Source organism: Oryx dammah, unplaced genomic scaffold (genome assembly GCF_014754425.2).
Source record: "Oryx dammah isolate SB20612 unplaced genomic scaffold, SCBI_Odam_1.1 HiC_scaffold_12, whole genome shotgun sequence".
In the NCBI taxonomy this organism is placed as follows: domain Eukaryota; kingdom Metazoa; phylum Chordata; class Mammalia; order Artiodactyla; family Bovidae; genus Oryx; species Oryx dammah.
Window position 1 is genome coordinate 59,957,153 of NW_024070196.1, and position 286,847 is coordinate 60,243,999.

At 50.5% G+C, this 286,847-nt stretch overlaps 1 protein-coding gene, 2 non-coding genes and 1 pseudogene across 5 annotated transcripts; all 4 read left to right on the plus strand.

Annotated features, from left to right (window-relative positions):
• The first annotated feature begins 6,821 nt into the window (after positions 1-6,821).
• Positions 6,822-6,894, plus strand: TRNAG-CCC. Its single transcript has one exon. It is a non-coding gene; the product is annotated as a tRNA-Gly (tRNA).
• Positions 6,895-34,468: 27,574 nt separating this feature from the next.
• On the plus strand, positions 34,469-34,541 carry TRNAG-CCC. Its single transcript has one exon. It is a non-coding gene; the product is annotated as a tRNA-Gly (tRNA).
• A 22,745-nt stretch (positions 34,542-57,286) lies between these two features.
• On the plus strand, positions 57,287-178,927 carry RBM19 (RNA binding motif protein 19). Of its 3 annotated transcripts, XM_040251643.1 has the most exons (25): positions 57,287-57,479; positions 59,764-59,946; positions 60,310-60,435; positions 60,625-60,663; positions 60,933-61,125; positions 62,281-62,498; positions 64,155-64,253; positions 66,392-66,470; positions 67,784-67,855; positions 68,765-68,968; positions 70,294-70,424; positions 71,147-71,268; positions 71,703-71,799; positions 72,348-72,458; positions 76,639-76,839; positions 78,324-78,450; positions 84,971-85,143; positions 85,975-86,035; positions 89,787-89,866; positions 91,721-91,776; positions 95,128-95,244; positions 143,269-143,374; positions 158,100-158,220; positions 177,553-177,663; positions 178,363-178,927. In XM_040251643.1, the coding sequence occupies exons 1-24, from the start codon at positions 57,444-57,446 to the stop codon at positions 177,648-177,650; spliced, it is 2,850 nt and encodes a 949-aa protein (XP_040107577.1). In that variant the 5' UTR covers positions 57,287-57,443; the 3' UTR covers positions 177,651-177,663; positions 178,363-178,927. The 3 variants fall into 3 exon arrangements, with proteins under 3 accessions (XP_040107577.1, XP_040107579.1, XP_040107578.1); XM_040251645.1 differs by lacking the exon at positions 64,155-64,253 and having other exon boundaries at positions 178,363-178,921; XM_040251644.1 differs by lacking the exon at positions 60,625-60,663 and having other exon boundaries at positions 57,290-57,479; positions 178,363-178,921.
• An 8,674-nt stretch (positions 178,928-187,601) lies between these two features.
• Positions 187,602-188,340, plus strand: LOC120871597 (annotated as a pseudogene).
• The last annotated feature ends 98,507 nt before the right edge of the window (positions 188,341-286,847 follow it).

Genomic DNA, 286,847 nt, shown 5'->3' on the forward strand with positions numbered 1-286,847 from the left:
AGGTTCAATCCCTGGTCAGGGAACTAAGATGCCACATGCCCCAACCAAGAGTTTACATGCCACAGTTAAAGATCCTGCATGTTGAAACCAAGACTCAGCACAGCCAAATAAATACATATTAAAAAAAAAAGAGCTAAGAACTTAATCGGCTAAAAGGAAGCGTGATGTCAGTCTTGAGCTCTTTTTCCTTTGTGTGTTTAAGCTCATAGGTGACTGTCTAGGTTCAGATACCTGGATGTCTTCAGACGAAGGTAGCTCAACTCCAGAAGGGAAATGCTTTTACTTACCCATCTTCCCAGGGTTAGAGTTGTCAGCAAGAGGCCACAGAAGTGCTTTCCCCTAACTTCCAGTAAGCGGGACCCTACACCACTTTCACTTCATGCCCAGGAGTGAGCTTGGGGGTCAAACTCTCAGGCTTGGCTTCTGAATGGGGGAGGGGAGGCCCAAGAGGGAGGGGATATATGTATACATATGAATGATTCACTTCGTTGTACAGCAGAAACTAACACAACATTGTAAAGCAATTCTATTCCTATTTTTAAAATAGAAATACTATTTCTAATATTCAAAAAAAATTAAAAACAGGCACATGCTCACAATTTTTCAGCATAGCTTCCTTCCAGCAGCCTCCCTTCTATAAAATCTCTTGTCCTCCGTTCCTGATTTGGTTGGTGTAGTCTGCTACAACTGTTCCCTCTTTAAGAGATTCCCACTTGAACCAGTTTGCACCAGCTTCAAAATGTCCCTGTGGTTTCAGGGGTCATGTGTGGGGTATCTGGACCGGTCAGAGCAAAAAGACAAAGGAAGGAAGGTAATTTGGCACATGACTCCATAGGATCTGCTGTAGCTAGGCATCCAGAATCGTTCATCCATGAACACCAGGTAGCCCCACCGGAGAAAGACCTTGATGTTGAAGGCCCACTGACCATGGTCTGCATAGGAAGGTGTGATGGTCAAGGATGATGTAGGCTACAGGGTCAGGTGGCTGCAATTTCAACCAGTCTTTACCACCCACCAGCAGTTTGCTCTCAGACACATTTGATATCCCTGAGCTTGCTGCTTCTCTCCTGTCAAATAGCAATAACTATACCATAAGATAGTATGTCTTGGGTCAGGAAGATCCCATGGAGAAGGAAATGGCAACCCACTCCAGAATTCTTGCCTGAAGAATCCCATGGACAGGGGAGCCTGGCAGGCTACAGTCCATGGGGTTGCAAAGAGTCAGAAAAGACTGAAGTAACTTAGCACACACGCACATGTGACTGTTGGGATTAAAAATACATTCAGAGATGGTAAAGGGTTTTGAATCCCCCTGGGCTGTACACTTTCTAGTATTCATTATTATATTATCATTCCTCTTGTGCTTGACATCTGCTGGCTGTGTGACTTGAAAAATAAAAGTGACACCCTGAGAATCATATCAAATGGGGAGGGTCCATTCCCCCCGCCACCAGCATCACCAAATTACTGTAAGGATGAGGCAAGATTTACTCAGACCTGCCTCATGTACAAACCTCAGAGTCCATGGTGCTGTGTTTGGACACTGGACCCTCACACAGTGTGCATAGCTTTGGGCAATGACTCTGCCTCAGTTTCCTCACCTGTAAAATGGGAATAATAAAGCCTCAAGGTGCTGCTCTAAGGATTAGTGGAGACGATGCTGGACAAACATAAAAAAGCTCTGCAAACATAAGCTGCAGTTAAGTGCAGGTAAGAACTTTTTCTGAAAGTGCAGTAATGAAGATTTTTATGATAATGCATCAGGCATTATAGTCATTAAGTGTGTGTTCCGCCTTTTCCTCTCTTCCCTAGGGAGCTCTACTCCACCCCATCCTGTCCTGTCATTGTCTTTCCTTTCTCTCCATTCCTTTTCATTGAGAAAAAAAGGATACCGTCCCAGAAGCTCCCAGCCCATCTGTTTCAAAATTCAGGGAAAGATGCCAAACAGCCTCCCCAGCTGGGGACTGGCTTGCCTCTGATAAGGATGGAGAGAGGTGAATTCTGAAAAATTAAACAAACCCTGGTGCCTTTGAAAGGTCACCCGGCTCTAAGGTTGGCCATCTTGTCGGTGACAGACTGCAGGGCCGGCCAGCCAGAAGCAGGGTGCCTCTGGAGCAGATGAAACCAAAGTCTGGGGCGGCCACAGGGGAAGAAAGTTCCAGAATGTGACTGTGCAGGTAAGCCACCCAGAGAGGAGGGAGGGAGCTTCCAAGAAGCTGGGTATTCCTGCTCTCGTTTGGAGCACCTATATCCAGACACAACAAATATTGGAAAGGCTCAATTTCTGGCAGAAAGTCGGCACTTTTCCACCGCCTTGAGTCAGACAAGAGTGCTGCCTCTAGAGATGGGGCTTCAGATCTCTCAACAGCAACACAGAGAATGGTGCGGGGGCTGAGCCCACTGTAGCTGCCCTTTTCCCAGGAAACTGCGTTAAGACTCACAATGCCCATCGCTTCCTGGGGTTGGACAAGGCAGTGGGGCTGGGCCTTGTGTGGCAGCAGCCTTGTCCCCCGAGGACAGGTTAGAGGGTGGGCTCTGAGAGACCTGCTGTGCTCAGGGGGTCAGGGTGGAGGTTGGGGACCACACAAGCAGAGCAGGGAGCCCTGCTCTTGGCCACAACGCATTGAGAAGTTCCCATGCCCATAATGAGGTGCCTGGAACAACAGATTTCCTTCAAGAATGTTTCCTTTGCATTAACAACTTGGCCACCTGTTGGGCCAAAACTTGTGCCAAACTTGGCTTCGGATGTGCCTTCCTCACTAAGCTTGGGGCTTCCCCTGTGGCTCAGATGGTAGAGAATCTGCCTGCAGTGTGGGAGACCCAGGTTCAATCCCTGGGTTGGGAAGATGCCCTGGAGAAGGGAATGGCAACTCACTCCAGTATTCCTGCCTGGGAATTCCATGGACAGAGGACCACAGTCCATGGGGTTGCAAAGAGTCAGACATGACCGAGTGACTAACACTTTCACGTTCCTCGCTAAGCTGATCGGTCCTTGCTTTTTATCTCAAGCGAGAGACGTGCAACTCTGCCTTTCACTTGAACGTGTAGAGGCCACTGTAGGATTATGAATTGGCCTAATTTCAATATTGTTGTGTCTTGAGGAATAAAGAGACCCATGGAGAGGGAGAAACACCAAGTGGGTGAAGAAGTCAGAACAGACAAGACATTCATCAGTTAAGTTCACCATCATATATGGGTGGGGACTGTGGCTCCCCAAAACAAGTACAGTAGGAACACCAAAGATCCCGGATCCTGGGTCATCATAATAAATAGAATGAGGGTATAAACATTTGAAATACAGAGAAAATATCAAAATGTGACACAGACAAGAAAATGAGTAGGTGCTTTGGAAAAAAACATGGCCAATAAACTTATTCAAATGCAAATTTGCCACAAATCTGCAATTTAAAAAAAATGCAAGTATCTGTGAAGGGCATAAAACAAGATATGTGCATTTTATATATATATGTGTGTGTGTGTTATATGTATATATTATATATGCTATAGTTATGTGTGTATACACATTCAACATGAAATACATGTGAATGTATATCCATACACATACATTCATATATACACATATGTATATGTAACTACGGGCTTCCCTGATAGCTCAGTTTGTAAAGAATTGAATCCACCTGCAATGCAGGAAACCCCGGTTTGATTCCTGGGTCAGGAAGATCCCCTGGAGGAAGGCATGGCAACCCACTCCAGTATTCTTGCCTGGAGAATCCCATGGACAGAGGGGCCTGGAAGGCTACAGTCCACAGGATAGCACAGAGTCGAACACAACTGAAGCAACAGCAGTTGCAGCAGCAGCCTTCAAAATACAGCTTTGAAATAGCCACTATAATAAATACCATTTGTTTCCCATTGCAGATACAGCCAACCTAGATAGTTTTCATCCACAGAGATGGACATGTGAGGTTTAATTCATCCATCCCTTGTGGATTTCCTTTGTCCTAATCATGGCATCTGGTCCCATCACTTCATGGGAAATAGATGGGCAAACAGTGGCAGACTTTATCTGGGGGGGCTCCAAAGTCACTGCAGATGGTGATTGCAGCCATGAAATTAAAAGACGCTTACTCTTTGGAAGGAAAGTTATGACCAACCTAGACAGCATATTCAAAAGCAGAGACATTACTTTGCCAACAAAGGTCTGTCTAGTCAAAGCTATGGCTTTTCCAGTAGTCATGTATGGATGTGAGAGTTGGACTATAAAGAAAGCTGAGCACCAAAGAATTGATGCTTTTGAACTGTGGTGTTGGAGAAGACTCTTGAGAGTCCCTTGGACTGAAAGGAGATCCAACCAGTCAGTCCATCCTAAAGGAGATCAGTCCCAAGTGTTCATTGGAAGGACTGATGTTGAAGCTGAAACTCCAATCCTTTGGCCACCTGATGCAGAGCTGACTCATTTGAAAAGACCCTGATGCTGGGAAAGATTAAAGGCAGGAGGAGGAGGATGAGATGGTTGGATGGCATCACCAACTCAATGGACATGAGTCTGGGTAAGCTCTGGGAGTTGGTGATGGACAGGGAGGCCTGGTGTGCTGTAGTCAATGGGGTCACAAAGAGTCGGACATGACTGAGCAACTGAACTGAACTGAAAGGATGTTTTGAGCCTACATACTTCCAATTATCTGTCATCTACTGAGAATCAAATTTATACCCATAAAATGATGATAAAGGGATCATGAGGAGGTGTTGACAAGAGTCTGTCCCTTTGGCTACTTGGGTCAGTTAGTGGAAAAGGAAGATTTCAAGAATCAAGTCACAGATCTGTATCTGGAATATTACCACAAAAAAGTGCTGTGAATCGGCTTCCCTGGTGGCTTGGTGGTAAAGAATCGGCCTGCCAGTGCAGGAGACATGGGTCCAATCCCTGATCCTGGAAGATCCTACAAAGCAGTAAAGCCCATGTGCCATGGGCTATTAAGCCTGTGCCCTAGAGATGGGAATGGCATTTACTGAGTCCTCACACTGCAACTACTGAAGCTCATGCACACCAGGAGCCTGTGCTCAGCAAGAAGAGAAGCCACTGCCAATGAGAAGCCCGCGCACCACAACTAGAAGAAAGCCCACACAGCAGTGAAGACCAAGCTCAGCCAATAAATGTTTAAAAGGGTGTGAGGTCATGCTCTGTTACCAAAACACAGCCCCGCCACAGACAAGCTCTGTCACCTAAGTCATAGCACCTCCCTCGGCCTCAATTTCCTCAAGTATAAAGGGACCCAGGGGAAGAACCTAAGTCCCTGCATAGGCAGGTGGATTCTTCTTCAGCTCTGGGTCCTAAGAATAGGAAGATCTGAAGGGAGGTAGTTTCTGCTCACCCAGCCCCTCAGTGGTTTGGACAAAGAAGCTCCGGAAAAGTGGTGAACTAAGAAAAGAGATGCCTGGCTTTCTGTGGCAGCAGCTGCCTGCCCCTGTATCTGTGCCCCGAGCATCAGATCACTGCCCCAGTTCCCCCGGCCGAGCCTGACAAGCTTGTACGTTAGCACATTTCAAAAGCGGTGTCCACTTTGGGAATGGTGCTCAGGCCCGAGAGCAGTCACTTCCTTTGACAAATGCCAGTGCTGACAGCTGGATGGTGTTTTACAAACCCTGGCCTTCTGCTGCTCCCCGGGTGGTGCTGGGCAGAGCAGGAAGGAGCTCAGAGGCAGGTCGTTCACCAAGGGCAGTGACGCTTGAGAGGACATCCACTTGGTGGAACTATGAGCACGTGGATGGGGGTGGGCAGTTAGCAACCAATGCCTGATAGTCCTTGGGCTGCCCATTCCCCAGCTGTGTCCCCTTAAGCAAGTTAGCTCATGTCTCTGAACCTCACCATCCTCATCTGTAAAATAGAGGCAGTTACCTTGCTGCATAGTTATCTATAATTGATGACCAGGTTATCGCAAACCCAGTTTAAAATAGCAGATGTTTATTCTCTCAGTTTCTAGGGGGAATTGGTATACTGCTGGGCTGAATCGTCGGGGATAAGATCTCTGGCAAGACTGCAAAGGGTCAGCCAGAGCTGGGGTCTCATCTGAGGGTTCGACTGGGGAAGGATCCACTCCCAAGCTCCTGCGTTGTTGGCAGGACCCAGTTTCTTGAAGGTTGTAGGAAGGATGGCTTCCATTCCCGACTGGCTGTGAGTAGGAGGCTGCCCTTGCTTCTTGGCCACGTGTGCCTCCTGGTGTGGCCACTTGCTCCATCAGAGGCAGCAAGGGAGAAAGTCTGCCAGCATGATGGGAAGTTACAGTCCACATAACGTATCACAGATACAGCATCCCATCCTCTTGGCCCTGTGCTATTGCTTAGAAATAAGTCCCAGGTCCTACTTACACTTAAGGGGGTGGGATGGTAGTTTTACAAGGGCATAAACACCAGGAGGTGGGGATCACTGGGGTCCATCCTAGAGCCTGTGTGCCAGGCTTACCTCGCTCACAGTGAGGGAATGAAGCAGCTGATGTATGTGAAGCACTTAGTGTATGGCCTGTGTTGTCTAATTCTCCTAGCATTCAGGATCCTGGCAGGACACAAAAGGCACATTCAAAGGGTTAAAGTTTCCCCCAGAGAGGTGAAGAGGGAGCATAGAAACAAAAATGGGGGGTGCGAAGTACCCCGGGGCTAGCATCAGCAGGTGCTGTTAATGCCCCCATACCTGAAGAATAGACACTTGTAGACTGAATGCTTTTATCCCTGCAATGTTTGTGTGTTGAAACTAACCGCTTAGGTGATGTTATTAGGAAGTGGGGCCTTTGGGAGGTGATCAGGCTGTGAGGTGGAGCCCTCATGAAAGGGATTAGTGCCCTTATAAAAAGGATCCCAGAAGGACTTCCCTGGTGGTCCAGTGGCTAAGACTCTGTACTCCCAGTGCAAGGGGCCCAGGTTCAATCCCTGGTCAGGGAACTAGATCCTTCATACCACAACTAAAAATCCCACATGCTGCAGTGAAGGCCAAACAAAGATCTTGTGTGCTGCAACTAAGACCTGGCACAGCAAAATAAATAATTTTTTTGTTTTCAAAAAAAGGGGGACCCTAGAGCACCCCATCCATCATATGAGGACACAGTGATCAAGTGGAAACTATGAACCAGGAAGGGATTCCCACCAATCATGGAAACTGCTAATACCTTGGTCCTGCAGAGTACATCATGAGAAACACTGGACTGGAAGAAACACAAGCTGTAATCAAGATTGCTGGGAGAAATATCAATAACCTCAGATATGCAGATGACATCACCCTTATGGCAGAAAGTGAAGAGGAGCTAAAAAGCCTCTTGATGAAAGTGAAAGAGGAGAGTGAAAAAGTTGGCTTAAAGCTCAACATTCAGAAAATGAAGATCATGGCATCCGGTCCCATCACTTCATGGGAAATAGATGGGGAAAAAGTGGAAACAGTGTCAGACTTTATTATTTTGGGCTCCAAAATCACTGCAGATGGTGACTGCAGCCATGAAATTAAAAGACGTTTACTCCTTGGAAGGAAAGTTATGACCAACCTAGAGAGCATATTCAAAAGCAGAGACATTACTTTGCCGACTAAGGTCCATCTAGTCAAGGCTATGGTTTTTCCAGTGGTCATGTATGGATGTGAGAGTTGGGCTGTGAAGAAGGCTGAGTGCCGAAGAATTGATGCTTTTGAACTGTGGTGTTGGAGAAGACTCTTGAGAGTCCCTTGGACTGCAAGGAGATCCAATCAGTCCATTCTGAAGGACATCAGCCCTGGGATTTCTTTGGAAGGAATGATGCTAAAGCTGAAGCTCCAGTACTTTGGCCACCTCATGAGAAGCGTTGACTCATTGGAAAAGTCTCTGATGCTGGGAGGGATTGGGGGCAGGAGGAGAAGGGGATGGCAGAGGATGAGATGGCTGGATGGCATCACTGACTCGATGGATGTGAGTCTGAGTGAACTCCGGAAGTTGGTGATGGACAGGGAGGCCTGGCATGCTGAGATTCATGGGGTCGCAAAGAGTCAGACACAACTGAGTGACTGAACTGAACTACCAGCTTCCAGAACAGTGAGAAACAAATGTCTGTTGTTCAAGCCCCAGGTCGATGGTATTTTTGTTACAGCAGCTAGAACTGACTAGGAGGGAGGGTGCAGTTCCTGGAACATGGAGGAAAGAGCCCTATGGAAAAGGCTGCTTGATGGGAGCTGTAGCCTTTGGTGAGGGAGCAGCCACTGGCCAACCAGTGGCCCAGCTTAGGGGAAGCCCAGGGGGAAATACAGGGCCCTCTCTCCTCCTCTTCCCAATATGCTGCCTCACCTTCCAATAGCAAAGGCCCTATGGAAGTCAGAGAGGAAGGGAGCCCAGGTGATCAGACTCCACTGGTCAACCTGAGCAAAGAGGTGCAGAGCAGATTTGGGGGCCAACAGAGCATCCCCTGCCATCAGTCACACCAGCCGTTTCCTAGGCAACAAGTGAACGGAAGGCGAGTGCGAGTTTCCTGTTTCCAAAGATTGAAGCACAACTTGGTTCTAGGGCCACAGAGATTCAAAGCCCAGCACAGCATAGTTCATAATCTAGTGCAGGGTCAACATACAACAGCTGGTGGCCCAAATGTGTTTCTGTAAATAAAGCTTTATTGAAACCCAACCATGCTCACTCACTGACATCTTGTCTACAGTATCCTTCCACTACAGCGGCAGCATTGACCGGTTGCAATACAGAATGTACGGCCCTCAAAGCCTAAAATATTTACCAATTGGCCCTTCACAGAAAAAAAATTGCCAACCCCTGGTCTAGTGGATAAAACATATTATGATTAGTAAATTAAGTTTAAGCTGTTTAGAGGACAGGGGTAGGGAGAAATTAAATATAATCCCAGTTTTTAAAGGTGAGCATGTGGTAGGTGATTAATAACGTCCAGTGTTTGAATTAACTGGGACACAGTATGAAAGCCCCTAAGTGACAGACACTCTTTTAGAGGAAAGAGTACTTGTGCACTTCAGAGGTTTCTATTTTATGTTGTTTTATTTATTTTTGGCCATGCGGCACACCTTGCAGGATGTTAGTTCCCTGACTAGAGATTTAACCTGGGCCCCCAGGAAGTGAAAGAGCTGAGTCCTAACCCCTGGACCACCAGGGAATTCTGTGATATCTATTTTAAAAGGTAAACATGAAATGGTTTCATTGAAGGCACACTGAATCCCAATATCTCATTAGCACATGCATACACACAGCCCTGGGTGATCAGTGACAAGCATGGGAGACCCAGCAAAATCTCAGAATGCTTTCTGAATTTACCATGAACTTGGTTTTACTAAAGCCACCGTGTTTCTATTACCCCAGCTTCCTCGAATAGATTCCCCATCTTGTCTTAGCAAACTCATTCTTATCAATAGTTAAAAGGGGAATGAAGAAAGTCTACATTTAACTCACTCATCAAACGTCTGAGCGTCTTTTATATGGCAGGTACCAAGGCAGGTGCTGGGGAGGTTTAAAGCTACAATCTCTCGGAGACCTGAACTTGGAGGTGATCCCCCCACCTCCACACATGCCCTTGGTTCTGTTCCTTTCTCTTCCAGCCCACCTTCACAGTGGATGCATTAGAACATTCCGCACAGAGTCAGGCTGGCCTCCTGGACTCCTGACTCTCACGCGTGGTACTTACTTACTAGATGTGAGATCCAGGGCCAGGGGTTTCATCCCAACCCTGTTTCCTCATCTCTACAATAGGACTAACATTCCCTGCTCCATTTGGTTCAGCAGGCAATCATGAAGCTGGAAAGAGATCCCGGAAGAACAGATGCTGTAGGATTCCACTCATATGAGGTTCCTGCTGCTGCTGCTGCTGCTAAGTCGCTTCAGTCATGTCCAACTCCCAGCGACCCCATGGACTGCAGCCTACCAGGCTCCTCCATCCACGGGATTTTCCAGGCAAGAGTATGGGAGTGGGGTGCCATTGCCTTCTCCTATGAGGTTCCTAGAGGAGTTAAACTCAAGAGACAGAAAGTGAAGTGGTGGGTGCCAGAGGCTGAGGAGAGAAGGGGGTCTGGGGGTTTATTCTTCAGTGGGTGCAGAGCTCCAGCTTTGCAAGATGAAAACATTCTGGAGGCAGCTGGTGGTGATGGTTGGGCTATAGAGTGTAGGTATTGAATGCCATTGAACTGCAACTGTACACTTAAAAAAAATTGTTTTTTAAAGAGATAATGACGGAGTAGGTGAGCTTTTGTGAACACTGCTACAGAAAGAGAGGAAGGCCTTCTCTCTTGTGGTTGTTGGGCTCTGCTGCCACCCACAGTGGACTCCTGAACCTTGAGCCCTTTGCTCCTTGCAGCTGTCAAGCGGCCTCCCCACCCCAGCCCATCCATCACTGGGTCCCGGCTCTCAGCCGTCTCCTCAAGGTCATCCCAGGCACCTCGCTCATCTATCAGTGGTGCTGATACCACCCGCCTCTCACCCAACTTCCCCAGCCCTCCACCCCTCCTCTAGTCTCAGGCTTGCCCCTGAGCCTTCTTTCGGCTCCACCTGCCTCTCCCCGCTTACCTCTGTGACCCTCACTTCGGCCCTTCCTAATCGTCTCCTCCAACTCAAGTCGCCAGAGCCAGAACTATGGCAGGTGTGGCAGGGACAGAGACGAGACCACCCTTACTTGGAGCTGATCCCCCTGCCCAATTCCTCTGGGCTCTGGCATTCTAAGGCAGCACTTCTCACATGATGGACCCGTGCCCCAGTCACCTTGGGTGACTCGTTCGCATGCGGAGTCTGAATCAGGCAGTCTCATTGGGGCCTGGGATGCCACATGTCTGACCAGCTTCCAGGCGATGCTGAAGCTGGTCTAGAGACCGCAGTGGAAGAGGCCCCATCTAAGATGCTACCCAGTTCTCCCTTGGATGCCTGACCCCAGATGGATTTCTGGGGACCCTGAGAAGGAGCTCGGGAATATCGGGGTTCTTGCTTGAGAGCTTTTGGAGAAACTCCAATCAATCAATTTGAATGAAATTGGAGTGTGGGGTGGTGATCTTCAATACATCAAGCATGCGGTTATCCATCATGGAGAAAGATAGGTATTTTGGTGGAATTTGAGAAATTCTCTTTTCACAAAAGTGATTGATGAGGAAAGTGGGATGAACTCTGATTACAGGAGAAACCAAAGAATAAGAAGTAGATGCCTTACTGTCCGAGAGGTGGAGTTTAATCCCTTCTCTCTCCTCCCCCCGACCTTCCCCACAAATAAGAGGATGTGGGAAGGAGGAAAATGGTGGCGTTACAATGAGGAAACCTGGCAGACACCACCTTGACCACAGGATGAAGGTCACCGCCACCTGTGAGAGCGGGTAGCCGATGGGGTTCCCACAGCTGGGGTCTTCTTCCCGGAAAACCATCTCCCCAATCTGATTGTGAGAACAGCGGCAGAGAAGCCGCAGTGCGGGACATTCTACGAAGCGCCGGACCAGTGAGTAGCGCTCCTCACATCAGCCAAAGCCACAGGCAACAGAAGAAGACTGAGAAACTGCCACAGATTGGAGGAAACAAGATCAGTAAGTGTACGTGTGATCCCAGACGAGACAATGGATCAACTAAAAAAAAAAAGGAAATATGATTGTGTAAAAGGTGCGTAAAAAGCTCAACATTCAGAAAACGAAGATCATGGCATCCGGTTCCATCACTTCATGGGAAATAGATGGGGAAACAGTGTCAGACTTTATTTTGGGGGGCTCCAAAATCACTGCAGATGGTGACTGCAGCCATGAAATTAAAAGACGCTTACTCCTTGGAAGGAAAGTTATGACCAACCTAGAGAGCATATTCAAAAGCAGAGACATTACTTTGCCGACTAAGGTCCGTCTAGTCAAGGCTATGGTTTTTCCAGTGGTCATGTATGGATGTGAGAGTTGGGCTGTGAAGAAGGCTGAGTGCCGAAGAATTGATGCTTTTGAACTGTGGTGTTGGAGAAGACTCTTGAGTCCCTTGGACTGCAAGGAGATCCAATCAGTCCATTCTGAAGGAGATCAGCCCTGGGATTTCTTTGGAAGGAATGATGCTAAAGCTGAAGCTCCAGTACTTTGGCCACCTCATGCAAAGAGTTGACTCATTGGAAAAGACTCTGATGCTGGGAGGGATTGGGGGCAGGAGGAGAAGGGGACGACAGAGGATGAGATGGCTGGATGGCATCACGGACTCGATGGACGTGAGTCTGAGTGAACTCCAGGAGATGGTGATGGACAGGGAGGCCTGGCACACTGCGATTCATGGGGTCGCAAAGGGTCGGACGCGACTGAGCGACTGAACTGAAAAGGTGGTGGAATCTGAATAAAGTTAAGATAACTTTTGATAACAGTGGAATGCTGAAGTTGGTTTCCCAACTTTGATGAAAGTTCCATGATGTCAAAAGATGCCAACATAGCACCGAGCTGAGTTCTCTGTACTATACAGCTGCTTCTGACTAGCCATCTATGTTACACATGCTAGTGTGTGTGTGTGTGTGTGTATATATATGTATATATATATATATGAAAGTCGTTCAGTCATGTCCAACTCTTTGCAACCCCATGGACTGTATAGTCCATGGGATTCTCCAGGCCAGAATACTGGAGTGGGTAGCCTTTCCCTTCTCCAGGGGATCTTCCCAACCCAGGGATCGAGCCCAGGTCTCCTGCATTATAGGCGGTTTCTTTATCAGCTGAGCCACAAGGGAAGCCCAAGAATACTGCAGTGGGTAGTCTATCCCTTCTCCAGCAGATCTTCCTGACCCAGGAATCGAAATGGGGTCTCCTGCATTGCAGGCGGATTCTTTACCAGTTATAATACCAATGCTACTGTCTCAGTTCATCCCACCCTCTCCTTCCCTCACCACATTCATGAGTTTGTTCTCTACATCTTCATCTCTACTTAGCTCAGTGCTCTGTGATGACCTGAAAGGGGTGGGATGGGGTGGTGGTGGGAGGGGGGCTCATGAGGGTAGGGGATATTTGCCTACTTATAGCTGATTCCTATTGTTGTACAGCAGAAATGAACACAACATTGTAAAGCAATTATCCTCCAGCTAAAAATAAATTAAAAAATAAAGAAATAGATGTCAACATGAGGGGTGAAGGGGGTATGGCAATTCTCTGTATTATCTGTGCCACTGTGACGTAAATCTAAAATTATTCCAACACTTAAAAAAAATTCTTTAAAGAAAATAATTAACCTCTGAGATTGTAGGCAGAAATATAACTTGGAACCAATACTGTATTGGAGAGGGTGGTATGCGCAACAGCAGAAAGGAATTATTTTATCACGGACATTGTTTTACCGTCTCCTGCCAGCTCGTCTCCAAAATACTTCTGTGTTGATCACTGGAACAGTTGGGAGCTGAGGGAGAGGTGCGGTGAAGTGGCTGCCTCAGGCAATAAGAAGGCACATTTATCTGTAAAGAAAAACAACAATAAAATCTATGAACAGTTGGTCTGCTTTTTATTACTGCTATATGCTGGCAGTTCTAAGCAGCCATACTTTTGATGCAAAAAATTCACCTTGCAGGCACTGAATATTGAAACCAATATCAATTGAAATGCTGAGGCCAAGTAGAAACAACCCAGCTGCTGATGTGGGGACATTCTTGCCCCTGGAAGAAGAGGCTAGATAATGTCCTTATCAAGACAATTTGCACATTCAAGATTCACCCCAAATCCCAGCCTCGCTGTGTTCACCCATCCAGAGCCATCATGGCATCAACTCTACCAAGTGTCAACCTACTTCCTGCCTTCCAATCATCCAGCCCAACTTTTAAAATCCTATCAATACTCTGCCAGACTTCCCTTTCGAGATATGGCTAATATCGTCCCTTACTGCCGTCAGTCTAATACACTTAGCCTTCTTGGTTTTCTATATTAAACCAACAAGGATCTACTGCATAACACAGGGAACTCTGCTCAATATAATATCCTAAATGGGAAAAGAATTTCAAAAAGAATAGATGTTTTTAATTTTAAGTGGATCCCATTTGTTTATTTTTGCTTTTATTTCCAGTATTCTGGGAGGTGGATCACAGAGGATCCTGCTGTGATTTATGTCAGAGAGTGTTTTGCCTATGTTCTCCTCTAGGAGTTTTATAGTTTCTGGTCTTACGTTTAGCTCTTTAATCCATTTTGAGTTTATTTTGTGTGTTTAAAAGCTTCTGCACATGAGATGTTGTGGGGAGGGGGGTGGGAGGGGGGTTCATGTTTGGGAATGCATGTACACCTGTGGTGGATTCATGTCAATCTATGCCAAAACCAATACAGAATTGTAAAGTAAAAATTAAAAATAAATAAATAAATTTAAAAAAAAAGCTTCTGCACAACAAAGGAAAATATAAGCAAGGTGAAAAGACAGCCTTCTGAATGGGAGAAAATAATAGCAAATGAAGCAACTGACAAACAACTAATCTCAAAAATATACAAGCAACTTATGCAGCTCAATTCCAGAAAAATAAACGACCCTATCAAACAATGGGCCAAAGAACTATACAGACATTTTTCCAAAGAAGACATACGGATGGCTAACAACACATGAAAAGATGCTCAACATCACTCATTATTAGAGAAATGCAAATCAAGACCACAATGAGATACCACTTCACACCAGTCAGAATGGCTGCGATCCAAAAGTCTGCAAGCAATAAATGCTGGAGAGGGTGTGGAGAAAAGGGAACCCTCTTACACTGTTGGTGGGAATGCAAACTAGTACAGCCACTATGGAGAACACTGTGGAGATTCCTTAAAAAACTGGAAATAGAACTGCCTTATGACCCAGCAATCCCACTGCTGGGCATACACACCGAAGAAACCAGAATTGAAAGAGACACATGCACCCCAATGTTTATCGCAGCACTGTTTATAATAGCCAGAACATGGAAACAACCTAGATGTCCATCAGCAGATGAATGAAGCTGTGGTACATATACACAATGGAGTATTACTCAGCTATTAAAAACAATACATTTGAATCAGTTCTAATGAGATGGATGAAACTGGAGCCAATTATACAGAGTGAAGTAAGCCAGAAAGAAAAACACCAATACAGTATACTAACACATATATATGGAATTTAGAAAGATGGTAATGATGACCCTGTATGCGAGACAGCAAAAGAGACACAGATGTGTAGAGCGGACTTTTGGACTCTGAGGGAGAGGGAGAGGGTGGGATGATTTGGGAGAATGGCATTGAAACATGTATACTATCATGTAGGAAACGAATCGCCAGTCTCTGTTTGATGCAGGATACAGGATGCTTGGGGCTGGTGCACAGGGATGATCCAGAGAGATGATATGGGGTGGGAGGTGGGAGGGGGGTTCATGTTTGGGAACTCATGTACACCCATGGCAGATTCATGTCAATGTATGACAAAACCAATACAGTATTGTAAAATAAAGTAAAGTAAAAATAAAATAAGATAAAAAGATTATAATAAAAAAAAAGAATAGATGTACGTCTATATTATAACTGAACCACTTTGCTGTGACCTGAAACTAACACAACATTGTTAATCAACTACACTCCAATAAAAAGTAAAAATTTAAAAAGAACTTGGCCTTCTTGGAGAAATATCTTACATCACTTATATGAAGAATCTAAAAAGAAATGATACAAATAAACTTATTTACAAAACAGAGGGCTTCCCTGGTGGCTCAAATGGTAAAGAATCAGCCTGCAATGCAGGAGACCCAGGTTCAATCCCTGGGTCAGGAAGATCCCCTGGAGAAGGAAATGTATTCTTGCCTGGAGAATCCCCATGGACAGAGGAGCCTGGTGGGCAATAGTCCATAGGGTCACAGCCATACTTACAAACAGATTCACAAACTTAGAGAATGAATGATGGTTGCCAGGGGAGAAGGATGAGGGGATGGTATAGTTAGGGAGTTTGGGATCGACATGTACACACTGCTGTATTTAAAATGAATAGCCATCAGGAAATTATATTAAGCAACTATTTTCAAACTAATCTTAACTCCCTTGAGGAAATATTATGACTTGGCTATTTCTATTTAAATTAAGAAATAAAATTCTTTCTCCCCAAAAATCTAGAATTAGGGTTAAATCCAAATACATATATAATACATGTTTTATATTCCTGCACATTATCTTGGATCTTATTTCATTTAAAATTTTTAAAAAATCAAATGATAAACAAATGAGTAACCAATAAGTTTCTGCAGTATAGCACAGGGAACTCTGTTCAATGTTATGAGGCAAGCTGGATGGGAGGAGAGTCTGCAGGAGAATGGATCCATGTATATGTATGGCTGAGTCCCTTTGCTGTCCACCTGAAACTATCACAACACTGTTAATCAACTATACTCCAATACAAAATAAAAAGTATTTTTTAAAACACTTAGCCTTCTTGACCTATGGTTTTCTCAGGGGCTCTTTAGGGGGAGTCAGCAGATGTATTATATAAAATTACTACCACGGGTGCACAAAGAAAAACAAACATAAGATGTTCACACATGGTACAGCTTCCAGTGGAGAAAGTGGGTAGTAACCTAGGTGTCCATCTGAGGGGGAGTCATTAAATGAACACTGACTATTGAGTGGTATTTCACAGAACAGAAAGCTAATGGAGCCAAGGTATCGATGCTGAAATGTTCTACCCCATTCTGAGATACATCACACAAAAATCACCAACTTGAAAAACAGGTAGAATATGACCTATACTTCCCAGATTATCTAGGTGTACATTTATGTTTGAAATATAAAAAATGAATTGAAAGACTGGAGAGTTACCCAAACTAGTCCCAGTGGTAACCTCTGGAGAGGGTCCACAGAAGCTTTTTGTTTATATTTTGGTTTGGCTTTCTCTTCTCTTTCATTAGAACTATTGCTGCCTTTTTTTTTTTTTTTTCTTCATAGATTATCTGATTTTCTCTTCTGGTGGCTCAGACTGTAAAGAATCTGCCTGTAATGTAGGTGATCTGTGTTCGCTCTCTAGGTTAGGAAGATCCCTTGGAGAAATGACTGGAAACGCACTCCGAGGAACCTGGCAGGCTACAGTTCCTGGGGCTGCAAAGAGCTGGACATGCCTGAGTGACTGACACTTTCATTTTCTCCTGGCCCTACATCTGGAACGTCACTAGGTTGTCCTCCTGTGCCCAGCTGATCCCAAGTGTGAGTCATCATACGACCGAGAACTTACTCCAGGCAAGGCCATGGACATAGCTTTCCGTTTAATGTTCACGACAGTCCTGACGAGTAAAAGTCCTCCCTGTCTGAGTACCAACCCCTACCTCTCCTGTTTCCCCAAAATAACCAATGCTAAGAGTCCTTTATATTCTTCCAGGTAAAAAAATCCTACTTAATAATATGCCATCATATTAATTATGATGATGGCAATTAATAAGAAATTGCCATGAAAGTGAAAATGAAAGTTGCTCAGTCATGTCTGACTCTTTGTAACCCCATGGACTGTAGCCTGCCGGGCTCCTCTGTCCTTGGAATTCTCCAGGCCAGAAGACTGGAGTGGGTAGCTGTTCTCTTCTCCAGATTTCTCTGGATCTGCCATGCACTTTCATGGCAATTTCTTATTAATTGCCATCATATGGCACTTTATTAAGCAGGATTTTTTTCCTGGAAGAAAGTAAAGGACTGTTAGTATTGGTCATTTTGGGCAAACAGGAGAGGTAGGCACTGATATTTAGACAGGGAGGACTTTTACTTTGAATTTCTTTCCCTTTTGTACTGATATTCTTACAAAGAGCATCAGAAGGTGTAAAAACCCAGTGTCAGCAGGGTTACCCAGGTGATGTTACAGGGCTTGGTTCATGGTAAGTGTTGACAGTTTATTAATTCCTGAGTTTGGAAACATAACTGCCCACCATGCGGTGAGCAGGATATACACCAGCATTTATTTAGAATTTACTCTTTACCTAGACCCTGGAATATAAGCGGTGAAATGCATTATCTTGTTTAATTCTCACTGGCTTATGATATAGACACTGTTACTGTTTAATTTCACAGATGAGGAAACTGAGGATTATAGAGAATGAGCAAATTGCTCAAGGTTACCCAGCTAACAAGTGGTGAGCTGAGTGACAGCGCTTTCTTCAGTCTGCATTCTTAGATGTAGGATAACAAGAGCCTGATGCTGGGGAAGATTGAAGGCAAAAGGAGAAGAGGGTAGCAGAGGATGAGATGGTTAGGTAGCCTCACAGATTCAATAGACATGAATTTGAGCAAACTCCAGGAGATAGTGAAGGACAGGGAAGCCTGGCATGCTATAGTCCATGGGGTTGCAAAGAGTTGGGCACGACTTGGCATCTGAACAACAAAGAACAAGAGGGATACAGCCTTTAAGTTTCCTGATTCACACTGTCAAACTCACTTTGGGGGACTGACTCTACCCATTCTGCTGCAGCAGAGTCTGAGATCTGGAGTTTGGATGACAGTGGAATGAAGACATTGCTCCCAACTAAGGGCTTTGCAGAATTGCTATTGTCCCTGTGCCCAGGTCTGCAGAGCCCAAGACAAGACTTGTGTGCCAGGCATTTATTAATGGACTGTCCCCAGGAGAAAACTTTAAGGGAGGAGAAGCAGGAAAGGGGGTCCTGTGAGGATGCAACTTCAGGTGAAGTCTCAACCCGATCCCACAGGGCGTTCTGCAGTGTGAACTATGCCTCTGAATTTGTCCCAGCTCAGGGGAGGGAGCTGGGTTTCTCTACCTCCCACCAATCCATCACAGCCTAAGAGCTGCCCCGGAAAACATGAAGTTCCAGAATCTTCTCTCTCTCTGCCAATGAGGACAGAGCAATTCTAGCGCCCCAGGGGCCACCTCCCAGAGGGAGGGAGAGATTCAGGCCAATAGGAGCACAAGGGCACAGACACCAGCAGCAATGGGGACTCAGGCAGAGTAAACGGCACCCCAGGGGCCTGGGAGGGAAAGCCAGGGTCTTCTCCGCAGGGCAGTGCTCGCTGCTTCCATCCTGGGCATCTCAGCCGCCCTTTGCTTTTTTTTTTTTTTTTTTCTAGCCTGCCCACAAGGCATATGGGATCTTAGTTCCTCAACCAAGGATCAAACCCATCACCCCTACATTGGAAGTACAGAGTCTTAACCACTGGACCACCAGGGAAGTCCCTCATACTGCCCTTTGGATCGTCAAGTTGATGGCAACGTGCACCTGAGCCCCCCACCCCAGGCTGCGTCCCTTCTTCTGGACACCACTGTCCTAGCCACAGGGCCAGGTCATTCCCTTTTGGATGACAGTCTCCTCTGTGATTGGTTATGTGGCTACAATACCATGCGACTTCCCTGGTGGTTCAGACAGTAAAGCATCTGCCTACTGTGTGGGAGACCCAGGTTCAATCCCTGGAATGGAAAGATCTCTTGAAGGAAATGGCACCCCACTCCAGTACTCTTGCCTGGAAAATCCCATGGACTGAGCAGCCTGGTAGGCTACAGTCCACGGGGTCCGAAGAGTTGGATATGACTGAGCGACTTCACTTTCACTTTCACAATACCATGACTTTTATCTTCTCCCCTTAAAAATGGCAGAACCTTTGCTTTCAAAGGCATATGACATAAAAGTCTTAAATGTAATTTTTCTTTAAATTTTCAGGTTTCATCTACCAGATTCATTGATGCTAGGCATCCTCCTCTTCTCCCTCCCTCTCTCCCACCTTCCCTCCCTCTCTCTCTGTCTCACACACACACAGATGACACTCAGGCTGCATAGAAACACACACCTGAGCAGACCGTGGGAGGCATTGTGACTCACAAGAGCCCTTATCTTATGATTACTCAGCCACTAAAAGGGATGAAATAATGCCATTTGCAGCAATGTGGACGGACCTAGAGACTGTCATATTGAGTGCAGTAAGTCAGACAGAAGGATGCTCCTGTGACATCCCTTATATGTGGACTCTAAAAAGAAATGATTACAAGTGAACTCACAAAAGAGAAAGAGACAGACTTAGAGAATGAACCTGTGGTTGCTGGGGGTTGGGAGGAAGGATTCGGGGAAGGGACAGTTAGGGAGTTTGGGATCGACATGTACACACTCCTATATTTAAAATGGGTAACCAACAAGGACCCACTGTATAACACAGAGGTTGTTGTTCAGTCGCTCAGTTGTCTCCAGCTCTTTGTGACCAAGGACTGCAACACGCCAGGCTTCCCTGTCCTTCACCATCTACGGGAGTTTGTTCAAACTCATGTCCATTGAGTCGATGATGCCATCCAACCATCTCAACCTCTGTCATCCCCTTCTCCTCCTGCCCTCAACCTTTCCCAGCATCAGGGTCTTTTCCAATGAGTTGGCCCCTTGTATCAGGTGGCCAAAGTATTGGAGCTTCGGCCTCAGCATCAGTCCCACCAATGAATATTCAGGATTTATTTCCTTTAGAATTTGGGGGAGAATGGATACATGTATATGTATGGTTGAGTCCCTTCACTGTTTACCTGAAGCTATCACTACATTGTTAACCAGTTATACTGCATAAAAAGCTTAGGTGGGGGAAAAAGCCATTATGGCAAGCAATTTGATAAAAATCTACTAGAATTCTGAAATTCCGTGGTGTCTGACCCACTTCTGAAACTCTAGAAGTAGCAGACAGGGCTCAAGGAACACATACGAGGGGTTTGATCATAGCATGTTTTATAACATGCAACAAACGTGGTGTGACCTTTTCATCCATCAATTGGGAAATGGCTGAGTGATGGTATAGCCACAGCATGGAATATTATGCAATGCCTAAAAAGAATGAGGCAGACCCAGACATTTTAACTTGAAAACTATCCAGGGCCTATCAGTGATAATGGCATGCTGCAGAGTAAAAATGGGGTGTGATCTAAGCTTTGCAAAAGGGGGGAAATCCTACATGTCTGTATGTTTCTTATCTGGAGGGGGAAAAAAGTGGAGAAGGTCACATATCCAGTCATTCTTGTTGTTTAGCTCGGGGTGAGAGGATGCTAGAGGCCCTCTACGTTTCTCATTTTCCCCTGAAGATAGATTGTGAGCGCCATTCAGACTTGCAAGGCGAAGTGTTGACCCTAAAGCCTTGGGAACTTCCCTGGAGGTCCAGTGGTTAGAACTTTGCCTTCCAATTCATAGGTACAGGTTCAATCCCTGGTCAGGAAGCTACCATCCCACATGCTTTGGAGTCAAAAAACCAAACCATAAAACAGAAGTAATATTGTAACAAATTCAATAAAGACTGGGCCATATCAAAAAAACTTTAAAAAGAAAAAGAAAAAGAAACCCTAAAACCCAGAAGACAGCTGGTGGAAGGAGGAGCGTGCAGAGGGGCAGGACCAGCCTCCCGTCTGTCACTCTGCCCTCGTCTGCTGTCCCAGGCTGGATGGTGGATTGCAGGGCAGGACACCACTCTGCCACCCCCTGAGCCCTCCCCACCAGTCCTCCTGGGATGTCTCATGTTGACAGGCTCCCTGCCGCCCAGCCCTCCAGCTCCCTGGCAGGCCTGCTGCCCCGGCCCTGACCCCAGCCCTCCCAGAGGTTGAAAGGCCACCATGAGATAACCCAGCTCCGTGCCCCAACCCCGCAGAAGGTCAGTTTAAAAAGCATCAACCTGGAGGAACCCTCTAGGCTGTGTCTCTGGACCCTTCAGAGCCTCCCAGGAAAACAGCCAGCAGGCATTGAGCCCTTGGGTGCCAGGCACTGTGCTGAGCCCTAAAATGCTTCCCCAGGTTGCAGTCTCCTCTGCAGAGAGCACAGTTAAGAGCCTGGACTCTGAAGACAGTGCTGATGTCTCTGGGACTTTGTTTGCTCATCTGTGAAATGGGATGATGATAATAGTACCTTCCTCAATAGACTGTTGATCAAAAGACTGTATGTCAAACCACAAGACACAGGCCCCCAAAAAAATGCCAGGAAAGAGTAATGAATAACATAGTGCTGTCTATAGTGAGATTCTAAATTACTCTAAATTACATTTTCAGACTCTAACCCCTTATCTTTATTTTTTTCACAGAAAGTATTATTAATTGTCGTTAGTAAAAGTACAATCAAAAAAAATTTTTTAATTGTGCATGGGGTGTAAGATGATATCTGTACTTGCATGCTCAATCATGTCCAAATTTTTGCAACACCATGGACTGTAGCCCACAAGGCTCCTCTGTCCATGGAATTCTCCAGGCAAGAAGTCTGGAGTGGGTTGCCATTTCCTACTCCAGAAGATCTTCCAGACCCAGAGATCAAACCTGCATTGACAGGCAGATTCTTTACCACTGCGCCACCTGGGAAACCCTAAGATTATATGTATACCTGTATTCATATATTCATTCATCTAACCTCTTAGCTATATCCTCATATATAGAAATACATATGTATTTACATATATTCGCTTACCTGGATTTCTCAGGTGGCACTAGTGGTAAAGAACCTGGAGACGCAGGAGACACAGGTTTGATCCCTGGATCTGGAAGATCCCCTGGAGGAGAGCATGGCAGCCTACTCCAGTAGTCTTGCCTGGAGAATTTCATGGACAGAGGAACTTGGTGGGCTACAATCCATAGGGTCACGAAGACTCAGACATGACTGAAGCGACTTAGCATGCAAGCATTCTCTTATCTATATTAATATACATATGTTTTTTTATATATTATATATACTTCATTAGCTCTTTCCTAATGTATCTAATTTATATATTTTGTTTATAAATATTTTATTTAGATAGATTAGAGCAGAATCAATATAATAGAGAGATAAATAGGTATATAGATAAAGAACAGAGCCAATATTTATTAAGTACTTACTCTTTCTGGCAATTCTCTTTCAAATAGTAAATAGGACATCTTGAGTTGAACTCAGACTGGACCTGGTCTCAAACCACAGCTCCCTCTTAGATAATAACCAAGTCTCCTCAGATGATTGCCAGGGGCAGGCTGGGAAAGTGTCCCCCGTAGTGCTACCCCTTGGAGACCTGGGGTCAGGTTGAAAGTGTCCCTGCAAAATGAGAGGCCACTTAGATGAACTTTCCCAGCAACAGAAGAGGGTGTGGGCAGGACCGTAGGAGTTTCGATGCTTCGGGGTAGGTACTTGGTCTTCTGCTGGGGGGGGCAAGGAGCTGGGTCATTTTGCTGCACGGCTGTGAGTGGCACGACTTACACTGCATGCCTTGGGGGGTGGTCGCTCAGTGACCTTGGGGCAGCTGCTGCTCTTAGGGAAGCCAACACGGGAGGGCGACCAGGACATTTTTCAGCAGATGCCACTTGCCAGTGAGCTGAGAATGAGACGGTGATGGGGGGCCAACTCCTAGGCCCCCAGAAACCTCACTGCCCCATCTGACCTCCTGTCAAAGGCCTAGCCTAATTTATCTCCTATACTACTACTACTACTACTACTACTAAGGCGCTTCAGTCGTGTCCAACTCTGTGCGACCCCATAGACGGCAGCCCACCAGGCTCCCCCATCCCCAGGATTCTCCAGGCAAGAACACTGGAGTGAGTTGCCATTTTCTTATCTCCTGTATTTTTCTGTAAATGGGGACATTAGTAGACTAGGGTCTTATAATAATAAAAACAACAATATTATTTATTAATGGTTAAAAAGGTAATGGGAGATTCTGGTGGCTCAAACGGTAAAGAATCTGCCTGCCATGCAGGAGACCTAAGTTTGATCCCTGGGTTGGGAAAATCTCCTGGAAAAGGGCATGGCTACCTACTCCAGTATTCTTGCCTGGAGAATTCCATGGACAGAGGAGCCTGGCAGGCCACAGTCCATGGGGTCACAAGAGTTGGACATGGCTGAGTGACTTTTACTTTCACTTTCAAAAAGGTAATAATTCAATCAACTGAAACTCTTGATTGGGTACATGATGTGTACTATCTCATTTAACTCTGCTGGTGACCCCCATGAACTGGGGACTCTTTTAATCCCCATTTTCCAAGAACTGAGCAGCAGAGCCTTATGAAGAGCTTCCGCTTACCCAGTGCCTACCGTGCACCGGATTCCACACCGAACACTTTTCCTGCAAGGCTTAGATAATGTGGTTAAAAGGGCTGTTCTCCCCAGTTCTCAGTCAGGAAAACTGAGGGGCACAGAGGTCAAATCCCTTTTCCATAAGCCTTGGGCAGAGCAAGTGGCTGAGCTGGGATGTAAACCAGAGTTTTTCAGGCTCCAAATCCCTTTCTGTTTGAAACAAAGACTTGCTTCCGCTGAAAGAGCACGAAGGACCCCTTGTGGCAAAATTTCGCCTCACGGGAAAACAGCTCCCAATAGAAAAGGGCAGGATTGATGGGGAAGAGGCAGAGAGATGAGCAGGAGGGACGTCCCCCCCATACACACACTGTGGGGAGAGGAAGGAGAGACTCCCACGAAGGCAACCTCAACTATTTCACTCAGCATCTATAAGAAGGTGAAAAATGACAACAACCTAAACCGGCCACCACAAGAGACGGGTTAAATAGATTCATTTATCTGATGCAATTCAAGACGCCATTCAACCCGACGTCACAGATCGTTAAGGATTTGGAAAGAGGATCTCAAGAGGTTCATGAAAATTCGGACTGGGCAGGCATACGTATGTGTACACACACAGCACAAGTATAGTGCATACACATAGAGCAGGGGCACACACATGTACACACTCTCACACGGATCCATCTGAGGTCGTTTAAAGAGTTCTTCTCTACTTTTTGCAAAATTGCCGAAGACTCCTTGTCCCTCATTCAAACAATAAAGTAGAGGAATTTTTCCTCTTCACATTAACGTATTCATATTTTTTTTCTTTAAACAATGTGAATTACCACAATGCCTGACACTTAGTAGATCTCAGCAAATGAGAAAGGGATAAATGGAAAAAAAAAAAAGAGGGCTGGAAACAATCATTTTCGGCTGATCCATCTTTAACAGACACAAACTACGTTTTACATCCTTTGAGTCATATATTAAATCAATGTTGCACGGTTATACCCGAATGGTAAGATTAATTATAGGCAAGTTTTACGAGTCTTCTTTCTTGTATTTTCCATAGTTAATAAGCCTAAATGCTTTATTTTTCCTCTGGAGAGAAACACAGTTCTACAAAAAGATTAAAAATGCATTTTATCATACTATTAGAGAAGAAAATCTCTACGGAGAGGGCTCAGTATACCCACCTTTAAAATGAGGTTGGATTAGATGACCTTCACACACTTACAGAAGGTGAGGCACTGGCCACATGCGCTCTGGTTCCTCCAAGCTCGCTTATGAAGAACAGCTAAAAATCCTTGAAAGTAGGAACTCGGAAGCCTTTGTTGGACATGGAGAGACAGAATCATCTGGGGACATTTTTCTGCAGGTTCAGTCAGTTCTCCGATCTGGGCCAGTGGCTGCCAACTTGACAAGAATTTCTAAATCTTATAGACACATTGTGCCTTGATGTTGCTGTCTGTCAAATGGGGCAACAGCTTGCCTCTTGAATCCTACCCACTATGAGGTGAAGGAAATAGGCAAAAATACACTGTATGTGGCTCAGTCCAGGTACCAGTCCTTCCTCTGAGCCTGTCCTTCAGATCTGTGCAGAATCTGGGGAGAGGTGGGAAGTTTGAAAGTCCCTATGGGAAATACTTGAGTGTGTTTTTGAATGTCCCCCCCCCGCCCCCGCCATGGGACTGAATGGGTGAAACAGAGATGAGAGAAAGCCAACTCAAAGGTTGCATTACTGAGCTGGATGCCACTAGTGATACCTGGGCTCTGTCCCACCTGGGGCCCATCTGAAAAACCACATAGAACACACCTCAAATGCTTTCCCCCAAGATATGAACAGAGAGAGTGGGAAATATTCACCCACCAGCTTCTGATCCCATGAGTCCGGGTTTTCCCAGAGAATCTTCCAAGTATGTGTAGGTGTCCACATGGTAGAACTTTTTGCTGTGGACAGAGAAGAAAGCAAAAGTTGGGAAATACAGATGAGGTAAAGTTCTGTCTGGCTACTGGCCTAGGCAGCTGGTTTCCATGGCAACAGGATGCTGGCACAAAAAAAGAGAGAGAAAGGAAACGAGACAGGGCTTTGTTGCATTCTGTACCACATAGGTAGGTGAGTCTCCGTGCTCTAAGAAGAGCTAGGTTCAAACCCCAGCTTTGCGTCTGGATGGCCATGTCCCCTAGGGTAAGACACATCACCTCTTTCCTGCCCCATCTGTTATATGGGGATGTCAGTGGTGCCAATTTCATGAAGTCATTACAAAGATGAGATGGCATAATGTATGTTAAGTGCCCAGCAGCATGTGTTTAATAAAAGGAAATGTTTGAGGATGGAAGTCAGTGGTAAGGAATCTACCTGCCAATGCAGTAGGTGCAGGAGACACAGGTTCAAGCACTGGGTCGGGAAGATCCCCTGGAGGAGGAAATGGTAACCCACTCCAGTACTCTTGCCTGGAAAGTTCCATGGACAGAGGGGCCCGGGTGGGCTACAGTTTATGGGGCCTCATAGAGTCAGACACAACAAGGCACAAGCACCAAAGATGGAAGCAGCTAAACACACATATGGAGCCCAGTATCTGGCAGAGGGTCTGTGTTTGCTACTTGCCTTGGGAAATATTTACAAAACGGACCTCAGTTTCCTTCTCTGTAAAACGGAAATAATAATAAAATTTACCCTGTAGGGTTAGAGTGAGGAGGAAGAGAGAGAAAGCATGGACACATTCAAACAGGTCCTCAGCACATGGTGAGTGCCAAGCCTTGGCACTGTTGTTAACACTCTGAGTTGATTACAATAAGGGTCAGCTTCAGAGAGCGAAGGTACTGGGGCTGGGTTCTGTGTGTGAACCAAAATAAGCCCTCGACAGGGGAAGGTTCTGACCCAGACTCTGAGGTGCTGGGGACACAGCAGGCAGGGGGCCAGGAGCTGATGTTGCCCTCTTGGCTCACATCCCTAGTGGAAGCTGGAAACCCAGGCAGTACCTACAATAGGGTCCTGCTGTGTTTTGAAAGGAGCTGTGGAGGACCCACGGGGACGCCTCTGTCACTGAAAGATCAGAATCCCAGTCTCTGCTCTGCCCCGCCCCTCGCTGTGTGACCTTGGGGAAGTCCCTGCCCCTCTCTGATCCAGCATTCCCATCTGAACAGTGAGGCTGTCGATTGCAGAACTGCCCAGGATTCTCCAGCCAGAGATTCCATTTTCTTCTCTCTCTTCCCTGCCATCTGTCTCTCCCTCCCTGGATGCTTGTCTGATCTGGGGTGGTCTCAGATACCGGGAGCTTCGGCACTGTCGGTCCCCAGCAGGGTTTGCTCATTTGGGCCCTATCACCTGGCCACCTAGTCTTCTCCACCCATCTGTCTGATTGGATGTGGTGCTCTTAGGTCATCTGTGGCTCCTCCCTCTTGATTTCCTTCCTTACCCTTTCCCCAGCTCTTGGCTAGTGGACAAGTGCCACCTGGGGGAACTGCAGGGACATTAGAAACCCCCGACCATGTTAATGCTAAGTAGAATTTAACCAGAACTCCACCTGGCCTGGGGCAGGTCACCCTGCCTTCTGTGTTTCTCTCTGCAAGGGGTAGTCATCACATTTTAAAATTTGCTATATTTTACGATGTTCTGACATCAGGGGTGGGGGAGCATACTTATTCTGGACAGACCACCCCTCCCAGGGATAGCTGATTCCTAGAGCTGGAAAAGGACTTGCTTGTTGGTTTCTATGCAAACCAACCAAGCCAGAGCCTATACCTCAACCCCTTCCTTTACTGGGCTCTCACAGACCAGGTGACCCCCAGGGGCCAGGTACCAGGCAACTAGGAACAGCCTGTATGTCCCAGAACCTGTTTGAACCTGTCAAACTGGCCAAACTTTAACCTGCCTACTGTGGCTTGTTTTTCCTGCAGAAACCACTAGAAAGGCTCTTGCCCATCTCCTGCTCTGCCTCCCGACAGAGCCTGGTGCATCCCATGGCCTTGCGTGCCATGCTGTGCCTTCTGCTTCTGGGCGTTTCTGAGTATAATTGTTTTCCTTCATGGCAGTCATGGCTGTGTCTGCATGTCTTATGCATTAGTCGTTTAGTCGTGTCCGACTCTTTGTGACCCCATGAACTGTAGCCCTCCAGGCTCCTTTGCCCATGGAATTCTCCAGGCAAGAACACTGGAGGTGATAGCCATTTCCTTCTCTGGAGGATCTTCCCAACCCAAGGATCAAACCTACATCTCCTGTCTCCTCCAGTGGCAGGCAGATTCTTTACCACTGAGCCACCCAGGAAGTCCGTCTTTCGCCTTATATATGAATTGTTACAGAGATACCACACAGTATTCTTGGGGGACACAATAGCTAGGAAACATGCTTCTCAAGCTTTGGCAGCACCCCAGAATCACCTGGGAAACTGAAAAATTCTGATGCCCTAGTCACACGTGCAGGGAATCTGATACAACTGGTCAGGGATGGAGTCCAGGTACCATGATTACTCAGAGTCCCCCTGTGAACCTAATGTGCATCTGAGTCTGAGAAGTATGGGTTGATGACAAAATCAGTCCCTGCAGACGATGCTCGGGGAAGTCACCTGGTATTCGTTCCTCCTCATTTGCTTAAATCCCTAATTCCAAGGGCGATTCAGTAACTATTCCCAGGAGGATGTCTTCAGCATGGCATATGTTGGATGTCACAGGCCAGAATTCCCTTTAAAAAATTTTTTTTGTATTGGAGTATAGTTGATTTACAATGTTATGTTAGTTTCTGTTGTACAACCAAGTGTATACATTATACATATACATATATTGACTCTCTTTTAGATTCTTTTCCCATATAGGTTATTAGAGAGTATTAAGAAGAGTTCCCTGTGCTATACAGTTGGTCAAGTCTCCTAATGAAATAAAGTGGCTGCATTGTAGAGGATAAACATACCCCCAGGGAGGAAATGGAAACTCAGCCGTCCTAATATTGGGTAAAAGGGTTCCCATGGTTTGCAATGCAATTTCCAGGGTCAACATCTGTTATGGATGGAACTGTGTCACCTTGAAATTCATATGTTAAACTCATAATCCCTGGGGCGTCAGAATGTGCTGCTATTAGGAGACATGGAAGAGGTAATTAAGTAAAAGGAGGTCATCAGGGTGGGCCCTAATCCACTATGATTGGGGTCCTCATAAGAAAAGGGAATGTAGACAGATACACAGAGAAGGGAGATTAAGGTAAAGACACAGAGAGAAGATGGCTGTTGTAAGCCAAGGGGAGAAACCTCAGCAGAACCGAACTGCTGAGACCTTGATTTTAAACTTCCAGAACTGCCAGAGCATTAATTTCTGTTTAAGGACTTTGTTATGACAACTGGAGCCAACTAACAATACCATTGTTGTTGTTCAGTCAACCAGTCGTGTCCGACTGTGACCCCATGGACTACAGCACACCAGCCTTCCCTGTCCTTCACCATCTCCCAGAGTTTGCTCAAACTCATATCCATTGAGTTGGTGATGCCATCCAACCATCTCATCCTCTGTTGTCCCCTTCTCCTGCCTTCAATCTTCCCCAGCATCAGGGTCTTTTCCAACGAGTCAGTTCTTTACAACAGGTGGCCAAAATACTGGAGCTTCAGCTTCAGCATCAGTCCTTCCAATGAATATTCAGGACTGATTTCCTTTAGGATTGACTGGCTTGATCTCCTTGCAGTCCAAGGGACTCTCAGGATATCATACACATATTCAAACCACACTGCATTTCAGACAACTTAGTCTTGTTTTTAACACAGGGCTGTTCAGTCACCACATCAAGGCTTTTAATGCTGGGAAAGGAGAGTGAAAGACAAGGATTCTAGAGCCTCAGGCTGAAATGGAGCAGGATCCTATGGTCCTTGCCAACCACCCCCAACCCCTTCCGCTGCCAGTCGTGTCCTCGGCCTGTGTTTTGTCTGTTGAAAAAATTTAGCCAAAAAGGAAGTTTAATCAGAATAGTGAGAAAAATGCAGGAACAAAGGAAAATGGTCAAAGGAGACAATATAATCATAATGTAGTCATTAAGCACAGTCGAGGACCTTTAGATATTAATAATATTCTGAGCCATATTCTGTGAGCTGTCTTATAGATACTAAAACTCCCACCAGGTGGAAGATGTTCACTTCATGATGACCAGGCTGCACCCAGACATGAGTTGCCATAATTCCAAGAACTGACCTCAAGGAAATGGAAACTCTGGAACTGAAGATTAATTGTACCTAAAATAACCAAGATGACAATGGTCAGGCAACTAATGACCAATTTGAAGATGACTGTCAGAGCTGACTGTGCTGTTTCTGCATATAGCGCCCCCACCATCTCTAAAAGCTCTTATACCTTGATTGTGGTGGTGAGGGGTGGGGGGCAGGGTGGGGAAGTCAGCCCTTGAATGGACATCGGCCCTTCCCACTCCCTACCCTCAGTTGTCAGCTTTATCCAAAATAAAGCAAGCTTTCCTTTGCGCCAACCTGGCCTCTCTATTGGCTTTTGAGTAATGAGCAGCAAGATCCTGCTTTCGATACCAAGGCCTAATTCCCCGTCAGACCAGTTGCAACTTGTTCAACACCCTCCCCTTGGCTCAGGGCTTTCTAGTATCACCTCCCAAACATCCTTTCACTTGATCCCTTGGCTCAGGGTCTGGAGCAGTCCAGCCCAAGACACCTCCCAGCCAGGGAATTTGAGTCTGTGATCCGTCCTGACCGGGGGCTGAGGTCTCTTTTATGTGTGTGATATGCTTGGCTGGCTTGCCTCGACCACGAATAGCTAATATTAGGAAAGGATGGTTTCCCAGGTGGGTATTTGGAGCCGCTCAATTTGACCACTTTGCTCTGCAGCAAAAGCCAGCCTTCTGAGACCCTGTTTCATCTCACATGGGCAAAGGGCCTGCGGTTCTGGACTTCACGGACTCAGGTGCAGGCTCTCAACCTTCGTATCGTGCCTGACCCAACATGCTACATGCTGTGACAGGTAACTATTCAAATTCTATTCAAAAGGAAGGGACCGTTAGCTGCAGAGTCTTTTATTTACTTATTCATTTTTGGCTGTGCTGGGTCTTTGTCTCCGGGAAGGCTTTCTCTAGTTGCAGTGACTGGGTGGGGGTGGAGCGTGGCTCCTGTTTAGCTGGGGTGCTCTGGCTTCTCACTGCAGCGCCTCCTCTCGCTGCAGAGCACGGGCTCCAGGGCACGCAGGCTTCAGTGGTCGCGGCACGTGGGTTCAGCAGTTACAGCTCCCGGGCTCTAGAGCGCAGGCTCGGTAGCTGCGACCCACGGGCTTAGTTACTCCGGGGCGTGTGGGATCGTCCCAGACCAGAGATTGCACCTGTGTCTCCTGCCCCCGGCAGGCAGATTCTTTACCACTGAGCCACCTGAGAAGTCCAGCCCACAGAGCCTTACAGAGGAGAGGGGATAAGCTGGGATCTAGAAACCTAGAGATCACTAACGTGACAGAGAAAGACAGATTTCTGATATCACTTGAATGTAAAATCTTTAAAAATGGTACAAATGGACTCATTTACAAAGTAAACTCAAGGACACAGAAGACAAACTTACGGTTACCAAAGGGGAGGGGAGGGATAAATTAGGAGTTTGGGGTTAACGATACAAACTACTATATAGAAAACAGATTAACAACAAGGACCTACTCTACAGCACAAGAAGCTATATTCAGTTTCTTGTAGTAACCCATACTAGAAAAAAATTTCAAAAAGAATATCTATATATACACACATGTAAAACTGAATCACTTTGACATACACCTGAAACTAATACAACATTGTAAATCAACTATAATGAGAGAAAGATAAGATATTTTTTAAAAAACTTTCCGAAAATTCCTCGGACGGAGGAGCCTGGTAGGCTACAGTCCATGGGGTCGTAAAGAGTCGGACACGACTGAGCGACTTCACTTTCACTTTTCCTAAAATTTGAGATCAGAAAACCAAATTGCTGTCAACTTGCTTACATTTAGAATGGATAAACAACAAGGTCCTACTGTATTGTACAGGGAACTGTATCCAATCTCTTTGGATAAACCATAGTGGAAAAGAATATTTTAAAAAAGAATGCATGTATGAGTAAAACGGAGTCACTTTGCAGTACAGCAGAGATTGGCACAACATATACTTCAATTAAACACACACACGCTAGGAAGAAAGGGGAAACGTCTCTCTTCAGCAGCTTGCCTGTGCAAGGGCAGTCCCCAAGCAAGAGGCATTGCCTTTGGCTGGGAGATTGTTTTCTGGGCTCTTTTTGGAGAAGAAGTCAAATAAGGTTTTTGAAAATTGTCTTTAAAGGCTTCCAAGAAAACTCAGTCCTCTGACCAGAGCAGGAGGTGCTGTGGCCTTTGCTGGGCAGGAGCCACCCGGGAGCTGGGGAAGGAGTCAGGCCAGCTTTGGCATGAGGTAGCCAAGCCCAGGGCAGAGGAGGTCAGGCTCTTGGAGATGCCAATGGACCACACCGGGCAGGCAGGGCTGTCCTGTGGGACTGACAAGTGGCTCATTCTCTCTGAGATGGCTGGGTACCGGGCACAAGTGGAAAAGTTGGAGACTGTGTATCTTGGCAAAGTAGGGAAGAGGGTCTGGGAGATAGCTGTTTCACAAGGTGGGCATTTGTGTCTGCCATCTGTGTAGGTGAAGGAGCAATTCCAGGAAAGCCCCCAGAGGACTGGAGCCATCTGTGGAGCAGAAATCGGAAAACTTCAGGACCTGAGTCGGTCAGTCTCTCCTTTTAGAGAGAAAGAAAGGGAAAGAGAAAGAAAGAGAAAAGGAAAGAGAGGGGAAGGGAAAGAGAGAAAGGAAAAGAGATGCAGAAAGGGCAGGAGAGAGAGGTTCTGGGATGGGTGGGGGCCATGATATCTGGATGTCACCATCCTGCCACTGCCCAGACCACAGTTAGAAAGCAGAAGCAGGAGGCCATGTGATGGGGGCACAGGAGAGCTTAACACTTCATAAATATCTCCCCTTCTTCAAAACTAGGGCCTGAACACACCGCCATGAAGCCACCATCTTCTGATACCTTTATGAAGAAAATTAGGCCACGTCTGGAAAATACATCCTGCTGGTCAGTTTATCACCACCTAAATATTAGAAATAGACTGTGTAAAGGCCTGTCACCAGCATGTAGTCTGTAGGTAAAGCTTATTTTATTACGATCCTATGTATTAAAGTGTTAGCCTCTCAGTCTTGTCTGACTCTTCATGACCCCATGGACTATAGCCCACCAGGCTCCTCTGTCCATGGAATTCTCCAGGCAAGTATACTGGAGTGGGTTGCCATGCCCTTCTCCAGGAGATCTTCCCAACCCAGGGATCGAACCCAGGTATCCTGCTTTGCAGGAAGATTCTTTACTGTCTGAGCCACCGTGGCTTGTTACTTTCCACTAATAGTGTGATTACTGCCTGGAATGTTCCTGGGTTTAGTCCTGAAAGCCTCCTGTCCTTGGAAACCCCTCAGGCCTGGGAAAAGTGGCTGGGCTGGTTAGGCATCCCAAACACACACACACACACACACACACACACACACACCCCACTCCTATGCCACCCCTGATCTTTTTAAGGATTTTGGTGGTTTAATTGCACAACTTAGTCCATCACCCTTTAGGACCTGTTAGCAGCCATGGGGACCCCTATGTACATTCCATAAAGGTGATAGATGTGGCCAAATCTCTGCCCACATCCCCGTTATCCCTGATGCACCCACTCCCGAGTTGCTTCAGGAGGCTCACAACCACGCAACCTTCCCTGAGAAACTGAACTGGACTGAGTCAAGCCACTTCGTCCAGAGACAGACACCCCTGGGAGGCTACACTTCCTTCTACTGGGGGCAGCCAAGGATCGGCGGATATGGGGGCAACCCTGTAATGCAGGTGACGCTCCAGAGTCCCCCAAGGATCAGGCCGAGGCCAGACTTCACCTGGGACCACACCCTGGCTGGGCCCCTGCCCCTGCCCCTTCCTCGATGCCTCACTCCCCCTCCCCAACCCCTCAGGCTCTGCTTCTAGAAATCCTGACCTGGGACCATGCCTATGGCTGGGTTCGTGAACTTCGGTGTCATCTTTCCCACCACAGCATCTCTGGAAGTGCTGCCCTTCTTTCCATGGCTAAGACCAGCGCTGAGGTCATCAGCATCCCTCGCCTGCCCGACCACACAGTCTACTCCCCAGCCTCTCTGCCTCCACTACTGCCCTCTGCAGGTCACTCTCCTGTAAATGGCCAGAAGGGACTTCTAAAATTAAAAAAAGTAAATTTCTGTTCAAGGTGCTCCTCTGCAATCTTTCTGGAATCCAACAGCCTTTGTGGGCAGTCAGGGGGAGAAAGGGATGGGCAGAAAACGTCCTCAACCTGATTACAAGAAACCCTCAGCAAGTGTCAGGCTCGTTGTTATTCAGTCACACAGTCATGTCCGACTCTTTGCGACCCCACGAACTGCAGCACGCCAGGCCTCTCTGTCCCTCACCATCTCCTGGAGCTTGCCCAAGTTCATGTTCATTGCATCAGTGATGCCATCCAGCCATCTCATCCTCTGACACCCTCTTCTCCTTCTGCCCTCAATCTTTCCCAGCATCAAGGACTTTTTCAATGAGTCGACCAATGATGAGGGCTTAGTGATGGAACACAACAAGCATGCCCCACTCCCCCTAAAGATTTGGATTAGGACAAAGATGACAGGACTTCCCTGGTGGTCCAGTGGCTAAGACTGTGTGTTCCCGACGCAGAGGACCCAGGTTCAATCCCTGGTCAGGGAACTAGATTCCACATGCCACAACTCAAGATGCAGCACAGCCACACAAATAAATATTTTTTTGGAAAAAAAAAAAGAGAGAGAGGAATGGCCCACTCCTGCTGCATCTACTCAATTCTGTACTAGAAGCTGCAGCCAGGGAATTAGACAAAAAGAAGAAAGAAAGGAGGGAGGGAAGAAAAAAAAAAGGAAAAGAAAAGAAAAGGCAACCAGATTAGAAAGAAAGGCTGCTCTACTTGTGGATGACATGCTCTTGTGGGCTACGTGGTGGCTGAAGTCCTAATCCTTAGCACCTATTGACTTTTGTGGCCAATTTCAAAACGTCAGTATGACCTTCCTGAGTCTGGCACTGGGAACAACAATGTCATATTGGGAGATGACCTCACCATTCACTGTGATCCTTCCTCTGAAAGTTCTTCTCCAACTTTCACTTACACAGTGTCTGGCACAGAGCAGATGTTCAATAAATACACATCAAATTGAAGGGAAAAGCACTTCTATGGCTTTCTGTTGCTTTTAAGTTAAAATCGCAAGTCTTTGCTGCACAAGCCCCTGCGTGATATATGCCCAGCCCATCTTCATCTGGAACCCCCTCCCCCTTCGCTCACTCCTCTTGGCCACATTAACCTCCCTTCTCTTCCTCCGATAATCCGAGTCCTTCCCACCTCAGGGCCTTTGCACAGGCTGTTTCCTCTCTCCAGAATGCTGCTTTCCATTGAGCTAAGTCTTACTCAGCACTCAGGTCTTGGTTTAATGCAGTGGTTCTCAACCGGAGGGCATCTGTAAATGTTTGGGGACATTCTTGCTGCTCACAATTGGTCACTAGCATCTAGTGAGAAGAAGCCAAGGAGGCTGCTCAACCTCCTCTGATGCCCAGGACAGCCCCTCAATCCAAAGAACTATGCAGCCCCAAATGTCAGTAATGTCGAGATGGAGAAACTCTGGCTTCTGCTCAGACCTCCTGCCTTGATTGCTTTATTAACGGAAGGACGTTTTCCCTGGTTCATCTCTCATAACAGTATCTCCCACTATTCTTTCTCCTCTTATTGCTAAAGCAAAATTTGGATCAAGCCCACAGGAGACAGTCCAGGCTATTTGAAAAGGTACTTGCGATGCTCAGAATGGACTAAACCACCCCCACTAACATCAGGTTTGCAGAAGTAGGAAAGGACACTAGAAGTCTCCTGCCATGTGATTTATTAAGGAAGTGCTCCAGGAGGAAGTAACAGGTGATGGGGGAAAGCAGAAGGGGGACAGGGGAGAAGCCAAGTCAGGGTGAGGTCTCCACAGAGCCTCAGCTTAGCCTGATCCTGTGGGGAGCTCGGGAGCATAAATTTTGCCTCACAGCTTGTCTCAACTCATCAAGGCAAAGAAATAGAGCTTTTACACTCCTGAACCGGTTAGTTGATAGCTAAGGGTGGTGCCCAGGGTGTAGTCTATCTCCTGGTATCTCAGCACTCTGGGTTTGCAAGCAGAGCAGTGGGTAGCCTGGGAGCAGGCTTCCAAAGACAGCTCCAGGTGCAGCTTTGAGGAGCAAAAGTTCAAGGAAGCCAGAGAATGTTCGCACAGAAAAAAAAAAAAAAGTGAAGGGAATCTGAACAGGGCATTGATGGTGCAAATCTGCTGAAAACCCGGCGATCTGGTTAGAATGAACAGCCCCGTGTAATTTTTCTGGTCCGCAAGTGCCAGATCCTGTTTATACGTCCCTAGCTTCCAGGGGCTGGCAGAAAGGGACCAGCACTGGAGAGCCTCTCCTGGGAGCCGGAAGCTATGACATGACTCAAGGGGGCTTTATTCGTGCCAAACCCTTGCCCACGGTTCTTGCCGTTCACACTCCTTCCATCATGAAAGGTTTCGGGCTTCTCTCCCTTCTCATGATTTATGTTTCAACAAAGGTCGTTCATACAAAGAACATCTGTAGATCAAATCCCACTTGACTTAATCAGCTTGGGGAATGCTTCTTCATGTCTGCCTAAAACTGTTCTCCTCTGAGCAGTAACATATCTCCAATATTCAAGAATTTCCGAATCTTGTTTCCAAAATGCTACATGCACCTGAGATTTTTGTAGAGAGGATCTGTCATTTTGTTTGATGATTTGCATGGCCCATGACCCAAAACACATCAGAAAACAGAGGTTCCTCTCCTTGGCAGCACTGAAATTTTCTGTTTTAGGGTGTTTATTAGTCTGCTAAGGCTGCTGTCACCAAGTATCATCAACGGGGTGGCTGGTACAGAAGAAATTTATTCTCATGGTCCTGGAGGTTGGAAGTCCAAGATCGAGGTGTTAGCAAGGGTGATCCCTTCTGAGGATATGGAGGGTCTGTTTGTTCCTGGCCTCTCCCCTGGCTTCTGGTGGGTTGATTAGCAATCTTCGACCTCCCTTGGCTTGCAGACATTTCACTTCCATCTCTGCCTTCATCTTCACATGATGTTCACCCTGCATGCATGTCCATGTCGCATGTTCCCCTTTATAGAAGTACAACAGTCATACTGGATTGGGGGCTTGCCCTGCACCAGCATGACGTCATCTGATTATATCTGCAGTGACCCTATTTCCAAATAAGGTCACATTCTGAGGTACTAGGGGTTAGAATTTCACAATGAGAATATTTGCGAAATACATTTCAAGAATGTCTTTTTTTTTTTTTTTTGCTTGTGCTGTCTTTGTTGCTTCATACAGGCTTTCCTCTAGTTGCAATGAGAGAGGGCTGCTCTCTAGTTGTGTTACTTGGGCTTCTTACTGTGATGGCCTCTCTTGTTGTAGACAGGCTCTAGGGCACTCAGATTTTGGTAGTTGCAGCACGTGGGTTCAGTAGTTGTGGTGTGTGGACTTAGTTGCCCTGTGGCATGTGGAATCTTCCCAGATCAGGGATCAAACCTGCACTGGTAGGCAGATTCTTAACCACTGGACCACGAGAGAAGTCATCAAGGATATCTTAAAGTCGGGCAGGGGCCATCTTGTGTTGTCAGAGATGGTGTCAAAGCAAAGGATGGAGGGAGTGAGTTCACTTGGGTGGAGAGTGGGAGGGGGAAGGACAACAGGTGAGGTTGACCAGTTGGCTGTGGAGAGCACACGCCAGCCCCAGCTCACAGATTCTAAGGGGAGTGGCGTCCAGGTTCTCCGATTCTTTGTGCACCCCTTCTATCTACTCAAACCCACCTCTTACCTCTGCCACTGATATGGGGACTGGTTCACCAGTGAACAACCTAAAAGTGGGAGGCAGTTAACAGTCATAAGGTCACCTTGACCAGTGGCAGATGGGAGCCAATGGAGAAATGTTTGTCTCCTTCATGTCGTGCGCAGATGCTTCTGAGAGGCATTCCATGAGACTTCCTTGGTCCTGCAGCAACCACACCAGTTGCCTATGCGTGCGTGTGTGCATGCTAAGTGGCTTCAGTCGTGTCCGACTCTTTCCAGACCCATGGACTGTAGCCTGCCAGGTTCTTCTGTCCATGGGATTCTCCAGGCAAGCATACTGGAGTGGGTTGCATGCCCTCCTCCAGAGGATCTTCTCGACCCAGAGATCAAAGCCGAGTCTCTTATGTCTCCTGCATTTGTAGATGGGTTCTTTACCACTGGTGCCACCTGGGAAGCCCTGCCAGCTGCCTGTAGCCGTGGCCAAATCAGTGACACATGCCCACACTGGGTCTCCTTCCTTCCCTGCCCCTCATTCCTCCTCCCTGGCATCACTTTCCAAGCCAAATGCCTGTACATGAACCCTTGCCTCAAGCTCTGCTTTCAGATCCAGGCTGAGACCACAGGGCCAGGGCAGAGGGCTTCTCTCTGGTGCCATCTGCATGTCCCCTCTATGAACTGATGAAGCTCTTGGAGGAGAGAACTGGTGAGAGGAGAGAGGTCCGGCGGCCGTATCCAGTCCCTGAAGGCAAGCCACTGACCACAGCTTATCAGGAGCTCAGGAGCATCCGTAAAAGCCCACGGGGCCACTGAGATAGGGGCAGCTCTATTTCCTAAAAGCCCCAATGTGTTCCACAATTATCATATGTAAGTTGCTTCTTCCCTAAAACCTCTTCTCCAAAAATCAGAACTACTCTCTGTACTGACCAGGCTTCCCAGAAGGCTCCAGTCGTAAAGAATCTGCCTGCAATGCAAGAGACCCAGGATCAATCCCTAGGTTGGGAAGATCCCCTGGAGAAGGGAATAGCTACCCACTCCAGTATTCTTGCCTGGAGAATTTCACAGACAAGAAGAGTCTAGTGGGCTAGCCCGTGGGATAGCAAGAGTCGGACAAGACTGAGCAGCTATCACTTTTTCTGTACTGACCACTTCCAAGAGCATCATTCCTCTAAAAGCAAGAGCTCACAGTCCTGCAGCCAGGACATGAGATTTTGAAGCCTCACTGACCAGTGTGTCACCTTGGGCAAGTTCCTTCCACTCTTTGTGCCTCTGTTTTCTCATCTGTAAAATAGGTATGTTAACAGGGCAAGCTTCAGAGTGTTGTTGCAAAGTTCATGTGAGGCCAAGGCCTGCCAGGCGATTTCCTGTCTCTCCTAGCTCCTGGTGAGCACGCAATAAATAAAAACAATTTAAGCCGTTTCCATGGAGAGGGTTAGTGACCGGAAGGAGGAGGAGTGAGTCTCCGGAGTGGGGGGAGGGGCAGCTGGGAGTGTCTGCTTCTCCATCTGGTTGCTGGTTCCATGGGTGCCTTTAGTTTGGGCCCATTCATGTTGATACATGCATTCTGCTGTGTGTATGTTGTATTTTAATAAGACATTGAAAGCCAAAAATAATATAAAATAAAGACTTGACTGGCAGTCCAGCAGTTAAGACCTAGCCTTCCAACACAGGGGGTGTGAGTTTGATCCCTGGTTGGGGAGCTAAGATCCCCCATGCCTTGGGGCCAAGAAAGCAAAACATAAAACAGAAGCGATATTGTAACAAGCTCAATGAAGACTTTTAAAAAATGGTCCACATCCAAAAAAAAAAATCTAGATAAAATAAAAAATAACCCGCTGCTGTTGGTAGTAATGTTACTGAACCCAGCCTGCAGGGAGAATTCTTGGCTTTGCAAAAATCCCAATGGCTTTGCATTGGGCCCATGGAGCAGCAGCCCAACCCTCCAGTTAGGACCAGTTCCCAGATGGGTAGATGCTGGGCTCTTTCCTGGTTGCATGACTTCACATCTCCAGACCTCAGTTTCTCTACCAATCAAATGGAAAAGCAATGTGTGCTAAGTCGCTTCAGTGGTGTCCAACTCTTTGCAACCCCATGGACTGTAGCTCACCAGGCTTCCCTGCCCATGGAATTCTCCAGGCAAGAATACTGCAGTGGGTTGCCATTTCCTCCTCCAGGGGATCTCCCAACCCAGGGACCAAACCTGCATCTCATCTATCTTCTGCATTAGCAGGTGGGTTCTTTATCCCTAGCGCCACCTGGAAAAGCAATAATCCTTGCTGAATTTCAACATCTTGTGTGGCTCCCCATTTTACTGATGGGGAAACTGAGGCTCTAAATACATCATTAAAAATCAGTAGGCACTGGGAATTCCCTGGTGGTCCAGTGGTTAAGGTTCTTCATTCCCAACACAGGGGGCCCAGGTTCAATCCCTGGACAGGGAACTAAGATCCTGCATGCTGCAAGTAAGACCTGGCGCAGCCAAATAAGTAAAAAAAAAAAAAAAAAAAAAAAAAAAAAAATTAGTAGGCACTAAAGCTTTGGAGACTATGCAGACCCTCAGTCCCTCCATGATCTGGCTCTAGGAATACCAGCGGCCGGAATAGCGGCAACGACAGCTGGCATTTATGAGCTCAAACTGGGAGCCAGGCTTCTGTTCTAAACGCTCTTCCTTTCTCAACCCATTTTGTCCTCACGCTAATAATCCCCATTTTGCAGAGGAGGAAACTGAGGCATGGAGAGTCAAGGTCCCAGAAGCAAAGCCCCTGCTCCTAACAACCCCTGCAGGCCAAGCCCTCGGGGCTGGATGGGTTGCTCCTTGCTCGGGCCCTCCGCCCCGCCGGCCAGCTGACACTCCCCCCACGGCCTTCCTCCCCCTCCCCCATCAGTGCATTTAGCCAGGCTGGGTCCTAGCCAAGTCTCCGCTGTCACAGCGTTCTCATCTTTGATCACCAGTCAGCGTTCTTGAAGTGCCGAGTCTCCCAGATGTTGGGCTGATCAAAGGCAGCTGTTGCCTGGGACCCTCCCCAGAGCGCAAGATTATAGACGTGCACCGAGGGGAGAGGCGGGTGGACGCGAGGGACGCACACGTGATGGAGTGAACCGCGCAGGCCGCGGGGCGGGGCTCGGCAGGGCGTTGGGGGACCCCTGGCCACTGTCCCCGCAGGTCTTAGAAGGGCCCGGTGCTGAGCAGAGATGTCGATGCTGGGGACAGATAGGCGATGGGCTTAACTCTGAAAAGGCGGAAGCTTCAGGGGCCCAAACCTCAGAAGCAGATCAGAGGCAAAAAACTTCAGAGATTAATGTGGAGGTTGCCAGTAGCTTTTATAATGACAGTAATTCCCTGCAGTTACTTGACTCGCCCTATTGACTCCATCTTTTCTTGCAGGTCGTCTGGAGCTGCATTCTGTGTTTACAATTAATTAAATAAAACAGAGCATGAAACAGCATGTACCAGATAGTCCTGTGAGTTTGTTTTTGTTTTTTGGGTTTTTTAAATACAGCTATAGCAATAGAGTAGAGGCGCCTACACCAGAAAACTTACAGTGGTCGCATCTGGGTTGGGAGAAAACATTTACTTTTCATCTTCTTTCATCAGTTCAACAAAATGGATGGGCGTATTCTCAAGGAATAGTACCTAAGATTTAGTCAACGTTTGCTGGATTCCAGAGACTGGCTTATATCTATTTTGCAGAGTTAATATATGCTATTTTTATAATAAGAATTTTGGAACTTAAGCAAAATATAAAATCGTGTCGCTACTTGGGTAGCAATTTCCTAGAAGATAATATAACTATATAGATGATAAGTGGACAGACGATAAGGACTTCCCAGGTGGCTGAGTGGCAAATCATTACTCTGCAATGCAGGAGACCTGGGTTCAATCCCTGGGTTGGGAAGATCCCCTGAAGGAAGAAATGGTAACCAACTCCAGTATTCTTGCCTGGGAAATTCTATTGACAGAGGAGTCTGGCAGGCCACAGTCCATGGGACTGCAAAGAGTTGGACATGACTAAGGGCACATACAGTCAGATGATAGAGATAGATGATAGATAGGCAGATAAATGGATGGATGGGTGGATGGATACACAGACAGACAGACAGATAGGCAAATAAATGGATGGATGGATGGATGGATGGGTGAATGGATACATAGACAGATAGGTAGACAGACAGACAGGCAGATAAATGGATGGATGCATGGGTGGGTGGATGGATACATAGATAAGATATATCAGGCTAGGAAAAAAATGAGCTGAAATACACAAGGAGCCCCCAGCACGTGGCAATGTGGCAGGTGGCAAACCCCATCTCCCTGCCTTGTCCCAGCCTCTGTTTCCCGTGAGAGAAATAGAAACGTATGCTGTGTTAGAAAACCTTGTGTCCCCATCCTCAGAAACCCCAAGGCCGCAAATTCTAACTGAAAATTAACTCCAAACTCATCACTTCCTAATTGTTTTAGTACATTTTGCTGTTATACATGCTCTTGTGGTTACTTCTAGCTGGTGGAAATTTTTTAATTATTAATTTCATTAAATCTTCACCCTAGCCTACACCACTTTTTTTTTTAATATAAAGTCATTTAAAATTTTAATTTATTTATTTGACTACACCACACAGCATGTGGGATCTTATGGAACACATCCCCCCCACCCCCCACCCCACCCCTGCAGTGAAAGTAAGTCTTAACCACTGGACCACCAGGGAAGTCCCTGGCTGGTGGAAATTTTATATAGCGGGGTGCTACTGTGCATCTCGTCCCAACTCCACATGCAGTGACATTGGTACACGCCAGCCACTAGGGACACACACCATGGTAGCTGGCACATGCTACATGACAGGGTTTTGGGTTTTTTTTCCCCAACAGCCATTGTGAAATGTTTCCCGGCACACACTATAGTCAGCGATAGAGCCAGGATTTGCAATAGACAAGCACAGAACCTGTGCTCTAACACCTTCATTGAATCGCAGTCACCCCCGCCCCAGTCAGAGTTCCACACCGTGACCTCTAAGCCTGTTTTCTAAGCCTATGGTGCTACATCTTCCAGGAACATAAAGAAAAAAAAAGGCAAGTTTCAAGCAAGCAGAGAGAAATCATTCTACGGGGAATGAAAAGTACATGAATTGCATCCTGTTCTATTGATGCTGCAGGCTTTCAACAGCAGTCCCAGCCTCGACCCCAGCCCTCTCGGGGGGGATGGATGGCGGTTGTCACAGCTGAGAACTGCCCTTGTTTGGGAGGATTGTGGAGCGTGGAGGTGTGCCAAGGAATGTGCAGAAGAGCCCTTTAAGAGAGTTATCTCACAGATGTCCCATGGCACATGTTTGTCCATTCGAATATATATAGGAAAACTCAGCCACTTCATTTTTCTCTTTCCCCTCATCAAGACCCACCCAAATATCATGTGAATCCTGAGCCCTGAGAATAGACGGGAGAGCTGAAGCCCACGCCTCGTTCTTCCTCACTAGGTACTGTATCTGCCTCCTGTCCCCAAACATTTCCTGAGACATAAGTGCAGCTGTAGAAAGGTTGCTGCCGCATGGTTTGGAACGCGAGAATGACATCCTGGTGCAAGTAGCTGACGTCACAGGGTGCCAGGAACCATGTGTAGTCGACGGGGGTTGAAATCAGATCTACCATACCACTTCCCTGCCCCAGATCTTGATGGGGTAGCCCAGAGCCCTTTGGTGAATGTTCAAACACCCCAGCAAAGTCAAGGTCCATTCCAAGCATCTCAGGCACTCAAATGCCATGTCTTTCTGCTTCTCTGCTCAACACACACACACACGGGTTATTGACCATCCCTAGAGGTTTATCTTCTCTGAGCTGCCTGGAGAGGTAAGGTTCTCCTCTGTCCACCAAAAGAAGTGATATTCAAAATATTTAATTGACTAGTCAGAATGGCCATCATCAGTCTACAAATAACAAATATTGGACAGGATGTGGAGAAGTGGTAACCCTCCCACACTGTTGGTGGGGATGTAAATTGGTATAGCTGCTATGGAGAATAATGTGGAGGTTCTTAAAATTAAAAAACAACTAAAACTACAGCTACCATATGATCCAACACTTCCACTTCTGGGCACATATCCAGAGAAAACTCTACCTCAAGAAGATATAGGCACCCTCATGTTCATAGCAGCACTGTTTACAATAGCCGAGACATGGAAGCAACCTAAGTGTCCATCGGCAGACGAATGGGATAAAGGAGATGTGATACATATATACAATGGAATATTACTCAGCCATAAAAAAGAATGAAATAATGCCATTTGCAGCAGCAGAGATGGACCTAGAGATTGTCATACTAAGAAAAATCAGTCAGATAAAGACAAACTTTATATGATATCGCTTATATGTGGAGCCTAAAAAGTGATACAAACAAGTTTATTTAACAAACAGAAATGGACTCACAGACATAGAGAACCAACTTACAGTTACCAAAGAGGAAAGGGTGGGGGAGGCATAAATTTAGAATTTGGGATTTACAGATACACACTACTATATATAGAACAGATACACTACAAGGACCTGCTGTATAGCACAGGGAACTATAGTCAATATCTTGTAATTACCTGTAATGAAAAAGAAACTGACAAAGAAACTATGTAAGCTGAATCACTTTGCTGTAGACCTGAACATTATAAATCAACTATATTTCAATAAAATTTTAAATTAAAAAAATCTAACCATCAAGCCTGAGATAAACACCCATCAAAACTGACTTTGACTCAATCAGAAGGGAGTAATTCTAGCATAAACAGCCAGGCTACCCACACCAAGGATCCTCTGCCCAGCCCTGCCTCTTCACAGGGCTGGGCCACAGGGTCTCTTTCTCTCTCTGTTGCCACATGAAGAGTGTGAACAAGTGGAGAACAGGAACTGTGCCCCACAGACTTGCTCAGTCAACATCTGCTGTGTGCTGAGTAGAATCCAGTCTCACTAGTGAATAGCTCTCTGCTCTTAGCCTAATCTGTGAAACGGGTCAATAAAGACACATGCCTTGTGATTTGGCTTAAAAGGAGCAATACATGTGATGTGCTTAGCATGGTTAGCATAATCCATTAATAACTGGTAGTTTCTCATTATTATTTTGTGTGTTTTGGCTTTCTGGGCTCGTCGACTGAAAAGAGAGTTTTCTCCCGGATGGAAGGGAGATGAATTGGGTGGTGTCGAGGTACCAGCTTGGTAGCCCACTGCTCAGCCTTGATGCTCTGGGGCTGGAGTCTACCCACCCCTCCATCCTGCCCCCTCCCCACCCCGAGAGCATGGGACCAAAGAGGAGGCTGATCAATCACCAGGACTTGAAAGGCCAGTCGGCTTTCATATACCGCGTCCTCCCAATGTTTCTCTTAGCTCCATGCTAACACCCGTTTGTTTAGAACTCGCAGCAAATACATCTCAGAGAGGACTTTGATCCCTGGCAGCTGTGTGAGTGAGGCGGGGTCCCAGGGGCAGACAGAGTCTGGAGAGGAGGCAGGCTGGCCTTCCCTCTCTCATGCCCTCTGGGCTTGGCACGTCACCCCCCAAGCCCCGCCCTAGCATGATGTCTTTGGAGGCAGAATCAAGGGCAAAAGCCCAAGCTCCAAAAGTCAGAGAGTCCCGGGTTCAAATTCATCTCTGTGACTTTCCAGCTGTGTGACTGTGGGAAAGTCACTCAACCTCTCTGGGCACCACTTCCTCCACTATAAAATGGGCATAACCAACTGTAGTTCTCGAAGCCAGTAGTTTCCACAGGGATAAATAAGATCATGAATGGAAAGCACTTGGGGTGAGATAGGAGTTTAGTAATTGTTTAAAGGAGCAAATATTTTGCCTCTGCTTGTGAGAAAGACAGCATGACATTGTAATTAAAAGCACAGGGTCAGGTGCCAGAGATAATCCTACTGTCTAGCTGTGTGACCTTGGGCAAGTCACTTCCCCCCTTTGAGCCTGTTTCCTCATCCATAAAATGGGAATCTTACTATGGCCTCCCTAGTAGGGAAGGTTCATATGAAAATAAACCAAGGCAGTGCCTTAAAGTGCTTGGAACAGTCCTCAGCACATTGTGTACACTCAAGAAACATAACCATTGTCCTCACGATGTGGAAGAGTAGTGTCAGGCAGTGCTGCGTGACCACAGCTGTCACATCCACCTCTCTGAGCAGATTCCTACCATGAAAGGATGATGATGATAAGAACTCGCAGGTCTGGGGAAGGCACTGCGATAAGGCAATCCCGCGAGGACAGATGGCACAATGGGTCACGGGTCATTTAGGGTTGACTTCTTTTAAAATCAGGAGAAAAAGGCACTCCCCTGATGGTCCAGCGGTTAAGACTCTGAACTTCCATGGCAGAGAGCATGGGTTCAGTCCCTCGTCAGGGAACTAAGAACCTACATCCTGTGTGGTGCAGCCTAAAAAAAAAATTTTTAATTATTACTAAAAATAAAATCAGGAGAAAAAAATGAACATAGTAGTAATGAATATAAAGTTGTGAATCCAGCCTGGGTTATATTTATCTTTATACCAATGCAGTCATAAAATAGATATATGACTACTGTAATAATTATATGACTAGGTATAATGTTACATATGATACATGCATAACATATATATAACATGATTGTAAATATGTGTGTATATATAACATATTATGTGTGTATATATAAAACATGATATGTATGATATGCAACACACTTAGTCATATAACTATTGCAATAGTCATATATCTACTTTGTGACTGCATTTATGAAAGTGAAAGTGAAGCCACTCAGTCATGTTCGACTCTTTGTGACCCCATGGACTGTAGCCCTGCCAGGCTCCTCTGTCTTTGGAATTTCAGGCAAGAGTACTGGAGTGGGTTGCCATTTCCTTCTCCAGGGGATTTTGACCCAGAGCTAGAACCCAGGTCTCCTGCATTGCAGGCAGATTCTTCACAGTCTGAGCCACCAGGGAAGCCACTACATGTTATATGTATACATTGTATATAACATATAATTATGTATATATAAATATATGTATCTATTATGCACAGGAAAGGAAAGGGAAGTGAAGTCGCTCAGTCGCGTCCGACTCTTTGCGACCCCATGGACTGTAGCCTATGTATGTATACACACATATATAGGGGCTTCCCTGGTGGCTCAGACGGTAAAGAATCCGCCCGCAATGTGGAAGACCTGGGTTCGATCCATGGATTGGGAAGATTCCCTGGAGGAGGGCATGGCAACCCACTCCAGTATTCTTGCTTGGAGAATCCCCATGGATAAGAGGAGCCTAGCGGGCTACAGTCCGTGGGGTTGCAAAGAGTCAGACACGACTGAGCGACTAAGCACACACACAGCACACATATATAGAGATACACACAAACACACACATATACTTATATATATCTAATTGTATTAATGGGGGGAGCAGTCGTCTCACTGTGTCCAAGTCCCAGAGGAGTTAGGAGTCCTGAAGTGGGCCTGATGCTGGTGTGGACGCTAAGGCTCAGCCAGGCTGGAAGTGTCTTGGCAACCACATACACACCTCAGAGATGTCCTCACTCACCAAGGGACAGGGAACCTGGGACATGTATCCACCCACTTCACTCGGTGAGAGTAATCACAAAAGCCTGCCTAGTGCCAGGGTGTGTAGGGCCTGCAGCTGTAAGAAGCTCTCAGAGGGAGGACAGGGCTACAGAAGCAGTCTAGCAGGTGTCAGCGCCCAGGGAGTGTGGGTGGGCATCAATGCCCTCTGATCAGAACATCACTGCTTTCAGTTTCTTAGGCATCTTCCCAGAAGTAGTCTATGCATATATAAGCATATGTGTGTATATTTGATATATTGTTACACAAGTGGTACCCTCATAAAAAAAAGATACATTTTAAAAAATGGATGCATTTAGGAAGGCATCATCAAGACACTTGTTATAGTAAAAATAAACATGTACATACAGTACGGTCTTTAAACCAAAATGGAATTATACTCTACATACTGTTTGGAACACTGCTTTCTTCCCCCAATGAATATATATTGAAAATCTTTTCATGGCCTTCTTTTTAGGAGTTAAGTGAATATCATTGCGTAAGAAAATTTCAGAGTTTTAAATATTTTTTCTTAAAGTTTTAAACAATTTTGATGGTTGGCCATTTCTAGAGCTTTGATTTTTCACTATTATAAACAACACATACTCAAAGCTTTAATACACGGGTGAAATAACTTCCTAAAATAAGCTCCAAGAACTGCAACCACTGTGGAAAAGTCTTCTATGTGGTTTACAAAAAAAAAATAAGAGTAACAAGTTTGCATCACTTCTATCAATATTATAGAAGGTCCATTTCCCAACACCATCACCAATACTGATTATTACATTTTAAAAAAATTTTTGCCAAGTCGGGAATAAGTTAATCAGTAAAGATATATTTCAGAAATGTTCCAGAGGCATCATCGTGTGAAATCTGTATGTTGTCCTGTGAAAGAGAGGAAAATCCACCAAATTATGGGGCCCGTCCTAGGAATAGGCAGTCTCGGCTCCAGGGCACAGACCTGGCCGGCTGGTTGTGGGCCATTGACTCCCAGCCCCGCCCCCTTGTCATTCACCTGCCTAGTGGACTCAGCCAATGGGAGGCACCATCAGACAATCGGAGGCGGGTCAAAGAGCAGAGCGGTCCCACCCACGCCAAGCCTGCACAGGTTCATGAGATAGTGGTTGAGTCTCACTGTGCCCATAGCTCCTCTTTAAGTAGTTCGTGTCGCCTCACTCCCTCTACCTCTTTACTCCTGCAGTAGCAATGTCTCTATGGCTGCTGTTAACAAACCACAAACGATTTAAAACAATACACACTCTTTCACAGTTCTGCAGGTCAGAAGTCGAAAACCTGGGGAGACAGTGAGGTATCTGTTGGGTCGTGCTGCCTCTGGGGGCTCAGGGGAGGTTCCGTTCCTTTCCTCCTCCATCCTGGGGGTGAGGGGGCTGCCAGTATTCCTTGGCTTGTGGCTATATCGCTCCCATCTTCAAAGCTGCATCTTAAAATCACCCTCTGCTCCATCTCACATTGCCCATCTCCTCTATGGGAATCAAATCTCCCTCAGCCTCCCTCTTCTAGCTTCACACAGAAATCTAAAAACACTTAATAGCTGCAAAGACACTATTTTTCCCCCACTATATTTTTTCCCCAATAAGGTAGTATTCTCAGTTTGCAAGGATTTGTTGTTGTTCAGTAGCTAAGTTGTGTCTGACTTTTTGCAAGCCCATGGACTGCAGCACACCAGGCTTTCCTGTCCTTCACCATCTCCCAGAGTTTGCTCAGACTCTAAGTTGGTGATGCCATCCAACCATCTCATCCTCTGTTGCCCTCTTCTCCTTTTGCCTTCAATCTTGCCCAGCATCAGGGTTTTTTTCCAATGAGTTGACCCTTCAAATCAAGTGGCCAAAGTATTGGAGCTTCAACAACAGTCCTTCCAATGAGTATTCAGGGTTGATTTCCTTTAGGATTGACTGGTTTGATCTTCTTCAGCTCACCTCACTTCTTGCTGGAGTCTTCTCCAGCACCACAATTCAAAAGCATCCATTTTTTGGTGCTCAGCCTTCTTTATGGTCCAGCTCTCACATCCATATACCACTACTGGAAAAACCACAGCTTTGACTATACCGAGGTTTGTCGGCAAAGTGATTGCAAGGATCAGGGCCAGGATATCTAATCAGCAGGGCCATTTCTCAGCCTGCCATGGGCTCCACTGTTGCATCTCCGGTGCCTTTGGTCTGTCAACTAAAAATAATAGTCACAATCTAATAAGAGTTGAGAGTTATGTTTCATTCAGCAGGAATTTGGGGACTTGCAGGACCAAGAGAACTGCTCCAAGGGGGTAATGGGAGAAGACAGGTTATATAGAAGTTTTGTGACAAAGGGCAGGTAGCCTGCATGTCAAAATAGTATTGTCAATTAAGGAAAATCAGTTATCTTAAGGAATTTAGCCTTTTTTACATATGGAAAGGGCTTCCCATGTGGCTCAGTGGTAAAGAATCTGCCTGCTAATGGTAGGAGACACAAGAGACAAGGGTTTGATCCCTGGGTCGGGAAGATGCCCCTGAAGGAGGAAATGGTAACCAGCTCCAGGATTCTTGCCTGGGAGACTCCATGGGCAGAAGAGCCCGGCGGGATACAGTGAATGGGGTCGCACGGACGGATGACTGAGCAACTGAGCATGCATACAGACATGCACTGCAAGATGCCAGAGTCTGGGCTCACTGAAATCATGCCTTTGTTATGCGCCTCAGCTATCTGGGGCCAGTATCCTGTGTTTTCACATCCTGAGTTTCCTCAGGGCTCACCACTCAAGGGAGTGGATACAGTCTGATGGCTGCTAGATGGCAGGTATTATTTCCTGAGTTCCCTCAGCGCTCACCAGCTCACCTCCGGTGGTGGCATCGCTGATGGCTGGGACATCTTTTGTTTACTGATGTGGCAGGAAATATTCCATTTATCAGATCTTTGGCATCTCCTAACCCTGCCCATGACTCTAGTCCGTCCCTGTATCCAATGTCTTCAAGACCTCCAGGGTCTTTTCTCTGCTTGCGACCCTGACTAGCAGTATCCTTTCTTTTCCTTCCCAGACAGAACGCTCCCTCTTGCAGTCTGCGTTTAGACAGCTTTCCTGCACTTCCTCTGGGTTCAAACCCATTTATTGATCCAGAAATATTTACTGACAAATGCCAGCCGCGCTGTTGAGCAGGCTTCCACTGGCAAGGAGGCAGTGTTCTGTCTCCCTAATGAGACGAAGTCAGGAATAAGCCCCATCCATTGTGACCAGGTTAGGCCCGTACGTCTAGGGTTCCTGCGGCCCAGTGGACCGTGTCCTTGAAACCTCCCACTTTGAATTCAGGTTCACAAAGATTTTCCCTCTTGTTCCCGCCGCCCTAAAAGCGTTTGCACATGATCCTCTGGCGCCACTTGCTGGCCAACCTCTAGAACTGCAGACAGAAAGACGAGATGAGTAGAGAAGCCTCTTTCTTGATTTAGACGGGCTTCCCTGGTGGCTGGGTTTGATCCCTGGGTTGGAAAGATTCCGTGGAGAAGGGAATGGCTACCCATTCCAGTATTCTGGTCTGGAGAATCCCATGGACAGAGGAGCCTGGCAGGCTACAATCCATGGGGTCGCAAAGAGTCTGAGAGGACTGAGCGAGCGACTTTCACTTTCCCAGGTGGCTCAGTGGTAAAGAATCCACCTGCCAATGCAGGAGACACAGGTTTGATCTCTGGGTTGGGAAGATCCCCTGGAGGAGGAAATGGCAACGCACTCCAGTATTCTTGCCTGGAAAATCCCATGAACAGAGTCCATGGGGGCTACAGCCCATGGGGTCGAAAAAAGTTGAATGCGACTAAAGCAATTTAGCATATGAGGGATCTTAGCTCCCCAACCCACCAGGGATAGAACCCACACCCTCTGCACTGGAAGGGAGAGTCTTTACTGGACCACCAGGGACTTGCCTCTTCTAGCCTGCTGGTTCCTCATCTAGTCTGATGGTGGCTGGATCACTCAGGCTCCACCTCGGTCATCTTGCAGAGTTCTCCCTTTGGGTCTGTGTTTTCACGTGGCTTCATTATAAGGACGCCAGCCTTTGGAATGAGGGCCCACCCTATATCTTAAAAGATCTCATCTTGAGATTCTTCACTTAACGGCATCTGTAAAGACCTCATTTACAAATAAGGTCACATCCACAGGTTCCAAGGATGTCAACGTATCTTTTGCGGGGGGCCAGGGGGGATGGGGGAGGACATAATTCAACTCCTGGCAGGTGAGAACAAGGTTGGCACAGGTGAGAAGCAGAGAGTGGCTGGCGTGGCTGGAACTGAGGTGGACGGTGAGCAGTGGTCAGTGGAGGGACCTCATAGGACCTTGAGGCCGATGTCAGGAAATGAACTAGCTTTTCAAGCCATGCTGCCTTGGTGATCCTCTTGGGCAGTCAGGTAGCTGTAACCAGGACGGTGGAGTGACCAGGCAGTGTGTGTCTCCTCCTGCAGGTTGACCTGGCCTTGTTCTCAGGGTGGGAGGGGCTCCCAGAGAGATGGCAACGTGTGAGCCCCCTGTCATCAAGGCTCAGACATAGTCCCGCCGCTTCCGCCCCGTTCTGTTCATTAGAACCCGTCCCCCAGCCGGCCTGTCCCAGTGCAGGAAGGAGAAATGGGCTTTCTCTTGATGGGAAGAACTTTGAGTCTCCACACTGAAGAGGGGGAGAAAAGAGGGAATAACCGAGGTCGTCCTTACACTCGCTCCATCACAGCCAGGTTAGAATCGCGGCTGCGTAACTTCTGAGCTATGACATTCATGCTTCCCTTCACTTCTTTTAACAGATAAACGTGGATAGTAGCTAATTATCCATGGCTCAGGGAGCTGCTTCTCAGGTGGCGCTAGTGAAAAAGAACTCACCTGTCATTGCAGGAGACATAAGAGACACAGGCTTGATCCCTGGATCAAGAAGATCCCCTGGAGGAGGGCATGGCAACCCACTCCAGTACTCCTGCCTAGAGAATCCCATGGACAGAGGGCTGGGCAGGTTACAATCCATGCGGTTGCAAAGTGTCAGACACGACTGAAGGGACTTAGGAGCAGCATGGATCAGGGATCCGGGACCATGTTCAGCAAAATGCGGAGCTTCAGCTCTTCCTCTTCAATTTAATCACAGCATTGCCTTTAAGTCCCTTCTTTGCATTTCAGACACATCAATTGCCAGTTATCAAGGCTCACTGCCTCCAGGAAGCCTTCCCTGATTGCACACTGACCCACCTTGACCAGGGCACTACCTTTGAAAAGCCCTTCTAAACAGTCAAATAATCAATGCCTTAAAAGCCTTTGGGTATTACTGTTTTTCTTTAGACTTAAAATGTTTCAAGCCCCTGACCATGGGCCTGAAAGAGCCCAACTTCCTCTTCAACATTGCATTTGGTAAATGAATTCAATTAAAAAAAAAAAAATCAAACTTGCACCCAGCAACAATTACCCCACCTCCCCCCAGCCATCCTGTTCTCCTTCCTGGAGGAAACTGTTACCAATTTCTCACCTGTTCCCCTAGAGCTAGCCAAGCACTGGCCCAGCAAATATTTTCTATGAAGAACCAGGTGGCAGGCCATAGGTTCGGTTTTGCAGGCATGTGGCCCTGGTCACACTGCCTCACCTCTGCTGTCATCACACAAAAGCAGCCACAGACATGATGGATGTGAACATATCAGACTCGATTCTGGTACAGTTTTGCTGATGGACACACAAATGTGAATTTTACATTATTTTCATGGGTCACACAGCACGGATTTTCTTTTGGTATTTTTTTTCAATCACTTAAAAATGTGCAAACCTTGGGATTTCCCTGGCAGTCCAGTGGTTAAGACTCTGCACTCCCAATGTAGGGGACATGGGTTTGGTCCCTGGTCAGGGAACTAAGATCCTAGAAGCCACATAGAATCACAAAACAAAAATTTAAAAAGCGTGCAAACCCTCCTTAGCTGTGAAGTCATTACAAAAACAGTGACAGGACAGGCCAAACCCAGCCCGGGACATAGTTTATTGCCCCGCATTCAGCAGGGGTTGTTCAGAAAGACCACATTCCCCCCCCCAATTTTTTTCTGCACCAAGGGGAACACCCTTCTACACCATGTTTTTTGCCCTATATAATATGCCTTGGCGATTATTCCACCTCTATAAATAATGATTGCATCAGTATTCATCCTTCTCTTTTAATTTTCAAAATATCTTTTTAAAGAGATAGTTAATAGATTAGTTTAGAATCATCTTCGATATACGGAAATGTGAGACTATTTGAGTTCTCACGCACCCTGCATCCAGTTTCTCCTACCACGAACATTACTCTGGCACGTTTGTCACAGTGAACCAATCTACAGCGATATACTGCATTGGCCAAAAATCTCATTTGGATTTTTTGTCAGATCTTAAGAAAAACCCAAATGAATTTTTGGGCCAACCCCATATTATTACTAACAGAAACCCACGCTCTGTTTGAACTTCCTCAATCACCACCCTCACCCATGTCCTTTTTCTTTTCCAGAATCTCATGCAAGACGCTACATCCCAGTTGGTCAACTTGCAGCCTTCAGTTCCTCCTGGCTGTGATGGTTTCCCAGATGTCTCTCATCTGGGTGACCTTGACAACTTGGAAGAGTTCCGGTCAGGGATCTTTGTAGGCTGTCCTCTCATTGGAGTTTGTCTGATGTTTTTTTCATAATCAGATGCCTCGTGTGCAAGAAATCAAGGGTCCAACTTTCTCTCTTTTCTCCATCCTCCAACCCTTCTGAGATCTCTCCCCACCACTGGCCCCTCCCTGCCAGGAAATGAGTTACTGTGGGGTCTAGACAGACTTCTCACTGCCTGAGAACTTTTGTGACGGCAGTGTGATTGATGGGAGTCAGCTTAGATTTATCCGCCTTTTTTCTTTTTAATCCCCAGCTGTAATCAGAGAGGCCAGCCTGGTAGGATCCAGGAGCCCCTGGATTATATCTGCTGGGAAGGAAAAAGAGGCAGCAGACAGAACAAGAAGGCAGGAAAGCAGGAAGATTAATAATAATGTTACAACGTAGCTGTTTATTAAATGTATGGGGATATACAGGTTCTTCCTTTCCTGGACATGTGGGGACCATATTTTTCCGGTCCAGAGTTGGGCTATGTGATTAGCCGAGAGCATTCCATTTTCTTTTAAGACCTTTGAAAAGCCTTCTGATTTGTGAATTTCTTGAGAGAAGGCTACATTTAGTTGCACATTTTAATAAAGGCAGTTCATGAAAATAATAAAAGGAAAATACATGAAACCAGGCCTGGCTGGGCAACCCACACTTGCCCTCTCATAAAAGGCTAAGATCTCAGAGCTCCCTTGTAAAGCATGTTCCGGCTGGGCTCCACCAGGGTTGTGGAGTGCAGAAAACAACCCCCTAATTGTCATTTAATTAAAGAGCACTTTCATACCCATCAATAAATAACTGTTGAATAAATTAGATGTCTTGGAAACACAGTGACCCATTGTCACCTACTCTAGACTTGAGGGTCCATTTTTACATTGGGGTGTCTGTTTTCTTTGAAACACACAGTATGTCTTATGTAGACAGTCTACATAAGACATGGAGAGGGTGAAATATGACCTTTGGAGTAAACTACTACCAAGCAAGAAAATCCTCAAGTAATATGTTAAACAGACATGCCCACCTCCTACTCCCTAGAACCTGTAAACGTGACCTTACTTGGAAAAGGGTCTTTATAGATATCAACTGAGGTATCCTGAGATGAGACCATTCTAGATTTAAGACAGGCCCTAATAAACATGTGGACACCAAAGGAGGAAAGGGGGATGGTAGGATGAATTGGGAGATTGGGATTGACATATATACACTACTGATACTATGTGTGAAATAGATAACTGAACCTACTGTATAGCTCAGGGAACTCTAAATGCTCTGTGGTAACCTCAGTAGGAAGAATATCCAAAAAAGAGGGGATATGTGTATACATATAGCTGATTCACTTTGCTGTGTGTGAGTGCTCAGCCATCTCCTACTCTGTGTGACCCCATGGCCTGTAGCCCACCAGGCTCCTCTGTCCATGGGATTCTCCAAGCAAGAATACTGGAATGGGTTGACATGCCCTCCAACCCAGGGATCGAACCTGTATCTTCTGCACTGCAGGAGGATTTTTTAACTGTGCCATCTGAGAAGCCCCTCACTTTGCTATACAGTAGAAACTAACACAATATTGAAAAGCAACTATGAGTGTGTGCTAAGTCACTTCAGTCATGTCCAACTCTTTGCAGTCCTATGGACTATATAGCCCGCCAGGCTCCTCTGTCCCTGGGATTCTCCAGGCAAGAATACTGGAGTGGGGTGTCAAGCCCTCCTCCAAGGGATCTTCCGGACCTAGGGATCAAACCCACATCTCTTTACATCTCTTGCATTGGCAGGTGGGGGTTTTAAAACCATTAACATCACATGGGAAGCCCCCAAAAGCAACTATATTCCAACAAAAATGACTTTAAAAAGAACAAAGATGGGCCCTACACCCAGTAGCAGGTATCCTCACGAAACAAAAGACAGGGAGATGGATTTGATTCAAACATGAAGATGGAGGCAGCTATGGAGTGATGCAGTCATGAAGCCAAGGTTCCCCTGGAGCCACCAGAAGCTGGGACACTCCGGAAGGATCCTTGCTCAGAAACTCTGGGGGCAGCGAAGCCCTGCAGACACTTTGATTTTGGATTTCTGAACTCCAATACCGTGAGAGAATACATTTCTGTTGTTTTAAGCCACCGAGTCTCTGGAAATTTGTGGCAGGTGGTAGGAAACCAATACACCCCAAGATCCTATGTCCACTGGCAAAAAAATGCACAAGCTACAAAGTAGAAATTGTGTTTTATTCGGAAGACTTACTGAGGACTTAAGCCGAGGAGCTTAGGGCTTCTCAGATAGCTCTGAGGCACTGTTCCAAAGAGGTAAGGGAGGAGCCAGAATACATAGGATGTTTTGACTGAAAAAAAAAAGTTGACTACAAATGATTACTGATAATCACAAAAACAGACATCTTAAATTAACTTTAGTGATTTTCTATGTATGGAAAGATGCAAGAGTCTGGGCTCATGGAAATTATTCCTTTGATATCTTGGCCACCTAGGGTCAGGATCCTGTTTTTCTCTATCTTGAATTCCCCTCGGGGGGCACCTTTTGGGGGCAGCTGCAGTAGCTGATGGTTTGGCAGCTGCAAACACCGTCTGTTTACTGAACTGGCAGGCAATATTCCTTGTCCACACCTATCACATAATATAACTTAATATTTAACAGCTCTATAACTTTGAACAAGCTGCTTTACTTGTCTGCAAAATGGGATGTTCATTGCCAATTGGCACCTAACATTCACAGGTGAGCGCCGAAGAATTGATGCTTTTGAACTGTGATGTTGGAGAAGACTCTTGAGAGTCCCTTGGACTGCAAGGAGATCCAACCAGTCCATTCTAAAGGAGATCGGTCCTGGGTGTTCTTTGAAAGGAATGATGCTAAAGCTGAAACTCCAATACTTTGGCCACCTCATGCGAAGAGTTGACTCATTGGAAAAGACTGATGCTGGGAGGGATTGGGGGCAGGAGGAGAAGGGGACGACAGAGGATGAGATGGCTGGATGGCATCACTGACTCGATGGACGTGAGTCTGAGTGAACTCCGGGAGTTGGTGATGGACAGGGAGGCCTGGCGTGCTGCGATTCATGGGGTCGCAAAGAGTCGACACGACTGAGCGACGAACTTAACTAAACTGAACTGAACATTCACAGGTGATGCTCAGTAAATGATCCACGGTACTTGGCAGCCTGTCTGAGCCTCAGCCCATGCCTCAAAGACAGGCAAGATTCCCTAATCCTGCCCCCACTCACAGGGCCAGTTAAAAGCTCAATAATAATAAAATAAAACAGAAAAGATAGCTAAAACGATTTCTGCTTAAGCACAGTTCAAACACTGCTCCAGTCAATTCCCTGCCAATGTTACGAACGAGCGCCCCCTGCCGGCCTAGCCATTACGGTGTCCTATCCTGGTGCCGCCAAACAGCCTGCGCCTGCGCAGGATGCAAGCACTCAGGCCCGCCCCTTAGAGGGTGTGACTTCCTTGGGTAGGTCATTGGCCACGCCTACTTCCGTAGAGGCGGGCTACGTCTAGAGCACGTGACTTTGTTCCGGCTTGCCAAAGATGGCGGCGCCCAGGGCGGTAGCGTGAAAGTTGGTGGTGGTAGTCGCTACCTATTCGTGCTGAAATCAAAACAGTGGGACAGTTTGCCATGTCGCGACTGATCGTGAAGAACCTCCCGAATGGGGTGAGTACAGAGACTGGGTTTGAGAATCTGAAATTGGGACCCAGCCAGAAGTTGGAGATTGGGAGGGAGGTGCCTGGGGAGAGTTGAGGGGCTTTCTCTCTCGGGCAGGGTTCCTGGAGGATTCCGCAGGATTCTCGGCAGATTCATTTGACGGTTGGAAGAGATGGGTAGTGCCTCTTAAAGGTTTTACATCTGGCCCCTTGGTACCCGAAATCTCTTTCCCAGGGAGATGCTAGTCCCCACGTCGTGTCGAATGCCTTGTTCCCATAACCCTCTCGTTCGATCACTTTTTTTTGTTGACTTCTGACTGAATTAGACACTACACCTATATTCTTCTTCCATTTGGGATACTGTCTGGGAGGAAAATGGGGTGTAATAGGCTGGGTACCTGCGTTACAGTTCCCGGTTCTCGCCTTGAGGGCAGTAGGAATGAATAGTTTTAAGAAAACTGAGTGACTGTGAAAGGCTTTAAACCACTTAATTCCGTAAGTGAAAAGGGATGACCCAGTCATACTTGTCTCTGCCTAGAGCCCACAGAACCTGGCACTGTGGTAGGCATCCAATAAAAGCATCCTGAATAAATGAGTGAAAAAAACAGCTGAATGTGTAGTGTCGGATGGCTAGATGCCTTCTGCCCCAGAGGATTATCTGTACTTATTTAACGGTGACCTTTCCTTGGGTGGAGAGGGCCCTCCACCTCTGGTGTGGCCAGTAAGCTCATTCCCCAAATACAAAATGTGCCATGTGGATGGCATGAGAGATCTGTACTCCTTAGAAAGAGTAAGAACATAAAGCCATTTCGGTTTCATTTTTGTGCTTTTTTACTTTACCTTTTTTTTCTCCATGGCAGGTTGGGGATAATCACTTATCATATGATTATTAAAATTCAGTATAAAAGGAGAAGCAAAATCTTTATTTTTAAGAGTCTTTAAAAACTTTTGTATTTATTTGGCTGTGGGATCTTCAGTTGTGGCATTTGAACTCTTAGTTGTGGCATATGGGATTCAGTTCTCTGACCAGGAGCCCCTGCATTCGGAGTGCAGAGTCCTAGCCACTGGCCAGCCAAGCAAAGACGTTTGTTCTGTCCTGTCTTCCATCTCCAAGAGTAACCATCTTTATGACTTGGCATCTCTTGACAAGTTACTTATTTCAAAATCCTTAATGTCATCACACAGTAAGCCTGCAAATTGTCAGCTTCTACTACAACTGTTTGTAACTAATTCTTTCATTTATCAGACAAGACATGCAATAGGAAGAGATATGCCATACTGGAAGCAAAATGAGATGGTAGTTGAGAGGGGAAGAAAGGGTCGCCATGCTAAAATCCTTATACATCAGAGTGAGGCATCAAGAGATGTTGTCTAAGGCTAAAGGATGGATCAGTAATAGATGTGTGTTTTTTTAAAGATTTTTATTTATTTATTTGACTGAGCTTGGTCTTCATTGCTGAGTGGGGGTTTTCTCTAGTTGCAGGGCAAGTGCTTCTCACTGCAGTGGCATCTCTTGTTGCAGAGCACGAGTTCTAGAACAAGGGCTCAGTAGTTGCGGTGCACAGGCTTAGTCCTTCCACAGCATGTGGGATCTTCCGAGACCAGGGATTGAACCCGTGTCCCCTGCATTTCAAGGCAGATTCTTAACCACTGGACCACCAGGGAAGCCCCCAATAATTGATATTTTTAAAGTAACCTATTTAGGGTAAATGATGAAAGAATTAAAAACAACAAATCACAGAGACTGGAAGGGAGAAGTGGATGATGTAGGTTTCTTATCTTTCATAGTGGAAGTCAGCAGGTAGTCTTTGGGGGTATAAATAGGCCAGGAAACAAAGTTGAGAGCTTACTATTGGGACATAGAACCGTGCTTATGTGGAGTCCTGAAAACAAGCTGTAAAGATGCTTACTCCTATCTACCACAATCAGCAAACACTGTGTAGTTTACCATATTCCTTATTTCACACATCTACTGTGACAGGCATTTGTTAGATGTTTACATTGTAGCAGCTACGATGCTGGGCTTCTGGCACAACAGGTCTCATTAACCTCCTAGCCGCCCACAGGCCAGCAGGATTCTGAGTCTTGACTTCCTCATTGATGAAGGGACTTGGTTAAGGCCACACACAGACAAGTATTGGAGCTGGGTTAGAACCAGGTGCCAGCCACAAAGCACGCTCTGCCACTGGCCCGCCTAAGGGGAGGAGTCCCGGGGTCTCAGGTTCCCAGCCCATTTTGTCTCTTTGGCTCTGAGGCCTCCGGGCTCCTCCCTCACCATTCCTGTCCTGTCCTAGATGAAGGAGGAGCGTTTCCGGCAGCTCTTCACCGCCTTCGGCACGCTAACGGACTGCAGCCTCAAGTTCACCAAAGATGGCAAGTTCCGCAAGTTTGGCTTCATCGGCTTCAAGTCCGAGGAAGAGGCCCAGACGGCGCTGAACCATTTCAACAAGAGTTTTATCGACACGTCCCGGATCACGGTGAGCGGGTGTGGACCTCACCCCCACCTGCCTGTCGCCAGGGATGCCCTGGCTCTTTCTTTCCATGTGTGAGACCAGTGCCTGGCCCCTTCCAGACCGTGATGCCTTTGGTCTTCCTCACTGTTCTCAGATCCTCGTGCTTGTTAATCCCCTGCAGCATTTGTGGAAGCAGTTTTCCCCAGAGTCTCTGATTCCCTGTGTTGGGTGAGAGGAGCCAAGAACTTGTGTGTCTCACAAGCTCACAGGTGATGGTGTTGCCACTGGTCCCAAAATGAGAAGCACTGGTCTACGTTATTCATCCACTGCTCCTGGTCAACACCCACCTGTGGCAGGTGTCATCATCATCCTCTCTGTCTCTCGCAGGTGGAGTTCTGCAGGTCCTTTGGGGACCCGACAAAGCCCCGAGCCTGGAGCAAGCATGCTCAGAAATCAAGCCAGTCCAAGCCACCCCCAAAAGACAAAGACGCCATCTCCATGGAAGCTAAGAAAGTGCGTGGACGGTCACTCCCGGCCATATCCCGGGTGTCAGCAGAGCAGTCACCCCAGGAAGGCAGGGAAGTGGGAGGTAGAGGGATCTGGGAATCCTTCTTGGATGGTTCCTGAAAGCAGCCCTCCCAGGGCAGTGGGGTTCCATCTCCTTTCATCTGTGACCCTCACGCCCATGCCTTCTGTTTACAGGATGATAAGAAGAAGAAGGTCGCAGGTGAACTGGAGAAGGTGGGTCTGTCTTGGTGACCACGCAGAGGGTGGGCAGCAGAGACGTCCCTCGCCACCCGTCTCCCCTTGCCACATCTCTGTGGCTTCTTAGTCTTTCTGTCCAGTGCCGCCCTCCCCAGGACCAACCCAGCTGGCCCCCAGGAGTCCTCTAGAGACTGGGGGAACATGCCTCAGAGAACATGCTTACTCTCCAAAGAGTTAGCAAGGGTGAGCCTTCCCTGACCTTCTCTGCCTGTTCTCTCTTCTTCCCACTTCTCCGGCGCCCACAGCTGAAAGACGATAATGAGTTCCAGGAGTTCCTGTCGGTTCACCAGAAGCGGACACAGGTGGCCACCTGGGCGAACGATGCCCTGGACGCTGAGCCCTCGAAAGGGAAAAGCAAGCCAGCCAACGATTACCTGAACTTTGACTCCGACTCAGGGCAGGAGAGTGAGGAGGAGGAAGATGGGGAGAACTCGGAAGGTGAGGGTGTGCCCCCCACTATAGTGGGCACCCTGCACTTGCCCACACCTGTGCACGAGTGACCTGGGACCCCTCCAGGCTGGGCTTGGGAGATAGCACATCAGATGCTGCCCCATAGAGGGTTGATTATCCCAACCATGGGTACATCGGACTTGATCGATCCTGGTCCCTTATTCAGCCAGTGGATTACTCACTCAGGAATTGATTGAGCATCTACTGTATGCCAGGCAGTGGATGTCGCAGTGAGCAAAAGACAAGAGAGTCTGCTCCCGTGGAGCTGTCGTCCTGGTGGGGAAAGAAACAGTCAAGGAATCAGACTGATTCCTTTCTTCAGTATTCAGTACATGATGTGAACATGAGTGCCCCAGAGAGAAAGCATGAGTGTGGGGGTGGGAGAGGCCCTGGAGAAGGGTGGCGCTTGAACAGAGGCAGTGAGGATGAACCTCTGTCCTTAGAAGAGGCTCACGGTGTAGCCATGAGGGGCTCAGCATGGTGAGTGTTGTGATCGAGAGGTGGGAATCAACTTCGGTTGAAAGGCAAGGGAGTGAATTTAAGGTGAGTTTTATGACTGGTAAAGTCTCTGTGCAAAGCTGGGATCCAAAGGACTCAGTGGGAGCTGGGGGAACTCGGGGGGTGGATGGTGAGGAGGGGTTCCAGGCAGAGGGAAAGGCGTGGCAGAGGAGTGGGAAGAGCAGGAACCAGGGGCTGTTCACGTGCTCAGGGCGGCTGCAGCAGAGGGGGCCGGCAGAGAAGTCAGTGAGCTCACCAGACCCCACGAGGAGTTTGGATTTCCCCTGAAAGAGCAACTGGGGTAAAACCCGAGCTCCTTGTTAGGCCTGGGAGCCACCGGCGGATCTGGCTCAAGGAGTAAAAATCCTCTCTAGGGTCTCAAAAAGTCGTGCAGCCTCACACTTGGCCAGTGAGAGAGGCTAGTGAGAGAGCCCTGAAATTCTCCATGTGGAGCATGGGAACTGTCAGAATGCCGTCATTTCAGTTATTTGTCCAAGGGCTTGCTGGGTACCAAGGGGGCTTGGCAGGGGCTCCTGGTCACTGTGAGCTTGGCACCTAATGTGTCACACCACCAAGCTGTCTGCCACCCCAGCCCTCTGGTTTGCCCACAACCATCACCAACTCCCAGCCTTTCCATCTTTCCAGAGGAGGAGGATGGCCTCAAACCCAAGGAACCCAAGGCAGCCGTGCAGAAGGAGCTGTCCGACATGGATTACCTGAAGTCCAAGGTGGTGGTGGCTGAGTCACCATCCTCAGAAGAGAGTGAAGATGAAGCTGTGAACTGTGAAGAGGGGAGTGAGTCAGAGGAAGAGGGTTCCTTTGCTGCCCCCGCCCAGCAGGACAGGGAGGCGGCCCCAGCCAAGGTGTGTGTGGATCTGTGAGGAGCCTGGGGAGGGAGGCCTGGACCTCGCCTACCTTCCCTGAAGCCCCTTTGTGGGGAGTTTAATACTAAGGAAGGATAGTTCAGCAGCCTGGAGACCTGCCTTTAGCTCTCAGCCCAGCTGCTTGCTGGCTGTGTGACCCCAAGCAACCACACTCCATCTCTGAATTTGGTTCCTTTTGCTAAGAGAGAGGCTGCCTGCCCCTCCAGAGTAGGGGGGATGTAAACAAGCTGAAAAAGGGTCTTGAATATACTGTATTTAGTATTCAGTAGGAAGGTAGGCAGGGGTGAGCCCACGATCGGCAAGACTGGATGAAATTAATTGAGTGTTGACTGCATGTGAGGTTCAATGCCGGGCATGTTGTTTTGTCACTGAATCTCATGGTAGTTGTGGGAGAATGGGGTTTCTTGTCCCATTTTACAGGTGAGGAAACTGAGGCCCAGAGAAAGGAAGTGACTTGCCCAGTCATGGCTGGGTAGTGGTGGGAGTCAGGACCCAGATCCAGGTCTGCCAGGCTCTGGAGTCTAGATTAAAATGTGGGCGCTGCCTTCCAGGATGGCCACCCCGTCTCCCACATGAGGCTTCTCTTTGCTCAGGACAGCGTCCCACATCCTTTGTGTCTTCATTCCCTCTTCTCCTTCCCTCTCTTTCTCCTTTCTCTTCTCCTTCCTTTCCATCTCTGCCCCTCATAATTGCTACCTCCTGTCCTCTTTTCCTAAAAATACATATTCAAAAGAGATAGTCAAGTGTGGCTGAGTCAGGGAACTGTGCGTTCAACTCCAAGCTCTGACCTGGAGCAGCCATGGGTCCCGAGGTGAAGTGCTTCTCCTCTGGCCTCTGACCTTCATCTGAGATGAGGCTCAGCGAGCCCTGGTCCCTGTGTCTGATTCCCAGGGCTCGCTGAGCCTCATCTTAGATGAAGGTCAACCCCTGTGCCTGAGTGTGCACTGGAACTCAGAAGTTGCAGGCTTCAGGGAGGTATCCTGTAACTCATGCAGGTCAGCACCCCACAAAAGCACATGACTCTTTCTGCAGTGATATTAGACCTGATCGCTCATCTACTTGGGATAATTGTAAACCTTAAATTGTGTCAGGACAGCTCAGAGCAGATTTCACCAGCAAATGAGTCCAAGTCAGGGCAAGTTTTATTACCAAAGGAATTAGTCCCCAAATTAGGTTTTTTTCAGAGCTGTTTCAATTCTAAAATTACAGAAGACATCCTGAACCTGTAACCTCTGTTAAGATTGTTTTACAGATTCAGGAGGACGGCTGTGTCTGCACAGTGCTTTGTACGATGTCTGGCATAGAGTAAGCCCTGAATCCATGGTGGCAAATGTCACCTGAGGGCTCCTTCCAAGTCTCTTGCCCCTCCGTGTGGCCTGGGGCCCCTGCGAGCAGAACTCCCCGTGAGCCAGGCTGTGGTTCCAGCCCTCATCTTGGGGCCACATGGAGGCTTGGCATCTCCTCCCCCAGGCCCTGGCCAGACTCTGAATCCCTGGCAGGCACAGTGCTTTGGGCATTGCCTGTTTGCCTAGCGGCAGGGGTTTCAGCACGCTCACTGGGACGCCCAGGTCGGCTCCTCCTGCAACCACACCTGGGAGCTCAGTGCGATCATTTCTGCTCTCTGCCATCACTCAGACCGAGAAACCCACTCAGACCGAGAAACCAGCCAGCCAGAAGGAACCCTCCACCCCCCACACTGTGAAACTGCGGGGAGCCCCATTCAACGTCACAGAGGTGCGTGCCACGAACCGGGTGAGGCAGGGAGACCCTGGGGAGGGGGGTAGACAAAGCTAAGGGTGCCTGGAGCCTCTGTTGCACTAGGGCTTCGGGGTCGGCTGAGGACTTGAGCTGGAAGGAACCGGGGGCCAAAAAGGCTGAGACATAGAATCTCGGGCATTGTCAGGCTCAGAAAACAGAGACGGCTATACCGAGACAGAGAAAGACTGCACTCCCTCATTGGTCATCTGTACTAGGGGTGGGCAAACTTACCTCTGCTAGAAGTTTTTAAAAAGGGACCAGCTAGTAAATACCTGAGGCTTTGTGATCAGTCTGGTCTCTGTCACCACTATTCAACCCTGTTGTTGTAGCAGAGGCAGCCCTAGATGACAGGTAATCCAGTAGGCGTGGCTGAATGCCAATAAAACTTTACTTACAAAAACAGGCAGCAGGCCGCATTTGGCCTGCACCCTATAGTTTGCTGGCTCTGAATCTACATAAGAGAGAACACTTTGTAAGTTTCCCTCCTTAGGAAAGTACTAGGAAATTTTGTTAGTGTAGCTAAACAAAAAAGCAAAAATGACCTATTGCTGGGATGACTGTAGAAATTGCCGACCCAACTGCTTTGAGAGAGAGGAGTGGTAAATAGAGAGGACACTAGGATGCAGAACTAATGACCTACAGGTCTGGTTACTATAGGCGGAAAGACGGACCCTCCCGGGCAAATTGGAGCGGGCTCCTCCAAGCCCCACATCTATATCCCATTCACTGACAACCACTAATAAATTCTGGGTGTATCTTCTTAGAGATTTTTTTTTCTTTGTATGCAGACACTGACCTATGTCTTTTCTTTTTAAAATGCAGTCCTACAGCAGGAACTATTTTGAAACTTACCCCCCCCATCATATTATGTCATAAATATTTCTGAAAATTGAATATTCTGCTGCAGCACCATTTTTCACGTTGCATGCTCGTCTTTGCTGCATCACGTCTTGGTTGCAGCGCGAAGGCTCAGCAGTTGGGGCATGTGGGCTTAGTTGCTCTGGGGCAAGTGGGATCTTAGTTTCCTGACCAGGGATTGAACCTAACCCCCTGCATTGCAAGGCCAATTCTCAACCACTGGACCACCAGCGAAGTCCCCTGTGTGCTACTCTTCACTCTGGATGCACTGTGTTAGATTCACTGCTGCTGCTGCCGAGTCACTCAGTTGTGTCCAACTCTTTGCAGCCCCATGGACTGTAACCCGCCAGGCTCCTCTGTCCATGGGGATGCTCCAGACAAGAATACTGGGTTGTGTTGCCATGCCCTCCCCCAGGGGATCTTCTGGACCCAGGGATCGAACCCCACATCTCATATGTCTCTTATACCCAACCCCCTAAACTGAGACATGGGCGTTGTTTCCAGTCTTCTGCTGTTTTGAATAGTGATGCAGTCAGCACATTTCTTGAGATCAGAGGTCAGCAGGCTTTTTCCTGTCAACATCAGTTGGTGCACATTTTAGGTTTTTGTGGGCATATGATCTCTGTTGTGCTTTTTTTTTTTCCTTAAAATCCTTTGAAAGTGTAAAAGCCATTCTTAGGTTGTAGGCTGTGGGCAGTATTTGACCTGTGGGCTATCATTTGCCAGTCCTGGCTTGTATAAATATTTTATACAAGCACCTGCACGTACATTATTAAGGCTTGGATACAGAAAGTCAGTCACTCTCTAAGCTTGGCCAGTTTATGCCAAGCATTCAACAGAGTCTGAGAGTGCCTGTGAACCTGGACATCCCTCTTTATCAGTACAACAGGTCAAAATGACATCTCATCTTTCTGAGTAATTTGCGGAACTCAGTAGTCATAAGAAAAAGATGGATTAATTGGCTAGATAACATTTACAACTTCTCTAAGGCAACTTTGTATCATAAAGTCAAAAGGCAAACAGCAGGCATTTATAACACAAACAACAGACAGAACTCGTTTCTTTAACTTACAAACAGTTAAGTAGAAATTGGGAGCTATGGATGACCCGACAGAAAAGTAGAAAGAAGCAAGGGTATCTTCTAAGAGAAAGAGTTCAAATGGCCCAGCAAGATGCTTGAGTTCACTGGTAATTAAAGAAATACAGACCAAATCTGTATTGAAATGGGGAACGAAAACTTTTTCTTCTCCTCACAGAAAAATGTCATGGAATTCCTGGCACCTCTGAAACCCGTGGCCATTCGAATAGTGAGAAATGCTCATGGGAACAAAACAGGTGAGGCGGGGGCTGTTTCCAGGGGGACTGGAGAGGCAGGTGCCTGGACCGGAAGGTTGGGACAGTTGAGCTGTGGAGGTGCTTTGAGGATAGTCACTGTTTTTCTTCTTTGTGGTCCCCGTCTCAGTGAATGTGACAGTGCCAGGACAGAGTCCGCCTCTTGTCCCCTGCCACGGGTATGAGGTGTGCAGCTGTGGAAGCAGGGCCCGGCCCCCAGGCCTGGGGGCTCAGTAATGACTGTGGCCTTCAGCCCAGGGGCTGGGGACCCCCAGGGACTGAAAGCAGAAAGAGGCCACGATCAGATTCAGGATGGCCCCCTGGCTGGTGAGGGGAGGGTCCAGGGCAGGGCCCGAGGAGGCAGTTAGGCTGGGATGGGGGCTTTTGCAGTCTCCAAGGGGAGGGTCTTGTGATACAGACCAGAACCCTGGCCTTTGGTACAAATTACGGCCCTGCCACCTGCTAGCCATGTGTCCGTGGGGACATCACTTAACTCAGGTTCCCCGACCCGGGACCACAGATCGGTACACGTCCATGGCCTGTTAGGAACTGCACAGCAGGAAGTGAGCAGCTGGCCAGCAAGAGAAGCTTCATCTGTATTCACAGCCACTCCCATCGTTCAAATTACCGCATTATCACAATATAATAATATTAGAGATAAAGTGCACAATAAACGCAATGCGCTTGAATCATCCTAAAACCATCCCCACTCCCAGTATATGGAAAAATTGTCTTCCACGAAACCAGTCCCTGGTGCCCAAAAAGTTGGAGACCTCTGTCTTATCACGCCTCTAGGAAAGGGGAGGGGAGGCCCCTCTGCGGCTGTCGGGGTTGAGGCCCCGTGAGGTCGAGGCCTTTCATTCTTGGAAAGACTCCTTGGAAAGGCACCTCCTTGTCTGTGCCAGTCAGTGCCACAGGCTGTCACTGTGCAGGTGGCCCCTCTGGTGCCAAGCTGGGCACAGCCCTGCCACCACAGACACTTGTCCGGAGAAGGCCAAGGAGCAGGCACTGGTCAGCGTGGGGTGAGGCTGGGAGGGAGGCCAAGATCGCCTATGTTTGTGACGCCTGTGGTCCAGCATTTTCATTCCAGAAAGCCAGCTGCAGGGTCAGAACGCTTCCTGCAGAGGGAAATTTGCCTTGGGGTGAGGGCAGTGGAAGGAAAGGAAGAATCTGTGAGATTTGGCAAAAACTGTAGGTTTCCTGCCACCACTTCCTGCTGCTTCCCCCAAACATCTAGCACAGCTTGAGTCTTCCTCTGTGGTTCCCACGAGTGTCTGCAGCCTCCGGTCCTTACCTTTGTCGTGGTCCTTTTGCAGGGTATGTCTTTGTGGATTTCAGCAGTGAAGAGGAAGTGAGGAAGGCCCTGAAATGCAACAGGGAGTACATGGGTAAGGATGCCCGCATGGTGGCAGGCCTTCTTTCAGTCAGTTACTCCATAAGGTCATGTCGGGGGTCTGCTGTGCACTGCCCAGGGCACTGAGGATAAAGCCCCTGCCTCCTGGGGCAGAGAGTTTCCTGTAGAGGACATCGAGAGGGGAGAGAGAGGCGGTAACCAGAGGGGCTGTGCTGTGGACAGATGCAGGCAGGGGTTGGGATTGGAGGATTTAAACAGGATCGTGTCTGCTTGGACCACGTTGAGCTGGTGACATTGGAGCAAAAGCTGGAGGAATTGAGGGAGCCAGCTCTGGCTTTGTGGGGCGGGGCCATTCTGGTACAGGGAACAGCAAGTGCGAGGTCCAGATGTGGGAAGTCTCTGGACTCTATACAAGGACGTGATCTCTGACCCCTCCCTGGTGTGGACAGGTGACTCAGATCCAGCCATCAACCCCTTATGAGGACATGAGTTCTCTTAGAGAAGGGAGTAACCTAAGGAGTCTTGTTCGCAGGCCAGGTGGTAGGATTTATTGAGTACCTACTATGTGTGTGTAGAGGGAACGTGGTGGTTGCAGTCTAATCAGGCACTCAGAGTGATGCAGGGACACAGCTGAGTGGCAGGGTGGGGCTGTCACCCAAGATGATTCCCTGGGCAGCACCAGGGACCGGGCCCTGGAATCGGGAAGATGTAGCCCCGTGACCCAGGCCAGCTCCCCCAGGGCTGAAGCTGAGCTCGCAGGCCAAGTGACATTCAGGCCTGGCTTCAGCTGAGGCCGCCGCCCTGGTCAGCAGAGCCTGGCATGCGGTGCCATCCCGAGCCGCCTTCGCCGTGGCCTCTGGAAGGCAGCAGAAGCGATGAGTCTGGAAGCTGGGAGGTTCCGGGCCTCCCCCGAGCCAGGCCCTGACAGCCTTTCCTCGCCCAGGTGGACGCTACATCGAGGTGTTCAGGGAAAGGAATGTTCCCGCGGCCAAGGCACCCCTGAAGAATGCTGCCAAACCCTGGCAAGGCCGGACACTCGGGGAGCACGAAGAGGAGGAGGACCTGGCCGACTCCGGGAGGCTCTTTGTGCGAAACCTGCCCTACACCAGCTCCGAGGAGGACCTGGAGAAGCTGTTCTCCAGATACGGTAGGGGGGTAGTCTCTGGCTTGCTGCCCGCACCCAGGGCAAGTGGCCTGAGTCCCTGTCTGCCTAGGCTTAACCTTGGCCTGATGACCTCCCTCGCTGGTCTCAGTTTTCTCATCCATAAAATGGGCTTCACCATCTCTGAGCTGCTATCAGTCAGACAGGTTGTAGGAAGTGGAGCTTGAAGTCCTAGATAGCATCACAGCCACCTTTCATGGTCGAACCCAGACTCCCTTAGCTCTCATTCATTAAAACTCAGAATTGACGGGGTTGGGTATGGTTTTCTGAGATATCCCTGGTGTGCAAACCCTGACTTTGGTCTTGGAAGCCCACTCTCTCCAGTCTGAATTCTGCTGTCTAAATAGTCCTGCTCTCAGACCAAGCATCCAGATAGGTTTGCCAGCGAGGGTTCTTTTCCCTGTTGTGCTGCTAGCATTATTTTGCCAGACATGGACTTGAAGGCCCGTAGTTCAGCTTGGCACACAGGGCTGTGCTTGTTTGTAAGGTCATGATTGTTGAAGAGAAAGAAAGAAGTAGGGGTACAAAACAGTGGGTAGGGGCCAGGTTGAGATGCTTTTAAGATGCCCTTAAGATGCCCTGGAGGGAGATCTCCACTTCTGTTTGGAGATCAGCTGTGCATTGAGAAGGATCCGAGCTTGGTTGAAGCCCTGTCCCAAGGAGAAGGGAACCCTGAGTTGGATTCAACCATCTGGCAAATTGGGTGTCACTTCCCAGCCTGTGTCCTGCTTGCCAGATCCTCCCGCACAGGCCAGGGCTCTGGTTTACAAGGCAGGGCCAGTGCAGAAGAGAGTGATCAGGAGACCCGTGTGTCCATCTGGGAAGGAGGACGTGGCCACACCCTGGTGTTCACAGTGGAGAGGGTGTACGTTAATATGAGCATTGTAATGTCCAAGCAGATACTTCTGAGACCCTGTGTGACCGGCAGACCCTGTTTAGTATATGACATGTATTAGTGCATTTAACCTTCCCTGATGCCCTCTGAGCTGAGGACTCATGACACCATTTTACAGATGGGAAGACTGAGGCCCATAAAGGCTGGTGGCTGGCCTGTGGCCACACAGGGAGTGGGTGGTGGAGGCAGGGCCCAGCCCGCCCAGGCACCTTGCGCTCAGGATAGACGCACGAAGGACACTCTGACCTGTCATGTGGGGGTCTCGCGGCAGCCGCTTGCCACTGTCTTTCTTGGGCCCAGCAGCCGCCTCAGCTCCACGCTCTCACCTCTCCCCTGACTAGTGCCCAGAATTTTCCTGCCCGGAGCTCACACCTGGCCCCGACCCACGGGACACTGATGCCCTTCCTGCCCTCAGGTCCCCTGTCGGAGCTGCATTACCCCATCGACAGCCTGACCAAGAAGCCCAAGGGCTTTGCCTTCATCACCTTCATGTTCCCGGAGCACGCCGTGAAGGCCTACGCGGAGGTGGATGGACAGGTGTTCCAGGTGAGCCCGTGGGCTGGCGGGCGACTGGTGGGCCCAGGTCGGGGAGGAGGCCGTGAGTGTGTGCACATGTGCAGGCACAGACGTGCACCCCAGCTTCTAGGGACGCACACCCGATGCCCGTGAAGCCGCCTCCTGATCCGAGCTGCTGGGAGGGTCCCCCCTGAGGGCAGGGTCTGCTCAGTTCTGGTCCCTGATTTAGTGCCTAGAGGAGCGCCTGGCACATAGTAGGCCTTTAAAAAGTGTTTATGGATTAAATGAACATGCTCTCTAGCTTGAGAAATACCACTTGGAGAAGGAGTAAGGAAGGAAAGAGTTTTGAACCAGGCATTGAAATGGCCGCGGTATAGAATGTAAGAAGCTTCTCTTTCCAGGTAACGTGCTTGGCACGCGCGCCTCCCTTTCCTGTCCTTCGTTCATTTGTTCACGATCTGTTGATCCCCTGTGAGTGCAGGCCCGACCTGATCCTTGCCCACATGGAACCACGTGCTTGCAGGGACAGGGTGGGGTGGAGAGCCCACAGGTGTTACTTACAAACTGCTCAGCATGCTCTTTGAGGTGGTGTCAGACCCCTGTGCTGACATCATGCCCAAGGCTCCCATCTTAAGACAGAAGTCTCAGCGCTGGTCTAGCCCCCGCGTGGAGAGGCCAGCGTCCCCCGGGCAGGATGTAGAAGCACTAGCCCCTTGCCTGGCCTCACCTCCTTCCTCTCGTCCCCACTCCAGGGCAGGATGCTCCACGTGTTACCATCCACCGTCAAGAAGGAGGCCAGTGAGGATGCCGACGCCCCAGGATCATCGTCCTACAAGAAGAAGAAAGAGTCCAAGGACAAAGCCAACAGCTCCAGGTCTCTACCCTCCTCCGACCCAGACTTCCCTGCCCTCGTCCCTCCTCTCCTTGCCCCCTGGGCTCCCGGCTCCTCGTGGTGACCTTTTAGCCCCTCATCCGTAACCTTGTTGCACCTCAGTTTCCCCATCTGTAAGATGGGGTGAATCAGAATCAGTGGTGCCTCACTTTCGTGGTGTTGTAAGGACCAAGTGAGTTAGTGTTAGCAGAGCGCTTGGTCCCTGGTGCAGAGTGACGGACCTGAGCGGGTGTTAATATCATCGTGGCTCTGTTGTCTGCGGGTCCTGGGGGTTTGGCCCACACCAGGTAAGACAGAACAGGAGGAGGCTTTGGGGACTTAGGGAGGCAGGCCCAGGAGCTCCTTTTTCACAGGCTTTGCATCTGAAAAGAGCTTCCTCCATTCACTGTCCATCTGACCTCTCTGTCCTGCCTCAGCTCTCACAACTGGAACACGCTGTTCATGGGCCCCAACGCCGTGGCCGATGCCATCGCCCAGAAGTACAGCGCCACCAAGAGTCAAGTGTTCGACCATGTGAGTGGGCGCCCCGTCTGACATGTCCCCTGCTCTGGGCAGGGGAGGGGGTGCTCTGGACCTGCTCTTGGGGAGTGGTTCTGGGCAGGAAGGCAGCAGGGCCATAAAGGGAAACAGTCTAGCTCTTCTTGAACCTTCCAGCAGAGGAGGAGATGCGGTCATTAACCAAGGCACTGTGCATTGGCGTGATAACTTGAAGAAAGCTTCAGCCAAGTAGGGTGACAGAGTGAGAGCGAGCAGGCCGCTCAGGGGTGAGACATGCTAGCATAAATTGAACAGAGGGTGGACCTGAGTCTGTACAGAAGCCCTGAAGCGAGAATGAGCTTGACATGAGACCCTTACATACGAGTGGAGGGGTGAACGTGGGGTCCTTGATTCACCCCAATAGATGTGGAACCCAGAACCATCAAGTCAGAGCGGCCATCCTCGGGGAGAATCCACAGGGTCTTGCTCTATCCATGCCTCCTCCTCGGACTGTTAGGAGGTGTGACTGCTGATCTGTCACCTGCCCGACAGTCAACAGGGCATCTTCCCTTTCCCTCCCGCAGGAGACCAAAGGCAGCGTGGCTGTGCGTGTGGCCCTGGGGGAGACCCAGCTCGTCCAGGAAGTGCGGCGTTTCCTCCTCGACAACGGGGTTTGTCTGGACTCCTTTAGCCAGGTGGGTGCCCTCGGGAGTGGGGGTCTCAACATCAAGGGACGTGGGCAAGGGTTGGAGGGTCGGGTCTGTCAAAGACGTTGACTTTGCAACTGTCAGTTTAAAGTAAGAAAGGTCATTGGCTCAGACTCCTGGCCTGTCGGAGCTGGATGATGTCTCTTGGGGGCTGATAGGCAAGAGTTTCTGCACACAGGTTGGGGGTGTGTGTGAAAGTCGCTCAGTCATAACTGACTCTTTGCGACCCTTTGGACTATACAGTCCAAGAAATTCTTTAGGCCAGAATCCTGGAGTGGATAGTAACCTTTCCCTTCTCCAGGGGATCTTACCATCCCAGGGATCGAACCCAGGTTTCCTGCATTGCAGGCGGATTCTTTACCAGCTGAGCCACAGGGGAAGCCCAAGAATACTGAAGTGGGTAGCCTATTCCTTCTCCAGCTGATCTTCCTGACGCAGGAATCAAACCAGGGTCTCCTGCATCACACGGCGGATTCTTTACCAACTGAGCTATCAGGGGGGCCCTTACACAGGTTCGGGGGGAGCCCTAAGCATCCTTCATCCTGTCTCTCCCCTGCCCCGCTAGCACCTTACTATGAGCCCCTGTGGTGTGTTTGGGGGCTGAGACCTTTCTCGAGCCACGTGCGGGGGAGGGTTCTCCACGTGCTTCTGCCCACTAGGTAGAGGTTCTTAGGTATCTGGACAGTGAAGTCTTCGAGGGCCTGTTGAAACACCTGAACCATCACCACCTCCTGCACCCCCCTCATGCACACACACTTCATTTTACAGGCTAGGAACCTGAGGTCCGGGGCCGGAGATGGGAGGACCAAAAGGCCAGAGAGGGAGTCTGTCGTAGGAGCCTGGACTCAGTCTCAGGGCTTTACACCCTCAATCTGCAGTTTCCTCGCTTCGCCAAACCTTAGAGTTTCACTGTAAAAGAATGGTTCAGATAGAAGGACAGGTAGCTAGTAGAAGGATAATTAAATGGTTGGATGGTAAGTGGGCGCATAGAAAGTGGGAGTGATGGGTAGGGGCATTTCGTGGGTGAGTGGATGGATGAATTCAGAACGTGTGCTAGTGTCTGACTAGGGTTTCCCAAAGCACTGTTTCACGTTTATGTGCTTTATTAATTCTTTCACACTCATTACAACCCCAGAGAGGCAGCACCGTTGTGCTCCCATTGTACAGAAGGGCCCACAATCACAGATTCACTCGTCTTGGGTCATGGTGAAGCTGGATTTGAATGCAGGCCCTAGAGTCCATGCCTCTTAACAGTGCACTCTGTGACCTGAGTTACACTTAAACACCCAGTGGTGCCCAGCTCTTCCCCTGCTGCTGATGGCTTCTATCCCCTTCTCTTCACTCAACCCTCACAGCAACCGCGGGAGGCCTATAGCTAAAAGGTGGGTGTTGCCATTCACCCAATTTGGAGATGCACAAACTGAGGCCCTTTAGAAGGAAACATAAGCAAAACACTCTTTGACATGAATCATAGCGGTATCTTTTTGGATCTACCTCCTAGAGCTATGAAAATAAACAAATGAGATCTAATTACACAAGAGCTTTTGCACGGAAGAGGAAACCATGATCAAAACAAAAAGACAAGCCACAGAATGGGGAATATTTGCAACTGATGTGATCAACAGGGGATTAATCTTCAAAATAAATAGGTCACGGAGCATAATATCAAAAATCAAATATCAGTATCAGCCCAATCAGAAAGTGGGCACAAAATCTCAGTTGACATTTCTTCAAATGAGACATACAGATGGCCAAAGGCACGTGAAAAGATACTCAGCATTGCTAATTATTAGGTAAATGCAAATCAAAACTACAGTCAGGTATCACTTGACACTAGTCAGAATGGCCATCATCAAAAAAATCTCCAAACAATAAATGCTAGAGAGGCTGTGGAGAAAAGGGAGCCCTCTTGCACCAATGGTGGGAATGCAAATTGGCACAGCCACTGGGAAGAGCAGTATGGCGGTTCTTTTAGAAACTAAAACTTGAGCCACCATCTGATCCAGCAGCCCCACTCCTGGGCATATATCTGGCTGCTGCTGTTCAGTCACTAAGTTGTGTCCAACTCTGTGACTCCACGGACTGCAGCATGCCAGCCGCTTCTGTCCTCCACTATCTCCTGGAGTTTGCTCAAATTCATGTCCATTGAATTGATGCTATCCAACATCTCATCCTCTGCTGCCCCCCTCTCCTTTTGCCTTCCATAATTTGAAAAGATTCACGTTAACATTCAGTGAAGCACTATTTGCAATAGCCAGGACATGGAAGCAGCCGAAATGTCCATTAGCAGATAAATGGATAAAGAAGATGTCCATATCTACAATGGAATGTTACTCAGAATGAAGTAAAAGAATGAAGTCATGCTATTTAGAGCAACATGAAGGGACCTAGGGATTATACTAAGTGAAACAATTCAGAGAAAGACAAATATATCACCTACATATGGAATCTTTAAAAAATTATGTGAATTAACTTACTTGCAAAACAGAAACAAATTCACAAACTTCAAAGAAGAGCTTACAGTTACCAGGGGGGAAATGTGGGGAGGGATAAACGAGGTTTGGGGATTGATAAATACACACCACTGTATATAAAATAGATAATCAGCAAGGACCTTCTACTGTAGGACTTCCCTGGTGGTCCAGAGTGGTTAAGACTACATGTCCCCTGCAGCAGGAGGGGTTTTGATCCCTGGCTGGGGAACTAAGATCCCAAGTGGTGTGGCCCAAAAAAATGCCAAAAAGTACCTACTGGGGACTTCCCTGGTGGTCCAGTGGTTAGGGCTCCATACTTTCACTGCAGGGCACATGGGTTTGATACCTGGTCTGGAAACTAAGATCCCACAAGCCACATGGCCAGAAAATAAACACAATTTTTTTAAAAGAAGGACTTGCTGAAGAGCACAGGAAACTCAACTCAATGTTCTGTAATTGCCTATGTGCGAAAAGACTGAAAAAGAACAAATATATGTGTAAATGAATCACTTCACTATAACCTGAAAACTAACACAGCGCTGTAAGTCAGCTGTGTTGCTATTTAGCTGTACAGTCATGTCTGACTCTTAGTGGCCCCCCAGGCTCCTCTGTCCATGGGATTCTCCAGGCAAGAATCCTGGAGCGGGTTGCCATTTCCTTCTCCAGGGGATCTTCCAGACCCAGGGATCGAACCCGCATCTCCTACATTGGCAGGTTCTTTACTGAGTATACTCCAGGATAAAACAAAAGAAAAGAAAATAGGCCTAGAGGAAAAACACTTGATCAGAGGTTTCAAATTAGACTAGTGGCTGAGGTGAGACTTGTAGCCAGATAGACCCCATGCCTGGAATTCTTCTGTTAAGTTTTTCAGCTCTTATACTCCATCTCTCATTCATTTTTAAGAAAATAATTGGTAACGTTAGCCAACTCATCCTGAATCAGTTTGCTTATGTCAACTTGATAGACTCCTTTCCCGAATGATCCATGAAATGGGTGCCGTGTCCCTGTGAAAGGTGGTTGGCTGAGCCATGGCCGAGTGCATGTCTCAAGGTCGGACACCTGGTATCTTGGTTTGGGTTCTTCCAGAAGCCAGTTCAGAGACAGATTCAAGCGCAGGTAGTCATTGGACAGAACACACGGGGAAGAAGGGGCAAGGGGGTGGTGAGCCCAGTACAGGCTGTGCTGCTGGGGCAGCAGGCTGAGGCTTTCCTGGGGGGACACCCACACAACTCACATCAGAATTGTCCCACCCAAGGGGTTGGGCACGCACCAACTCCAAAGGACTGTGGGCTGCTCTCACCTGGTGTTAACTCCTCACTCGTGTGGCGACAGGCGGTCTGAAGTTCCTGGCGGAGGCCCTGAGTGCAGGGATTCAGGTCCCGGCCCTGGCTGGAGTGTTCCGGAAGGTCCAGCGAGGGCTATGGTTAGGCAGTGTCAGAATCTGCCTCACCTCAGAAGTGGAGGGGCTGGAATTTGACCCAGGGTGGGAGGGGGGTACAACCCCGGAGCCCTCACCTTCATCTCTGCCCCTCATCCACCTCCAGAGAGGGCAGGGTCTTCTGGGCTAGCTTCCTAAGGGCCTGGTACCCAAGATCTCACATGGGTGCCCGGTGTGGCTTTATCCACCCATCACTTGCTGCTGTTGGGGGTCCAGTAACTCCCGTTATCCCACCTGAGCTGTCCCTTCCCTGCAGGCTGCCGCCGAACGAAGCAAGACCGTGATCCTGGTGAAGAACCTCCCCGCGGGCACCCTGGCGGCTGAGCTGCAGGAGACCTTCAGCCGCTTTGGCAGCTTGGGCCGCGTGCTCCTGCCAGAGGGCGGCATCACAGCCATCGTCGAGTTCCTGGAGCCACTGGAGGCCCGCAAGGCCTTCCGACACCTGGCCTACTCCAAGGTAGGGCCACCCGAGCCCCGCTTCCAGGAGAGGACAGAGGGAGCTGACGGATGGGCTATCTTGGCATAGACCTTAGACCTGGCATGTGCTGGAAACCACCTGTCTCTGTCATACTGTGCCCCTGGCAGCACCTTTGAATGGAAATGTGAAAGGCAGGCTCCAAACATCCCCCAGGAAGCCTGCCTTGGTTCCCTGCCGACCCTGGGTCCCTCAGCTTTCTAGTGCCCCTTGAACTTGAACCATCATCCATGGTGCTTTGGATGGCTTGTACCTATGATTAGTTGAAAGCCGAAAGGCAGGCTACCTCCTGGTTTTTGGTGTACGCTAAGTCACTGCAGTTGTATCCAACTCTTTGTGACCCCATGGACTGCAGCCCGCCAGGCTCCTGTGTCCATAGGATTCTCCAGGCAGGAATACTGGAGTGGGTTACCATGCCCTCCTCCAGGGGATCTTCCCAGCCCAAGGATCGAAGCCAGGTCTCACGTCTGCTGTGTTGGCAAGCAGGTTCTTTACCACTAGTGCTGCCTGGGAAGCCCTTTGGTTATTACGGAAAAAATATATATATCAGTGTATTCCTTTCTGTGGTTGCCATGATAACACTAATTTAGTGGCTTAAAGGAACAGAAATGTTTTCTCTCACAATTCTGGGGGTCTGAACTCTGCAATCAAGCTGTTCAGGGGCCAAGGGCCATGCTCCCTCTGAAGGCTGTTGGAGGCGGAGGCATGGATCTTTCCTGGCCACTTCCAGCGTTTGGTGGCTCCAGGCATCCCTTGGCTTGTGACCGCATCACTCCAGTCTTTGCCTCTGTCCACACAGCTTTCTCCTTTTCTTCAACTCAGGTCTTCCCTCTCCTTTTCTCTTACACAAACTCTTGTCATTGGATTTAGGGCCCTCCCAAATAATCCAGAGTGACCTCATCTCAAAATCATTTACTTGGCGAACATTTTTCCACATTCAGAGGTTCTGGGAGTTGGGACATGGACTTATCATTGGGAGGACCACCATTCAACCCACTGCAAGTGGCTACTCTCTGTCAAGCACTTCAGTGCTTTGCAGACTGTTTGTCTTGTTTATCCTTTAAAAAGAAAAACCCTCTGAACATACACGTGTGCACAAGCACTCTCTGTGAGCGTGTGTCTGTGGAAGGAGAGAAAGCCAGCTGTCCCCGGTCTGCCATACTTCCTCCAGGGGGCTGCCCTGTATCCATGGTTCTGCCGCCCATTCCGCTTCCCGTTCACACCCTCTTAGAGAAGGTTGAGAGGACACAGATGTGTCCAGTGACAGCAGATGCTGACCTCTCCCCTGAACCCCGAGGTGCAGCAATGGCCCCCTGTTCTCAGGGCTCAGGCGGCACTTAGGGCCCTAGGCTGTGCCCCTCCTCCTGACTCCACTCCCTGGGGTGAGGGGAGGGGTCACCCGTACTCTGAGCCTCAGGCTCTTGGTCTCTGTTGTGGGCTGAGTTCCTCTCCCCGCTTCTCTGCAGTTCCACCACGTCCCGCTTTATTTGGAGTGGGCTCCAATGGGCGTCTTTTCCAGCCCAACCCCCCAGAATGAAGAACCCCAAGAACCAGTGGAACCAGCGGGAACAGACAGGATGGAGCCAGAGACAGGTGAGAGCTGGGTCTGAGATCAGGGTGTCCTGAGGCAGCAGGCAGGGGAAGGACGGAGGGCTGGGGGCAGCACCAAACTGTGTATCGGGTATTTGATTGAAAGCTTTTTTCATCCTGAGACTGGTGGGCGTCTGACTCTTGGATTTTATAGGCACGAAAACTGTCCTTAAAAAACAGAACGTAAAAATGATGGGTATGGTTAAGGTAGGCTGACGTTTTTTGATTTGTCAAATAAAGGTTGTGAAAGGGGAAAAAAGGCAGCTAGAACCCATGGCACCCCACTCCAGTACTCTTGCCTGGAAAATCCCATGGACAGAGGAGCCTGGTAGGCTGCAGTCCACGGGGTCTCTAAGAATCGGACACGACTGAGCGACTTCACTTTCACTTTTCACTTTCATGCATTGGAGAAGGAAATGGCAACCCACTCCAGTGTTCTTGCCTGGAGAATCCCAGGGACGGGGGAGCCTGGTGGGCTGCCGTTTATGGGGTCGCACAGAGTCGGACACGACTGAAGCGACTTAGCAGCAGCAGCAGCAGAATCTGTTAGAAGCGATTCAGAACAGAGCAAGAGAAAACAGCCTTCTAGTTCATACATCTGCCAGGATAGGTGAGCCTGGCTATTGGAAGAGATACTCAGTCTCTGGGTCCTTGGGATAGTATGGCAGCCTCTGGTGTCCAGTGACTGCAAAGGCAGGAAAGGGGAGGGACCTGAGACCCCAACCGCTTCACGCTTGGGTGGGGAGGGGGTGCTGCTGGCCCTCAGCAGCACAGCTCTTCCTTGTCAGCCCTGTTGTGCAAATTGAATTGTAAGACATCTTGCTGACGGTGCTCCCTGAATGTCAGGAATGTCCCCTGTAATTGTAATGTCCCCTGCATGCCAGGTGTCCTCTAGGGGACAGTGCAGCCCTCGATTGAGAACCACTTGGTCAGAGGCCCATGATTCCATCCTAGAATCAAATCTTTAGAGGGGACCTGGCAGCCCCTTAACCAGACAGTAAGATCTTGCCTGGGGACCTCCCTGGCGATCCAGTGGTTAAGACTCCAGGCTTCCACTGTAGGGGCATGGCACAGATTCTATCCCTGGTCAGGGAACTAAGATCCCACGTGCTACATTGTTTGGCCAAAAATAGATAAATAAAAACGAGACACAATTTTTTAAAAAAAGATCTCATCGGTAATATCCCTCCTCCTTACCCCCATCTTACCATCAGGTTGCCAGTTTATTCAAATAGGATTAAAGAACTGCATCCCCCATCCACCCCTAATAAAAGAAGGGGTGTTATAGGAGTGGGAGAAGTGAGCAATGGGAAACAAAATTTTCAGATGAAAAAACAGCCCTTTAATTGAATAGACCTCACTGTTCACAAACCTCCCTAAGCTGTCTGCATTTCCCAGTTCGTCTTGGATTGGTAAAACCTCCTTCAGGACTAGCCCAGTCGCTAAAAGGCATTGGGAACCCCTGGACAAGAAGCCTCGTTTCCATTAGGAAGGAAAATTCCTCGGTCTCTGCTTTCTAGGGCTCCCAAAGCACCCCTCCCCATTGGGGTTACCAACCATGGATACAGATCTTTCAGAAGTCCCTCACTAGCCCCCGTCTGTGAGTTATTTTTGTCTACAGATTGGATTAGCCTTCTCTTCCAAACTGCTTATGCTCTCTTCAAGACAAATTTTCTTTATGTAATCACGATTTCTTCTTAATCAGCCATCAGCCTCACATTATCGTCAACTTTGATTTTCACTTAAGTTATTAAACTTGGACGTGACTCTTGTTTTTTGGCCAAAAGCACGTCCTCCTTTAGAGCACGGATTTGCCAGGAGTGAGGGTCCTGGGAACAGACCCAGCGGAGGCCTCTCTCTGCCCTGGTGGGACCGCTGAGCGTGGTGGCTGCTGCCACGTGGCCGTGCCCTTCAGCACCTGTCCTGGTGCTCCCCTCCTGTCATGCCATCCTTTTCTTCTGTGGCGCTCATCACAGTTTGTATTTATCCTGTCTATTCCTTTGTTTCACTTGCTTAACATCCATCGCTGCTGGAGTGTGAACCACGAGGGCGTAGAGCTGCCATCTCACTTGCTGCTGGGTGCCAAGCACCCCTTGGGGCCCCAGGCATAGGGTGGCTCGATGAATTCACTCCAAGGAGTGAGTGAAAGCAGGAAAAAGGGTTTCTGTGCTTCTCTATCTCCCCTCGTGAAAAGTAGGGGCTGGGTCATCCTTGTCCTTGTGTCCCAAGCCCCAGCACGTGGTAGAGCTTGGTGACGTTGGAAGGTTTGTTCTCCATCGTTACTTCAGCCGTAGCATGTGGCGCCATCCGTGGCAGTCATTGCCGTGGCTCCCCTCGTGGGTGCCGATTTGCACCCACCCCTTCACCTCCCTCTTCATGTAAAATTAATTAAGGCTTGGCTGTGCTAGGCATTGGTTGCTGTGCGCGGCCTTTCTCTAGTAGGGGCAAATGGGGGCTACTGTTGATTGCGGTGCTTGGGCTTCTCATTGCGGTGCTTGGGCTTCTCATTGCGGTGGTTTCTCTTGTTGCAGAGCACAGGCTTTAGGGCCTCTGGGCCCAGTAGTTGGGGTTCATGGGCTTAGTTGCCCTGAGGCAGTATGTGGAATCTTTCCCGATCTGGGATCGAACCCATGTTCCCTGCATTGGCAGGCAGATTCTTAACCACGGGACCACCAGGGAAGTCCTCACCTCATTCTTACTTTGTTGCAAACACTTATCACTTCCAGATGTGCATCCTTACGGCTTCACTTCCTGTCTGCCCGACTCCCTCACTAGCCGTCTATCCCACAGGGTGGGCGCTGCTTCTGCGCACTGCTGTACCCCAGCCCCTGGGAAAGCAGCGCCGAGTGTCTGGTGGGAAAGCAGGAAGTGGTTGGTGAGCAGGTCCACGGGCCAAAGCCAGCTTTCCTCCCCGCCAGGCCCTGCACTAAGCACTCCGGGTCCTCAGGATGTGAGGCTTATGGCTCCTGGGGAAGTCTCTGTCTTCCTTGTCCTCTCCCAGCCCTGTGACTGGGCAGGCCGCCAGCCATCTCCGAGGCTGTTTCTGCATCTGTACATCAGGCAGGAAGCGTTTGTGAGAGTGCGGTGAGAAGCCGCCCGTCTGTCACCATTACTCTGACCTGCATCCTGCCTAATTCAGCACCGTCAGCTGAAGCGGATGGTCTCAGATTCAGCCCTGAGCATCAGCCAGATACCAGCTGCTAAGCTGGGGTGACCAGGATGGGCTCAACACATACCACTTTCCCCAGGAGCTCCCAGGCTGATCGGGGGACAGAGGGAGCTTTTAGGGGGTAGCTGAGATGTCACAGTCATAGATGTGGGCCCTGGATGCAGAATGTTCTGGATCCTTTCAAGGGGAGGCTTTGTCAAAATAGTGTATGCTGGTCAGAAGACTGCCCCGCCCACCCCCAGAGTGCAGGTGTTGAGCATCCCAGACCAGGACCTACCTCCTCCGAGGGGCTGCTGTCCAAGGTCCTGCCACCACTCACACAAAGGTGGCCTTGGAGCAGGGAGGAGGGAGCCTGTAGCTGTGGCAAATACAGGGGATTTGGGGCCAAGAAGTTGTGCGCGCCTGTGCTGATTTCAGGCCCCACTGAAATCGGCAGGCAGATCCCCACAGAGCTCATCTCCTGGCCTCCTCCACCTTTTTTTGTTTCCTTTCATACTCGAATCACATACAGGGTCCTGAGCTGTTCGTTTTCACCTGCTCCTCCCCCACACCCGCCCTCTACACACTGTCCACGAAGCTTCCCCAGCTCCCTGTCCCCTCAGCCCTGGGGACTCAGCCAGCCCCCAGCCCTGGATTTTCCCAGGCTCCCCAGGAAGGCAAGCAGGAGGGGAATGGATGGAGTTTTTTGTTCACTGGCCCCCTCTCCCCTCCCCCTGCCCCCACCTTCTTTTCTGCAAAGCCCTCCATTCTCTGTACCCATCTCGAGGGAGGGGGACAGTGTGTTTTATCTCTCCACAACCAAGACCCTCACCTCCAGATAAAGGGCTCCGAGTGGAGGGAGGTCCTGAAAAGCTGCTTGCAACTGATAACAGTCTGTGCTGTCAGCCTTCCGCGCCCAGAGCCGGGAAGGGGAGGGAGCCACCGTAAATTCTGCGGCCCGATTATAATAAAGCCCCATGTGGCGACGCGTGACTGGATTTTATTGTGCCGATCACAGATGGAAGCATACCCTCCACCTCCCGCCTCTCCCAGCCCCCTTCCACCCCACCTTGCTTTCCAAGCCTCCCCCCTGGTCCCCAGCACCCCCCACCCCCACCCCCAGCCCCGTCCTGCTCCTGCTTCTTCCTTCTTTTCCTCGATCCTGGTGAGGTCGTTGGCAAGCATCTATTTGGTTCATGATACAACCTTTCTCCTTCCCAGTCTTCCTGTCCTCTGCCCGCTGGTGGTCAGGGGAGGAAGTACACTTCACAACGACCTCTGGCTTCGTCCTCGGCCATTTGCGCGCCTCTCTAGATGCGGGCGTGGGCCACAGCAGGGCCTGGCCACCAGGGAGGAGGAAGCCCTTCCCAGGGATGTGGCCAGCAGAGACACGGTCCCCCAGACTCAGAGCTGTGGCACCCGCTCTTCTCTACAGCCTGCCACGGGCCAGCCTGCCTCTCACAGCCATGGGCCTTCAGAGTTAGGGATTCACAGGGTTTCCCCCGGCCCACTGTTCCCCCAGCCCACTGTTCCCCCGGCTTCTGTGCATTAACTCTTGTAACTGTGTGATTGCTCTTCCCCTTTTCTGAATGGAAAGAAGGAAGCACAGAAAGGTTGAGTGACTTCTGCGAAGTCCCACATCCAGAAAGAGCCAGGCTATGCCCCACAGCTACCAGCTCCAAGGTCTGTGCCCTTAGCCATGACCCTGCAGCTTCCTGTGAAAGCTCTGAGCACCCGTCCATAACTTGGGTCCATCTTCCCACGTGGCAGCCGTTGGCTGGTGCCACAAACAGGCTGCCACTTAAATGGCTGTGAGCTCTCCTGGTCACCATCAATCCCGCCAGTCTTTTCTGCAGAACAAAATTCTTTTCGGTTAGTCTCCCATGAACCTCTCTCCCAACCTGAAGATGCCTGGGGTTTAGGGTTCAGATGCAGCGACTTCCAGGACTTTCTTCGGGCCTCTCCCATTTATGGTGATGTGGCCACTGCGGTCACAATGGGATAACGTCCTCACAGTGCCTGGCCCAGCCCATGCACGCAGTGGGGCCTCTGATCAGCATCTCTCCCTTTCTCCTTTCATCTCCAAGACATCAGGCACAAGGAGAGCCAGTGGGGCGGGTGTCCTTCAAAGCTGAAGGTCACGGTCTTCTTTCCGATTGAAGTTCTCATTCAGAACCTGGAGTCTCAGCCTCTCTGCATAGCTTTCTTCCCTATCATTAACAATACTTTTTTTCCACCCCGCTTTGCTTTGAAAGTTGAGTTTTGAGGACAAATGGCCACCCCACAGAGTCACTTGTTGGGTAAATTGTGTGAGTTTCTCAGGTAGGGGAGGGAGCCTTCATGTAGATTTCTTCTTTTTTTGTCCTGGAACAAGAGTCTAGATTCTAGGTTTACCTCCAAGGGAGTGCCAACAGCAGAGGCTGCCCGTTCAACTGATGTGGAACGGCAAAGTCCTCACTGTTGCTGTTTCCATTAGGACTTGAAAGGGTTGTTTCACGACAAAGTGGTTGAAGTTTAATTAGGACTGGCCGGCAGTGGGCTTGCATCAGAAAGGGCCAGGGAGATGGGGATGGCTCTGGTGCTCAGCATGAGGATGCAGGGGACAGATTTGAAACCCCAGAAGCTCCCTTGGGCTTGAACTACTTGAATGCAAGTGTTCACAAGAGAACGGAGGATCCCCATTGTGTGCAGGGCTCAGACCTGGGGTGGGGGAGGGAGCCTTGGAGAGGTGGTAATGAACTGCCTTGGAGAATGGCTGAGATGAGGTTTGATTTCCCCGGAGTGGTGGTGGTTGGTGGGGGTAGGGCTCGGTAAGGGAAGAGCTTCCAAAATCTATGTGGGGGAAGGGTGATTGTCCCCAGACCCTGATCATGAAAGAAACTAGGGAGGTTGACCCAAATAGAACACATTTCCCAGCAGCATAACTTCTCAGGAGGTGCTGATGCGATTCTCAGCCTCAAGAGACTTCCACACTCGCCACCGGGGCTGACCAGTGGCCTGAGTTGCAGCCATACGCCCACCCTGTAACTCACAACCTCACGCTTGCCCTTCCCTTCCCCTGCGATGCTGTTCCTTGAGACGAAGGTTGCTTCTCTGTTAGGGGTCCTGGTTGTTGGTCTGTGCTGCGCACTCCTTTCTCTTGAAGACGGGGCAGGATGGTTTCTTCCCCTCCCCACTTTGCCGCCCAAGAGTTGCTAAAACCCAGCATGAGCCAGAGTCTCAGAGTCCTGTCCCTTCCTGACGCTGGCCACTCAGAGGCAGAACCCTCTTGATCCCCCTTGGTCCAGCAGGTTCTGTGCTCTAGGTCTTGGAGCTTAGGCAGGTAAGACATTATTTAATGGATTTCTTTTGTGGGGGGGCGGTTGGCCTGTGCAGACGCTGAGACCCCAGAAGGTGAACAGCCGATGGACAGAGCAGCACACGATGCTTCAGCAGAGATGGAAGAGGAGGAGGAAGAAGAGGAAGAGGAGGAGGAAGAGAGCCTTCCCGGGTGCACTCTGTTTATCAAAAATCTCAACTTTGACACCACTGAGGAGACGCTGAAGGGAGTGAGTGACTTCTTGGCCCAGAGGGAATGGGTTGGGGGCGGGACTTCCGGTCTGCTGATCCATCCCTGTGGTCCTTGCATCCATTTCCCACTCCCCACCCCCTCGCCTGGAAGCGAGACCTGCGGCAGTGTGTAAATGAATAACCTACAGCCACCCGCTTGACTCTCTTGCTAGGCTGTGTGGTAGACATCTCACCCAGAGATCTGAGCCGTGGCCAGACCAGTCTGGGGGCTGGGAGAGGCGTCCGCGTGTACGTGACACACGAGAGGGCCTGTCGGGGCGCCTAGGGAGGCGTATGAAGTGTGAAAGATGTGGTCAGAAGACAAGGCCCCTCTCCACGTGGTGTCTGCGAGGTTGACGTAAACGCCAGGCCAGCGCAGTCTCCTGGGTTGACAGAGCCAAGCAGGGGCACAGCAGTGAGCACGTCGGGGGCAGCCCTGCCAGGAGACCCTGCTGGCCGAGAGTGTTGCATTCATAGCAGGGGGCAGAGGGGAAGACGATGGAGAGCTCAGGAGCCTCCGCTCTTACTCTCTTCCTGCCCACGCTTGCGGTGGCCTGGGTCCCCTCCGGCTTTCAAGTCAGCGGGCCCAACCTTTTTGACGCTAACGACTGATTTTGTGAAAGACAGTTTTTCCATAGACCAGGACAGAGGCCATGGCTTTGGGATGATTCAAGCGCATTTCATTTCTTGGGCACTTATATTTCTGATCTCGCACCGCTGCTGATCTGGAGATACCAGTCCACAGTCTGGAGGTTGGGGACCCTTGTTTCAAGACACGCCTGCACCAGCTACAGGATTATCTGGTGATACATGCTGACCTTCTCTTCCAGGTGTTTTCCAAAGTGGGTGCGGTGAAGAGCTGCTCCATTTCCAAGAAGAAGAACAAAGCAGGTATTCCACATGAGAGCTCAGTCAGAGAGAAGCAGTTGTGAACCAAGTGATGTTGCCCCGGGCAGGGGTGAGGGCGCCTCTCGCCCACTCATGCTGAAGGTCTCCTGTCATTTCGGAGCATTGCCAGCCCCACACTCTCCTGTCTGGCTCATCCAAAATGGTCCTCCTTTCTGGGTCCCTGAAGACTCGCGGTTTCCAGCGGGAGCATCCATGTACATCAGGTTCTCCTGAGTCGAGACCCTTTGCCACGCTGGAGTGTCAGGAGTGGTTTCGGAGCAGGGCTGTTAGGGGGCTGGCAGGGTTGACCCTGTTCAGCGGCAGACACCTCTCCATCCTCCCAGCGTCTCTGTGCTCCTGGAGGACCTTCCCGCCAGGGAGGGGCAGGAACCGACCCATCTTGGGCTTTCCCGCTTCCTTCCCAAGACCAACCACCCAGATACGGGGCACCTGAAACACTCCACCAGGTCATCAGCCACGCCCCTCACTGGCCTTGGGGTGCCTGGGCCAGGCACCCTCATCCCTCGAGTCCATCTTGGGCAGTCTCACGAGTCCCTTGGCCTCTGGTCTATTTTTCTTTTCCAGCCCTGGCTTCCTACAGATGACAGACAGGCCCTCGGCCCTTGCTTTTTTTTTTGCTGTTACAGAGTCCCCATCCCTTCAATTTGGGGTATTTGTAGGGATACCATGTGGGTCAGCCCACAACTGTGTCCTGAGAAATAAATGAGCTAGTGATGAGAGCCCGGGGGGCCTGGCTGGACAGGAGCCCAGCCCGGGGTTCTCCACGTCTGATCAAGACTCAGAGAGGAGGGAGACGGAGCAGTTAGTGGGGTGTGTGGCTGAAGGAGGTGGCAGAGGGCTGTGGTGACAGGTCGGGAATGTACCGAAGGGGCACAAGATGCTCCTGGAAAGGTAGGCTGATCCCACATCACAGAAGGGCTTCCTGCTGGGGAGAGGAGTCTGGGCTTTTTCCCAGGGCACCTTGGAGAGTTTGAAGCAGACACGTGGCACAGGCTTTGGGGCGTTCCCCTGTATCAGTTTGGGCAGCCATCATGAGGCACCAGGAACCAGGTAGATTCCACCTCAGTTCACCCTCCCACAGTTCTGGGAGCCGGAAGTCCAGGATAAAGGTGCAGGCAGGGTTGCTTTGTTCTGAGGGCTGTCAGGGAGGATGTGTTCCAGCCTCCCTGCTCGGCTTCCAGGGGAAGGTCTTCATGTTCACACAGCATTCTCCCTGTGTACCCCTGCCCACCCGCTCCCACCACCGCTTTTCTTTCGCATAATGACACCAGTTTTAATTGGATTTGGGCTTAGCCTGACGCCGCTAAGTCACTTCAGTTGTGTCCAACTCTTTCAGACCCCATTGACTGAAGCCCAGGCTCCTCTGTCCATGGTATTCTCCAGGGAAAAATACTAAAATGGGTTGCCATGCCCTCCATGAGGGTATCTTCCCAACCCAAGGATTGAACCTGCATCTCTTACGACTCTTGCACAGGAGAGTTCTTTACCCCTAGCACCACTTGGGAAGCCTAATGACCTCATCTTTAACTTGATTATCTCTGTAAGGAACCTGTCTCCAAATAAGGTCACATTCAGAGAAGCAGGGATTAGGACCTCAGCATACACATAGGGGGGTGGGGGGTAGGGCACAGTTCAAACCATAACGTCCCGTTCCCCCAAGAACTGTATACATACTTCAGGCTACACGGAAAGGCTACAATGTAAGCATCAGGTGAGCAACATGAAGGCTCTGTTGTGCCGGGTTCAGGAAAAGAGGTGATCCCTGAAGTCTGGGGCGGGAGTCATGCTGGCAGGGGTCACCCACTCCACCTGAGGCTGTTCCTGCGGGTTTTGGTGTCACTTTGCCCCTCTGGAGCCTGCCTCCCTGCCCCCCCAGAACACTCTTCAGCTTTAGAGCAGTTATCTGGTCTTTCAGTGTCGTGAGCAGCTCTCAGAATCTACAGTCTTTCAAGAGTCTCTGAGAGCCCTGCTCTCTGGGCTCATCCATCAGTGTCTGTTATCAGCAAGGGGCTCTAGAGGAACCAGAAAGCTGGCTGAGCTGGGGTCATCAAGGGGACAGTTGTAATGAAGGAACCAAGTGCCTGGGCGTGGGCTGGGCTGAGACCCACAGGGGATGCCGAGGCAGTGGCTGAGCCCAGAGGCTGTGGGGGAAGGAGTCGTGTGACCAGAGCCGTAGAAGAGGGGCCCCCAGGGACTCCCCTGGGGATGGAGGGCAGGCAGGGGGCTGAGACTCCATGCTTCCAGCGCAGGGGGCTGGGGCTCGACCCTGGTCAGGGAACAAGATCCCACATGCTGCAACTAAAGATCCTACATGCAGCTGAATAAAAAAATACTCAGAAAAGAAGAGCCACCAGCAGAGCCAAGGGTGCGGATTGGACACTGGAGCTGCTAGAACACACCAGGGCAAGGAGACGGAGGAGTGCTTGGAAAGAACCAGGACCCTCGACGTGCTCTCCTCCACCCACCCATCTCAAATCGGGGCTTCCCATTGGCTAAACCCAACAGGAAAGCAGAAGGCCAGGGAACCTAGGTTGTGCTGACTGTGGCCATCAGCCTCCCAGGGCAGGAGAAGGGCAGAATGGATCTGCACAGTGTCAGTGACTCGGTGACAAACTTGACTTCGTGTATTTGCCTTTTGCACCATCTCGATGCACTTTTTAAATAGCCTGTGTGCACAGACACCCCTCACCCACCACCCACACCATTGACCCTGAGAACAGAGATTGCACAGATCCTCTGACACACAAATACTGGAAGTCCCCACAGGGTGGTACGGCCCATCAGCCAGCAGTTCCATCTGAGCCTCCCTGGCGTTGCCCAGAGAGCCACACACATCCTGCCTTGGGCACCCCTGTTGTGACAGCACATGGTTGTGAGCGGAAATGCAGACACACGGGCGCGTGGCAGAGGCACAGCCTCACAGAGAGATGCAGAGATGAGGACCACTGAGTCAGTAATGATACACCTTGGAACCTCCTCTGAACCCATCAGCCTTGAACCAGCCCTCTTTGAGTGCAGCTGTGAAAAAGAATACAGAATACAGTCAGTAATTGGCATGCCATTTTGTGTTAAAAGGGCGAGATGTCAAGAGAGAGCTTATTCGTACGCCCCCACAGTTATACACGTTTACGTACAGCAAGCCAAGTTCCCTATAAATGGTTGCACTGTCCCTGGCTCTCTGAACTCTTGCTACTCACGCCCCAGCAGTAGGGAGCCAGAGAGGCTCTCATAACACAGTCACCCTCCCTGTCCCAAGCTGATGTCTGAAACCTGGGAACTGGAGGCCCTTGGACGGTCAGGAACACTTTGGAGAGTAAGCCCCTGGCACTCTTGACTCTGTTGCATGTGTCCATTCTGTCCGTTACGTAAGGAAGCAGGGGACTGCCCAGGTAGAGTTTTTTGCTGCTTGGCCCAAAGGCGGTCATCCCTCCCTCTGGAAGACGGGATTCTATCACAGAGTTAATTATCGTGTCTATCATCTGTTAATTAATAGTCCGCCAGGCCTCAGGTGGCGGCTTTGTAACTGCGTTGGCTGATTCTTCCAGACGACCAGTAATAAACAGCACACCGGGGGCTGGGGTCTTTCTGGGAACCAAGAGGGGCGTGAAGAAATCAGAGGGTTGAGGGGACGTCCAGGGGGCCCCTGGGAACCCTTGAACTTGGTCCGTCCCAGCTTCTTTGTTTTCCTCCCCGCCCGGCGCTCTGGTGCGACTCCCAACTCTGTCTCTTTCAGGAGCGCTGCTGTCCATGGGATTTGGGTTTGTGGAATACAGGAAGCCGGAGCAGGCACAGAAAGCTCTCAAGCAGCTCCAGGTAAGTGGGGGGTCTCTGCCAAGGTCCCCCTGTGGCGGTGCTAGGCAGGCGCGGGGGGCCGGGTGTCCTGTCCAGCCTCTGAGATGGAGCAGGAATGTAGGCAAGTCCACGTCTTCCAAGGCCCTAGGCGACAGCAGCCTGAGGCCCTGAAGCTTCCTCGGCTCCCCCAGTCTCTGCGGTGCTCTCATTCACTCTCTTGATCAAGAAGAGCCTGGTTTGTGCCAGGCCTTGGGGAGACCGGTGAAGCAGACCTCTGAAGAAGCAACACCAAGACCAGGCCGTGAGAAGGGCTCGGGCTTGCTGGCAGGAAGGGGGTAAGGGGCCGTGTTTTCCTGTGTGCCTCCTTTCTGGAGACCCCCTTGGTTCCTGCTGTCACCTGCCATCTCTCCTGCTGTGTGGGGTGGTGGCCAGGGCTGGGGGACACTGCGGACAGGCTGAGCACCCATGCTTGTGCCTCTTGAATCGGCTTCTAAATGAGGGGAGCGTGGAAGGGCCCCACGGGTCCAGGATCCCTTTTAAACCAGTATTTGGAACGGCCCGTGTCTGTCTAGGCCAGGCAGGCAGTATGAGATGGAGCTGACTAGGGTGGAGTTTACAAGCCAGGGCAGCGCCCTCCCGGCTCCTCATTCTGAGATGTGTGCTGGCTGGACTCTGGGTGGTAAGGGCACCCATACGGGGCCACCGCTCTGGGGAGTCGGACTTCATCATAGGGACCCTCCAGGCAACTGAGTCTGTCCCAATAGAGCTTGCTGGTCAAGAGAAAGGCCTTAGGGGTTAAAGGAAATGGAACTGGGTGCCTAGCCCATTTGATTGTTTTTGTAGACATTTTTGTAGAATTTTGACAACTCTCTCCTTGGCCCAAGGTGACTCCCAAAAGAGCTGAATTGTGTTTCAGTGGGGGTTGGGGCGGGGGTAGCCTCTGCTTCTCTGGTCTCTACCTCAGGTGCCCACAGGGCCAGGGTGGCTGTGTAAACTAGCCCACGGGCTGGCATCACCCAGAGCAGAATTGAGGTGCCCCCCCCCCCATCCAAAGGGACCACGTCTTGGCCTCAGCCAGTTACTGCCTCACGAGCAGGTGGGCCCCAGCCATACCACATCTTCTCTGGTTTTTTGTTTTGTTTGTGGTTTTTTTCAAGAGACACTGGAAATCCAACTGTGTCGTTAGATGCCATGTACTCTAAGTGGATTTCAGCTGTGCACGCCCAGTGGTCTGTCTTTTCTCATCCACATGATCCAGGAGTCTCAGGTTTCCCCCACACACGGGAGAGTTACGTTCTGTGCCTTGCTGTGTACTCCATATGGGCATGTTGCCACCCAGAACCATTTCTACAAGGCTATGTGAGCTGTATTTTATGGGAGATTTAAAGGATTTTCAAGGGTAATTTTGCTAATACACCAGTTTTGCCTAAGGGACCCATGTTAGAGCCTCGCTTTAAAGGCATCTCCGCTGTGATTTAGAATTCTTTTTTTTTTTTTTTTTCCAAGAGCCTACAATTCAAACCAAACTCTCTCTGGAAACCAGACTGAAGGGGCTTACTTGGCCTGAATGCTTATAAACAATGGAAAATACTGTGCCCCTCGAATGGCTTAAAGGTCAAGGCTGTTCTTGGCTCAAGAGGACTTGGAGGGCTGGGTCTCCATCACCAGCAGCTGCTGCCCACGCTCGGCAGGAGCTACTTCCGGGAGAAACTCTGCTCAGTCCTTGACCCCAGCGGGCTTCTCTGCCCTGAAACAGTCAATCCCCGCTGGCGTTGTGATTCCCCTCACTCAGCCAAAGCCCGCTCCAGCAAAGGACGGGACTATGGGCGCGTGTTTCTAAGACAGAAGGACAGGCTGTGTTGTGTCCTCTCGCAGGGTCATGTCATGGACGGCCACAAGCTGGAAGTGAGGATCTCGGAACGAGCCACCAAGTGAGTGTCCACCTCCGCACCCCCAGCCCCTTCCCTTGGATCTGAATCTGTCCCTTTAGCCCTGATGCCGGTGCCGCAGAGGGCGTCTCACGGCCCTTTAACATCCTCCCCGACCCGACCCCTCTCACCCCTGGGGCCCCTTCCTGATCAAGGGGGTGCCTCATGTGCCAGCTTCGATGCCCTTTCCCCTGGTGAACTGGGACGGCGCCAGTCCCCAGAGTAGACACATAATACACATTCATTACAACAGAAGGAACACGGGCCAGAGAAGCAAGCAAAGCCTGCTTGTTCTTGCTGGTATCAGTGAGCCAAGGCAGAGTCAGTAGCAAATTGTTGGCACTTTGATGAACCAAAAGCAGCATTAAGACGTAGACGTCTTATTCTTTCTGTCTTTACGGGGCTTTCCTTCTTGGAGCCGGACAACAGTGCCCAGAGACAGCCTCTGCTTAATTTAAAAAGAGGTTCAGTAGGTGTTAGAGATGGAAGCAGGCCACAGTTTCGTGAACCGGTGGAGGTCTTCTGGGGGGGTTAGTGTTGTCCTCGCGTCTTCACCTGCTCGCCCATCCTCGTTGAGCTCATACACCAGGAGTGCTTTGAACAGCAGCCGGCACGTAAGGGGTCAGAGTTAGCATCATTGTCCTTGTCAGAGCCACCCGCCCCGCCTCACTGTGGTCGTTGAGCAGATCGGTGAGCTCGCCGGAAGCTGCTGGTCGCTCTCCCTTCTCTGTCTGTCCTTCTGTCTGTGGAGCCTGCCTAGGCCACATCTGCTGGTCTCTCCCCATCCTGGTCCATGCCATGCTGAGCATCTTCAGCCAGAAGCAGGCTCGGTGCGGGAGCCCCCAGAAGCCAACAGAGGCTCCTGCGCCATACCTTAAGAGGGAGAGTCCAAGCTTTGAGCCCCACAGCTTTGGGTTCTAATCCAGGGGGCTCCATGACCTTGGGTGGGTGACTTTGCCCATCATGTAAAATGTGAAAACTAGAGATTGTGCACAAAGCATTTAGCACTTGCCCAGCACATGATCACTCAGCTAGTGGTGCTGGTCTTTTCTTCTCAGTCCCCTGACTCCAGGGAATCAGGCTGAAGTCATCTTGCAGGCTCTCAACTCCTAGGCCGTGTTTATTTAGTCTTTCTTTCATTCAACCAAAAATTACAGAAAGTCTGCTGGGAACCAGACAGTCTTCTCAGGAGCTCTGGAGGGAGAATCCTTGGGTTTCTGAAGTGGTGCTGTTTGATAGACCCTTCTGCAGGGGTGGAAACATCCTCTGAGGCTCTCTGCACTGTCACTGCACGTGGTATTTGAGCACTTGAGATGCGACAGGTACCGCTGTGTTAGTTACCTGTCACACCATAACTGAGTGTCCCCAAACTTGACAGATTAAAACAATGCATGTTTATCATTATCTCACAGTTTCTGAAGGTGAGGAATTCAGGAACAGCTTAGCTGGGAAGTTCTGCCTTGGGGTCTCTTAGGAGGTCACAGTCAAGATGCTGGGCAGGGCTGCAGTCTCATCCAAGGGCTCAACTGAGGTTGACGGTATGGCTTCCAAAATGATGCCCTCACACGGCTGTTGCCAGGAGGCCTCAGTTCCTCACCACGTTGGTCTCTTCCCTAGGCCTGCACGGGTGTCCTCACGGCACAGCAGCTGGTTTACCTCCAGAGCAGGTGATCCAGGAGAGAACAGGGAAGAACTGTCTGTTATGACCTGGTTTCACAGGAAAGCAGGAGGGGAGTACACCCGAGGGGCATAAATACCAAGAGGCAGGGGCTGTTTGGGACCACCTTGGAGGTTGGATGACCCAGCAGCTGAGGAGTTGAATTTTTTAATTTTGTATCATGTTAATTGCGATTTAATTGCTTGCCACCTGCGGCTGTGGCTACTGTTTGGACAGCACAGCACTAGAGGACAGACAGCAAAGAGACACACAACTAAATATGTAAAGAGACCTAAGACTCCGTGCTCCCAGTGCAGGGGGCCCGGGGTCAATCCCCAGTCAGGGAACTAGATTCCACTCACCACAGCTAAAGATCCCAAGTGCTGCAACCAAAAACCCTGCGTGCTGCGAGGAAGATAGAAAATCCCTTGTGCTGTGGCTAAGACCTGGCTCAGCCAAGTAAAAATAAATGAAGTTTAAAAACCAAAAAACCCCAAATGAATTTTTTTGACAGTAACGAGTGCCAGGAAGAAAAATAGAGCTGGGGGTGGGAGTGGGTTGCTGTTTTAGTGGTGATGGGGAGGAGGTGACGGTGGATCAGACTTCAGATGAGTCAGAACAAGTCATTTTAAGTACCAGCTGCTGTTTATGTAGGGCTTGCCCTGTGCTAGGTACAGTGTAGAGTGTTTCAACACATCTTTTTCTCATTAAAACCTCAAACAATCTGACAAGGTTGGACCATTATTAGGCCTGTGATACAACCAAGAAAACTGAGACCCAGAGAGGCCAAGTGATAACTTGCTCAGGATCACACAAATTCTATCTAAGTGGCCACAAGACTCTGACACTCAGATCGTCAACTCATGCCCCTGCTCGCGGCTCTCCCCTGCTGCCACGGAGCGGAAGGTCTCCCTGGAAGATCAGGGGGACAGGTTCCAGGTGGCCTTGAACCTCAGGTGGCAAGTTTCCTCTCGCAGCCCTGGCCGGCCTCCATGGTTAGAAGCTGCTTCAGGCCCCTCGTAGCTCATTTGGTAAAGAGTCCGCCTGCAATGCAGGAGTCCACCTGCAATGCAGGAGACCCGAGTTCGATTCCTGAGCCCAGAAGATTCCCTGGAGAAGGAAATAGCGACCCACTCCAGTATCCTTGCCTGGAAAATCCCATAGACAGAGGACCTGGCAGGCTACAGTCCATGGGGTTGCAAGAGTAGGACACGACTTAGTGACTATACCGCCACCACCACCAGGCCCCTGTATGCTGTGCTTCAGTGATGAAACGGTCAGTGATGAAACGTCTCCAGCAAGACCTGGGGAGCAGCCAGAGTCCCTCTGGGTACCTGCAGAGATAACACAGGAGACTGGGTTTGGGGAGAAACTGCCCCCCGCTGCCCCCATCAGAGTTCTTTTCTCAAGTGTCTGCTGGTCCCAGATGAAGGGCAGCAGACACCCCCTAGGTAGGGTATGTCACCTGGGCATCCACAGCTGCAGCGGGGAGACGAGAATTAGGCTGCATGCCACCCAGGGGAGCCTTCCTTCCCTTTCCCTTCCTCTCAGCTGCATCCACACTGCCTCCGTGAGTCCCTCACCTGAGTAGGGGACGAAAGCATCAGGGCTGGTGGCGGGGGATGGTGGTGGAGTCAGCAGAGTGCAACAGCTGTGCCGAGGTCCCAATAACCCGAAGCCTTCCCCCAACCCTCCAGGCCAGCCCTGACATCCGCCCGGAAGAAACAAGCACCCAGAAAGCAGACAACCTCCAAGATCCTGGTGCGGAACATCCCCTTCCAGGCTGACAGCCGCGAGATCCGAGAACTCTTCAGGTAAGAGGCAAGGCTGTGCTGGGTGGGAGCCGGCGGGGCCTTCGCGTCCTCGATGGTGCGTCACAAAAGTCATGTTCTCGCCGCCAAGGATGTGTCTCCCTTAATCTCAAACACTGCTGTCTCAGAGCACTGGGCAGAAAGGTATGCAAATAGGATGATCAGTTTTTCTCTATCCACACTGGTGACCTACAGGAGGGGCAAGAACCAGGCAGACTGAAGCCCAGCTCCTCCCTCGATAGGCCTGAAATCCTGCCACCCAAGTCATCCTTTGGTTTAAGCCGGCAGTCCACTGCCGTCTCTGCATATGTGAATCACCTGGTGACTTTGATAAACGCACCTTTGCTCAGACTCCGCCCCCAGAAAGTTACATTCCTTTTGTTGGGGGTGGAGCCCAGACACTGGTCTTGGGATCAGAGCACTCCAGGGGATTCCGATATCCTGCCGGGATTGGGAACCCCTGGTCTACATTGCTTTCTAAGGAAATCCCCTTTTGAAATGAGGGGAGATCGCATAGCTACATTATGTAGTCCAGCGGCAGCTGCTAACACAGGAATCAATACTCAGGTCTCTCAGAGGCCAGGCAGGAAACAGCCGGGGAGAGCTGGCAGGTGGGGACTGATGGGCTGGAGGCCAGCGGACATCCAGGGGTCTCAGGTGCTTCTCTCAGGTTTTGAAAGAGAAACTGGCAATCTGGATCCTTAGGGAGAATAAGTTGGCAACTAATTCACTTTCTAAAAACAGTGTGTGTGGGACAAAGTCTATGCGTGGGCCAGATAGAGCCCGGGGCCACAGGTTTGCAACCCTGTGCTGGAACATTGCACCAGTTGGTTCAGGTAAGTTAGCTACCACCCAGTACCAAGCCCTGGGTGAAGTGTCTTTAGGGAAGGGGCCTAAGGGGGAAATGGTTAAAGCAAGCATGCTTTCCAGGTGTGTGCCACGCAGCACAGCAAAGCAGCCACTAAGCTCTCAGAACCTAAGGGCAGACGACGTTGGCCCCAGCCTAGCAGACTGTGGAAGCCTGGCTGCAAACTTAGAGTGTTCTGGGAACCTGTAGCTCCTTGGCCTGCACATGGGGGGTGGGGGTGGGGGGGCATTTAGGATTCTGTGTGTTAGACCTTGTTTGTTGATCCCACATTTATCCAGTTCTGGCACAAGGATCGGGAGAGCTAAGTCCCTGTTAGGGTTACCCATTAGCTTCTTGCCAGGTAAGCTGTGGATGGAAGATAGAAGTCCTAGATTTTGGAGACTAGAAAGGATGTATCATCGTTGTGTGAAATCTACCCTCTTTGCTTTTACTCAGTGGTTTAAAGAATGGGAAGCCACTTGAGGGATTTCCTTTAAAAACTCCTGTCCTGCTTCCCACGATCTAAATCACACACTGGCGTGCCATTCGTTAACAGACGTGGTCAGCACGGTGCCGATGCAAAGATGCTGGCCCTGTCGGTTTCTGAGTAGTAGGGTCTTAGTTATAGTTTCTGGTAAGGTGGAGTCACAATAGGGGGGACTGTTTTCCATCTCCCGGTATCTGGGGAGACGAGTCAAGAAGAGTGAGCTTGCCATCCCAAGAGGGTACGTACCCTGAGCCTCTCGCGGCTGCTGGTTTCAACGAGTTCCTGCTTTTTGAATTTAAAGAACTGCCATATCAAACCAGGATTGTACATGTGGATCGAGAATCGCATATTGCCGAAATGACAGCTTCGCTTGGTTTTGCAGTCTGAGAATGACACTGACCCAGGGAAACAAAAGACCGAGATGGAGAATGAAAAGTGCTGTCTGGTCTCGCGTTTTACATTTGTTTTGAGAAGAGAGGAAATTAGTGTCCCTCCCCGAACATCATTACGCATGGCGTCTCTTCTTCCTGCCATTCCCTGAAAACCCAGAGCCTTCTTGGAGCCTGGCTTTGTTGTGTGTCCCGGCCAGGAGTTTGAGACCATTCCAAGCGTGGGCAGCAGGGGTCGCTGTGAGTCTTCTCAGAGAGACAAGCTGGGCCAGGAAACCAGACCCAGTTTCAGACAAAGCCAGCAGCCCGCAAGGGTCACAGGCAGAGGGAGATGTCAAGGTTCAGGGGAACCCATCCAGTCCATTTTGATGGGCAAGTTCTGTGGGCTTATCTTACCAGGCGTGATCACCGCTCACTGTGTGTTGGGCTCCGCACCATGCTTTCCTGTGCTGTATCTTTTTTTTTAAGCAGCAGAGCAGCGCTGTAAAGGAGGGGTGCTGTTATCCCTTCTATACCCAGAGGGACACTGGAGACCTGGAGAGATGAGGTTTCCAGCCCAGGACCACACAGCTGAGCTGGAAGTGGGGTGTCCTTGGTCTGACCCAGAGCCCTGGCTTGGAACCGCCCCTCTCTGGGCCTTGAACCATGAACTGCACCTCCTTAATCCTTCTCTTGGGTCTTGAAGAAGTTACCGTCCCCCAGATCATTTTAGTAGAACTGCCATCCCGCGAGCGTGTGTCGTTTGTGCCAGGTACTGCGCTAGGTGCTGGGCATAGAGCCGTGTCAGGAGAGACGGGCTCCTGTTCACGAAGGACCGGGGAAGAAAGTGACAGTGACGGACAGTGACACACGCAAGGGGTGCAAGCTGGAGTGCAGGGCCGTGGGAGAGTGTAGTCTGGTTCTTGAGACCACCTGTTGAGAGGCAGCAGCTCCCCTGGCCCTCCCCAGTGCCCGGGGGGACCCTGCCCGTGAGCTGGGAGCAGCAGCTTCTCGGCAGAGGCAGTGTTGGCCTGGGCATTTCCTGGGGGCCACCAGCCTTCCATCTGGGCTTTGCTGCACCAGACCCCAGCCTCTGAAACCCAGCCTGACGGGTGCCCAAAGATCCTGCAGATCCACGCCTCCGCAGGATTGTCCTCTGGGCCAATTCACGGCTCGCCCTTTAGAAAAGTCAGGGAGGTGGAACCTCCCTGGTGGTTCAGTGGTTAAGACTTCCCCTTCCAGTGCAGAGGGGTGTGGTTCAGTCAGGGAGCTGAGATGCCACATGCCTCAAGGCCTAAAAACCAGAAGATAAACAACAGAGGCAATACTGTAACAAGTTCAATAGAGATTTTTTAAGTGGTTCCCATCAAAAAAAATTTTTTTTTAAGTAAATGGAGTAGCATTTCTCAGGTCCCTCTCTGTTGCCCCCTTTCTGGACCTCAGTTTCCCTCGGCATGAAATAGCAGTCCTCATACTGCTGGTAACGTGTGCTGTGAATTTTGATAATGATGCCACAGTAATAATCACTAGTGTTTATCCCTATCACGAAGCAGACTTTTGGAGCCCGACCTCTGCGTCAGGCACTGTGGGCTGAAGTGCTTTGGCTCTTTACAGCCCTGCAGAGTGCTTGTCGTCATCGTCTCCAGTAAAGAAACCAGCTCCGGAGCCCAGAGTCCTACCACTGGGTCGTCAAAGGCTCGGGCTGGCACCCGGCTCCCTCACCATGTGGCTGCCTCGAGGGCTGTTAAAAGGATTAAGTGAGATTATGCATGTGGGGCACTTAAGACAGCCAGGGTATGGAGCGGGTAGTTAATCAGTGTGGTTATTAAACAGCACAAAGCTGGTAGCTTTGGGCTGGGAACCCAAGGCAGGGCTGACTCAAGACAGAGCCTGTGTCTTTGACAGCAGTGCCGAATCCTTGGAAGTTTTCTGCAGTATGTCCATTTTTAAAAATTTTTATTTATTTTATTTTTGACTGGCTTTTCTCTAATTGTGGAGAGCCATGGGCTCTTCTTGAGTCACGGTGCGCGGGCTTCTCGCTGTGGTGGCTTCTCCTGTGGAGTGTGAGCTCTAGGCCATGTGGGCTCAGTAGTTGTGGTTTCTGGGCTCTAGCTTACCAGGCTGATAGTTGTGGCCCATGGGCTTCATTGCTCCCTGGCATGAGAGTCGCTCCCAGACCAGGGATCGAACCCCTGTCTCCTGTCAAGCGGGCGTCCCTGCTGCTCTCTGGGTTGGGTCTGGGGTTGGTCTGTGGTTCACTGTGGAGGCCACAGGCCTCTGGTGTGTAGATGGTTCCCAGTAAATGTGTGCTGAGCACCTGGATTTAACTGCAAAGGCTTCCTCTGTGGGATCTGATAAAGACAGGGCATGAGACACAGAGAGGTTAAGGAGTTTGCCCAGGGTCACACAGCTCTGCAGTGGCACAGCTGGGTGGCTCTCACTCTAGACGCCCCTCCCTCACCTCCCCTGAGGTCAGGATGTCAGCTGGCAGAGATGCAGCCACCTCCTCGGGCAGGCTGGGCCTTCGGCCCCAGGCTGCAGATGGACAGTTTTTCATCTGAGTGGTTTTTTCCCTTCCTCAGAGGTGCAAACCACCTGCCAGGGGTGTGAATGGGTGAGCTCACAACAGGTGTCTAGAGGCCCTAATTACTCGACTTGCTTCGCCCGCTTTGTGGACGGCGTCTGTCCGTCCCCGGCCCCCTCTCCTCTCATTTCCTCTTGCAGTGAAGCGGTGACCGCGACTGGGATCATGGAGGGAAGGCCCAACACAGCTGGCCCGCCGAGTTCCTCTCTGGCGCTCCCCTTGCCCAAGGGCGGGGTCACTGCCGGTTTAACTCCTGGTGGTCCGCAGTCCGCAGTACTTTTCCAGAAGCTTCGAGCCCTGTCATCTGCTCTTCACAGACTCCTGGGAAGATGCCTGGGGCCACTTCCCCTTCACCAGGAAGAAGCCCTGCAAAAAACAGCGTAGGCGGTTTGAGAGAGCCAACCTGGACCAGTCCTGAAGGCAGGGTGGGGAGAAAACCCTCAGCCAGGTTCCAAAGGGGGTGGGGTGAGGAGGGCGCAGCTGTCCCCGGGTCCCCCCTCCACCCACCCCGTCCTCTCCTGCCAGGTGCCACCCCTGCAGAGCGACCCTGAGGAGAAGGCTCTGCATCCACTGATGAGACCTGGCTGTGCCCATTCATTGTTTCGTCCACGGCTACTCTCACCTGCAGCAGTCAGGTGACCAAGGCAAGGTCCACAAGGTTATGGAATACTGACCGTCCAGCCCTTCACGGGGAAAGTTTGCTGAGCCCCGGACTAAGGAGATTGTGGGGCCTGCAGGGAGAGGGGGCATACCCTAAGGGGCTTTGTTTCTGTTTTCTAGTTTTAATAATACACGGAAAGTAGTTTTTTTTTCCCCCTCTTATAAAAAAGACAAAGGTGACAGGTAATGCTAGAGCCCTGCTGACTCCTCTGAAGACGGGATGTGAGGTCTCAGCTCAAGGAATTGCAGTGTCCATTTCTGCAAACCGCACCCACGCCGTTTTTTTCATCAGGGTGTCTCTGCTCCTCCACTTTGCTGAGCTTTTTTGTTTGTGTGCTTGCTTTGTTATAGGACTTTTTTTATGAGCAATTTTTGGTTTACAGCCAAATTGAGAGGCAGGTTTAGACCTTTCCCATGTACCCCTGGCCCCACCTATATGTACACGGCCTCCTGAACTAGCAGCGTCCCCACCAGAGTGGGACATTTGGACTCAATGACTGTGGTCTGCGGTGTTTTGCCTTATTTGAATAACAAATGCTCCTGGGAACATTCTTGTGTGTGTCGGTAGCCGTGTGCGTGTCTTTCTGTAGGGTGTACCCATCGGAGTGGAGTTGCTGGGTCATGGGTGAGCATATGTCAGCTTCAGTAAACGTTACTCAGGTGGCATCCAAGTCAGTTCTGTCAGGGTCCACTTCCAGTTGCCCACTGGCCTCGCCAACACTTGGTAGTGTCTGTCTTTCTCTTTTTAGGCATATCTGGTGCGTATATAGTAGCATCATCACATGATTTTAACTTGTGCTCCCCTGATGGCTAAGGAAATCAAATCCCTTTTCATACTTTTATGGTGATTTGATTATGTTGTTGTTCAGTCGCTAAGTCACGTCTGATTCTATGACCCCATGGATTGCAGTGCCCCAGGCTTCCCTGTCCTTCACCACGTCCCAAAGTTTGCTCACACTCAGGTCCATTGACTTGGTGACACCATCCAACCATCTCATCCTCTGCCTCCCTCTTCTCCTGCCTTGAATCTTTCCCAGCATCAGAGTCTTTTCCTGTGAGTTAGCTCTTCACTTCAGGTGGCCAAAGCATTGGAACTCCAGCTTGAATATACCCTTGTGGAATGTCTATTCAAATCTTTTGCCCATTTTTAAAAAATTGGGTTGTCTGATTTTTTAAATTATTTTCTTAGTTACTTTTTACATAATTATGCATATTCTGGATTCCAGTCCTTTGGTGGATGTAGGATTGCATGCCCTTCCTCTCCTGTGGGTAGCTTAGCAGTGTCCCTGGATGAACTGAGTTTCTTAATTTTAAACATTGTTGATTTGTCATTTCTTCCCCTTCTTGGTTAGAACTTTCTGGGCCCTGGTTAAGAAATTGGTGCCTCCTCCAAGCTCACGAAGACAGCCTCCTGTGTTCTCCTCTGAAATCTTGGACCCTTCGTAGTTATGCAATCCATCTGGAATTGATTTTTGTGTATGGCGTGAGGTAGAGATCAAGGGACATTTTTTCCCCCACATGGATATTCAGTCGGCCCAGCATCATTTATTGCAAAGGCCATTCTTTCCCCTCTGCTCTGCAGTATTGATTTTGTCATAAATCAGGTGACCGCATATGTGAGGGGCTGTTTCTGGACTCTCTAATCTGTTCCGCGGGTCTATTTGTCTCCCCTTGTGCCAATACCCCCAGTCTTAATTACTGTGGCTTTGTAATAGCTTGCTCCGTGGTGTCTTTGTTCCTTGTGACGGCCTCGGCCGTTCTCGGCCCCCGTGCTCTTCAGGTCTGTGTGTTTTATTCCTCAGCAGCTGGAGGTTCTGAGCAGAGGGAGTGGTGGGATCTGACTTACATCTGTGAACGATCTTGTGAGGAGACTCGAGCGATTTCTGTAGTCCGCTCACCTAGAGGTGACAGTGGCTGGGACCAGGTGTCAGCCGTGGAAGTGGGGTGCCAGATGTGTATGGAGGTGCACTTTCAGAGTCCTGCTGATGGCTTTAATGAGGACTACGATGCAAATGGGAGTCAAGGATGACCCCTGTATTTCGGTCCTGAACAAAGAACTGGATGGTCCGGGGGCAGGGTGGTCCAAGGGAGGATGAGCCCCACTCCGCACACCCACCGCTTCCTCGCCCATGATACAGCACACACAACAGGGGCCAGAGAGCACTGCCCAGTTGGCCTGTCTACTCTTGTGCATGTGTTTGGGGGCTCGGGGCCGCCCCTTAGCTGCGTGGTATCAGCTGTAGCAGCAGCATCGCTGTGTCAGTATCCCTCACCGGCCTGCTCTCTGCCATGAGAGGGAGGGCTGTTGACAACAGTTGGGTGTTCGCACAGCCTTTACCAGCAGGCCCTGCCGGGGCCTGAAGTGCCTTTGTGCTCACGATTTCATCTGTTCCTCCCCCCAGCAAGCCTGGGGAATGGCCGCTGATGAGGCAGATGGCGGTGCGGCCATAAAACCCCAGGCAAGTGGCAGAGTCGGATCCATGCTCCCAGTCACTCTCTTTCACTGCCGCCTTCCCCTTCTGCGACCCCATGGCTACAGCCCGCCAGGCTCCTCTGTCCATGGGATTTCCCAGGGAAGAATACTAGAGTGGGTTACCATTTCCTTCTCTAGGGGATCTTCCCGACCCAGAGATTAAATCCTCATCTCCTGCATTGGCAGGTGGGTTCATTACTACTGAGCCACCAGGAAAGCCCCCATGTATCCATGTAGCTTATATCTATTAAGTCCTTATACTATGCCAGTGATTTTCCGTGTCCGTGATGCTTGTCAAGGCCAGTCTACAAATACTTAACAGGTGCTCACTGCAAGCTGGGTACTGTGCCCATTTCATTCAAAAGCCTGCTTCTGTCCCTAGGATCACTACATTCTAAGGACATGATGGGCCCACCTGGGAAAGTGATTACAGTTATGAGGCAGTAACAACAACAACAACAAAAATACAGAGGGATCTGTTCTTCCACTGAGGGACTGTCCCAAAGACAGAATGCAGGAGGCCTTGCCTGACCCCTTTGTATTTTGAAAGAGATCCAGGGTTTTGAGTGGACTCCATAAGCCAGCTGTAGAACACAGCTCGACACCCTTACATGGTCCGATCCCAGAGGTCCCACCCAGCCCAGCCTATGGGGTGACCACATCTCAGCTCCAGCTTTTAATGCAAGGGGCCCTTGGAATAGAGGGGAGAGGCATGAACTAACCAGGCTATAACTGATTGGAGGAGACCGCACGGCAAGACTCTCAGCAGGTGTTACTGGGCATCTTATTTCTGCTCGGGAAAACCAAGCAAATACACACACCTGTCGGCACGGCTAAAAGAACAAAATAAGAGTAACACAAAAGGCCAACAAGGATGCAGAGAAACTGAATCGAACACATTGCTGGGGAGATGTAAAATGGTTCAGCTCTCCTGGAAAAGTGTGTGGACTGTTTTAGATGAATGAGACTAGACACTTACCACGCGACTCAGCAACTGCACTCTTGAGCATCTGTACCAGAGAAATGGAAATGTGTGTTCAGACAGAAACCTATACGCAAGACTCCCATGGTGATCCAGTGCTTACAAATTCACACTTTCACTGCCAAGGGCCCGGGTTCAATCCCCGATCAGGGAACTAAAATCCCGCAAGCCACGCAGCACCGCCAAAAAAGAAAAAAAGTTTACACATGTCTAACCACTGATGAGTGGATAAACCAAATGTAGTCTGTCTCCAAACTGAAATGTTACTCTGCCATAAATAGGAATGCAGTACTGTTGGCTGTGACACCACGGGTGAAATCAAAAACAACATGTTAAGCGAAAGAAGCCAGACACAAAAGACCCCATATCACACGATTTCATTTATAATCAACGTCCAGAAGAGACAAACCGAGAAAGGAAGTAAATTAATGGTGGCTTAGGGATGGGGCAGAGATTGCGGGTGACGGCAAAGGGATATGAAAGCTGATGAAATTTTCTAAAATGGCTGCGGTGATGGTTGCACAACTCTGAACATACTAAAAGCTGTGGAATTGTACACTTTGGGCGAATTGTATGGTATGTGAATTGCATCTCGATAAGCTGTTGGAAGGAAGGGAGGAAGAGGCACACACAAGTTCATACCTGTTTTCATTCATAATGTCCTTCAGTGGGCACATGGTTAAACTGCGATGCATTTGGATGATGGAATATGATTCAGCAGTAAAAAGAAACAAACCAAGACTCCCTGATGTCCCAGTGGTTAAGAATCTGCCTGCCAAGGCAGGGGACACGAGTTCAACCTTTGGTCCGGGAGGATTCCACATGCCTCTGGGCAACCGCGCCCGAGCTCTAGAGCCCATGCTCCACACCAAGAGAAGCCCGCAGTGAGAAGCCCGCGCAGCGTGACTAGAGAGTAGCCCCCAGTCCCCACAGTAGAGGAAGCCTGTGCACAGCAACAGAGAGAGACCCAGTGCCGCCACCCCCAAATTAGTTAGTGATTTTTTTTTTTTAAAGAACATATCGGGCTTCCCCGATAACTCAGTGTAAAGAATCAGCCTGCTAATACAGGAGACACGGGTTCGATCCCTAGTCTGGGAAGATTGCACGTGCGGTGGAGCAGCTAAGCCCTTGCGCCACAGCTGCTGGAGCCCAGGAGCTGCAGCTTCTGAAGCCTGCATGCCCTAGAGCTCGTGCTCTGCAGCAGAAGCCGCCACAGTGAGGAGTCCACACGCCACAGCTCGAGAAAAGCCCGTGTGGCCCTGAAGGCCCAGCGCAGCCAAAAACGAATACATAGACTGCTGACACAGACAGCAATCCAGATGAATCTCTAGAGAATTACCCTGAGTGGAAGAGCTCATCCCCAGAGGTTACACACTGCCTGATCCCATTGCTGTAACGTTCTTCAAATGACTGCATGACAGAGGTGGAGAGCAGATGGCTGGTGGCCTGGGATTGGGTAGGCAAGAAGGGGAGGATCCTGTGATGGGCCGGCTCTGTGTCTTGTGTGGGCAGACGAGTCTACATGCGATAAAATTGCACAGAACAGAATATTCACACACATGGATACATGCAAAACTGGTGTTTGGGAGTGCGGAGTGTTAGCCCCTGGACCACCAGGGAAGTCCTTTGTGATGTGGCTAAGTTGCTTCGGTCATGTCCAACTCTCTGCCACCCTTTGGACTGTAGGCTGCCGGGCTCCTCTGTCCAAGAGATTCTCCAGGCAAGAAAACATGAGTGGGTGGCCATGCTCTTTTCCAGGGTATCTTCCCAGCCCAGGAATCGAACCCAGGTCTCGTGTATTGTAGGCGGGTTCTATACCATCTGAGCCACCAGGTTTATGCATAAACTTGGCTACGGAAAAATAATAAGCTTCAGTTGTTTGCAGTGTGAGTGAACAGGTTACGTGTTTTTGCACCCTTTTCGGAGAGCTGGGGAACCAGCAGGTAGGTTCCCTAGGCTCTTGTCTATCTGCAGATTCATCTCCAGGTCATCAGTCCTGCAGGCTAGGCAGGGAGCCCCGAGGGATCTGGTTGACCTGTGAGCTGGGCGATGCTCTCTTCATTTCAGAGGCCTGCTTTGCAGAAAATCCACGCCAGACTCTGCTTCTGTTTGTTTTTATAATGACCCTGTTCCCTCTCTACCAATAATACGTCTACTCAGGGGCGGTCAGAGGCTGTAAAAGTGACTGCGGCACTTGCCCACAAGAGGTACTCGGGTCACCTGAGTTCTCCTTTTCCACACCGTCCTTGTCCCCCAGTCATCAGAAGTCAGCCGTGAGCTTGGAAAGGAGCCAGTGTGATTTTCCAAGTGAGAACGCCCTGCCAGGGAGCCGGGAGAATTCTGGCTCAGCTCCGCCAGCACCCGCTCCATACCCTTGGGCACTTGGTGACTTCTCAGAGAGTCTGTTTATTGAGTGACTCAGTGATGGGGTTGGGCGAGACCAGCGGAGCAGAGGACTTCCTCCTCTCGCGAGCCAGCGCAAACCCGTTGGTCGTGGCTGCTGGGGTTCGGTCTCAGAGGACTGTGAGGCTGCCTGGGCTCTGCAGGAAATGGCGCTGTAATTGACTAGCGATGTCTGCCACGGACGTGGGCGCGGAACCTGTGATGGGCAAGCAGCTGCAGGTATCCACCGAAGAATATGGTGTTTATCAGCCGTTACTGGAGCTCTTACATTTCCATCTGCTGGACTGAGTGGTAGTGCAGTTCCAAACCCTGGCCTGTGTGAAAGCCTGCTTCGCTCTCCTCTCTAAAAAAATAAGAATGAGCTGAGAAGTTGAGAGGCTGTTTCTTCCTGTGGTTGTTCTCTACCTTCCTTTGCAATTCTGTAGATCTGTTCTTCCAGCGCAGCTGATATTTCCTGTCTCTCCATGCCCAGACTCATTCCAGAGTAGGGTGACCAAGCCCAGACAGTGGAATGGGGCACCCTGGGGAGAACCATGTGGTTCCGAGGTGGGGGAGTGGGAAGGAGGCTCTGTGCACTGGCTCCTGCCCGCAGCAGCCTGCCCCCACCTCCTCGCTCCGCATTCAGTGCCTTTTCAGTTACAAGGTCTCGGTGCTTTGTCTGAGTTTGCAGGAGGGCGGCAGTCAGCTCATTGTTGCCTTGGGTAACTGTGCTCCCTGTCTCCTGCACCCTGGCGCTGAACGGCATTGGGGAGGGAGCCCCAGGAAATCTTGGGACGCCTCAGAGTAAGAGCAGCTTCTGAATCCTTTCCCATCTCGGAGCTTTCCACGGAAAGGGGGTCCTGCCACCCTGCTTTTTAGTTAAGAAATACCTCGTGGGTTCAGCAAATATTTACAAAGCGTCTCTCACGAGGCAGGGACTGTGCCAGGTGCTAGGTTACAGAAACCAACGTGAACTCCCGAAAGGGAAGGGACTATCTTGGTTTAGGGAGAAGTGGATCCAGGGTTCACTCCATTAGAACCCTCATGGCAGAGGGCAGGTCATACACATGGTTGGTCTGGTGACTCAGCTTCTCTAGGGCTCAGTGTTCATTTCTGTGCATGGGTGCGTGCTAAGTCACTTCAGTCGTGTCCAACTGGCTGTAGCCCACGAGGCTCCTCTGTCCATAGGATCCTCCAGACAAGAATACTGGAGTGGGTTGCCATGCCCTCCTCTAGGGGATCTTCCTGACCCAGGGATTGAACCCAAATCTCTTGCATTGTGTCCTGCATTGCAAGTGGATTCCTTACTGCTGAGCCACCAGGGAAGTCCGTTCGTCTCTGTAGAATGGCAGGATTAACAGCTGTTTCCAATTTGCCATAAGGACAAGGTCAGTGCTATTGGTGAAGTGCTTGGCCCTTCTCCAGTCCAGAGAATGCTGTATCTGGTACCCAGAACTCCCATAGTACACTGGGAGGGCATTGCTTATGCCCACCCCTCCTGCATGCTCTTAGAAGACTTACCTTATCTTTCTGCTCCTCCCCAAGGATACTCAGAAGTGAGGGAGCTTAACAGTACGAAGGTCTCCAGAAAGGTTTTACACTCTAAAGGAGCATTTTGTAAAATCACAGGCTATGGCCTTGTTTCTCAAACTTGAGAAATATATAAACAGCCCTCCTTTTAAAAGAAAAATCTCATGGCCCTTCCCCGCACAGCAGTGATGCACATATTTTTATTATGATGTTACTTAACTGTGTACAAATGTAAACCCCAGCATCAACCAACAACTTAACACTTATGGTTCTCTTAGGACCATATAATCAAACACATTTTCACATTAAATACAAACAAAATTCAAAATCAATAACATTCAAATTAACAACATTTTTTTAGTGTGATGGATGATGATGTTTTGTGGAAACCAAATTCAGAATGTGGGTTTTAATATTAGGAAGATGTTGCCGCAGGTCCAGATCTGTAGTCAGTTTCCCTACTTTTCCGTCAGTCATACTAATGTGGAGGATGGTTGTTTGCATAAGTAAGTACGGGCAGGAGGGGAAGGATTTGTTTGCCAGTGCAGCATAATCAGACCTCTCTTACCAGAATCTCAGCCAGTCGTCAGACGTCCCTTTTCAGGCAGCATCGCTCAGTGATTCTGTAAAGCCATCTCCATCACTTAAAAGTTAGTATTATGCTGCTGCTGCTAAGTCGCTTCAGTCATGTCCATCTCTGTGCGACCCCATAGACGGCAGCCCACCAGGCTTCCCCATCCCTGGGATTCTCCAGGCAAGCACACTGGAGTGGGTTGCCATTTCCTAGTGTCACTGAAAATAGCAATGAATAGGACAACCAGTTTCTTGTTGACTTGAGGACAGAGAAGTGTTTCATTGTTCCTTCCGGCTAATCGTTTTCTTGTTGCAAGTTGGGGCATGTAAAGATAAGTTCAGCACAAAACAGCATCTCTTCTTACCCCAAGTACTGTCTATGGTACAGGTCTTTTGAGGTTAGTACTCTAGTACCAGGACTCTCCATAGCACTGTCATAATTCACATCTGTATGCATATATTAAAAACTACAGAGTGGGATGGATTGGGAGATTGGGATTGACATATATACATACGTATGAAATAGAGAACTATTGAGAACCTGCTGTACAGCACAGGGAACTCTGCTCAACACTGGATGGCGACCTAAATGGGAAGGGAATCCAAAAAAGAGGGGATATATGTAAACATATAGCTGGTTCACTTTGCTGTACAGCGGAAATGAACACAACATTGTAAAGCAACTCTACCCCAATAAAAATTAATTTAAAACAAATTACATTTTCTGAATACAAACAGAAGATTTTTTAATTATCCTACAAAGTAGCTAATCTTGCCCATATCCTTGCCCCTACCCTCGTACATGTCCCCAAGTCGAACTGAGAGGCAGCGGACCTTACAATGAGAAACTCAGCTCTATTAAGTAGGCTCTTACCGTAGTACAAATTTCAGGTCCAAGGCCCTTGTGGGGTCCACTTGGACCTGTAGATCTTTTTCTCTAGAAAGCCTGCTTACAGTTGAAATGCTACTGGTTTTTATGCAATTCGTGCAATAGGAGTCACTTACTTGGTCATACAGAGTTCAGGGAAGCTTTTGGAGCTCTGTAGCTTGCCCTCCCCACTCCGAATTTGTTGGGAAAAGATGGGGGCCAAGACAATTGTAGATGTTAAAATTAAAGCAAGAGGCTGCTCAACACAGGGGCTGTCAGAGCTGGAGGCTTGTGCTAAATCCATCGCCATGCATTAGCTTCATAATTCAGAGCACCACCCACTGTAGCCTGTGGCACTTCCAGAATTGTGCAGTATTCAACCTGTACCACTGTGTGTGGCAACCCTGGGAGTCCATCAGATTGCAGTTTCACTGTTGGCCCCTTCATCAGCAGCTGTCAGACGTGAACAAGTCATTTAAATACCCACATCTCAGTGTCTGCATCTGTAGAATGGAGACCATAGTACACACCTGTCAGGGTTATTGCGAGGATTCAGTGAGGGGATGAAAGTGAAAGTGGCGTGCTTCCCAAACTGTGCCCCGAGGCTCTTCAGGGTGCCTCAGTGACCTCAGAGGTGCACTGGGCCTTTCAAGAAAAACACAGCTACATCATCCGTCATGGTGCCAATTGCAGCTTCAGCTGTTTACACCTATTAATGGTTTATGGGCTTCCCTGGTGGCTCAGACAGTTAAGAATCCACCTGCAATGTGAGAGACCTGGGTTCGATCCCTGGGTTGGGAAGATCCCCTGGAGGAGGAAATTGCAACTCACTCTAGTATTCTTGCCTGGAGAATCCCCATGGACAGAGGAGCTTGGCAGGCTACAGTCCATGGGGTCAGAAAGAGTCGGACATGACTGAATGACTAAGCAAAAGGCACATTAATGGTTTAGACTGTTAAGCTGTTATAACGTCCTCAGTTTGTTTCAGTTCAGTCACTCATTCGTGTCTGACTCTTTGCGACCCCACGAACTGCAGCACGCCAGGCCTCCTTGTCCATCACCAACTCCCAGAGTCTACCCAAACCATGTCCATTGACTCGGTGATGCCATCCAACCATCTTATCCTCTGTCATCCCCTTCTCCTCCTGCCCTCAATCTTTCCCAGCATCGGAGTCTTTTCCAATGAGTCAACTCTTCGCATCAGGTGGCCAAAGTATTGGAGTTTCAGCTTCAGCATCAGTCCTTCCAGTGAACACCCAGGACTGATCTCCTTTAGGATGGACTGGTTGAATCTCCTTGCGGTCCAAGGGACTCTCAAGAGTCTTCTCCAACACCACAGTTCAAAGCATCAATTCTTTGGTGTTCAGCTTTCTTTATAGTCCAACTCTCACATCCATACATGACCACTGAAAAAACCATAGCCTTGACTAGATGGACCTTTGTTGACAAAGTAATGTCTCTGCTTTTTAATATGCTGTCTAGGTTGGTCGTAACTATCCTTCCAAGGAGTAAGTGTCTTGTAATTTCATGGCTGCAGTCACAATCTGCAGTGATTTTGGAGCCCAGGAAAATAAAGTCAGCCACTGTTTCCACTATTTCCCCATCTATTTCCCATGAAGTGATGGGACCGGATGCCATGATCTTAGTTTTCTGAATGTTGAGCTTTAAGCCAACTTTTTCACTCTCCTTTTTCACTTTCATCAAGAGGCTCTTTAGTTCTTCTTTACTTTCTGCCATAAGGGTGGTGTCATCTGCATATCTGAGGTTATTGATATTTCTCCCAGCAGTCTTGACTCCAGCTTGTGCTTCATCCAGCCCAGCGTTTCTCACGATGTACTCTGCATAGAAGTTAAATAAGCAGGGTGACAATATACAGCCTTGACGCACTCCTTTTCCTATCGGAACCAGTCTGTTGTTCCACGTCCAGTTCTAACTTGCTTCCTGACCTGCATGCAGGTTTCTTAAGAGGCAGGTCAGGTGGTCTGCCCATCTCCCATCTCTTTCAGTGCTCAGTCATATCTGACTCTTGGTGACCCTGTGGACTGGAACCTGCCAGGCTCCTCTGTCCATGGGATTTCCCATGCAAGAATACTGGAGTGGGTTGCCGTTTCCTCCTCCAGGGGATCTTCCTGACCCAGGGATCGAACCTGCATCTCCTATGTCCTCTGCATTCCAGGCAGATTCTTTACCTGTTGAGCCATCAGGGAAGCCCAAGCTGTTATAACCAAACTATTAGGTGTCTCTTTTGACCTAGGAATGCCATGAGAAAATTACTGAAGTGTCAAGGACACCAGGCATGAACCAAGAACGTTTGGGAAGCTGTGGCCTGCTGTTCGGTACAAGTCACAGCTCGATAAAGAAAGGAGATTGTTTTATTATAATTTAACCAGAAAGGCTGTGCCGGCCCCACACTTCCATTTCTTCTCAACTCTTCATGCGTTGCACGTGTGTGATTGGTGTCCTCGATGGCTAAGTTTCCCTTTCTGCCTCCCTTCACTCCACCTCTGCTCGCTTGTAAAATGCATTTCAGAACGTTGACTTCCCAGCTGAGATTTTTTGTAAAGCCCTGGGCTGCCCACAGTCATCTCAAAGGGGTATCGTGGAGCGTCCAAAACATAAAAGTCTTTGGAAGGAAATGCAGTCACTTGAGTGTCCATGTGCATCACAGGGTTCTTGGCAAAGGCCGGTACCTGAGGTCTCAACTCCGGGCTGGGGGAGAGGGAGTGGCCTTGACTGCCTGACTTGTGCAGAGGATGGCCTTGACACCCTGAGCCTTTGAATTCTACATGCTGCCCTGGTTGTGGAATCCCCAGAGCTCCCACAGCAGCTTTCCCTGCCCTGGGACAGGCGAACATAGCACCCTGCAGGGAAGGTGTGTGAACCCAGGGCCCAGCATTTTGTGTGTGTGGTTTGGTGGTGGTGGTGTTGCTGTTCAGTCACTAAGTTGTGTCTGACTCTTTGCAACCCCATGGACTGTAGTGGGCCAGGCTTCCCTGTCCTTCACTATCTCCTGGAGTTTGCTCAAACTCATGTCTGTTGAGTCAGTGATGCCATCCAACCATCTCATCCTCTGTTGACCCCTTCTCCTCCTGCCCTCAATCTTTCCCAGCATCAGGGTCTTTTCTGATGAGTCAGCTCTTCGCATCAGGTGGCCAGAGTACTGGAGTTTCAGCTTCGGCATCAGTCCTTCCACTGAATTGGTTTGCTGTGGTTTGTCTTAATTCTCTTCCTCCTAGCCACCTCAGACCATCTGGCACGACTGGGGGTACACCTTAGCGTGCAGATATAGGGTTAAACTCTATGAGCGTGCCAATAGGTCAGTTTTGACTGGCAAAAACAACATTTTTACTTAGTTCAGCCTAAGTAATTGTTCATCCTTAATTGAATACCTTCCATGCAACCGTCAGTTCCATGCACTCATGTTTGTGATCTCCCTTTTTATTAATTTTTTTCCTTTAAAAAAAAATTAGTTGCACAACTAAAAGTGAAATATGTTTTCCTTGTTGAAAGAAACCTTGAAAGCCAAACGTTTAACCATTTCCACCCCAGAGAAATTTACATGATCCATTTGGCCACCCACCCACCCCTACCCCATCCCCTCTTCTAGGTCTTTTCTTGTGCATTCTATATATGTGTGAGCCTAAAGACAGCATACACAATTGCATTGGTCCGTTTAGGCCAAAACGGTGCCGCGTTTCATGTATCATGAAGAGTTTTTCCCTCCTGAAGTGTACCTTGGCGATCCTTCCACCTTACCCCTGTAGCTCTGCCTTGTTCTTCTCAATGTGCTATGTCATCGCTTTACTCCATGGGAATCATGCAGCCCATTTTACAGATGAGGAAAGTGGAGTTTAGAGTAGAGACAGTCACAGCCAGGAGGTGGCAAAGCCCCTTCTGACTCTCCAGCCCAGGCTGAATTTCCTCCCCCCAGCAGCTTGCTCAGTAATCATTTACAGACTGATGTGTAACTCCCTCCAACCCAATGGGGCTGCCAGGCACTCCCATCATTCAGGTAAGTGGAGAATTACCACTGATAGCATAGATGGCCAATTTCCAAGGAATTAGAATAGCATCATGTTGGAACTCCGTGGAGCGTAATTGAATGTTTGATGATTGGGGCCTGCAGGACCGTGGGTCATCATTGCAGATATCCGTTATCACTGCACGCTGGTAGAAACCTTAGTTCACAGGGCATCCTGGCTGCTGGCCTGAGTGACTCTCATTGTGCGCCTGTCCCCTGTGACAGGCCTTGTTCTCTGGCCAGAAAAGCAGGCTTAGAGAAAGAGACAGTCCTTGTCCAGCATTGGAAAGCTCAGGGACATCTGGGGGTGGTGGCCCCCCAGCTTGGCCTTTAACATCGTCCCACTAGGCGTGTCCCACTTGAGCTTCTGCAGAGCACTGTCAGCCAGAGTTTGGACTCTGCAGTCTGACGTCACTGGCCCTTGTCACAGCCCAGACCTTCACTCATTTGAAGGAATAGATGTGCAGTTTCTTCCTTTTTTTGGGAAAAGGAATCTCTGAGAGCTGAAGGAACTTCAAAGTGCCAGCGGCTTGCCTAGGAATCTGTAAAGGGACCTTGTCTTTTTCTCTCTATTTACAAGTAGATTCCTCATCCACTTGCAGAAGGAGTAAGACCTTAGTTCAGTCACTGAAGAAATGTAAGAAAACTGTCCATTGGAAGAAAATTATACTACAGTTCCCATACTGGTGAGTCCTTCAGTAAAGGGATACTCAAGTCTGAGCTCCATAGCAGTCAAAGCAAAAAGAGGGAAAAGCACCAGCACCTGCTAATTCTTAAGCTATCGTCTAGCCCTGTAAAGACCACGGGACTGGTAAGATGAATTTTTTTTTTTATTTATTTATGTTTTTGCACAAATTTACAGCCCTGTTCTGGAATAGAATACAGAGTTTACACAAAACATTAAAATGAGCACAAGACAACTTTGAGTTAGATTCATGGAGGCTTCCCTGGTGGCTCAGGCGTCTGCCTGAGCGTCTGCCTGCAGTGCAGGAGACCCGGGTTCAATTCCTGGGTCGGGAAGATCCCCTTGAGAAGGAAATGGCAACCCACTCCAGTACTCTTGCCTGGAAAATCCCATGGAGGGAGGAGCCTGGTAGGCTTACAGTCCATGGGGTCGCAAAGAGTCGGACACAACTGAACGACTTCACTTTCACTTTCATGGAGTCTTATCTGCCCTTTGGGATTACGTGCATCACTGAGGCATCTTGAGAGGTCTCAAGTTTAAGTGGAGAGAAAGGGCTAGAAAGAGGGGGAGGAAAGAAGGAAGATGGTGCCAGGTCAGGAGGCCCGGTGCTGAGCTTGTTAGTGCCCCTGCCCGTGCTGTGAGTGTGTGGTGCATTCTGAGGGCAGCATGGTCCTGTAGAACTCTCTGTGACCATGGAAATGTGTCCGCTCCAGTGGCCATCGGCTCCATGTGGCCATTGAGCCCCTGAAACACGGCCTGTGCAGCTGAGGAACTGAATCTCAGTGTTGTTTAGTTGACCCTTAATAGCAAATGTTTTTCCTCTCAGTTTGAAGTAGTCACATGTGGCGGTGGCTGTCATACCGGACAGCACAGTATGGAAACGTTCATACCTTTTGATCTGGTGATTATGTTTCTAGAGTTTTATCCTAAAGAAATGATCAGAGGTAGGGATGGTTTTTCCAGTGGTCATGTATGGATGTGAGAGTTGGACTGTGAAGAAGGCTGAGCGCCGAAGAATTGATGCTTTTAAACTGTGGTGTTGGAGAATACTCTTGAGAGTCCCTTGGACTGCAAGGAGATCCAACCAGTCCATTCTGAAGGAGATCAGCCCTGGGATTTCTTTGGAAGGAATGATGCTGAAGCTGAAACTCCAGTACTTTTGCCACCTCATGCGAAGAGTTGACTCATTGGAAAAGACGCTGATGCTGGGAGGGATTGGGGGCAGGAGGAGAAGGGGACGACAGAGGATGAGATGGCTGGATGGCATCACAGACTCCATGGACGCGAGTCTGAATGAACTCCGGGAGTTGGTGATGGACAGGGAGGCCTGGCGTGCTGCGATTCATGGGGTCGCAAAGACTCGGACACGACCGAGCGACTACTCTGAACTGAGGGACGAACTTGCTACACGGGGCTCTGCCATGATGGGTTGTTCATGGCAGCGAGAAACTGGAGACACTGTTAATACCCAGCAGTGAGAGAGGATGGGTGAGTAAATTTTTGAATGAAATGCCAGAGAGACATCAACAGCATCCATAAAGAACGCAGACGAGAGGGGAAACACTTTTGTCCAGCAATTAAGTGAAAGAAGCAAGAATCCAAATAGGGTACAGTGTGATCTCCAAGTAAGCATGGGTAGAGAAAGACAGGAAGGAAGTGCTCCAGAAACACAGTCACTGTTGGCGGGTGTATTGTCACTTCTTATTTCCATTTCTGCATTACTGTGCGTCCGGCAGATTGCCTATATGAGCGTGAAGGTCGCTTTAGATTCAGAAGGAAAAGTAGTTCTTCAAAATAAGACAGAAGAAGATGGCTATCCATTGCTCTGAGTTTCAGGGGCCAGGAGGGTGGAAGATTTTTCTTGAAATATTCTGGTGAAACTCAAGACCCAGTTGACTTGTAATAGATCCTCTGAGTGGCTACTAGCTTTCTCTCTTCCCCACCTCTGTTCCCTGTTGCCCTTGAACTCCAAAGCCAGCCCTTAAAAAAAAATCTATTTGCATTTAGTAGAGCCAGGACAGTATACCACTTTAGTGGGGTTTTCTTTTCTTTTTTTCTGCTCAGCACTGTACAGAATTTCAAAACTCTTTCATATCCAAACTCTACTGCCTCTTTCTCTGTTATTAGTAAGGCAAAGTTGTTGTTGTTTTGGCTGCAATGGGTCTTAGTTGTGGTATGCGGGATCTTTAGTTATGGCATGGGGAATCCTGGTTCCCCAACCAGGGATCAAACTGGGGCCCCCTGCATGGGGAGCTCAGAGTCTTAACTGCTGGACCACCAGGAAAAGCCCCAAGACAGAGTTTTTACTCTTTTTAAAATTCTTTCTTCTGATTAGAAAAGTCACCTCATTCCAGAGCCTTTGGAAAACAAGCCAAAGAAAATTGCCCCCTCCCCACCACAAGACACAGCAGCTGGCTTGGCGGGCGCCTTCCCGTGTCCTCTTTCATTCGGCTCTGTAGTCAGGGCAGGTATTAATATCACCGTCTTGCACATGAGGAGACAGCGGGTCAGCGGGGTTAAGTGCTTCGCCTGGGGTCTCGTGGCTGGTTAAGTGGCAGAACCAAGCCAAGCCCGAGTTCTAGTCTGCGTCCTTTCCCTGGCTCTCTAGGTGAGGTTTGACATGGCCCCCAAACAGGCTCCTCACCTATTCACGGGACGTTGAGAGCCTCTTGTCCTTCCGAGTGCGGCACTTAAAAGCTTCCTATAATGGCTCAGCTCACAGAGTAAGTTACACCGGGCTGATCCTTTCTTTATGGGAGTTTACTCTTTAAAGTAGGCACGGGTGACACAGACGGGGTTATTCAAGACGCGCATTGTCGCACACACAACGGAGTAAGCTAAATGTTTACCCGACACATGGACAGGGGAATAAAGGCTTTCTGCAGAGAAATGAGTGGGAAGAAAGAGAGCGAGTCATGTGGAAGAGGTTTTAATCCAGGCAGCATGATTGCACTTCCCTGGGACAATTATACTCTGCCCACCTTGAATTTAAATAAAGTCCCTTCAACGGCTTGTCGCAAAAGCGTTTTTTTTTTTAAATTTCACCCCAGCCTGAGCCGTCACCTCAGCTTCTCTGAATATAGCCAAGCTCAACCCAGAATGGTTTAAAAAAAAAGTCAGAGTGGATTTCTAAGGGCCTCCAGAGTGTGGCTTGTACTCTGGAATTTTCAGAGGCGTTCCGTATCCTCAAGTGAATGAATGTTACGGCCTCTGCCTCCTCTCCCACCTGGAGGATCCCAGCCCTGCCTTAGATCCCAGGCGAGGGCTGGTCCCAGCCAATGAGAAGGGAGTTTCAGATCCTTTCTAAGCCCCCTCCATCCTAGGGAACACAGAGAAGTGCTGACCACACACTTTGTATTCCCCGGGGCTTATTTGTGCTTTTCGATACAAGCTGTGCTCCTGTTGGCTTCCCCAGGGGAGTAACAGCCTAAGTTTGAAGGAAAGAGTTGGCTTGATAAATAAAAACACAGCCCAGCAGATGGTGATGCGAGGGGGTGAGGGGGCGGGGGTGTGAGGCATCCCGGGAAGGAGCCTCCCCTTCCCCGGCTCTCTCCCTGGGGCTTCCGACTCAGCCTCCCTGGATGGGTGGACAGAAAAGAACCCCACCACCACCGGCACATCCAGCCACATCTTGGAGTGGGCAGCATTCCCTTTGGGGAAGGATGGTGGACCCATTCTGAAATCCTGTGGGACCCCCTTTAAGGGGAACAGAATGGGGACCGTCTTCCACATCTTGGTGGTTTGGGGTTTTTTCCTTAGCCCATCTCTCCTCCTCCCTGGCCAGCACTCATATTGCTAGCATCCCTGACCGTTCCCCACCGCACCCAGAAGCCCGCGGGGTGGGGGAGGACAGCGGCTCGTCCCCGCTCACGAAGTCACTCATTTGTATCTCATTTTCGAGTTATTATCGAGCCGCCAGTCGTGAGAGTGTTTTGACAGCAGCTGTCAGCAAGGTGCAGGCAGCTGCCATCGCCTCCGATTGGCTGAAGACACCTATGGCAGCGTGCCGAATAACATCCCAGCCCGTCTCACCCCCGCCCCAGCCAGGGACCTGGGGGACCAGGGTGCCAAGGGGAGAAAAAGCAAACAGAAAAGCAGAGAAGGGAGGCCACCCCCGCCACTCGAGGCCCCAAGGCAGCCAAGCCCAGCTCTCAGCCCGGCAGCGTCCAGAATCCATAGCATGTTTTCTGACTCCCGCTAGAGAAGACGGCCGTAAAAGACTCAGATTGTGTCTCGCGTTTTGTGTAATTTATTTTATTGGAGGTTTTTGGGCAGCGAGGGTGGGGAGGATGAGAGAGGATCCATCCAAACAACCATTTAGGCTTGTCAGAGTTCATTTATTGAATTAGCGAGGTTACCACTCCCGGGCTCCCAGCTGCCAGCCCGCAAAGCTGGGCTGGATGCAGCCTTGAGCCTGGAGCAGAACCAGGCACTCCGATCAATTACGGTGGCTTTTTTTTTTTTCCCCTCCTCCCTCTGTTCAACTGAAGTGCAGAGGGATGTGTGTGTGTTTTCCCTTCTCCCCTGAAGAGTCTCCTTTTCTCTGTAATATCAGTCGTTCCACGTGTTTCTTTCTAAGCGCCGTGCATCCAAGCAGGGAATAAATAATGCTTTGTATTCACTGCCTTTTACCTAAGCAGTTTAAAACTCATTCTTTTCTCTTCTTCTTTTTCTTTAAGTACTGGGGTGCAGGGCAGGGGAGAGAAAAATGTGAGCGACACCAGAGAGCAGCTGTTTCGTGATCAGGAAGCAAGCTCACTTCTGCCTTAAATCGAGGGCCCGTGGGGTAGTCGCAAAGACTCAGTGACCGCAGGAGAATGTAATCTTTATGTACCAGGCAAGGGAGCCCGTGTGTTATTCTTGTTTCCTCCCCCCAAAAAATTCCCACATCGACTCAGACTTCCACGATGGGGGTCTCTTACTTTGGGTTTCTGCTGCTGCAGTCAGGCTTGGGGCTGAGATGGTTTGGGCGTTACAGCCGGGTACCCACCTCCTCCCTGCGGAGTTTCCTCCCTCACGCAGAGAACTGGAAAGGGCTACGTCCTCAGGATGCCTCTGTTTATCTCTAGCACAGGCGGTCACCGGGGCTTTGCTGGTGGCCTAGCGGTGAAGAACCCACCTGCCAATGCAGGCGATAGGGATTTGATCCCTGGGTCGGGAGGATCCCCTGGGGAAGGAAGTGGCAACCCGCTCCAGTACTCTTGCCTGGAGAATCCTGTGGACAGAGGAGCCTGGTGGGCTGCTGTCCATGGGGTCGCAAAAGAGTCTGACATGACTGAGCAACTAAACTAAACAGCATCAGCAACAAGTGCTCACCAGGGGCGTTTGTGCCCACTGGGGGACGCTCGGCTGTATCTGCAGTGGTGTTTGGTCATCAGGGTGCAGGTGCCAGTGGCCTCAAGTGTAGGCCAGGCATCCTCCAGGGCACAGGACGGCCGCCCCACAACAACAGATTATCCTGCATAAGACGTGGGTGGTGCCGGGCTGGAGAAACCCTGGACTGTAGGGAAAGGGACCTTATTTGCAGAGGAAACAGCAGAGGAGCTGTGAGTGTGCCAGTGTTTTTAAATAGGGCTGCTGTCGGCATGGGATGAGGGCCGTCTGAGGGGTATTTCATCTGTAAAGCTGCCACTTAATCAGTGCCACTGATGTCCCCACCTTCATGGTGACAACCAAAAGCAGCCCCCTTCTGGGCAAGGGGTGCCTCTTTCCTTAAGAATCCCTGCCTCGGGGGCTTCCCTGGTAGCTCGGTGGTAAAGAATCCGCCTGCCAGTGCAGGAGACAAGGGTTTGATCCCTGGTCCGGGAAGATCCCACGTGCCTCGGAGCAACTAAGCCCATATGCCACAACTTCTAAGCCAGTGCTCTAGAGCCCAGGAGCCACAACCCCTGAAGCCCACATGCTCTAGAGCCCATGTTCCACAGCCCTTCGTACCACAGCTGGACAGTATGCCCTGCTCACTGCAACCGGAGAAAGCCTGAGCGGAGCACGGAAGACCCAGAGCAGCCAAAAATAAAACTAAACAAAAAAACCTGCTTTAGTTTTGTTTTTAGTCATGGATGTATGCCCAGTGCCAACCTAAAGTCTTATGCATCTTTTTTTTTAAAATAAATGTTTCATTTTCTTGGCTGCACCACATTGCATGTGGGATCTTAGTTCCTGACTAGGGATCAAGCCCAAAACCACTGCATTGGAAGCGAGGAGTCTTAACCACTGGACCTCCAGAGAAGTCCCTTTGCACATCCCTTTTTATATTTAGTGTTTACCGCAGTCCCAGGAGGTCGATGTTTTACCTCTATTGTAAAGATAAGAAAAAAATGATGACTAGAGAGGTGACAGCCCTTATCTGCAGCCAAGAAGCAGGGAAGACAGGGTTCAAACCCGGACCTGTCAGAGGCCAAAGTCTCAGTCACTCTGCTCACCAATCCTCTTGGAGCCTTTGTCTCCTCACCAGTTAAATGGGTGGAAGTGATAACCATTCTCCCATCTCAGATGTTTTCCTGAGAATCATGAGAGAGAATGCATGCAAAAGGCCTTTGGATAAGTACAGGGTACAGATGTAAGGAAATTGTAGTGATTGTTGTACCTGCCAAGAATCTAAAGCCATCTGAACAGTGAAAAGTGTTTTTCATGAACCCATGTCATCAGCTGAGTCAGTGGCCCCTGGAATGTGAGCCTTTAAAGCTAGACGAAGTTGGGGCTGAAACATGCAAAGTGGCCACATGGCTGTCTCAAATTCCCTTTGGGTGATCAGATGCTGGCTTCTTCAGGACTGTTACGTGCTGTGTCATTAAACAAACTGGTTATATTATGGTATTTCAAGGGGGTTGTTTTTTAGAGCATTGAGTTTATACAAAAAGCATCATGGGTGTAGTAGTTAAGTCCCCCCAACCCAGAATCTCAACAGAGCAATGTTCTGTGCTGTCTGTCTGTCCCCAGCTTGGATGGGTGATGGGGGGAGGGGGTGGGCAGTAAGTTGGGGAACCAACAGCAGGGTGGGCTGCATGTCCAGATCACCTTGGGGACTTTTAACAGTGGGGTAGACAGAGCCTCATCCCAGCCCAGTTAAAGTGGAGCCTCTGGGTACTGGCTTTTTTTTTTTTTTTTTGAACAACTTAAATAAGAATGTATTTTTTCAAAAACAGGATTGTTTTTATCATTGCAGTGCAGTTCTCAAAAATCATGAAATTATCTTGGATTCAGTCACCTTATCTAATCTATAGACCTTATTCACATTTTGTCAGTTGTCCTAATAATGTCCTTTATTTGGGGAGGGGGCGGAGGGGCCAGGTCCGATTCAAAATCCAACCCAGGATCACATGTTGCATTTAGTTCACTCATCTCTTTAGTGTTTGTCACTCCAGTCGTGTCTGACTCTTTGCGATCCCATGGACTGTAGCCCACCAGGCTTCTCTGTCCGTGGAATTCTCCAGGCAAGAATACAGGAGTGGGTTGCCATTCTCTTCTCCAGCTGATCTTCCCAACCCAGGGATCCAACCTGAGTCTCCCACATTGCAGGCAAAGTCTTTACCATCTGAGCCACCAGGGAAACCCAGTTTCCTTTAATTTTGGAGACATTACCTGGCATTTCTTTGCCTTCCGTGACCATGACAGTTTTGGAGCAGCCAGCCAGTTGTCTTGTAGATGTTCCCAGCTGTGTCTGCAGGCTGCTTCCTCGGGATTAGGTTGGATCGAGGCTCTTTGGTGGCGATAACCTCAGAAACGGCATCCTCTGAGGTGCCCAGTGTCAGGAGGCACCTCTGCTTTGTCCCACTGCTGATGATGTTATCTTTCTTTTAAATTAATTAATTGGTCGCACAGGATCTTAGTTGTGGCTCAGAAGCTTTTGGATTCAAAGGCTCAGTGGTTGCAGCGCACAGGCATCTGTCTAGTTGCATTACAAGGACTCGGTTGCCCCGTGGCATGTGGAATCTTAGTTCCCAGACTCTCTGCATTAGAAGGCAGGTTCTTAACTACTGGACACCAGGTGATGTTATCTTTGATCACTTGGTTAAAGTAGCTTCTGCCAAGTTTCTCCACTGTTAACCTATTATTGTTCCCTTTGCAATTATCAATATTAATAGTAAATATCTCATCTCGGGAGGTGCTTTGGGGCTCTGCAAATATCCTGTGTCTGGGCTCGCCATACTGCGGTTAGCATCCACTGATGGTGCCTGAATTATTCATTGCTGTGCTGGCTAACAAATGGTGATTTTGTAATTCATTCATTGCCCACGTTTATTGGTTGGTAGTCTCCTGGGAAGAGCCTCTCTGCCCTCTCCCTACCCCCGCCCCACCCATATTTATTTTTTAAATTTTTATCAGTGTAGGCTCAAGAATTGTTCAATGAGTCATAACCCATGATCATCATTATTTATTATGTTATTGAAATTGTCCCCAGTTTGGCCACTGGAAACTCCTTCGGGCTGGGGTGCATCCTTTTGACATGTCTCTCTCTTTTCTCCCCCTCTTTGAGTACTTCCTTATCTTCTGGTGTAACAAGACATTGCAGATTCATCTTGTACTTTTTCAGCTCCAGCCCTGGAACCAGCCATGTCTCCAAGGAGCCCTAGTTCTTTTCAGTGGGTGGTGGTATTTAGATACCCAGATCTGGGTGCTGGGTGTGTTCAGGGGTCTCATGGCCTCTGGACCAGGATTTTAGCTCTTTTAGGGCAGGATAATTTTCTGTGATAGAGGCTGTCCTACATATTGTGGGGCATTTAACAGCATCCCTGACCTCTAGTGCTAGATGTTGGAATTTTAGTGTCTGGAAGCAGTGGTGGTTACAGAATTTCTCCAGTGGGAGAGACGGGGTGTCTGCAGGGACTCACGTAGAAGCTGTTTTCACACGGTAATGAAGCATATGTCTTATTTAGAGAGCAGGTGGCATGGGGACAGTTGAAAGTGCTGAGGGCTAAGGTACCCCCAAGTCACTCCTTGGAGCCATCTGTGGTCTTGGTCCAGCTCCCCTCCCCAAAACTCTCCGAGCCTTCTCATCTTCCTCTGCCTAGGGCTCTCATTTTAAATTCACCCCAACCCCAGTGCCTTCTCGCATCCTTCCTGGTACCAAATAGGCTTTGTCTTGCAGCTCTTTTTTAGTATGACCTTATTTAAAATAAAATGTGCTGGTCCGGGTCCTTTACCTCTGAGGCAGAAGTGTAGTACTGGAACATAGAGTGATGCCCAATTGGGATGAGGCTTTACAGCCTGCAGACCCTTCTGTGAACCCCTGTGGCGGCGGCCTGGCCTGGAGGCCAGGCCACACGTGGGTCAGTGCCGTGTCCACCGGCCCAGAGTCCCACAGGCCAGGCTGCCGATGTCACTGAACAACCTGTTAAAACGTGGAGAACCAGGCAGCCTGTTAGTCTGTCCATTCCAAGGGGAGTGAAGAGTTTCTTCTTCTTTTTTTAATATTTTTTTAATATTTATTTGGCTACACTGGGTCTTAGTTGCAGCATGGGGGATCTTTCCTTGTGGCATGTGGACTCTCAGTTACGCAATGGAGGATCAAGTTCCCTGACCATGGATTGAGCCCAGGCCCCCTGCCTTGGGAGCCTGGAGTCCCAGCCCCGGGACCACCAGGGAAGTCCAGAGGTTTTCCTTCTTTTCACCACAAGCCAGAAGACCACCCCCCCCCAGCACTGCATCTCCTCCTGTATTACCACCATTCTGTGTCTGGCACCCCCGTTTCAGAGCTTCCTTCCCCAACACATCCCCAGACAGCTCCAGGCTGGACTTCCTGGGACCCCTGCCTGCTGATGGGCCTGGCAGCTTCCTGGCAGGAGTTGCAGTTACGGGAGCTTTAGCAGCTGGGGTGCCGGCCGCCAGGTGTGGCTCTGGACACACCCTCGGGTGGAGGGCGTCTGCATCACCTGTGCGGGCAGGGCTGGCTTCCATCCGGACGGACTGGTCGCCTAAAAGAGCCATTCACCACCCCCAGCGTTAGCGTTATTTCCAGAGTCAGTGGTGTAAGGAACAATGGTGGTTTGTAGAATGAAGGGTTTCTCCAGCTCCTAGAAGCAAGCTCCACTCAAGTCAGGGAGACAGGAGGTCACAGTGCCATAAACATGGCTCCATTTCTTGTCCACACCCTCTGTCCACACTGCCACCTAGCATCCTGACTGTCCTGTCCTCTCCTGTCCCCAGCTTCATCCTCCTCCATCCATGGGCCCCCAAAGGAGGGAGGAAGCCACTCAAAAGCTTTGACAGGCAGTGGCTTTAAAGAAAGCTTCCCAGGTGGCACAGTGGTAAGGAATCCACCTGCCAATGCAAGAGACATGGGTTCAATCCCTGAGTCGGGAAGATCCCCTGGAGGGGGAAATGGCAACCCACTCCAGTATTCTTGTCTTGAAAATCCCTTGGACAGAGGAGCCTGGTAGTCTGCAGTCCATGGGGTCACAAAGAGTGGGATATGCATGCACAGCTTTAAATAAAGACCCTTGAGGCTGTGGATATAAAAGGAACGTAGCTGACAGCCGGAGAAAGGCACAGTTGGGAGTGGATGTCCCTACAGCTTTTCTAATTCACTCGTTTCTCTGCTGCAAAGGTAGATAGGGAAGGCATGCCCACTTGGATCCTGGGAAGAAATGTTCTCAGCCTCCCATCTCTCCAGTCGGGAACCTTCTCTAGCTGCAGGTGCTTCGATTATTTTTTTGGGGTGGGGACATCAGGCCACACGACCCTCGTCCTCCTTCCTCCATTCCCATGACAGATCGTTAAATCATTCCACAGGAGCCAGCACTCAGGCTGAATGACCGCAACAGCTGTATCACGGCAACTGTACCTGCCTCCGGTTCTGTCACTTCCTTCTGCAGCCGGGGCTGCTGAGAAACTTGGTTGAGAAAAGTCATTTTCAGGGCCGGGCAGGGAATCCAAGACGATAAGTGTTTCAAAGCTCCCTCCCGTGTCCACACACCCTTTAGAGCAATGCCCAGTTAGGGCAAAGCTTGCCCATGGAACGAAGCAGATTGGGGGGATGGGCATTTGGGAGGTGATGTAGGTGCTTAGGTTGGCAGGCCAAAAACTAAAGGGCATTACAGACTAAGTGAAAAAAAATTTTTTTAATTTTTATTTATTGATTATTATTATTTGAGGGGGGTGCTATGCTGGGTCTTTGTCGCTGCATGCAGGCTTTCTCTAGTTGCAGCGAGCTACTCTCTGGGCTTCCCAGGTGGTGCTAGTGGTAAAGAACCCGCCTGTCAATGCAGGAGACAGAGGAGATAACGGGTTCGATCCCTGGGTCGGGAAGATGCCTCTGGAGCAGGAAATGGCAACCCACTCCAGTATCCTTGCCTGGGGAATCCCCATGAATTGAGGAGCCTGGTGGGCTACAGTCCACAGGGTCGCAAAGAGGCCGACACAGCTGAAGCGCCTGAGCAGGCACGCCCCCTCTGGTTGTGGTGCTCGGGCTTCTCGTTGCAGAGCACAGGTCTAGGGTGCGTGGACTCACTAGTCAGGGCACATGGGCTCCGTTGCCTGTTTCATGTGGGATCTTCCTGAACCAGGGATGGGACCCATGTCCACTGCATTGGCAGGCAGATTCTTAATCACTGGGCTTCCAGGGAAGTCCGACCAAGTGACATTTGATGAGGTCCATGGGGCAGCAAAGAGCCGGACACGACTAAGTGACTGAGCACACAGCCACAGATATTGTCATTTGGTTCTCCCCACACCAGAAGCTTGGAGAAAGGATGTAGGAATAGAGAGATCAGCAGGTGACCCGGGAGCACCAAGGGGAGGTCAGGAAGGAGCAGTCGTACCCCGGGGGCGGCCGAGGCCACTGCTGTGTCACCAGGGCCTGATCCGACAGAGACTCCTGAGATGGGCACAGAGGCCTTTCCAGAACAGTCCGCCTGAGAGCCTGCGCCCTGCCAGCTGGACTGCCCCCCAGGGCCAGGGCTGCCCTGCACTTGGGATTGAGCAGGCCCTGGGAGCAGAGTGGGGGCCACCGGAGGGGGGCGCTGGCAGGAAGGAGGAGTCGGAGTCCTCGGGACCGGCGCCACAGCTGCAGCCACCCGCCCGCACTGGGCAGGGAGTGTGCGGCAGTCTGGTCCCTTGCGCTGCTCCCCACGGGCCGCCGCTGTAGCTGGTGGCTTGTGCTTCTCTCCAGAAATAGTGCTGTGGGCACATGCCCTCCTGTGTCCTGCCGTCTCCCTGCTGGGTTTTGTTTTCTTTTTTTAACTCCCTGACACCTGTTTTTTGGTTTTGTGTTCTTCTGTGTTGTCTTCCACTTAATCGACTATCTTGGCTAAGTCTGGTTTGGGGGCAGATTTCTAACACTGCACCCCCAGAGGGGAGTAGGGAGAGGGGAGTGCCCTGTTCTTCTGAGCATAGCTTCCTCTCCTCCAAGGACAGAGTGTTCAGGCGGGTATTCTCTGCTCGTGGTCCTAGAGAAGCTGAGTTGGGGGCTGCTGGAGTGTCTCCAGGCCCAGCCATCTGCAATGGCAGGCTCCCGGGAAACCATCCCCTGTTAGGGTCTCCTCCAGTGGATGTCGCCTTGGGAGGGCGAGTGGGGGAGGCCTAATGATACTTTCTGCAAACCTCCCTAATTACCAGCCAACATGAATTTTCTCACGGCCTCTGATAGTGCCCCCTGATCATACAGACAGACCTCGGAGATACTGTGGTTCAGATCCAGACCACATCAATCAGGAGATTCACAATAAAGCGAGGCGCACACACATTCTCTTTGGTTTCCCAGCACACGTAAGTTATGTGTTCACTCTGCTGTTAAGAAAATCCATGAAGTGTGCAACACATTGTGTCTAAAACAATAATGTACTTACCTTAATTGAAAATTACCTTCCTGAGAAGTCCCTGGCAGTCCAAGGGTTATGACTCAGTGCTTTCACTGCTGAGGGTCCAGGTTCAGTTCCTGATTGGGCAACTAAGATCCCACAAGCCTGTTGGCATGGCCTAAATAAATAAATAAATAGTTCCTGATTGCTTAAAAATACCAAAATGATTACAGTCATCACATCCAAATTCACTGGTCAGGGACCACCACAACCAATATAACAGCGATGCAAAAGTTTGAAATGTTTCAAGAATTGCTAGAATGTGATGCAGACACAAAGTAACCAGATTCTGCTGGGAAAAATGGTACCAGTAGACTTGCTCGATGCAGGGGTACTGCAAATCTTCAATTTGTTTTGAAAAAAAGTGCTGTTATATCTACAAACCACAGGAAAACGAGGTCTGCTTATAAATACCTGATCAGGGAAAACAAGTAGCCCAGGAAGGAGCCAGGAGGTAACGACACCTGGTTTTCAAGGTGATGTGAGGAGGACAAGGCTGTGCAGGGGAAGGTTCTGAGCTGGGGTGAGGGGCGGGTGAGGGCGAGCAGCGACGGTGTGGTGACCGAGAGGAGTGGGATTGGGCCAGAGGATGAGATTGGTCTGGAACTGGGGTTGTCAAACTTCTGTAAAGAGCCTGTGATGGTTAATTTTAAGCATCAACTTGACAGGGCCACGACGTGCCCAGAAAGCTGGTAAAGCATCATTTCTGTCTGTGAGGGCCTTTCTGGCAGGGGTGAGCCTTTGACTTGGTGAACTGAGTAAAGGGCAGGAACCTCACCGGGGTGGGGGGCGGGGGGGGAACCGTCCACGGCCTTCCGCCAGAGCCCAAATAGAACAAAACAGTGCTGGAAGCGGCACTCTGCTCTTCTGCCCCCAGACATTGCTGCTACTTGTTCTCAGGCCTTGGAACTCAGACCAGACTCAGGCCAAGGCCCCTGGTTCCTGACCGTTTGACCTGGGACTTAAACACCATTGCTCCCCTGGTTCTCTGACCCTTGAACTTGGACCAGAGCTAGCTTTCCTGGGCCCCCAGCTTGCAGGTGGCAGATTGTGGGGGCCAGTCTGCCTTAGTAAATGTCTTTCTGTGTATGTATTGGATTGGCCAAAAACTTTATGCACGTTTTCCCTATGATGTTGTGGAAAAACCCAGATAAACTTTTTGGCCAACACAAGATAGATAGATAGATAGATGGATGGATAGATAGATAGATAGATAGATAGATAGATAACCTATTGGCTTTGTTTCTCTGGAGAACCCTGAGCCAGAGGATAAATACGTTCGGCCTTGTGGGCTGCGTAGTCTCCATCAGATACTCAGCTCCGTCTGACTCGCCAGCAGGCCTAAACAGACTATAAGCAGACAGGCAGAGCTGTGCTCCGTTGAAACCTTACCGACCCAGAGAGGTAATAGGCCAGATTTGGCCTGTGGGCCATAGATTGCCAACTCCTGGTTTAAAAGAACCAGTCGCTTTTTCCTTATCAGAATAGACACGGATACTGGAGAGCAGGTGATGCATCTGCTGCAGTAACTGACCGTCCACCCCACCCCTCAGTCCATCCCATATGCCATCAGTGAGTGTCCCCAGAACACCATAGTAATGTTCACTGGCAGAGCTGTTCCCCACCAGGGAAATCACACATGCACGCACGCACGCACGCACACACACACCTGCAGAATCAATCACGCACGTACGCACGCGCACACACACACACACACACACACACACACACGCACCTGCAGAATCCCGGGGTCCAAACCATACCTGTGTGCAGCTACCCTGTTTCGCTTTGGAGAGGATGAACTCGAGCATCCCCAGGCCCTGGGGCAGCCTGTCTGGTGAACAGAGCATCAGTCTGTGGATGCTGCGCATCATCAGTCTGTGAGTACCAGTCCCATCTCTGCCACTCGACCTATAGAAGGGAGGCGGGGCCAGGGGCCTTCCCGCTCTTCCTCATCTGTCAGGTAGGTTGCAGTCCCAGGACTGCTCTGCATTGGCCCAGAAAGTCAGAACTTGCCCGAGAGGAGCACCCTTACCTGCCTCACCTGGTCCCCTGGACTGACTCTGTCCTCCTCCCCTTCATTTGTTCCTTGTGCTCTTAGCATGCACTAAGGGCACAGTTCTGTGTGAAATGCTTTAGACATTATGTCTCCTTTAAGCCCCACCACAGCTCTGTTGAGTGTAGGGGGTTGTTATCCCCATTTTTACAGACTCGCAAGCCAAGGCAGAGAGTGGGGGAGGCAGCTTGACCCCCAAGCTTGTGTCGTGAGCCCGTGTATCCCTTGTCACACCACCTGTGCCTCCTGACCTCTGATCTCTCCCACGGTGAGTGGTTATTGTTGTTGTTGAGTCTCTCAGTCACGTCTGATTCTTTGTGACCCCTTCATGGACTGTAGCCAGCCAAGCTCCTCTGTCCATGGGATTTCCCAGACAAGAATACTGGAGTGGGTTGCCATTTCCTCTGCCAGGGGATCTTCCCGACCCAGGGATCGAAGCCTCGACTCTTACACCTCCTGCATTAGCAGGCAGGTTCTTTACCACTGAGCCACCTGGGAAGCCCTGGTTTGAATGGGGGCCACCCCAAACATGGGGTGCGAACTCATCCTTGTCTTTGGAGGAACAGCTCCCCACCAGGGGTTGGGAAACAAGACATCTATTCTATTTAGAATTTCTGTTTCCCTGGGGGTGGGGGGTGGCTTGAATGGAGCCAGAGAAATCAAGCCTGGTTTTCTTTTCTCTCCCATCTTGCCCCACAAGGGCGTGAAAACATTTGATTGTTTTTCTCTCCCAATAATGCCCCACGCCCACCACAAGGTGCGCGTCACCCCAGGTCTGCTGCTTCTGAAGAAGCTGCAGCCACACTTCCTGTCTTCCAAATGAAACGGGGGCAGTGGGGGGCAGCCGGGGAGATGCAGCCAAGATCCACACCCCACGTGCTGAGAGGCAGCTGGGAGATAAAGCACGTCCAGGGCTTTGTACTTTGCCAGAGACAGGATAATTTACTCTTCCCTCCTCTCAAACTTTGCAAAGGACGCTCTTTAACTTGCTGGGTAGATAAACAGTGTTTGTTGCGGAGGGGACCTCTCCCTACTGACGACTGACTCTTCTTCCCTTCCTCTTCACCTCTGCCTGGGGCTCGTCGATTTTCTTACAGCCCGAATCCTGTCTGGCCCTAATTGGGTTTCTTATCATGGAAAGACCTCCCCACCTCAACCCGAGGCACCTGTACACACCAAGATACACCCCACGGCAGGACCCATCATGGCTCTCACGTCCAGACTCTCTCCCTCTCCTCCCCCCAGAGCCACTGGAACCGGCTCTCCGGAGGCCATTTCTCTCCATCCCTGATTCCAGACCCCTCCAGCTCTTAGCTCCCACTGGACTCTCAGCTCCTAAACTTCCTCTTCCCTCCTGTAGTTGAACCGAGCTCTGCGCTGGTTTATTCAACCCCAAACAAATGGCTCCCTCTTACCAATCCATTTCCACCTCTCCCTGCCTCTGAAAACTTGCCAGCCAGCCCGAGCTTGGTTTGTTTTATTGTCATTTTCTTTCCCAGGCTTTTAAAAATCCTGTTTGTCCCAGTCAATCAGAGTGAGCATCCCCCTCCGGCTCAGCGCCAGTGAGGGACCGTCTACTCCCTGTCTCCCGCCAGCCCCTGGAAGGGCCTCCCAGGCCTTCCATCAAAGGCCCACGCTGTGGATTTTCCTCCCGCATCATCTGCAAGGGTGTGTCAGCTCTCTTCCCCCTGGTGACAACCTGCCGGCTTTTTTTGGAAAGCTCAGATATTGAGGCTGCTCGGTTATCTGAGGCACAATCCAGTCTGAGCCCTCTGGACCAGAGAAGGGGGTCCCTCCCGGGTGTGAGGTGTCAGTCTGGGGGCCTGCCTGGCAGACCCAGCGACCACACTGTCTGCCTCTTCCCAGCCACGAGTAGGGCTCGATGGATGCTCAGGACGCTTGCTAAGGGGATGGAGAGCTTCCTGACGCTGTGGGGGTCCTGGAGCCTTCCTTCTAATGGCAGGTGTCAGAAGTTTCTAGGATCCCGAGCTCTTCAGGAGCTGCTTTCCGTATCTGTCAGCATCTCCTTAGCCTCTTTTTCTGCTCCCTCCCATCACTCGCCTGATGGCTTCCCAGTGGCTGGCAGGCTCCAGCGAGAACCTGAGGAGGGGTTGCAGGAACAGAAGTGGGTTACTGCAGTGGCCTGGGGATGCAGGACAGCAGAGGAAGAAATCGGGGAACTCCATGGTCAGACAGCCCTGGACATCACCCTATGAGTTCAGACAGACAGCCCCTTGGGGTCACGTACACTCTGGGAGCTCAGCCTCCATGAACCTTGCTCCCAGCAGTGAATGAGAGCAACAGTCTCCACCCTTTTTGGCACCAGGGACCAATTTCGTGGAAGATGGTTTTTCCCTGGACTGGAAGTGGGGGAGTGGGGGTTGTTTCAGGATGATTAAAGCACATTACTTTTATTGTGCACTTTATTTCTAATCCAATGCCGCCGCCAATCTGACAGGAGGTAGGGGTCTGCAGCCCAGAGACTGGGGACCCCTGGATGAGAGCTTCCTACAAGGCCCCAGGCGCCCGTTTACCTCCCTGAGCTGTGTTTCCTGTTTCTGGCATCGAGGACCTGGGTCATAAGAGGGACCAAACATGGTTTGTTCTGCTGCACACCAAGCGTCGTTAGCCCCATCCTGAGCCCTGGCCGCACGGTAATCCAGCAGGGAAGAAGGACCTTAAGCAAAGAGAGCAAGATACACGGAAGGATGGAAGTCAGTGACATCCAGGAAGAGGCGTGCCTTGGGTGATGGCAGAGGCAAAGCTGGTGTATGTCAGCGGGCTGGGTGGGAAGCCTTCAGGATCCTCCACCTGGCAGTCTGTCCCGCTCACCATTTTGTGAGGCGACAACCAGGCTTATAGGTCTCTGTTGACCTCTAAGTCACTGAGCCCAGGACACATTACAGAAGGCATGTCAGGGCTGTGTAGATACGTCTGCCATTTGCCCCTGCACCTGATGGCCCTGGGCTGCTGTGCTTGGCCAGTTATTTTAAGACCATGTATTGGGTTTTTTTGGATTCACACAGGGGTCAGCAAACTAAGGCTCACATGCCAGCCCCCTGAGGCTTCCCAGGTGGGGCTAGTGGTAAAGAGCCTGCCTGCCAGTGCAAGACACTCGGGTTCAATCCCTGGGTCAGAAAGGTCCCCTGGAGGAGGGCATGGCAACCCTTTCCAGTGTTCTTGCCTGGAGAATCCCATGGAGGAGCCTGGCAGGCTATAGTTCATGGGGTCACAAAGAGTCAGACACACTGAAGCAGCTTAGCACAGCCCCCTCGCTTTGTTAATAAAGTCTCACTGGCACATAGCTGTTTGTTGACCCACTGCAGTGGCAGAGCTGAGAAGTTGTAAAGGCAAAACTATAGACTGTCTGACCCTTTGCAGAAGAAGCGTGTGTACCCCTGGTCAGCCCTCACTTCTTGAGGCCTTTTATTAACCTCTTGGCCCTTCTCAGCTGCTCTGGGACAAGAAATTAAATCAACGAGTTTGCAAAGTTAAAGCAAACAGGCTTTCAGTGGGAGGGGGCAGGGTCAAGGGCCCTCCCATGGGTGACCAGTGGAAGCTCAGTGTGTGGGCTTAATGGCATCATTCTCTTTTGCCCGTGGGACTCTGCTTCCTTCTGGAGTCTACACAAACGCGTGGCGCGGGTGGTGTGCGACTTGCCATGCTCTGAGACCCCTGCTTCCCCACGCCTCTGTCCTCGACCCCAGTGGTGGCGTTGACTCGCATCCCGTCGGAGCTCCGATTCCTGAACCCGTGCAGGATGCTCTCGCCTTCCCGCCCCTTTTCCTAGAGCTGCTGTCGGGACACTAGAGGCTGGTCTGGATGCCGAGTTGCCACCTTGTGCTTCTCCAGAGAGATGAGAATGGCCGGCCTGCAGCCGTGAGGCAGGCATGCTCACTGGTGCGCCCAGCAGCCCCGAGTTGCTCTGTGGCCCATGTTCAGTCTCCCCGGGATGCATCAGGAAGTGGGAGATGCTGTTGGCAGCTGTGGGCTGCTGGTTGGCACTACAGTGGGGGGACCATCAGTGGAGAGTTTCTAATCCCCCCCCAGTGACTAGAACTTTTCTGCTTAACCACCTGTGCCCCTTAAGATCCCTTCAAAACCTTACAAGCTCAGCGGAAGTTCTCCCCATATTTGTAAAATCTGGTTTCTCTTTTTTTTTTTTTCCTGCACATTCTCCTTGTCTTCGTCTACCCACCATCCACGGTCCCCAGTTAGGACCTTGTGGATCACTGGGAGACCTGTGCCCTTAGCTTGAGGTGTCAGAACAGGCCATGTTAGTTTGGGAGAGTGGTGTGGGCCTGATGGCAATCAACCGGAGGTCATCTGGCTTCATGACATGCAGTCCTCCCTAGGGTTCTGAGCGTTAAGATGGATCCAGAAGAAATGACGTTGAAGGGGCCCTTCTGTGTGTGTATGGATGTGGCAGAGGAGGGGGCGGACACTGAGTGGAGGTGCCAGGGGCTGAGAAGTGGAGTGGCCCCGCCTTCATTCAGCCTGCTCAGGAGGTCTGGCCGTGATCTGGCAGCGGGCATCATGAGGGCTGTGGGCCAAAGGGCAAGGGGTATCTGCCCAGCACACCATGCCCATCCTGGATAGGGGATCCAGCTGCCTGCCCTGTTTAGCATGGGAATGAACCATACCCTTTCCTGCCTCACAGAGACCCCAGGAGGGTACAATTCTAATCCAGTATGAGAGGCTCAGAGTCTGGTCGTGAAGGGGGTGCCTGGGAGTGGTCCTTCTCTGAGCAAGCAGCAGCAGCGATGGGCAGTCACCAGGTATCAAAAGGCGTCAAGTTGTACCCATGTTTAACACCGACTTCAGACTTCCTGGATGCTCTCACCCTCATTTCCTATTTTCTGCAGTTACCGTGGAAATATCAGGCACCACAGAGACCATTGCAGGAAGTCAGATACGCAGCAGATTAATTCTTTAATCAGATGTAAGCCCACCAGAAAGAGGCTAGGTTTTAGAGGAAGGTTTTTTTTTCTTTCTTTCTAATTTTTTTTCCCCCTCTTGAATATTTTCTGTACTGAGACTAACACCAAAGGGTGTTAAATTGGTTCTGAATGTCCAGCTCTGGCTGCCCACATTCTTGTAACGATTTCATTAGCCTGAATTATCCACTTTATTTTCTTGTAATGGGATTAGCTGTACTTGAGGCAGCTGAAGACCCGAGGGGGAGAAAGGTGGTAGGGAGAGCATCCGCCACGTATTCCATTAGCTCAGCCCGGCAGAGGTGTGGAACCCACCAGAGTGCACGCCCCAGGCCGGCGGGCATGTCTAGGAGCTCTCCTTCCAAGAGGAAGAGGGGACACGTGCTGTCCCAGTGGGCTCGCTCAGCCCGAGGAAGACGGAGGAGCCTGGGTCTGGCTGAAGGATGCCTCCTTGGAGACAGTTCTTCTGATTGTCTTGTAACACTGGTAGGACACGTGGAGAATATGGAGCACTGCTGCTTTTTTCAGGGCTCCAAGAATCACACAGTCACATCTGGCCCTCTTAACCTCTTCTCCTTGCAGGAAACACCCGGGTTCCCCTTGGGAGGGGCCCTGACCTGCCCCGCCTACTCCTTCTCAGCTTGACCTGGCACATCATAAGAGCTTGGGAAGGGTCACTCTCTTGGCCCCAGTATAGATCTGTGTGAAGACAGGGGTGTTACTGATAAGACAGCTTCCCTTTCTTCCTTACTTGTGGGACCATGGTGTCAGCAGCCTCTGTATGGCAGGCTAATTATTCCCATTTTACAGATAAGGAAACTGAGCCTCAGAAAGCTGACGTCAGGTGCAGGGCTAGAATCTGAAACCACGTCTGACTCCAGACTTAGATTCTTTCAGCAATGCTGTGACTTGGCCCTTCGTGGTCAAAACTAGACTCATTCTGAGCATTCCCCCACTTTGCATAGTCCCAGGTGAATTCGAGGTTTCACCCAAGTGTTCAAGACAAAGACCTTTCACCTGGAGGTGTGTGACTGTCTTACTTCTTTTTCTCTTCCAAATTGGACTTCCCAACTGTGTTCCATGGAATACCAGTGTCTTGGGAGATGCTCATTGGAAGGGAGGAAAGATTCAATGGCTGGATGAGCTTGAGAAACACTGTTTTCTCTCTCACTCTTCTAGATAAATCCTCCCTGCTTGAGAGATTTTAAAGGCACTGACAAGGTCTGCAGCCAAGAAGCTTGCTGAGTTCTATTTAGCCAGATCTCTCCTACATGTATTTAGTTTCAGAAGTCTTCTTACACAAAATACCTATAAACATCTTTCAGGACAAATTTGAAAAATGTTTTTTTAAAAGTTACCTGTTCTTTCAAAAGTCTTTTTTTAATGGCATTTTCTGCCTGAAGCCTGTACTTGGATCTGACAGACAATGTTCAGTCTGGGGCTGCGTCCTGAAGAATGGTAAGGGGCAGTTCATTGGTTGCATGTGTGCCACCCACGAAGATGTCCATGCCTGGTTAGGTGCTGCGTGGCAAATGCAATGGGAAAACCCTCTCGTCCTCAGGGAGCCCAAGGGGGCCAGGAAGGGTAGGACAGGGGCCCAATCTGGGGTAGTAAAGAGTGGAGGAAATTCAATCACTTGGGAAGTAGACCAGCCCTTCTGATCACTTAGGATCGAATCAGAATAGAACCTACATGTGGGGATGCTAAAAACGGGGAGGGAGTCAGGTATCTTTGGCAGCTCAGCACTGAAAATGTTTTGACTTTGTTACCAGTATTTGAAAACTCTATTTCTTCAAAGAGTCTGGACTGCAGACCTCTTTAGAAAAAAGATCTCCCAGCTGGCTGTTTGGGATGGGGCTGAGGGGTCCTTGCCCACTCTGATGGAGCAGTGGTCCTCAACTTGGGCAGGCACACCCTCACCTGGAGGGCTTGTTACCACCTGGACTGCCGGATCTCCCCCAGTTTCCGATTTCAGAAAGAGAGGAGTGGGCTGAGGCTTTCTGACAAGCCTCCCAGGTGACACTGATGCTACTGGTCCAAGAATCGCCCAGAGTTGGGACTTGGCCAGTTTGCCCCAGCTCTTGGCCCCCTCCTGTCGTCTGTCTGGACCCAGAAATTTTTTACCTGAGGGCCAGCATTCTGTCCCTTACATTGTCCTGGCCCTGGCATATCTCAAGATGTTCTTATACTCCCTCCCTTTCTCTCTCTCTCTTCCCTGATTATCAGTCCAGCCTGGAAACGACTCAGCCAGGGTCACACAGGCAGCGAGGGCAGAGCCAGGCCAGGGCCCCTCCACCAGAACCTCTCAGGAGAGTCTGGGCTCTGCCTGGAACGCAGGCCCTGAATCTGATTCAGAGATACCATTTAACTGCTCATCCCCGAGAGGGTCATGTCTGCTTGCAGAGGACCCTGTGAAAGGCTATTGAGAAAAGCTAAGCGCTATCCTCCACACCTCCTTTCTCCCTTTCTTGGAAACCAGGCCATTCTTCAGCCTCCAAGAGGCAAGAATGAAAGGACTAGTGCACCGATGGTGATAAGGTAACCTTTCTACATCCAGCTTTCACCGTGATGAGTGGTGAGTAATTGGAAAAGTTCACTCTAAAAGGCACTCTTTAAAAAGCGAGCGAGAACAAAAGGAGGAGGAACAACTCTGAGCTTAAATATGCTGCCACGAACCGACTCCCAAACCCATTGCCTGCCCCCTCCCCACTACCACCCCCCACGACAAAGTAGAGGCCTGATTGGGGGTCAACACACAGCTTTATAACCTTTTGGGGGAGCGGTCACTGCAGGTGGAGCCTCGCACTGAGACCCCCTGCTCCTGGCTGCAGCTTGGCCAGGGTTGTCTGGAGGGAATGATGTCGTTGCTCTCCGACCCAGCAGGGCAGAATTTTGAACCCCATTGTCTGGGCTCTGGTCCCTTAGTGAGTAATCCTGCCCCCGCCTCCCCACACCCCCATTTTGCCGCTGTTACTCACTCCCTGCAGTTGAAGGAATCCCTGTGGCTATTTTGGAAGGAGCGTGGACCTCCAGGGGCCAAACACTCCCTGTGATACCGTGTGGTTGTGGAACATGAGAGAGTGTCCTGAGGACAGGACTGCGTGTCCTGGCCTGGCCCCAGACACACTGGTGTCTGTCACAATAGCGTATGCCTCGTGTGAGATGATCAGAGCGAAGGAGGGGGACCTGGCGCTCACCAGGGACTCGGTCAATGTCGAGTGAGTGTTTTTGTGAATGTTTACAGGGTGTTTTCTGTGGGCTAGGCGCAGGCCAGGGTTCCGCAGACGCAACAGAGACTAGACCCTGCTGTCTTAGAGTGTTCTTTCATCTCTTGTGGTTCTTTCTGAACGGCAAGGGAAAGACAGGTAAACAAGCCATTCCAGACAGTGCTCACAGGCGACAGAGAGTGGCTGGTGCAGCAGAGGAGCAGCGTTAGAGTCTGGGTTCTGCCTGGAACGCAGAAGGCCTCATTGAGAAGGTGGCATTCAAGCTGAGACTGGATGACAAGAGGGTCGATCATGGGAACAGCTCAGCACTGAGAGTTCTGGGTTATGGGAAGAGGAAGATCATAGGTTCTGAGGCTAGGCCAAGCTTGGTGGCTTCAGGAGCAGGAGGAGAGCCAGAGTGGTCAGGTTAGCCTCCGTTTCCCAGTTTATGAGGCCAGAGGATTGGACGAGGCAGCCTCGGCTAAAGGCTTTGCTCTGTACACATTCCAGAAGCTGGAGGTTTGGGTGGTGGATCGTGTTGCCTGGCCTCCCTTGGTTGCAGAAACCCACCTGTCCTAGATGGAGGGATGGGTTTGTCCTTAGGTGTCCATTCTGCCCATCCGTCCCTCTATCCTGCTCAGCTGGGGCCCTTAGCATCATGTGGCTGCCAACCTGCCACATTCACTTATCTAGTGGGAACTACTCCGTGGGTCCCTGAATTCACGGACGGACTCTTCATCAGCATGCGGGAACAGAGGGAGAGCGGTGAGCAGAGATCAGAAGCCCCAAGCTGTGGACACTAAGCAGTTGAGATGGGAAGGGGATTGATCCCGGAGTCCTCTTTTTAGACCCTTGGGCAGCGGTGGGGGAGCTCACCACCTGCCTGTAGCTCTTCCCTGCCAGCCCAGGATCCCTAAGAACAAAGTTGATGTCTGGCGCACCCTCACCTCTCACCTGGCAGCTTGCACAAAGAGCCCTTTGGCCAATTATTGATAGACAAGACCCAGTGAGCAGAGGCTCAGGGACAGACTGCCCACTTTGAGTTCAGCCTGGCTCATGACCACCTGTGGGACCTTGAACAGGTCACTTCACTTCCTGTTGTAGGTAATGACTCAGGGGTGACCTTGGAGAAATCACATAATTTGAGTTTTTTCCATCTATAAAATGGGCACAGCAGTGCCTAGATCATGAGGCTGTTGTGAGATCATGTGCAGCCCATGTTTAACATGCTGCAGGGCACGTGGCACTGAGAAGGACCGTAGGAATGGATGGGTATGTCATATGTGTTAGAGAATTGCTGGTGGCAGTGGTATACTGGAAAGGCTTCTAATGCCAAGAGATTTAGCCCTTTTTTTTCTTGGCTCTAGAAGAAACAGAAAGAAGCCTGCAGTTTATTCTTATCACAAAACCAGCCCTTCATCTCTTTCTTGTTCAGACCACAGTGGTGTTCAATTCTGGCTCCCTTGGGTGGCAGCTGATTTCTGCCCCACCCCAGCCCACTCAGTAATGCCTTGAGCACAGGTGGAGAGATGTCAGACTTCCCCCACGTGACTCAGCATTTCTGCTGGGACCCTGGTTCCTCCAATGGATCCAAATAGGAGAGCAGTAAGGACTTGTGTCCTGGGAGCAGAAGGGCTGAGGCTCCCTAGGGCGTGCCTGACCTCCACTTGGTGTCAGCATGCAGGCTGGAAGATTAGCCTTGCATGAAGCCTCTAAACCCAGGCATCAGAGTAGCTACAGAATCATCAGGTTCGGCATCTCTGGAGGGTTCTCTCTCTCTCTGTCTCCCCATCACTTCCTTCCCCTCCCCAACCCATCCCATCACTTCAGTGGAGGAGAGAGAGGCTGCTTCATCCTTTTCAGTAGCAGAGCCCAAAATACCCCCCCACTCCCCACCCCCAGGGCAAAGTTGCCATCCAGGATGGCAGCAGGCCTGGTCACAGAGCCTCAAGGGAGGGGATCCCTACACACACACACACACACACACACACACACACACACACACACATACATGCACACGAGCACACACGTACACACACACGTTGTATCTACATTCAGACCTTGTGTGCAAACAAATTTGCATGCCTGGACTTGTTTATGAGGCCCAGGCATAATTGGCTTGCCTCGCTCCACACCTCAGTGCCCCCTCCCACCTCCCCTCCCCCCTCCCCCAACCCCCACTGCACCTTGAAAGAAACCTGACAACAAACTCCAGTTGTTGAAAGCCCACGAATCCCCTACCAGTCACACGCTCCCCCGGCATGGCGGAGACGGGGGTGGGGCTGCGGCGTAGGGGGAGTGATGGGTGAACTAGAGGTGAATGAAATAATTGGAAAAGTGAGGTGTGAGTTTGTTACTGAAGTGTGAGCGTGGTGGGGGAGGGAAGGCGGGCCATGTTTAAAAGCCCGGTATGTCCTCTTTATTCACAGCTTCTGATACAGTAATTGCTATTTTGTGGTTTCTATTATCTACACAGTGGGGAGCATCCGTGTCTCCTTCCCAAGCCATAGAGTCTGAGCTTGGGTAGGGGCGGATGGGAGGGTGGGGTTCCTGGGTGCCCTGTCATCTTCTCCCTCTCTGGTTCCCTGGTGGCCCTGCCCAGCCTCACCCAAGCCTCTGCTCCCAGGAGACACACACAACTTCCTGCAAAGGCCGCTCTTAAACATGGCTCCGTGGGCTTTGCTGTCAGATAAGAACCTTAATAATGGTTGGTATTTATATATCGCTATCTCCAAGGAGCTAAAGGTACTTCATTGATTTTCTCTGCCGCCCCCCACCACCCCCCATCCCACCACACCAACCTTTTTTCTTTTTCTATTTTAATTCTCTTTCAATATCTCTCTGAGATCATTAGTATCGGCTTTATTTTCTCCCACACAGTAGTTTCAACCAAAGCCATCCACGTCCCCAGCATCCTTTCTCCACCAGGAGCAAAAGCTGGCTTGGGTTTTGCGTCCCGGGCCGTGGGGCTTAGGCGGGCCACTTGGCCTCTTTGGCGCTTTAAGTTTTCTCATCTGTAAAAACAGGAGGCAGTGACCCTTAACCCACAGTTGTTGTACCTGGAAACGGTATGTTTAAAAGCCCTAGCATATCACAGGCACTCTGTTGGTTGCTGGGGTGACAGCCACAATGACAGTGTCTTGACGCTCCAGCCATTCATTCTGGGGCTTCACAGGTAGCGGTTCTAAGATCTAAGCCTAATCTTCCAGCTGTTTCAGAAGCCCGCCCTCTCTCTTGTCACATTCTCAGAAGGAAGGAACAGACGGGCCCACCGTCGCCCCTTCACAGTCCTCCAAAAGATGCTGGGGTTCAGTCTCTCAGTCAGGTCTGAGTCTTTTATGACCCCATGGACTGTAGACCACCAGGCTCCTCTGTCCATGGGATTCTCTGGGCAAGAATACTGGAGTGCAGGGCCATTTCCTCCTCCAGGGGATCTTGATGGCCCAGGGATCAAACCCATGTCTCCCGCATTGCAGGCACATTCTTTACCATCGGAACCACCACGGAAGCCCCCACCCCCCAAAGAATAGTTTTGGTTTTGTTTTTTAAGCTCCTCGGGGCCTGGGACAGCATTTCCTTGGCCATGCAGATGTCTGTCTGGACAGCCCAGACAGGCTGTGACCTCCCCATCATTCCACCATCTCCCTGGGACAGGACCCCAACTCCCTGGTCCCTGCCCTCATCCCTTATGGATTGAGGCTGCCCTTCCATCCAGGCTTTCGCAGCCGAGCTCTCATATCCCATTTCTCCAGGCCATGTGAGCATGGCTCCTTCAACTTCTCTCCATCAGCTTTATTCTCCACCTTTTAATTATTTTCCTCGCCTTTCTCCGGACCCTCAGCTGCTTACCATGCATAGGGCGTCCACAGCTTGCAGTGCTCTGCGGAGAGGGAGGAATTAACCTCACCAGTCTCTCCCTCTGTCTGTCTCTCATGCACATGCACGTACACACACACATGCGCGCACGTGTGAGCTCCCCTGAAAGGAGCCAGGCACAGGAGGTTGGAGCCCCTGTGGGCAGACGCAGGGGGTTTGCACACAGTACGGAGGTAGAAGGAACTGGAACTCAGTCAGCCACCCTCACTGCGATCTCAGGCAAGTCACTGGACCCCTCAGAGCCTACACGGGGCAATCCTTGCCGCCCCCTACACTTAGCTTTCCTGCTTCATGCCAGATGGAGCCACACCCCGGGGACAGAAAGAAAGTCCCCGCTCCTGAAAGTGGTCCCCTCCAGATAACTGAAGGAGGTGAAACCTTGGGCAGTGGAGAGAGCTCTGGGTTCACGTCAGACAGTCCCCGGCTCACTCTCCAGCCCTGCTGCCTACTCGCAAGAAGCACTTGCCTCCCTGAACCTCAGTTTCCTCATCTGTAAAATGGGCATGGTGAGACCAATGATAATGAACGTTTGTGCTGTTGGTGTGTGTACCCCATGGCCTGGTTCCTCCACCCTCCAGGTGTGGGTGTGATGTCCCTAGTGGTCGTGTCCCCCTTCCACCAGGAGTACTGTTTCTTCATTCCAAAACTACCTTCAGACATCCACGCTGAGCCAGGCCCGGGGTGCCTTGCCACAGATCCAGTGATGAGTAAGATAGAAAGATGTGGTTTCTGCTCTCGCAGAGCTGGGTTCCAGCCTCAGAGGGAGGCAGAGAATTACTCGGGTGTCCGTATGGCAGCACCCTGAAGCACAGTGGGCCCTCAAACCCCAAGCAGATCAGCCAAGGCTGATGCCTTAAGTCAAAGCCTAAAAGAGCCTGGAAGCTGGGGCAGGAGTGGAGGGCTGGGCGGAGAGACCAGCACACCCATAGGTTGTGTCTGTCCAACGCCCAGCATGGCCTGGACATATACGGGTGCTTGCCAAGGTCCCCCTGCGCCCAAGAGCCTTCTCAGACCAGGTTTGGATCCATCCAGTGCTCCTGCCCCTGCAGCCCCCGTGGCTTTCTGAAGAACTTGGGGCCAAAGGGCTGCTTATATTTACCAGAAGGGGCCTACCAGAAAGTGTGTGTATCCCCTGCCTTCCGTGTCCAAGGCCAGCCCTGGAGGAGGCGCTAGGGCTTTGCTGGAGAAAGAGGCAGCGTGTCTGTCGTGGGGCGCGTCGGCCTTTAGGTGGCAGAATAAAGCAGGGTTTGTAGACTGGGCTCCGCTGGGTGCTCTCCCACCTCACCTTCCTGCTCATTCCCACCTGCCCAGCTTCCGGGCCCTTCCAAGTCGGCCATGAGCCCCAACTGGGGGTGGGGGGTGTTGGGAAGACTGACAGGGTGCCCCCCCCAACCCCTCCCCTTCCGGTAGGCCGGCCTCCTCACCAGCAGCAACACCCCCACCCCCTGCTCAGAGAGAGGCCAGGAGGGGGAGCAAAGAGGCCGGGCGCGCGCCAGGGAGACGTGCAGATTCATTTTGAGGCCTCATAATGCTGCATTTACACACCATCCTGCCTCCAGAAATTGGGCTGGCCGATGCCTGGTCATGCTGGCAGGGCCGCGGGTTAACTCCTCGGATTTAGCTTAGATCATTTCACGAGAGCTTACGGTCTTTACTGTGTTTTTTTCGCCCAATCGGTCTCTGGCCCTGAGGCGTCCTAGACCGTCGTGGGTAGGCGCGTATGCCCTGGCACCTGCAAGTGTGTGTAGATTTTCAAATAAAATAATACCTCTCTTCAGATGCCGTGCACATTAAATATTTATCGGCAGCAATCTTGTCTGTATATGTTTGATAAACGGACCTGAGGACCTGGGGGGCGGGGGGAGTGTGAAGGGGTAAAAGCAAGGGAGGCCCCATCCTTTTGTCCCGGAATTTCTCAAAGGTTTATCCTTTGGGGGCAGGGGGTAGAAAGGAGGGGAGGGGCTGGGGGGATGGCCAGGGACCATGTTTACCTGTCTGATCCCTGTTGGGAGGGGGCGGGGGGGCGAGCCATTTTCTCCTCCAGTGCTTGGCCTGACGTTGCTTAGCACATATCAAAACCCAGAGGCGGGTGGGAGAAGTGGAGTTCAGAGGGTGTGGCTGTGTGTCATTCAAGCACCAAGCGCTGAAGAAGCATTTCAGGTCCCGTGTCTGGGATCAGGGACTCATCCTGCGTACACAGTGCAGCCGTGGAGCCGAGTTCAGGTTAGGAGACTGTGCTGACCCCGAGTCCGGGGTCCCCCGGCGCGTGCACATGAGCAGGCCCTGGCTGGTCAGGTGTCCAGGAGGCTGGATCCCTGCCCCCTACTTGCTAAACATTTACCCCTGCCCTCCATCTCCCCAGGGGCAAAGGGAGGATGAGTGTGTCCACCCATTAGAAAGGAAGGGAAAAGTCTCCATCAGCCGGGTCATCCCCTTGCTGCCGGCGTGATGACCAAGGCCTGAAGGAAGGAGGCCACCCACGCGCCCCCGCCAGGGCACATGCTGGCCAGTGGGGAGCCAGCACTGACCCAAGTGTGTGCACACCTGTCTGTGCACACGTGTGTGGTCTGTAAGCACCCCGCTCTCCTGGCTGGCAAGGATCAGCGAATGGGGATCGGTCCTGGCCCACCTTCATGTCTGCCCCCGACCCGGCTCCAGTGCAGGCAGTTCTGAAACTCGCATGTTTTTGTTCCAGCACCTTCGGGGAGCTGAAGACCGTCCGCTTGCCGAAGAAGGTGACCGGTACTGGCACGCACAGAGGCTTCGGCTTCGTCGACTTCCTCACCAAGCAGGATGCGAAGGTAAGACCAGGGTCCCTCCCACCCAGCCTCTCCTTTCTGGGCCATTTTGCTAAAGAAGCAACAAGGCCTCTTAACAGATGTGGGTGCCCCTACCCGCCCCCCGCCAATGTGGGTTTCCTCGCCCCTCCTCCCCGCAACCCTACTAATTTGTATGATGTCCTTGGAAGAGAAGACCCTGGGTTTTGTGTTGAAGGAAGGGGCAGTTCAGGGTCCCGGCTACTGCAGGTCAGACGGCAAACGTGGGAGACAGTGTGGAGAGTGTGGAGGGGAGCCGGTGGTGCTCAGTGAGGAGGCCCCCAGACAGCCCAGTGGGAACCCCTGGGGTCACCTCTATCCCCACTTCTTCCCACTGGTGCCTGGGGCTTCTGTTTTGTGCTGGTTTCAGGTCAGGCCAGGCAGGTGCTGCTGTGTGTAAGCACGGGTGCAGAGCTACTTGGAGAGAGCTTTTCTTTCTAAAGCAAGGCGGCCTCTCCGGGTTTGGGGCTTGGCGCACGGGGGTCCTGAGCCCTCGTCCTCTCTCCCCAGCAGCAGAGAGGGCAGAGGCTGCGCGACCCAGGGTTCATTCAGCTGTGTCCGTGGTCACTGGGCCGGGGCGCCGTCACTGTGGGCTCCCTCTGTGAGCCGTGCCACAGCCCGCCAACCCCAACCCCAACCCCGGCCTGTCTTCCCTTGAGGGCTCAGTGCAACGGGGGGCAGCTCACGCTGAGGGTTGGCACGCACCCTGCCTGTGACAAGGCATCTTCGGAGAAGCAGGGTGTTGGTTGGGAGCACACCCATTGGCCTGCTGCAGGGGTGGAGCTGGAGGTGGCAGCTCAGGGACACAGCTGCGGCCTTCGTGGACCTGGGAAACACGCAAGGCAGAGAGGGCACCCTGGGACCCCAGCAAGCCTGCCAGCCAGCCACCTTTGTCTCTCAGCGTCTTGAACTCAAGTGCCTGCTTTGTTGACACGTGGCCATGTTTGTCCAGACATCTGCTCCTCTTTCTTCTCGCCTGGCAGCCCTTCCCTTGCCTCCCGTCCTCGTGGCAGGAGAGACCGCTCCCCCTGCTTGCAGCCGGCCCACGCACGGCCTTGACACTCACCATAAGGGATGCACCTGTGGGGGCCTCCACGCTGGCTGGGCGGGAAGCTGGGAACAGCAAGTCCAGAGCATGACTCCTAACGGCTGGCCGCTCTGCTTTCCCAGCTCTGCCCTGTTCCTCAGTCTCCTCGTCTGTAAAAAATGGGGCGATGACAGGTCCCACGGTCACAGAGGGAAGGCTGGTGGTAACACGGGTCCTGGCACACGGTGCTCATTCGCGCCAGCCCAGGTGCCTTCAGGGCTACCAGCTCTCCATCCGCGGACAGGAGAGGAGAGGCCTGCAAAGTAGTGCTTCTCCACTGTGTCTGTTGAGCCCTGAGCTTCTGTGTGTGTGTAGAACCACCGTCATCTGCTCTATGTCAGGGAGACTGTGACCGGAGGAGAAATGAAGGGGCTTCACTGCTGGTCCCTAAATCACATCTTTTATTCAGGGACAATTGGGTTTCCCAGGTTGCTCAGTGGTAAAGAATCTGCCTGCCAATGTAGGAGATGCAAGAGATACAGTTTCAATTCCTGGTTCAGGAAGATGCCCTGGAGGAGGGCATGGTAACCCACTCCAGTGGCCTTGCCTGGAGAATTCCATAGACAGAGGATCCTGGTGAGCTACAGTCCATGCGGTCGCAAAGAGTCGGACACGGCTAAAGCTACTTAGCATGACACAGCACAGCCAGGGCTGGCCGTCAGGGCACAGACTCTACAGCCAGGATCCTAGCACTTACTGCAGTATGACCTTGAGGGGGGGTCCTACCTGCCTCAGTTACCTCCCGTATAAAACAAGAACGGGACTTCCCTCATCCTGTTGTTGTGAGGTTTGGATGAAGTGATAGTCTCAGAGCGGGATTTGACCTCCATGAGCTCTGTGTGTTAAGTGCAATGAGAAGGAGGATGGTGAGGGTGGTGGTGGTGATGATTTGAGAAAAAGGCATAGAAGGAGCAAAGAGAAAAGTTGTCAGCACTCCTCCAGCTGAAAGCCAAGGCCTCTCCCCAGAGCTTGATGGCAGAATTAATGTGGCTCTCAGGGCCCAAAGGGTGCGACCAGACATGAGCTCCCAGCCTTGAAATTCCACGTGCCCCCGTCCCCAGGACACAGTCAGTATCGCTTTGTTCCCTGGGATCATTAGAACGGGGCAGGGAGGCGGGGGTCCGCAGGTGGGCAGGGCAGTGCCAGCGCCCCGCACTGGATCCCAGGCTGAAAATGTTCTCTGCCAAGCCCAGCACAGCCCTCTGCCGATTCATGGAGGTGGCTCCTCCTCCCCCGCCCACCCCCACCCGCGTCCCTTCTCTCCCTTCCATCCTGGGCTCCAGGAGGAGAAAGGGCAGCTGAGGACAGCGAGGACGCAACCCCACACCCCTCCGGGACTGGCTCTCACTGCCCCTCACCTCACATGGGCGGCAGCCGGGCTCCTGAGCTGTCCGGCCCCAACGTCCCCGTCTCTCAGGCCCTTTGTGCCGCCGAGGAGCAAGCTGGTCTCCCGTAAAGTCTGAACCCGCCAGGAGCACGCCTCTCCTGCAAAGATCCCTTTGCTCTTTTTGCTTCCTGGAGAAGCTGCCGTGCCTTCTCCCTCTCCTTCTCCCCGTCTGTCTGAAGAACTTTATTGTCTCCCGAGTGGAACATTTAGCGCTCTCCACTGACCCATAGCGCTGTGCGTGCTGCATGTCGGTGAATAGGATTCTGAATATTGTAAATACCTGGTTAGCTCAAGGGTGGGCGTGAGTTTGAAGAGGGAAAGCAACGCTGGAAGGAGACATTGAGTTAGAAAACCCCAGAGATCCCTTTTTTTTCCTTCTCCAAAGACAGCACTCATGGGAATCCCAGGGCTGGCAGAGGGGCCTCCTGGGACTTCTCCCCCTCCCCCATTTCTCAGGGCAAGCACCCTCCCGACCCCAGCGGTTCTCCTTTTGAAGACTTGCTTTAGAAACCCTTTCCAGGTCTTGACTGACCCCTGGCCACTCGGCTCCCTCACCAAGGATTTCATTTCATCCCCGTTTTTCTCTCCCACGTGAAGGTGAGCAGTCAGGCACTGTCTTGGCATCAGCAGTGACTGAACCTGGAGATGTAAGCCTCCCACAGGGACCCCAAGAAGTCCTCAGACAGGAAAAAAGGCAAAGAGGAGGAAAAAAGGAGGAGGGGGACTCCTACAAGGGGCAGAGGTGGGGAGGAAGTAAAGGCCGATTGTAGCACCTTGGGTCTGGAGAGCAGTGAGGAGATGAGGGCTGTGAGCCCAAGTGTGTGACTCCGGGCACAGGGTTCCTCCCTGGCACCAGGTGGTCCACTTCACCAGCTGGCAGAAGAGAGAGTTAGGCTCCCCGGTCAGTCCCCGGAGGTATGCCCCCAGCACCCAGGTCTCTCTTTGGGCCCCAAGCACCAGCCATCTGCATCCTCCCCACACCCAGGGATTCTCAGTCTTCTGACCTTGCTCCATGACCCCGTGTTCCAACCCAGCATATCCTGGGGAACTCCATCATCTATCTGCCCCCCACTCCCAGGGTCAAGCACACACCCCCAAACAGGAAAGAGAATGCTAGCATGAGGCTCCACGGAGAGCTCAGGGTAACCAGGCAACTGAGGACAATAGTCAGAGGCTCCAGCGACGGCCGGGCAGGCTTTGTGTGTGACACGTACTCGGCACACGCATTGTCTCGTCCCAACCTGCGGCAACCCCGGAATGCGGGAGGGGTTTGCATTAACTCGCTCCCCGGTTTCTCCAAGCACTGGCTAAGCTCTGTGCGTAGAGGGCCGTGGGAAGCCGGGACCTGGCTCTTGCTAAGATGCTAAACTGGGGGTGGGACCTGGCCGTCAGCCCCTATCACAGGCTCCCGGAACTGGCAGGTTCTCCCAAACCTAGGGCATTTCACCAGCCCGTGATGGCCCAGGCATAAATGTCAGTCCCTCTGGGGACTGCTTATTATCTGAGCCTCCAGGTGCAATGAGCCTGCCTGTCTCAAAGAACCTTCCCCCACGTGCTGGAAGGAAGCAGGGATAAAGGTTGGGGAGAGCAGATGGGAAGTCCCAAGTTCAGTGTGGTCTTCTCCCATGGCTTGGGTCTGCCCTTACATGTAGGGGTGTTTGTAGTGTCCCAGGCTCACATGGTTCTCTGGGCCCTGATGATGTTTCTGGAAGGGGAGCCCCTTGGCACCAATTTAAAAAGCACATCCACTTCTAAAAGCCCATCTGGACATTTGCACGCATAGGCTTAAGGAAGCCACTTGACAGATGGAAAAACTAAGGTTCGAAGGGATGGGGCCACTTGGTCAGAGCTGAGAAACCCCACATGTCCTTCTGATTCCAAAACCCACGTGTTAGCACTTCCTTCCTTCATTCATGTATTCACTTACAGTGAGTGTTGGCTGCAACCAGACGGTGTGCCCAGCCCCTCTGCCCCACACCCTCAACCAGCCCCAACACCCCCAAAGAAAAGGACTCACCAAGTAGACATTTTGGAGGAAGGCCAAAAGGCTGGGCCTTAAATCTTCTCTTGGGAACAGGCCCAGGATGGAATCAGCTCCTCCAGGGGCCCCAGAGAAGTAGCAGGCATCCCTTTAGTGGCCTCCACAGCCCCAGTCTCCATCCAGCCCTCCCAAGCCTTGGAGGAGGCAGCTTTCTACCTGGACGGGCGACCTGGGATTCCAGACCAGCTGTGTCCCCACCCATTGGCCAAGAGGCCACCAGTAGCCATTGGGATTCCATGTAGAAGCCACCACCTTCTCCGTCTTTACCTGCACCACCGGTTGGTCACTGAGGAAGAACAGACTTGAGGCTCAGCAACCAGAACATTCTTTTTTTTTCTCTTTTCCTCCCCATGCATGCGCCTTTAATTTCTCCCTTCTCCGAGCCCACCGAGCCTTTGTACTTTTGCAGTTGCAGCTGTTTTTATTTGCCGTCGCTGCTGTTGTTTTAAAAGGTCTATTTTCACATGGAATGTTATCCAATTAGCAGAGCAATGTGTTGGCTTAAATAAACACTTGGGGGGAGCCGGCAGTAGGGAGATGGGATGGCAGGCGGGTTGGCAGGCAGTGTTCTTCTCACTGGTAAACAGCCGCAGCTTTAATTGGGGGATCGCCAGTTGACGTCTCCTTTCCCACGTCTCACTTTTTGCATGCTGCCGGCCAGGGGGAGGGCAAGGAGGGGTGATGTGGGCACATGGCCTCAGGCCCACTGCAGTTGGGGTGATGCTGAGCATCTCATAGGGGGAGTCCCACCAGGCCTCTCCGCACCTATGGACTTCGCCTTGCAAATTCCACCAAAACGAGACCAGTGGTGGGAAGAGGTGATGGCAAGCGAGCCAGACAAAGCTTCTCAAGGCGGAGACAGCCGCCTCCTCGCTGGGTGCCTGGCCGTGGTGCAAGCCCCATCAACAGTGATTGCCATCAGGCTAGTGATGGTGTGCGGTCTGCACACATTTGCTTATCCGAGTGCAAGGACTGCAGAGAGTACAGCCTGCTCCATGGCCCCAAGGGAGTGCAGCCAGGTACTGAAGGGGACATGGCCCCATGGGAATGAGGAATCCAGGCTGTGTCCTCCCCCGGGCAGCCCATGTTCTAGAAAGACAGGGTGGCATGGTGGTTAGCAGCGTGGCCTGTGAAATCAGAGCTGCCTCCTTCCATCTGTGTGAATGTGCGCAAGGGGTTTTATGTCCTCACACCCCAGGTTACTCATCCCCCAACAAGAAATAATAGTACTACCGCTTGAGACAGCTGTGAAGGTTAAGTGGAAGGATGCGTGCCAAGAGATTGCCATAGGCTTTGACAGAGGGCACCAGATAAAGAGAGGCAGTGGTGTGCTCTGGGCCCCCTGTGAGGTGGTTTCGCTGCACTTTGGAGACTGGGTGTCAGTTGCCTTTGTTTCCTTAACTGGACGCAAATCCAGGAATTAGGGTGCTTTCCTCACTAGTCTATTGAAGCATGTGTTAAGTGTGTGCATTCGTGTCTGTGGGGGTTTTATTTATTCTTAGTTTTGACTGCACTGAGTCTTCATCATTGTGTGGGCTTTTTTCTAGTTGTGTCGAGCGGGGGCTACTCTCTAGTTGTGGTTCAAGAGCTTCTCACAGTTGTGGCTTCTCTTGTCTCTTGTTGTGGAGCATCGGCTTTAGGCGCATGAGTGTCAGTAGTTGTGGCATTCAGGCTTGGTTGCCCCACAGCATCTGGGATCTTCCTGGACCAGGAATCGACCCGTCCCCTGCATTGGCAGGTGGACTCTTAACCTCTGGACCAACAGGGAAGTCCTCATGTTTGTGCTTTAGTTGTAGGTTTTGCCTAGTTCCTATCATCAGGGCCCAGGGCTAAAAGAAAACACCTTTGAATCCTGACCCTTGCACTTGAGAGCAAGGATTTGGACTCAGCCAGCACATCTATGGGCTGAGAACCTGGGATCAGGACAAGCCGCCCTCCTGCAACAAGCAGATATTCATCCATCGCCACTGGGCATGAGTGGTCCGAGGCATGCCCACGTGCTGCCCGCGCCCCTCTGTATGTCCTGAAGCTGCCCCAACCCCCTGGGGTCAGAGTGGAGGCCCATGGGGCTCCACCACGCTGAGAAGGGCTCGGGTTCAGATGTCCTGTCTCAGATTTACTCAGCGATCTAGACCAGTTCCCAAGGAGAGGCAGCCAGCCCAGCTGAGCCGGACGGCCTTCCTCCCTCCCAGCAGCACAAAGTCATCTTCCTCTTAAAATCAGAGTACCAGGAATTCCCCAGCAATTCTGTGCTTAGGACTTCAGGCCTTTGCTGCCGAGGGCCCAGGGTTCAGTCCCTGGTCGGGGAACTAAGGTCCTACAAGGCGTTGTGGCACAGCCCAAAAAAGTAATGATGAAACTGAACTACCAAGGGCAGAATCACAGGTCCCAGCAAGCACAGGCCCTGAGTGTGTGCCAGGCGCTGGATGAAATGCCTAGTCATGTACTCTCAGCCTCAGGAAGCCTGAAGCTCCACCACTTTGTAGTCAAGAAAGTGAACACCGAGAAGTTTCTCGTCAGATCAAAGGCAAGAAAGCACCAAGACCAAGCTTTCCATGCCACTGTGAAGCCCAGGGCCATCGCCAGACCCCGCCGCCCCACTGCCTGGTCACTCTGGGCCCTCCGCTCCCGGGGGGGCCTCTTTCTCTAGTGGCTCTTTTCTCCGTGTCTGAGGTCAGAGGTTGTGTGTCACCTTCCTGTTCCCTGGTTCCGTCCCTTCATTTGGACTCTTAGTAGGTCCTCCAGTGATATTGAGTAGAGTTGAGCTGTGTGGATGGATGGATATAAGGTAGAGACATCTAGTCATCTGAAAGATTTAGACAGAACAGCCTAGAAAATGGGTCCCTGAGTGTTCCTTAGAAAACTGCCCTCAGCTCCACGATGTCGGACCTTGGAATGGCCCTAAGTGGGGGCCCCGAGTCGGAGTCACCAGTGTTGTGCAAAGAACCCCACTTATTCAGGGGGCCAGCTCCTCCCCCACGGAGGCCGGAAGCAGTTGGAAGATTTACCAAGAGCTCGCTTACAGGAGTCCAGGAGTGTTGGCCCAGGAACAGAAATGATGTGTCCCTCGGGAGTGCGGTCCAAAAGGAGACAAAACCGAACGTTCCAGGGTGGCGGCCCTCCTCCCGGGAGCCACAGGCCCCTGGTGTCTGACGCCCTTGGCCGAGAAGGAGCTGCGGTCCCAGCGGGGCCGGCACTCTGAGCTCACGTGGTTGTTCTTGGCTGGCACGGGCCGTGCTTCCTCCAGGCATCGGGGGCACAGATGGTTTGGGACAGGTTGGCGGCATCCATGTTCGGGTGGATCTGGCATGTGCTGAGAGATACTGCCCTCCCTCTCGGCAGGAGACAGCAGAGGGGCCGAGAGATGCCCTGGTCTTCTCAGGACAGGAGGCCTGGCCTGGGTCCCTGAGATGGGAGTCCTGCCAAGGGCATCGAATGGGCCTTTGTTGCCAGGAGGCAGAGGCCTGTCTCCAGGGAGAGCTGAGGAAAGACCTCCTAGCCGGCGCTGGAGGCCAGGGCTCTTGGGGCCTGCAGTTGGTGGCTTAGGTCAGAGGAGGTGAAAGAGGCGTGCTTCTGGGACAGCCAGGGTAGAGAGCCGGGTGATGGGGACAGCTCCGGACCCAGGCCTGAGACCTGCTGTCTGAAGCGGGCTGTCCATCTGCCCGGATCAAGGCAGAGGGACTTCAGGCAGCCATCTGTGTCAGCAAACAGAACCCAACCCCAGATGGTTCAAGGGAAGAGATTCGTGGAGGGGTAAGAAGGGCTGAGGGGCTCGCCAGGGACCATGCAATCCACCCCCCTCCCAGGGCCAGTGACAGTGGGAGCTGCCGCCACCTCAGGCTAAGGGACCCTGAAGGGACAGGTGAGGGCTTGAGCTGTCAAGGGGGAGCCACCAGCAGGAGCTGTCGTCCGTGGTGGAGGGAGCAAGGGAGAAAGTGCCCCGACCTCTCTGACCCCTCCCTCCAGCCTCCCATATGCTTGTCCTAAATTGAACCCAGGGCCCATGAGCCCTGGTTATCCCCCACAGGAGAGTCACCCCTGAGAGGGGTTGCAGAGGGAGAGCAGAAATAACCAGCACAGGCTCATGGGACCGTGACAGGAAGTGGCCCCGAAGTGGCCTAGTTAGGGGTGGGTGTCTCGTCTTCCGGGGCCTCCTCCTCTTTGCCAAACCACTGCATCCTCAGAGTTCTGTTCTGCACCTTCAGGCTTCGGTGGTTACCCCACCGGGGGACCGATCAGGTGTTCGGCCGAGTTCCAGTGGCCTGGGGGACTTCCCATCCCGAGGTCCCGAAGTCACGCATATTGGGAGCGGGGTCTCCTGTCCATCTCGGTGCCGTGTGTGTGTGTCTGTGTGTGTGTGTGTGTGTGTGTGTGTGTGTGTGTGTGTGTGTGTGGTCTTGGCCTAACCAAAGGCGGCCCAACGTACTCTTTTTCCTGCCGCCCGCACGGACTGAATCCAGGGGCTGGTGGTTCCGGGGCAGGACCCCTAAGTCCCAGGCAGCCCTCCGTCTCCAGCCAGGACCAATCTCAGCGTCCCTCCCAGTCTGGAGATGTTTTCAAGATCCTCGGTGGAGAAGACTCCAAGGCTTGCTCTGTATCTACTGAGCATGTGTTGCCCCGAGCAGTGTGCTGGGGATAGCAAGAATAGAGACCTCCCTTGGAGGTCCAGGTCAAGCTGGGGAGCCCGGCACACAAGCAGATGCTGGAGGACAGCTGGGGGCGCAGGGCACAGCATGGGGGGTACTAGAGTCTGTAGGAGGGGAGCAGGGGGCCACCAGCAAGTCGGCTCTGATGGGGAGCCCTTCCGAGGCTGAGGAGAATGTTGTGAAGGCTCAGGGATGGAACCCGTAGAGGCAGAAAGGATAAGTAAGAAGGACTGTGCTGTGCTGTGCTGTGCTTAGTCGCTCAGTCGTGTTGGACTCTTTGCAGTCCATGGACTGTAGCCCACCAGGATCCTCTGTCCCTGGGGATTCTCCAGGCAAGAGTACTGGAGCGGGTTGCTGTGCTCCTCCTTCAGGGGATCTTCCTGACCCAGGGATCGTACCCAGGTCTCCCTTTACAGTCTGAGCCACCAGGGAAGCCCAAGAATACTGGAGTGGGTAGCCTATTCCTTCTCCAAGGGAATTTCCTGACCCAGGAATCGAACCAGGGTCTCCTGCATTGCAGGCAGATTCTTTACCAGCTGAGCTACCAGGGAAGCCCGAGAAGGACCTTGATGTGCTTACAAATTTTGGCCTCAGTTTTCCTCTCCTTGAAATGGGAGCATGACCCGTCTCCTCATGAGTAGGCTGAGGTCATGTGCTTAGAGTTCTCTGGAGCCCAGGAGATCTGTAATCCTGGGTTTGCAGCCCCTTGGATGGCAAGGGAGGAACACGGGCACCAGAAGCAGGATTTGGCGAGAAGCAGGGAGCTGGGAACAGCTGACTTTCCACTTCCTCCTCCATTGGAACACCCAGCCCTGCACAGAGCCCTGGGCAGCCCGCCATGACTGAGGCCCCATGGGCACGCCGTGCCTGGAGCTGAGGCCTGGGAGGCTTTTCTCTGAGGAGAAGGTGGTATGGGTTGGGAGGAAGCTGCTATCAGACAGCAGTCCAGAGAGGCTGGAGCTGTGCCTGGAACCTTCCGCTGCTCTGGTCCGAAAGCTTGAAGGTCTGGGGCTGGGTCTCCCCCTCACCATTCCCCTGTTTGAAATATATAACAGACTCCTCTGGGCTCTTTTTTTTTTTTTTTTTAAGAAGCTGATCATTTTTTATAAATTAATTATTTCTGGCTGCACTGGGTCGCGGCTTTCTCTAGTTGCAGCAAGTGGGGCCTACTCTTCGTCGTGCACAAGTTTCTCATTACAGCGGCTTTTCTTGTGGAACACAGGCTCTAGGCCTACGGGCTCAGGAGTTTCGGCTCCCAGGCTCTAGAGCACAGGCTCAGTAGTTGTGGTGCACGGGCTTAGTTGCTCCACGACACGTGGGATGTCCCGGGCCAAGAATCGAACCCATGTGCCTTGCATTAGCGGGCATATTCTTAACCAGTGGACCACCAGGGAAGTCTAAACCATTTCTTTTTCTAAGTCCTTACTGAATTTGTTAACAATATCGTTTCTGTTTTATGGTTTGTTTTGTTTTGTTCTGTTTTTTGACCCCAAGGCATGTGGGATCTTAGCCCCCTGACCAGGGATCAAACCTGCACCCTCTACAGTGGAAGGTGAAATCTTAACCACTGGACCACCAGGGAAGTGCCCGGGCTCTTTTAACGAAGCCCAAATTACTTGGGATTACCCAAGGCCAGTTCTAGCCAGGAGTCACTGTCCTTCCTGCCCAGGACAGTTTGAGGCCACCACATTCCAGCCAGCAAGGCAGTGGGGCTGGAAACACAGCCTGGTTTCCTACTCACCTGAGGGGATTAAAACCAGGAAGGGTAGTTCTGCTATTTTTAGAGATTCACATATTGTGCTGTAACCTCAAATACAAAAGAGCTTTCATAGCCTGCTTACTATTATTCCTGCTCTTCAGCATGGCAATGAGAAGTCGGGGGCACACGTCATAATAACAACAGCAGCCAGCCTTTAGTGAGAATTACCATGTGCCAGGCAGTGCGGTGTTAGACTTAATAGTTCCTTGAATCTGTGCAACCATTCTTCTCTTCTGCCGCTACATTTACACATGGGGAATCTGAAGCTCAGAGAGGTTAAGCAGCTTGCCCAAGATCACACAACTTACAAGTGATGAAGCAGGAATTTGAACCATAAGTAGGCCTAGACTGTAAAGAATCTGCCTGCAATGCAGTAGACTCGTGTTCGATCCCTGGTTCGGGAAGATCCACTGGAGAAGGGAATGGCTTCCCACTCCAGTAGTCTTGCCTGGAGAATCCCATGGACAGAGGAGCCTGGGGGGCTACAGTTCATGGGGTCACGGGAGTCAGACACGTCTGAGCAACTAACACACAGACACAGCCCAGATCTAAGCCCCCAGACTTAACTGCCGTGTATCCTCATGTCTTAGAGTGAAAAGCCCTTCCAAACAGAAGGGATGAAAATTTGAAAGGGGTGATGGGAGGCCAGGAGACGGAATTTTTGGCAGTTCCCACAATGATCAGGGCTTCCCTGGTGGCTCAGCTGTAAAGAATCTGCCTGTAATGCAGGAGACACAGGTCCAGTCCCTGGGTTGGGAAGATCCACTGGAGGAGAAAATGGCAACCCACTCCAGTGTTCTTGCCTGGAGAATCCCATGGACAGAGGAGCCTGGTGGGCTACTGGGGTGAGCCTGGTGGTCGGTCCATGGGGTCGCAAAGAGTCAGACACGACTTATCGACTTTACCACCACCACAGTGAGCAGAGACTGCTCCAGGTTTTGTGTGGCACTGGAATGGAGAGTGGGTAAGAAAGAAACACAGATGTGACGACGAGCCAGAGAGAGGCTGGGGTTGGAGCATCACTCCTGGACCCTCCTTCCAGGCTCCACTATCACTTTTTCGGACTCTGACTTAATAACCCCTCTCAGAGGCCACCGTTCAGCCACCCCCACCCAACCGTATCCCCAGGACCACCGCTCCTCAGGGACGCTGGCACCAGGATGGAGTACCCACCATGCCAGACTCCCAACCAATTTCTCTCCCCTCTCTTAAAACCCCAGCTCCCCAAGTCAGGCTGTTTCTCTGCCTTGCCAGCTGAGAACGCGTGTGTTTTAAAGCTCTGAATGGGCCATTTCGGCTCGGAGTCCAGATGCATTTTTATATCTGTGTGGAAAAAAAAATGCAGAGGCTCGGCTGGCAGTCAGAAAGAGTTTTTAAATTAACGTTTTTAAAAAAAAAGGGAAAAAAAGTTTCCCGCACCTGTCCCTGCTCAGAAAAGCACAGAGAAGAACAGAGGCATTTCTTTAATTTGGCCCCACCCACAAATTTATCTTTAAGAGATAACCTGTCCCACCCAGGTGCTTTTCAGATGCAGCTGTCTATCAAATACCTACCCTGTGCCACCCTCGGGGCTCATACTGTGTAAGTTGCACAAGTAACCCCATTTTACAGGTAAGGAAACTGAGGGTCATAGTGGGGCAGTTGTCTTACCCAGGGTCACGCTCGTCTTCCTAGGCTGCCATGGCTTAAAACAGCAGAAATGTCTTCTCTCACGGTGGGTGCTTGCTAAGTCACTTCAGTCATGTCCAAGTCTTTGCGACCCCATGGACTGTATAGCCCACCAGGCTTCTCTGTCCATGGGATTCCCCAGGCACAAATACTGGAGTGGATTGCGGTGCCCTCCTCCAAGGATCTTCCCGACTCAAAGATCGAACCCGCATCTTTTATGTCTCCTACATTGGCAGGAGGGTTCTTGATCGCTAGCACCACCTGGGAAGCCCTTAGTGTCAAGGCCAGAAATCCAAGATCAGGGTGCAGAAGTGTTGGTTTCTTCTCAGGAAATCTCTGTTCCATGGCCTCTTCTAGCTTCTGGGTGACAGCCAGCATTCCTTGGCTTGTGGACATCACTCTAACCTCAGTCCTCACGGCCATTTACCCTGTCTGTGTCTTCTCGTGGCCATCTCTTGTAAGAATGCCAGTCACATTGGATCAGGGGCTCGCCCTGCTCCACCATATCCTTGTCTTAATTTAACTGCAGCTGCAAAGACCCTCTTTGCAAATAAAGTCACAACCTGCTGGGGCGTGGAGGGGGTAGGGCCGCCCCTGTCAGGGTTAGGATTTCCATGTATCTTCTTTGTGACAGGGACCCAATCCAACCTGTAACCATCACAGTACAGATGAGGTTAGAGAAGGCTTGGTTCCTGTCCAGATCACTCCTGGGTACATGCTGCCTCCTCGCAGCATCGGAGAAGCCAGAGGGACATCCCTCCACAGCGTCTCTTCTTGTAGCAGATGGCAGTGACTGCTACCCAGAAACAAAAAGCAAGACATTGCTGCCAGCTGCTGCTGCTCCCAAGTGCTCACAGCGCCCAGGGACCTGCCCTCTTCAAACTCAGCACTAACCTAAGGCCCTTCTGCCAAGAGAAAAAAAAAAATCAGAGCTGTCTGTGCTGCTAACACCACCTCCAAGAGAACTAGCATCTATTGAGTGCCTACTGTGTGCCCTCAGGCTGTTCTGGGCACTTTGAGTGTTAACGCTACTCTAGAACCCTAGAGGAGGGTGCTGTTAAAACACCCATTTTACAGATGAGGAAACTGAGGTGGGGGAGGTTTCTTTAACTAGCCCAAGACCCTTAGGCTAGGGAGTGCAAAACCCGCCCTGCCCAGGGAGAGTGGCCTCAGAGCCCAAGCTCCTGGCCACCAAGCACCACCAGCCTCTGTGTACATCAGGGGTATTTTGGGAAGGGCCCCAGCACAGAGCCGTTTAGCTCTAGACCCAGTGATACTGAAGATGGAACCTGCCGGTGCCGTACAATTCCATTTATATGAAGAACAAGCAAATCTGCAGATCTAGAAAGTGGACTAGTGCTTGCTGGGGGTCCGGGGGGTTGGGGAGTGGCTACCGGTGGGTCCACAGTTCCTTTTGGGGTGATGATGCTTCAACGAGCTCTAAATGTCCGTGTCCATCACTATGCTGAAACAGGTGTGGGGACGGTCACCTGACTGTGAATAGACTAAAAGCCGTTGCATTGTAGATGGGTGACTCGGGTGGTAGATGAGTTATATCTCAGTAAAGCTGTTACAAAACAAAAATCAAAAAGAGCGAAGTAGGCAGCATGCAGGGGAGGATTGGGAAGGGTGGAAAGCAGGAGGAAAGAGCTGGGTGGATGCTGGCGGCCCTGAGCGTGTTTCTGCAGAGGGCAGCAGAGAGCCAGGGGATGGAACCCCGAGGGCCAGCAGAGGACATATCTGCCACCCAGTGTAAGCAAGGGGCCCGTGTGCTTGTCATCAAGGGGCCAGACCAGCTCGGCTTCCTCAAGAGGCGCTGCCCCAGGAAGAAGGTCAGCCGACTAACAGGCTCACCATCCCCACACAGGCTGTGACCCTGGAGGGGAGCTGGCCGCCTGGCCCAGGCACCAGTCACGGGCCGGGACAGCGGCTGTTGTAACCACCCCGCCACCTGTAGCTCTGCCCTGGTCACGTGACCCTGTAGTGGAAGAGGGGTGTGCAGTGCCTCTTCACACCCCCACCAGGGAGTGGGTGTCCCGGGGCCAGAGCTGGCCTTTAGCTGTGCGGGGCAGGCAGCCAGGCTGCAGGGAGGTCTCCGCTCACGCGCTGTGTCTCTCTCCAGAGAGCCTTCAACGCCCTGTGTCACAGCACCCACCTGTACGGCCGGAGACTGGTGCTGGAGTGGGCCGACTCGGAGGTGAGCCTGCAGGCCCTGCGGCGCAAGACTGCCGAGCACTTCCACGGTAAGAGGACTGCGGGGGGCCAGGGGCCTGGTCCCCCCCGACTCTCCATCTCTTCTGCACCTACTTTCTGTATTCCTTCTGCTTTCTCTGAGCTGGTGCAGAGTGCTGACCTCTGCGGGTGGCATCAGTGGCCTCCATACCCTTGGTGTTTGCCTGTTGACTCCAGTCATTGGGAGGCCTGGCAGGAAGTTAGGGAGAGGGGGAGCCTGGGTCAGGGTGGTCATCCTCACCACCCCACCCCCACCCCTGCCACCTCCCCACCTGTCTGGGTGCTGCTGGCTAGCTGTCACTGCCACCAAAGGCCACAGCTCCCATCCAGTGGCCCTCTCCACCCAGCGAGGCTCTGTCCAGGGTCCAGTGGCCAAGCCAAGGGCCCCTTGCCCCGATTTCCCTGTGCCCGCTACCCCTTTACTTGTCCGTCCTGTTACCCGGTTAGAGCACCGTGTACTTCCTGCCAGGACCAAGCCCCGCCTCTCAAAAACCTGGGTAGTATCACCCGGCCTCGCTGATGACTCAGCCCACCCCCACTAACTATTAGTGAGCCCCTGCCGTGTCCCATGCCAGCAGTGCAGCACTGACCCGGGCGGGTGGCGGGGGGTTGGGTCCAGGTGGAAGGCGCTGGATCCAGAAAGGCCTCCCAGCAGAGGTGACGCTTGTGCCCACAGAAGGGCTCCCTGAGGTTGTTATGAGTGTGACACTTGGAGAAACAGGCTGGCCAGCATGGCGGGAGCAGGTGGAGTCGGGAAGGGTGGCCAAAGGGGCTTACACAAGCCTCGCCTTCTCTAGCACGTCTTCCAGAAGTGGAATGGAAGCCCTGTGACTGTAGCTCCGCCCACCAGGCTCTTTAGAACACACTCCCCTGCCCACCCCAGGGGCCTCTCCCGCCTAATCCTTCCCTATCACACTTCCCTTGGAGGTCACCGTCCCCAAATGCCCAGCAGGACACTGACTTTGCCTATGCTCTTCCCTCTGCTCACAATGCCTTGCCTCAACTTTTTTTGTCAAACTGGTCAGTGCCTATCGAGCCTTTAAGGCCCAGCACAAAGGACACCTCCTCCAGGAAGCCTTCCCTTTCCCCGCTCCTCAGGTTATCAATAATGGCTCTGTTCTCTGCTGTTTCTACCTGTGTTCCTACATCTCCCTGCTGCGTCGTCATGTATGTATGTACGATTCTTCTCACTGGACCAACGCCTTTCCCATAGTGGATGGAGACTGCATCACTGGGCTCACCTTTGTCACTGATGGGTTGATCTCTAAGCTCGCATGCTAGCCGGGGCCCGTCCAAGACTGGGGAATCCATAAGTAAAGGCAAACGAGAAAGCAGAGACGTTAGGGCTAAGTACACAGCCACAAGCACACAACTCAATAAGTCCCCAAATCCTATCTTTATCGACAGCCATTGACAGGCCCAAATGCACCCATCGGCAAATGTTTGTGTAAGGGACTCTTCCGTCCCCCCCCAGCCACCTCCCCTCTCTGGGGCCAGCGGGCGAGTGCAGGCTCAGCAGTCCTGCCCTGCCTCAGAGAGCGGCCCCCTTCAATAGATTGATCTCCAAAGACAGCCTCCCCCTAGAAGAAAGCTGCAGCCAGAAGCGCTTCTGTGAAATTGGCCATCTCCCCAGGTCAGCTGGAGGCCGAGGCCCAGACAGGGGCAGGTATTAGATTGGCCAGAAAGTTGGTTTGGGGGACTTGCTTGGTGGTCCAGTAGTTAAGAATCCACCTGCCAATGCAGAGGACACGGGTTCGATCCCTGGTCTGGGAACTAAGATCCCACATGCCCTGCAGCCAAAAAAAGAAGGGGTTAAGGTTAGGGCATGTGGGACCGTGCATGCCACCACGCACCACACCTGCTGAGCCTGCACCCTAGGAGCTGTGCTCCACAACAGGAGAAGCCACCTCGATGACAAAGCCCGAGTACCACAACTAGAGAGTAGCCCCCACTTGCCACAACCAGAGAAAAAGCTGTGTGCAGCCACCAAGACCCAGCGCAGCCACCAAGACCCAGCAGCCACCAAGACCCAGCGCAGCCACCAAGACCCAGCAGCCACCAAGACCCAGCGCAGCCAAAAATAAATTTTTTTAAACAGTTTGTTCATGAACTATCCGGAGAAGGCAGTGGCACCCCACTCCAGTTCTCTTGCCTGGAAAATCCCATGGATGGAGGAGCCTGGTAGGCTGCAGTCCATGGGGTCACGAAGAGTCAGACATGACTGAGCAATTTCACTTTCACTTTTCACTTTCATGCATTGGAGAAGGAAATGGCAACCCACTCCAGCGTTCTTGCCTGGAGAATCTCAGGGACGGGGGAGCCTGGTGGGCTGCCGTCTCTGGGGTCACACAGAGTCGGACACGACTGAAGCGACTTAGCAGCAGCAGCAGCATGAGCTATCTTTTGAAAAACCTGACGATGGTTTGGAAAAGATGGTATGGAAAAAAAACAAATGAACTTTCTGGCCAACCTAATGCAATGATAGCGGGAAAAAACAGCTGTGGATTTGCACCCATCTTCCTGTTCATGCTCTCACGGCGCTATGAAGTGGGTGTGATCAGCCCCATTCTGCAGGTGACAGAACTGAGACCAGCTGAGCGTAGAGGGACTCACGACACCTACCGTGTATTAATAATAAGGACTTCTTCTGTGCTGGGGCACCATCTGTATGTGACACGCGTCGTCTCTCTCATCCTCACAGCAACCCCTGCTGCCATGGGTACTGCTGTCCCCAGCTTGTTGCTCGGTCACTAAGTCGTGTCGACCACATGGACTCCAGCACTCCAGGCTTCCCTGTCCTTCACCATCTCTTGGAGTTTGCTCAAACTCATGTCCATTGAGTCAGTGACGCCATCCAACCTTCTCATCCTCTGTTGCACCCCCTTCTCCTCTTGCCCTCAATCTTTCCCAGCATCAGAGTCTTTTCCATTGAGTCAGTCCTTCGCTTTGAGTGGCCAAAGTATTCATCTTACAGATAAAGAAACAGAGGCATGGAGAGGTTCCGCTGAGCGCCTCCTAGCTGAGTGTCCTGGGACGAGTCACTGCGGCCCCTGGGGCTTCTGTTGGCCTTTCCACAGATGAGGATATGAATAGTTCCCCTGTATGGAGTCATGAAATGATCAGCGATAACAAGAACAGCACAGGCTGCCTTTTTCCTACCCCCACAGCACCCCTAGAACATTGCTGTTGTTTAGTCGCTCATTCGCGTCTGACTCTTGTGACCCCATGGACTGCAGCCCCCAGGCTCCTCTGTCCATGGGATTTCCCAGATGAGAATACCGGAGTGGGTTGCCGTCTTCTACTCCAGGGGATCTTCCCGACCCAGGGATCGAAGCCATGTCTCCTGCACTGGCAGGTGGATTCTTTACTGCTGAGCCACCAGGGGTAGATGCCCTCAATCACCCCGTTTCACAGATGAAGGGACTAAGGCTCGCATAGATGACGGAACTTGCCCAGGGTCACCTAGATAGTAGGGGTTGAAGCAGAGTTTGCACTCTCGGACAGCCTGGCTATAGCACCCCATCCTTGGAGTAACACCCCCTCTGTCCCTCCCCAGTAGGCAGAACACTGTGGGGGAAGCAGGGCAGACACGTCAGCCAAAAACCGGTGCTCTGAAAATGTCAGCCCTCTCACCCACCCGCCCATTGTCTGCTTGATCTCCTTGGGAACGGGGGGTACCCGCAGCGGCCCTAAATACTCAGAATAGGGCTGCTGGCCTCCTGCCCTGCTGGCTGCACCCTTTTCCCGGCTCTGCCCCTTTCCCATGGCGAAAAGTACCCAGTTCGTTTGTGTCAAAATCCGCATTGTTCAGAGCTTCCAGGGCCCTGGCAGACTTCAAGGGCAGGTGGGATCCATGCCCAGTTCCTCCCCCCGGGCCCCAATCTGTGCCAGGAAGGCACTCAGATCTCAGGTGGAGGCCCCGAGCCCCATTTGCCCAACCCGAGCGCCGAGGCCACAACAAAGGGCTCCCTGGGGAAGGTGGGCCTCAGAATGAAAGGCCAGTGTCTTAACCATTTTGGGGGACCCAGCAGGGAGCTCACTGGTGACACCATGGCCTCCGAGGTGGCCGGAGTGATGGAGAGGCCCTCCATTATGGCTGGTGCAGTCAGCGTGCATCACCCCAAGTTCACCCTCACCCCCGGGCTCAGCTTCTCCGCCAGGCCCGCTGCTGCGCTGGTGGAGACCGTGGGGACAGGGTGCTGCTGGGCTGAGGGCTTCCCAGGCCCTGTGACCAGCTCTTCTCTCCCCTGTCAGTCCCTGACAAGCCGAGGTCAAGGCGCACAGCTCCACGAGCAGTTCGGGCCAAGTAATACTCATTACTGTTATTATTCCCATGACAACCTTCATCTGTTAAGCCTCACTCCGTGCCAGGTACTGTCTATGGGCTTTCACAGGTATTAATCTTGCAGAATCCTGGCAGGTAAAACCATCATTATCCTCCACTTCCCAGATGAGGAAACCGAGGCCCAGAAAGGGCCAGTGACTTCCCCAGGGGCGCCCAGCCACTAGTGGCCGAGTCAGGAGTCAGAGCTCGGCCTCTAGCCATCCTGCCAGCTGCACGTGAGCAGCTGTGCACATGGCCCCTTACATTTCACCCCAGTCTGTGCGGTGACCTCAGGCAGGTTGCTCTGCCTCGGTTTGCCATCTGTACAGTGGGACTAGGGTGCTACCTCATAGGGGGATCGGGGGGCGGGGCTTACAGGAGATGATGCTTCTGAAGCTGTGGGTGCCCAGTGAGAAGGCAGCAATACTACGTTTTCTCCCCTCCCCTGCCAGGCGCTTACGCGTCCTGTTTTCCTTGCATTCCTGTGGAGCCAGGCTAAGGGAGGATGCTCTCTGGGCAGAGGAAAGAGACATAAAGAGGAATCCTAGTTTTTAGAAGCCCGGACAACAGGGAATGTGTGAGAGAGAGGGAGGGAGGGAGAGGGGATGAGAATGAAATGCCCATCAGCTGGGCAGGGCATGGGATGGTATGTTTGCATCTGATCCTGGATGCCACCTGGTCCCCATGCCTGGCACACAGAAGGCGCTTCTCAGTACACGGTAACAACAAGGAGGAGCAGATGGATTCCTCGCTGATAAAAATTCGTGCTGTCTGGCCATCCGATGCAATTGTGGGAACTAAATGCCCTCAGCCCGCCTGTCTCAACTTTACCATTACCTAGGGTCCCTTAGCAGCAGCCACAAAAGCTCAGAGCAAACCCCCCAGTGCCCCTTCCCCAGGGCAGGGGTGGGCCGTCTTCCTTTCATCCACTGGTGTCCCCGATCACGTGGGGCGTTAGATAGTCCCTGGTGAACTGGCGCTTAACGAAACACCCATCAAATGGACCAGCCGAGAGCAGGTCTTTGAAAGTCATTGGAAAAGCTGCCCCAAGTAGGCAAAGCCCTTGACTCCGGACAGTGACGCTCGCACCCAGGGATGAGCACGACCACCCCGTTCCTCAGTCCCGCCTTCCTGTAGTCTCCCTGCCCCCCTTCCTGGCCAGAATCAGCTATCTAGTCCACAGCTCCACGGCCCCCCGGCAGGCGAAGTGCTATTCTTCGGTGCCTTGCATGCGGGAGGGTGAAAAGAGAGAGCACGAAGGGAAGAAAGAGGAAAGGCGGCTGCTGGCTGCGTCCCATTCTTCCCGAGCGTGTTACAAACCAGCAGGGTCAGGGCATTGAGAGGCTTTCAGGGCCCCGGTAGGCTGCGGTACCTGCGAGCGCCACCGACAGAATATAATGGTACGGAAGCAATCCGCCCGCAGAACCCTCTGTTTTCCAGCGCGCACAGCCAGGGAGGCCGGGGCAAACAGGCTTTTATTTGGCCGGGAGCGCGGCTCTGCTTCCCAGCGTTGTCTTATTCCAGCTGGGAGACTGATGGGCTGTGGTTAGCGGCTGCACCTTTCACCTCCGGAGCTGGGAGCGCAGACATGACCAGCATGGCAAGTGGCTGGCAGCGCCGCTGTCCCCCCACCCAGCCAAGCCAGGCCAGCCTGGGATGTGAGAGCTGCCATCTTCAGGCCCAGGCAGTCACTGGCCTTCAGCATGGTGGCCCTCCCCGCTGGGGAACTGAGGAGCCCGATTCCTGGGCCCCTGGCTCCGTCGGCCTGGCCCACCCACCTGTGACCTGAGATCTCAGCCCAAGTATCAGAGATTGGACTTCTCCCAGACACCTGCCGTCCTGGGAGTTCCCCTGTCACACCCCACACCTCATCTCCCTGACACTTTAATGAACACAGGTTCCCGTGCCTGATGCATAGTGAGGTCAGACTGAAACGTGAGAAAGGTTTATTGCAGGGCCGTGCAAAGAGACAAGCTGGCTTCTGACCCCAAAAACCCTCAAGCTCCCCTAGGGGTTCCAGCATAGCATTTCTAAAAGCCTTGTGGGAGGAAGGGATCCCCGGATCTGTGATCAGATCGTGCGTAATTTTCTGACTGATGAGGTAACAGGGCGGTGTCACAGGAGTTAACTTTATCAGTCCTTAGGCTCCAGGAAGCCTGGGGCTATGAGCTCACGGTCATCAGGTTGTTGTTCAGTCGCTCAGTCGTCTGACTCGTGATCTTATGGACTGCAGGACGCCAGGCTTCCCTGGTCCTCCACTGTCTCCGGGAGGTTGCTCAAATTCATGTCCCGTTGGGTCGGTGATGCTGTCTAACCATCTCATTCATCTCATCAGGTAGTTATCCTCCATTTGATGGGGTGGGTGTTCATATCTGCAAAACAACTGGAGAAATTTGCATCAAATATTGCTGTCTGGACACTTCAGAGAGGAGCTAAAGCAGAGCATATGGGAGAGGGCCTGTCCTGGGAAGGCCGCATAGGGTCCTGCTCTGTTGCACTTTGTGTTCATCTCTGTGGTTTAACCTGGCTACTCCCCAAGAGACATGATCCTCCAGGGGACATGGTCCTCTCCATATCCCCTGCCTCGTCTTAGCATCCAGCACAGAGCAGGTGCTCACTAACAACCTGTGGGGTGAATAAGCAAACAGAAAAACCCTGATCATCAGAAGGGCCCCTTTTAATGGAGCGTCTAATATGCCCTGGACTTTGTAAGAGCGGCCCTGTGTGCTGTGCTGCCAGGGAGCCCTAACCTTGACCCTTGAAACCCCACTGGTCAGAAGAGAGGCAGTCAAGTGCCTCCTTGTTAAAGATGAAGTCAGAGAAAGAGAAGAGAGCTTTGTTGAAGATGTACCATGCACGGGGGCAGTGCCAGGTTTCATGCACTGTCTCGTTTGAGCCTCAGAACTCCCTAGAGAGAGGTGCTATTCCCGTTTTTCGGAGGTGAAAACAGCCCCAGAAGGGTCGAGTGACTTTTCCTGAGGACGCTCATCTTTGCACACTATAGGACAGCTCACCCTATCCCCACTGCCGAGACCCCAGCAGTTCCTAAATCCCTAATTATCCCCCCACCTTTTATCAGATCTGGTCCATGGTCCAAATAGGACCATGGTTACAAACTACAGCCCACAGCCAGATCCAGCCTAACGCCCATTTTTGTAAACGCGGCTGTTTTTTGGCACACAGCCATGCCCATTTTTCACATAAAGTCTCCAGCTGTGTCTTCACACCAGAAGGACAGAGTTGAGTAGTTATGACAGAGACTCTACGGCCCTCAAAGCCCTAAAATATTTACTGTCTCCCCTGTTACAGAAAAAGTTTATAGCCCCTAGAGCTTGTGAAACGGCTGCCCTTCCTTTATGTCTGAAGCCATGTGGGTGTCTAATTCCTCCCACATAACCCCCCTTTCTCAGAGAGTGTACTATTTTAGAGGCATCATAATCACAGTCTCATCCTCCCACCTCAAGGCCTCTGCCTGGGAATCCCCCGTCTTTTCCTGGAGCAGAGGCTCCAGAGCCTTGCTTCCCATTCTGGTCATTCACACCCTCAATTCCCCATTGATCGTCTAATTATCCAGCCTTAACTTGGCAGCAAGGACAAAGCAGCCACCAGAAGAGACAGTCCCTGCCCTCATGGAGCTGGTGTTTGAGTGGGAGAGACTAATGATTTAAAAAGTAATGACAAGAAAGTTCTGACGATCGCAAGCTCTGTGCAGGAAATGCAGAAGGCTAATTTATTCTCCTCAAGGTGGGCAGAGGGAGGAGAGATTCCAAATGTGGTGGTTTTGTTGCAGGAAGGGAGACCCTTTCCAAGGCCCAAGTGTCACATGTGCTAAGAAAGCAAGAGATTTGGGGGGAAGGGACACCTACGAGGGTAGGGGACCCAGCAGGACTGCTCTGCTATGTGGCTCTGCCATGTGGCCTCGGGCTTTGTGGCGATAGGGTGGACAGCTGTCCGGCTGTGGTCTCTGGCCAATCATTCAGACTCTCCATTCCCGGTGGCATGTGCATTGCTCAGCCAGGATGGATTCCAGCGAGGAGGATTCTGAGAAGGTGGGTAGGGCATATGGACTGATGTCTCCTCTCTCCTTTTGACTTTTCCCAAATCCTTCTGGTTAGTAGTGGCTTGTTAGTTCCATGTTCTTGCCAGGACCTTCTGTTGTAAAATAATTCATGCAAATGGCTACTACAGTGCCTGGTCAGGGTGGGCAGCTTCAGTCAGTGTTTGCCCTAACAGTTGCAGAGAGTCTTTCCCAGGAGTTGGTGTTTTTGTGTGAGGGAAAGGAGCCGGCCAGCCCAAGAACTAGAGGGACATCCTTCCAGGCGAAGGGAGCCGCAGGTGCAAAGGCCCCAGGGCAGAAGGCTGCTCATAGCAGGCCATTGTGGCTGGAGAAGTCCGGGGTGGCGAGTGGTCGGAAACAAAGCCACAGAGGCCAGCAGGGCTCCCTTGTGGGATCTTGTGGGGTGGGATCTTATGGGGTGGTGCAGGAAGCCTGACTTTTCGTCAAGTTACATGGGAAGATTTAAACTGAGGAGTGCCATGGCCTGTCGTATCACACTTCATACTTCATGCTCATTGCTACACGGGGCAAGAATATGGAATAGGAGTCCCAATGTAGTCATCCCAGCTGGCCAGGGCAGTGGTCTGAGCAGGGACGGAGACTGGCGGGGTGGACAGAAGGCAGTGGTTTGAGCATATGCGGTAAAGATAGAGCTGGCCAGACTTGCCTCTGAAAGGCAGAGGGGAAATTAAGGCCAGAATGGAGATATTTGCTCAAAGCGAGCCTCTCAGAGGATGGTGGTGCCACGTGATGATGAAGCTGGGAAGAGCGGGTGGGGGTGGGGGGGTGATCTGGACACGTCGGGTTTGAGACACCTATTAGGACTCACCGTGGGATGTCAAGCAGATAGATCTATGAGTTCGGAGCTCAGGGGCAAAGTCCAGGCAGAGATATAAATTTGGAAGTCATCAGCATACAGATGATATTTAAAGCCCGCAACAGTTCACCAAACCCTCCCCTTCCATAACTTAATCATTCACAGGACGGCACATTTTCAAAAGATCGGGGACCAGGAGAGCCTGTTATCCCCACGCCAGCCCTTGCAAATGGCCTCCTTGATCTTGGCCATGAAAACATAATCTTCAGGCTTTAAAAATCAGTCAGGAAAGTTCGAGCAAGTATGTGGAGTCACAGAATTTATTATTCCAAATATCCCTCTGCCATGGATCTTGCCAGCTACCTGGAGACAGAAGGTTCCCATAAGCTCCCCTCACCTCGTTTTTATTCTTCCATTTGGGTGCCTCTCATGCCCACCTTAAGGCTTCACAGTGGCAGCCCTTGCTTCAGAGGTCTCGAAGGACCCTGGAGGCGAGGGAAGAGTGTCCTAGATTGCCACCAAGGGTCCCGATGGAGTAAAGGCCACCATGGGCCCCGGGGCGCTTTACAGGAGGTGTTTCACCCCTGCCCCTTGGAAGTGGCTGCCTGCCCCTGTCCAGGGTGCTGAATTTGGTTCCTTCTCCTGCTCCAGCCATGTTGACGAGCGACAGCAGAAGAGGTTGAAACTGATCAGGAAACACACTCTTCCTCAGACGCCCCCAGCCACCCCAGCTGATGGAGGCAGAATCGAGAGAAGAAAAATCAGGAAGCAGGAGTGGTTTCGGTCACGGTGGCTCCGCAGTGGCAACTGCTAGCAAGGGTACCAGTGGCTGGGCCGTGGGGAGGGAGCCAGGTTCCGAGAGCCAAGTGTTTTCTCCCTGCAGAGGCGCTGAGGAGGCTGGAGGGGGCCTGGAGCAAGCCAGAGCAGGGGTCTCCCCGGGCGCCCCCTCCCCCTTGCTCCCACCCCCGTGCCCCGATCTGCTTTGAGTGGTGTTTTGGAAATATTTCCAGGCGCTCTGGCAATATCCTACACACTGTCTCCACCTTCCCCCGGGAGTGGCTGTCCGTGCGGAGAAGGTACTTGCTCCCAATCCAGCTAAATTGTTATTGACTTGTGTTCTCTGCGTTCTGCAAACATTTCACTCAGCCATCGCCAGCGAGGCCAGGAATCCCTGCTAGGGCTAACGGGGAAACCAGCTGTGCCGGGCCATTTCTCCTGCTCTTCCTCATCGATCACAGAATTAAACTGACAGAAGGAGAATTTCAGAGCAACTTGGGAGGGGAAGGGGCCGAGCCCAGATTGGATGAAGGTTCAGGGACCTGGGGACCAAAGTGCTAGAAATAGGGGCTGGAGGAGGGTGGACTCGCCTCCAGGTCTATGGCTGGTGGCAGAGGGTGGCCAGGTTTGTTTCTGAACCGTAGGCTGGCCCAGTCCTGAGAAACCCAAGGAAAACACACGGACGAGGAGGTTGTCGTTACTGCTTCAGGACCACAAGTGAAAGTAGTGGGGTTCTATAGGCAGAGGGGAGAGAGAGAGAGAGAAAATCAGGCCACACTGGTGAGCCATCGATTAAGATCATGGGTCTTTATTTTGCCTAGGAGATAGAAAATAAGGTGTGTTTTTTGAATTAATATTATTATTAATTTTACTTCCTTAGCTTTGGCTGTGCTGGGTCTGCATTGCCGCACCCGGGCCTTTCTCTGTTTGGGACTCGCAGGTCTCCTCTCCAGGTGCGGTGCTTGGGCTTCTCATTTCAGTGGCTTCTCTTGTTGTTGGCCTCTCTTGAAAAATAAGACCTGACCACTCCTAGTCCTGCATTCACATAGGGTAGCTGGGGCCGGGTTACATGGGCTGTTTGTTTTATTGTTGTTGTTTTTCCCCCTTTTGCCACAGTTCGCATCCATCCCTATGGTCACCATTCAGACCGATTAACTCCATCACATTCCTCCTTGGCCCCTTTAGGCCTTTGCACTTACAGATCCTGGTACAGACAGCATCCCACCTTGGCCTCTTGAGATGACATTACAGATTCTTTTGAGCCTCTACTCCCAACCCAGGGACTTTGCCAAGAGAAAACGGACAGGGATCTAATGCTGAGCAAACCCCCAGAAATGGGAAGATCCCTCCAGGCCCGAGACAGGAGAGTGGGGGGCACCTTCTTCCTCTCCTGGTTTCTTTTCCCTTTTTTTTTTTTTTGGTCCTCTGCAGTGAGTCACCTTCTTTTGGCCTCCCCACTGCCTTCCCAGCCTATACAGGCCTCTCCAGCATCTGTAACTAATGCAGAAACGTGCTGGACCAAGCCCCAAAGTCCCCAGGCTTAGCCCAGCCCCAAGGCCCTACCAGGGACTAAATCCACAATAATCCAGGCCAGGCAGCTTCACCAGCCCCCGTGGATGGGAGCCCACCAGCCCAACTACGTGTAACTCCTAGGCCCCCAGGATGCCCAGAGCACAGCAAGTTTGACCTGCTGGGCTTCACCGGGAGCTAGAGTCCTGAGCACTGTGAATAGTCAGAGCAGTAGTCGCAGTAACCAATGCCCACCCCAGGCCATTTGCATTGAAACCTCTGGGGGTAGGGTCCAGGTATCAGAGGTTTTCTAGATGATTCTATCAGGCTGTGGGTTGGGAATCAATAGCAGCTTTTCTTTTTTCTTTTTTTTTTGTGCCCCATCTTAGTTGCAGCATGTACAAGCTTTAGTTGCAGCATGTGTGTATCTAGTTCCCTGAGCAGGGATCAAGCTTAGGCCCCCTGCACTGAGAGCTCAGAGTCTTAGCCACTGGACCACCAAGGAAGTCCTCAGTAGCTCCTGGAGGAAAAATAAACAGCTGATGCGGGCAAAGGGGTGCTGCCATGTGGCCTGCATCTGTTTCACGCCCTTCCTGTCTAGGAGTCTGGGCCGCTGGCTCACCCTGCAGGACGGGCAGCAGAGTCAGGGGACACAGGTGTCTCTGGGGCATGACAGGAAGGCCCCGGGACCAGCCCGATCTGAGTTCATGGCCCCACGTGGGCACATCTTCCCCAGAGCCCTAGAGCAGCTGCTACCACATCTGAAAAATGGGGCAGTGATATTTCCCGCCTCGTGGGAGGCCTGTGAGTCCACGCCCAGCCCTCTGCCTGCAGCCCAGAAAGCTGGGCTCGAGGCCCGAGGATGCAGGGTACTCTGGGCTCCAGCTCAGCACTCTGGCTTCCTCGTGTCCTGAGCAATGCCCGCCCTCCGGATGTTCTTCAAAGACACTTGTGTTTTCACACCTCTGCACCTGGCACTGGGCTGTGAGTGTCCACACGTCATTTGTTGACTCCTCTGCAGTGGCCACTTCAGTCACGCCCTTGCTACAGATAGGAGCACGAGACTCGAGTAGATCAGAGGTGACTGCGGTGACTACTAGTGTGAGTGACAGAGCTCACAGCCCAGCTCTGCCAGCACCGGGGCCCCAGCATGGCCTCTGTGGCTGCTGGTTCGGTTTGTCATTTGTGGTTTTCTTGGCTGCTGATCCCCTAGCACCAGGCCTGGTACAGTGTGTGTGTGTGTATTCAGTGACGTGTGTGTGTGTGTGTATTCAGTGACTACTGTGTGTGTGTATATTCAGTGACTAGTGTGTGTGTGTGTGTATTCAGTGACTACTAGGTGTGTGTGTGTGTTCAATGACTACTTGCTATGAATGACTAAAGGCTGGAACCTTCAAGGCCTGAGATCAGGAGAGCAGGCACTATCCCCATTTAACAGATAGGAACACTGAGGAATGGAGTTAAGCAACTCCCTTAAATCCTTGAGGTGCCAGAGGTGGGCCTGGGGCCCAGTCTCCCACCTGCTGGCTCAGAGAAGATTCTTTCAGATCACATGCTTCTTTGGGGACCAGCTGTGCTTTGAAAAGGTACCTCCTTGAAACAGCCTCCTTGTACCAATAAAGTGCCACTGGTTTGGTCGTGGGTGCCAGGCTGGTCCTGTCTACACACAGTGCCCGTTATTCTGTGAGCATCTAGTCTGCACCTACTGTGAACAAAGCCCTGGGAGGCAGACCTGTCTGGGAATCTGAGGATTTTGCCCATGGGATCTGCAAGTCTGGAGCGTGGGAGGCAGGGCTACCCTGGAGTGGGAGCCTCAGACCCTAGGCCAGCCTTCGGGGTGCCCAAACCCCCCACCCCCGCCGACATGGCCCACACCCTGTGTCTCCAGCGCCTCGTGTGCTTGATGGCCTGGGGCAGCAGGCCGTCTGAAGGTGGTGGGGCCCTGTCCCCACCTGGAATGCCACCGTCCACTCCCCGCCCCAGCCTCCTTCCTCTCCTCCCCTCAAGGAACAGACGGGAGAGGGGTACATCTGCTACCCTTTCCCTGCCGCCCCCAGCCTGTCGGAGTCACCTCTGTTTCGGGTTTAATAGGGGAAACCTGCTACACAGCCTTCACTTGACAGTTTGCCTTACCTGCCCTTCGTCTCGGGGAGCAGCGAGCTTGGGGCCTCCTGGAACAGACAGAAAATACCCAAACGAGTGAGGCCTCCTCTCCAGGGGCAACCAGCACACAGCCCATCAGTTACCTTAGGTGGGGACATAGGCCCAGTGTGGCCAGGTTAGCCAGTTTCAAGAGAAACCAGAAATGGAGACTCTTGTATGCCTTTCCCATTTTTCCGTATTAGTAACTTTTTTTTTAAATGTTCGATGATGTCAGCAAATCCAGATGCTCTTCAGTGCGCCGGCCCTGTGAGGCCCTGCTTCGTGCCATTTGGTCACCTGTAGACACAGTGTCTGCCGTTCGCGTGTCTTAGTTTGGGTTCCCCGAAAGCAGCCCCCAAGATGTGGGTAAGGCTCCCAGCAGAGCAGCAGGGAGGGGAGCCGGTAAGCAGTGTGTGTGCAGTATGCAGCCTGGGGGTATCCCCCTAGAGCTGTGCCACTCCAAACTGTCCTCCAGAAGTCGAAGGAGCCGGGACATCTCTTCAGGGGCTTCAGTCCCCAACACTGCCAGCCTCCCCCGTGCTGGGGCCGGGGGTGCCCTCGTAGCCAGAGAAGGCCCCTGGCCCTCCATGTGGGTAGGGAGCCGTTAATACGTCCCCAAGTTGCCCGCTAATGCCATGGGTGACCCCCAGGAAGGGGTAGCCGCCCCGGCCACTGTTATCAGTCGAGGGCTGATACCGCCACTCAAGTTCATCTCATGTAGGAGAGAGGTGACAAGCCCACGTGTTCTCAGTCACTGCACCCGCTGATAACAGTCAGGGTTGGCTTACCTTCACCGCGTGCCTCGTGGGTGCTGGGCTCTGTTGTAAAGACCTTCAGCGCCTCTGCCCCTCTGATGGCTCTTTGGTCTCCGTGAAGCCAGGTGCTCTTCAGTACCTGCCGAGACGGAGCACAGAGTGGGGAGCCCAGGCCCCCCGGTGGCCCAGCGGGGACAGCAACCTCACCTGCGATCTGGGCAGCCTGGCTCCAGCCGGCCATGCCATCGGTTGTGACCCCTCGTCCGTGGCCAGTCACACCGGGGTCCTTCCAGAACCCCCTCCTCTCTGACCAGCCATGAAGCTTCCTCTCCTCCTCCCAACAGCTCCCCGCCCCTGCCCACCCGCTCGCACCCTTCCCCCGCCCGCCCCCTGCCTTGCACGCAGGGCGACAGCGCCAGCCAGGGACGGGAGAGAGACGCGGGCTGGCATTCTGTCAAGGAATTAATTGAAAAATAAAATCATTAGATGGGGAACTCCAGAAATGCAAAATGGTGGTTGGAGGGTGGTTGGGGGGCGGTGGGGGGGGACGGGGGCAGGACTGGGGGGTTGTTGGGGGACGGCTGAGCTCTTTGTCAAGTTAATTTCTTGGGTATTGATGTTTGGTGACATTCACTTGTTGTTTATCTTCGGGTGCAGCTGTAATACGGAAAGAAAACGCACAGCTTGTTTCGTTTATTTATTTTACACCTTTCTCCAGCTCTGCATTATGTTTGTTTGGTGAAAACCCACTGAGGCTTTTGATGTCAGGGAAATAGGATTTGAGCAGCTGTTCCCGGCAAGCGGGGCGCTCCGCGTGCGGGCAGGGCCGGCAGGGGGTGCTGGGTGTCGCTCGGTAGGGACTCGGGGCCTGACACATCCTCCGGGGAGGGCGGTGCTAGGGCCCCAGGCTAAGCCAGATATGCCAGGCCCCCCCGGGTGCTGAGCCCTCGAGATGCCAAGCTCCCATAAACTTGCTAATCCTCACCACCACCCCAAGAGGTGGATGAGTCCTGTGCCCGCCCCCCGTGGACCGATGAGGCAGCCAAGACCCAGGGAGCGCAAGTGACCTGCGCGAGGTCACTGAGTGTGCAGCGGCAGCACCGTGACCTCAGACCATCTCACTTCCGGGCCGTGAAGTCGGCTGGTCGCTAATGACTTCCGCCATCCCTCACCCCACAGCCCCCAGGGGAGACCCCTGGACTTCCAGTTAGTGACTAGAGGCGGGTAGGGATTGGACTGTACTTGCTTTGGCCTTGATAAACCAAATCGCTTCGTTCTTTTCCCTTTTATTGATCGCCTGCTATGTACTGGCCTTCCTATGACAGCGCCACCCCCCGGCCAGTGGCGCTCCCTGGCCTGATGGTAGAGGGACATGTTACGTCAGCGCCTCTGATGTGAGTAACAGCAGCAAAGGCGGTGGTCTCGGCACTGCCGTGGAGTCCTCACTAGGTGCTGGTGTCACTCTCTTCTCTCCTTCAGTCCTCACCGCAGCCCCAAGATGGGCAGTCCTAGTGGCCCATATTACAGATGAGGATACTGAGGCCCGGAAGGGCTCAGGCTTTGGCACACAGCCTCCAGCCTCCAGTCAGTGCTTGGGGCTGCAGGGTCAGTCCCGCCGTTCCTGACCTCAGTTACGACAGGTGCTGGGGACAAGTCCAGGGGCTTTGAGGTGTTTTCAAAGGAAGGAGGAGCCCTCACCCTCAGGGGAGGTCAGGAAGACAACGGAAGGCGGCTGCAGAGAAGAGGGGTAGGGGAACAGCCATGTCCCCCCATTTTATACATGAGGGGTTCAGTCCCCGACCGGGCACGTGCCCTGCCCAGGGTCACCCAGCTCGGGAAGAGCCGAGGCCAATGCAGCCAATCCTCAATCCAAACTATGACCACCTGCCCTGTCACAGAGTCCTGGGTGACCTGGGCCCTGCCACATATCCCCGCTTCCCAGGGGTCCCCCTGGGAGACACCCCCTCCCTCCCAAAACAGAGCATGCGTGTTGCAAACTGGACTGTCTGAGATGGAAGCCAGGGGCTGCCACGTGTCAGCGGGGGGGTCTCGGGTGCCGCACGCTTCTCTGCACCTCTGTTTTCCCATCTGTGAAATAGGGGCAGTGGCCTCACACCAGGGGGCAGGAGAGCTGTGTGAGACCCAGGTGCGGCCCTGTTTCTAGAGTACCTGTCCTGTGTGTTTCCTCTCCCGGCCATGCCCCCACTGGGCCTCAGTTTCCCCAGGATCAGCACCTCTTGTCCCGCCTCTGTTTAATTATTGTCCTGACAGCTGCTGTTTTATTATTTAAAAGTTCCCCACCTCAGTGCCCAAGAAGGACTTATTCATTTGCCTGTTCATTTGTCCATTCTTGTGTTTGCCAGATGACGACCTACTGTGTGCTGAGCCCTGGGATAAGATCACCCCGGTTCCCATCTCACAGGGTTCAGTCTGGCAAGACTAGGCCAGCATGGTGCTGGGGACACTCGGGTGGCAGGGGGCCCTCAGAGCCCCCAGGCCCCTGGACAGTGGGCCGTGCTTCTCTGAAAGGTTCCTCCAGGTGGTCCGGCGCCCTTGGGGGTGCCCTGTGCTGGCCACTGGGGGCACCGGGAATGTAAGCCACAGTAACCACCTGCAGGGCGCCCCTGGGTGGGTCAGGCTGTGGGAAAGAAGAAACAATTCTGCCAAAGTGAAGACGGTAGCTGCCACCGTCAGGACTACCGCTGGCCGCCACTAGCTACCCCCTCGACCCCAGGCCAGCCCAGGAGAGCAGGGACGCGTCGTTCCCAGCGCTCATACCCACCCCATTGTTAGTCACTGAGTGGGGGGCCGTCAGTGACAGGCCTGCAGCCTCTCTTTGCTTCCATTTCCCGGCTCCTGTTACCTGCCCACAAATTCCGTTTCCAGAGACCATTGTGCACCTCTGGTGATTATGAGGAAACCCGGAGTGAGGAGAGGAAGGGGCTGACTGCCCTGCAGGTGACCACCTCAGCTCCTAGCCCCTCCAGTTCCCTCTCCCTCCTCCTCCTCGTGACTAACGATGCTGGTGATGCTGGCGTGGGGCTCGGGCCATGCGGGCCCCCCACCCCTTCTTCACCTTCTCCGAGGGGCCAGCTCCACCACATCGCCCCTTCCTACCCCATTTGCTCAGCCTCCCGTTCGACAGCTGTTCATGGGCCCCCACGAGGTACCCAGCAGTGTGCTGAGGCAGGAGACACGGCTATAAACGGGACAGTTCTGTCCCCAAATGAAGAAACGCGCACCATCGGTGGTGAGAAGCGCTTCAAAGTGAGGGGGTCCTGTAGACGGTAGCCAGGGGGTCCTCACTGGGGAGGAGATGTGGGAGGGGGAGTCTCGGGGTGGAAGCACACCCAGCAGACCCAGGGAGGGGCCAGTCCAGTGATGCCCTAGGACGGCCTTTCTGCACTCAGCAGAGCTCCCGGAGCAGAGCAGGAGCAGAAGGATCCGTTGGGCAGCCGTTGGGGGCAGGGTAGATGTCCACAGGGGTGAGCGCAGAGGCCAGGAGTCCGCTGAGAAATGAGTGTTCGGGTCAGGCCGGTAGTCATGGAGAAGAGAAGGGCCAGTGATGGCGTCAGTTTCATAGGAATGAGATGACGAAATAACCTCAGAGACCAAGTCACTCTCCCACGACCACCTGGAAGAGACCCAAGATGCTTCATCTCCAGGGCAAGCGTTGGGCTCTGGGGAGACCCGCCACCTGCAGGAGCCCATGACCCAGCGGAGGAGATGGCCACTAAGGGTCATGGGGGCGATTAGTTCTACCCGGAGGACTTCACAGAGGAGGTGTTGTTAGAGCCAGAGGAGGAGAGGGGATTGGGACAGCCTCTAACAGCTGCCTCTAAACAAGCCCACCATGAATGAGTGGTTAGATTAGCAGGAGACAGACAGAGTCGGTCTAAGCTCAGAGCCTAATGCAAGGGGACCAGCGCATTCTCTCCTCCTACCCTTTGTCTCCCTGGCGATCTCTGGGCAGCACCAGAGACTTAGGAAAATAGGAAAGACCATGGGCTCTGCTGTGTCTTGGGTCCTGGCTGCACTGCTTCCTGGCTGCAAGACCTCAGGCCTAGCTGCCTGCACTCAGTCCCGCGCTTGTGCAGTGACAACAGCTGCCTGTGGGATCGCGGAGAAAGCGAGAGCCGTGGCGCATAGCAGATCATCAGGAGTGTTTGGGACCCGGAAGACATACATTTTGCTGAGCCTGCCACGTCCATCCTTCCACAGTGTGCATCTCTGTCCCCTTCCCCGTCTTCTCACAGAGAACTCCTCCACATTCTTCAAAGCCCAAGTCAAATAACCCCTCTTCTCTAAAGCCACCTCTAATTGTTATTCCCTCCATGTCGCCTCTGGAGTCCTTGAGCATCTCGTCACCCCCCATTTCCTGAACACCTGCCGTATGCCAGCTGCCTGCTACCCCACTGAGAGTCCATGACCTCCAAGCCAACAGGAATAGTTCCTACTTGTTCCCTAACCTCTGCCCTCACTTGACTCCGGCCCTCTGGCTCCCTCTACACCCCCTGCAGAGATGCTCTAACCTCTGCCCCCGCTGGGAAGGCCTTCCTCCCTCTCTTTCCTGGGTGGGTGGATGATGGGCAGGGATGGCTGGCAGGACTGGGAGAGGGGCCACCTCTGGGTGAAGCAGAGACTAACCCTCCACGTTTCTCTGTCTTCCTCCCTGTGCTCTCTTCCCCTTTCTCATACCCACCTTGATCCTCCTTTTTCCCACCCCCCCATTTCTTGTCTGGTCTTATTTCTTCTGCCTCCTCTCTCGCCTCCATGTCTGTATCTGCTCTCCCGGCTCCCGCCACTTCCCTGTCTTTCTCAATTTCTTTCCCCCTCTCCTCCCCATCCCCCCGCCCCGGCTTTGCCCTCCCCCTCCCTCCCGCTTTCTGTCCCCGCTGTCTTCCCGCCTCCCAACCCTGTCGGCTGTTCTTTCCTCCTCTCTTGCCATCTGGGCTCCCACAGAGCCCCCGAAGAAAAAGCGGTCTGTGGTGTTGGATGAGATCCTGGAGCAGCTGGAAGACAGTGAGGACGACAGCAAGGAGCAGACCCTTCAGCTGTGAGCTGGCACCGAGGGTACGTGGCGGTGGGGCCCTAGGGACGGGCACAGCCGCGCCGGCTTCCACACCCCGTACCATGAGGGCTGGGGTGGTGGGGTGGGAGCCCCACGCTCCACTGGTCCAAGGTCAGAGGGGACGAGGGTCTCAGCTCACAGCCCCGGGCATCCCGGGCACTGACTGCGCCTGCCCTGTGCCTGGCATTGGAGGCCCAGAGAGCAGGTTGGGTACCACCACGCTGGGGCATCCCACGCAGCAGCACAGGGACCCGGAAGTGGCCAAACCTCCCAGCCCCGAGTCCCACGGCTCGCTCCTCCTCCCAGCAACCCCGAGATGCAGGCAGGGCCCCATCCACCTGGGGCAAAGGTCAGAGCACAGAGGGACTTTGGGGTGCTCACTCCAGGGCAGGCAACTGCATGGCAGTGAGGACCTTCAGGCCCCACTGCCCACAAGCCCAGAACAATCCCCAGGGTGATGGCCACTCTGGAACTGGGCCATCTGGGCGTGAAGCCCCCCAGCCCACCACACCTCACTCCAGCCAGCACAGACCAGGGACCCCAGCCAAGTCAGCTCGCCTCCCTGGGCGCAGCCTCTGCCTCACTAACTGGTTCCCACCACGTAGGGCTTTAGCAAGAAAGAATCAAATTCATCAAAAAGAACGCAGACACGGTGCCAAACATGTAAGGCAGCTCCAGAAGCTTCTCTTGTCCCCTTCTAGGGCTGCCAAGCTGGAGTTCCCGCCTCCGTCTCATCAAGGGACGGACGTCTCAGAGTCCGGAACACAGCCTCTGTCCTGCCCCTTCTCACCGCTTGGGACCGCAGGCCGTGGTTTAGTCCTCCGTCCGTCCTCGCCGACCGTGGGGCCCCTCACAAAGCACCAGGCTCCGAGCCCAGACACCAGCTCAGGTGGAGCTCAGTCGCATCCACTAATGGCAGACACCCGCTGCTCACGGGCCGGGGACCCCGCAAAATGCGGGCAGGTCCCCAGTCCTGGCCAGCGGGGTCCCAAGGCTCATCCCAGACTTGGGGCACCCACATGCCCACACCTGTTGGAGATCCCAGCCCAGCACACCCCAAGATGGGGGTGACAGACAGGAAAGAGCAGTAGCGTATCTGCCCTGGGCCTGAATCCCAGCCCAGCCTCCCCCAGCTTTGTAACTGGACCAGCAAGGTTCCATCTGAGCCTCAGTGTAAAATGGGCGTGATCTTGTGCCTACCTCACAGACGGTGCTGGGATCATACCAGTCAATCCAAGTAAAGCCCAGAGCAAGCACTCATCAGCATTTTCCTTTCCCTCTTCATTTGCAGGGCTGGGGGGCTCCAAGTCAGAGCCCTGGGGTCTTCTGACTGGCTGTGTAAAATTGGCTCTGTGTGTTTTTTCTGGGAGGACTTTCTGATCTACATCTGGCAATTTCCAGAGTAGCCTGGAATCCAGGCAACACCACCCAACGCTGACCGCCCTGCGAGGCTGAGCTTGTCCTAGTTCCCTGGGAGGCAGTTGCCTCCTAACCCATCCTAGCCCATACCAGGAATGTCACAGAAGTGAAAGACACAGATCCAGTGTGTCTCATCCAGTCTTTATAGTGGGGTGTCCCAGCAGCCCCAGCATCAGACCCTAGTGTCTGGGTAGGGACCCTCAGTGACCAGGCTCCTAAGTTGCCGTGGGTCCCAGGAACGACAGGGCTGAGGTCCATACCCTCCCTCCCCACTGCTCATCCTCTTACAGGCCATGTGGATTCTCCTTAAATAAGATTGCAGGCCTGACACGGAAGGAGGTGACTTTGGCACTGATCTCACTGACCCAGATGAAGGTACTAGAACGTCCCCAGAGAGGGGTTTGCCACCTCCTGGTTTTGCTGTGCCAGCTCGGGCTCTGCGTTCAGACCATCCTGAGTGACTTAACCTTCCTCAGTCTCCTCATCTTTGAAATGGGCTGGTGCTGACAGCGCCTCTGTCACAGGGGTGCTGGGAGACCCAGAGAGCTTTGGGGATCCGCAGGATAAGACTCCGTCTGACGCCCAGGCCTTGAGTCTTTCTTTGACCTTCATGCCTTACTACCTTCCCTGTGTCCAAGAGAAAAAGCTCACAATCCACAGACCAAGCCCAAGAAAGCTGAGGAATATCATGGGAGCAGGGGGGTCAGGAAGCTGATGGTCTGAGGGAGCCGCAAGGGAAGAAACCAGCCACTCACCTGGCCGCACACAGTGAGACCACGGCCCCTCCCTTCCTGCCTGCCCGCCCCAGCCTGGCCTCTCTGCCTCTCACCCTGGGGGCTCCCTGACTGGAGTGGAAGGGTCCCCCCACCATAAACAAATAGGAACAGTTGCTTCCACACCCCTAGAGATTTCAGGGTGCCCCATCACCCCACCTTCGTGCCACTCCTGGCTCTCATAGATGCCAACAGCAGACTCCACCCTTACCCAGAAGCACTGCATTCTCCACACACAGCCATAAACTGGATCATAATAGGTACAGTGGCAACCCCCACACCACACTTAGAATAAAATCACCCTCTTCACCAAGACAAGAAGGCCCTGTCTCATCTGCCCTGCCCCTGACTCACGGCCCTCTGGCCCTCACAGCACAATCTACCCCAGGGCCTTTGCACTTGCTCTGTCCTCTGCCTGGGACATCGCCCTTCCCCCACCTTTTTCCAGACTGTGTCCTTTCCCACCGCCACCCCACCTGCCACTTTCAGATCTTAGTCTAAGCTTCCCTTCCTTACTCAGAGAGTCATCCCCTGACCACCTTATCGGAAGCAGCACACACAGCTGGTCTCTCTGCCCAGCCCCTGCCCCCATGTCCCTTCTCAGCCCATCTTGTCTCTGAAAGGCATGGGGAGGGCCTGGAGTTTGAACTGGTGTCTCAGGAATACTGAGCCCCATCTCCACCCCTGCACCGGGTCTTTGCTGTGGCATGCAGGCTTTGAGAACAAGGGACCAAGTGAAAGCATTTCAGGGAAAAGGAATCCATCCAGCGTGTGCCAGGTGAACTGGGAGACTTCACGCCTTTGAGCCAAGGCAGTGGGGAGACTGATGGTCACTGGGCTCACCTGGGAGGTGGAGCATAGGGGGCTTTCAGGGAGGGGCTTCAGGCGAGCTTGAATAATCATGGGACGTCACTGGTCCCAAACCACTGCAGATCTCAGAGAGAGATTCCAGAAATAAAGCACAGAGGTCACGGCTGAAGAAGGATGAGCCTTCTCATCTTCATGTAGACAGGAGACAGGCTCACCCCTTCCCAAAGGGCCTGTGTCCTCCCAGACGGTCCAGGGAGAGCTAGGAAGAGCCCCTGATGGGGGCCAGGCTAGAGCAGGTGCCCAGGAGAGGGCAGGTGATGCCAAAAGCCCAGGGAGTGTGAGGGCAGTGGGGCCTTCTGTATCTGGACAAGGCCTCTGGGCTCGGGGTGTTGACACCTGGGCCCTGGATGGGAGAAAGAGAGGCAGCTGAGGCCCCTGAGCCTGGTGGGAGAGACACCTCTGATGGATGAAGAGGGTCCCAGCCCTGCTGCAGAACACAAGGGGTCAGCCTGCAAGAGGGGGTCAGGGGTCAGAACACATGGGCCCTGAGTCCAAGAAGGCCTGGTTTGGGATCTCAGCAATGCCACCCACTGCCTGTGTGACCTCAGCACCTCTTGCCTTGATTCTCATATCTTTAAAATGGGTGTAAAGAGAACCAGCCCTGCAGGATTTTTGTAAGGACTAACTAGAAGATCTTTGATGGGAGATTCCCTGGTGCTTTGACTGCTGTGGCCCAGTTCAGTCCCTGGTGGGGGAACTGAGATCCTGCAAGATACGTGATGCAGCCAAAGGAAAAAAAAAAAAGGATCCCCATGGAAGGAAAGGATTTAGCAGACTATTGGGCTTCTCTGGTGGTTCAGGTGGTATAGAATCTGGCTGCATTACAGGAGACCCAGGTTCAATCCCTGGATCAGAAAGATCCCCTGGAGAAGGGAATGACTGCCCGCCCACTCCAGTATTCTTGCCTGGAGAATTCCATGGACAGAGGAGCCTGGCAGACTATAGTCCATGGAGTCACAAAGAGTCGGACACAACTGAGCAACTAACACTTTGATTTTTCATACCTAGTGAACCGTAAGTAATGGTGAGTGAGTGAGTGATGGTCACGCAGTCCTGTCTGACTCTGCGACCCCGTGGACTGTAGCCTACCAGGCTCCTCTGTCCATGGGGATTCTCCAGGCAAGGATACTGGAGTGGGTTGCCATCCCCTTTTCCATAAGCAACGGTAGTAGTAGTAATTATGATCCTTCTTACTATTCAACAAAGAAAACTTATGGGGCTACACCCAGGAAATGCCTAAGGAAGTCAGTACCTCACATGTACATGCCAGACCATCTGGGCCCACGCTGGAGGCACAGGCAGGACTGGGTGGGAGTCAGCAGGAGGCAGGGCTTGATGGGAAGGAGCCGTGGTATCCTGGAAGGCAGCCTGGAGGGGGTGCCCTCTGCCCAGCACTTAGTCACTCCTCACAGAGCCTACAGTAGACTCGGGAGGGCCCACGGTTGCCCCTCCCCCAGGAGCCACTGCCTAGGTGTTGCTGCGCTCATTCCTAACCCTTGTGATCCTGGGGTTACCCGTGGGCAGCAGCACCCCTACCAGTATCGCCTGTAAGCCAGGCTCAGGTCCTTATGTCAGCACTCCTGGGCCATTGCACAGACCCGAGCCATTTAAAGAAAGGCCCTGGTCAGCATCCTGCCGGCAAAGGCCCTCAGCCTTGGGGTGATGCCAGGGTGTGAGGCCTGCCTCTTCCCTCCTGGGAGAGCTGAGCTGACATCCTCCAGCAGTTTTGGACACCAGGCAGGGGCTGGCATGGAGGATCACGAGACCAGAGAGAACCCAGTCCGAGCGGAAGCACCTTGACCCCGGGAAGGACGCCAGGCACCTTGTGGTGTCTCAGGAGAGTGGGGTGGGAGGGAGGGCAGAGACCAGAGGCAGAGAGAGGCTGGTGCAGTAAGTCCTCAAAGCCAGCGGCTGCCGCGTCATTCATCCATTGCACACTGGGGGTCCCTGTGGGCTCAGCTCTGCGCTGGGTGCCCAGGATGGTCTGGATCCAGACAAGGGTCTGTCTCCCAGGCTGAGACCCACGAACCAGGCAGAAGACAAATCTCCAGCGGCCTTTGCCCCCGTGGTTTTTCCTCCTTTCCTTTCACGGCCTTCCTTGGGCTCTTTTGTCTTTTGTGGCAGGACCCGTCCCTCCCAGCGCCCGCCCGAGCTCCGCAGCCTCTAGGAGGGGATTAGTGCAAGCCGAGCATGCAGGCTTTGGTGAACAGAGCCGAGTTTGGTTTCAACATCTAATTCAATTTGTTCTGCTGAGATTGAAATATGAAATGGTTGCCAGTCAAATGTTCAAAGGACGGCGAAGGGAGAGTGAGTGCCTGCTGAAATTTAAATTTTAATGAAAATGACTTTAACCCTTTGGTACTCCTCGCAGAAATGGAACACGTGCTCCTATCCCACAAAAAAAAAAAAAAGCCTCGGGTTCTCTCTGCTGAGCTTCGTTAATAATATGCGATCATTTTTTTAAGCAGTATTAATAATAGCAGATTAATGGAATCCTGGCTTAATAATAATCTGTTCTCTCATGTTGCCCCAGCTGTTGAAATAAGCACTTTCCCCAGGCTGACTTTTTCTAACTGTACACTGGACAGTCCAGGCTCCCCTGTTAGAATGGCCCTCATAACACCTGAGCGCCTTCCTGGCACCTGTGCTATGCTTAGCTGCTCCGCTGTGTCGACTCTGTGACCCCGTGGACTGTGTAGCCCACCTGGCTCCCCTGTCCCTGGGATTCTCCAGGCAAGAACACTGGAGTGGGTTGCCATTTCCTTCTCCAATGCATGAGAGTGAAAATTGAAAGTAAAGTCGCTCAGTCATGTCCAACTCTTCGAGACCCCAACAGGCTCCTCCATCCATGGGATTTTCCAGGCAAGAGTACTGGAGGTGCTTGTAAATATCTGATGAAGGAATGGATGCCACTCGATCCAGCCACTGTGAAAGGGAAATTTATGAGATGTACAGAAAAGGAGCATCAGAGGGACGGGCGACGTACCCCCAGGTGACAGCACAAGGGGCTGCCCGTGGGACACACGCCCAGCTGCGCACTTTTCTGCCCAAGGCAGCACATGCTCGCCAGAGAGCCTGGCCCTGTGCAGGTTGCAAATGCACGCCCTCCTCTCCTCGCCCTGTGTTGTGGGTGGACGGCACTCCTGTCCCCATTTTACAGATGAGGAGCTTGAGGCACAGGAAGGAAGGCCAACATGTGCTAGAACTCCAAACCCAACTTCAGGGCAGCTGGAATGAAAGCCATCAAATCACTTTCCCCCCAGTGAGGCTGCTCTTGCTCAGCATCTACTTGCCATGAACCCCTAACAGGCTTTTTGATACTGTTTTTAACACCATCAAACGCCATCAATCCCCACTACACGGGAGCTTTTTGGAGGCTCAGTGTGGCTGTGGAGGGCACGAGGGTAGAGAGTCAGGGTGATGGGGCACCCCCTGAGACTCCCGGAGGACGGTCGGCTCCCGAGGGCAGAGCCCCGTGGCCTCATCCCTGGGGGCTCAGAGAGGACTGAACCCGGAACACCAGGGTGCGTGCATCCCACAGGTGTTTACTGAGGCGTCTGTGCGCCACGCCCAGCCCTAGGGGCTGGAGGCAACCCTCCAGGGTCCCCAGGAGCTGTCAGTGGAATGTGGAGAGACAGCAAGCAAATGTTTTCTCCTTTGGTGCCCCTGAGGCTACTATCCAGGCAGAGGTGTCTGGAAAGGCCAAGGGAGGGCTCCCTGAGGAGGTGGTGTGAGAGTGGAGCGGGTAAGTGGCAGGGCAGTGGAAGCAAGGTCCCTGGGGTGGGAGAGCCCACTGCGCAGGCTCATTTTGGTTTGGGGAGTGGGGTACAGCCCTTGCAGTAATTCAGGGGAGATGCGGCAGCTTTGACCAGCGGAAGAGGTGACAGGGTCCCAGAAAGTGGAGCCCAGCGGACAGACTAGAGGTCTGGCTGTAGGCTCTGTGGAGCCATGCTTGGGGACTTTAGCAACTGGAAGAAAGAAGGCAGCGTGTGCTGAGACAGGCCGAGTGCAGGAGCTGGCCCAGAGGGAAGCCAGGAGTTGGGTTTTTGATGTGTTCGGTTGGAGACAGCCGTCAGGTGGAGATGGAGGGCTTCCTGGTGGATGTGTATCTCTAGTTCAGGGGAGAGGGCTGGGTCAAAGGCGTAATGGGAAATCATGTTTTTCCCTTTAAGAAATCCAAAAAGCAGCGTGGTACTCAGAGCCCCATGCAGGAAGAGCTGGGATGGCCTCCCTCGGAGCTCACCAGTTCCTAGTTCATTTTGAAGCTACTTTTATAGGGTTCCAAACTCTTTGGATCACAGGACCCCTTTTCCCAAGCAAAAGCCTCAGGCAGAACCCCAATGGAGAAAACAGAAAGTAGAACCGCTGTCTTCAAAGTCAGGCAGGATACAGGGTCTGGCCCCCACTACCTGAGTGGGCAGAAAACTACTGATACATACGTCTCAAGAAGCACTGGCTTCCCTGGCGGCTCAGATGGTAAAGCGTCTGCCTGCAACGTGGGAGACCAGGGTTCAATCCCTGGGTCGGGAAGATGCCCTGGAGAAGGAAATGGCAACCCACTCCAGTATTCTTGCTTGGAAAATCCCATACGGAGGAGCTTGGCAGGCTACGATCCATGGGGTTGGAAAGAGTCATACACGACTGAGCGACTAACACTCACTTTGGTGAAGCATGGAATACAGGCTTCCATGGCATGAGTGCTGAGTTACTCCTGCTGCTGCTGCTGCTGCTAAGTCGCTCCAGTCGTGTCCGACTCTGTGCGACCCCATAGACGCAGCCCACCAGGCTCCGCCGTCCCTGGGATTCTCCAGGCAAGAACACTGGAGTGGGTTGCCATGCCCTCCTCCAGGGGATCTTTCTGACCCAAGGATTGAACGCATGTCTTCTGTGGCTCCTGCCTTACAAGCTGATTCTTTACCACTGAACCACCAGAAAACCCCTTCCATGGTACACAAGATGATTTTAGGCAGTCCCTGAGCTTTAATTTTTTTAACTTAAGGGTTTATTTTCACATGTATGTTACACGGCTAGCTCATCAAGCCAATGGTTTTGCTAAACTGTAAGGAGCAGGTTAAAAAAAAACAGTGAATTTGTATAAAGAAAATTCTTAAGAACATGAATGTGATATAAAGAAGTGGTAGAGAAGGAACATGAGTGACCTAAACCAGGAGTTTGTACGCTGCAGCCCGTGGACCAGATCAAGCTGCTGCCTGTTTCTGTAAATAAAGTTTTATTGTCACACAGCCACACCCATTGGTTTCCAGATGGTCTAGACTGCCTTCCTGCTGATTCAGCAGAGCTGAGTAGTTATTAATACAACAGAGACTGTATGGCCTGCAAAGCCCAAAATATTTACTGTCTGGCCCTCTACGTCAAGTCTGTCTGATCTAAAGCAAACCCTTCCAATCTTACAGCTCAGCAAGCCAGTGCCAGAGAGGGTGAGTGGCTTCCCCAAGGTCATACCTCAGCATTGCTCCCCATTCTGTGCCTTTCTCACCCTGCTGCCTCTGCTCAGACCCCTTCAGGCTCCCCAGGCTGGAACCCCAGCTCTGCTGCTTACCTACAGCACAACCTTGAGCTTGCTCCTTGACCTCTCTGAACCTCAGTCTTCTCATTCGTGAACTGAGAACAACAACCCTATGACTCCCGAGGTTGAGAGGATCAAACGGGTACAGTGTGATCCCTGCCACGTGGCAAGCCCTAGACAAGCAGGCGCTGTCGTTACCCCCAATCCCCTAGGAGCAGACGTGCCCCCCGAGCCCAGGCAGGCTCTCACCATCACCCACCACCCAGCGCAAGCCCCGAGCCCAGGACCTTCTGGCTCAGCGACAAAATAAGAGAGGCCTTGCGATCTAATTAGAGCATCGCCAGAAGCCAGGGCTACATCCCCTCCAGCTTCCTTAATAGACCCCATTTCCCCTTAATTGCAGCTTTCATGAAAACGATCATCTGGGGCTGCGGTGCCCCATCCTTGGGCTCAGGCCAACAGCAAACATTTCTCTGTGGTCGTGCAGATTGCTGGATGGCAGCTGCTCCTTCCTTCCCTGGGAACTGTCAGGAGCCCTTCCCTTCTCCTGGTACCCCCAGAAGATTCCAGGCCATGATGCTTCCACCACCTTGCACATCTGGGTGTCGCCCCGCAACACAGGGCTGAGTCTCGTCTGAGACGAGGCAGGTGAGGAAACAGGCTTGAGGACTGAAGGGAGCCTCCCACCCCTAATACTCCAGAAAGGTGCTGGAACAAGGCAGGCCTCCTTCCCTCCAGGCATCTACACTGGCCACCGCCCCACAGTCAAAGTTTTGACTGCTTGGGAGAAGGAAGGACGCTTGAGAAGACATAGCCTAAAACACTGGTTCCTCTAATGATTCTCAAACTGTGCTCCCCAGAGGAGCTAGGATGTGGGGCTCCTCCCACTCCAGGATTTCTACTCTAGAGTTCCACGCCCAGCCCTTATGGAATAAACATGTCACCGCAACAGTTTTGAGCTGCGAGACCTTCTGTATACCCTGAGAGGCTTAGCCAGCTTCTCCTGGTGGTGCTCAACTGAAGAACAGGAGCCAGCTAGGAATATAGCCAGCTGTGGTGAGCTTGCAGACACACGGTGTAGCAGTTAGAGTATATGTCCCCTTGTTGTGACAGACCCCAAAATCCATGGTTTTAAAGCAGATGGAGGCTGACTCAAGGAAGCCGTCTTCTCGTCTCCGCCACGCTGCTCTCAATCGCTCAGTTGAGTCCAACTCTTTGCGACCCCGTGGACTGTAGCCCACCAAGCTCCTCTCTGTCCATGGGGTTCTCCAGGCAAGAATACTAGAGTGGGTTGCCATTTCCTCCTCCAGGGGACCTTCCCGACCCAAGGATCGGACCAGGATCTCCTGTGTCGGGAGGTGGATTCTTTACCACTTGGCCCCCTGGGAAGCCCCTCAGCCATCCTATGTGTGGCTGAATGTGGTCCTCACCATGTCTTCTCACAAGACTTTCAGGCGATTCCTGGAAACAAAAGCAGAATCATCCCATTCTCCAGTGGATTCGAATGAAAACTGGTAATAAAATCAGGTATGACTCCAAGAGAAGACATTGGAGAAGAACCAGGCTGGGTCTATAACGAGCCTCGCGTAGGAAGTGACCCCCACGTATGTGGTGTCAAGGTCACTTGTGTCTGATCACATCACAGTAGAGAGAACGTCGCTACTGTCTGAACAGGCACTTGTGTCTTATGGGACAGATGGGAAGGCTGTTTCTCTCATCGGGGTTGACGAGGGCTTTGGCTTAGTGATAAACATGTGAGCGCTTTTGTTGAAAAAAAAAAAAAAGGAAGCCTTCAAGAGCTTGTCCGCAAGTGTGGGGTTCCCACCAAGTCACTGACCTTAAATTGAACTCATGTAAACTAATACCAGGGTTTAAATTCGCTTATGTTTATAATCACGTCATGTCAGTTCATACATATATTTTGGAATCATGTCATGAGAATTTATTATGTAAATTCATCAAAGACGAACATGCCTCTTTGGGCTGAAGTATTTCCATGCTACCAAGTCAATGTCAGTGTGTGGAATTATGTTTTTGCTAGTTTTTTGTTTAAAGCCTTTAATTAATCTTTAAAAATAGTTCTATAATAAATACCCATTTTCATATTTGAAAAAAAAAAAAAAGGTCATCCCTAGTCCAGCCTCTGGAGAAGCAGGCCATTCAGAGACTTTAAATAGCCAAAGCCAGGAAAATTCTAGCCAGGCAGGTGAGTCTGGCCTCCTTGATGTATCTTCTCACTTCAGGAGCCTTCGTGCTGCCAAGGGACCCAGATGGAGCTCATCAAGCCCCCAGGTGTCAGTGGACCAGCAAGTTTATAGCCTCCTGCCAGAAGGGTCTGTGCTCTTTGCCCTCTGATCTCACAGCTGGGTGGGCCCCAGCACTGCCCGGGGTCACTGGGAGATTCCCTCCAGCTGGGGGAGGCTCAATCCCAATCCTCCTCAAAGGGGAGCCGACCCCTCCCAACAGCGACCTGAGCATCCTGCGTGTGGGATATGGTTCCCATCCCCCCATTTTTAAAAAAGCCCCCAGGTTCTTTCAACACCCAGATCCAGTTCATTCCGGTTCCCAAGACTCAGTCCGTTCAAAGCCCGTTTTCTCTGGGAAACATTTGAATTTGAAAATCGGAGTTTGGGGTTTAGCCTCTGCAGCCTGGGTCCTGTCCAATCGCTAGGTCACCTGCCCTGGCCTTTGGAAGCTGGTAATCTGGGTGGGGGGCAGTGAGGGCAGAGAGGGAGTGTTGCAAAGTGGTTCCTCCTGGTTCCTGCTCGGAGAGGCCAGACTTGAACTTCCTAGTGTCTGGAAACCATCTGGCTGCTCCCCACCGTCTGCCCAGCCCTTCCTCTCTGCCACCATCCAGACTGGAAAGCCCTGCTTCACCTCCCAGTCCGTCCACAGCCGGGGATGGACAGCTGTGAGTTGAGGGCCCTGCTGCGTGCGGGGCGGCTCAGGTCCCCATATCCTCAGAGCAGCCTCCTCCCCAAGGCAGAGTCACGTGGCAGCTGAGGTTTCAGACGTATCCACTCATGAATATCAATCAGGCCTGGTAATTCTCAGTAAGTGGGCTCCAGATTGACTAATAAGCAAGGCTTTCACCCCAAACCAGGGCCCAGGGAAGGAGAGTGCAGGCGGCAGGCAGGTGTGGTCACGATGTGACCAGAATCGGGAAACCTGACGGCAGGGCTGCAGACAGTAAGATGGTCCACGCATGGCCACTCACACTCTCACGGGGCTGCCAGATGGCTTGGGGAGTGAGGGGTCCCCTTACACAGCAGCCAGCACCCTGGGGGAGCTGGGGGCAGGCCCTGGACCCTGGACCCAGAGCACGTGAAAGGGCTGGGGAGAGGAGATGGGGTCTTTTGAAGATGATGGCACCCACGCTGCCATCATTGAGGGTGGCTGCCAGGCATGGAGGGTGTGGGACCCTGAATGAGAGCCGGGTCAACGTCTCTTGGGGATGTCCTGACCATGGTCGCAGGGGCCAACCGGAGACCCCAGGAGAGACATGTTGCCAGGGGCGGACCGTCTTGGGAAAACTGAGACTCAGCACCAAGTGAGGAAGGCCTGGTCCTGAGAGCTGTGGGCACATCCCATGAGCACCTGGCTCAGCCACCCTCCCCACATCCCGAGGTCTGTGAATCTGAATCAGGCACAACTGAGTGGGAAGGGTCAGACTGCTGGCTGATCCCACCTCGACAGCTTACAATGAACTCTGTGACCTCGGGGCCAGATGGCCTGGTCTTTTTGTGCCTCAGTCTCCTCTTCTGTAAAATGGGGATGACAGGAGCACCCACCTTGGAGGAGTCAGGGAGCGAGCCTTGGTGGGTGATCACCCCGCTGTGTGATTCAGGCTGGACACTGAACCTCTCTGAGCGCTGATTCCATTTGTAGGCTGAAAGAGACATAAAGCCCCTGGCACACGGTGGGCCTTGGGAGATCCTTCTTTCCTTCCCTCGGCCTCCCCTACTGTGGTCTTGGCTCATCCACCATCCTAAATGACCATCAGCACCACTGCCCTAACAATGGATCTATTTGCTTAATCCTTCACCACCTCACAAGATAGGCACCATGATCAACATCCTTATCTCCAGTTGAGGAATCAGAAACCCAGAGAGGTTAATTGCCGTGCCCAAGACCACACAGCTCCAAGGTGAGCCAGATTTGGAAGCAGGTGGCCGACTCCAAGATGTGCTGTTCCCCACCCAGCCCTGATCCTCCGTGTCTGCCTCTGCCTGCTGTCTCTCAAATGTGGGAACACAGCCCCGCCCATCTGAGAAAGCCCTGGTGAGGCTCTGAGCCTCCCTTCCTGCTTGTTCTTGTTAGCTGGAATCTTCCCTCCAGCCAGGCTGATGGCAGCCAGAGCCCGTCCCTTTTCCTCTTGTACCTGGAGTGTTTAGATTTTATATATATATATATTTTTGGCTGCTCCAGGTCTTAGTTGTGGCATGCAAGATCTTTAGCTGCGGCATGCAGGATCTAATTCCCCGACCAGGGATCAAACCCAGGCTCCTTGCATTGGGAGCGCAGTCTTAGCCACTGAGGCTTCCCAGATGGTGCTAGTGGTAAAGAACCTGCCTGCAAAGGCAGGAGACGCGAGAGATGCAGGTTCAATCCTTAGATCGGGAAGATCCCCAGATCGGGAGGATCCCCTGGAGGAGGGCATGGCAACCCACTTCAGTGTTCTTGCCTGGGGCAGAGGAGCCTGGCTGCTACACGATCCATAGGGTCCCAAACAGCTGGACAGGACTGGAGCGACTTCGCACACACAGTCTTAGCCACTGGACCACCAGGGAAGTCCGAGTGTTTGAACTTTTAAACAGAGCTCGTGGAGGCCTGCAGAGACTACATCCTTCGCTTCTCTGGGGTCCTGCCGCCTTGGTGCCACAGTCCCTAACTGTTAGGATACAATCTGTTCAAGAAGCAGCACTTGCCCTCCTGCCCCCTCTTCACCATGGGTGTGGGGGCGGTATTGGTGTTCAGACTCCCATCAAGAACCTGCGCTCTGTCTCCAAAGGCAGTCGGTTCCGCCAGGGATGGTGGTCAACCCAGAGTAAGGATTTGAGTGATTTGCAGCCCACATTGGAAGACCCGAGCCTCCCGGGCACACCTGTGACAGAGTCTCGGGGCTGAGGTCTGAGTCCTAATGACTCAGCTGTCTTTCTTTAAGAGCTCAGTCCTGGACCTGGGGATTCAATGATACAGTTCAGTCCAGTGATCAATGACTGAATCCTCACCACAGCTCTGCGGCCCACGGGCACTGCTCTTTCCCTCCATTTTGCAGATGGGAAAACTGAGGCTCAGTGCTATGTCAGAGACATCCCCAGAATCTCCTGGCTCCTTAGAGGCTGGGGTGTTCCTGCCGGATCTTCTTGACATTCATCCACGAGCCCCAGACCACTAGCCAAGGGCTTTGAGAGGGAAGGTTGACTGGCACTTTCCCCAGGCCAGGTCCCAGGGTCCACGGAGAGCAGGGGCAGATATAGCCTCCCTCGGGGCCCGTGGGCTGGGCAGGAGCTGATGGTTTGGACTGTGGCAGCTGAGACTGCTGAGCAGGGGGATGCCCTGGGGACACTGGTGATCTTCCCAGTTCTGATGAGGTGTGTGTGTGTCTGTGCGTCCAGTGTGCAAAGGACAGGGAAGCCAGGCACACACACTCTGCGTCGTCCAGAGCTTAGCTTTGGCTTCAGAAATCTGTGTGCCCTGCCCAAGCCGCCGCCTCTGCTGCCCAGACGGCAACCAGGACACATTTCCAGCGTCCTCTGGGCCCCTGCCCACCACTCTGATTGAGGCTGTTTCTCTGATTCAGGACAACAAACCGGTGGTTTACAGACCACAGCCTCTGTGACCCAAGGAGGTGAAGAGGTCAGATGCCTTTGTCACAAACAAAGTCTGGGTCCATCCCCGAAAGGCCTGTAATATAAGATCAGGGAGAGGGAAGGGCTGGAGACCAAAGCAAGGAGAGGACACCGGAAGTGGACAGGCAGGACGCCTTCACACCGGCTCGGGGGCCGACTCTGCTGAGGCAACAGTCACCCACCATCCCCGGGTCCTTGTGAGGACCGGCATGCAGTATGTGCTCAGTAAACAGCCGCGCTGTCGGGGGCGATCAGCGTTGTTCACTTTATGGTCGGTCCCATTGATTCTTAAGGAGCCACCAGGTCAGCTTCAGATTCCCCAGTCGAAAATGCAAAGGCGGGCGATATTCACGCGGAGCCCCGGGGAATAGCTGCTGCTGCTGGTTTTCATTTGCATCTCAAGTGAGTCTCCAGACCTCCAGGCTGCAGGGGAGCACCGTGTGGAGGAGGTGGGTGCCTGGGACACCTGCCTCCTGGTCCCAGGGCTTCCAGTCTCTCCCCCACTCCTCCGGGAGGGGGCAGGGTGAGGGTCGGCCATCGGGGCTCGGGAAGCCCAGCCCACTGCCTCCCATGAAACACTGGGTAGTTTCTCATTTTCCCCTTGAGCAGTTTCACAGCCCAGTTAAACCTGCAGCGAAGGCTCAATGGGATGGAGACCCCGGCCTGGGTAAGGAGGAGGGTGAGGGAATAAATACGCCCAGCATGGCGCCCTGCCCCCACCAACAACAAATGTGAAATAACCAGGAAGAGCTCAAGGGAGAAAGTGATTTACAGACACTGGCCGCGGCCCCTCCCCGGACCCACTATGAGTATTCTCCAAATACATAAATATTCCCAGCCTATAGATTCCGCTTTGGACATTTATTTTACCAACCAGGTGGCAAACCATACAAAGACACCCTGTTCCAGCTCTTTGAAAGCAGAGGTTTGTCCCCTAGTTCATCCCCCTAAGTGTGGTTCAGCTGCAGACTTCTTTTGCTCATAGAGATACTCTAGGTGGCCCACCAGAGTCTGATCATTTTGTGTATCAGAGCTCTGTTGGAGTCAAAAGCACATCTATTGAGAACCTCCCCTGAGCCAGGTTCTTATAAATAATGTCCATCTGTACGTGTGAGTGGAGGTCATGTACCCATTGTCCAGATGCAGAAACTGAGGCTCTGAGACACATGGAGTACCTTTCCCAGGATTACACAATTCAGACATAGCAGAGTCAGCCTTCAGAGCCCGGGGTCTGTCTGACTCTATGGCCAGTGCTCTTTTCAAAAAAATACCCTGATGGGCTGGAGCAGTGAGGGAGACAGGGGTCTTTCTGGGCCCATTATCTTGAAAAGGGTCCCACATCTTGGGTCCAGGGAGTTTCAGGCCAGCCACAGTCCTGACAGCATCATCTTACCTTCCGGCTCACTGGGCCCCTTTGCAACTCACTTTCAATCTGCCGGAGCAGCTGAAATGAGATCCCCCAGCAAATGTTGGCCCAGGCCCGCCAGCCATGGACGGTATCTCCAAACACTGTTCCTCCCTGTTAGAACTGCAATCAGATTTAACCAGAGACTGTCCAAGCTCAGTTGCACTGAGGCTGGCCTCATGGAACCTCGAAGCATCAAAGTCTTCAGGAGTCTAGCCCCGCCATATCCTTGCCATTGTCCCAGTCTCCAGCCTTGTGATATTTCTCAGAACAGAATCATCCAGCTGGGGCCTTGGGGCTTTGCTTTGCAGCCCCTCCAGTGAGCATTCCGTGCCCTCACTTCCTTCAGGAGGCCTTTCCTTCCACCATATAAAGTAGCACCACTACCCAACCCGCTCTATGCTCTGACTCTGTTTCATTTTTTTCCTAGCATTTAGCACCCTCAGACATCCTTTTTGATGATTTAATATTCGTCCCTCCTCCCTATCATCTAGAATGTTCCCGGAGAGCAGATGTGTCCTCTAGGCCACTGGTAAGTCCTCAGAGCCCAGCACATCACCTGGGACAATGGCGTATGGATACCCAGCAAAGGAATCAGTTCTGCAAGTAGCCAGTAGGTTCTTTCTCCTTCAGTCAGGACGGCTCTGCCAGGCGAGTCTTACCCCCACTTCGCAGATGAGAAGACTGAGGCCCTGGTGCCCGCCCAGGCACAGAGAGCCCCCTGTTGTTTCGCCCTCCAGCGGCAGCCCGCCACAGGACCCTTTCCCCTCCGTGAAGGAGGGATGTCCATCCAACTCTTGGCAAGCTGCTTTCTGAAAGTGACAAAGGGGAATACAATCAGACAAGAAGTTGGAAAGTTGAGTTGGCCAGAGGGGGCTCCGGGCGGGGCTGCAGCCGCTGTCTGCGCCAGAGCCGGAGCGGCCATGGGGTCTTGGGGTTTGCTGGCAGACGGCCGGCTGAAGGCTCGCGCCTCCACTTAGTTAGAATGCAGCCGTTAGATCGCTCCCTTCTCTCTGATGGCAGCGAGTGATTGACACTTACAAATTACCCAGCCGAAAGTGTCGAGTCTTTGACCCCTGAGTAACATCTTTGGCAAGCCTGAGATTTGCCAGCATTTTGTCATCTAATTACTACAAATCCCTTGAAAATTCACTGGCTGGTGAATTTTTAATGCGGGGCAATTTCAATGTGATGCATTGCCCAGATGGGTTCTTGTGTTTCTCACCTCTCTCTCCCTCTCTCTCCCTGTCTCTCTCTCATGCTCACTCTCCATCCCTCCTCACTTAACTTTAATAATCTCACAAACTTCTGGATGAGCTGGCAGCCAGACCCCAGCCTGAGTCGGGGCAGAGCTGTTGGAGGCTGTGCTGTCTGCCCATCTGATCATGTCTCTGCTCTGTTCTTTAGAAATGGCCACACGACTGGTCCTCAGAAGGACGCTTCATTCCTGCCTCCCAGCCAGCTTCTGGATCTCTGCCCTCTCCCGCTCCATGTCCCCAACTAGCACAAATAACTAAGCTATAAAGTAAACCAGTCTCCTTCATGACACGCTGTGCGAGTGGTCACTTACCCCGAGCAGAGGGGCTGGTAACTCTTTGTGAGGTTGGTTACTTTCACGCTAAATCCTTGGGCAAAGCAAGTATTTCAAGACATTATTTAATTTTTTCCCCCAGTTCTTTAGACTCTTGAGTGATGGCACTCACCACGGCAGGGGAGAGAAGCTGCCTTTTTTTCGGAGCAGAGGAGAGATTGTACCTTCCACTCCATGTACCCAGACAATCTCCTGCCTCCTCCGACCCCCAAAGGATGCCCGATTTTCTGCATCCAAGCACCACACTGACCCACCGGTGCTCAGGATGAACTTGGACCATCAACCGCCAAGAAGCCAGCACTTAGAGCTTGCTCCCTACAGGAACAAAGCTATTGTCAAACCACGGGTGAGAAGTGGCCGGAGAACAGGAAACCCGACTCTGTTCTCTCCCAGAGAATTGTTCTCCTGTCGCGGCTCAGTTTCAAATATTTCTTACTCTTTTTTTTTTCTTTCACCTTTTCTATCTATATCAGATTCTTATTTTTAATACAAAAACAAGATGCCTTTTAAACTTCACCCCCAGAACAGCCCACAGTGGTAAGGTTTTCCGAGCTGACAATGGGGAGAGTGAAAACCACGGTCGCATCCGTGTTCTGGTTGTTGACCTCTTGCAGATAAGTCCCTTCCAGCCACCCCGCCAGCCCTCTCCACCCCCGTCCCCCTCCCCCTATTCAGGGAAATGAGCTTTTGCCTTTCAGCCCCGCTTCTGGTTACATATGTACACGGCTGATAAAATATTCCACTTCACCCCTTCTCCCCATGGGACCCGCCGTCTTACGGGAAGAGGGTTTGTATGACAGCAACCGCGACAGACCGCGTGTCGCCTGGAAACAGTGGGGGAGGGGAGGGGTGTGGGCAACTCTCTCCTTTCGGCTCCTTTTTATTCAGATTCCTTCCTCTGCCTCTCAGGAGGGCCATTGCTGGAGAGAAGAGGCCTGAGCCTCCTCCGTGGGCTCCGGGCAAGGCCCAGGTGTCCCCCTTTCCTGTTTCTCTCGTCCTTGGAAGGAGAGATGCTGTCCCAGCCCCGCCCACTCCCTGCCTGGCTACAGCCCCCTCCCCTGGACATCCCCCGGGGCCACCCAGACACGCAGAAAAATCAGCTCTGCCCCAGCTGTGGCTGTTCAGTGCCCCAGGTCCCCCTCCCTGGAGGCCCCCCAAACGTTGGGGCCGGAGCAGAGTCAGGTGGCAAAGTTGGCTGGACCAGAGGGGACCCAGCTACTGGAGGAGGAGCTGAGCCTTGTCCACAGGGACGAGGATGTCACAGCCAGCAGAAGTTGTCCAGGAAGGAAGGAGATTGAAGAACGGTCCGGGAGTCCCACCCACAGAGGCCCTCAAAGGGATGTGACACCACACTGCAGGCCCTGACCCCTGCTCCCCTCTCTGCCCACTTGCTTCTCTTACGTCTCCCTTCACTGACGTTCTCAAACCCAGAACATTCCAGAGGCCAAAGCAGGGGCTGAGGGAGACATCCCAGGCTTCTTTCTAACCCCCGTTTGCAAAAAGTTCCAGCCCCCTTTGCTCTGTGTTCATGGGACCGGGGGCTTGCACCCAGCATTCTTTTTTTTTTTTTAATATTGTTTAATATGCCATAGTGCAAGTTCAATTACTTTTTTTTTTTCTTTTTGGCCACGCCAGGTGGCATATGGGATTTTAGTTTCCCAACCAGGATCGAACCCAGGCCCTCTGTACTGGGGGTGTGGAATCCTAGCCACTGGACCACCAGGGAAGTCCCTGAATCCAGTATCCTGAGAGCTGCCCCCAAGGGTCTGTTTCTGCAGAGTTTCAGCAGGCTGGGTACCAAGGGGCAGAGCCACAGACACTGTGCTGAATAGAGCTTCCAGTGGGGTGTGGGGTTACTGGAGGGGCAGAGAATTTCAAAGGTAGGAAGAAAATGAGGTTTTAACAGGAAGACAACCAGCATTCAATAAGCACCCACTCAGTGCCAGACACCAGGGTGGCAAAGATGATAGACGTGGTCCAGACACCACGGTGGCAAAGATGATAGATGTGGTCCAGGCTTCGAGGGGTTAAAGTTTACTGGGAAAGACCTCTGAGTGCAGATGATCCCTTAGAAGAGGGGCATCGGATAGCAGGTTGCAGGTGGAAGCCGGGGCAGCTACAGTGGTCTTCGTGGGCCAAGAACCACTCCTGCCTTGAGACCCTGCTAAGCCTGGGCTGGGTGGTTTTCAGGCAAGCTTTTTTCAAACAAAGGTGCCCCACGTGCATTTTGCATGAAATAAAGCCCGGTCCCTCCATGCCGTGGGCCAATTAGCACAAGCTAGCAACGCTGGGGCCACTTGAAAAGAACTGCATTGGGGCCTAAAAATAAGAGAGTGCTGCAAATGATTCGTTCTGTTTATCTGCCCATGGATGCTACCTGTCATCCCCCTTGTGGTCCTCAAGGCAGGAGTGAAGCAAAAACGCTGATGACAAGTACGAAGTTGCCTTTATTATGACTCAAAATTCCTCTGCTTTTTTCTCCTTTTATTTTGGAGTGTGTGTGTGTGTGTGTTTGTGTACACGCATTTTACTCCTAACAAAAGTGCTCTCATTCGAAGGTCTGGTTTTTTCTGAACCATAGTCTCCACTTGCCAGTTATCTGCCAACAGTTCTGAGACTATCGACATTTTTTCCTTCCACCTTTTCATTTATTCATTCAGCAAATATTTTGGGGCACTGCGATTTGCATGGAGAGACATACTGCTCGAATAGAAAGTCCTGCTCTCCCTAAGTCTCGTGAGGAGAGAGATGATAAGGCAAATCAGACAAATACATGGATGATTTCACGTAGGGATGAGGGTTAGCAAAAGGGCAGACTTTGGTCTGGGAAGGCCATGCTGAAAAAGCGAAATTTAAGCCAAGACTTGAAGCTTGAAAAGAAACCACTCGTGCATGATGGAAGTGGAGGTGGGACACAGGATCTTGGTCAGAAAGACAAGCGAATACAAAGAAGCAGGGGAGCCTTTCTTTGAGGACAGAAAGTTGGCCAGGGTTCCTGGAGCAGAGTGGATGATATAAAGAACGGACATGGGAGATAATTAGAGGCAACTGCCGAGGGCTCGCCATTCTCTCAAACGGGAAAGACATAAAGGTTCCAACAGTGACGTATGGGAGGTGGGTTAGAGATAAGATGCGGCAGATGCTGGGGGATAAGCAGTTGTTTCCAATCTCCTTCACCTGTGCCGCCCTCCACTTGCTTTCCCAACCCCCTTCTCCCCATGGCAGCCAGAGGCATCTGAGAGACAGTTCTAGGCAATCAGACATAAGCAGAAATCTGTTAGAAGCTTCCTAGGAAAGTTTGTATTTTCCTGACAAAGAGAGAGTGAAACTGCAGCATCTTTCTTTTTGCCTTTAACTTGAATGTGATGGTTGGTGCTGCAGCATCCATTTTGCAACTTTGAGGGCAAGGTCAAGAGAATCACAAAGACAGACAAACCATTTATAATCCACATTTCCCTCTAGACTTTTTATTATATGAGAAGAATGCACCCCCCCATTCATTGAAGATACAGTTAGGTTTTTCTGTTATGTGTTGTCAAAAGCCTTCCTGGGCTGGTACATAGTAGGGAATTGGGACTGGAGAGAAGTGAATAACAATATGGATGAGTCTGAGTTCAAAAGCATCAGCCTTGGGACCTCCCTGGTGGTCCAGTGGCTAAGATTCCACACTTCCAATGCCTGGATTTGATCCTTGGTCTGGGAACTAGATCCTACATGCCACAGCTGAGTTCTCATGCCACAACTAAAGATCCCCGAGAACCACAACTAAGACCTGTCACATCCAAATAAATAAATAAAAATATTTTTTTAAAAAAAGCATCAGCCTTGAGATTCTAACATGGAGCACCAAGTGTGGAAGAGCCATCTTTGACAAATGAACCAACTGTTTACTTGAATCTCTCTGCTTCAAGTGCCATATTTATCAGGAAAGGCTAAGAGGAGATGAATCAAGATCAATACACACCCTTTATTTACATGTGATGCTTATTTCATCCAAAAGCAAACTGTCTGTGGACAGACATCACTCTTTCAGAAAGACTGCTTTCTGGGTTTTAATTCATGTATTTATTGAACTTTGATGGAGAAAAAGCCAAAGGAGATGAAGGGTGAATCAGAATGAGAGGAAGAAGAATTTTCTGCACAAGCCCCCAGAGGCCCTCATGCTATTTCCTGGATTTCTGGGGTTTGAGGGATATTGTGACAATAAAGGTTGACATTGTGACAATAAACATTGTTGTGGGACAAAAAACAAAAATTATTCAATGTTCTGTGTTCTCAAGAGGCCTAATAAATCCTTGATAAGTGAAGGTATGCCTCAAAATAGAAGTCATATGATGGCCACAAACTTCAGAGTTCCTAGAGTTAAGGCCTTTGAAAGCACAGATGACAAAGATGGGATGAACACAGAGCCCTGGTTCCTAGAATCTGTCATCAGGGCCATTTCTATTCTGCCCTCTTAAGCTGGTTCCAGCTGAAATCAAGGTCCAAGTAGACCCAGAGAAGCCATCGTTCCTCAGGGGAAGGGGCCAATGCTGCGGCTCAGATGCTGAACCCACCGCTCTCTGCCTAAGCTTGTGGCACATTGACATTCCATCAACAAACGTGTTGAAGACCTACTATGTCCATACTGACTGGGGTGTTGAAATCATCTGGGTGCAAGGGATTATTAACATAAAAGGTGGCTGTCGAGGTAGCTGCCAGGACTGAGAATTGAGAACATGACAGCTACGTTCTTTGCAAGAAAGTGTGCTTTTAGCTGCCTCTCAACCAGGATGCCCCTGGAGGAGGAAATGACAACCCACTCCAGTGTTCCTGCCTGGGAAGTCCCATGGACAGAGGAGCCTGGTGGGCTACAGTCCATGGGGTCACAAAGGGTCAGACACGACTGAGCAACTGAGCACACAGCCAGGACGTGATCATTCCATGCCTGGAAAACGCCAGAAGCGGCATAAGAGCTGAGAATCAAACTAATGTTGATATTAGCATCATCTGGAATGTTTTAAGGTGCAGCAGTTTGGAGGAAGTATCCCAGGATCTTGGTGTTATTGAAAATACAAAGATTTCAGGAAAGAAGCTAGGAGACATGCAGAAACGCCATGTACCTTGGACTCAGCTCTGCTTTCTGCCCTGCTCTGCTACAGCTCAGCCATTTCTACTGCTGGAGGAATGTGGCCACATACTATTCTAGCTTTCTTTTTCCCTACTGCAAACCAATTTATCATCAAAAATTAGATTTGGGGTTAGTTGTGTCCTGTCGTGTCGCAAAGAGTCGGACACGACTTAGTGAGTGAACAACAACAAACAACACGGTGAAGGAGGAAAAGAATAAAATATCATTTAAATCAGGACACAGACACAAAAATATCTGTATCAGAATGTTAAACAGCAGCTCAGATTGCAGGGGCTAAAGGCTGGAAACCGCCCAAATGTCAATCAACAGTACAATGGGTAAATAAACTGTGGCATGTTCACACAACTGAATACTTGTCAGCAGTGGAAAAGAAAGAAATGACGTACCCAACTGCACAGGTGAATCTCACAGGTAGTGCATCATGGAGTGAAAGGGGCCAGACCCAAAGCCGCTGTGATTCCACTTGGTCCAGAGTTCAAGGAGAGGCCAAACTAACAGCTGCTGGTAGAAGTCAGAAGAGTAGGTCTCCCTGTGGACTGAAACAGTGATGCTGGGGCTTTCGGGAGGTTGCCATGGCTGGTCACGTGTGCACGCGTGCTCAGCTGTGTCCGACTCTTTGCGACCCCCTGGACTGTAGCCCACCAGGCTCCTCTGTCCATGGGATTTTCCAGGCAAGAGTACTGGAGCAGGTTGCCATTTCCTATTCCAGGGGATCTTTATCACCTAGGGATTGAACCAGAGTCTCCACATCTCCTCCACTGACTGGCAGATTCTTTACCACTGAGCCACCTGGGAAGCATGCCATGGACTGGAGATGTTCAATATCTTGTCTTGGTTGTGGTTATGTGGGTGTTTACACAGGTTACAAATTCATAGATGTGCATTTTAATTTATGTCTCCATTTTTTAAAAAAAGGAAATACATAATCACATCTGTGTCATCCAGTTATAAAACCTGTTATGTGATTCATCTGCATCTGCCTGCATATTAGGATACCCTGAGGAGTTTCTTTAAAATGCATCCCTGGGACTTCCCTGGTGGTCCAGGGGTTAAGAATTCGACTTCCAATGCAGGGAACACAGGTTCAATCCCTGGTCCGGGAAGATCCCACATGCCGCAGGGCAACTAAGCCCGCACGCCTCAGCTAGAGAGAAACCTTCATGCCACAATGAAGAGCCCTCAAGTAGCACTGAAAGATCACATATACTGCAACTAATACCCAGTGCAGCCGAAAATAAAATACTTTTTAAAAACACAGCCCTTAGGACTTCCCTAGTGGTCCAGTGGATAAGACTCCTCACTCCCAATGCAAGGGGCCTGGGTTCAATCCCTGGTCATGGAACTAGATCCCACATGTTGCAACTAACAATCCTGTATGCCTCAACTAAGACTCAGCGCAGCCAAATAAATATTTTTAAAATAAATACGAAACATATGAAATAAATATTTTTTAAAATAAACTATATTTTAAAAGCATAAGTAAATAAATAAAAATTGGGCTTCCCCAATGGTTCAGATGGTAAGGAATCTGCCTGCGATGCAGAAGACCTAGGTTCGATCCTTGGGTCAGGAAGATTCCCCTGGAGAAGGGAATGGCAACCCACTCCAGTATTCTTGCCTGGAGAATCCCATGGACAGAGAAGCCTGGTGGGCTATAGCCCAGGGGGTCGCAAGAGTCTGACAATGAAGACCCAGGGCAGCCAAATAAATATTTTTAAAATAAATATTAAAAATATTAAATATTTTTGAGAGAGAGCACATTTTTAAAACATATATAAATAAAAATTAAAAATAAAAACACATGCCTTGATCCCACTCCCAGGGGTTCTAGAATAACTCATCTGGGACATGGATGATGATGTTTCAAGGCTCTCCAGGTAATGCTGATGAGCAACCAGGGTTGAGAACTGCTGCTCTGATGAGCCAATCTGCAGCCATACATGAAGCTTCCAACCTGGGGCTTCAGTCTCAAGAACAGCGCTATCCTCCCTCCCTCCAGGTGTTTTTCCATCTGTCCCAAGAGATATCAGAAATGACTGAAAGCTGGGATGGTCTCTAGCTCCAAAGAATCTCAAGCGAGAGGTTGGCACAGATCTCAGGGGAAAAAAAGGCTTTGTGGACAAGAAGGATCTCAAGTTAAACGGGTCAAATGAAAGCAGAGGGAGAGTAGAAGGATAAGCATTCCAGGGTGGATTGGCATGAACGGAGGCACAGAGGCAGACTAGCCTCACCGTGAAGAGCACTACCTGTCTCTTAGTACCTAGTCCAGCCAGAATCCTCTCCCTGGACTCTCCTCCGCCTCCTCCTCACCTCACATTACTTTTGTACATCCCTCAACTTACCTCACTCCAGTGATAGACTGTTGATTTTGCAAGCCTGGCTCCTTATTAAACCATAAGCTGCCCCCAAAACCATCATTGACATATCTGCTTTTGAACCCCATACCTTCTGACTCCATTTCTTGGGTGAGCAGGGAAAAACGGATAAAGTTTCCAGTGGGAAGTCAGGCTGAAGATGGTGTCAAATAGATCTGACCCCAAACGGCTCAGCTTGTAAGTGGTAGAGGTTAACTCAGGATCAGATGCTGGACACCATCCGTTTTTCCAGATCTACTGTCCACCTGCTCTGTGCCCAGGAGGCTGGGCCACAGGCACTGCATCAGTGGACCCCTTTCAGGCTCCCAGGTGCGTGTGGCCCATGGGAAGCTCTGGAAGAAGACAAGAGGCAGGAGGAGAAAGAGATTGGGGTACGGATTCATCAGCTTCCCCTGCTGTGGGGCCACCAGCACTGAATCCTTCTGCCAGAGGTCACAGCCTCTGACCGACACTTCTCTCCATCAGTTACAGCAAGGTTTCTCAGCGGTTTTCTTTTTTTCCATCATCATCCTTCTCAGAAGACTTTTTAAACACTTTCCCCCCAATCCTTTCTTATTCTCTCCCATTATTGAGACTGTAATACCACATATACACTGTAGATCTGTTTCTATGTGCTGTGTGTGTGTGCTGTTTGTGCTTCGTAAATAGAGTAAGATTATCTCCATAAACAGAGTAAAAAATAATACGCCCATAGAGTCCCAGGGCTCCATGTACACGATCTGAAAACTGAAATAACAGCTAATGTCTATGGAACATGTCTTAGAAGCATGGTGCTGTTCTGAGCGCTTGACGTGTATTAATTCATTAAATGTCCCCTGCCATGCACAGTTCATATCTGTGCCCATTTTCCAGATGAGGAAACAGATTCAGAGAGGCCTTATAACTCATATAAGGCCACACAGTAAGTGGCCATGTCAGATGAAGAACTCAGGGAGGTGTGTGTGTGTGTGTGTGTGTGTGTGTCTGTCTGTCTGTCTGCTGGGGTAGAGAGACAAACTTCCAGAAAGTCACAAGCTCGGGGCAAAGTTGCCCAAGTGCCAGGCACTGTGAAGCTGGATTACCAAGTGATGCCCGTTTTGCAGAAGAGGAGACAGATTCAGAGATGTTGGGTAACTTATCGAAGGGCACACAGGAAGTGGTCATGCTAGGTGAGGAACTCAGGGAGTTCTGTGTGTGTGTGTGTGTGTGTATCTGTGCTCACAGGTGACTGAGGGCCATGCTGTCTTCCCCTGATGTCCTCAAGGTGTGTGCCTACACTGCGGGGTGGGCCTTGGGGGTCCAGCGGCTGCCTCAAGCCACTGGAACTTGCTGGAGCCATGGGCCTCGCCCTCCAAGGGGACCACAGTCACCCTGCAAGTGTGAACACCCCTCCCCCGAGTCCCCCCAGAGTTCACAAGGCAGGAAATTCTCATTTTCACCCAGAAGACAGCCTGTCTGTCGGAGCGCTAGGAGCCTCCTTCTATTTTTTTTTTTTCTGAATGATAATTTTCCCCCCTTTATTTTGTAGCTAAAAATCACCCAGGCTTGTCCAGACGAGAGGGCAGAAAATTATGCAGTGAAAGAGAAGGGAAGATAATTTCTCTGGGTCACAGGCATTCTCACTTGTCATCCGTCTGCAAGAGGAGAAGCGGAGGGTGGGAGAACCAGCCGGGATGCGAGAGCGGAGGATGAAAATGAAGGCTGGCCCAGATCCATCACTGCCCGCCTAGGCGCTCCCTGGGGGGATGAGCCTGGGGGAGGGCGTGAGGAGGGATGGGGGCTTTGGGCTCTGATCAAAGGGCCAGGAAGAGGGGGAGAGCTGCAGGGGGCCAGAGGGAGGGCAGGCCCACTGTCCCAGCCGGACAGGCCCCCATGTCCCCCTCCTGGGACCTCAGTTTCCCTGTCAAGAACCCCCTCCTCCACTTACCACCTGCGCCTCTCACCCACGCCAGAGATAACAGATGGGAATGTTCTGAAGAACGTGGACCATAAGAATACAAAGTCCGGGGGCTTTCCTGGTGGTCCAGTGGTTAAGAATCCACCTTGCAGTGCAGGGGAAGCGGGTTCGATCCTGATCACCAAACTAAGCTCCCACATGCCCCAGGGCACCTACTTAAAGTTTAAGGACTGCCTTAATACTCCATGTTTAATTGTTAATTGAGAGTTTAAAAATCAAAAATGCCAACTTTGCCTTTGATGAGATGGAAAACTATGCTGCTGTAGAAGGTAACATGCCCCAGGGCAACTAAGTCTGCGTGCCACCACTAAGGAGCTACAGTGAAAGATCCTTCATGTTGCAAAGAAGATGTTCTGTGTAGCAACTAAGGATCTGATGAATCCGAACAAATTTTTAAAAAAGATACAAGGTGTGAGAGGTAACATCACTGAAGCGCACCCGAAGCAGATGAACCTGCAGGTTAGAGATGCGAAGGAGTGAGTTCAAATCCCAGTGCCGTCCCAAGGAGGGCTTGGGCAAATCACTCCCTTGTCTGAGCCTCAATTTCACCATCTGTAAACTGGGGATAATAACACAAGCCATCTCACTGGGTTATTGAGAGGATGAAGGGAGAATTATAAATAAAGCCTTTGGCATATAGTAATCTCTCAATTATAACAATATGCTTCCCTGGTGGCTTAGCAGTAAAGAATCTGATGCAGGAGACCAGGGTTCAATCCCTGGGTGGAAAAGAACCCTTGGAGAAGAAAATGGCAACCCACTTCAGAATTTTTGCCTGGGAAATCCCATGGACAGAGAAGCCTGGTGGGCTGCATACAGCCTGTGGGGTTGCAAGAGAATCAGACCTAGCAACTAAACCACAACAAATTGTAGTAACAACAGAAATGATTTAAAAAAATTACAAGCGAAATGGGAAGGAAATCCAAAAAAGAGGAGATATGCGCATATGTATAGTTGATTCACTTAGCCATACAGCAGAAACTAACACAACATTGTAAAGCGACTGTACTCCAACAAAAAGTCAAGTTAAAAAACTGCAAGGGAATGGCCTACAGTCACCCGTTTCATGATGGGTAATGCCTTAGAGTCTCAAAGTCTCCTGTGTGTGTGTTTTTAATATCTCCTAAGCTTTTAAAGAGAAACACGGAATCTATTGTCAAACAAACCGCTTTGAGTCTTAGCTCTACCACACACTGTGTGACCCCAGGCAAGTAACTTTACTTCCGTGGGCCTTGGTTTCCCCGTCTGCAAAGAGCAGGTTGTGATACCTCTCAGGGTCGCCGGGAAGATTATAAATACTGAGTGAGGCGTGCCTGGTCTAATCATGACTGCAGGTCTCCAAAAGTGCCAACTCTTCATCATTTCATATCATTTCTTTCCCTCTCCTTCCTCTTCTCCTCCTCCCCACAACTCCTCTCCCTCTCTCCTGATTTAAAAAAAAAAAAAAAAGGAAGAAAGGATTTTTTTTAATTAAAAAATAATCAAAACCCCTATTCTGACTTCTCATTTCTTTGAACTTATCATGTTCCTCCTGTCTCAGGGTCTCAGCATCTACTGTCCCCTCTGCCTAAAATGCTCTTCCATGCCTCTTTACCTAATCAATGCCTCCTCACCCTCAGCTCGGGTGTCAAGAATCCTTTCTTGACAGCCTGCCTCTCCTGCCCTGATATTCTCCCTCAGAGCATGGAGAGTTTATGGTTTGATAGCATCACCTCCTCCACTGGATGTAAGCCCATGTAACTTGGTTCACTCATTTTACAGATGCTGATTGAGAACCTCCCATATGCCAGATTGAATGGTGAGGAGGCATAGGAAGCAGGAAAAAGCTAGATCCTTACAAGAAAATAAGTGCATGAAGCCAAACATGGCTGGAACAAAGTGAAGAGGGAAGGGAAGAGCAGGAAGAGATGAGGCGCAGGGGGAGGTTGGATGAATACAGAAAGGAGGCTGTATTAGTCAGCTTCTATGATGATAATGCTGCAGAACAAATAACCCAACATTCAGTGACTTGAAACAAAAAGCAGTAAGTATTGCTTCATGAGTCTATGGGTTGCATTTCTGGCTTTGTCCGGGCTGTCTCAAGCCTCTGTGGTCTGCCGCGGGTCAGGTAGGCAGCTCTGCTGGTGGAGACTAGCCTCTCTTACATGTGTGAGGATCAGTTGACTGACAGTTGAGCTAGAATGGCTTCCGCTGGGAGGACTCAGGTCTCTGCCATGTGGTCACTCCAGTAGCAGCTTTGCTTAGGCTCGTTCCCCAGGTGGAGGCAGGGCTATGAGAGAAAGCTGAAACTTTACGGTCTCTTGAGGTCTAGGCTCAGAGCTGGTGGAGCATAACTTCTGCAATAAACTCTTAGCCAAACCAAGCGTGGAAGCCAGTTTGGTCCACCATTTATCTATGTCCACAAAAGCACAGCACCAGGCATAGGTGAGGATCTCCGTCAATATTTGTGGGATGAAAGGACAGGTGAAGGAATGACGGATGGATGTTCTTGGCCTTTGGCTGGGTGAGAATTACGGGGGTTGGGGCAAAATCCCTCTGCCTGGATAATTAGGAGCCCCTCTCCCCTCCCCCAGGGCTGAAAAGAGGAGAGAAGACAGCGTTCTTCCTCCCCAAGTTTAATTAAGTGATCTGCCTCCACGGGGCTAATCCTGTTATCACTGCCCAGAGCTGACCACAGGGGCGGTGTAAAATGTCAGCTGTCTGGAGGGCCTGGTGGGGAGCTGAAAGCCACTGGAATTTGGGGACTGGCAGGGGGTGGAGCGGAAGCCAGAGCCCCCATGGGGGCAGAACATCCACTTTCCAGATGCAACACAAAGGGGCAAAGCTCAGCTTCCACCCTACCCCAGGAGGAGGTGCAGAGGAGGGAGTTGGCTAAGAAGCTTCTGACTCCATGAGTGGACTTTGCTGTGGCCGCTGCCCATCCCAGGCGGCACATTCCAGGCGGGGAGCTTCCGGCCCCATATTCCGTCCTCTTCTAAAGAGGTGGACACTCGCCTGTCGTGCACACTCCCCCTGTCCCGGACACAAAGTCCTGGGCCAGAGGAGCTTAGGTTTGGATTCTCTGTCAACCATTTCCTGTGTGGCCTTGGGCAAATTGCTTAACCTCTCTGAGCTTCCCTTTCTTCTTCATCTGTACAATGCGGGTGATAATATCGATCTTCGCATGTAGTGAGTGCTCGGAAAATGCTGTGCAGGGGCTTCCTTCCAGTGTTATGATTATACAACAAACGGTTCCTTTGTCTCCCCTACCTACCTCTGGGCTCTTGGGAGCAAAGACTGTGTCTTAGACATAGGGCCACTACCCTGCTCCTTCAAGGCCACCTGTCACCTCGTGGCTTGTGATCAATGCTCCTGGAAGGTGTGCAGAGCACATGCTCAGTGACCTTACCAGGCAGCTCGGCTCAGGGCTTGGCAGGTGCTGCCCCAGCTTTTCACATGTGACTCATTCATTCATTCATCAATAGATACTGGTTGATACCATTCCCCTGTCTATAAAAAGGGGTGTGGGAACAGAGGCAGGGTCATCCGACAAGACTGTTCCTCTTTGCTCTAACATGTGGTGGTTTTGCTGGGGGGACTTAGAACTCCTCTTTTTCCCTGAATATGATTCCCTAACCTATTGCCTAATAGTCCCCCAAAAGGCAGAAAACTTGCTGGCTTCCAGTCATGAAGACTCAGGACACCTGCCAAGGTGGGAGTGTTTAAGAGCCGTTGCTATTTGAGAGAAAGGAATTAAGCTCCCAGGATGGGAATGGGGAGGAAAAAGCAGAGCCCAGGGAGGCAAGGACCTTCACTAGTTCCCCAAGCTGACCCTGGAGTCACCTTCATTTATTTATTTATTTTTTATATTTATTTGTTTGACTGCATCGGGTCTTAATTACAGCATGGGAGATTTTCATTGCATCATGCAGGCTCTTTTGTTGCGGCACACGGACTTTCTAGTTATGGTGCACAGGCTCAGTTCCTCTGTGGCATGTGGAATCTTAGTTCCCCGATGTGGGATTGAGCCCACGTCCCCCTGCATTGCAAGGCAGATTCTTAATCACTGGACCATCAGGAGAGTCCCTGGAGTCATCTTTATAATAGTCACCAGCTTGTCCCCAGAGCTTTCCAACCATCATATTCTGCCATAATCATTTATATTCCATCCTCCAAATAACCTGAGAAGCAGGTACTATTTTTATTCCCATTTTACAGATGAGGAAACTGAAGCTCAGAGAGGTGGTTGAAGTCACACAGCTGGTACATGGGGAGCCAGGCTACCAATGCTCTTGGAACCTCTGTTTTCTCATCTGTAAAATGGGGATGAGTCATTGTGCTTACCTCCTGGGGTGATCAGAGGATGACAGAGCTGTGTGTGTGTCTGTGTGCCCAGCACAGAGGCAGCAGGTCAGGGAGTCAACCGCACACATGGCTGCTACCCGGTTCGAGTTCACAGTAGTCACCAGCCAGAGACGGGAAAGAGGACTTGTCTGCCTCATGCCACCGTGGTCTCCAGAAGTCACGCAGAAACAGCAACCCAGAGAACTGCATAAAATCCAAGTGGTAGTTAAGTGGGACTCCTGAACGGACAGGAGTAATTAGTGCACTTCACTCAGAGAGTAAAACCCAAATGTCAGACAATGCCGGGGCCATTAAAGCCGGTCTCCACTGCAGCTCCCGCCTGCCGCTGGCTGGGTCTCCACCTGGCCACTGACCTTCTCGAAGGCTGCGGACAGCACGGCAGGGAACTAGCCAGGCCTGGGGACTCGACTGCGGGACACTGGGTCAGCCATGCAATCTACTCATCTCTGGGACCAACAGAGCCTCAACGTCATCTGTAAAATGGGTTGTTTCTGCCTCATAGAGTTGTAGGGAGAATTAGATGCGGTCATGGGTCTGGAATGTGAGTCATGTGACAGTCACTCTCTGAGAAGCTGGTAAATACTGTGAGGGCAGACAGTGCCTGACACATCGTAGGTGTAACAGATGCAGCTGGTAACCACCCTCCACCCCAGATCGCCTTTCCCCAGCACCGGTCCCCCACTATCAGGGTGGCTGCTGAAGGCTTCCAGGTCCAGAGACGTGCCCTTGGCCAACGAGAGCTGCCCTTGAGTAGCCGGTAGTCACCCCTTCTCCGAGGGTAGCCTGCAGCCAATGCTTAGTTGATACAGGAATACAAGAGCTCAACCGTTTGCTTCAGGAGCTGGGGAAACCCTACGATACCATTCACACACACCCCAATCCTGAGCTCCCCAGGGGACTCTAGCTAAAACCACTTCTTCACCCAGCGCATTCCCCTGCTCCATCTTGCTCCCCTCATCTCTTACAGATTTCTTCTCCAAATGCCCCCCTTGATAAAATACTTCCTGTGAATCCCCATCCCAGGCTCTACCTAAAAAGGGAGTCACTTAAGCCCATAGGTGTTCAATAAAGACTTGTCGAACAAGGTATTGTTTGCTCTTCCAAAGCAAGCAGAGTGTCTAGGGTGTACAAAGGGCACACTCATTCCTAGAGTTGTGCAAATGCCCAGTGCTGCTAAAAAGAAACTGGAAACCGATTATACATTGATCCGTCAATAGTCAGCTGTTGGGAGTGGGGGGCTTCCCTGGTGGCCCAGTGGTTAAGAATCTGCCTTGCAATGCAGGGGACACAGGTTCGATCCCTGGTTGGGGGACTAAGATCCCACATTCTGCAGAGCATCTAAGGCCTTGTACTGCAATACTGAGTTCTCACTCCACAACTAGAGTCCATGGGCAGCCAGGAAAGATCCCAAATGACTCAACTAAGACCTGAAACAGCCCAATAAATAAATAATTATTTTTTTAAAACCAGCTATGTAAATGATGGAACATCCTGCAAGTTCGTGGTTTGGAAATTGATCCTTGAGTCGGTTGCAGATAGACCTGAGTTCGAATCCTGGTTCTGTTACATCGTAGCTGTGACCTTGAGCAAGTCACCTTGCTTCCCTGAGTCTCCATTTCCTCATCCCTCTTTCACAGAGCTGTTGGAGGATTTGATGAGATTATGTTAATATGCTTTGCTGTGAAGGTGTCCGAGGTGGGATGTCTCCTTCTCATGGCTGCCCTGTGGTCCCATCCCAGACTGCTGCTGGACTCCTCCATTCTGATTCTCACGTACTGTGCCATAGAATAAATGATTAACTTTTAATAATGCCTACATTCCCTCTGCTTCCCAGTGGGCAGCTAGATCGATGTCTAAGGAATATTTCAATCATAATTATGATAAAATGAGGTATGCATAGGGGCACCTCATTCTATGAATTGGAAGGAAGGAAGCTAAAAGTGGGACTTCCCTGGTGGTCCAGTAACTGAGAATCCACCTTCCAATGCAAGGAATGAAGGTTTGATCCCCGGTCAGGGAGCTAAGATCCCACAGGCTACAGGGCAACCAAGTCTACATGCTGCAACATAGATGCAGAATAGCTAAGATTAAATAAATAAATAAATAACAGTTGCAGATCTGCAGTTCACTTTCCCCTGAGGGGGCTTCGCAGGTGGCGATACTGGTAAAGAAGTCGCCTGCCAATGCAGGAGACATAAGAGATTTGGGTTCAATACCTGGGTTGGGAAGATCCCCTGGAAGAGGGCATGGCAACCTACTCCAGTATTCTTGCCTGAGAACCCCCAGCCTGGAGAGCTACAGTCCATAGGTCACAAAGAGTTGGATATGACTGAAGCGACTTAGCACGCATGCATCCCCTAAGGATCAGAAAGGAAAGGCGGGAACAGTGGCCAACAGAAGAGGCCTCCAAAAAATCTGTGGGAGAAATGAGCTTAAAATAAGGAGATGCCATGCTACGGCAGGCTCTGGAACAGTCAAACTTCCAGAGGGTTTGTAACTCAGCTCTGCCACTGACCAGCTTGCTGTGTGGCTTTGGACAAGCTTGATACCTCTCTGATCCTTACTTTCACATCAATAAAATGGAGACGGTCACCCCTGCCTTCTAGTGTCAGGAGGAGGAAAACTGGCTGCATCCAAGTCCCTCTTCTCCATTCAAGCTGCACCACTCCAGACACCTAATGTTCCCATTTTGTGCCTCAGTTTCCTCAGCAGTAGCAACAAAACCTAACTCACAGGGAGGCTGGAAAGAGGAGACAGTTCAATTAATTACATGCTAGGAACCAGCCTGAATTTAACAGGCACTCAGTGTACGTGGCTGCTGCTATTTTCTGCTACTTCTATATTAGTATTATTAACAGGAATATTAATATAATGTCAAGCACACAACACAGAGCCTGGGGGACTATCGGGCCCTTTCTCTTCTCCAGATGAGCATCCTCGCAGTGTCCACCGGCTGACCCACCCCAATTAGGTGGCTCTCGTGGTAACACTGACACACAAAGGAGCCAGCTGGTGACCTCTGAACTCAGCTCACCTGGGATCACAGGCTGATTCCGGACCCGGCCCTCAGCTCCGAGAGCAGGACTCGTAATCTTCTTTGATGTCAAAAGGAGCCGGCCTCACCCTGACCTTTGCTCCCCGGCTCCCTGAACCCCGGCATTCCCGACAGGAGTCACACCGCTCACAGCACAGACGTGGCCTGGGCCGAGCGAAGGCAGAGCTGCAAGAGCCAGTGTCTGCTGCTTGGAGGAGGGAGAACCTTTTGAAACAGGAGGTTAAGGGAGCAGGGCACAACCTTTAAAAGAATGACAGGGCCATAGGACGTGACGTCAACTGATTAGAATCAAATAGGTCCAAGATGGCAGACGAGTGGACTGCCACTGGCCCTCAAGCCTCAGTATATGCTCACTGTAACGCATCAGCAAGCTAAGTGCACACCCACAGCCACCGTGATAGTTCCAAGGCTGACCATAATCCAAAGGGCTTTTTTTTTTTTTTTTTTTGCAGTCAGAACTGCTAGAACTTTTTCATGGACATTTAGTAACTTCCCTGCAGCTCAAACGGTAAAGAATCTGCCAGCGATGCAGGAGACCAGGGTTCAATCCCTGGGTCAGGAAGATCCTCTGGAGAAGGGAAAGGCAACCCACTCCAGTATTCTGGCCTGAAGAGTTCCATGGACAGAGAAACCTGGCAGGCTACAGTTCGTAGGGTCGCAAAGAGTCGGACATGACTGATCAACTAACACACACACGGTAACTTCTCAGCTGAAGGCCATTTTCCATCTTTTCCCAAGGGGCTCAGCTCCCTGCATGGCCACCCCACTGAACACTGGGGGGATGGAGGTGAACAGGGTGAGGAAGCAGTGCCCTGACTTTGCAGGCCCCTGAGCAGGGCAAGGATCAGACACTGTCCAGTGCTGGATAGCGGGCAATTCATGGCCGGGCAGGACTGGCAGCGCTAAGATGGGTCTAGGGCACCATGCTCCCCCATTTAAAGGCAGAGGGCACCTGGCAGATGTTGGCATAGAAGGAGAAGTCTCTGATTTCAGTCAGATAGCAGTGAAAGTTGTTAATGAAAGTGCACTGGAATCCCGGGGACTCCAGCAACTGCCAGATCTTTTCCTGCAGGTAGTGGGTGCCTTTGATCTGGGGCCCAAAAGGCTTGGGGATGCCCAGGTTCGGGCCCATCCTGGAATTCCCCACCCCTTCCCCAAAAGAGCTGGAATACTCCTTCCATAGGCTAATACTCATTAGCCAGTGAAATTACTTATCTCTATAAAAACTGACAATCCCATACTCTGGCCCCACTCTCACCTTCCGAGATGGGCCATTCTGTCTGGAGAGTGTGTTTCTCTCTAAATAAATCCACCTCTTCATAGCTCAGCTGGTAAAGAATCTGCCTACAAAGCAGGAGACTCTGGTTCGATTCCTGGGTTGGGAAGATCCGCTAGAGAAGGGATAGGCTACCCACTTCAGTATTCTTGGGCTTCCCTGGTGGCTCAGATGGTAAAGAATCCACCTGCAATGGGGGAGACCTGGGTTCGATCCCTGGGTTGGGAAGATCGCCTGGAGAGGGAATGGCTACCCACTCCAGTATTTTGGCCTGGAGAAGTCCATGCATAGAGGAGCCTGGCGGGCTACAGCCCATGCGGTTGCAAACAGTTGGACACGACTGAATGACTTTCACTTCACTTCACCTATCACTTTGTCTCTCACTGAATTCTTTCTGCTATGAGGCATCAAGAACCTGAGCTTCATTAAGTCCTGAGACCAGGGGTGTGCTCTCAGTTAAAAGATCATGGATTCAAGCCCCAATCTGAGTTGCACAGTTTCACTTTGACTCAAGAAAAATTAGCTAGCTTCTGGGTAGAACATGGCTACATGGGGGCAGACTGCCAGCCGAGGAGCCCAGTTAGGAGATCTCTGCAGTCTCCCTGTGGGGAGATGCTGATGGCTGAATTTGGGTGCTAGTTGGAAGTGAAGCATGGATAAGACAGAAACTAGGAAGGTGGGCACTTCAGGCTCATGGAGAAGTACTGGGAGGGATGGTCTAGGAACAAGCTCCCTTCCCAAGTGCACACACACAGGTAATGTTTTTCTCACCAGACAGGAGATCAGGCACCTCATTCACTGCCCGTGAACTTGAACCTGGCAGTTAGAAATTACCAGTAGAAATGGCCTTGCATCCCTAGCCTGCTGTCTCCACCCACATCCAGCACTGGCCTCAGCCCTGCCTACCCCTGACAGGGAGCCCAGGAAACAGACCCAGAATCTGGTGATGCCCAGGAGGAGTTTCTATGGTAACAAGCATGCTGGCACAGCAAAATGGGGAGTTTTACCCATACCCAGCCCGCTAGCTGCCCTGTTGACAGAAGTCATGAACTGTCGACTCTCCTTGGAGCTGGCACTGGAGAACTTGACTCTGGATGTCCCCTCAAAGGAGAGGTTTGCCCGTGGTTGTGACTGGACAAAGAACACCAGGCCACCCTGCGGATGGAGCTCTCTAGGTCATTCCAGGGCTTCCCTGGCAGTCCCATGGTTAAGACTTTGAGCCTCCACTGCAGGGGACATGGGTTCAGTGCCTGGTTGGGGAACTAAGATCCCACATGCCTTGCATCATGGCAAAAAATAGTCTCTGGGTCCTTCCAGATCTTTCTATGATGCCTTTGATTATGGTCCCTTCTGGAAGACAGTCTGCTTCCATTTTCTCCTTGGACTTCTCCCCTCCTGTGTTGATGGGAGATGATGCCCCAAGCCCTGGATTGACTGACATCCACCTGAAACTCCTTTTTGTGATGGACCTGGTGCTCACAGAGGGTAGACAGAGATGAAACAAGTGTCAAAATAATTAAAATTAAGGGTGTGGGCTCTGGCCTCTGTGTGTGCTTGGTCTGACCCCATCATTCACTAGCTATGTGACTTTAGGCTGGTAACTCAACGTCTCTGGGCCTCATTTTCTCATTGGCAAACTGGAAGTGATCATTCTAGCACTCATTTTATTGAATTGAAGTGAACATTAAATGAGATAATACTGGACAGTGCCTGGCACAGCATAAGTGTGTTCAATTCTTATCACTCTTTCCTTCTTTGAAATCGCTTGTTCTCAGGAGGAGGAGCACATATTGCTGGCCACAGAGCCACGGAGACTCAGAGTATTAATAAAATTGTAAAAGAGTAAACAAGCCAGAACTAGGTGTTCTGAGAGATACAAAGAAGGGTGCTTTTAAAATATGATCTGAAAAAATAAAATAATAAAATAAAATATTATCTGCACTAGACTGTAAGCTTTCAAGAGGTAACAAGCAGGTCTGTTTGATTTACCCCAATCTTCCCAACAAATTTTCAGAGTCTGAAAATACCATCATTGTAAGAGGCATCCATTTAATTATAGTACTTTCGGCAAATAGATGTGGGTATTATATATAATATAGCCTAGTTTCAACATGCTAAGAAGAAAAAAAAAGAAATTGATCTTAAAATTGTGGAAATAAAGTAATAGGTCAACAATCAATAGTAACTGCCTGTATGAATGAATGAATGATTGCAAAAGCAATACAAAAGCATATGGTTAAATACCATGCATCACCAATATTGGAAGATTAAGGAAGGAGATATACCATCACAAACAGAACATATCTGGGAAGACTGCCTGGAAGAAGTGGCCCATGAGTGGGAACAAGCAAGAACTTCCCCCATGCAGGCAGAGGAAAAACGGTGGGGGAGGAACATCTTGATAAATCAGGAAACCAAGTGACTATCAACCTCACCCCCTTGGTGCCCCTCTCTAGGCAATGGAAAACGGCAGAATCATCCAGGGAGGTGACTTCTATGTCAGCCTAGAGGAGTCCAGACCAAAACAGATACAAGTCCCAGGATATGGGCCTGCATCAAGCTAAACAACACTGGGGACTTCCCTGCTGGTCCAGTGGTTAAGAATCCACCTGCCTATGCAGAGGACACAGGTTTGATCCCTTGTCCAGGAAGGTTCCACACGCTGTGGGGTAACCAAACCTGTGAGCCACAGCTACTGAAGCTCATGCACCTAGAGCCCATGCTCCACAACAAGAGAAGCCACCGCCACCACCGTGAGAAGCCTGCGGACGGCAAAGAAGAGTAGCCCCCGCTCGCCGCAACTGGAGAAGCCCACACACAGCAGTGAAGACCCAGCACAGCCAAAAACAAATAAATAAATAAAGTTTTAAAGAAACAGCAACCAAAAAAAAAGGAAAAGGGGGACTTAAAATACACAGGTGTGTGTGCTCAGTCCTGTCCGACTCTGCAACCCCATGGGCTGTAGCCCGCCAGGCTCCTCTGTCCACGGAATTTTCCAGGCAAGAATACTGGAGAGGGTTGCCATTTCCTTCTCCAGGGGATCTTCCTGATTCAGGGATCGAACCCGCATCTCCTGTGTTGGCAGGCAGATTCTTGACCACTGTGCCACCTGGGAAGCCCCAGTATATGGGCACTGGTGGCAAAGAAGCCTGGGTTCCTTAGCTGGGCAACCCCAGGCTGATGACTTGGCTTCTCTGAACATCAAGTCCCTCACCCAGGAAGTGGGGAGACCAACAGGGCTCTGAAGTCGGGCAGGCACAGACTCAGATATGCAGAAAATGCCTCATAAACATTAATCTGAGAATAAATAGGATGAAGGGGGAGATTTGGAATTAAAGGCCGCCAGCATGGAGCCAGGAGACAGACCATCCTGTCTGCTGATTCTCCTTCCAGCCCTGGAATTGGAGAGCCCCAAGCTCTTCAAATGAGTTACTTTCTCCCAACCCACCAATACTGATGGGTATAGACAGAACCGGGTATTTTGCAAGGCCTACTGCAAAATGAAAATGTGGGGTCCTTTGTTCAAAAATTATTAAGGACTTCAAAAGGAGGACAACCGAGCCTAAAACCAAGCGGGGGGGGGGCTTCTAAGCACGGTGCTCTTACTATTACAAAATACGAACCCATGAGGTGGGCACTGGCCGGAGAAATGTGCCCTCCAAGTTGCCTCTCTGGACCTCTCAGACGTCACCCAGCCTCCAGCCATAATCCTGCTAAACACCTGGAAAGGAAATTAACATTCTGCAGCCCCCACCGCGGACTGGAACACACTTAATCAGAACACAGCCTTGTAAAGTAGGTAATATTATTATTCCAAGCCACAGATGAGAAAACTGAGGCACACAGGGACGGACCACCAGGCGGGCCGCCAGAGGGCGCACAGCTGACTAGTGGCTTACACCCAGGTCTTTGGGAACCCGCGCCCCAGGGATCTGGAAGAACCTGACCTCCACTAGCTCATTCCTTCCAGAAGATGAAATATACATTTCCGCCACCACCCTGCCCCCCACCCCATCCCTGCCCAATGCTAGCAGTCTCTGATGAGGTCAGATTTTTAATCCCAGCCTCGGTGGGTACCTCCTGTTCATTGCACCCGTTTCCTCCAGCAGGGAGCCCCCTGCCTCCAGCCAAGTTGCTCCCCGGGCAGAGGCCAAGAGTTAACGTCGGAAGGGAGCCGGGAGAATGTGCGAGCGGAAGGACATGTCAAATCAATCATATTTAAACAAAAGCCTCTCCCGCCCAAGGGCCCTTTTAAAAGCTGCTTATTTAATTAAAAGTCCCATTTTCCATATTTATGGCCCTTATTCAGTTAAATATTAACCGCTGGGGCCAGGGCTGCTGTGTGCTTTGCGAGCGGCGTGTGGGGAGGTTCATTACCGAGGCCGGGATTTCTCCGATGGCGGCGCGGCCGCGGGATCAATGCGCCTCCTTGGACAAACACCCGCTCCGCCCGCTGCCCGGCTGCGCGCGTCTCCCTGGCTCCCACCGCTGGCTCTGCCTGGAGCCAGAGACCAGGGGCCGTGAGAGCCAGTGAGGGACCCCCCCCCCCCCGCGCGCGCGCTACACACACACCCAGGGACGGAGAGCCAGAGCTAGAGGGGGACTGTGAGAGACAGCGAGAGATCCAGGGAGACAGCAAGAGAAAGGCATGCAGAGAGACGCGAAAGACCGAGAGAGACAGTGAGAGACTCAGAGACCCAGTGAGAAGCTGAGCGACAGAGACCAGGGAGACAGTGAGAGAGACAGAGACACAACGAGAGACCCAGAGAAAGGGTGAGACAGGGAGCCCCACAGAAAAAGTGAGGGACTGGAGAGACAACGCATCTTTTTTCTCGGTGTCTCCCTGTGACTCAGTCAGGACCAGGCACTTTGTGGGGTCAGTGAAAAATGAAAATGTCCAAAGTCAAGACTTTGAAGACGTTCCTGCGTAACTGCGCCGGGTGCAGGGGGCGGGAGGGGGCGCCCTGGTGTCTGTCAAAAGGAAGGTGTGTGCTGGGTGCCAGGTGGCAGAGGTGCCGATCGCCCCCCCCCCCCCGGGGTGAAAAGGCAGGTCCCACGCTGACCCCACTCACCGCTCTTCCTGGCCTCCACTTCACTGGGAGATTGGCCAAAAAGAGGGAAAGTGGGAAACTGGCATCTCTTAAGTGGTTCCCGAAAGCTCAGGGATAGGAGGTGTGGGGTGGGCAGCGGGGCAGTCCCTGGCCAAATAAAGCCATTACAAAGAAAGGAACCTTCGGGTGAGGAAGGTGTCTGCCCTCCAGGAGGGTGCTGGTGACTGCAGGATTGTCACAGTGCAAACTTTATCCAGGCTTCCCACGGATCTGGCAGCACCTCAGTCCTGTCCAAGGATTGACTCGGAATCCTCTCTTCCATCCTGCGAAGTGCATACCAATTCGATCCCCATTTTCCAGATGGGGAAACTGAGGCTTGGGAAAGTTCAGTACAAGTCCAGGATCACAGAGCAAGTGAGAAGCAGAGTTGGGATTTGACCCTTGTCCTCTGACTCCTAAAGGAAACCAACCCTGAATATTCATCGGAAGGACTGGTGCTGAAGCTGAAGCTCCAATACTTTGGCCACCTGATGCCAAGAGCCAGCTCACTGAGAAAGACCCTGATGCTTGGAAAGGCTGAGGGCAGAGGAGAATCAGGTGACAGAAGAGGGGATGGTTGGATGGCTTCACTGACTCAATGGACATGAGTTTGAGCAAATTCCGGGAGATGGTGAAGGACAGGGAAGCCTGGCGTGCTGCAGTTCATTGGGTCACAAAGAGTCGGACACGACTGAGCAACTGAACAGCAACAACCTCCAACTCCTAGGCACACAACAGAAACTTCCAGGTCACTAAGACCAGGCTGAGGGCCACCAGGGCCTTTTATAAGCCCTGGGACCTCAGGAAAATTCCTGACCCTCCGAGCCTCAGTTTCCCCATTTGGAAAATGGGAGGAGAAGCTTTTGGGGGCCATTTTGCATCTGGTTTTTGGTCGCTCTACACTGGGTCCACTTCATGCTGCAGCCCCTGGTCACTGCAGGTGGCAGACACACTCAGCCATGTCCAAGAACCACTACTCTCCCTCCCACCCCCTACCCCTGCCCTCCCTTCCCCCTGCAGGTCCCACCAGCCCTTGTTCTGCCACATGACATGACCTCTGGATGTCTGAGACAAAGCCAGAGTGCTCCATCAAGTATTCAGTGCTCAAAGGGGCAAGGCTTTCTCTGCCCACCTTCCGGCCCCACCACAGGAAGCAGCATCATGAACGGAAAAGGTGGGCTTTAAGGCCACAGAGTGCTAAGTTCGAATCCCGCCTCAGCCAACTCGGGCTGCTTCATATCACCTATCTGAGCCTCAGTTTCTCCATCTGCAAAATGGGGGATAATGATAGAACCTCCCATTAGTTATTTCAAGTATTAAAGGACATGATTCTTGAAGAGAGATTGGCTGAGCCTGGCATCTAGGGAGCATCACTGCCAGCCCTGCAGGGCCTGTGAGGGGTGGCTGCTGCACAAGCTGATGGCCTGGCCCCCTCCCAAGAGCCACGGCTCTGAGGAAAAGTAATACTCCAGTTGCCACGTCCACTTTGCCCATCTCCCAGAGTCCCAACAGGTCGAAGCTTGGGCTCCAATGCCACCTACTATGATCTCAGTCGTTAATCATGCTGCTGCGCCTTCTGGGGCCTCAGTGTACCCATCTGTGGAATGGGGATTGATGGGTGTAGAAAATCTGAGGGCCATTCACAGGGCTGACACATCTCAGCAGCAGACAGGGTGACGAACTTGACCTGAATGTGAGAATCTTGGTCAGAGGTGCCCATTTATGTTCTAGAAGGACCACATGAAGGCAGAGGCAGTGTCCAGACCCTCAGAGGGGTTAGGTGCCCACGCCAGGCTGTGCAAGGTGCCTTCTGCATCACAAACACACAGGCACGCCCATGGACACACACTCACGCACCGCGTGCACCCACACACCGCACTTTGGCCCTGCGCTCTACGTCTCTGGGTGCATCCTGTTAGGAGCCTGGTTCCTTCCCCCGCTACCCCCTCCCCCAAAAGAAAAAAAATTCTGAAAAGCCAGATTAGAACTTCACACACGCATCGCCGGGAAAAATCTATGTCACATTTTCATATCTAGCAAAATAAAATGACACCAGAACACTCTAGCAAACCCCTAGAGGGGGAAGCGAGTCTGCCGAAGATGAGGGCTGGGAGGCGGAGACACCTTTCCCAAAGCGAGGAGGCCCCAGGGCCAGAAACACAGGAGGGGGCCTCGGGCCGGTAAGAGGCTGGGGGTGAAATTGATCAGACCATTTTCTCCTGGGGTTGGAGCAAGGCTGGGGGTGCCTGGGAAGAGCTTAGGTGTTGGGGGTGGGGCTGAATGGGGGGTAGGGAGAAGTAGAGAGAGGAGGAATAAAATCCAGGGGATGGTGGTGTGAGTGAGGGAGCGGGAGAGAGAGACACTAGGTTATCAGAGAAGTGTGAAGACAATAATACAATCTGACATTTCTGAAACAAGACCCCCCGGTTGCCATGGCAACGTCTCATGTGGGAGCAGCTCCCAGGAGACGGCTCCGAGATGTACTATAAATGATGTTTGATTAGAATTTAAATCATTTAGGCAGAGAGAAGATAGGCCTTTTGTCAGCAAGGGGACCTGGGGGTGGGGACGGGGGTGGTGGCGGGGGAGGGGGTGCGGCCAGAGACCGCAGGCTTCGGCTCCGCCAGCCTGGGCGTGGGGAGCGGGGATCGGAGGTCAGCCCGGGGGTTGATTACTTTTGCCCTCGGCTTCATTCCCGTTTACAGTAACCTTTCCATGGTGGCCAGAGGGACTTGGAGGGCAGGAGAGGAGAGGCCTGGGGGGACAGGGGGCGTGGGAGGGGTGTGAGTGAGAGTGGCAGAGATGGGGAGAGACAGAGATCATGGAAGAAGGGAGAGAGACAGATGGGGAGAGAAACCGGAAGAGACACAAAGAGGGAGACAGACACACAGACCTGCAGAGGGGCAGAGGCATGAGAGGCAGAAAGGATACAGACCAAGACATAGACTGAGAGGCATGGAAAGAAGGTACAGAGCGGTAGGAAAGAGACGGGGAAACAAAGAGGGACAGAGAGACCAAGAAATAGAGAAAAAGAGACACACAGAGAGACAGAAGGGGTCAAAGCCAAAGCATTTGTTGCTAAAAGAGAGAAAGAAATACTGAGACACTAGGCAGAGAGACAGAGACTAATCCACAATCTGGGAATCACTCTCCAGCTTCTATAAATAAAATGCGTCTTGAATGTAGGGGCCTTGGGATGAGCTCAGCACTTAGAAAAAGCTCCCCTTCCACCTCCCACTCTGGTTTCCCCCACCAACAGGGAAATTCCCTGGCCCTGGGATTCCTGGACAGGGCATAGGGACCCACAGAAGAGGCACTGCCTGCTTCTGCTCTCAGAAACATAGGTCAGGCTGACCCTCCCCACGAAACCTTAGGCAAATCACTTCTCCGCTCAGACCCTCAGTCTTCATCTGTAAAATGAGAAGTCTGAGTCAGATCAGCACGTGGACAATGAGTTCTGCCTCATTCAGTTTTGATTTTTAGTTGCATTTGTTGCCAAGGAGACCTCATATAAATATTTGGATTTCTGGGTTCTTTAAAAAAAAAGAGGGAAGCCTAACCACGCTGGGCCTGCACTTCTGCGTGGCAGTCACCAGCTGGAGTTCAGTAGCAGTCTCACCACTTTTAGGCAGAGCATTAGTCTCCAGTTTGCCTCAGTCCCCACCACTCCCTTTTGTCTTATACCCAGCCACATTTTACTCATTTCCAGGTCCACAGGAAAGGATAATCCTCTTCTGTTTCTGTCTCCACATTTTACTATTCCTGCATATTTTTTTTTACTACTGGGAGGTTAGACTCTGACTAGACGTGGGCACCTAAAGGGTGACTCCCAGAAAAGCTAAGGCTGACAGGCAGAGCTGACAGCGTGGGAGGCAGGGAGATGTCATCTGATCATTTCTGAGAGTAGGTGGGTCATTCAACATTGCCGTGCCAATGAGCTGCACACCTTGAACTGGAACTCCCATTAGGTGAGAGGCCCTTGGGGACCTGGGGAATTTGCATATCCTTTTTATTAAAAAATGTTTACTTATTTGTCTGCGCCAGGTCTTAGCTGTGGCATGGGGGATCTTTACTTGCAGCATGTGAACTCTTAGTTGCAGCACATGGGATCTAGTTCCCTGACCAGGGATTGAACCTGGACTCCTGCATCGGAGCACAGGATCTTAGCCACTGGACCACCAGGGAAGTCCCCCAGAATATTCTTTCAACAAGAATGGAAGCATAATCAAGATGTTGCTAATCAAGATTAGCACAGTGCCTGGCCCCGTGGGGACTGCTTGTGGCATCTGCCTCTGGGTCCTGGTGTCATGTCGCCTCAGCCCACCTCTAATCAAGTGCAGGTTCTGTGCAAGCAAGCTGAGATTCGCATCTGTGTCAACAGCATCCTATCTTGAGCATATCTCTGTGTGTCTTTCCTCCCACCCCAGATCTCGTCTGATGCCTTGCGAACCCACTCCCACTCAGTACAGCCTGGGCATTTAGGTTATAGCTTTGTATTAGTTTCCTGTGACTGTTGTATCAAGTTCCTGTGCTGTTTTCATGGGAACCCAAGCTCAGACAGTGCTCAATAAATGGTAGCTATTGCGCTGGTTGAGCTGAAGGTGATAGATACAGCCGTAGTGGCTTGAAACAACACACATTTATTATCTTACGGTTCTGGAGGGCAGGAGTCCAACGTGGGTCTCACCAGCCAAAATCAAGTGCCGCGTTCCTTCTGGAGGCCCTGGGGGAGGATCACTTCCTTGCCTTTTCCAGCTTCTGGAAGCTACTCCACACTCCTTGGCTCCTGGCCCCTTCCTCCATCTTCAGACTCAGTAACGTTAGGCCAAGTCGTTCTCCCACTGCCATCGCTCTGGTTGTCCACCTTTTGCCTCCCTCTTCCACTACATATATGTGTCTGTGTGTGTGTATATACACATATATACACACTAGCACTAGCAGTAAAGAACCTGCCTGACAATGCAGGAGTCGTAGGAAATGAAGGTTTGATCCCTGGGTCAGGAAGATCTCTTGGAGGAGGGCATGGCAACCCACTCCAGTATTCGTCCCTGGAAAATCCCACGGACAGAGGAGCCTGGCTGGCTATGGTCCATAGGGTCGCAAAGAGTTGGACACAACTGAACTGACTTACGGGCACACACACACACACACACATTAATATATATGTATTTAAATGGGGCATAGTTGCTTTACAACGTTGTCTTAGTTTCTGCTGTATGACAAAGTGAATCAGCCATATGTCTACACGTATCCCCTCCCTCCCACCTCCCCCACCCCACCACACTGGGTCATCACAGAGCGCTGGGCTGAGCTTCCTGCGCTGCACAGCTGACTCCCACTGCCTGTCTGCTCTACACAGGGCAGTGTGTATGTGTTGGCGCTACTCCCCCAGTTCATCCCTCCCCCGTGTCCGCACGTCCGTTCTCTGTGTCTGCGTCTCTACTGCTGCCCTGCAAATAGGTTCATCTGCACCACGTATATGCGTGCATATTCAGTATTTGTTTTTCCTTCTTCCATTTATAAGAATTCTTACGATGACACTGGGTCCACCAGGATGATCTAGGACAGTCTCCCTATTTTAAGGTCAGCTGATTAGCAACCTTAATTCCATCTGCAACTTCCATTCCCCTTTGCCATGTAGCCCAACACTGCACAGGTTCTGGGGTTTACAACATGGACAGCTTTAGGGGCTGTTATTCCGCCTAACACATCTCTCATGAGGTCAGCCCGTCAGTGGAGGACAGAAGCCAGGGGATAATGCTCCAACCTCCTGGTGTTCAGTAGATAATTCTGGAAGGCATTCTCTGTACTCCTCAGGATATCCTGGAGAAAACAAATCCCAATTGTCTGCAGTAGCAACGTCAGTAATGCACCTTTATATCGACTCTCCTCCTTCCCTGAGACACTCTCCCTGTGCCTCACTCCTGCTCCCAGAGGTCGGCTGCCATATACACCATCTGCACTCCAGTCCTCATCTTAAGCTCTGCTTTCAGGGGAACCCAAACTAAGACAGTGCTCAATAAATGTTAGCTATTGCCTTGATTGAGCTGGAAGGGGAGAGAGTTGATAGACACCCAGTTCAAAGTGGCTTACTGTGTACTGTGCTATGCTGAGTCGCTCAGTCCTGTCCGCTCTTTGCAACCCTTTGGACTGTAGCCCACCAGGCTCCTCTGTCCATGGGATTCTCCAGGCAAGGATAATGGAGTGGAGTCCTCCTCCAGGGGATCTTCCTGACCCAGACATCGAACCCAAGCCTCTTGTGTCTCTTGCATTGAAAGACGGATTCTTTACCACTAGCACCCCCTGGGAAGCCCAAACTGACTTAAACAAAAACAATTTTTTTTCTCATTAAAAAGTTTATAGTTATATCTAGGACTTCAGGTACAGCTGGATCCAGGTCCTGAAACAATGTCAAAACAATGTCATCAAGAATTTGTTTCTGGCACAACATTGTAAAGCAGCTATACTTCAACAACAACAACAAAATTTTAATTGTCTTTTTTTCATTTTGAAAGTTGTCCTTTTTTCTGAGTTGGCTTCATCCGCAGGCAGCCCCTCCTCACACTTTGGCAAAGATGTCCTCCAGCTGTTCCAGGCACCAACCACAGGAAAAATGAAAGTGACTTTTACTCGAGTGCCAGCAAACTTCAGGTATCCTGTTCCTTAGCTCTGATTGGCTCATCTTGGGTCATGTGCCCATGCCTGAACCAATCACTATGGGCAGAGGGAATATGGCCCTCTCATTGGCCCACCTGGGGTCACCTGCCTATCCTGGAACCCCGGGGCAGGGTAAGCCATTTCAAGGCCACCTGGCCTGATAGCTAGTAAGCTGAGCTTCTATAAGGAAATTGGGGTTATTTTAATGTAAGAAAAAGAAAAACACAGACATCCTCAGCAAGTAAGATCATCATGTACTACTAATTTTAGGCAAACCTCTGCCAGGGTTGGGAGACAAGATGCTGCGCAGCAGGTGGGGGCCTGGAGCTGGGAGGAAGGGAAGCCAGGCATGGTGCCAGTCAGCAGTGCCAACCCGTCCTGGCTGGAGGGAATTCTCAGGATCAGTAATCTGCAGTCTGAGAACTTGTCTGTTTTTGCAATTTCTATTTTCTTCTCTCCAAAGCTGAGGGAAAGCCAAAGGAACTAAAGTTCCTTTCAGAAATGCCAGGTTATTTGTGCTGTATGAAACGGCATATGAAGAGAGAAAGCACCTTTTGTGGCAGCTTCTGGAGAAAGAAGAGAGGGTAGAGGCCAGTGGTGGCAAGGGAGAGGTATGGGAAACCCCACCCTCTGGGGAAGAGGTGAACAGGGATGGGGAGGGAGAAAAGAGGTTTTTTTCTGCACAGGATGAGTCCAGGGAAAGTTTGAGTGCATTGACCATTGAGAATCACACAGACACGAATGTGAATCCCAGCCCTACCATTGTGTAGTGGTATGGCCTTGGGCATATTTTTTCATAACCTCTGTGAGCCTCAGTTTTCCCATCTGTGAAATGGGGAGGATAACAGTCCCTCCTATGTCTCTTGTGAAGATTAAATGAAATGATACATACGAAGCCATTACCTTGAACCCATGATGTACAAAATATCACAATTTTAACTAAAGACACCATTTAACTGTACTTTTTTTTTTTTTTGCTTCACTCTAATCCTGACTTGTCTGGGATTAGGCTGTAGGCCAGAAGTTGGTTGTTTCTGGGGCACTACAGGTGAGCACAGAACTGTCAAAACTCAAAGCTGGCCTTCTGGTTTGTTATGATGACATATTTGTTCAGGCAGGATAGAACATATTTTATTTATTAGTTTGTTGCACCAGCTTCTTACTGCGGTGGTTTCTCAGGAGGGCTACAGTCCATGGGGTTGCAAAAAGTCAGACAAGACTAAGCGACTAAGCACAGCACTCTTTTTGTGGAGCATGGGCTATAAATGCTCGGGCTTCAGTAGTTGTGGCACACAGGCTTAGTTGCTCCGCAGCTTGTGGGATCTTCTGAGACCTGAGGATCAAACCCCCAGCATTAGCAGATGGGTTCTTAACCCCTGGACCACCAGGGAAGCCTTATAATATTTAAATACTCAGACATATGGCTCAGTTGGTAAACGGAGACCCAGGTTCAATCCCTGAGTGGGGAAGATGCCCTGGAGAAGGAAATGGCAACCCACTCCAGTATTCTTCCCTGGAAAATCCTATGGACAAAGGAGCCTGGTGGGCTATAGTCCATAGGGTCACAAAGAGTCAGATATGACTTAGCGACTAAACCACCACCACCATGGTATGTGAGCTTCCCTTTGTATTCTTATCTCTGGGCTTGCTGGTGTTAGTGGCCAGTGGTCCTCTCCTGAGTCAGACCTTATGCTGTGCTGGGAGCAGGACCCTGTATCTCCCGGGCTTAAGGAGCCGAACAATCGTGGGCTAAGATCAAATGACAAGTGCTGCAAGAGGAGGGGCAAAGAAGCGGAAATAGTGGGTTTGCCAAGAAGGGGCAGGGAGTGAGCCGGGTTGAACTGTAGTCCCTCAGATTTCTGTCCATCCAGAACCTCAGAATGTGACCTTATTTGGAAAAGGGCCTTTGCTGATGTGTTAAGAATCTCAAGAGGAGGTCATCCTGGATTTAGGGTGGGCTCTCAATCCAATGCCTCATGTCTTTATTTTTAAAAAGTAGGGAGGAAGGAAGACTTGAAACAGACACACAGAAGGGGCACAACGTGACGAGGGAGGCAGAGGCTGCAGTCATGCATCCACAAGTCAAGGACTGTCAGCTTTCCCCGGAGCCAGAGAGGGGCGTAGAGCACACGCTCCCCCAGAGTGTCTTGTCTAAAAGGCACCACACTTGCCAATACCTTGATTTCAGACTTCTGGCCTCGGGATCTATACAAGGATAAACTTCCGGGTTTTTTTTAAGCCACCCAGCTTGTCATCGTTTGTTATAGCAGCCCCAGGAATTCAATACAGGGAAAAGAGGCACTTGGGGCAAGGGACCAGCCAGGGCAAAGGCCTGAATGTTCTGGGATGCTTATACTGCCTTAGACAAGGCTGGACATTCCCATCAGAGCTACCCAGAGGTCCACACCTTTGTTTTATATGGTTAAAGCACTAAGACACGTGTTAATTTCCTAATATGTCTCAACACTAGATTGTGAACTCTGGAGGACAGTGACATCATATACTTTAAAGATGCCAATGCAAGCTTTGGGTTAATGAAAACAAATGAAGCCTATGTTAATTACTAATAGTATATTGCATGCTGGCTAAGCACCATGTGCAGGCCAAGCATTTTATATACATGATCTCTTTGAATCTTCACCTCTCATTGGAAGGACTGATGCTGAAGCTGAAGCTCCAATACTTTGGCCACCTGATGCGACTCATTGGAAAAGACCCTGATGCTGGGAAAGATTGAAGGCAAAAGGAGAAGGGGGTGGGCAGAGGATGAGATGGTTAGATAATGTCACCAACTCAATGGACATGAATTTGAGCAAACTCCAGGAGATAATGAAGGAGAGGGGAGGCTGGCATGCTGTAGTCCATGGGGTTACAAAGAGTTGGACACACCTTAGCGACTGAACAATCTCTAAGGCAGATATGTTAATATCCCCATTTTTCAGGCAAATGCTCAAGCTCCCAAAGGATTGCTGCATTGAGGAAAATAAAACCAACAGCTCATATGTAATGAAAACAATGATGGCACTTCCACAATGCTCAGACGTGCCTGTTAACAGCCTAAGAGTTTTGCATATGTGTCAACCCATTTCACCCTCTGGGTGACCTGATAAGGGACTTACTATGGTTTGGTCCCATTTTACCAAATGAGGTACCAGAGGTAAGGAGACATTCAGCTCTTGCTGAGGATGCGGCTGGAATTTGCACCCAGGCAGCACCTCTCCAGCAAAACTGCTTCTCATTCATTGAAGGCTTGTGCCAGGCAGCAGGCTGGACATTCTACATGTTGAATCCTCCCGACCATCCCCAGAGAAGTGCAGAAATAATGACTGTTTTGTACAGAATATTTGAATAATAAGCAGATGATAGCAGAATGCAGGGCTCAGAGGTAAAGAATCTGCTTGCCAGTGTAGGAGACGTGGGTTCAATCCCTGGGTCAGGAGGATTCCCTGGAGAAGAAAATGCAACCCACTCCAATACTCTTGCCTGGAGAATCCCATAGACAGAGCATCCTGGCGGCCTGCAGTCCATGGGGTCGCAGCAGATCAGACACAATTTAGTGATAGACAACAATGATAGCAGAGTGCAAAGGGACAGTGGCACTGTGCTGCCTTTGGACCTTAATTGCTTTTCTATGTATCCCCTACCCTCCTTGCGAGACTCCCAGAGGGCATGGACCATTGATCTGGAACATGGATCCTTGGGTCCCCGATACACAGGACGGGGCCTGGCACATAGTAGGCATGCATGTTTCCCGACCTTCCCACTGCCCACATGCCGCCTTCATCTGGCATGGGCCAGAGAGGGGCAGAAGGCTAGTGAAGCTATTTGGCTGAATTTATGCCCTCTCAAGCTGGAATCAAGATTGCCGGGAGAAATATCAATAACCTCAGATATGCAGATGACACCACCCTTATGGCAGAAAGTGAAGAGGAGCTAAAAAGCCTCTTGGTGCAAGTGAAAGAGGAGAGTGGAAAAAGTTGGCTTAAAGCTCAACATTCAGAAAACAAAGATCATGGCATCCGGTCCCATCACTTCATGGGAAATAGATGGGGAAACAGTGGAAACAGTGTCAGACTTTATTTTGGGGGCTCCAAAATCACTGCAGATTCATGGTAACTGCAGCCATGAAATTCAAAGACGCTTACTCCTTGGAAGGAAAGTTCTGACCAACCTAGATAGCATATTCAAAAGCAGATATATTACTTTGCCAACTAAGGTCCGTCTAGTCAAGGCGATGGTTTTTCCAGTAGTCATGTATGGATGTGAGAGTTGGACTGTGAAGAAAGCTGAGCACCGAAGAATTGATGTTTTTGAACTGTGGTGTTGGAGAAGATTCTTGAGAGTCCCTTGGACTGCAAGGAGATCCAACCAGTCCATTCTGAAGGAGATCAGCCCTGGGATTTCTTTGGAAGGAATGATGCTAAAGCTGAAACTCCAGTACTTTGGCCACCTCATGCAAAGAGTTGACTGCTTGGAAAAGACTCTGATGCTGGGAGGGATTGGGGGCAGGAGGAGAAGGGGACGACAGAGGATGAGATGGCTGGATGGCATCACTGACTCGTTGGACGTGAGTCTGAGTGAACTCTGGGAGTTGGTGATGGACAGGGAGGCCTGGCGTGCTGCGATTCATGGGGTCGCAAAGAGTCGGACACGACTGAGCGACTGAACTGAACTGAACTGAACTGATGCCCTCTGTCCCTCCCCAGGGGCCAGTGAGGAGGAGGAGGAGGAGGCAGGATCCTCTCCAGTGCCACCCTGATGGGCCTATATATCACCCAGTATAAAGGGATCACTCGGAAATGTATTGAGCGGAGTGAGGCAGGTGTTTCGAGGGTGGCACGCCTGCTTGTCCATCAGAGCTGCTGCCACTGCTGCCCCCGGGCGAGGCCACGGTGGGGCCCCTCGCAGGTGCTCCGTCAGGGCCCCCTGCCCCCAGTTATCCCCTTGGCAGATGGCTGCGGGGTGGGGGCGACTATCACTTAAGGATAAGCGTCCTCTTGTGGCCCCAGTTGTCCTGGACCCAAGCTGGAGGCGTGATGGGCAGATAGAGGGTGACAGTAGGAAGTTTATAGTTCTGATGGGGCTGGGGCAGAGGCAGGTGGGGCCAGGGGAAAGGTCAGTGCCGTCGATGATACTTCCGTCCAATGGATCTGGGTGGGTCCAAGGCAGATGACCGCCGAGACAGCCAGCCTCCACCATAGAGAGTTCAGACCCATGGGCAGGGGACCAGCGGCCACATATGGGCAAGTGGAAGGTGTGTATTCTTAGAGATGAATTGAGGAAGATGAGAAAAAGCGTGGAAGCTGGAATAATTTGGGCAGCTCTCGGGGGAAAGGACCAGAGACCCCTGGGTGCTCACTCTTTCTTACTCTTTCTGTCTCTCCTTGTCTCTATTTCTGTCTCCTTATCGCTTTGCCTGCTTCTCTCTTTCTCTGGTCTGTGTTTTAGCTTTACCCTGTCTCTCTCTAGGACTTCCCTCGTGACAGTAAAAAAATCCACCTGCAATGCAAGAGAGACCCAGGTTTGATCCTTGGATGGGGAAGATCCCCTGGAGAAGGGAATGGCTACCCACTCCAGTATTCTTGCCTGGGGAATCCCCTGGACAGAGGAGCCTGGTGGGCTGCAGTCCATGGGGTTGTGAAGAGTCGGACTCAACTGGGAGAGAAACACTTTCACTTTCACTGTCTCTCTCTACCAGTTCTTTATTTCCTGTCCTCCTTGTCTTCCTCCTCCCCCTCCTCCCCCTCCTCCCCCTCTTGCTCCTCCTCCCCCCCTCCTCCTTCTCCTCACCCTCCTCCTCCATCTCCTCACCCTCCTCCTCCTCCTTCTCTTCTCTTCTCTCTCTCATCTACAGGTATGTAGTATAGCTGGCATTTACTGGGCACGTGATATATTCAGGACACTGTTCTAAGCTCTTTAACTCTATTTGCATACATTACCTTGTTCCATATTCACTCAGCCCTGGAAAGTTGTTAGCTGCCGTGGATCCTAGTGTTGTAGAACACACGCTTATAGCCAACCTTATACCCAATGGTTTGTCGATCTCCCTCCCCTGCCGTTATACGGCCCCTCCCCCTCTCACTGGTACCCACTCGTTTGTTCTCTGTACCTGTGAGTCTGCTTCTTTTTGTTATATCCACTAGTTTGTTGTATTTTTTGGATTCCACATATAAGCAACATCATAAACTACGTGTCTCTGACTTATTTCACTTAGCATATTGCCCTCCAAGTCCATCCATGTTGAAACAAATGGCAAAATTTCCTAATTTTTATGACTGAGTGATATTCCAGTGTGTGTGTGTGTGTCTTCCCAGGTGGCACTAGCAGTAAAGAGCCCACCTGCCAATGCAGGTAGACATAAAAGACACGGGTTCAATCCCTAAGTTGGGAAAACCCCTGGAGGAGGGCATGGCAACCCACTCCAGGGTTCTTGCCTGGAGAATCCCCGTGGACAGAGGAGCCTGGCGGGCTGCAGTCCAGAGGGTGGCACAGAGTTGGACATGACTGAATCTGCTTAACGTGCACACACATATATAAATGTCACGTTTTCTCTACCCATTCATCTGTTGACAGACCTTTAGGTTGCTTCCATATGTTCACTATTCTAAATGATACTAACAGCATGTTTTGAAAGTGCTTAACATAGTACTTGGCACAAAGTAAGGACTCAATACATAATAATATAATAATACTTATTAAAATTATTATTAAATATTAAACTAGGGAGTTGGTTGCTCTTTCACCATGGCAGCTTCCCTCATTCATAGCTGCTAATTCATCAAAAGAATTCTTATTTAGCACTGGCAAAACACTGAAAATTATCTGATGCAACCCCAAAACCACCTTTAAAATTGCACATAAGGACTTTCCAGACTCTTGAAGGGTTGCCACAGTAAAACCAGGTGACAACTGCTATATGGAATTTGTTCTTCCTACCAGCTTAGAATCTTCTGCTTTTTCTAGTCAGTGGATCACAACTCTTGGCTAATTAAAATCATTTGGGGCTTTTGAAACACTGTTAATGCCACTTGAAACCCTGCATCTTGGTGCTGGACCCAAACACTGGTATTTTCTAAAGCTGCCCAGGTACAGTTATCGGGTAAAACACAGGATGCCCAGTTAAGTATGAATTTCACATAGACAACAAATAAATTCTTTTTAATATAAGTATGATCCAAATTTTGTGTGGGGTGTACTTAAACCAAAAATAAATATATTTGTTATCTATCAGAAATATTTTATTTGCTAAATCTGGCAACCATATGCCCAGGGAGATAGGAAAGCACTGGGGCAGATGACTTCCTTGTCAACATGGAAAATCAAAAGATGTAAGTCTCATGGCACCAAGAGCTGGGGCTTCAACATCTAGGCTGTGGTTTGGGTTGATTTTCTCACCACTTTTATGGGTGTATCATGGCATGACAGGCTCAGACACACCCAGGATGAGGAAGGGGCCTGGGACTTGAACCTAACTGCCACCATCCTGGCTTTGATACACTGATTAGAGGCTCTTTGCAATGGTCACTCTGCACATTACATTCTTCTCCCAAATACTGGTACTACAGTGTGCTGTAAGCATAACCAGTCGTCTTATAATTTATAGGAGTTTCAGTTACTGGTCTAAATTTATTGGTTTAATTAACCTGGTCAAAATTCCACCAGGCCAGGGAGCTGGCCTGTTTTGTACTCTGTGGTATCAACACAAGACCTAGGTGATGAGAAACACCCAGTATTAATGGGCAAGATAGATACATGTTGAAGCTTTGCATCTCCCTGGTGGTCCAGTGATTAAGACTCCACCTGCCAACGCAGGGGCACGGGTTCGATCCCTGGTCCCAGAAGATCCCACATGCCGAGGAATAACTAAGCCCATGAGGTGCAACTGCTGAAGCCCTGGAACCTAGAGCCTGTGCTCCACCAGAGAAGACACTGCAGGAAGAAGCCCAAGCACCGAACCTGGGGACTAAAGAAAACCCATGTGCAGCCCAAAAGCAATTTTCAAAAACATAAATGATAAGGTTTGGGGTAGCACCAGATCAATTTCCTGGTTTGTGTCCCTTCAGTATATCAGTCACTACATCTTTGCTACTCCACATGTGACCCATGGACCAGCCCCATTAACATCCCCTCAGAACTTGTTAGAAATGCAGTCTCAGACCCCACCTGGACCGCCTGCATCCACTGATTGTAGTTTACCGCTTGCCTGTGGATCATTTCCTCCAAATCTCCAAGTCATAGTTTCCTCAGCTGAAATATAAAAGGTCCTTTACCACCTCCTTCTGACGCTGTCGCCTATCTCAGACGAGAGAAGGCACTGGAAGGTGCAAACTCGAATATGCTTCTTGCAAGGTGGCGTTCTTATCATGAGTGTCTGCAAGAGTATACAATAGCTCACTGTGTCCCCATTCCCTTCCCAGCTCATCGCTCCCTCTCTGTTTCTCTGCTCCACGTTCCTGGTCCCTAAATAAAATCCAGGTTTCCCTTGCTGCTTCTCTCACCCCTCCTCTCCGAGCTCCTAGGAGCAGGGGAAATCGCCCAGGTGCTTCTCAGTTTGGATGGCTTCAAGCAAGTACTTGGACGCACCTGTCTGAAGGAGGTTGAGGTTGGGGGAGTGGCTGGGTTGATAGCAGGACCAATTCAAGCAGGATCTAGTCTCCTGGACTTCGTTTTGTCTTTTTGCAAATGTGCTGTTTGATGCGGGCCTGATCAGACACATCCCTGAACTGGGGGATGTGGGAAACAGCGGGAGGAATGAACATTTTTCCCCTTGCAGACCCTGCCAGTGTTCCATCTCCTCCTACACGTGGGCCCCATGGGGATCGCATCCAATTATAGATGGACTTCCAAGTCCGGGATCGCATTTACATCCTGCATCAGCACTGAAGGTTTTCAAATGAGTGAGCTAACATCTATTAATGTTTTCGACGGGCCGAGCTGGTGCTTTACAAACATTTTTCTGGGGTTACTGGAAGAATAAAGTGAAATACAGGGTTAATGCATTTCCTGAAATCAAAAATTCCATCAACTGTAGCTTTGCCCCTCGATTTAATAACAAGCACATTAAATATATAAGACGATGGTTTCCCGGCTACTCAGAAGGTGGTCCACAGGCTGGCAGCATCCATTGTCACCTGAGAACTCGTTTAGAAATACAGCATCTGGGTCCCACTTCAGAGTTACGGAACCAGAATCTGCAACTTAACAAGAGTCACCAGGCAATCTACGGGCATTCCAAAACCTATCTTGGTTTCAGAATCCTTAAAATATGGGTAAGTGGAACAAGTTTTAGACACAAGGACGTAGAAAGTTTTCCACTTCAGATGAGTATGTTGAGGCTCAGAGAAGCAAAGCAACTTGTCCAAGGTCACAGAGCTTATAGATGACAGAGGCAGAATTTATAGCTCAGGTTTCAAGGGCTATGCTGTCAGCAGCTTGAAATGAGGGGATTAGAAGTGGCAGCAGCAGAAGAAAGAAGAAAGAGATGGGGGATCCAGCCCTGTGGTCTTCCCACCCCACTGCACTCTCCTCCACCCTCCTCAAATGGAGAATGTCATTGTCATCAGTGATAATCAATACACGGTTTTGATGTCAGCTCCAGATAGTTACCAAAGACCAAGTGTGCTTCTCCTGTCACTTTGAGAGACTGACCTTGTCAACCATATGGGTCTTGCTGTGAATATTTGCAGGTTAAAGAAAAGTTCTGCAGGGTTTAATGTTGGTGATGTTGATGATCATATCGTAATGATCAAAGAGCGGGTGATTTTCTACAAAGAAGAACTCTCTGCTTGCCACGTAGTTCTCATGTATGTGTCCCCCCTGCCCCTGCCACCTGCCACTAGGGGCTGTCCTTGGGGTAAGTTAGGCCTCTACCTCTTTCTAGGACACTGATGTGCCCTAATTCTAAGTGTGGCCCTTCTCATTGGTGAGATAATCTTGCTTATTTACTGACTTTGTTTATGGTCTGTCTTTTCCCCACTGGAATTGTCAGTTCCCATAAGGGCATAGATTCCATTTGCACAGTTTAACACTGGATCCCCGTTGCCTAGGAAGGGCCTGGCACATGGTAGGTGCCCAACAGATATTTGTTAAGTTGGTAAGTGGATGAATGAATGCATTTTTAGATGGATGAACTACTGTGTGGATGGATGAATGAGTAGATGAGTGGGTGGATGGATGAATGGGTGGATGGATGGATGGATGGAGGGATGGATGGTTATATGGATGGGTGGATAGATGGGTGGATGGGTGAATGTGTGGATGGATGGATGGATGGTTATGTGGATGGGTGGATGGGTGGGTGGGTGAATGAGTAGATGGGTGGATGGTTAGGTGGATGGGTGGATGGATGTGTAAATGGGTGGATGAGTAAATGGGTGTGGAAGGATGGGTGGTAGATGGTAGATAGATGATTAGGTGGGTGGATGGATGGATAAGTGAACGGATGGGGAGAGGGATTTTAGCCAGAGGATTTGAGAAGGATTCAACATTCCCCTTTTAGACTTTGAACCATCAAACCAAAGTCTCCAATAAAAACCACTTTAAAACATTATTCTCATCAAAATGAAAGAAGAAACAATCCCAAGTGCTGTAACTGAAAGAAGTGAAAGAAATTAAGTTTCATTATGAAAGAAGAAAATTTACCAAAAAAAAGAAGAAACATTTACTTGGCCCAATGGCTCTCATCTTCAAGCAGTTGAGGACATTTAAAGTCAAAACAAAATGATAATCTTCCCCCTCTCCATTTTCTCGCTTTTTGCTTCTCTCCCTTATAATTCAGTGGGGCTGAAACTGAGCCTTCTTCTAGACTCTTGACAGCTTGGGGGCAGCTCCTGTGAGTCACCGGGTTTTCACCGCCTCTGAGCCAGGACCATCATGAGGCCATATGGCACTTTTGTGAAAACTAGAAAAAGACTTCCCTTCTCCCAGATGGGCATGGCCCTGGGTCATGGGAAACGGTTTGGTGAGTGGACCCCCAGGCATCTCTCTCCTTGGCTTGGGACTTTTGTGCAGGGACCAATCTGCTCAGCTCTGCACGGTGGCCTTGCCTGACCCCCCAGGACTGGTTTGTTTCAAGCTCACAGGCTCTGAAATGCCCATGACCTTGCCACATCTTCTGAATCCCAGCCTGATCTCCTTAGGTCATCCTTTGATACTTTCCTAAGCAAAAGCCTACTGATTGGGAGAGCTGGTTCTTAGTCGCCCCCCACCTACTGCCAACAGAGGTACCTTTAAAATGCCTCTCTCAGCCCAGAAAGTTCTCTCTCTCTGTCTCTCCATCCTCGCCTCTGTTTTCCTCGGCAATTAATTGCTGGAGTCTTCCCCAATGTAACAGCTTCCCCAAACTCCCAGCGATGTGGGCTCCACCAGGTGGCAGTCTGAGTGATGAATCACAGCCCCCTTCCCTCAGCTGTGAGGACAGGTACAGATGGAGGGGCCAGCCTGCATCCTTGCTCATTTAAGGATGATTCTGAGACCCATGGCCAGAATCCTGGCCTTCCTGGACAGGGCGGAGACTATGACTTAGCAGTGAGGAGCCCGAAAATAAGAAATGAAAAGAATTAGACCCAGATCTGCTTAGTAGATGCTAGTTCAGGCAAGCGACCTGATCTCCTGGAACCTCTGTTTCTTTTTCTGTGAAACAGGTATAAAGATCCCCATGGGGCAAGGCTGTGACAATGAGAAATAAAGGGCTAGGATTGCCATTCTGATGGGAGGTTCTGGAAAAGTGGAGGGAGGGTGAAGGGAGATGGCCTCATGCAGTAACCAGGACATGTCATCCCAAGTGCCAGGGGCGCGAGGATGCTAGGAGAGATGGGGGAGGCATGGGGAGACATGCCCATCCAGGACTGGGGCAATTTTTCCATCAGTGGGTGGCAGGTTTGGTCCTCTGAGGTTGGAGGCACCTCTGGGCAATGTCTTATCCTCCATGGCCCCCTGATCAGCAAGGAATGGGAACTCAGCTGAAGATTCGTGAGTTCTAGCCAAGGCCAGCTCACTGGGGCCCTTGGGCCACATACTCCAGACTCAGTCTTCTCAGCTGCCCAAGGCTGATGAGGAACCCCCTTACAAGGCAGCTGATGGAAAATGACGAGGGTGAGAGCACCCTGCAAAGGCCTTTACAAACTGGGAAGTGCCTCACAGTGTGGGCAGGTACTTTTTAAACTGGAGAGCGCGCTACAGATGGAAAGGTACATTATCCTATTGACAACTGTGAGCTGCAGTCCCTGCCTGGCCTGAGACAGCTGAAACATCTCCTGCCGGGGTGACGTGGGTGGCTCTAAGCCGGGATACACCGCAGGTGGGGATTTGGCCTTGGGAGACCAGATAGCCAGGAGGGTACGGACAGACCTTTGGCCCAGAAGTTGCTGGCTGGTAGCTCCAACCTCACCTGGGGTGCAACTCAGACTCATTCCTGGGCCTGTGCTTCCCTTCTCTCCTGGCCTGAATCTTCGTCTCCCTCTGAACCGTTGTCCCCTTTGGGATTTGGCAGGGGGCAGTGTTTTTTAAACGCAGGTTCCTGGCTCCACCTTGAACCATATCCACTGAATCACCATCTCTGTGGCAGGGCCCAGGAATCTGCATGTTAACAAGCTCCCTGAGGAATCCCAATGCTCTGTGATGGCTAAGAAACACCCGGGGAACTCCCGAGCCCCACTCTGTGCACGGCGCTCCGAACACAGCCTCTGGTGCATAGCAGGCACCCAGCATATGCTTGCTGAATGGACGCTTTAATGAATGAAACCTTTACAGGCCTTAGTGTCCTAATCTAAGAAATGGGAAGAATACTCATCCCTGCCTTTCCCACTGTCACTGGAGGCGTTTCAACAAACAGCACTTCTTCTGAGGATGGAGTGAAGGTTAAAGGTTAAGAAACATGGTCCTAGATAATCCTTGAAGACCAGAGTGCCCTCCTTTTATTTTTCTTATATTCCAGGAGAGCATTTTCTCAGTCCAATGCAAATGCTAAAAGTATAAAGCAAGTAATAAATGCCTCTGGGTTGGAGATTCAGGTTCTGTGTGGTTGACGTGGATGCTATCTGCTTAGCCATGAGCCAGATAAGTGTGTGCGCCTAGACGTGGCAGGCAGGGACCGTCCATGCAGATGTGGTCACAGTATTGGACATCTATTGAGCACCAGCACTGTGCGATGCATTGCACTGGGCATAGATTTGTGGGTCTGCTGGGCAGTGACCCGAATTCAGTGCTGGGTAGAGTGCCGGCTGCATTGGGAGAGATCAATAAGCAATTATAATTATTATTCCCATTAATAATAAATGCTACATGGTCTGGACAAAGAAGCTATGATGAAGTGAGCGCCTCGGAGCCCAGGTTTCAAATGTGTAGGTGAAGCAGCCTGATGTTGCCTCTGATTTCAGCCCTGTGCAATCATAGAGCGCTGCTCTGCGTGGAGAGATGTGGAAGGATCTGTTCTTATAGTCTCTGTCCCCATGGTGTGCTTATTCGTAGCTTCCCTGAGAGGTTAGGAAAGAGTCAGGGATCCACAAGGAAAGCAGAGTGGTCAGGAGACATCCCTAGGGGTTGACTGTTTATGAAGGGAGTCCAGAAGATTCCGTTGGATGGTTTGGCTCAATGGACCTCAGTCCCACACTGGCCCTGGGCAGAGTCCACTGACCCTTCCCCCACCCATAGTCCATCACACACCCTCTGGGAGAACTCTGTTCACCTGTACACATGTGATAACAAGGTGGCAGTGTCTCCCAATAGTTAGGCATGCAAGCTCAACAACTGGGCCTCTTGCGTTCCAGTCTAGGCTTATGAGCTGTGTGTCCTCAGACAAGTCACTTAACCTCTCTGAATCTCAGTTCACTCTTGTGTAATGATGACAACAATAGTACCCATCTCACAGGGCTTTTGAGAGGATGTAACTAAGAAGTATAAAGTGTCTTGCATACAGTAACCACTCCAGTGGTCACTATGGATGTTTACTTTCCTGTCTTGTTCGTCACCGAAAGCCTGGTGTCCTGTGCAGAGAAGGGGCTTGGACATGTGGGTAAATCAGTGGCTGTATGAATAATCACAGCTGGTATTTACTAACCGCTCACTTTCGCCGATCATTATTCTAAGCATCTGTTTACATTTATTAACTAGTCCATCTTTGCACCAGTTCTTAGAGGGAAGGCCTTTTACTGTTTCCATTGAACAGATGCATTACTTATCTCATGCACTATCATTCTGTTAGTGAGGGTTGAGCTAGAACCTGAACCCAGTCTTTCTGGGCTCAGAGCCCTTGCTCCTAACCACTGCACTGGACTGCCTCTTGAAGGAAGGAAGAAGGAAGGATGGGGAGAGAGAGAGAGAGAGAAAGGAGATCACTAGATGGATAGCCGATAAATTCATGGAGAGATGAAAGAGTGAGAATTGACTTTAGAGAGTTACTGTGAAGATTAAAATGAGTGAAGAAGCTGGGACTGGAACATAGTTTGTGCTCAATAAACGTCAACAACAATGATGATGTTGTGACGATGGTGACAATGACGACAGGATGGTAAGTGGATAAATACCTGTTTGATAGTGAATGGGAACAGACCGTGGGCATTTGGAGGCTCTGACCAGCCAGATCTCACGAGATGTCGGCACATGAGATACCCAGAAGCTTGGATTTCTACCCCATTGCACAGATGCATAATCTGAGGCACTAAGAGTGGAAGGACTCTCCCAGGGTCACACCACTGATACTGGAGTCAGGATTCAATTCCAGAGCAACCCCCTGGGCACAAGCTCTGTCCTTAGGGGTCTGAACTGGCTTCTTACTGTATCAGAATGATGGGAACTTTCTAAAGGACTGAGGCAGAAGTAGAGAGCAAAGCTCATATTTTTCAGTTCACCAGGCATTTGTCGAGTGCCTCCCACGTGAATGCCTGGCCCCATGTGAGGGGGTTTCTGATATGCTCATCCAGGTTCTGTTCACGTGCCCCCTGGCCCCTGGGCCCTGGGGCCCTTCTGGAGGGCAAAATCTTGGTGGATAGGACTGGGCCGGGTGCAGAGTGGCTGCCATCGGAGGGAATGAGGTTTCTGGCTGTTATCAGTCAGGTTACACCACGATCCTGTTTACTGACCACCGCACAGACCTCAGGCAGGAGGAGGGGCCTGTGGCTGCAGGTGGGAGCTGTTCATTTGCTGCTCCCTCGAGAGGCCGGCCAAGGGGCGGAGCCTGAGTGCAAGGCTGCAGTTGGGCTCAGTCTATGGTTGGGATCAGGGTTCCGTCCGGGACCAGTGTTAGGGCTCCGTCTGTGACTAGATCTGGAGTAGTGAGTATTTGCCGGGATCAAAGCTCAGTTTGTGACTGGGATGGAGAGGGGGAGTCAGGAAAAAATCTGTGACTCGGATCAGGGTTCAGCTGGAGCAAGTTGTGTTGCTGTTCAGTTACTAAATCGTGTCCAACTCTTTGTGACCCTATGGCCTGCGGGCACGCCTGGTTTCCCTATCCTCCACCACCTCCCGGAGTTTGCTCAAGTTCATGTCCGTGAAGTCAGTGATGCCATCCAACCATCTCATCCTCAGCCTGCCTCTTCTCATGCTTTCAATCTTTCCCAGCATCGGGGTCCTTTCCAGTGAGTCGCCTCTTCGCATCAGTGGCCAAAGGATTGGAGTTTCAGCATCAGTCCTGCCAATGAACATTCTGGAGCAAGAGTCTGGGCTTAATCTGGGGCCAGGATGAGGGTCCACCCCTTGACTAGGGTCTGAATTGCTCTGCAGTCCAGCAGTTCCTACCAGTGTCCAAAGCTGGAGCCTCACACACCCCAGGAACCCCTGATGGGTCTTAGCGCAACCCTCAGCCCCAGGCCCCCTGCCCTGCTTCCACTTCCCCAAGACGACTGTCCCAGAGAGGCGCTCCCCTCCCTCCCTTGCCCGGCGGCAGCCCAGGCCAGCCCAGCGTGGTCCGGCACGGCCGTGGGCACGGGGGCCACCCTCAACCCTGCCCGCCCTCCGCGCGCCTCCCCGCCGCCTCCCTCCCTCCGCCGCCAGCTGCCGGCTCCGTCTGCTCCTTCTCTCCCCCGCTCCCCCGCTCTGCCTTAGAGACAGCTATAAGTCTCCCGTGAAATATATACAGTGTAAATATATAAAAAGCTTGTGCCTGCCTGCTGCTTATGTATTCATGAAATAGTAAATAAATTTTATGGGATAATTTGAAGGCTGCCAGGAAGCCGGGAGATGAAAACGAGAGCCTAATGAGATGGAGTACCAGGGCGGCGCACGCACAATCGATCTGCAGCCGCCTGGGCCCGAGCGGGGCGAGCCCATCTCCTGTGGCCCAGGGCCTCGCCGCCCGAGACACTTCGGTGGGGCTTCTGGGGGTCATAAACCACGGGTGGCTGCAGCCGGGGAGGCCCGGCCGGGGGAAGCCGGGATGGCGGGCTGACAGCCGCCTTCTGGGAAACCCAGGGAGGGGGAGACGTGGGCTGGGGTCCTTTTCCTAGCTCTGCCCAGGACTTGCTGTGTGACCTTGAGCCAGTCACATTCCCTCTCTGTGCTTCTGTGTCTCCACGTGGGTGAGGAAGGCCTTGAAGGAGAAGGCTCCCAGGCTGGGGCACGCACCGGTGACAGAATCCCCTGCTCCTTGCCACCCTGTTACTTACTGCAGTGGGCAGTGTGGTCTTGGGTGCACGCGTGCTAAGTCGCTTCAGTCGTGTCCAACTCTTTGTGACCCCATGGACTGTAGCCAGCCAGGCTCCTCCATGGGATTCTCTAGGCAAGAATGCTGGGGTGGGTTTCCATTTCTTTCTCCAGGGGATCTTCCCAACCCAGGGATGGAACCCCTCACCTTTTAGGTCTCCTGCATTGGCAGGCGAGTTCCTTACCACTAGTGCCACCTGGGAAGCCCACAGCAGTGTCTTATTTTATGAATGAAAATGAGACAGATGAATATCTGTCTCCCCACTAGACTTCATTCCGTTTGGACAAGGGTATGTGTCTATTTTGCTTACTGTTTCGCATCAGGTGTCTGGTACAGAGAGGCTTCTTAACAAATACTAAATATTTACTGGTAGGAGGGATAATGGAATAAATGAGTGAATGAGTGAATGAGTGTATGAGGGAAACATCCAGAGCAGATCCAATCCTGCCCACTGCCACAGTCCAGGCCACCATCTTCTCATGCTCTGACTGGTGCAGTAGCCTCCCGTCCAGACTCCCTGTTTCCACCCAGCCTCACTAAGGTCCATTCTCCCCCATGGCCACCAGAGGTATCCTGTTAAATCTAATAAGTCAGATCAAGCCCCTCCTCTGCTCAAAACCCTCCCATGGCTCTTGTCTCACACAGAGAAACAGCCCAAGTCCTCCCCATGGCCCACAAGGGGACATATGACCTGCCATTGGCCCCTCTGGCCACCCGCACCCCTTCCCTTCTCCTTCCCTCCCTACTTCACTCCAGCCACAGGCTGCCTCTGCTCCAGGATCCCACCTCAGGGCCTTTGCACTGGCTGTTTCCCCACTGCCAGGACATCCTTTGCCTGGATAGCCTCATCGCAAACGCACTCACCTTTCTCAAGTCTTTGCTGAAATCGCATTCTCTCTCTCTGAGAATACAGACCCTACCTCTGTCCTCAGCCAGCACATCTATAAAAGGAAGCTGTGGGTCACACCTGCAGTGTCTAACTCGGTGTCCCTGGGCCACCAGGCTGGGTGGGAGTCTTTGAGGAGTGCGTTGCTGGATGTTAATAAGATGGGCTCTGCGTGTGCTCATTGTCTGTCCTTCCTGGAATGTGAGCTTGGAAAATCCAGTGCTTGCCACTGACGGGCTCTCTCCACCAAGCAGAGAAATGCCTCACCTTCCCTGGTGGCTCAGTTGGTAAAGAATCTGCCTGCTAACGCAGGAGGCGCAAGAGACATGAGTTCAATCCCTAGGTCAGGAAGATCCCCTGGAGGAGGAAATGGCTACCCACTCCAGTATTTCTGCCTGGAGAATTCTATGGATGGAGGAGCCTGGCGGGCCGCAGTCCATGGGGTTACAAAGGGTCGGACACAACTGAGCACAAGCAAGTGCCTGTCATCCCCATCCCTGCTCCCCTCTCCCCCCACTCCGTCCTCCCCTCCCCTCCTCCTTGTCTTCCCCCTCCGGCTCCTCCACCCCTTCCCTCTCTTTCCCACCTCAGCCTCTTTCCCTTCTCCTCCCCGATCTGCAGCTGCTTTCCCACCCTCCCCATCCTCCTGCCAGTTCTCCTCACAGCAGTGAGCACGTGTGGACCTTGGCACTCCAAGGGGCCCTCGTTAATCCTGGCAAAACTTTTCCCAGCAAGCCCTTAATCTGCTTCCTCCCACTAACCCAGAGAAGGCAGAAGCACCAGCCACCCTGGGGTCAGACAAGCCTGTGGGCCAGACCTCGGCCTCCTCTCCCCTCCCTTTTGTCTACTCCCCTGTCCTTCTTGGGGCTGCTTCCTTTAGGAAGTAGAGATGGCCTTTTCTTCTTTTCCTTTCTTCCAAAGCCAATCTTTATATTGATTTCTCCACCTCCAGCTGCAGTCAACAGGCATTGAGAGAGGCTGAGCATGTCGGTTTTGCTTAAGAGTCAGCCTAACCTTCAGCCATGGGTTGCCATTTCCTCCTCCAGGGCATCTTCCCCACCCAGGGACGGAACCAACTGCCACATCCATCTGGCTACAGGGACCTTGGCTGCCTGGTGCAGACATCCCTGGGGCTCCGGAAAAACACAGCTAGCACTCATTCACGGGCAGGCTGCATCCATCGTGTATGCCCTAGGCATTGTCTAGGCACCTCGTGTGTGCCAGGCTCAGTGCCTAAGGTGGAATCACTGAATGACTCATTCAGCTAATATTTAGCAAGCACCTACTACGTGCCAGCACTCTGCTAGGTCCTGGGATACAGCTGTGAGCTTCATTCAGAGATGAAGATCCCCTCCCCTTGACTGTGTGGAGGAAAGGAAACCTTCCTACACGGTTGGTGGGAATGTAAATTGGTGCCTATTATGGAAAACAGTACAGAGGGTCTGCAAAAAGTTAAAAGAGAGCTATCAAATGATCCGGCAATCCCACTCCCAGACGCATATCAGAAAAAGAGGAAAACTCTAATTCCAAAAGATACACGCACCCAGATGCTCAGAGCAGCACTGTTTACAATAGACAAGACACGGAAACAGCCCAGGGGCCCACTGACAGACAAATGGTTTTAGAAGTGTGGAAACATAATGGACTATTACTCAGCTATTAAGAAGAATGAAATATGGCATTTGCAGCCACATGGATGGACCTGAAGAATACCATACTAAGTGAAATAAGCCAGATAAGGACAGATATTATATGATATCTCTCACAGGTAGAATCTAAAAATAATACAAATAAATATATACACAAAACAGAAACAGACTCACAGACATAGAAAACAAACTTGCGGTTACCAAGGAAGAAAGGGAGTAGGGGAGGGATAAATCAGGAGTATGGGATTAACAGAGACAACTACTATGGGCTTCCCTGGTGGCTCAGAGGTTAAAGCGTCTGCCTGGAATGCGGGAGACCAGGGTTCGATCCCTGGGTCGGGAAGATCCCCTGGAGAAAGAAATGGCAACCCACTCCAGTACTCTTGCCTGGAGAATCCCATGGAGGGAGAAGCCTGGTAGGCTACAGTCCATGGGGTCGCAAACAGTCGGACACAACTGAGTGACTTCACTACATATAAAATAGATAAGCAGCAAAGAGTTACTGTATACCACAGGGAACTGTGGTCAATATCTTATAATAACCTATAATGGAAAATAATCTGAAATATATATATATATAAAACTGAAAAAATGCCTCTCCTTGTAGAATGGGAAACAAGAGAAAAAATAAGAAAATTAATATGTCAGATGGTGGTAGGTACTCTGGAAAAAGTAATGTAGATGGTCCCTGAAAGATTCTTTCACCTTTAGGTGTGAAACTTCATAATGAAATGTTGGAGACCAAGAGGTTAATAAGACCTGCCTCACAAAGTCAATGTAAGGACCAAGCAGGATAAAAAGCTATGACAAACCTAGACACCATATTAAAAAGCAGAGACATCATTTTGCTGACAAAGGTCTGTACAGTCAAAGCTATGGTTTTTCCAGTAGTCACGTATGGATGTGAGATTTGGATCATAAAGAAGACTGAGCGCCAAAGAATTGATGCTTTTGAACTGTGGTGCTGGAGAAGACTCTTGAGAGTCCTTTGGATAGCAAGGAGATCAAACCAGTTAGTTAATCCTAAAAGAAGTCAGTCCTGAATATTCTTTGGAAGGACTGATGCTGAAGTTCCAGTACTTTGGCCACCTGATGCGAAGAGCTGACTCATTGGGAAAGACTCTGATGCTGGGAAAGATTGATGGCAGGAGGAGAAGGGGGCGACAGAGGATGAGATAGTTGGATGGTGTCATTGATTCAATGGACATGAGTTTGAGTAACTCCAGGAGATGGTGAAGGACAGGGAAGCCTGGCATGCTGCCGTTGATAGGGTCACAAAGAGTCAAACATGGCTTAGCAATGAAGCAACAATAATGACAAAGCAGGACAAAGTTTGTGTAGTGACCAGTCCAGAGAGGACATGATGTGTAAGAGTTATTATGATAAACAGAGATGCTGCATGGAGCACAGGGAAACATTTGGAAAGGAGAGTGAAACGATGTGAGGTTTGTCAGACCCAAGTTGGCTAATCTTTCCTATTATTACAATTTTATTTTTTTTATCTGTTTGAATTGGTAGTGGTACAAAATTGCACGTGGTACAAAATTCCAAAGCCACAAAAGAGCATAAAGAATGAAAATTTTTCCTTTCCTTGGTCCTCTGGCTACCCAATCTTATCCCCAGAGGTAATCAATGATAATTGATTCTTATTAATTTATTTCTTATAATTCTTTTCAGGGATACTCTCTCTGTATCCATAATTGCATGTATTTCTCTAAGATGTTCCAGAAAAACCTGAATGAACTTTTGACCAACCCAATATATAGTTTCTTTTGTCATAGTAGAATGATATACACTATTCTAACATTTTTCACTTAATATATCCTGATAATAATGATTGATTATGTACTCAATCTTGTCTGACTCTATGACCCCATGGACTGTAGTCCATCAGGCTCCTCTATGCATGAGATTCTCCAGGCAAGAATACTGGAATGGGTTGCCATTTCCTCCTCCAGGGGATCTTCCTGATCCAGGGATCAAACCTAGGTCTCCTGTGTCTCCTGCACTGCAGGCAGATTCTTTACCTGCTAAGCCATCCATGAAGCCCTTGGGCTGGTTGCTTAACTTCTCTGTGCAGGTTCTATAAAATATGGATAGGCATAATACCTGGCTCTGTTGCCTCCCAGCTGGATGGCCTCAAGCAAGTTGCTTTTGCAGGCAGATTCTTTACTGCTGAGCCACCGAGGAAGCCCAGTACTTCCATATCAATACATGTAATCCATTCTTAGTCCTTTATATGACTGCATAGTATTCCATTGGCTGTATAGACCATAGTTTATTTCTTTGTTCTCATGTTGATGGGCACATGGGTTGTTTCCATTGTTCATTAAACAATGGTGCCATTGTTTTAAAGACTTTGAATCTCACATCTCTCAATAAATTGAAGAATTAGTGGGTTTCTCTGATCAAAACCCACGGCACATGATTAAGTCCTTGGGTTTCTTCACTCCAGCTTTTATTAAATTATCCCAATTTGTCCTTTCAAATAGATGTCTTTTCTTAAGTAGTGATTTACCACAATTAAGCCCCCCAAAATTAAATTAAATGAATTACGTCTCTTAGGTTGGGTGTCTGCGGGAACTGAGGTTGGGTGCAGTAATGGTCCAGATGCTATTAAAAGCAAAAGCAGGAGGATGTGTGCTGGGTTAGAAGGGAAAATTCATAGCTCCACTGATACGCCATGATAAATAATTATGAGTTATTAATTTTAAATTACATCTTTAATGCGTTGCATGATTTTAATTCCCCCTACAGTATTAATATCGGACTGGCTTTGATTAATTTAAAGCAGAACAGAAAGGTGCCAATTAAGGGAACTAGCTGGGAACTTTGAGGTGTTTATATCTGTCTCTTGATAGCCCCCACGGTGGGGGGCAAGGTCATTGCTCAAGGGAAGCGGGTGATTATCCAAGAGAACCCAGGGTGGGATGTGTCAAGAAGAGTGGGAGATGGATGTTAACCCTTTTTGTGTCTTTGAGTGCCGGGAAGGAGAGAGATAAGGATGGGAAAGCAGGAGGCAGCTGTACAAGTGCTTGGAATGAGCCCAGAGCAGGTTGGAGCAGGGCTGGACATCCCATGGCCACAGAGAGGACTCCAAGGACCAGGACTCCTGGGTTCTGGGGTTTGCTGCGTCACCCCAGACCAGAGCTTTGACCTTCCTATGCCTTTATAGAATTCAAGACTTGGAAAAAGGGAGGCTCACACTCGATAAATATGAAGCCATAAGTCAAAGAGTTGCCTAACTAGCTAAATGGTAGGAGAGTAATGCACGGGACAGCAGCCCACGGTTAGTTAATGGCATACATAGAGCTGCTTTGGGGTAGCTGATGGGCAATCGTTTTATTTTATTTTACAGCTAAGCATTCACTTTCCTGTATGCTAGAAAGAAATACATAACCAGCCCACTGAATTCACGATTTCATAGATGATATTGCTTAGGTTGAGGCTAAATTTAAGGGGGAAAAGAATGACCCAAAACAAAGTGTTGAGTAATTGTAGTATTTGGTGTGTGGCTATGGCAAAAAAAGAATAATAATGATGCTTGTGATGATGATACAGAAGTAACTAGGTTAGCATCATCAAATTAATGTCATTACAGCCACATATGACATCAAGCCCTAGGCTTGGGGAAAGGAGATAGCACTTGATAAATACTAAGCAATGAATCAAAGCGTTTTCTACTCAGCTCAGTGGCAAGAGGGTAATGCCTGGTATTAGATACTGTTAGGATATGGCACCGATGAGGATACCATTTTTTGGATGGGAGGGTGGATATTATTTCACTTAATAGCAAAGTATTTAGTGGAATTGGTGCCAGCCCATCAAACTTTTGGTTTCATGAATAGTATCACTTAGGTTAAGGTTATATTTAATTTTTTAAAAAAAATTGTGATTCCAAACAAAAGCATTATTTTACAGGGTATGTGACTATGGCAAGTCATAATAATTATGATGATGATACACAAGTAACTGAGGCTGGTGAATATCAAATTAATGTCACTACAGCCCCATATGATAGAAATCCTAGTCAGGGCCCTGAATTAATGACCCTAGATGTGAGTGAGCTGAAAAAGAAGTCACCACAAGCCACCGTGTGAATTATGACCCCCTTCTTTTCCATGACAGAACAGCCTTGATATTGCCAGAGCTCTTTCCCATTTGGTACCTCTGATCCTTAAAATAATTCTAGAGGCATGCAGTGCCGAGGAAAGTGCCTACGTCACGGCAGATGCCGGATCTGGTGGTGGAGGAAGGGAAGGAAGCACAAGGAAGAGAAACCAGGGTGGAGTGGAGGAAGAGATAATAGCAGGAGTTTATCAATGCTCACATGATTGTCCCACACCAAGCACCATTTCAAGCGCTCAGCATGGACTACCCCATTTAGTGCTCTAGCAACAACCCTATGAAGCAGGTGTTAGACATTCTCCTTGGTCCTGATTCACAAACGAGGTCGCTGAGGCTCAGAGAGGTGAAGCAACTTGCTTGAGGTCATCCAACTGGGAGGCCACAGAGCCAGGCGTTGTGCCTACCCATATTTTGTAGAACCTGCACAGAGAGGTTAAGCAACTGGCCCAAGGGCACACAGACATTAAATGACTGAAAGCCAGGCAGTCCAGATCTAGAGTGTCAGCTCTTAAACACAGAACTGTATGTCTTATGAAAGAGATACCCAATATGTAGATGGGGAAAACTGAGACCTACTGTGTGCTAGTCCTAAGGGCACCAACTCAGGGTAGGATTGAACCCGGGTATCAAGGCTCCCTGCCCCAAGTTCTGGTCATCCCAGGCAAATGTCTGCATGACCCCATTAACACTGAAGAAAGGTCTCATAGCAGGCTGAATCCTGTCCAGCACACAGTAGGTGTTTCCACGTGGCCTCCTCCATCCTGGCTCTGCTCACTTGGGACTCAGCTCCCTGGCTGAATGGACTCCCACAAGAACCTCCTGGGGCCTCCCCGGCTCTGGGGGTGTCCGGAAGCCCAACCCAAAGCCCCAAGCTCAGGCTTCCCAGCAGAGCTGCGGAAGCGAGACAATCGCATTAGGTCCCTGGAGCGGATTTGGCAGCCTTGTCATGCCCTTGAAAGACCAGGATCGGCCGCTGGACAGCGGGAGCAGCCAGAACTGGTGCCTGTTCAAAGCTCCTTCCTCCAGCGGTATTAAAGATGGATTAGAATTCAGAGGGTTAGAGAAGGGCCACTGAAACCAGCCTTCATCCCAGATAAGATGGCCACGCAGGTGGGAGCTTCCTGTCAAGGGACAGCCAGGGTCCAGAGACAACAGCAACAGCCACAATAACAAGAATCGTGAGCGCCTACCGGGGGCCAGTGCTTTCTAAATGCTGTAAGTCACTCGTTTTAACTCTCATGGTCCCCAGATGAGAAAACCAAGACACAGAGAGATCAGTTAATCAGCCACAGCAAGCCAGCCGGTTACGCGGCAAAGCTCAGATTCAGACTCACAAAGGACACATTTTGTGCTTTTCACTAGCCTGTCCCCCAACAGTAACGAGTTAACTATCTGAACAATTGGCTAAGTCCCTGTCTTCCTTCTGGAGGAGGGAATGCAACCCACTCCAGTATTCTTGCCTGGGAAATCCCATGACAGAGGAGCCTGGTGGGCTACAGTCCATGAGGTCGCAAAGAGTCAGACACGACTGAGCGTACACACACTGTCTTCCCTGCTGCTTACGAAATCAAGGCTAAGTTCCAAGTGTGTTTTACTCCCATCCTATCTCCAGGGTCAAGCAGAGTGAAGACTACAAAACTCACACAGCAGAAGGTGGATGGACGGATGGAGGAACCCTGGGGACCAGTTTCGTCATCTACGGCACCATGGTTCAATAGTCAACAAATGCAAACTGTATGTAGTAAACGTCTCCCTTCTATCACCAACTCATGACAACCACTGTCATTGGCTTTTTCTATATCCACCTGGAGATATTCTCTGATTTTACAACACTTATAATAATTTTCACGCCTCTGTTTTCCCGACCTATTTCTTATTATCCTTCTAAACTCAGCACCACTGACTGTGTGAAACAGAGGTCCCCAACATCCAGGCCATGGCCCAGTACTAGAATGGGCATGCGCAGCAGGAGGCGAACAGTGGGATAGCAAACCAAGCTTCACTGTATTTACAGCCGCTCCCCATCATACACTTCAGGTGTCACTGTCTCCCATCATCCCCAGATGGGACCATCTAATTGCCCAAAAACAAGCTCAGGGCTCCCACTGACTCTACATTATGGCGAGTTGTATAATTATTTCTTTATATCTCACAGTGTAATAACAATTCAAAAAGACAAAAAGTGTTAGTTGCTCAGTCCTGTCTGACTTTTGCAGCCCTGTGGACTGTAGCCCACCAGGCTTCTCCGTCCATGGGATTCTCCAGGCAAGAAGACTGGGGTGGGTTGCCCTGCTCTCCTCCAGGGAATCTTCCAGATCCAGGGATTGAACCAGGGTCTCCTGCACTGCAGGTGGCTTCTTTACCAAAGTGGGTTACTAGTGCACAATAAATGTAATGTGGTTGAATCATCCTGAAACCATCCCCCGGCCCTCGTCCGTGGAACAACTGTCTTCCGAAAAACTGGTCCCTGGTGCCAAAAAGGCTGGGGACTGCTGGTGTGGAGGCTGTGATGTCAACGCCACTTCACATCGTGTCTGTGACGTCTCCACCACCTTTGGCGCATCATTTCCACTCTCTGAACCTTATTTTCTTCATCTGTGAAATGGGCATGCTGGTGTGTCCCTGATGGGGGTCATGATGAAGCATAAACAACGTGCATGAAGAGTGTTGGCTATATAACTGCTAAATGCTTTGTCCATATGAGTATTGTTATTGTTGTTAGCTCAGGAAGGCACGGTTTGCTCCGCTGGCTCAAGACTTCTGGGATTCCCAATGGGAAAGGGCTTTCCTTCTCTGGGAACCATCTGACCATCTGCCAGGAGGGCTCTCTGTTTAACAAGCTCTTATCATCTTTGCTGTGATCATGACTCCCTTCCAAGCCCGGGCTGTCCTCTGGGACCCAGCCACCTCTTAGGCTAAGCCCCTGCTGATGCTCTGAGGATCTAAGCACCTGACCCGCATTTCAATACACCCAGCCTGTCCCTGAGCTTGGGTACATCCTGGAGACCTGCTCCAGGAAGGCAGCTACACATTCTCTGTCCTTCCAGAAGCTTCTGCTTCCCCACCACCAGGAACGGTGATCCATCCCTGTCTTTCACTCAATAAATATTGATTGCATCCTCCACTATCTGCGGAGCCCTGTCGTAGACCTCGTAGCGATTGTCAGTAACGGCTGACCGCTGCTTCTGAATCTGCAGTAATGTTAGGGCTTCTTGAAAGGAAGTTGAAATGCTTGGCCAAAAACAGGGTAATTTATGATTAAGTAAGGGCTTCCCTAGTGGCTTAGCAAGGTAAAGAATCTGCTTGTCAATGCAGGAGATGCAGGTTTGATCCCTGGGTCAGAAAGATCCCCTGGAGAAAGAAAGGGCAACCCACTCCAGTATTCTTGCCTGGGAAATCCCATGGACAGAGGAGCCTGGTAGGCTACAGTCCATGGGGTCGCAAAGAGTTGGACACAATTGAGCAACTAAACAACAACAAACAGTTAAACAATCCACTTGCTTCCACAAGTTTATCTAAAGTCTCTGTCTTAGGGAACCCTGGGTGAGTTCTCTAGAAGCAGACCTGTGATGGGGTTTCATAAAGAGCCAGTGACTGATTGAGAAAGCTCTCAGATGACAACTCGAGGGGAATGAGGGAGGAAGGAACGGGCAGGGGGAGAAGCCAAGCAAAGATGTGACATCTAGTCCTAACCCGATCCCCAAGGGAGCTCTGGATGGTAAACTGCACCATAGAGTCTGTCCCACCTTAAGGCAAGGGGATGGGGCTTCTGTACCCCCACGTGAGTCATCCACTGGCCACGGGCCACCCAGGTGTCTTCGGGAGGCACATGTCATTCCAAGGCAGTTCCGGCAAGGCAGCTCCCATCATTGTCCAGGGCAGTCCTCCAGGGAAAAGTTGCCGGAGTGAAAGCAGAGTAGCAGCACCTGCAGCAGCTGAGGGGAGTGTCCACTGAACCAGAAAAGAAGCCCCGTGGAAATAGACAGGGCCCCTCTGTACCCCATGGGATGAGATAAAGGGGTGGGGTGGGGATGAGGTGAACACCCTTCCCTGGGGTCCTCCTCTGTTCGGGTTTCTGCATCACATCTCTTTCCCTGGCTCGACTTCTAGGAGCCTTGACTACATCACTGGTAGCGTGATTCTCCTTTTGACGGATGAGAGGTGAGGTCCCTTGCCCAAGCACAGGCACAGCACAGGTGGCTAAGCAGGATTTGGCCCTGGTATGTCTTAGGATCATGCTCAGGCTTGGCTGATCTTGGCGGAAGCCCGTTGCAGCTGAACACCTGCCTTGCCGGGGGAGGCAGAGGACACGTGGGTACTCCATCAGGGGCTGAGTGGAGCTGGGTCACAGAGCCCCTCTCCTGCGAAGACACAGGACCTGCCCTTTGGGATGAGGTCACTGGGCAAGCAGGGAAACAAGAGATGGGGTGGGGGACAGGGGAAGAAGGAATAAACTGGAGACTGCTCCATCAGGTAGGGGGGCGGGGGACCACCCACACTCCAGATGGGCCAGGGTCTCAGGTGGCAGAGTTACCCAGCCCTGAGTCAGACAGAGCCAGCTTCACTCACCACTTCAGGGGTACTCAGTGTTCCAGCAGTGATCAGGGACATCAAGACCTGTTCTCGTACAGGCTCAGGGCACCTGCCACTGAGATGGCACGGCTGAGCCAAGGATACTTGCAAGCGGCCAAGAGCACCCCACATACTGTCAGGGGCTGCTGGCTTTAAAGGTCACATCCAGAGAGAGAGGCTTTCCTGCACGCCCTTGTCTCCCAGACATGGGTGCTCTGGAAATGAAGAAGGAACGCCAAAGGCCGTTCTGTCTACGCGTGCGTGCTAAGTCGCTTCAATCATGTCTTCCTCTTTGTGACCTCATGGACTGTAGCCCGCCAGGCTCCTCTGTCTGTGGGATTCTCCAGGCAAGAATACTGGAGTGGGGTGCCATGTCCTCCTCCAAGGGATCTATCTGACCCAGGGATCTAACCTGTGTCTCCTGCAGCTCCCGAATTGCAGGCGGATTCTCTACCACTGAGCCACTGGGGAAGCCCCAGTCTGCCTGTACCTACTTCTCAATACAGTCTTTGTCCCCAAACCCTGCATTAGGGAGCGTTGCTGGCATTTACCCATCACCCCTTCCAGACAAAGAATTCTCTCTACAGACTGGCAGATTGGTCCATATCATCACACCTTCTCCCAGTGTCTGAACATATCTCCTTCCCTGGGAATGCCAAGAGGGAGATGTCAACTCATTCATCCCATGCAAACTCATTCATTCCACACCCCTACTGTGTTGCTGGCTCTGTGGGATCCAGCGAGGGACAGTTTAACTGGGGGTGAAGGGATACAGACCAGAAATAGGAAATACACAGCTAATGTGTGTAGAGTAGCTGATAACAGGATTAACCCTGCAGAGGCAGGGCACTTAATTAACTTTGGGGACCAGAGAGGGGAAGGGAAGACAAGGTTCTTAAAGGGACAGGTCGATGGATCTCATCCTGTTCAGTGATCAGCCAGGACTCAACCAAAGGCGTACAATCTCTCATTCAATAAGTATTGATTGAGCATCTACTGTGTATCCAGCACCACTCTAGGTACTGGGTAGACAGGGATGAGTGAAACAGACAAAAATCCTGGCCCACGTGGAGCTGGCACTCTTGTGGGAAAGATTAAAAAATACCACTTGGGGACACAAATAAGTGCATATTATTAATAACACCTACTGATTGTGTATTAAGGCTTCATCTCTACCAGGAAGGGTGAGGTGCAGACATGCAGGAGGATACAAAACAGGAAGGACCGCTGCCCTCTCCCAAAAATGTTCTTTAGTTGCCTAGTCATATCTGACTCTTTTGTAACTCCATGGATTATAACCTACCAGGCTCCTCTGACCATGGGATTTCTCAGGCAAGAATACTGGAGCAGATTGCCATTTCCTTCTCCAAAGGATCTGCCTGACCCAGGGATCAAACTCACATCTCCTGCATTGACAGGCGGATTCTTTACCACTGAGCTACCTGGGAAGCCACTGCCCTAAGCCAGCAGGTCAATGGACAAGTTCATTGTCAGGGGAGATTGGGCTGAGAGGGCATAAGCCTCAGGCATCTCCTCTGAAAAATGGGAACAATGTGGTACCTCTCTCACACGATTAGAATTAACCTCATATAATATGTGTGGGAGATGCTCAGAACAGTACCAAGTGCCTTGTAAGAACTGCGTCACTCTAAGCTAGCGTTATTATTTAAAATCAAGGGAGCTCAGTTCTACCCTAGCAAGCCTCACAAGCTCCATTTCCTCTGCCTGTAGCACAGAAGGAGGAATGTCCCCTCCTGGGGTCTTCACATCTTCCTTCACACTGCAGAGCATCCCAGAGGCTGTTTCCACAGCAACTGTGGAGGACCCGCCCCTGTGTCAACCTCACAGCCAACCTGTCTGCCATCCCCACAATAGCTGGCAAGATTAGGTTAGCCACAATCATTCCCATCAGTGTGTTCTCACCATCTTCACAATAACTCGGGGCAGTTGGGTAGACTGTGCCCATTTTCTAGATGAGGAAACTGAGGCTTTCCTAGAAGGAGTTAGTAATGGAACCAGAACTTGCACCCCCAAGGAAAGTCAAAAATTCTCAGCCTCCATGATCTTTGTTCTTGCTCCATCTTTGTCTAGAAGGCTTTTGCCTCTAGTCTTCATAGCTAGCTCCATCTCCGTGCTCTGATTGGCCAAACCTGGGTCACACAGTCAATCACAGAGACCAGGAGGGTGAACCCCATTCAAGACATGTGACCTGAGCATGTGGGAAGGGAGAGTTCCAAAAAGGAAGGTCAGGCAAGATACTAGTATTTCTTTAGAGCAAGACAGATTCAAACAAGCGGAGGTGACATTTTGTGCTATGATGGATGGAAGGGGACAGACTGACACAGCCTCTGTTAGTGAGGATTTTACCCTTTGATTGGAGTGAAAAACGCTTAGGAAACAATTCAGGGATAGGGGAGAAAACAGAATGGGCAGAGGTAAAAAGACATGGGTTAAAATTGTACATCTGAAATGAGATAGCTCATAAGTAGCACTCAGGGCTGAGATCACGACAGTCCAATAGAAAGATGTGAGCCACATATGTTATTCTGAATTTTCTACTGGCCTTATTAAAAAGAAAAAGTATAAAGACACAGCTGAAATTAATTTTTAAAATATATTTTATTCAACCCAGGGTGTCTAGGGTATTATTTCAATATACAATCAATTAAAAAGTATTAACGAGATATTTTACATTTTTTGCACTAAATCTTTACAACCCACTGTGTGCTTCACACTTAGGGCACATCTCAATCTAGATACATCACACGTCAAGTGTCCCATCGCCGTGTGTGACCGACCACTGTGCTGGGCAGTCCAGCTCTAGACCCAACTAGAGGAGAGGGTCTAGAAGGGAGCCAGAAATGCAGAGTCTCAGGCTCCCACAGACCTCCCAAAACCGAGTCTGTTGTTCAGTCCCTCAGTCGTGTTCAACTCTTTGCGACCTCATGGACTGCAGCACGCCAGGCTACCTTGTCCTTCACTATCTCTCAGAGTTTGCTCAAACTCATATCCATAGAGTTTGTGATGCTATCTGACCATCTCATCCTCTGTCACCCCCTTCTCCTCCTGCCCTCAATCTTTCCCAGCATCAGGGTATTTTTCAATGCTTTTCGCATCAGGTGGCCAAAGTATTGGAGCTTCAGCTTCAGCATCAGTCCTTCCAATGAATATTCAGGGTTGATCTCCTTTAGGATTGACTGGTTTGATCTCTTTGCAGTCCAAGGGGCTCTCAAGAGTCTTCTCTAGCACCACAATTCGAAAACATCAATTCTTCAGCACTCAGCCTTCATTATGGTCCAGCTCTCACATCTGTACATGACTACTGGAAAAATAATAGGTTTGACTATATGGATCTTTGTTGGCAAAATGATATCTCTGCTTTTTAATGTGCTGTCTAGGTTTGTCTGTGTTTGAGTCTATGTTTAACCTTACCCCAGGTGATTTCTATGAAACGTTAAATTTGAAACATGCTGATCTAAACCAGTGTTGTCGAAAACAGCTTTCTACAATGATGAAAATGTTTTATATCTGTGCTGTCTGACATGGTAGCCACAAGCCTCATGTGGGTATTGAGTACTACAAAAGTAACTGTGAGACAGAAAACCAAGATTTTCATTTTATTTCATTTTGATTTAAACAATCACAATGACTGTCTATTGGACAGCACAGGCTTAAATCAGTATCCAGACTGTTAGACGTCATTGTTGTTGCTGCTGTTATTTTTACCTAGTTACTTGGTCAAGGGGAAGCATGAAATAAAAATATATTAGAGTTTCCCAGGTGATGTTAGTGATAAAGAACTTGCCTGCCAATGCAGGAGACATAAGAGACGCAGGCTCAGTCCCTGGGTTAGGGATGATCCCCCGAAGGAGGGCATGGCAACCCACTCCAGTATTCTTGCCTGGAGAATCCCATAGACAGGGGAGCCTGGGGGGCTATAGTCCATGGGGTCGCACAGTGTTGGACACAACAGAAGTGACTTAACACACATACGCACAACACATATTTAGCAACACGGGCTCATTGTTTCTGGGGTAGGTATAGAATTATCCTCATCAAGCAGATTTGGAAACTGAGGTTTAGGACATAGAAAATAGTAATGATCCAGCCAACGTACATCATTGATCAAGCCCACCTGTATGTCAGGAACTCTATATATTTGGTTTTTAATCCCTTCACTAACCACAGTGTGATTATACCTGCCATTTTACCAGTGGGAAGCTTTGGGAGACTCAGAGAGGTAGGGTGACTTGTCCAGGGTCACACAGCATCAGGGTGGTAGAGTTGGGATGTGGGTCCCAGGCCTGTCTCACCAGCTGAGGTTTCTCTCAAGGTGGTACCCAAGATGTGCTCTGAGTAGCTGGGAAGGCTAGCCATGCTTGAAGGGCTCTGCAGCCTGAGGCACGGGGTGGATACTCTCTACCTGGGAATGCTGCTCAGAAGTTTGTGGGGGAGGTGGGGAACCACAATGACCTCCAGAGGTCCCTCACTACCCTCCAGAGGGGCAGTGGCAAATGCCAAGCAAGCACTGCAGCCCACAAGAGCCTCCACTCACCATGTGGAGCAGTGCCGGGTCAGCTCAGGCTGCGGGCAGCAGCCCCCAGGGGACATCAGCTGCTTCCCGTGGAGCTGGGCAGGCAGGCGGCTGCGGCCAGCGGGGTTCAAGAAAGTTCCGCCTCTGCCTCCCCTGTCTGCTTGTTGTGATGCCTTGCTCCATTTCCAAGCGAGCGTGGGTGCTCCGTGTTTGTTTGTCTAGCAACAGAAGGCAGCCTCCCAGGGAAAGCCGCCCCTCCTTCCCCGCCCCCCCTCCGGGCTCACACACCCCGCCTAATGCTGCCTGGTGGGAACAGGCAGATGATCAGAAAGCAGGCTGGGAGCATCCACGGAATTGGCCGCCGCTCTTGCCATTGGCCATTGCCTTCCACAAAGGGGCTCATCTGGACACTCCCAAATGTCAAAGACCAGGGGCTGGCCATCCCCATATGGTGATGGGAGTCTGAGCTGGGAACTTAGAGATTATGGGGTCCAATCCCCAACAGATGGAGAAATAATAACGATAACAGCAATGAAAATTGCAGGTGCCCTTAGTGGACATTTATTATACACCACACATTTCACACACATCAATCTTTTTTTTTTTCTTTTTGGCTGCTCTAGGTCTTCACTGTGGGGTGTGGACTTGGTTGCTCTGCAGTATGTGAGATCTTAGTTCCCCCACCAGGGATTGAACCCATGTCCCCTGCTTTGGAAGGTGGATTCTTAATCACTGGACCGCCAGGGAAGCCCCCACACACTTCTACTCTGATCCACACAAGTTCTGCTATTATCCCCACTCTACAGAGGAGCAGCTGAGTCTCAGAAAGGTCACACAGCAAGGAAGTGACAGAGGTAGGATTTGAATGCAGGTCTGCCTGAAAAACTGGAGAAGGCAATGGCACCCCACTCCAGTACTCTTGCCTGGAAAATCCCATGGACGGAGGAGCCTGGTGGGCTGCAGTCCATGGGGTCGCCAAGAGTCAGATACGACTGAGCGACTTCACTTTCACTTTTCACTTTCATGCATTGGAGAAGGAAGTGGCAACCCACTCCAGTCTTCTTGCCTAGAGAATCCCAGGGATGGGGGAGCCTGGTGGGCTGCCATCTATGGGGTAGCACAGAGTCGGACATGACTGAAGCGACTTAGTTGCAGCAGCAGCAGCTGCCTGAAAAACAGGAGGCCAGTTAAAACCATAGAGGGGGAAAGTGTGGGTTTGGGAGTTTGAGGTCCAGTTCTGCAGTCTTTATCGTATCACCTTGGGAATCTTAAGTCTGTACAGTGGGGATGATAAAGCCAAATATTCATGAAGAGTAGGAGAATTAAATGAGATGAGACACACAGTGCTCAGGAAGGAGTCAGTGGGTGAAAGAATATATGTCACAAATGCAGCACAGCACCGGTATACAACAGGCACTTAATAAATGGTGAGTCTACACCATAGAAGAAGTCCCTTCCCTTAAAAAAAAAAGTTTATTCAGGTCCTCTGCCTATTATTTTAAAAGATTTTTTTGAGGTGTACCACTTTTCAAGTCTTTAGAATTTTGTTACAATATTGTTTCTGTTTTATGTTCTGAGTTTTTTTTTTTTTCTTATTTGTTTATTTTGGTGGAAAGGTATATGGGTTCTTAGTTCCCCGACCAGGGATCCAGCCCACATCCCCTGCATCGGAAGCAGATTCTTAACCACTGGACCACCAGGGAAGTCCCAGGCCCTCCCCTTTTAAATCTCTGGGCCCCACCACCTGGAGCAACAAGGTCTTATCTCCAGGGAGAACTAAGCATTTTTCTCCCGTTATCTCATTTAATCCTAACAATATCCCTCTGAGTGTGATCAGCCCACTTGATAGACCTGAAAACTGAGGCTTCAAAAAGTTTGATCGTCTGCTGAGGGAGCTCAAAACTGCTAATAAGCATCTGAGCTAGGAAAACAGTCAGGCTCCAGTGGAGTCACCGTGCCAACCAAATGCCCTGTGGCAAACCAGAGCCAGGCCTCCAACCAGGGCCGCCTCCAGGGTGAGCACCGAGGGTGGTGAGTGAGATGTCTGCCCCTCACAGATGGAAAGCCGGAGGGGAGCCGGTACAGACTGCCATTCTTGCTCACACTCACACACAGCTGCTGCTGCCGCCGCAAAACGTCCTTGCCCAACTGCTGGGGACGGCCATCGCCATGGCAACCGCCAAAGGCCAGCTGGCCTCAGGTGCGAGGAGGCGCCGTGACCACCTTGAGCCCTGGCCCTGGTGCCCTCTGACCACTCTTGGTGATGTGTCCAGTCTGGCAGCCTCTGGAAGTCACCAACCCTGATGGCCGGGTGAAGGGAAGAATCCTGGGAAATAAGCCCTGCAGGCCACACCCCAGCCTCTGCATCCAGGGTCCTCCTCTGGTCCCAAGGATACTGTTGCTCTGAGATTCTGGGGTTCCTGTCCGGAGAAGAGCTGGAGGCCCCAGCTCTGTGGGCGGGAACAGCTTAGCAGTCACAGCTCTGTGCTACAAATATTAATTATATCCTAACGACTCTCCAGGCAGTCATTATATCTCAGCTGCTGGCAGCTGTTCCTAAAAATCTACCCAAGACGTCTCCAGGCAGAACAGAACCCGCCCCAGTGGCTGGAGGGGTTAAAAAGGCCCTGCCAGCATATGGGGTCAGGATAGAGGCTGGGGGACTCTGGGAGGGAAGGGAACCTGCTCTCCTTCAGGGAGGAGGAGAATTCACAGGCAGTGAGGTAGGGAGGGGTCTGAGTGAGAGAAAGCTCTGGAAAAACAAAAATTTAAGGCTGCAGAGATGCCTAGTCTTTGCTGAAAATCACTTGCATTTACTACGCATTTATAACATGCGTGCGTGCCAAGTCTCTTCAGTCGTGTCCGACTCTTTGCAACCCTACGGACTGTAGCCTGCCAGGGTCCTCTGTCCATGGGGGTTCTCCAGGCAAGAATACTGGAGCAGACTACCGTGCCTTTCTCCACAGGATCTTACCAACCCAGGGATTGAACCCGTGTCTCTTACATCTCCTGAACTGCATGCAGAATCTCTATGGCTGAGCCACCAGGGAAGCCTGTAACATACCATGTGCTTTAGTGGCTTGCTACTCCACGGCTCAGTGGTAAAGAATCTGCCTGCCAATGCAGGAGATGTGGGTTCGATCCCTGGGTGAGGAATATCCCCTGGAAAAGGAAATGGCAACCCACTCCAGTATTATTGCCTGGGAAATCCCATGGGCAGGGGAGCATGGCAGGCTACAGGCCATAGGCTTGCAAAAGAGTCTGACATAACTTAGCAACTAAACAACAGCAACTCCAATTGTGGTCCACAGACCAACTACCTCAACATCACCTGGGAGCCTCAGTTTCCTCATTTGTAAAATGGGGACAACCACAGTACTTGCCCTGAAGGTGGATGGTCCCAATTTGATAAGACAAAGTATGGAGAACACTTAGCCCAGGGCCCAGGGCTATTCTTGTAAGATTGTTTCTAAAGTGTGGAACAGGAACCAGGTAGTCACAATAATTGTAAGTGGTCCAGAGAAGGAGCATAAACTGATAAGAACAACAGAGTGCGAAAGGCATTCCTTTCTAATTCTCTTGACCCTTCTGATACCATTGAAGAGAAAGGCTCAGTTCGATGCTGCTTCATCTTTGACCCCTTCTAGCTTTCCTCTTTTTAAATACCTTTTCAAACTATTTTTATTGAGGTATAGTTGATTTACAATGCTGTGTTAATTTCTTTCCTCTTTCTTAAAAAATTGAGGTATAACCACTTCTTGCACACAGTACTCTTAGATTTCTTTTATCAGCTTATTATCCGCTAGAGGCATCTGATTTTAAGAGCCTTGGCCTATGGGGTTTTATAAAGTCCCAGTCAGGTTGGAGAGTCTGAAAGGGGTGGTGAGACAGATTCTGATGGCTGAACAACCATTAAATGGGAAACAGCCATGCATCCCAGGACCCAAAGCAAATAAATGATATTTAATGTTAGGTCGCCAACAAAGGTCCAGCTTTGGCACCCAAAGACCGGGGTTTTATCTCCTTCACTAGCTATGTGACCTTGAACAAGCCGTTTCTCTTCCCTGTGTCTGTTTCCTCACGAGTGCAGGGAGATACATCGTAATGGACATGGACAGCCTTCTTCTCATCATGCTGTCCTTGTTTTTCGGTCACTAAGTCATGCCTGACTCTTCGTGACCCCATGGACTACAGCACACCAGACTCCTCTGTCTTCCACTGTTTCCCCGAATTGCTCAAATTCATGTCCATCGAGTCAGTGACACTATCTATGCCATCTCTTCTTCTGCCGCCCCCTTCTCCTCCCGCCTTCAATCTTTCCCAGCATCAGGGTCTTTTCCAATGAGTCAGCTCTTCACATCTAGTGGCCAAAGTATTGGAGCTTCAGCTTCAGCATTAGTCTTTCCAATGAATATTCAGGATGATTGTCTTTAGGATTGCCTGGTTTGATCTCCTTGAAGTCCAAGAGACTCTTAAGAGTCTTCTCCAGCACCACAGTTCAAAAGAATCAATTCTTCAGCCTTCTTTATGGTCCAACTCTCACATCCATACATGACTTGTGGAGTTCTCACAACAGACCCTCTGAATGCAAGGCACACAGTAGGTCTTCATCACAGGCCAAAGATCACCATAGTCATCATCCTCCCTGGCCTTCCCTGCACGGAGATGCCCCCAGCAGCCACCCGAGCCTCTGTCTCTTTCTTCGGAGAGCGGCTAGGAGGACGTGCCAATAAGTAGCTAGTTAACTAAATAAATGAATGAGGCAGGTCTATGCTGATATAAATCTCTGGAAGAGAACATTTAGACACTCCATATTTGAGCTGGATGTCATTTAAATTACCAGGCTGCCTCCTCAGCCCGTAGCCCCTTATTACTGTGTTTTTAAAGCTCGGAGCTTAATTGCACATCGCCACAGCCTTTACCCACGGTGCTTGTGGAAATTAGAGGTGCTTGCCTGCCCACTCATTTGTAGCCCATCACTCCCTGGCCAGCACATGGCCCGGGGATTGGGCTTTGGAGGAATGGGTGTGTGGGAAGCAGGATCCAATGTAATACAGGGGTTGGGGGGAAGTGGTCCAGGGAAGAAGTTCATCTATCACTTGCCTGCCTCCATCTTTGCCTCCTGATGGGCCATTCTCCACGCAGCAGCCAGGATGACCCTTCAGTATAAATCCCATGATGTCACCCACCCCAGATCTGACTCCCAGATCTTTGACTCTCTCAGATTAAAGGCCAAACTCCTCACATTAGGCCCACGTGTTCTGTGGGATCTTAACTCCCACCGCTTCTCTGATCTCCACTCCCATTACCCCTCCCACCCCACTTTGCTTACTGTGTCCCAGGGAAATACCAGCCTCCTCACTGTATCTCCCACAAGCCACTCTACCTCAGGACATTTGCACCTGCTGTTCGTGCTACCGTGTGCTCTTCCTCTGATATTTGTGTGGTGGGCCCCTCCACCCGCTTCAAGTCTCTGCTCTCAAGAGACTTATTATCTAAACTATGTCCCCTCTCCTACACTGCCTGCACTTTTTGCTTCATTTTTCTTCATAAATTTCATCACTGCATATATAAATATTTTGCAACTATTTGTATATCTTTTTTTTTTTTTTTTTAGACTCTCCTCCACTGGAATGTCACACCATGAGGGCAAAGGCTTTGGAGAAAAAGCAAGGAACAAAGACAGGCCCTTCATGGTGCCTCCACAGTAAAAACTCAACCAGTGGCCATTAAGAGAATGTGTGAATTGTTATTACTGGATCACAATTCTAGGCCACTTTTACTATTTTGAGCATATAAGTTCCCACATCACATTCAGCAGAAGTGATGGGAAGAAGCAGGTAGCTTTGCACCATTTGATAAACGGGAGAATTAAAAAATAATTTTTTTGGCTGTGCTGGGTCTTCATTGCTGTGTGGCCTTTCTCTAGTTGCAGCGAGCAGGGGCTGCTCTCTAGTTGCGGTGCATGGGTTTCTCATTACAGTGACTTCTCTTGTTGCGGAGCACAGGCTCCAGGGTGCAAGGGTTCAGTAGTTGTGGTACACGGGTTCAGTTGCCCTGCGGCATGCAGAATATTCCCGGACCAGGGACCAAATCCGTGTCCCCTGCATTGGTAGGCAGATTCTTAACCACTGGACCACAAGAAGTCCCTGATGGGGGAAGTGACGCTCAGGGATGTGACATGAGTTCCCAGAGATCACATAGTAAGTTGGGGGGCACGCTGTCTTCCTCACTCTCTGACCAAAATGTAATACCTCATGCCTCCCACCACACGGCCTTTGCACAGACTGCTCTCCCTGCCTGAGGAGCCCTTTACCCCACCCCCTTGTGAAATCCTTCTCTTCCTTCAAAATCTCTGTTCCACATTACCTATCCCAAGACTAGAGCAGACCTACTTTTCAGAAGTTCTCAGCATCCCTTGTGTCTCTTCACAGCGCTGATCAGAGCCGTAAATGTAAAAACGTGAGAAAATATTTTTTGTTAACTTAGGAGCCTCTGTGGCATGCAAATGTAAACCACTCTCTTAGACTGGATTCCTGCAAAGCAAATGCTGAGACAAAAGAGGAGGAGGAAGCAGTTTTCTTTGAGACATGGTGCCAAAAAGCAGAAAGGAGGGATGGAAAGAAAGGGGAAGGGAAAAGACTACACAGCATGCATTCATGAGCTGCTGTGGGGAAGGGGAACTCAGTCCTGCGGAGGGCATTGGAAGGCTGCATAGCACGTGCCTAGGAAAGGCAAGGAAGCTGGGATTTTGTGAGCCTGCTCCCATCGGTCGTGGATGAAGATTGCTCCTGGGAGCATTAACTTCCTAGCACTTGTGACCTACCCTGTGTAAGAATGGAGATCATTCCTATGACTGGAGGAAGCCCCCGGGCAGAGAGAGGCACGTGTTGGAGGTAGGTCCCCATCAGTTTGAGACTTCTCCTCTGAACCTGGGGTGGGGCCAAGTGACATGTGTGGCAGCTGACAGTATCTGCTACAGCTTCTTCTTTTTATTTTTAATTTTTATTTGTTAATTTTTGGCCACACCAAGCAGCAGGCAAGATATGGGATCTTAGTTCCCCAACCAGGTATTAAACTTGCACCCCTTGCGTCAGAAGGCATAGTCTTCACCCCTGGACCTCCAAGGGAGTCTCTGCAACAGCTGCTTGCTAGAGTTACTTTCACATATTTATAAAACAATCACTCAACAAATACTGTATTTCCTAACCCTGACTGTGCATTCAGCTCTGAGCCTTGAGGATCACACAGAAGCCCAAGACCTTGGCCCTGCCACCCTGGAGCAGAAACGTGAGCTAAGGAGCCCAGACTCAAACACTCAGAACAGCTCAAAGAGGTGGGGATATTTCCCAAAAGCAGTGCAGTAGCACAGAGAGGTGAAGTAATTTATCCAAGGGCACACACCTAGTAAGTGGTAGTGCTGGAACTTGAACCCAGGGCCACATTCTTATCATCCAGCTGCAAATCCCTAACAATGCACCATTAATAGCAGCTGTTAATGTTATTCTTCCCAGTGACCCTCCCATTGTATGAGTAAAGTTCTGATCTCCACTATCGTCCTATTTTACAGGTGAAGAAAGTGAGGACCGGCAAATGCATGATCATAGGACAACTGGGAGCTTAGAGACGCAAGTCAGTTACCAGTTATCAGTCAGCTCCATCACTTTCTGCTTTCTTAGCCCTCTGGAGACTAGCAAGCAGAAGACCCGGAATAATGATCACTGCCATTTAGTGAGCGACTACTATTTGCCGGGGCCTTTTGCATAAACTAGCTCTAGCCCTCGAATTATCCTCCTTCTGAAGTGTTAGTGCACCCATTTCACAGCCAGGAAGACTGGCAGAAGCAGGTTTAATTTTCTTCTCCAAGCAAGGGACAGAGACAGGACTCAAACCGTGGTCCATCTGACCCCAGAATTAAATCCACCTTTCTGCTTAACATAAGAATTTCTATTAGGAAGTCTGAGCTTGATTACTTCCAGTGAATGGTGGGGGGCTCCTTATCTTATAAAGCATGCTGGGCACCTCTAGCTGCCTTCTCCCTGGTTGCCTATGAGGATTCCAAGCTTCAAGCCTCAGTTTCATTCAACTAAGGATCCTCAGAGCCCAGCACCAGGCCTGACCTTCATGGACTGGATCATTTTGAGCTGCAGTCTCTTCCCTTGCAAATTCTTCATCTTAGTCCACATCTGTCCTGTGAGACACGAAAATGTCAACTTAATCTCTCTGGGGAGAGGTAGAGAGACAAGGAAATAAGCTGAAATCACACAAAATAGCATATGTAAAGTCCAGACCAGTGTCCCCAGCACATGATACACATACACAAAAAAAGGGAAGCAGATATTATCATCATTATTATTTGCATTATTATTAGATTATTAATAGCAGCAGCAATATTGGAGCATTTAAGAACATTTAACATTGCTAATGATGAACATTGTTTAACATTGTTAACAATGAATTTAACATGAACATGTTTAACATTCTTTTCTTTTGTCATTAGTAAATTTTTATTATAAAAACTCAGGGCTTTATAACATAAAATGTATATGAGAAAAGCATAATATTAATAATCTAAGTCAAGAATTAGAAATTTGTAATTCTGAGTTAAGCTTTTCCCAATAGGTAGTCTGAAGTGTATGATGTTTAACATTCTTAACATTGAAGAACTCCAGGCAGGAGGGGCCCTAAGCACAGTCACCACTGGAAGACCCCCTGACAGTGTATCCAATACACGGAAATTTACACCCCCGACTAAAGACAATTTTCTGCAAAAAAATAAAAAATCATTTGGAAGGAATTTTGTAATTTTGCTCTGGATATTGCTATCAATTTTCATTCTGAAAGTTCCTCTTCACATAACAGAAGTAGGTTTTTTTCTCCCCCTCAGGTGTCAAGCACTCTTGTTTAGGAATTGGATGGGGAAACTGAGGCACAGGAGATGAAGCTTCTTGCCCAGTGAGACACACTTAGCAACACTATTGCTATTGCTAAGTCGCTTCAGTTGTGTCCGACTCTGTGCAACCCCATAGACGGCAGCCCACCAGGCTCCCCCGTCCCTGGCATTCTCCAGGCAAGAACACTGGAGTGGGTTGCCATTTCCTTCTCCAATGCATGAAAGCGAAAGGTAAAAGTGAAGTCGCTCAGTCATGTCCGACTTAGCGACCCCATGGACTGCAGCCCACCAGGCTCCTCCGTCCATGGGATTTTCCAGGCCAGAGGACTGGGGTGGGGTACCAGTAGCAACACTGGCTGTGTTCAAACCCCACTGAGTCTGACTCCAGACCTCGCCTTTCCCCTCTCAGGGTGAATCAGAATCAACTCGTGAGCAGGGGTGAGTCACCTCAGGAAGTGGAGGGCATTGTACGGGGGATGAAGGGTCAGCAAAGGCCGGGGGGCGGCCTTGGGAGGGACAGGAGCCCCCCTCACCCCCACCTGCTTAATTGCTCCCACTAAGGGTTCAGGGCCAAAGCTTCGAAGAGGTCTTATCTTGGTCATCACCATTTTTCTTTCTGGGCAATGAAGTTAAAAATCCCAGCACTCCGATGGGGTTTTGTAAATGTAGCTTCCATATCACTATTTAACATGCACTGCTAAAAACTCGATAAATAGCGACCGTCATTTGAAGATTAGCTCTTCACATGACGAAATGATTTATTTAGAAGATTTCTCTCCCTCCCTCCCTCCCTCCCTCCCTCCCTCTCTCTCTCTCTCATTCCTTGGCTAAGAACATATTAATCAGAAATTAAGGCCGGGGGAGGAGTGGAGGTGAGACTGGTGGGGGATGGTGAGGGAAGGGGTGTGGGAGGCAGAGAAGACAAGTGTGAGGAGATGCTTGGGGCAGCTGGCAGAGGGCCATAGGCTGGAGGGACCAGGATGCTGGGGGTGCTGAACGCGGGGGAGGGAAGGGGGAAATAGGGAGCTCCGGGGAGGATCTGGAGAGAAGAGAAAGCAGGCAAGGGCTGGCAGGGAGGGTGGGGAAGGACGCAGAGAGGACCGGGCTAGGGCAGGCTGGTAGAGACACAGGGAAGGAATCAGCAGAGAGGAGAGAGAGACAGGAGAGACACAGAGGGGAGGGGGGAAAAAATGGAGAGGGAGAGAAAGACAGAGAAGGTGGAGGGAAGGGAGTTACAGAGAGCTTAGAAGGAAAAAAACACAGAAAAATATAGATACAGAGGGTCATGAAGATGGGAAGATAAGGGAGAGAAAGATACGGGAATCTCCTTGCTGGAGGGAGATGGGTCCCCAGGAAGCTGGCTACTTGGATGCTGGTCCCCTACCCCACTGGCCAGGCCAGCCACCCTCCTTTCTCCCACCCCCGTACCCTGCCTCCCTGCCACTGCCAAGGCAGGTGGAGGAAGCAGAGCACACGGAGGTCTCTAGAATCTTCTCCACGCTTCCCAGGCCAGGCAGAGGGGCCAGCCTACTTGCAGCCAGGCTGCCTCACTGGGGAGAGAGAAAAGAGCTTAGCCTCTTGTTTGGTGCCTCCTTTTTTCTTATTTCATGCATATACATATATTTATAGCAATTTCTATCAAACGTAAATATATATGTATAAATCTCTGGCTTTCTCTCTCTTGCAAGCCCGCGAGATAACCAGGCCTGGAGCAGAGGCTACAACGATAAGAAGATTAGAGAGGATTGGTTCATTTGTTGTAAGATACTCCAGGAGGGATATTTCGCTCTCAGAAGACCAACCGGAAGGTTATCTAAATAGGCTAGGTCTGAACTCACCAGAGCTGCACCCCACTGGGACATTAATGGTACAAAGAGCGAAAGACAGGAGGGGCGAAGATGAGTTATAATGATTATTTGATTATCTTGGGCTTTAACAAACCCAGCCAGTTCGTCTGGGTGTGAAAAATTAGCTGTTCTCACAGCGGCAAATTTCACAGCATTCAGCGTTGTATATCTTTTTCTCCAGAGAGGCGGCAGGCACTGCACTCCAGTTCTGGGCTGACAAGGACACCCCCAATTCCTCTTGAATGGGGCCCAGTGGTCCTATCCTCTGCACAAGGAAGTCACCTAATGATTCAGGGACAGTTCAAAGAATGTTCTGGTGCAACAGCTTAAAAAAATATTTGTATATATATACACGGTTGGGGCAGTGGGAAAGAATCCACCTGCCAATGCAGGAGACATAAGAGATGCAGGTTCGACCCCCGGGTCGGAAAGATCCCCTGGAGGAGGAAATGGCAACCCACTCCAGTATTCTTGCCTGGAGAATCGCATGGACAGAGGAGCCTGGCGGGCCACAGTCCATGGGCTGCAAAAAGTCGGACACAACTGACGCAACTGAGCTCAGCACAGGAAGGTTTCAGGCAATAGCATCAAAGAGGAGGGATTGTAATTAGAGTCTGGTATATTATGAGGACAAGGGCTGACAGAATTACTTTCCGCTTCCATTCCAAGCACATTATCAGGTGGCCTTGTTCCTTTAGTCACAGCTGCCCTGAAAGGTAGGGTCAGGGTTGTCCCCACGCTGACGTTTATTGAGCACTTACTGTGTCCTGGCTCTGTGCTGACTCAGCACTCACTCTCTCATATCACCCCCATAGTCAAGGCTGGCAGGATTGTTACCCCCAAGGAACACATGTGGAAACTGAGGCTTGGACAGGTGAAGGGATTCGCCCGAGGTCACCCTGCTCATGGGATTCACATCCCTAAGTCACAATGGGCAGAGGTTTTATTCCACCGCCTGCAAACCCAGAGACACGCAGGCTGAGCAGAGCATGGGGGACACATGGGGACAGGAGATATAATCTCCACTATCTGGATTTTCACCTTCCTTCTCCAGGGCAGTGCTGCTTCAGGTATGGACAAGTCCAAGAGGAAGCAGAGGGATCTGGGAGGGCTTTCTGGAGGAAGGGACATACCACCAGGCCTTGATAAAAGAGGAGGGGTGCACCGCAGGGCAGGACCTTCTGGACAGAAAAAACAGCAGGAGAACATGCAGGTGGGGCTTGACTCATTCCGGCAGCTTGGCGGTGCCGTGTCCAGTTCCCCAGCTGTTCCACAGAGCTGCTGATAGCTGCCCCGACTATCACAGGCAGCTGCCAACTTGCACTGAGCTATCAGACAGGAAGTGGCTTGAAAAGTGAAAGTGACCAGCAGACATGCCTGTCAGTGTTGTCACCAATGTCACCCCATCCTTGCCCTCACTCCACCCCTCTCTAAGCTGGCTTCTCTCTCCATAAAACCCCAAATCCATCCCTGCCTTGTCGCAGGCCCGCCCTGAATTTTAAGATGAGGCTTCAATTCGAATCCTCTCTGAGTGAAGAAAGAGAGCCAAGAGGGACCTGGACCACGCTGGGTTTGTGAGAATGGACCTTGGCCTGGGGCAGTCCTGAGTGTGAGTGCTGCCGTGCTGGGTGGCCTTGGGCAGTCACCCCACCTCTCTGAGCCTCAACTGCCCCATCTGTCAAATGGATTGGCTGCTCCTTTCTAGGTGAGGTCTTCCATCAGCTACTTTGGGTCAAGGTACACAATATGTGCTTCATAAATGCTCATTAGGAAGCCCCTGGGGTAGACACAGCTAACTGCCTACACAATATCGCAATATCATTTCCCCGCCTTCCTTGCTGAAGAGTCTGGATTTTATTCCAGGCAGCTTTGGGCCGGTGGAAAGAATGTATCTTCTGGCTTTCCTTGCAGCTAAGCTGGCTGATAAGATGTCCACAGAAGTCGAGGAGTAGAGATCTTGAGGGCTCTTTAAAAGGGGCTCTCCCAGGAACTCCCCTGGTAGCCCAGTGGTAAAGAATCTGCCTTGTAATGCAAGGGACACAGGTTCGATCTCTGGTCCGGGAAGATTCCACATGCCGCAGAGCAGCTAAGCTCCTCTGCCACAACTGCTGAAACCTGTGCCCTGCAATGGGAAGATTCCCAGCGATACAATGAATATTCCGAATGACGCAACCAAGACTCGATGTAGCCAAAGAATCAATATTCAAAAAAAGAAGCAGCTACCCTAGCTGGACAGTGGGTGTCCCCTGTACATCCTCAACCTGCTCTATTCTTCCACCTTCTTTGAGCCTAGAATAAGGATGAAAGTTAAAGTGTTAGCAGCTCAGTCATATCCGACTCTTTGCAACCCATGGACCGTAGCCTGCCAGGCTCCTCTGTCCATGGACTTCTCCAGATAAGAATACTGGAGTGAGTAACCACTCAATTCTCTTCTCCAGGGGATATATCCAACCTGGGGGTGGAACCTGGGTCTCCTGCATTGCAGGCTGATTCGTTACCGTCTGAGCCACCAGGGAAGAATAAAGATAAGGGGGGCTGGAAACTGGACCTGGGGTGGCACCTCATGGTCTGAACCCCCACTGTTTCCTGAGGCCCAAGGCAAGTGACCAGAGCACTGTAACTGCTGATGTTGCTGAGTGAGGGCAGGAAGGAAATTAACCAGCTCAGCCTGCTCTCTGAGGGCATTTTCCAGGGACAAGTGCTGGTGGCATCTTACCCTTATTATGATTATCACCGTCATTACCATCATTATTGTTGGACAAAGCCAGCCTTCCTCTCTCTTTCTCTAGCCTGAGCCCTGCCACCCTTCTCTCCCTGAGACACCTTGGCCTCTGTCTGTCCATTCTCTCCCCCAACTCCCTCCTTTTTCCTTGTATGTTTTCTGCTCCCCACCGCCGTCTCCACTCCCCTTTCTCCTTCCTCTTTATTTTATCTCAACTTGCCACAAATCTGTTCCCCTACAAAGCAGCTGCCATCTTTGTTCTGGGCTATTATCTGTGGCAGCATGGCCCGAGCAGGGCCGCTGGGCGGACAATCACCGGTTAATAGAGTGTCTGTGAGCTATTGTGGAGTGTGTCCCAGCCGATCCATCACCCGCCGCCTGACACCACGCGGGAGGCAGCCAGAGAGCCCACCGGGGCCACTCTCGGAATCTCCACCCTGCCCCTCCAGGAGCATGACCGGGGACCACTGCCCTGGGCTTTCTCTCCACCCGAAGGCCATGGGCTAGCCCTGGCTCTTGAGGCTGTAGCACATTATTCCTCTCCAGTTAACAAATGTGAAACTGAGGCTCAGAGAGGGGAGGTCATTTGCCCAAGGTCACACAGCAGAGTAGAGTTCCAGCTGAGACTTGAACCCAAGTCTGTCTGCCCCAAAGCCAGTGGTTGTTTTTTTTTAATAGTTTTTTTTAAGATGTTTTAAATATGGACTCTTTCTTTAAAGTTTTTATTGAATTTGTTGCCATATTGCTTCTGTTTTTAATGTTTTGGTTTTTTTGACCATGAGGCATATGGGATCAGGGATCCCATCTTAGTTCCTGGGTCAGGGATTGAACCTTCATTCCCTGCGTTAGAAGGTGAAGTCTTAACCACTAGACCACCAGGGAAGTCCCAAGCATATAGTCTTTTTTGTTTATTTGTTTAAAGAAGAAAGCTTCTTCTTCTTCTTCTTCTTTTTTTTTTTTTTTTTTGGCTGCAGGGCATGTGGGATCTTAGTTTCCAGACCAAGGATTGAACCTCTGCCCCCTGCAGTGAAAGCATGGAGTCTTAACCACTGGACCACCAGAGAAATCCCCCAAGCCTGTAGTCTTATATACCCTCAAGATGCTGTTTCCCAGAACCTGCTGTTGCAGGACTGCAGTGTTATACATGTTCAGGACACAGCGTTCGCCCAGTATCTTTAGGACCATGCCTAGACACGGAGAAAGCAGTTATTAGAAGAGACGTACCCCAGGCATCCGCCTACTCCACCCTGGAGCTGGCGGTCTAATGGTAAACCATGGGGGAAGCAGAAAGAAACATTTATCATGGCAGGAAGGAGTGTCGTTGTGGAAGCCTGGTTTGCCTTCCTGCCCTGCCACTTAAGCTGTGTACTCTGGCCAAATAGCTTCACCTCTCCGTGCCTCACTCACCTGTGATAATGACAGTCCCTCTGTCATGGGATGGCTGGGAGGATTCAATGCATAATGAAAGGGCCTGGCACTTAGGAAATATCATGTTAGATATTTCTTTTCATCCTGGGCTTACCTGAGGCCTCATGTTTTATTCACTTTATGCCACATGCTCAACAAAAAATCCATGCAAGTTAGGTCCATCCCATTTTACAGATGCAGAAATTGAGGCTCACAAATGTGCCCAGAATCATCCAGCTAACAAAATAACATTCTTCTTTGTGCATCCTTTAGGCATTAATCGAGTGCCTACTGCAGGCCAGACTTTGTCAGAAGTGCTCTAAGAACCATCAAAGGGTGCCTTTGTGCAGCTCCTGGGTTTATTAGGAGCCTTTCTCTCTGTTAAGCATCTGAGCTCAGTTAATCCCCTAGCATTCCTCAGAGTGGGGCGGGGGGGGTCATTATCCCCATTTTACAGATGAGAACACCAAGGCACCAAGAGGTTAAATAACAGGCAGAAGATCTCAGAGTCCATAACTGGGACATCCAGGACCGTGCCCTGGCAACCTGACTCCAGAAATGGAGGGACAAGAATCACCTTGCCTGAGAACACTCTGGTCCTGAATTCACATGGGAAGGTCAGCTGTGGAGGCCCCTAATTAGGGTGTCAAGACTTAGAGCCACCCAAATGGAAAAGCCACCCCAACAGGCATTGGCAGATCAGAAGGAGAACTCAAATTAAATACCACTGAGGGGATCAGGGAAGGCTTCCTGGAGGAGGAGGAGGAGGGGCTGAATGGGGACCCCAAGAGCCCCAAGAGTGGAGGCCTAAGTCAGGCAGGGGCTCTGGAGCACCTTGTTTAGCTGGAAAGGACTCACGGGAAGAGAAAATCAAGACATTCTGGCCATTAAGCTGAGCTCACCACCAGGACTCTGCAGGACTTGGCCCAGAAATCTTGAAATGTTCCCCAAGGATCAGTCGCCCTTCTAGACATTTTAATTGAGTGCCTACTGTGTGTCAGACCCCTGCCGTGTGCCCCCTGGCCTTAAATTGCTCACAGTCAAGCAGGGATAACACAGAGTGACATGCGCTTGATGGAAAACATAGAGAACAGCAGGATCTCCCGAGAGGGCCAGGGACCCTCTTAACTTGCGGAGCTCAGAAGGTTTCCGAGGGGAGCCATCATCTAAATTGGCACCCAGAGAATGGGATGGGGTCTCAGGAAGAGGAAGGGGGATGGGAGCAGAGGCACCAGTACGCAAGAGTTGGGAGGGGGGCCAGGGATGGAGCTTGAGGGTGTCAGGTGGGGAGCAGGAATAGGGTCTCAGCAGTGGTTGGGATTTGCAAATCAGCTGAACAAACAGGCCTGTGCCCGTGAGAGGGAAGTTCCAGCTCTTCATGAATAAGTCAGCACAGAAATGTTCAAATGGGTTACTTTGGGGGTGGGGGGTGGTCAGTCCACATTAAACTTACGATATCCACACACCATCTCTATCAATCTCTTTCCATAATCCTTATTAGAGAGGTCCTATTATCATCCCCATTTTATAGATGAGGAAACTGAGGCTTAGAGAGTAAAGTCACTTAGCAGACATCTGAATTCAAGAGCCCAAACTTTCAGCTGCTGCATAAAGCAGAGGCCCTCCTTGCCCAGAGGATGGCTGGGGCAGAGTCTTCTCTATCCAGCCATTGTGAAAGCGCCTCCCACCTTTCCAGTGGCCTCCCCCTGTCCTGTTCTAGTCACACCCATCAGTGAGGCTCCCTGCCTCCTTCTGCCAGCCAGCTCCTACTCATCCTTCAGGACCCAACTCAGATGTGCCCACCCCTGGGAAGCTTTCTTGGCCAAACTGCTCCCCTCGGAGTCATTTCTCCCTGTGAAGGGCACTGTGTGTGGAGCCATTTCCTGGGTTTCTTAATTAATAGCTTGATGTCTCTCCATGGCAAAGTCATCACTTTGCTGACAATGGTCCATATAGTCAAAGCTATGGTTTTTCCAGTAGTCATGTACAGATGTGAATTGGTCCATAAAGAAGGTGGAGCACCAAAGAATTGATGCTTTCAAATTGTGGTGCTGGAGAAAACTCTTGAGAATCCCTTGGACTGCAAGGAGATCAAACCAGTCAATCCTAAAGGAAATCAACCCTGAATACTCATTGGAAGGACTGATGCTGAAGCTGAAGTTCCAATACATTGGCCATGTGATCATTGGAAAAGACCCTGATGCTGGGAAAGATTGAAGGCGGGAGGAGAAGGGGACGACAGAAGATGAGATGGTTAGTTAGCATCACTGACCCAATGGGCATGAATCTGAACAAACTCGGGGAGATGGTGGAGGACAGGAGAGGCTGGCATGCTACAGTCCATGGAGTCGCGAAGAGGAGGACACGACTTAGTGACTGAACCACAATTATTTACCATTTATTAAACACTAGTACATTCCAAGAACTGTAACACAGCAAATGTAGTAACAGTCATAGAAGTTTCAGACTAGTAATTATAACACTAACAGCCCCGATACTACCTGGGGGGCCTCCAGCTCCAAGGAGACAGGAGGGGTCCATGGAGGTGCAGGGAACTCAGGAGACAGCAGGGGGGGCTGGCTGACCAGAGAAGCCCTCCAGGAAACGTGCCCATCAGGACGATATCAGGGTGGGGAAAGGCCAGGGGGGCAGCAAGGAAGGTGGGAGAGCCTGTGGGGTCAGGAGACAGGGGCCCGGAGGCACCGTCAAATGGCATGACCCAGATCAGAGGCTTAATTGCCTGGGGAGGGATTGAGGAGAGCGCTAGACTGTATGTGTCCGGGTGTGTGTGTGTGTGTGTGTGTGTGTGGAGAGAAAGAATGGAGATAGGGTATGTGTGTCTGTGGACAGAGAATGGAGATGTGCAGAGTGTGTGTGTGTGTGTGTGTGTGTGTAGAGAGAATGGAGATAGGGTATGTGTGTATGTGAACAGAGGATGGAGATGTGAAGAGTGTGTGTGTGTGTGTGTGTGTGTGTGTGTGTGTGTGTAGAGAGAATGGAGATAGGGTATGTGTGTATGTGGACAGAGGATGGAGATGTGAAGAGTGTGTGTATGAGTGTGTGTGTGTAAGAGGGCAGGACAGACTGGATTACTCTTGAGTATAAGCAAAGGATCCAAGAAGACCCCCAAGTCTCCTCCTGCCTGAGCAATTCCAAGAAACATACATGCATAAACCCAATAGACTGCAATGCTGCTTAAAAGCAAGTGCTATATATATATATATATATATATATATATATGTACATTTTTTATCCTTTAAAATCAAGAGCTGCCGGGAGTGTCAGGGAAGCGCCCCGCGCCAGGCACCGACGCGGTAATTAACAAAGGAGCCTCGGTTTCCCCGTGCCTGTATTTACTGATCTATGCATGCGCACACAAGGTGAGATAGGATGAATGGCTAATTTCCCAGCGGCTTTTGCTCCTGCTTGCTGCAAAGTTGTGAACAAAATGACTGGCCATGCATTGAACTGGCTTACACAGCTCTCCATATGGAAATTAAGATAATCCCGGGCCCAGCTTTGTGTCTCGGCGACGGCAGGGGACCAAGGAGGGAAGGGGAGGGGCTGGGGGAGGCTCCGAAGAGACGGGGTGAGGCTCCCGGGCCTTTCAGAAGAACAGTTTACTGCGCGGGCTGGGAATTTAGCTAGATTTTGTTGGTCAAACACTCGGGAGAATGTATTCTTTCACCTTCCCCCCACCCCCGCCCCACCCCCACCCCCGCTCCCTGCCACCGTCTTTCTTCGGCTCAGACCTCACCAGGGATGGAACGCTGGGTCCAGGGTAGGAAGGTTTTAGGCAACGGCACAAAAGAGGAGGGATTATGGGTAAGGTCAGAGGGCGCCGGGGATTAGAGATATGATGTATTAAGAGGGCAAGGCTGCCAGGAATACTTTCCGTTTCTATGAAGCCTGTGTTAATTGATGGGAAAAATCTCTCCCTCCATGAATCCCCTCCCACAACCTCCTCTCCACGCTCCATATTCAGCTTCTCTTTCTTGTGTCCTTGCCTAACTCTCTCTTGTTCCTTTCTGGCTTTCCCCCTTCTCCCCCACCGCCACCACCCCAATCTCTTCCTAGCCACAGCTTTTCTGGTGTGTTAGGGTTCCAGGTGGGCTTCCCAGGTGGCACAGTGGTAAAGAATCCACTTTCCAAGGTAGGAGCTGCGAGAGATGCAGGTTCCATCCCTGGGTCCGGAAGATCCCTTGGAGGAGGAAATGGCGACTCCAGTATTCTTACCTGGACAATTCCATGGACAGAGTAGCCTGGTGTCTACAGTCCATGGGATCACAAATAGTTGGATACAACTGAGCACGCACACAGGGTTATAGGTAAAGGCAGAATGTTCTAGGTGAGGTGGTCCTGTATAAGGGGTGAAGTTTGGGCACCATATCCCCTGCAACATACACACACAGATATTCAGACATACACACACACTATATATGTGTGATTAGGAGAGTTCCTTCATCTTGCTGAACCTCAATTTTCTTTCCTTTTTTTTTTTTTTTGGCTTCACTGTGCAGCGTGCGGGATCTTAGTTCCCGGACCAAGAATCAAACCTGTGTCTTTGCAGTGGAAGCACAGAATCGTAACCACTTGACCACCAGGGAATTCCTTAAACCTCAATTTTCTACTGTATAAAATGGGAATTAAAATAGCAATGATTATTTCTTTTTTTCTAATTACTTGCTTTGGACCAAGCATTGTGTTGGGTTCTAGAGGTTGGACGTAGTGGGGAGCAAGCCCCATCCCTTCTTGGAGCTCACAGACTAGTGGAGGAATCAAGCCACAGGCAGGGAAATCAATAGAGAAAAGAGTGTGAGGTTGAGACAAGGGACATCAACAGGGTACGGGTGACTGAGGCTAACAAGGAGTAAAGATTGCAGAAGGAAGTCTGCAGTGATTGGGGAATCAGGGACGGTGTACCAAAAGGTTGAGAAGGAGGCAGGCTTGTGAAGAGTGGGGAATGAGCTAGGTTCTCCAAAACCCAGCAAATGCTAAGACCCCAAGGAGGGAAGGAGCTGGTGTGTATGAGTAGTAAGGAGACTGATATGAAGGGGCAAGGTTCAAAGAGAGGCTACAGGAAGTCAGGTTGGAGATCTGGTGGGAACTGGGAGAGATTTATTAACCCGGAAGTCAGAAGTATGTACGTCCTCGTGCACTCAGTCGTGTCTGACTCTTTGCAACCCCATGGACTGTAGCCTCCAGTCTCCTCTGTCCACGGGACTGTCCCGGCAAGAATACTGAAATGGGTAGCCACTGGAGGGTCTCATGCAGAGAACTGATGTAAACCAGATGGGAGGGCTTGCATTTTTACAAGATCACTTGGTGCTGGGTGGAGGCCACAGAGGAGGCCGGAAGAAACCATGAGTGTGGCATGGCATCCCGAATACAGACTCTGGAACCAGATAACCTGGGTTCGAAGACCTGCCTTCTCTACTTGTCACTTGGAAGACAGTCAGTGGACAAATGACAAGAATGTCAGGGAGAACCCTGTGAATCCAATTCAGAGTTGTCCAAAGATGAGAGGTGTTGCCTTGGTAGGGAGTGACCTCCCCATCACTAGTGGCATGCAAGCAGAAAATTGATGATGACCATCTGATAAGGATGAAGTGTTATGGTGAGAACATTTAAGTTGTATGCTCATAGCAACTTTCCAGTATGCAATACAGAATTATTAACTCTAGTCATAATGCTATTGAACTCTTTCTTTTTTTAATTAAAAATAATTTTTAAGCTTCTTTTTTTAATATGGACCATTTTTAAAATCTTTACTGAATTTGTTACAATACTGCTTCTGTTTTATGTGTTGGTTGTTTTGGTCACAGGGCATGTAGGATCTTAGCTCCCCGATCAGGAATGAAACCTGCACCCTCCACATTGGAAGGTGACGGCTTAACCACTGGACCACCAGGGAAGTCTCTACTTTTAAAATTTTAATTTAAAATGAAACCATGCCATGATTATACATGGAAAATCAGTTTCTCTCGCCATAAATTGATGGTAACCATACAAATAAGTACAAGTAACAACAAAAACAAAATTATGCTATTAATTTAAGCCAATATTTTTACCTGTTGAAGGCTCCAGTCTCTTTCTGCTCTCCCTTCATTAAAAACAGAGGTGAACAGTTATTAGAAAAATGCTAAAGACCCATTGACACCAATGGAGACCGTCTCCTTGCTGGAATCCCAAGACTAGAGGAAGACAAGAGAAAAAAGGCAATGATTTCTCACCACGTGATTCAAGATTATTTAAAGTTCTGTGAGCTACTTACCCTGGAGGAGGAAATGGCAACCCATTCCAGTATTCTTGCCTGGAAAATCCCACAGATGGAGGAGCCTGATAGGCTGCAGTTCTTGGGGTAGCAAAGAGCTGGACACAACAGAGCAACTAACACTTTCTGTTTTTAGGAAGCACTCTGTCCTAAATAAAGCTGCATAAGCTAATAAGATAGCCCATAGCCTCGTGTGGCTATTTACATTTCAATTCATTTAAATTTAATACCATGAAAAATTCAGCTCTTAAGCCTCACTAGCCATATTCCGAGTGCTCCATCACCACACATGGCTAATGGCTACCACATTGGGCAGTGTGGAACATTTCCATCATTGCAAAAAGTTCTATAGAACAACGCTCTTCTAAGGCATTTCCTTTTGATTCAGGGTTTGGGGGCGCTTACTGACATAAGCATGTTTCAAAACTCCCTTCTCTAAGTGCTGATGAAAGGGGTCAGGTCAGGTGTCTCTGGAGACTGCAGGGAGACAGATGGGGCTGAGGCTGCAGTGAGGCAGATGGGGTGTCAGCTCTGCCCCTTCTGGAGCTCACCAGAAGCCCCTCCCGCCTTTGCATCCTTAGAGGGAAGACCCCCTTGCTGCTATCTCCTTGAGAATGGGGCCCCCTCTACATCTCTTCAAAACCTCTTTCTCCTCCCCACCATACAGCATCCAGAATACCAACCCAAATGCCTATTAATGTCTATCTCAGAGACAGGCCAAAACACAGCTGGGGTCGGGGTGGGGGAAGGGGAAAGAGAAAGACGGCTTAGAAATTAAGATTTTGCCCAAAGTGGTCACTGAGTCTAACTTGACCATCCACATCAGAGGTTTTCCTGCTGTCCAGTTTCACATAATCAGCCATACTACTCAATTTTCAAAATTCTTTTTTTTCCCCTCCTTTAGAGAGACGCGGGGCCAGTATTTGGAGCATATTGTTGTTGTTCAGTCACTAAGTTGTGTCTGATTCTTTGTGATCTCATGGCTGGTAACCCATCAGGCTCCTCTGTCCATGAGATTCCCCAGGCAACATTCCTGGAGTGGCTTGCTATTTCCTTCTCCAGGAAATCTTCCCTCATTAGGAACATAACTAACCACCTATTACCTTGATTCAAACCCTAACTCTGCCATTTGTTAGCTGGACAACCTCAAACAAGTTGCTTAACCTCTCTAAGCCTCAGGTGTTCTGCCTGTAAAATGGGGATTCATCATAATATAGTGCTCACAGGATTAGGTGAAACAACATATGTAAAGTCCCTGGTGCATGGTTAATGGTAAAAGAAAATATCAGTGCTTATTTCGAGCATTGAAAAAATTAAGAAAGATATCTGTGGATGTCCTGCAGAGAATATAAAGAACTACAAAAACAATAAGGATGGTGATGGGAATGTTGCTACTAATAACTGAGAATTTTAATATTCTGGAGGAAGTTATTCTTGGGCACCCCATTTCCCAGACTCCCAAAATCTCTGATCCCCAACATTCTAAGAACCATACAGTAGACATCATTAATATCCATCCATGTCCAGGTCTCTAGTTTCGGGTTCAGAAAAGGTTACAAGTTCTCTTTCCCTTGAAAGTAGGTGTGATCCTGTGACTGGATTTGGCCAATTACATATGAGCAAAAGCTCATTACATTCCTCATTAAAAAAAAAAAAAAAACACTATGTTGCTTCCTGGCCAAAGCATTGACTTCTGGGTGCTTAGACTCCACTGTCCTCTTCCTCTAGTGCATGGATCATGGAAATGTATGCTGAGATGTCAATGGCATAAAAAGGTGACTGTTCCTCTAGCTGCATCCAGGAGTAACTCCAGTGAGCAGAGATGTACCAGCTGACCTACACTGGGCAAGTGGAAATGACCTTTCATTGTTTTATTTTTTATTTTCTTTAGCTTTTTAAAAATGTATTTATTTTATTTTTTTGGTTGTGCTGAGTCTTCATGGCTGCATGTGGGCTTTCTCTAGTTGTGGAGACTGGGGGTTACTCTCTAGCTGCTGTGCGAGGAGGGCTCCTCATTGTGGCAGCTCCTCTTGTTTCGGAGCACGGGCTCTGGGCACAGGGGCTTCCATATCTGCAGCACGCAGGCTCAGTAGTTGTGGCTTGATGGCTCTAGAGCTCAGGCTCAGTACTTATGGTGCATGGGCTTAGTTGCTCTGTGCCTCGTGGGATTTTCCCAGACCAGGGATCAAACCCATGCCCTCTGCATTGGCAGGAGGACTCTCAGCCACTCTACCACCAGGGAAGTCCGAACCTTTATTCTTTTAAACCGTGAGATCATCAGACTATGTTATAACAGTAAGACCTAGCCCATCCTGACTCATACAATGCAGTTAGCCCTTTCCCTAAGGCGGCATATTAGAAGCAGAATTTAGGTTTGCTCCTACACTGAGTGGGACTTCCCAGTGGCTCAGCAGGTGAAGAACCCACCAGCAATACAGGAGACCCAGGACACTTGGGTTCAATCCCTGGGTCAGGAAGATCCCCTGCAGAAGGGAATGGCAACCCACTCCAGGATTCTTGCCTGGGAAACCCCACGGACAGAGGAGCCCCTGAGGGCTACAGTCCATGGAGTCGATAAGAGTCGGACACGACATGGACTATGTTGAGTTGCACCTCATACCACTGCTGAAGGAATGATCAGCTCTGGCATCACCAAGGCCGTGACACTTCCCATGACCCCAGAACTTCAACCTCTACCCAGCCAGTGATCCCACACATTATCCAGACATGGGATCCAGCTGGGACACAAAGACTCGGATCTCACCAGCCAAGAATATCAGCCCTTCACCAAACTTCCTCCTCCCTGCCTGCACCAAATGCCTGCCAAACATTATGTGATCTGGCTCAAGTCCAGAGACATATTAGTCGTGACACTTTTAAAAACCCGCATCAACAAACAAGACACCACAGAGAATTCACTCCCCTCTTTCCAAACAAGAAGAGCCATATTGCTCTTCCAAAGAGCCACATTGCTAATTACGCAAACACTCTCCTAGTTACCAACAGCAGTGAGCTCTTTGCAATACTGTTTGCATGCTTTGGTTTGAAGAAAACTAAGAAAATAATTATAAGATTCTAAATTATCTGCTAAATGAAATTGTTCTTCAGTAGACTGTTGATTTTTTTTTTCTTGGCAGCTTCAAGGGTTGTTTGGGGGCTAAAACTGCATTCCATACTAATTGTGTAATTTGTATGACATTTGTCATTCCCTTATTTGAGACAATAAAGCAACAATAATCTCAAAACTAATAAGAAAATCCCTTGGTCTTCAGATTTCCTGGGATGCTCTTGAGCCTGTGAGGAAATTCCGTATTGGTTTCTGGCACCCTAGAATAGAGCATTTGAGAGGCTGGGGTGGGAACGTGGCCTTTGAATTATGACAGAGCACTAGGAAGACTCCAGAAGAATAAGCCTTGACTCTTGTGCTTGACCTGATTGCTGAAAGGATTATCAACTCTGGACCTCCTCAAGGCCAGCCTTGCCCTCGACTCATCTGATCTCAGTGTGTTGTTTTAGAAATAATATTTTTGTTGGCTTTCCTGCTAAACATATAGTGAGATTCATAAAAAATCATTCCCCATCCCTTCACGCAGTTCTCACCATTGTTAACAGTTCAGTAAAAATCTGTTTAAAATTTAGAATGAATAGTATAACATTCAAGTATGTTAAGGAGCACAGACATTACAGTTGTAATACAGTCCCCCCGGGTCATTGTTGACTGAGCCACATGTCATTGTGATACCTGCAACTTACCACCTTTCCCTTTTCTGAAAAAAAGATTTATTTATTTTTGCCTTTCCACACTGTTCATGGCGTTCTCAAGACAAGCATACTGGAGCGGTTTGCCATTCTCTTCTCCAGTGGACCACGTTTTGTCAGAACTCTCTACCATGACCCATCCGTCTTGGGTGGCCTTGCTCTGCATGCCTCATAGCTTCATGGAGTTACACAAGGCTATGATCCATGTGATCAAATTGTGGTGTTGGAGAATACTCTTGAGAGTCCCTTGGACTGCAAGGAGATCAAATCTATCAATCCTAAAGGAAATCAACCCTGAATATTCACTGGAAGGACTGATGCTGAAACTCCAGTACTTTGGCCACCAGACACAAAGAGCCAATTCATTGGAAAAGACTCTGATGCTGGGAAAGATTGAGGGCAGGAGGAGAAGGGGATGACAGGATGAGATGGTTGGGTGGCATCACTGACTCAATGAACAAACTCTGGGAGATAGAGAAGGACAGGGAAACCTGGGGTGCTGCAGTTCATGGGGTCACAGAGTCAGACATGACTTAGTGACTGAACAAGGATACCAGCCTCCTGGGTTTCATACTCTGTAGAGGATGGGCGGGGCCTTGACTTGCTTCTAACCAATAGAATACAGCAAAGATGGTAGATGTCACTTCCTTGATGTAACATAAGACTGTCACTTCCATCTTGCTGGTCAGCTCTTTCTCTTGCTGATTTTGATGAAGCCAGCTGCCACCTCTACCAGGCAGAAGTCCACCTCTGCTCCAGCGATGAGAGCAATGCTCTGGGCACAGCTCTGTGTTGCAGCAGGATTTCTGGGGGCATGTTTCAGCTTCCTCAGAGGAGGAATTGTCTTTAAGGAGTATAGCATTTTCTTTTTTAATTTTCATTTCTTTATTTATTTGGCTGCATCAGGTCTTAGTTGTGGCGTGCAGGCACAGGGGCTTAGTTGCCCCGTGGCATCTGGAATCTTAGTTCCCCAGCCAGGAATCAAACTCTCATCCCCTGCACTGCAAGGCAGATTCTTAACCACTGGACCACCAGGGAGGTCCCAGGAGTGTAGCATTTTAATTGCTAATTAAATAAGGTCATTGGTAATAATATAGAAATTTGCTGAGTGCTTCATACATGCTAGGCACTGCCCAAAGCCCTTTACCTCTCTTCAGTCTTTAAAAACATGTTGTGAGATGGGAATTGTCCTTATGTCCATTTTACAGATGTGTAAATGGAGGTCCCAAGGATTCTATAACCTGCTTGAGGTCACCCAGAGACTGAACCTGAATTTGAACTTTATGCCACTTGCCTCCAGAGCCCTCATCCCAAGGCACTGTACCTTGTTACCTCTGCAATTGCTATTTCCCAGTGAATGCTATCTCTGCATTTGGAAATTCAAGGCCTTCATTTAGAATTTTATATGAAGGAAATTGATTTCTTATTGATTGGGGGATATTTAGCTTTCAGACCTGCTCCTCATTCAAGCCCCTCTTTGCTCCCTCCACACCTCCAAATCAGAGAGGGGTGATTGTTTACCTACAGCATTTGCTTTGGTATTCACCCAATAGTTGCTTTGATAAAACGACCTCCGTCCGAAGGTTTTCTGCTCTGACTCTCACATATGCCCCTTTGATTTCATTCTTGTTCCTTATAATTTAGTTTCAAGATTGTGAGCACATCCAGCTTTTTCTTTGTATACCTCGGGCCAGCCATTGGCCCACAGCAATTTCATCCTCAATATTACTCCTTCTACAAACATTTCTGAGATACAGCTTTTGCAGACCCAAAGCCTTGGGCAAGTGGCAGGATGCTCAGAATTTGTGACCCCTGGGCCTGAAATCCTCCAAAATCCCAAATCCACACATAGCTTAGTGCCTAGGATTGAAGAGTTTTGATCCTTTGTCCCACTCAGTGAAAGAGACTTTGACTGGCAGAGCCAGAGGTAGGTTAGTCGAAGGAAGTTCTTAAATCAGACTCTTCACGCCAGAGCATGTGAATACATAATCTCCCACATATGCCAGGCTACACAATATATCATCATCCATAATCGTAATATGGCATCATATATCACCTGCTCATAATAAATAGCATATCATCTGCTCATAATATTTTATCATATAATATCATGACATCTGCTCACAACATCATATATTATGTGATCGACACTCAGCATTTCCTCCTAGAAGGAGCGTCCTCAGATATATTTGTTTAAAAAAAAAAAAGTGCTGCTGACTTTTGTTAGAAGGTGGGGTGTTTTCTAAAGTCCTGGAAGCTGACCTGAATAGAGTTAGAAAAAGCCTAACACAACATCTCAGTGGTAAAGAATCTATCTACCAGTGCAGGAGATGCGGGAGATGCGGGTTCGTTCCCTGGGTCAGGAAGATCCCCTGGAGAAGGGAATGGCAACCCACTCCAGTATCCTTGCCTGGGAAATCCCATGGACAGAGGACCCTGGCGGGCTACAGTCTATGAGGTTGCAAAGAATCAGACACGACTGAGTGACTGAGCATACAGTATCTGCAGTGTAGCTCCTCATCCATGATGCATGGTTTAGATGGGACAAAGAGAAAAGGCATTTGCCTTCATGGGCTCAAATCCTGGGAAAATAAAACTGGTTACACAGTGTGTATATATCAGATTCTCAGTGGACGATTTCACACATGGTCCCCAAATTCTTGGACATCTCTCCACTGAGTGGGGGTCATCTATGTCCTGCCTCTTCAATCTGCGTGGACATATGACTGTTTCAACCAATCAAATAGGGCAGAAGCGATGTGTGGCTTCCCACACTGGGTCATAAAAGACCAACCAGCTGACCGTGACATAGGCTGTCTGACTCCCCTGAGGCCGCCACGCTGTGAGGAAGCCCAAGGTTACATGAGGAGGCCACGTGCAGGTGCTCCAGTCAATAGACCTTTCCTCTGAGTCACCCCAGCTCAGTCTCCAAACATGTGCGTTGAAGATGTTTGCAGGTGAGGCTAGCCCCTAGCTGCTGTGTTATATTCTTCCTTCAAGGGTTTCCAGCCATGGTCCCAGACAGCATGGAACAGAGACAAACCATCCCCACTCTGCCCTGTCTGAATTCCCACCAGACAAAATCTGCGGTTATTTTCTTTTCATTAATTAATTGGCTGCATCAGGTCTTAGTTGCAGCATACAGGACCTTTCATTGCAGGGCATGGACTTTCAGGTTGTGACTTGCAGGCTCAGTAGTTGCAAGTGGGCTCTCTAGCTGTGGCTTGCAGACTCCAGAGCTCATGAGCTTCAGTAGTTGCCATAAGTAGGCTTAGTTGCACCGAGGTACATGAGATCTCATTTCCCTGACTGGGGATTGAACACATGTCCCCTGCATTGCAAGGTGGGTATGTAACCATGGGATCACCTGGGATTGTTTTAAACCACTACGTTAGGGTCTTTTAGTTAGGCAACTATGGTAACTGGCACAATATGCCTGGAGGCCAAACAGAGCTATCAGTGATGATAGTTATAGTAACAATGATAATAGTAATCATCACCAAAATTAGATGAGTATTTAAACGACCCTATGGAATTGGTATCATTATTATCATGCTCATTTTACAGGTAAGACAACTAAGGCACATGGATTTAGTCAGTAAATGGCTATTAAGGATCTGCATAAGGCAGATGCTATCCTAGGGTCTGGGGGTACAGCAATCAAACAAAACAGAGATCCGCAGGAGAAGCTGACAATAAAAAATAAACTCCAAGAAATTAGTGATGCCCACAGTGAGTCAGGATGCAGAAACTGGAGCCCAAGAAGTCTAACTGAAGTCATAATTGTCTGGCCCACTGCTTGCCAACAGTCAAGGACATTATCCCTATATGGTCTCTTGGACCAGATGATTTAGAAATATTTACCTGCAAGTATTTTTGCTACACCCAGAGATAGACTAAAAGGTGACTCAAGATGTTAACCAACCTTGACAGCAATCGCACATCCGTTGACCTCACAATGAAACGTGAGTCAGAAGCCTGACTAGCCCAGGAGCTGAGGAGAAACGCAGTCTCGGGCCCTGCCCCAGACCTGCAGAATCAGACTGCAAGTTGATAAGATCCTCAGGTGATCCGAGAGCATGTGACAGTTTAAGAAGTGCTGTTGGACACAGGATGTTCATATTCAGCTGCTGTTAAGTAGAAGAGATGTTTTTGAACTGTGATGTTGGAGAAGACTCTTGAGTGTCCCTTAGACTGCAAGGAGATCCAACCAGTCAATCCTAAAGGAAATCAACCCTGAATATGCATTGGAAGGACTGATGCTGACAATGAAGCTCCAATACTTGGGCCACCTGATGCGAAGAGCCAGTTCATTGGAAAAGACCCTGATGCTGGGAAAGACTGAAGGCAAAAGGAGAAGGGGGTGGCAGAGGATGAGATGGTTAGATGGCATCACTGACTCAATGGACATGAACTTAAGCAAACTCTAAGAGATAGTGGAGAAGAGAGGAGCCTGACGTGCTGCAGGCCGTGGGGTCACAAAGAGTCAGACACGACTTAGCAACTGAACAGCAACAAGGTAGAAGGAAGAGGGTCTTCTGGGTCTGTATTCGTGCCCGGCTCAAAACGGCAAGCAAG

Excerpts from the sequence above, each read along its gene's own strand:
- RBM19 (XM_040251643.1), top strand. The coding sequence starts at position 57,444 with ATGTCGCGACTGATCGTGAAGAACCTCCCGAATGGG. Across the intron at positions 91,777-95,127 it reads ATCTCGGAACGAGCCACCAA|GCCAGCCCTGACATCCGCCC; the intron begins GTGAGTGTCCAC and ends CCAACCCTCCAG. Across the intron at positions 158,221-177,552 it reads GACTGCCGAGCACTTCCACG|AGCCCCCGAAGAAAAAGCGG; the intron begins GTAAGAGGACTG and ends GGGCTCCCACAG.